This window comes from Cupressus sempervirens, chromosome 3, assembly GCF_028749045.1.
Source record: "Cupressus sempervirens isolate cs-2001-9-10 chromosome 3, ASM2874904v1, whole genome shotgun sequence".
In the NCBI taxonomy this organism is placed as follows: Eukaryota; Viridiplantae; Streptophyta; class Pinopsida; order Cupressales; family Cupressaceae; genus Cupressus; species Cupressus sempervirens.
In genome coordinates, this window is record NC_143120.1 from 378640487 (window position 1) to 378904825 (window position 264339).

General features: G+C 34.7%; 1 protein-coding gene across 4 annotated transcripts; it reads right to left on the reverse strand.

Annotated features, from left to right (window-relative positions):
- Positions 1-70807: 70807 nt before the first annotated feature.
- Positions 70808-241107, reverse strand: CLPR4 (CLP protease R subunit 4). 4 transcript variants are annotated; one of them, XR_016362223.1, is made up of 10 exons: positions 240712-241107; positions 182724-182924; positions 125656-125711; positions 78864-78990; positions 78484-78561; positions 71827-71940; positions 71586-71663; positions 71399-71443; positions 71190-71248; positions 70808-71062 (listed from the first exon to the last, which is right to left on the reverse strand). XR_016362223.1 is itself a non-coding variant. In XM_089819878.1 (8 exons), the coding sequence occupies exons 1-7, from the start codon at positions 240964-240966 to the stop codon at positions 71595-71597; spliced, it is 900 nt and encodes a 299-aa protein (XP_089676004.1). In that variant the 5' UTR covers positions 240967-241107; the 3' UTR covers positions 70808-71248; positions 71586-71594. The 4 variants fall into 4 exon arrangements, 1 of the variants encoding a protein (XP_089676004.1); XR_016362224.1 differs by lacking the exon at positions 71399-71443; XM_089819878.1 differs by lacking the exon at positions 71399-71443 and having other exon boundaries at positions 70808-71248.
- Positions 241108-264339: the final 23232 nt, after the last annotated feature.

The window sequence follows — 264339 nt, forward strand, 5'->3', positions numbered from 1 at the left end:
ATCTACATGTTAAGGACTATGAAAAATGAAAACTATTCACAGGTAAACCTCAACTAGCTACATTGCATCTTAGACTAGTTATTGTTGATGAACCCTTTAAGTAGTGGGGAATTGATTTTATTGGACCTATAAATTCAACCTCTAGTGTAGGAAACATGTATATCTTGACGATGATTGATTATTTCACTAAATAGCTCAAAGCCATTCCAACCAAAAAGGCAATTACTCAAGTGACTTGGGAGTTCTTGACAAATCACATCTTGGTGAGATTCGGCGTACCAGTGAAAATTATTTTTGATAATGCCACATATTTTTCTTCTAGAAAAATGATTATGTTCTACTATGAACATGTGATCACTCTAGCATATGCTTAAGATTATTTCATCCAAGGCAACAACCAGGCTGAGTTGAGCAACAAAAAATTGGTGTCAATCATGAAGAAGCTGGTAAGTGATAATGGTAAAGATTGGCATAAAAGGTTGTATGACGTACTTTGGATAGATAGGATTTATCCTAAGAGGGAAATAGGTATGTCTCCATTTGGACTAGTTTATGGGATTGAGGCACAAGTTTCTTTACCTCTAAACCTTGCGACTTCAAAATTGCAAACATAAATAGAAGATTCTTTTTTTCAATCATCCCTGGAAAATAAGATTATGTAGCTAAAAAAGTTGGAGGAGGAAAGGAACAAGATGGTGGATAGAAAAATAGAACACTAGACGAGAGTGAAGAAGATTTTTGACAGGAATGTGAGGCCTAGAAAGTTCATGCTAGGTGATGAAGTTCTCTTGTGAGATAAGTGAAATGAGAAGAAAGGGAACCACAAAAAATTTGAGTCCTTATAGAAAGGTCCTTTCAGAATACAAGAGGTAATTGGACCTAATGATGCAAAATTTTCTTATCTAGATGGTCAGATCCTACCATATACCTACAATGGGCAGGATTTGAAAATTTAAGTTTTTAAAGTTTTCACCTTTCCGTATACATATTTATCTTAGATTCCCATTTTTGTTCTTGCTATTTGTTTCCTTGCTTTAGGTCTACCTAACCCAAGTTTCTGAGCTCTCTAGTTTTTTTTTTGAAAACCAGTCCCTAGGTAGAGTTGATGTTAGTTTGGAATTTTTCAGAGTCACCATTTCTTTGGGTATATTTTCCTGATTCACCCCTGCTTGAATTGTTTATTTTTGAACCATCAGTTCTACCTTTCATCAATCTTTTTATTTGAGAAGCAATACACAATTTTTAGTAGCTCATATGTAGACCTTGTTCTAATGGTATCCTTCCCTTGTATGCTTTTCTTATTATTGACCAAGTTGACCCATTAAACCTCATGCCAAGTGTGTTGTTTTTACTGAGCTAAAAGGTTCATAGTTCCTATAAGTAATCTTGGACCACTTTGTACCACTCTTGAATGGTAAAAAGGATTCTTGAACCCCCTTGTACCCTTGTATCTGGTTCAAGCTATTTTTGGTTCTCACATGACACTTTATGGTGGGCCCTAGCTGGACACACTACGAAGTTTGAGGAGAAATTGTACTACAATTGGACGCCATTTTAGAATTGACACACTATGTAGAATTTAATCATTTATGGAAAGATGATGGATGGTTAACATTTTGAGATAGGGCCATCATTAATAATCACATTGAGATACTGATTTTTGGATCAAAGATAAAGATTTCTCATGTGCGAAGATAAAATATCACTTGAATCCCTTGCTCGATAATTAATATCAGACACCATACCAGTCCCATCTCCCCTTTATCAAGACATCAAAGAATTCATTTTTCCCATTTTATAATTAGTGCATTGTCCTTGACTTGAAGTCTATATGAGGTAAATCATTCTTTGTAAAAGGAAACATAAGTTTCTTCAGGTGATTTAAATGCTAGTTGTAGAAGTCTAGAGAAAGAATCACCTTTCATAGTTGCCATAGTTGTTGTTCACTAGGTAACTTTCACATTTCCATTTCTTGCATTTCATCTTTTGATAGACAGAGTAGTGACTGCTTCTTTTATTTCTAAAAAGTAGGGTTTTGAGTCATGAGGTCTACTCTGCATATATTTGGAAATACATGTAGTCTTTATTGTAAGTCACCTGTCATATTAGATATAAATCTCTTAGGGGTTAATCTAAATGGAATAACAAAGAGGATATGTGAAAGACTCTCAAAACCTTTTTCCACTAAAGTCCTAGATTGTAATTTCCTTATGGCTTGTACGTTCCCACCTACATATCCTTGTCCAGAATTGATCTAGGAATGTGTTCAAATGTATGATGTACTTAGCAATAATATTCTAAAAAAGGATGAGAGTGTGTTATTAAGCATTACTAGAGAATCCGTGTCTAAAGTGTTTCGCTTTGAAGGGAAAGAGTTTGCTAACATGACTCCTACATCATCTTTGGTGAAATTCTCAACAACTCTAGATGTCTATAGGAATTCCATTGCAAGAAGTTGGACTGTGTCATTTTACAAAAGTGGTTCTAGGTTGCTAAAAACCCTTAAGAAGGACATATGTCCCTACGTGTTCAAGATATCATAGTCTTGGTGCACAGAATATGTTATTCTGCAAATGTGAGTCTATTTGAAGATTGGATATATTTTTATATTCAAATTTTGTTGGAAGGATCACATTTTTTGGATTGGGCTGAGTTAATTGCTAGCTCTTTGAGGAACTAGCTCAAGTGGGCTTTGAACCTAAAGAAATATTTTTTATATGTCCTTATATCTAATGTATACATTAGCCAGTACCTAAAATTTTTAATATTTACTTCATGAACATTGGATCAAAAATATTATTGTGTATAATTATTGCCTTGTGTTGCATAAAGACAAATCCTTGGAAAATTTCAAGAAATTTCACGATGTTTTCTCTAGGAAGCTATGCTTTGAAATGAAGGGTTCTCCTCATCATAGATTCTCTCATGAGTCTTAGAAACTTGTTCAATCCTATGGTAGTGTACTTTCTCACAATGTCATAGATTTTCTTTTTGGTAGATGACATTGTGAGCAAGTACACTACCAGGGCTCCAAAACGTAAGAAAACTAAGAGCACAACCAAGATAGTGTTTGAAAACATGATAGGTAAGAGAATTGCTGAAGTAGCTACATGTAATCACAAAGAGGGTATGAATGACCTCGATTTGAGTAACTTTGAAGTTATATGCACAGACCTAGGAGTAATCAATTGTGAAATGAAAGAGCATTGGGTAGAAGCATCAACGAAATTTTTTTTTTGACAATCTCAAAAAGATGGAATATAGAAGAAAAAGATAAAGGAAGAAATAAATATAATGTCTAAATATATAATTTTTTTGAAAGTGAAAATTTTGGCTTTGAAGGATCAATCATGACTCACATTTGACCAGAGTGCACTTGAGAATCAACAATTGATGGATGATTTGAAAAAGGGCAAAGATATGATCATCATTGGCTACAATTGGATTGATCGAGTGATAAACCTAATTTATAAGCTCATAAAAGATCTACACAAAATATTCAATCTTGTTGAGGTTGTACTCAATGAATCTCACCTTTAAGTGACAATATGGAAAGCAGAAGTCGAAAGGTTGTCAGCCATGGTCACTCAATTGGTAGAGGTGGAGGAATATGGTTCAAATAAATTCATGGAAGAGAATACATTGCAACATGTTGATGCAAGGTTAATTCATTATTTGTGGAAAAACATAGCTTGGAGGGTATCTAATTATGGTTCAATCGTCTCCTACATGTAATCTTTTGAAAAATAATCCAAAAATGCACTAGAGAGTGTGAACAAGGAATTCTAGATAATCAATTCAATCCATTGTACATCTTTTAAAGAAGGAGGTCTTGATGTTGAAGCACTTGTTAAGTAGTATGGAGAATACCAAAACTTGATTAAAAATCAAGCTGATCGTACCACATATGATCTTACCAAGGTAGCCAATGTTGAGGTAATGATAGACATGCAATTGACAAATCCCTGATTACCTTGATATTGTGACTAAGATGAAATAGGGTAAAGACACATGGAAGAAATTTATTTAGAGTATAAAGAGCCCAAATACAAGTGTGATGTCCGAGTTCATAACTACATTTAGGGGATGGAAACTGGCATGAGGACCAATCAACACAAAAGATCACGAGGATGAAGAGGAGTCACTAAAGCTACAACAAGATGATTAGTTCTGGAAGTTTTATTGCTTTATGTTTTTTAGATAAAACTTTTAATAAGTAGTTTTTGGGTTTGTATACCTGTGGATTGGTTGTTTCAACTATTTTCTTAAACTAGCTGCGAATTGAGTTTTAAGGGAGATTCTCAAACAACTCCATTTATGCATGAAACTTAGTAGTAGTAAGGCTTGGCAATTTTTGATTGATATCAAAACTGAAGACTTTAGTTTAGTATTTTACATCTAAATTCTCTGCAAGTATTTTGAATCGTCAGTTGCATAATGGAATGATTTTTGAATTAATGTAAGGTCCTATAAATTATTTGAAGAATTTGTGCTTTGAGTTGTTCATTGTTGGTTTATTTTTTATTCAAACTTGTATGGTGGAGCTATTTTCTATCACTAGAAACATATATGATGCATATTCTAAATATTTACTTGGTTCATTATTGTTCCTCTTGAATGCATGTGCTGATGGAAAAATTGTGTATTTCCATTATTTTATGTATGGTTTGTATTGTGTAATTAGTATTTATCTAATTTCTCCCTCTATCTAAGAATAAATAGGATTCCTTATTACTTTCTAGTTAAAAGTAATTCATATTTGAAAGCACTTTTGTTCAACATCTCATAAGGGAGCCGAACCTTAGTAATATTCATAGAAGAATCAAAGAATAACAACTCTTCAATTGTTGGAAAATTGTATTTGTCTTAAGAATTGGCTATAAGGATTTTTAATACTCTATTTATTGAAAAGAAAAATTTGTTTACCAACAAGAGCCAATGAGGCAAAGAAGGCATTGATGTCACCGGTAGCAAAGGACAAAACTCAAAAAGTATTGCCAAAATTAGTGCATGGAGCTTAGAATGAGGCACACATTCATATCCATCAGTAATGCTAAAACATTGGTGGGAGTTCTTGCTAAAAAAAAGAGGACTTCTCCAAAAATAAAAGCACCCAACTCCATTAAAATTCACACACAAACAAAAGGTTGGCACGCTGCATCACACAAACCTGAGATTGCCCTATCAAATCATGATGTGCACATAGAAACCACCTTGGGAAAAAGGTGGCACATAAACCAATAGTCCACCCTTACTGATCTCATATACTACCAATCATCAAAACCACATGGGTAGCCAGGTAGAGGAGCTGAGAAGAGTAGGTGCATGGGCTCGAGCGCTTGGTGGTAAAAAAACCACCAAGAACAAGTGTTGAATGCTGAAAAACCACCCAACAAAGTAAACAACTAGTTCTTATGCATGTAGCAAGTTTGGATTCCAAAACATTGCAGGGCCTTCCAAGCATGCATTTGGTAGAGGATTTAGCTGTCAATGAGGTAGAGCCTAGAGTAGAAGTAGAGAGAACCTGAAAAATTGAGCACGCTTGGAAAATCATAATGGAAGGGTAGGCCAAAATGGAAAAACATGAATACCAATATTAATTCTACCAAACAAAAAGACTTAGAATGCTAATCACACACCAAAACTCGTCAAAGTTAGGGGGCCAAGAATGAGGCCCAAGAAATAGGCATTGCCAATGTATTCAAAGTCCCATCACCTAAAAAGATGCATCATTGCCAAAATTGAAACATGCCTCCCAAAATTGAAGGCAATGATTTGGTGTGTGAACTATAGATTTGGAGTTTGAATCGCCATTCACAACATACAAAAACTAATCCTAAACATTGATTGTATTTGAAAGTCATATGGAGAACCACCAATTACTCATGTTGCTGATCTAGCCAAGACAAAATGCCTCCAAATTTGGCCACATCTCTCAAAAAAAATGCCTCAATGGGCCGGTTAGTGAGGGAGTCTCCCAAGACACAGGTGCTTCTTCCAAAAGCATGCCCAAATTGCCATAGTATCTCAAATAAAAAATTGACCCAAATTTTACACCAACTTTGAAGCCTCTAACTAGGTGTAATTTGAGGATGATGTTAAAATTAGAGGATTGGTGGAATTGCAATGACATGACACCCAAGATAGTGCAAGGAGTAGTATGTAGGGAGAAGTCAAAGGCCATGGGTAGAGGTACATTAATGTTGCATAGCCCACAAAAAAAGTGCAGAGACCAATGATAGGCCTATGATGGGCCTTTTTATGAAGAGTAGCATGCCGAAGTAGAAGATGCAAGGAAGGCCCCACATGTACTGACAAAAATATTAAGTCGCCAAAACTTTTAAATTTCCTCCATGACCACAAACTGGGTAGCTTTGCCAAGAACAAGATACATATACCAGTGATCCACCCAATTATACACAGTGTAGTAACAAAAACCTTCCTTTAAACAATTCCAAACTACCATCTCAATTTGTGTGCCCAAGTCAAACAACCTAGGTACACAATTTTTTTGCCTCAGATTTCAACATCCAAACTAGACATATTTTATATGGAAATAGGAGTTTTTGAGTGCTTTGAGCTCAACGATGATGTCCATTCATGCTCAAAGTACTCCAAAAAATATGTCCCCCCAAATCCAATAAAAATCTTCTAAAAGCCACAGATCTAAAAATCGATGCCAAATCTCTCACAAACATAACAGGGGCATGAAGATGTTAGGCTTTGATACAACCCCACAACTCCCAAGAATCACCTACATGAAAACACCTATCATAAAAGAGAGAAGCAAAAAGCTATGGAGGCTTGAATTTTCAGATTCATAGATGAGACATTCTTGATGAGAAGAAAAGAGAAATTGCTCTTATAAAAAATGAATGAATCTTTACAATGAGAGATTGTCCTTATAAAGAAGATCGTAATCCTAAAAAGGTCTAACCTAGGTTGCATTATAATAATTAATAAAAGAATAATTATTAGATGTCTAAAGTTTAGCTTAAGAAAACTAGAGTTAATTAGGAAATATCTAATTACTCTAACATTGTGAGTACAACAAAACACAAAGATGTGCAAGATCCTGAAATGCAATAGAGTGACACTTTATCTCAGTGTGTTTGCAAAAATACTACAAATGGATGTCAACAAAGATCAAAAGAGACATAAGGGTGATACAATAGATAGTGGAAACCATGATGAATCATCTAAAATAAAAAAATCAACCCCCACACCTTAAATAACCAATATATCCACCCTAATGCAAAAAAAAAGAAAAAGAAGAATGGGATGTGCCTGGAGTAGAATTTGGAAAACAGAATGTCTCAAGAAATGCCTTCTAGAGTGCAAAATAGAACCTCTAACTTTGAATGAACAAAATGGAAACCAAACAATATCAAAAGTCCAAATAAACTATACCATCACGATGAGTTCGAGATCAAATTTCCAATGATATCTCATTTGTGAAAAATAGAGTTTAGATGAGCAAGTTGTGACCATAAAAACACAAGTCAAAAAAGAGCCAGAAGGGAAAAATAAAAAAGCATTGCCTCAAGACCCATTCCAAAATGCCTTGGGAAGCGTATCATTTCCATGAAAAATTTACCTCAAGAAGCGTGTTAGTTATGTACCAGAAACTATCTCAATTTATGTGCAAAAGATTCTTGATTTTTGTACTAGAAAACCTCAATTTTTGTGCCATATAATCTCAATTTTATGCCAAAAAGCTTTGATTTTATGCCAAAATATCAATTTTAATACCAAAATCTCAATTTTTGTACAAAAAAATATAAAATTTCCACCTTGAGAAATGTGTCCAATTTGGGAGCAATTGTTTTTGCCTTAGATTCCAACTATGTCAAAATTGGATAAATTTTATATGAAAATAGGGATTTTTGGGCGCTTTGAGCTCAATGATGAGGTCTGTTTGGGCTCAAAGTGCACCAAAAAAAGTGACCCCTAGATCCAATACAAAAAATCTCTAAAAAATGAAGTCTTTAGAAATAAAAAGCACAGATCTAAAAGCCAAGCCAAACCTCTCATAAATAGAATAGGGGCATAAAGATCTAGAGCTCTAATACCATGTTGAACTTGATGAAAGATCAACCCCATAGCTACCAAGAATCACCTACATAGAGTAGCAAAAAGCTATGAAGGTTGGAATTCCCAAATCCATAGATGAGACATTATTGATGAGCACAAAGAGAAATTTCTATTATCAAAAGTGAATGAATGTTAATAATTACAAAGAGGGATCATCCTTACAAAGGAGATCAAAATCCTAAAAGGTAACTACCCTAGATTGCTTGATAATAATTAATAAAAGAAATAATTATTATATGCCCAAAGTTTAGCTTAAGTAAACTAGAGATAATAAGTGACTTAATAATTAAATCAATATGATTTAATTAATAAGAAAATACTTTATTACTCTAACACTTAGTTTATGAGTAATAGAGAATCCTCTGCTTGAAAAGTGGATGTAGTCTAGATTATTTGGATGAACCACTATAAATCTATGTGTTAAATGTTTGCATTTCTATTGTCTGGTTTAGTTTAGATTTTACATTCATTTCTGTATTTTCTTAAGCTCAAAAATTGGTATTAGAGCTATAAGCTTGATCCATTTTTTGGAAATTGGTGAAGATTTGCAGGCACCATATGGATGAGGTAGATAAGTGGAAAATTGAAAATTTTCTTGGGAAAAAATTTGGGCTATGGAAAGTGTAGATAGAATCTTTTCTCATCAAGCAAGATTTACAACCTGCATTGCTTGGTAAAACAAAGGGAAAAGGAACATTGACAAACAAAGAATGGGAATAACTAGATTTGAAAGCAAGAGAAACAATTTTCTTAGCTCTCTCAAGTAACATGTTGTTTAATATTTTAGTTGAGAAGATAACTAGAGAGCTAGTTGGGAAATCATCTTCATTATATGAGATACCTTCAACATTGAATACAATTTTTACAATGAAAAAATGATATAGTTTGAAAACGAAAGAAGGGGGAGTGATGTTGAATCATTTGAATGAGTTTAATACATTAGCCAATCAAATCATTGTAGTTGGTATACCATTAGATGATGAAATAAAAGTCATTTTATTATTATGTCCACTTTTGAATAACTGGGAAGGTGTAGTAATGGTTGCGAGTACTTCAATAGTAGCTAAGAGAAAGATGAAATTTAATGAAGTCACAATCAAATTACTTAAGTTGAATACATGCAAAGGAAGTACCAAGAAACCTCTTCCAATGGTGCTCTAATAGCTGTGAGCACAAGCAATATAGGTAGAAGTCGTGAAAGAGGCAAACATAAAAATAATAGAAGAGGTAGATCAAATCATCATTCAAGATCTAGAGGAAGAAATGATTCTTGTTGGTTTAGTGGTAAACCTGGACCCATACGCAATTTTGGAATTACAAGAAGGCTCAAAAAATAATAATAAATGATGGTAACAATGTTGTAGCTGATGGAGCCTTGGTACTTGCAGTTGGTGACATGAATGCAAGTTCACGGGTTCTCGATTCTTGTGCATCTTTCCATGCTACTCCATGTTGGAGTACTTTCACAAATTACCACAAAGGTATGTTCGATAAATTTTTCCTTGGGGATAAAAAAGAATGTGATATTGTTGACAAAGGGGATATTTTATTGTCACTAAAAAATGGTAGTCAATGGCTTTTAAAAGATGTTAGGCATGTTCCTACACTCAAGCATAATCTGATTTCAATTAGTGAGTTGTACATAGACGACTATAATGTTAACTTTGATTTTGATTCATGGAAAGTGTCCAAAGGTCAGTTAGTTTTGGATAAAGGAAAGAAATCTAGAATTTTATATGTTCTAGAGTGAAATAGTGAAGTGGGAGTAGCCATAGTGGTTGTAGATAGTAATGTTGAACTTTGGCATAAGAGGCTTAGTCACATGAGAAAAATAGGTCTTGAAATCATGCTTTGAAGAGACCAGCTTTCATGCCTTAAATATCTTGATTTGGAGTTGGATTAAAATAATCCCTTATACACCTCAATAAAATGGTGCATGTGATAGGTTGAATCAAACTATCTTGGAAAGGACTCGCTGTATGCTATCTAATGCAAGTTTGGGGAAGGAATTTTGGGCGGAGGCATGCAATATTGTTGTTTATTTAATTAATCGAGCTCCTTCATCTCTTCTCAATTCTGATATTCAAGAGGAGAGGTGGCTTGATAAAAGGATTTCATTTTCTCATTTATGAATGTTTGGTTGTGATGCGTATGTTCACATTCCAAAATAATTGAGAACAAAAATGGATTTTAAATCCAAAAAATGTGTATTTTTGGGGTATGGTGAATATCAATTTTGTTTTCAATTATGGGATCCGATTGCTCATAAGGTGGTTCACAGTCAAGATGTTATTTTCAATGAGAAATCATTCTCAAGTTTGCATATATTGGTCCCTACTTCTAATAATTGTTTTGAATATGATTTATTTGATAATGGATCATACTCTAAGAAGACTCCTTGAGTTACATTTAATCCAGTTACTACTATCATGAGTTCACCTCACACTGTTTGCTCCAACCTTCCACAATCTACCTCTTTTAATATTCCAAACCAAAACCATTTTCAAATTCTTTCCACTATGGCTACCCCACATAATATTCATGTTGCAGGCACAAAGAATATGACTTGTTTCAACTTGAAATTCAAACACCAAGCATTGTAGTTTCCACACATATATCACACATTCCAAGTGTTGCACTTAACTTGCAGCCTCATACTCCTATGTATAATTCATTAATGGGAAGTGAATACATAATAGAGTAGCCACATTCTCCTACTACACAACCTCCATTTGTTACTATTTCCTAGCCTGTGGTCTCTTCAATGCTGCACATAGAGACTAAAAAAAATCCAATTTTGGCCGTGCTTTGCAAAGTACGAGGCACCAATTTATGGAATAGGGAACTGACAAAATTTTGTTTGATGGAAATATAGAGGGTCTGAATGGAATTCAACATCCAACTAACGAGAAAAATACACAACCACGTAGGTCTACTAGGGAGAGAAAGCGTCCAAACAAATATGATGATTATGAATTGCTATTTTATTTACGCTTTGATAAGGAAGAGCCATAAACATCTAAGCAAGCATGTGATGATATAAATTCAGTCCACTAGATGGATGCAATGAAAGATGAAATAGTCTCTACATGCCAATCACACCTGGGATTTGGTACTACTTCCACCAAATTGTAAAGTGTTAAAAAATAAATGGGTATATTGAGTCAAAGAGGAAGATGAAGGACGTAAAAGGTACATGGAAAGATTAGTAGTAAAGGGATTCACTCAACAAAAGGGTGTGGATTTTAATGAGATTTTCTCTCTAGTGGTGAAGATGCAAACGATTTGTTTTCTTTTGGGCATAACATTAGCTTGGGATCTTGAGCTTGAGAAACTCGATGTCAAAACAATGTTTCTACATAAGGATATTGAGGACAAATTATACGTGGAGCATCCAAAAGGATTTCTTAAATAGGGGTAGGAAGAGGAGTTTATATGGGCTGAAGCAAGCTTCGCGCCAATGGTATTTAAAGTTTAATAAATTCATGACACAACAAGGATTCACTCACTATGAATCTCACTCATGTGTTTACTCCAAAAGGCTTTCTACTAGTGAGTTTATGATTTTTCTACTTTATGTGGATGATATGTTGACTGCTGGAAATAGTTTATGAATTATTCATGAGCTAAAGACATATTTGGCTCTTCATTTTTCCACGAAAGATTTAGAAGAAACAAAAAGGATTCTTGGGATGGATATAATTAGAAATAGAAATAAAAGAGAAATCAAGTTATCTCAAGAAAAATACATTCTTAAAGTGTTGGAAAGGTTTTGTTGAAGTTGATCAAAGATCAACCCAATAGCTCCCAAGAATCACCTACATGCAAAAACTTGTCATAGAAAGAGAGAAGCAAAATGTATGGAGGATGGTTAATCTAACACCTCCCCTTAAGATAAACTTAGGGAGTAGCTAAAAACATAGAAAATACTACTAAAAGGATATCTAGGTCCCGACAACATAGGCCTTATGAGGTAACCAAGAAAAACCAAATCTCTGTAAAGAGGAGAAATAGAGAAAACCACATGGGAAAACCCCTACTCCAAAAAGAGATGGAAATAATGTTGAAAAGAACTAGTGAAGGATTGAAGAAGCCTCCAAACTAGGGAATGTCCTAGAAGATAGAAACAAAAGATGATCATGAAGAACACCATTGAAGCATGTAGAAGCTACAAAGCTCTGTCAAAAAGTAACTACTAATATAAAGAACCTCTACTGAAATAAAATCTGACCAGGTAGAGAAGACTATAAGCTGCATCGAATCAGGAGACACACAAAGGAAAAAAATTGAACTCGAAGATACAAATGGCATAAAACATCAAATCCTAAAGAGCTAATCAATGAAACATGGAAGGCTGCAACCATAGTAGGAAAAAAATGAAAAGTGTTTATATGGTAAATGATCCATTTCACCAAAATCTATAGGTACCCAACCACTACATCCCCCCAGTACACAGAAACAAATACTAAATACATAGCTCACTCCATTGAACCAAGGAAGCATGAGAATCAATCTATTAAACCAAGGAAGCATGAGAAACAATATAAGAACCCCCTAATCCAAATGAGGGTGAGGTGATAGGAAACTAAAAAAGTGGGCCAAAATAACTGCATGTCAAGGAACCATGATCAAGATGCACACACGAATATATATGTGTGTATTAAGGTGATCAATTTCAGACATGTTATGACACTAATGTCATGAAAGGGACACACATTGGACAAAGGAAGATGGAAAAAAGGCAAAACATCAACCCCCCATGGAACTTTAATTAGAGTAGTGCATATACAATAAGGTGCAAGATATGGTGAATCCCAAGAGTATAAATATCTACATGAGTGTCCTCATATGACACTACCTAAATAAGAAGGAAAAATAACTGAAATGAAAATATAAATGGAATATGGTACTTTATCTCAGTGTGTTTGTAAGAATACATAAAAATGATGTCTAAAAAGACTAGAAGAGACATAAGGCTTATATAATAGATAATACAACCCATGACAAATCAACTAAAGCAACAATATCGATCCCCAAACATGAAATAACCAAGATATCCACCAGAATGCAAGAATGAAAAAAATGAAAAAAATGTGTCTAGAGAAGAACATGGAAAAACAACCAACATCACTAGAAAGAGCTCTAAAAGAACTTTCCAATGATATACAAAATTCCCAAATCGAAAATTAGATGCTCAAGATATGTGTCTAGAAGTGCAGAACTATACCCCTAACTTTGACAGAAGAAAAATCTATCAAAAAATAATCAAACCTAAAAATTACTTGTACCACTATGATGGGCTTGGAACTAGCTTTTTGATGATATCTTGTTTGTAGAAAATAGAGTTCATATGCTCAAGATATGAGAAAAAACCCAAAGGTAGGTCCAAATAAGGCCAGAAGGGCAAACAAGAACATTGATGCAAGGCTAATGTCAGCAAGTGACAAGCATAAATATAATAGTCAAAAGGCCATCAAGGCAAAAAAAAAAAGCCTAAAAAATGATCCCAACTGGAAAAAAATCTGATCGTCGAAAACAAAGGGCCAGTGTAGGAAGAAAAATTTGGTGGCCAAGACATAATTTGGCCAAAAAAAATGCCAAACATGAAGTCAAAAAATTGAAACCTTGGTCCAAGAATGCATAAAGAACATTCACCTTGCCAAACAAATTTTCTTGGCACAAATAGTGGCACCCAAGATGAGTTGACGTGCAGACTAAGTGGAGGGAAAACTATGTTTCTTGCACATAGAACAATGCTTGAAATTAGAGAAGACCCCATAAAACTGCTTCCCCACCAAACAGAAATATGGTGCCATTAATCACATGCCCTAATGAGTCTTGAAGGTTAATGTTTGGTATGAATGTAGCTAATGATTAGAGGGAAAAAAACTAAGCATTCTCCATAAACCAAAAATGCCACAAAAATACAGGGCATGCAAATTTGTGCCTTCAAAATGATGAAGCCATTCCAAAATGGTGAAGCTGCTAAAAAGGTGAAATCCCAAGAACATATCAAACACGTGACCCATTGAACAGTTGGCAAGCATAGTTCCATAAATTAGAGAGCCCAAAAGACATGCGGGCTAAGTCAGTTCCCAATAAAAATGTATGCAAAGACTAGAAAAACCACCATGGAAAGTGCATCAAAAATCATGCCAAAGCTACATGCGGCGACTAAAAAAGGTGGGCTCCACTATACGCGACATGATAACTAGGTGCAAATGGTGCATGTAATAGTGGGAATCATAGGCATGGGGCCACTTTCTATCATATCACAACTATCATATCACATGTGGTTTGAGCATTGATGGCTCCAAACTACCAAAAAATCCAAAAAACTGAATAAATTTGCCCCCCAAGTTCAAATCCATAAATTTGTGTCGCCAAACCAAGGTAGATGGAAAAATGTGAGAGAAAACCTTTGAGGTGGGTCCACATCACCTAAATAGGAGAGGCAATAAAAAATGCCTCCCACAGCTCTCAAGAACATATTTCTCCAAGGCACGGTGATAAGAGCCATTCATCACAAAGGCGAAAATAAAGGAGCCAAAAAAAAGAAAGTTATGCCAAATGGATACCAAGCTGTAGGGCTCCCAATCAAAGAGTGTAGGTCCCCAGAAAAATGTAACAGGTCCAAAAAATAATTGCCAAATTTTGAGGAGGGGCATGAGTTTCATAAAACATCCGCTCACAATCACAAAACTTAGCGCTCCAAACACAACAAAGGTGTTGATGGAGATACAACCTGTACTCCATTTGGCCTTTATCTATGCAAAAATGGCTCTTGGTCTCCAATGTCAACATGGCATCAGGTTCATACAACAAGCACATGACAAAAAATAATGATGCACATTGACATTCCCAAACCATAGAGCAGAGCCCGAGGTGGGCTGGAATACACGAGGGCCAAAATTTGGCACGAGCTCCAACAATATTAAAAAAGGATGCTATACTCATAGAACAAGGAGGAGGACGGGGCCCTAAGGCCTACCAAGGAAGGTTTCTATGGGTACAATTGAATCGAGCCCCCCAAAAAAACAACTCCACCTTTTTAAAATCACCAACTTTGCTTTTTTTATAAAGAGCGTGCAATGGAAAAATTATAAGCGCCTTTTTATAAAAGCATAAGAAAATTGGATAATAATTTTTTGATAAATAAAATCAAAAAATAAATTGTTGTCTCAATTTGCATGCCCAAGTCAAAACAACCTAGGTGCAAAAAAAATTGCCTTAGATTTCAACATCATTCAAACTAGACATATTTTATATGGAAATGGGGGTTTTTGAGTGCTCTGAGCTCAATGGTGATGTCTAGTTGGACTTGAAGTGCTCTGAAAAATAGTTCCTCCCCAAATCCAATACAAAATGCTCAGAAAGCCACAGATCTAAAAACTAATGCCAAATCTCTCAAGAATAGAATAGGGGCATGAAGATATGGAGCTTTGATACCATGTTGAAGTTGATGAAAGATCAACCCCATAGCTCCCAAGAATCACTTGCATGCAAAAACCTACCACATAAAGAAAGAAAGAAAAACTATGGAGGATAAAGAATTCCCAAATCCATAGATGAGACATTCTTGATGAGAAAAATAAATTAATTGCTATAATAAAAACTGAATGAATATTTAAGTACAAAGAGAGATCGTCCGTTTAAAGGGGATCAAAACCCTAACAAGTTACTAATGTAGTTTACATGATAATAATTAATAAAAGAATTAATTATTATATGCCCAAAGTTTAGCTTAAGTAAACTAGAGGTAATAAGTGACTTTATAACTAAATCAATATGATTAAATTAATAAGAAAAAATTTATTATTCTAATGGGTTCAATATGTCAAATGCTAAATATATTGCCACTCCATTGGCTGATCATTTTCAGTTGTCTTCAAAGATGTGTGCCTCTACTCTGAAAGAAAAAATTGAGTGTTAATCTCAGATTTTTTTTGACATATGAGTGACAATATACTTAAGTCATTTATTTAGTTCATTTCAAACAAGTAATACATGTCGAACATAAGTCGTCATACAATATATGCTAAGCGACAAATATTTAGTATGAGCCAAGTAACTAGTAAGTGCCAAGTAGATAGTATATGTTTATCTATTCAGATGCAGAGTGACTAGTGGATATCAAGCCATTTAGAGGCTGAGTTACAACATTGAAGTTGTAGTTGATGTTGAACATCAAGGACTTCAAGTGCCGAGTTACACAATTTTGACATAGTTGTTTGTAATGGTACAAACTTCTATGTAAACTATTTTTAGTCTGACTTAAGAATTTTTTTATGATCTTTGATGATAAGATGAATCTTAATTATGAATCCTTATGCATTACATGCATCCAATTAGAAAAAGGGAAGGACTAAGCGATAATATGGGTAAATCACAACTGTTGATTCATACCTAATCCTAAGTCACCTAGGTCTTCTTAAGGAGGAAAAACCCTAAACTTTTTAACGAATTCTTAAGGAGAATTAAAGAGAGTCTGCATGCACAAATAGAGAATTCATGGTGACTATAGTGTTATGATTTGAGTTACATTGTAGAACCAGTTAGAGGAGAATAGAGGAAAGGAATTAGAAGATAGTAGAGATACGTTTGATTAGAAAGGATCAAGTACACATCAGTAAAGAGGTGATCTGCCATCAAGCAATAGAGTGCTAACCCTAGGATCATTGCTGAGACATTTTAACATGTGAATTAGTTAAATTTATTAATAGAGTAGTCCTAACAGGCTATTGTAAACCTTTTAACAAGGTAAGATCTAACAATCTTATAAGCCTTTAACATGGCAGAACTTTCACTGGGTAGATCATGTTTCATGATCAAAACATTGTAACCTTCATTGGATATATTTTTATTATTATAGTAGTGAAGATTTGTGGGTGTCATCCCCGCCCCAATTTTACTTTCTCATTGGAGGGTTTCTAAGTAACCAAATATCTTGTGTCATAGCTATGTTGAATGTTTTACTTTTGTGCTATGGGTGTATATGCTTAATTTGGTATTTTAGTTTATATGCATAGATTGTGAGATGGATGTGCGGTGAATGATTTTGAGGTTGAAAGATTTTAAGTACTGATTCACCCACCACCCTCTTAGAGTTTACTTCCCTATTGCATTTCCAACAATTGGTATATGAGCTTTGTTCTCTAGAAAGTAAAGTTTTGCAACTTTGAGGAAAGATCTTGAAGATGGAAGTCTACAAGTTGGGAAAGACTATTGAGAACCAAACGATTAAAATACAAGTTGCCCTACATCAACTGAATGAAGCAAGAGATGAGTTAAAATGATCATTGAAAATAATGAAAGAGATTTATATTGAAGAGAATGGCACACAATATCAAGAGGTTGACACTACTAAATTTTTTGTTGATGGAAACACCAATGAATTTGATGTAGTAGTTGCAGATCTGATGGAAAAGAATGGAAACCTAATTGAAGATGTCAAAAGTCTCAAGAGAGAACAAGAAGTCCAATAAGTATTTCTATGTGAGGTGACTGAGTAGAAAAAGAAAGTTGAAGAGGAAAAAATCATGATTGAAGATGACAAAAGGATTTTGACCAATAGACTGGAAGAGAAAATATCAGAGGTAACTAGGGTTGCTAACATGCAATTGGAAACTTTAAGTCAAATTATGATTGCAAATCATGAACTAAATTCAAAGAATATTGAGATCAAAACACTAAAGTTGCAAAATGAACAACTAAGAAATGATCTGAAAAGAGAGAAAGAGTTTGTTGAAAATTTCAACAAAACTAGTGAAGCCATCAAGTACTTTGAGCAATTGATGAGATCCCCTAGATCTAACAGTGATACTTCTAGATTGGGTTACACTCACACTGAAGAAGGAGAAACATCCAAAAATGGTGAAGAAAGAAGTAACAAAAGAAAGAACTCCAAACCTACTTGTCATAATTGTGGCAAGTTAGGTCATACTACTGATGTTTGCAGGAGCAAGACTACAAATCAAAATCCTAAGAAGAAATTCATGAATCATTGCCACAAATGAAACAAACAAGGACATCAGGCACATGAATGTAGAATGAAGACCATAAGCACAAAGATTTGAAGGATACTACTATAATTGTCAGAAGTATTAACATAGAGCATATGAGTGCAGATCTGAGCTTGGTCATTAGAAAATCAAACAAAGGTAAAACATAATGGAAAATCTTATAATTGGGATTATAACACCACATATAGTTGTCACTATTGTCAGGAGTATAGACATGTTGCTTAAAATTTCATAAGAACACATTTTAGAAGTGTCTACAAAAGATGGTTGATTCAAACCACATGTTTTAGTTGTTTGAAGACTGGTCACATAAGTAGAAATTGTCCAACAAGGTCAAAGGCACCAAGTAGTGAGTTCAAAAAAGGAAAAGGAAAGGTAGATGTTGAGAATATCAAAGATGAGATGAACAAGACATGGAAGAGAAAGGAAGATTGTAGCGCATCAAGTTTAGGTGGGATCACTTCACCCAATGGGTCAGGTGATCACACCACCTCCAATTAAGAAATCAAGAGGTATGTGTGGGACTGATATTTAAAAGATATATTATACATCAGTTTCAAGGATTTAGTTCTGAAAAGGTTATATTTGCTTAAAGAAAGATGCAAAGTGTTGTTAAAAATTTAGAAGAAATCTTTAAGTTTTGTTAGTTTTTATGTCACTGCCGAGCATGAAAAGTTTCACTATGGTTGTCAAGTGAAATGTTAGTTGATGTCGAGCTACCATGGAAGCCAAGTGAATCAAAATATCTATTGGATCTGAGCTAACAGCTGTATAAGAACTAAGCACTAAATGTGAGGTTTTAAGGTCTATATGATTGATTTCTACTCATTTGATATCATTCAAATTTGATGTGGAGCACAAAGAGTGAAAGGTGATTTGAAGAGATCATTCCAAGAATTTGTAAGCAAGGTTCAATAGTCACTTGACACCATCAAAATAGATTTACAAAGGTATTTATCATCTGTTAAGCTACGCAGTTTGAATTTTTGCAAACCCTAGTTTACATTATGGTATCTAGTTCTGTAGCTCCTAAGGTTAAAGAGGGTAAAGAAGTTTTGAATGTGCAATTGATAAGTAATAAGATTATACAACCAAACTTTAGAGCCATTCTTGATATTTCTTACAAGTAAGATCCATCTAGTGCATTGTCAATGATGCCACCTCGAGTTTTGATGATTCAAGATGTAAGATGTTGCTACACATGCAAGTTGGGTAGCATAGGAGATATGGAGATTAGGGAAACCTATGGGAAATTATGTGAAAATGGAGCATTGAAAGATGAATTCAAAATCATAGAGAGAAAGGGGTTAACTCATGCCCTAGATTTCTCTAATGTTTCCAAGACTAAATGAATAATGATAGTTCTAAGTAAAATTCATGATAATTATGTATGGTTGGATAATGAACTGGTGAAAATCATAAAGAAAATTGCACACAAAGTAATAGGGTATCCAACACTTAACTGACCTAAAACCATGAGGAGTGAATCTAAAGAGGTTATTGAGAAGAATACAGGGGCAGTGTGGAATAAATGAGGCATGGCAATTAATACTATCTCAGATCCCCTAATTTCATTTGCAGTGAGGATAATAACACATAAATTCTACCAATCAAGTAGGCTCAATAGTGTACCATGTATTGTTGTTGACATGGGCCATAAGATAGTTAAGAAGGATCATACATATGACTTTTTTGAGTTGCATATGCAATACTTGTCAGAAAATTTGGGAGCAATAAAGAAGACCAAAAGTGCACGATGTAAATTTAGTCTAATTATTATATATATATATATATATATATATATATATATATATATATATATATATATATATATATATATATATATATATATATATATATATATATATATATATTCTTTTATACATATAATACATTCCCTATATTTGGTAAAGTTTCATGGAAAACAAACAGATTTATTGCATTGTAGATAGGTGAATTTATTGAATAGTTCTTGGAAACAATTTTGAGTCTATTATGATTAGCTACTTTGAAGATTTCAAGCAATCGATGAAGAAAAGACCAAGGATACTAGTTTCACTAGTTGAGAAACATTTCAATGATGTTTTCTTTCTAGTTGACACTGACTTTACATATGTTCAAGCTTCTGTTCCAAGGGTAACGTGGTTAAGAAAACTAGGCTATGAGATCAATGTTGATGAAGCCTCTACAACAATAACAACATTACTTGCAGAAGATGTAGATGCTAAGGCTATTGCCTTTGGGAACTATGATGTGGCTAAATCTAAAATATCAATGGATTTGAAGACTGCCTCAGTCATAAGAAAGAAAAACAAGATTGTAAAGAAGCTTAAAGAAAAATTTGGTAAAGGAGTAGATGAAGAAGAAGAGGATATACTATCTCAAAAACCACAAGCCTTAATTCAAGGTCAAGGAGAAGATCCAACAAAAGAAGTGGAAATTAAAGAAGGTGCCGAGGGAGAAGAAGCCAATGAAGCACCTGAGAAAAAGAAGGGGAAAGCTAAAGTCTCAATAGCTAGAAAACCAAGGAAGGTTGAAAAACCTGAGCCTACTGTTCACTCTACTAGAGAAAGCATAAGGACTACTACCAGAAGGGATAAAGAGGCAAATAAGGAAAAAGAGAAGAGGGCTAGATTAGCTAGCAAAGAAGAGGAGCCTAAGAAGAGACCGAAGAGAAAGTATATAGCTCCAGCTAAATCTAACGAAGAGAGGATAGAATCTGATGAAAAAAACCAATTCAAAGTGGTAAGGCATCACATTTCTTCATATTTAGACAATATATCTGATAATATAAGCAATAATTTTGATTTATCGAGTCTCACACATATTGAGTTTGAAAAACTTGGAAAAGTTGAGATGAACCAAGTAGAGGAGTCAATATATGCCATGATGGCAACATTCAAACAAACTCCAATTGAGATTGCCAACTCACTACCCAAAGATCTATATGAAAGAGCTGAGAAGAAGTGGCAAGATAGTCTAAACATAGAAAGAAAAATAAGAGAGACTACACTTGCACAAGTGATGCCATAATTGGATAAGGAAACAATGGCTAAGGAAATAAAGAAGCACACTGGAATTTGTATTGAAATACAGGGCATTCAACATACTGCAAAACAATGTTGAGGATGTTGTATAGAAGACCACTCTAATTTGGAAATTATTATATTTTTTGATAGAACTCAAGGCAATAGTGTAGACACCTATTGAGGTAGGTGAGGAAAAAGATGAACAACAAGTAATTGAGGTGATTATAGTTGATAGTAAGATAGTTACACATGAAGAAGACACTAAAACACATGAAGATACACTGACACTAGCTAAGGAAGAGCAAAAGACAAAATAAAGTGTACAAGATACACTAATGCTGAGTGCTAGTCCTCAACATGAGGCGAATATAGACAATGATATTGTAAGGATAAAAGATTTTTTTGATATTGTCACTTATAACATCAATCCCCTTATAGAGGAAGACTTGAAGAAGATACTGGTTGAATCCACTACCCAAACTAAACTTTGTGAAAATCCTATACTGGTGAGTGTTGATGAAATTGAGAAGGTAGATAAGGCATTTATAAGAGAGGAAGTACAGACAAAAGAGACATCTACATCCCCTACTTAATTCACACATCTACATCCCCTACTTAATTCACATTAATACAACCTACATTACCCATTGTGGTATATCAAAGGAAGGAAATAACAACTTGCACAGTCAAAATATTGGTACAAGGTACTTCAGTCTCAGTCAATATAAAGGAAAATGAAATTGACAAGGATGAGATAGTTGGAGAACATAAAGATGAAACAAAAGAGCATGAACGAACACAAGTTCCAATAGGTTAGGTAGATACTCCTGCATGTACAACACAAGATCAAGGTATAATTGAGAGAGTAGAGAAAGCAAAGGATAGGATCAAAGAGATAAATTTGACTACAAAACTTGAGGAGAAAATTGCAATACAAACACTGGTGACTTTGTCAGCGTCTTCTACTCCTCCAATTTAAGCTCTTCATAGTTTGAGTATAGAAGCTATACCCCTACAATCATTAAGGTCGAGTCCAAGCACATCCAAGGAAGTTGAAGTTACATAATTTGTTGATGTGAACTTGGATGAAGTGATTGAGTTGCCCAAGTTTGGTTTTGCAACCATCACTATTGAACATATGAGCATACTCCAAGATGCTTTTGAAAAGAAGAAGAACCAAGAAATGCTTAGACATGAGCATAGGCAAAGAAAATCTTTGATAGATGTCAAGGACATTTTTCTTGATGCATTTATCTTGCCAGCACTAGAAGTCACAAAGCCTATCATAGAGCAGCTAACTAGCATAGTGGAGAAGGTAAATGACACATACCTAGATTCAAATGTTAAACTAATTGAGTGGTTTGAAAGAAAGTTTTAGCATAAGGTTGATGAAAAGATATCAAGTGCTATTGCACTATCACAGGTTGAGTTAGCAACCAAAAGTTATTGTGTGAAGAAGGTACTAGAGAACATTTTCTCTTTGTACACCAAATTGTGCAATCCCACACTTTTCACACAAGATATAAGGAACCACATACTAAGTTTGGAGAGTCATACATAGTCATCTAGTATAAATCTCCCAAAATCTCCAGCCTAGAGTGAGAAACATTTCAAAAATCTCTTGAACACCTAGAGTTAGTTAACAATGTTACATACAGATGAAGCAAACATTAAAGCTAAACTGATCAACACCCAGTCTATCGTAACTCCACATATGGATTATTATACAAGGAACTAGTCTTCGCTAAAACCCTCATGAAGAAAGATCCACATCTTTCTACTCATGAAGACTTAGTCCACCTTGCTACTGAGCTGACCATCCAGATCAAATCATTGGAGGTAGCTTGTGATAACTGGGATGCAACTTTGAAAATAATGCTTGAGGTCCACAATTTTTTTTGGAAAAATACAATCTAAGTGTATAAACCTTTGATATAAGTATCAAAATGGGGGAGAAATAATAAGTATGGAAGAAATAAGAAGCATAGGGGAGATAATATTTTTGAGGGAGATACTATTTTTGAGAAAAGAGAAGTCAATGACAGAAGTAGAGTACATAATACATCTACACAACAGGAGAAATAATTTTGGTTTAGCTACAGAACAACACAATCAACTCAAGGGGAGTTATTGAATTTTGAGGTATGACTAAAGTATCATAAGATTTTGCAAAATTTTAAAGTTTTGAAGTTTTGTATGTAAATGGATATTATCTGAGTTATGCTTGAAAGGCCAAAGGTTATTCATGCATGACCAAGTATTTTTCCACTCATGTCAAAGGGGGAAATTGTTAACCTCATATTGGTTTTGAGATATGAGTGACAATATACTTAAGTCATTTATTTAGTTCATGTTGAAAAAGTATACATGTTGAGCATAAGTTGTCAGATAGTATATGTCGAGTGACAAATATTTAGTATGAGCCGAGTAACTAGTAAGTGCTAAGTCACTCAAGTGCCAAGCAGATGGTATGTTCCAAGCTATTTAGATGTCGAGTGATTAGTGGATGTCAAGTCATTTAGAGGCTAAGTTACAACATTGAAGTTGCAGTTGATGTTGAGCATCAGGGACTTCAACTGCTGAGTTACATAGTTTTGACATAGGTTTTTGTAATGGTACAAACTTCTATGTAAACCATTTTTGGGCTGAATTAAGGATTGTTTTATGATCTTTGATGATAAGGATGAATATTAATTATGAATCCTATGCATTGAATGCATCCAAACATAAAAAGGTAAGGATTAAGTGACAATATGGGTGAATCACAACTGTTGATTCATACCTAACCTAAGTCACCTAGGTCTTCTTAAGGAGGAAAAACCCTAAATTTTTCAACAAATGCTTAAGGATAATTAAAGAGAGTTTTCATGTGCAAATAGAGCATTCATGGTGACTAATGTGTTATGATTTGAGTTACATTGCAGGAACAGTTAGAGGAGAACAAAGGAAAGGAATAAGAAGATAGAAGAGATAAATCTGATAAAAAAGGATCAAGTACACATCAATAAAGAGTTGATCTAACATCAAGAAATAGATTTCCAACTATAGGATCATTGCAAAGACATTTTAACAAGTGAATTAGTTAAATATCTTAATAGAGTAGTTCTAACGGGCTGTTCTAAATCCTTTAACAAAGTGCTTACTTCATTGTAAGTTAAATTCCTCTTACAAGGCACACTTCTAATAGGGTGTTGAAATTCTTTAATAGGGTAAGATCTAACAATCTTGTAAGCCTTTAACAGGGAAGATCTTTCATAGGATAGATCATGTTTCATGATCAAAACATTGTAACCTTCATTGGATACACTATATTACTGCAGTAATGAATATTTGAGGGTGTCATCCCCACCCCAATTTTACCTTTTCCTTGGAGGGTTTATGGGTAAGAAAATATCTTGTGCCATACATGTGTTGAATATTTTACTCTCATGCTATGGATGTATATGCTTAATTTGGTATTTCAATTTACATGCATAGACTGTGAGATGGATGCATGGTGAATGATTTTGAGGTTGAAAGTTTTAAGTACTGATTCACTACCCCCCCTCTTAGAGTTTACTTTCGTATTGTATCTCCAACATTGAGATGGATGGTATTCCTTATTCTTTAGTAGTTGAGATTTTGATGTATGTAATGGTTAGCACACATCTAGATCTTGCTCATACAGTGGGAGTTGTGAATGGTTTTATGAGTAATCTAGGTAAAATTCATTGGCAAGAGGTTCAATGGATTCTTTGATATTTGAGAGGAACTTCCTCTCATATTTTATGATTTAATAGAAATACTCCTTATATTTGTGGTTATACTGATTCTAATATGTCTATACATTGAGACAAAAGAAGATCTAATACAAGCTATATGCTTAATTTTTCCAAGGAAACAATTAGGTGGACTTCTCGTAAGAAACAAGCTGTTTATCTTTCCTCTACTAAATCTGAATACATTGCTCTAACTGAGGGGGATAAAGAGTTGATATGGTTACAAAAATTGTTTGGAGAGCTAGGATTTAAACAATCTAACTTACACTATTATCTGATAGCAGGAGTGCCATTCATTTGACTAAAAACTCAGTTTTGCATAGTCACACAAAGCATCTAGAGACCAAATTTCACTTCACATGATAGGCTCTTGAAGAGGGAAGACTATAGTTAGAGAAGACTGACACAAAGGTTAATTTGGTAGATGTGTACACTACTACATTTGGGCCCAAATTGTGATGACCACCTATTGCCCAAGTGACAGTACCATGAATTGGCTCCCATCGGATGGGTGTCAGACTTTTGATATCACAAATTATGACAGTAAGGGAATCTGTCTCAATTGTGATGGATAAAGTCGTTGTAACTTGGAACAAGGCATGGGGAAGAGTTCATCTTCATGCCATCATAATTGTGATAGTATGCCATCACAATTAAGATGATGTAGGGTTTTAGTCTACCATTGCATTTGTGATGGATGTGCAGCAGTCGTGTTGTAGAATCGATGGCTATCCATTGGAAAAGGTTGCCACCCTTCGTCAAAAAAAGATCCTATAAGGGCAATGGGTATGTGACAGTTGTGTTGTGTTCAAGATGACTATCCATTAAAACAAGCCATCACAATTGTGATGGGAAGATGAAATTTTAAAAAATTGCTTCTTGTGCAATGCGGTTTATCAATTCTTTTTTGTAGTAGTGAAGATCAGTTCCATTAATAAAATTCATTGTTAAAATTCTACTGATAAATTCATTCATTCATTCCCTATTAAAATTCCTCATTAAAAATAAAATTCATTCATTCCATTAATAAATTCTTTGTTAACATCAGACCATTGATTTGATAAACTTGTGAATGGCACTTTGTATCAAGAATGCACGTGCAATTTCACTCTATATGCATGGACAGTAGGTTGAGCTGAAACAATACACCATGTTTACATTTATTTCATAGGCTTATGCAAGCCTCTAACAAAAATGAAAACTTGTTGAGTTTTTTTAGCTCCACTTGTTGTCGTATGCATATGAATTGAGATTGCATATTGAACTATGGCATCCTTCTACATTGCTTGAAACCAAGAGATTCACACAATTAGTTGTCATGCAATCATAGGTTAATGTTAAGCTTCACTTGCTTTCAAGAATAGTTTAATATTCTCTACTAATCAGGGCCAACCGTGTGAAAGTGGAAGCTCATCCCCCCCTCCCCCAACATCTAAATTCCCTGTTAATATCTAAAATTCATTCATTCATTAATAAAATTCATTCATTAATAAAAATCATTCATTCATTAATAAAATTTATTCGTTCCATTAATAAATTCCCTGTAAACATCATACCATTGATTTGATAAATTTTTGAATGCCACTCTAAATCAAGAATGTATGTGCAATTGCATTCTATATGATTGTGGAGCTAAAAAAATCTGCCATGTTTACATTTATTTAATAAGTTATGCAAACCTCTAACAAAATTTAAAATTTGTTGGTTTTTTTTAGCTACACCTGATGTCGTACACATATGAATTGAGATTGCACATTGAACTATCATGTCCTTCTGCATTGCCTCAAACCAAGAGATTTACACAATTAGTTGTCATGCAATCATAGATTAATGTTGAGCTTCACTTGGTTTTGAGAATAGTTTAATATTCTCTACTAATTAGGGCTAACCATGTAAAGGTGGAAGTTCATTTGACCCCACCCCCCCTTAAATATTTAAGAAATGATCAATCTTTAAAGTTAAAAAATAGGTTCCATACTTGCAAAAGTGACATCATTTTCCCATCTTCTAGTGCATGTCATTTTTCATCACATCCAAAATAAAAAATTTCCACTCTGAATAAAAAATGTATGTGCAGTTGTGCTCTATATGCATGGACAACAGGAAAAGTTGAAAAAACACAACACAATTACAATTATTTAATAGGTCTATTAAGTTTTTAAAATTATAGACCATCATGAACAATATTTGTGATGATCTGTAACATAAAATACCTAATTAAAGACCTCCAATTGCATATTGAACTATGGCGTCCTTTTGCATTTCCTGAAACCAAGAGATTCCCACAATTAGTTTTCATGCATTCATAGGTTAATTTTGAGCTTCAATTGGTTTTGAGAATAGTTTAATATTCTCTACTAATTAGGGCTAACCATGTGAAGGTGGAAGCTCATTCCCCCCGCCCCCCCATTACAAAATACCTCCTAAGAAGTAATAGTTCAAGTGAAATAAATACATGAAAAATGAAAGAGAAAAAGATAAATCTAATTACCAATAGGCATTGCCAATGCATCTATGGCCATGCAACCTATTGAGTGAGTTTTATTGTTTTTCTATTGTGCCAAGATCTCTTTGTTTATATACATAGATCATAGATATATGTGTGTATGTATAAATATATACAAATATATACATATACATGTCTATATATACATATACATATGTATATAAATACATACATATACAGAGATCACAAGGGTACGATAATGAAATGTAGCGATCACAAGGGAATGGATATGAAATCGTAGATCTCCACTGATCTCCACAATCTACAATATCTCTCTATATATAATTACATACATACATACATAGGCACACACATATGTGTGTGTATGTGTGTATATATACACACATATATACATATACACATACATACATACATACATACATACATATAGATAGATACATAGATAGATAGATAGATAGATTTGCATATGCAATTTTATCACCTTGGAAAATTGTATTTGATCCTACTAGCTGGGAACAACTGATTGTTCCTATTATAATATGTTTTTGTAAAATTTCTTGTGAACTCTACACATTTTTCCTAGTCTGCCTTATTTTTGTCCAAGATCATGAGGTAAGTCACTTAGCACGAGTTGAGTGAGTTTTATTATTTTATTATTTAGATTCTGGAACTTGTATGCAATTGGATCAATTTTTTGTTGGAAATATAAGAGGAGTAATTGAGAGGGGAGGGGTGGACTAGTTACTACAAAAATAAATCCCAGATCCCTTAGATGTCAATACAATCAAAAATTTGATTAAATTATATTCTATTGTAACTTGACAAACAAACATGCACTTTATTTACACTAGAAAATGTTGTAACTTGATAAACACTAAATAACTCAACAACTGCTTAACATGAAATCTTTAAGATATTATCTATGATTAATGTTACTTAACTTAGTTGCATACATGTAAAAGAAATAGCATGAACACAAGTAACACCAAGATTTAACGTGGAAACCCAATTTGGAAAAAACCACCAATTGCAACTAGTTACTAACTTTCACTCTTTTGAAGTGAGCTTTGTTAGGATCCAACCCGATCAAAGGTTACAAAACACACTATTAGGTGTGACCCTTTTAGAGGATTTAATCACCCTATTAGAAGTAGCCTTGTTAGAGGTCTTTAGACACTTCAAATATAAATGCCACCTTGTTAGAGGATTTGCAAATAGCTGTTAAGCCAATTCGGGTAGGAGATTTAGATCACTGCTACAATGGTTACAAAGTAACAATGAGATGACCTAATTTTTGATGCAACTACATTTATGATTATAGATCTCAATTCTAGCTTGTATGCTTGATCCTTCCTAATCAAATGTATCTTTGTAGCTCAACAAGGATATTTTTCTTATCCTTCTATTTGCTTCCTCTAAGCATCATCAAATCTTCTATTTTTTGTTCCCCATATTTAATCCTCAACTTGACCTTACATATATCTTACACATTGTCAAGTTAGCTTGAATACAACTTAGAATAATTAATTTTCACCTCCTCAGTCGGCTAGAACCAACAATTAAATCAATTAAACTTAATATGCCAAAACAAGAAAATCCTTCATTAGTTGACCATGCTTGGTAGATACTAACTCAGAAACAATTTTTCTATGTTAACCAAGTGAACTCGTTTAAGATTACATATTCACAAATTTCTTTTGGTAACTAGGTGAGCTCTGTTGACACTAGTTCCATCCAACATTTTCTTCATTAACCGAGTGAGCTTGGTTAACACTCAACTTCTGCAAACTTTCCTTTGATGACCAAGTGAACTCAATAGACATTGTCTTTTGAACTAGTAAAACTTTGGAATGCTTGACAGACATAGGAAACTATCTTCATCACCTGAGTGAGCTTGGCATACACTAACTGTCAATGATATGACATTTTGTGTAACATCAAAGATAATACACAATTAATCAATTGTTTTCAACATTTTTCTATTGTGCCAAGATCTCTCTGTATACATACATACATAGGCACACACATATGTGTGTGTGTGAATGTATATATACATATATATACATATAAATATGTATATATATGTATATACATATAGACATACATACATACATATACATAAATAATAGTAATATATGTATTGCATCTGCATTTGCTTTGCCATTCCTTATAAGAGTGTTTCAAGGTTGGGAACCACTTCAACATCCTTCGCATGATTTAGAGGTATTTTCATTGTGGTAGAGGCTTTTCCAATGGAATGAGCCTCATGATTATGGCATTTACAACATAAGAAAAAATTTCTTCTTCTAGTAGTGAGAATAACTACTAAAAATTCCTCGGAGCCAAGGGACCCTAAACCTATGCTACATTTTTCTAGAGACATGGGAGAATTTACTACCAGATTTAGTACTTCATAGAATTATGGATCATATAGTGATTCCCAAATTAATAGTAGCAATAGATACTTGGGATCTTAACAGGGAGATTGTGCCAATACGTGCATAGTTACATCCTTGGCTTCCATTGTTGGGCCAACGTATGGAGCCTTTATATCCAACCATTTGTTATAAGTTGGCAAATGTAATTCATGCCTAACATGCAAGTGATGCATCTACATATGTATTTTTATCACCTTGGAAAACTATATTTGATCTTGCTAGCTAGGAATAGCTGATTGTTCATTTTATTGTTACCCAATTTGATGACTGTTCTATAGGAATTTGTAATCAACCCAGCTAACCAAAAACTAGACCAATTTAACTAGGTTATGACTTATTTCTTTCTAAAAATATCTACTATGATATGTTTTTGTAAAATTTCTTGCAAACTCTTCTCATTTTCCTAGTTTGCATTATTTTGTGCAGGATCTTGAGCTAAGTCACTTAGCATGAGTTGAATGAGTTTTATTGTTTTATTATTTGGATTTCGGAATATGTATGTGACTAGACCAATTTTTCTATTGTGCTAATATGTAATAAGCACCTTAAACAATATCTCTTTGTATATATAAAGATTATAAGTTGTGCAATTTATCATGTATTGCATTTGCATTTGCTTTGCGATTACTTATAAGAGTGTTTCAAGGTTGGGAACCACTTCAACATACTTTGCATGGTTTAGAGGTAATATCATTGTGGCAGTGAGAATAACTTCAATGAAGATTTGAGTGTAAGGAGTTACTACACTGAACCTATGCTACAAATTTCTGGGAGCCAACATACCCTAAACCTATGCTACATTTTTTGGATACATGGGAGAAGTTACTACCAACTTTAGTGCTTCATAACATTTTGGATCATATAGTGATGCCCAAATTAATTTCAATACATGCATGGTTACATCCTTGGCTTCCATTGTTGGGACAACATATGGAGCCTTTATATGCAACCATTCTTTATAAAATTGGGGAATGCACTTCATGTCTGGCATGCAAGTGATGCATCTGGATATGCAATTTTATCACCTTGGAAAACTATATTTGATCCTACTAGCTGGAAACAACTGATTGTTCATTTTATCATACCTAATCTGATGACAGTTCTACAAGAATTTGTAATCAATCCAACTAATCAGCAACTAGACCAATTTAACTAGGTTATGACTCAAGCATGTGATTCCCATTTATCATATGGTTGTAATGTTGGAGGCAACATTTTTTCCAAAATGGCAAATTTTTTGTAAAATTGACTTTATTCAAGTCCCGATTTTAATGATGTAACAAAGCAAATTTTAGGGTGGAAAAGATTATTTCACCTTGAACTTCTTGTTAATGAGTGGATAAGAAGTAAGCTAAATGTATCCCTTGAAATGATAAATCAAGTTGTAGATGGTACGATTGTGGAGAAACCTAGGGCTAGAGAGAATGCATGCTATCCTATGGTGACAGATCAACGCTAATTTGAGATACTTTAGCAACAACAAGCAGAAGCAACATATGCTCAACAACAAGCCTTATCTTCCATGGGCAGTGAGATTCACTTGAATAACTTGATGGGTGCACCTCAGTCGAGTTTGAAGGAAGTGATTGAAATATATGTACAATAACATGACATCCAATTTTTCCTTAAAGTGGGATGCACACATGATGGTCTTCATGTTTATGGCTTTAGAACTCTTATTATCTATCTATATTATGTAAAACAACAAGTGCTTGCATAATTTGGAGATATATGGGTGATTGCATCATTGGAGCAACTAGTTGAGATGCAATGTAATCAAACTGGAGGAAATAATTGATAAACCAAACATATAATAAAGAGGAAACTTGAAAACTTGAATACTGAAATCCTAAAGTGAAAGCTATTGAGGATCAAATGCTTATGTCAAAGTTACAACACAATGTGAAGATGATTTTAGATTTTTTATTTTTAAAATGACATAAATCAATTGTAACAGATTTCCACAATCCATGATATTCTATTTATGCTTCTAGGTGAGATTGTGTGTGAGTTTATCAACATCAATGTTTCATATCATACTCAATGATCCATCATCAAGATGAGAGAGCTAAGAAAAATAATGGATCATTGAGTATGATTTGAAATGTTGATGCTGATAAACCCACACACAATCTCACCCAAAAGCATAAATAGAACAACATAAACCATTCCCCATTTTTTTTGATTGTGGAGAGCTACACGTGAAAGAGGGTGGAGAGCTCTGAACATTGGTGGAGATTTCATTATTGTGCCCTTGTGATCACTGTATTTCATTGTTGTTCCCTTAAGATCTCTTCATTTCATTATTGTGCCCTTGGTGGAGATTAGTGGAGATCTAGGATGTCATTGTTGTTCCCTTGCTCTATGATTTTTTTATCATGTTGTACCCTTTCTTTGTGATTGCATTGTTTTGTCATGCCCTTGTGATCTTTTTTCCCTTGCTTTGTGATTTTATTCAAGGGGAGAAGAGGTACTTATGTAAATATTATTTTCTTTTCCTTCTAAACATGTATCTCTTTATATTTCCCCTAGCAGGTTATTAGAGGAGCTTCTCTTTATGTATATGTATGTGTATGTACACACACACACATGTGTGTGTGTGTGTGTCTCTGTATGTATGTATATATATATAGAAGCTTCTCTTTATGTATATGTATGTGTATATATACATACACACACATGTGTGTATGTATGTATATATAAACATATATATACATACACACACATGTGTGTATGTATGTATATACATACATATATACATATTCAAAGATCACAAGGGCACAAAAATGAGATGAAGAGATACATAGATACATACATACATATATACACATACATATATACATACATAAAAATAAAAACACACACACACACACACACACACACACACACACACACACACACACACACACACACATGCATAAATACATAAATTTGCATATGCGCATTTATCACCTTGGAAAATTGTATTTGATCTTTATTCAATCACCAAGAGAAAATATAATATGTAAGCATAGATTTTTGCACACTTAGTTTGGTATGAATAGTTTTGATTGAATTCGTCTAAGGAGAATGAGTCTATTCATGATGATAATGGCTTCGTGTATTGGGTCTTTGGAGGAGAGAGACTTACAAAAGATTAGATGTTGTTTCTAGCTCAAATGTTCCCAATTTTATGTTCACAACTCAAATTCTCTTACATGGTCTGGGCTTAAAACCTCATTACTACATCCAAAATTAAGGAATAAGATATGATTATGTCCCCAACGAAGAATTGAAATGCAATTTTTTTGAATTCCACTTAACACATGTTGATAAATTCAAGAAATTCTACTACCATGCAAATTAACTTACATTGATTCTGAAGCTTAGGCCCTAACAACAGTCGAAGGGTAAATTGTTGTCAAAGAATGTGCTAAATACAAGAAAGAGTACATATTTAGAATGAACATAGATATTGGCAACAATGAAGAAACATATAATCCTCTTATACATAATCAGAATTATGTCAGAGATGAACTCAAGAAATTGAGCAATTGAGTAATCCAAATCTAACCTTTCAATTACCACATTGTGTCCATTATTATCATTTTATCAAACCACATACTAGTTCCATATATTTATCCAAATAATAAATTATACTCATACAAAAATCTCATATCCTGAGAGATATTCAAACTTGTGGATTATTTGAAATTAATACTATTTTACTAGTAAGATGACACTACAGTGGAGCCATAGAGATATACCTCTGGCTTGTGTGTCATTCTTGAAGACCAACTGATATCTCTACTATCAAAATTATAATATTCCTACTCAGTCAAAATCGCTACTCACTTAGAAGATAAAATCTTGAGATGAGATTTGAATAAAATTATTGTGAGTTTTTTTTGAAGACAACTTATATGGATTCATATCTAATGATCATAGGCCAAAGGTATTCATTTGTATCATACACTTTTCATTAAAAAACCCCTAGTTACAAAAGTTGCTTCTACCACTGGAGAAAGTATTCACCCTTGAGTGAGAAACTATATGCCATCTATAAAATCCCTTTAATTTTTTGGGACATGGAGCACATTCTATGTTAGTAAAATTTAGGTCTGTAGTTATTTGCATATTTTTTTCAAAGATATGAACAATAGTTGATTAGAATTTCTTGCATTTGTTTCTAGATATTTTTCTCTATCATTTCCTTCCTTTGAATATTATTACATCTTTGATTTCCCAACTCTATCCATACATACCTTCCTTCTACCTCACCATAGGTAGGGACTAGAGCTATATGGAGCCCTTGTTCTCTAACATGCATATGGTCAAATATAGACATGCATTACAAAGACATTATTTTCTGACCTACACATGGTTTTTTATTTTACCTAGTCCCCCATATATCCTATTAAAAATATAGAGTCTAATTTTAAGAAAAATAATGGTCTTAAATGTATATGATTAAATAAAATAAACAAGATTACTAGTTGTAGTTGTATAATTATAGTATTATTGATTATGTTAAATAAAATGTTCAACAAAACAAGTATAAGTAACATAAATGGATCATTTGCTTGATCCTATTATGAATTAATGTGAATGTATCTGATCATTACCTATATAATATTATGGACGAGATCTTTACTCAATCACCAAGAGATAATATAATATATAAGTACATATTTTTGCATACTTAGTTTGGTATGAATAGTTTCGATTGAATGCAAGGATAATTGCTTATGTGAACTCAAGACATGAATGATTAATTTAATTTAGCACAAGTACTATGCAAGTGTGTATGTATGCATGTAAAGAAGCTCACATAGTGAATTGATATACACACATACATGCATATATGCATGCAATCATCATAATCAATTATCCTTGAATCTGACCAAAGTTATTATATATGAACAAGAGATACATGTTTAGAAGAAGAAAAAAAAACATTTACATAGGTACCTCTTCTCCCCTTGAAGAAAATCTTCGAGCAAGGGCACAAAGATCACAAGGGCACGTCACATCAATGAAATGCAATGATCACAAGGGAATAACCACAAAATCCTAGATCTCAATTGATCTCCACCAATGTTCAAAGCTCTCCACCCTTGTTCAAAGCTCTCCACTCTCTTTCATGAACAACTCTCCACAATCAATCAAAAAAATTGGGAATGATTAATGTCTTTTTTTCTTTTCCTTTTTGTTTATAATCCATCATTCATAATCCACAATCCACAAGATCTCTTTGTATACATACATACATACATACATAGACACACAGATATGTGTGTGTATGTATGTATATAAACACATATATACATATACATATGTATATATATGTATACAAATACATACATACATACCAATATATACATGCATACATATGCACACACACACACACACACACACACACACACACACACACACACACACACACACACACACACAAATATATACATACATACATGAAAACAATAATGTACTTTCTAAGAGTTTGCAATTGTTCAACAAAATTAATGTTTTACAAGAAAAGAAATCTGAAGAACTATTATCTTAGAAGCAAGAACATGGTGTTGAAACAATACAAAAAGTGCTTGACATGAGAGGTTCGCAAGTGAGGGTGTTGACCAATCTTGAAAACTTGAATGCTGAAATGAAAGCTATCGATGATCAAACACCTATTCAAGAGTTACAAAATAATGTGAAGTTGATGTTAGATAAGGTAGAGGCAGATAATTAGAATCTTGATAATCAAAATTTAAGGCACGATAGTGAAGGAGAATGAGTGGCTTTAGAAAGAGATTGCATGATAGAAACAACTAGACAATATAGAGGATATTATGGGAGCCATTAGATAGAATCTAGGAAAGTGTTGTAGTAGGTACTATGACATTGAAATCACTTGAAAGTATCTTTGAGAATTTACAATCCAAATATCAGGAAGACTACAAGTTGTGTGATTTGTCATGTATTGCATCTGCATTTTCTTATAAGAGTGTTTCAAGTATTGGCGCGATCTCCCTGCAATGATCCCAAGTATCAAATGCTTATAAGAATGTTTCAAGGTTGGGAACCACTTCGACATCCTTTGCATGGTTTAGAGGTAATGCCATTATGGAAGAGGCTTCTGCAAGAGAATGAGCCTCGTGATTATGACATTTACACATAAGAAGAACTTGCTTCTTCAACACCTTACACTCTACTCTTCATTGAAGTTATTCTTCAATTCCTTGCATATGCAATTTTATCACCTTGGAAAAATATATTTGATACTAGTCGATAACAATTGGTTGTTCATTTTATTGTACCTAATTTGATGACAGTTCTATGAGAATTTTTAATCAACCCAGCTAATTAGCAACTAGACCCATTTAACTAGGTTATGGCTAGTTTCTCTCTAAAAATATCTGCAATGATATGTTTTTGTAAAATTTCTAGCAAACTCTGCCCATTTTTCTTGGTCTGCATTATTTTTGTATAGGATCTTGAGGTAAGTCACTTAGCATGAGTTGAGTGAGTTTTATTGTTTTATTATTTGGATTATGGAATATGTATGCAGTTGGATCAATTTTGTTGTTGTTCTAAGATGTAATAAGAACCTTAAAAAATATCTCTAAGATGTAAATGTTTAGAAGGAAAAATAAAGGGATACCTGCTTAGAAGGAAAATAAATGAACATTTACATAGCCCTTGAAGAAAATCACAGAGCAAGGGCATGACAATGAAATTGCTGAGCAAGGGTATGACACAAAATGAAATCACAGAGCAAGGGCACAAAGATCACAAAGGCACAACATGGCAACAAAATTGTAGAGCAAGGGAATAACAATGAAATAGTAGAGCAAGGGCACGTAAACGAAATGCAAAGATCACAAGGGCATGACAATGAAATCATAGAGCAAGGGCATGAAAACAAAATGTAGAGATCACAACAACGAAATGCACTGATCACAAGGGTACGAAAATGTTGAGAGCTCTTCACTCTCATTCGAAACTCTCCACCCTCTTTGTTCACAGCTCTCCACAATCAAAAAAATTGGGGAATGATCTATGTCATGTTTTCTTTTCTTTTTGTTTATATTCACATGGGCATCATAGTTATGATGCCAATGTTGGTATTGTGATGAGATCGAGGGTAATTGCAAAAAAAAAATATGAAAATTACCACAAATTACACTACTGTCACAATTTGACCCCAAATGTTGAAGTGCATGTTCACATAGGTTGTATCTCGAGAGAAGTTTGAATTATGTAGAGCTTCTCTCAACATTGTCATGACATAGCCATAAGCATTCCAAGTGGGGGGTATCTCTGTCTAGCGTGTCTTGAAGCATTGATTAAACTTCAAGTGGGAGATTGTAATGGTTTTGTCATAGTCTAAAGTCCAATCATTGACTATGGCAGATTCTGCCATTACAATTCTTCATTCCCTTCTGTCATAGTAAAACAAAAAGGATATTATGCATAAGATTGAGATATATGTCAATGTAAAAAGAATGTTGGTTGGAGTTGTAAGAAACTTAGTTTATGAGTAATAGGGAATCCCCTACTTGAAGAGTGGATGTAGTCCAAATTATCTAGATGAACCACTATAAATCTATGTGTTAAATATTTCCATTTCTATTGTCTGGTTTAGTTTAGATTTTACATTCATTTTTGTATTTTCTTAAGCTCAACATTAATGTCACATGCTTGTTATGCTTTCTCAAGCCACTAGCGTCCATACTCTAAAGGAATTAATTGAAGTGAACAAAATCAAGAACAAGGTCCTCAATGGAAAGAATTAGATGTTGTATCACTGGATCGATTTCGCCGCTCTACAACAAAAAGAAAAAGAATCACAAGCCAGAAGTTGCAGATCTACAGGTGAGCAGGCAAAGAAAATCAAAGCATTAAAGATTGTTTGATCTTTTCACGTGCTTGCATTTTAACTCTTCAATTTGAAAGTCATTTTGTTGATCGACCAATTGTGTCGTAATAATTCCATTATAGAATATGCTCTTCTTTAACCAAGTAACATAACAATCAAACTTATAAAATTTAAAAAGATTTTATTGTTTTACAACACAATGTCCACACTAAATGTGCATCTATAAATTTCAGTTCATACTTGATAAGAAATCTTTCAAAAATGCTCTAGCATCATTATTGTCTGCTTGATAGTGCCTAACTTGAAGAGAACTCCACATGTTCAACATTTTTTCTTTATGAGTCCTACATAACCAATAAAATGTTCAATAATTTTTGAGTTGTGGTATGCATTATCTCACTTCATGAGTTATTTCATCTATATTTTACTTTCTTTTGAACTGCACAAATTTTGATGAATACAATTGGTTATTACTCAAATAGAAATGAGACTCCCTCAAATTTATTTGTCATCTATTTTACTATCAAATCCATGTCTACATATAGTATGAATAAAAATGGCTACCTATTTGACATAACTCTAGTCACTTACTTGAAAATGCAACGTCTCAATCAAGTATATGTCTTTATTTCTATGCATAGTCCATACATTTCCAAAGAAAAAGTTAACAATTCTAGATTAAGCTCTTCATGCCTATCTAGTCACTCCACTTGTCTTAATAAGTTATAAATAATTTAAAAGCAATTCGATAGAGTTTTTATTAGCTCATAAAGAACTCAATCTAGATTAATCTTCATAAAATGTAAAAATATGTAATAGGATGAACAAATGTTTAAGATGTAGGCTGACTATTGTGTTTATATGAATATGTCAATATTAAAAAATTGAAGAACAACATCCATAAAAAATCGTATCTGAATGTAATGCAATAAAAATTAAAAGAGTAAATCTTTCTTTGTACAAAATTATTATGTTATCACCAAATACATTAAAAAAAAAAAGTCCATTATACAAATTTTGTGTGTGTGTGTGACTCTCTCTCTCTCTCTCTCACACACACACACACACACACACACACACACACACGTATGTGTATATATATACACATATACATACACACACATACCTATATGTATATATATACATGTGTGTGTGTGTGTGTGTGTACATACATACATACATACACATATATATGTATATATAACTAAAATGTATAATTGAAAACTATAATTTTAAATGAAAAAAAGACAAATAAACAAATGGATAATGTTGAATTTATGCGGTCATGATATGTGTGTGTGTGTGTGTGTGTGTGTGTGTGTGTGTGTGTGTGTGTGTGTGTGTGTGTGTGTGTAAATGTGTATATATGTGTATATGTGTATATATATAAATACATATATATTTATACATATACATATACATCTACATGTATATACATATACATCTACATGTATATACATATACATCTACATGTATATACATATACATCTACATGTATATGTATATGTATATACATACATATACATATACATATAATACACACACAAATACATATATGTATGTATGTATATACATATACATCATACACACATACATTTATATCCACACACACACACACACACACACACACACACACACACACACACACACACACACACAAAACTAAAAAGAGTAATTGAAAAATATAATTTTAAATGAAAAATAAGATGAACTAACAAATGGATAACATTGAACTTATATGGTTGTGATGTGTGTGTGTGTGTGTGTGTGTACATATAATTAAAAAATATTATTTTCCTCAACATAAATATAAAGCCAAATGAAAAAAGATGAATAAACAAATGGATACCCTGTTGTCGTGAGATAGGCTATTTTGCATTAAGAAAAACTACTCATTTTCATCTCTTATAGTAGTCCCCATGTACTTGCCTAGCTTATTTTGGCTAGAGCCGTGGAGAAAATTATGCAACTAACGACCCCATGGTCATTATATTTTGATGCCTTTTTTATTAGGAGTGATCATAAATAACATGTTTGAATGAAATTATTGATAATAAAATTTAAAATTAAAATTTATAGCGAAAAAAAGAAGAAAAATAAGAGCAAAATCAATTTGTGGTGTCATATGTGAATTTGTGCTATTTTTTTCTGAATAAGTACTATTTTAGCCCCCTTTTTCCACTATAGTCTACTCCACAAAAATAGAAAGTGATTCTAATTTATCATTAAATATTTAGAACACTCTCACTCCATAAAATTAAGTAGAATTTTCATATGGGAACATGAAGTTATTTGGCTTAGGAGGTGTGGAATTTGATGATTGTATTGGTTGCTTTTCTATTTTGAACATTATATTACTAATTTATAGTTATATAATATTGATTAAAGAGAAAAAAATGACAGTAATATTTGTTTTAAAGGGGTGATGTGCCTGTGTGGCTATATTTTTGTGGAACTAAGGTTTTCACCTTTATTTTACGTTTTAAGAAAAAAATTTGCCTGTCAATTTTTAAAGTTAAAAAACAATTTAACAAATCATTTTAAAGTTAAATTTTTATAAACCAGAAAATTATAAATATATAAAAAGCCAAACAATTATAGTTTTAAATTAGTAATAAAAAAAAAAAATTGAATTAGGTTTCAAAAGAAGTTTAAATAAATATGAATATATAACAAATAATATAAAAACATATATATTACATACTAATATTTAAATTAATATTTATTTAAATTTTTATTATTATATTCTATTATAACATGATTCTGAATTAATATTAATATTTATAATAAGATAGAAACATATATAATATATATTTACGTGAGATATATATTATACATATACAATCTTAAGCTATCTATAGCAAATATTGACGATTTAATAATAAATTTAGTTGTCTTTTTTACCCTTTTCAAAAATAAAGTCTATCAATTCATATAGTCTAACTAATTTAGCCGATAGGCTATTTGTGGGAACTTTGTTCCCAAAAATTGAATGTTTGATGGAAAAGTTGTCAGTGGGCCGAAAAAGTTGTGATTTGACTGTTTGGCTGAAAAATTGTAAATCATTCTTGTTAATTCTTTACCGGCTAATTTTTATTTATTTATCTCACTCCACTTTTAACTAGCTTGTTTTGATATATATTAGTTGTTATCTCCACTTTTAACTATTCTTTTTCTTTTTTTATTTATTAAAAAATAATAATTACTTGTGATCTCCACATTAGCCCATGTTGTATCTCTATTTATTTAACTTTTAATTTTTAAAATTGATTTAGATTTTAATTTTAAGTTTTTTAAAAAAAATATTAGTTTAGTTTTTTTTTTTCCTTATTTTAAGAGGAAAGTTGTCAGTTGGCGAAAAAGATGCGATTTGACTGGAAAAATTGTAAGTTTGGTCGCAAAATTGTAAACCCTTCACGTTAATGCTTTACCAATCAATTTTTTTTTAATCTCACTCCACTTTGAACTAGCTTGTTTTGATATTTATTAGTTGTTATCTCCACTTTTAACTATTGTTTTTCTTTTTCTATTTATTTAAAAATAATAATTACTTGTGATCTCCACATTAACTTTTGATTTTTAAAATTGATTAAAATTTTAGTTTTTAAATTATTTTAAATTAATTTTTATATTAATTTTTTCTTTTTATATATATATTTTTAATTTTTATAATTTATTTAGTCAATAGAATATTTGTTAGAGATGTTATTTTTTATATTATAAATTTTTTTCTCTTATTAATTTTTCATAGTAGATTTTTTGATGGGATCTTTTAAATGATTATTTTTTTGAAATTGATAAATTGAATTTAAACAAATAATATTTATTAATCTATTTAATTTGTTTTTATTTTTATTAACAATCGATTGATCAGAAAAAGAGTAACAAAATCAGTTGAGGAGGCATAGCCTCAACCTCAAAGTATCATATCGAACCCAAAAAATACATCAGAAAAACAAGATAGCAGTCAGAGCTCGAAATATACAAGAAGGATAGGAAAAGCTTAAGATAGAATATCGTTGTAGTCTTCAATCTAGAGTTCTAACTAGTAGCTCCTTCCATCCAAACCACTTTCTTTCTTTCTAGAATTTGAGTGAAGAGTTCAAGTTTGTCAAAATAGGCACTTTGGTATCTTTGATTTCCTTATTTATCATTCTCTTAAGTGCCTCATCAAAGGCATATTGATTGTTGGCAATGCTAGCCCACTCAAAGCCATCCTTCATTTCGTAGATAAATGGTGTGACCATCTTGAAGAAATCTCATCAGCTTCTCCTTCTCTAGTCTCATCATACAACAGACCTAAGAAGTAATTTTAAAATATATGAGTTTTCAATGAAAACCAATTTAAGTATTCTACCATTGCCTTGAAATTTATCCTCATTTCTAGATTTCCATATAAACCAAAGGATGTAAGAAGAAAGGATTTTCCAGAACAAGTTACCATTTTTTTTTAAGACCATGCATATATCCAGTAATAATATCAAGAGTAAAATCATGTTCAAGATAGTGATTCCAAAGAGCATCCAAACCTCTCTAGAAAAAGTATAGTCAAAGAAGATATGTCTCATAGATTTAGGCAACTTACACACTAGGTAGGTGTCATGATTACGAAGAGGAGACCTAATTGGGAGCCTATCAAGCATGAGTTGCCACATAAAACATTTGATTTAAGAGGGGATGGGGGATTTCCAAAATTTCTCAAGGTTTTTCTACCACTATGGGGGATTAATATCAACATACCAAGTGGAGTTAATATGGTCTATGATGGAAAAGTCATGGTTGAGGATTTTTTAAATGTCTTTAGCTTTAACCTTTGGGAGGAGAGAGTCATCATCCCATCGGAAGGAAAGGTACCTATGGGAGTCAATAGTAGTCTTGTAGGGAAGGTTAAGCGAAGCATAGGCATTTTTAAGCATATTATAAGTTCTTCTGTGAGAGGCGAGAATGTCTAAAGTGCTGCTAAGAGTTTGCCAACTAATAAGGTTATCATTTTCTAGAATGTCCATAATATATCTAACACCTTTCTTATGTCAATGTTGAGTCGAACAACCTTGGGTTAAAGCAAGAGGCTTACCATTATGAAAAAGATTCCACCAAATGGAATGTTCCCCATGCAAAACATTGTTGTTATTAATTCCAAAATTATCAATAAAGTGACGAACATGTTCCCATGCTTTCCAGATGGATTTAAAGACCCAGGTACCATGGATAGAAATAGGGAATGATCTAGCCACAAGGTCATAGAAAGGAAACGCCTTCCAAGATCTAGCATGTTTGAGAAAACCACTTTGAATATTATGTCTTATTAAAACCTTCCAAGGCTCTTGAGCTTGAAGATCCTGGAAGATCCATTTAGCAACAAGGGAAATCCCCTACTACCTAAGATCCTTCAGATCTAGCCCACCAAGTTTTTTGTCAATATGGCACCAACTCCACTTGACAGTGTGAGTTTTTTTCTTGCCCTTCCCATCAAACGACAGAAATCATCTGATAGACTTTTTAATTTCAAAAATTTGGTAGTTACTAAACATTCAAGTAGAGGAATAATAGATGCTATAGGAGGATAGGATCTTCTAGAAAACTTGAATCCTACCAGCAAGGGACAACACCCCATTGTCCCATTTATTGAGTTTCTTTTCAATACTTTCTTTAACCCATAACCACATGTCCTTAAGTGAAGGAGAGATAAAAAAGGGTATACCAAGATAACAAACAATAGTATCAGGTCTCCCCAAGAGAATCCAAAGTGCTGAAGCCAATCAGGGGGTTCCTCTTTCCAACCAAGAAGGATGGATTTGGAGCTGGAGATATAAGCACCATAAATTTGCCCAAAAATTTCCATCTTTTGAGTGAGACAAAAAAGATTATTTCTAGAGAGCTCAAGGAAGAGTGATGTGTCATCCACAAATTGAATATTAAGTAACTTTGAATCATCAGGCAGAGTAATACCATGAACCCTAGGAGATAAAGTATCATCTCTAAGGAGATAATAAAGAGCATCAGAGGCAATAACAAAAAGGGTAGTGGCAAGAGGACACTCCTTTCTAATAGATCTGCATAGGGGGATGGGTTGAGATAAATTACCATTAACCTTGATCAGGGCAGAAGCATCCTTAAGGAGGACTTTGACATAATTGTAAAATACAACAAGGAAGCCAAACACAACAAGCATGGTAAGGATGAAATCCCATTCAACTCTATCATAGGCTTTCTCAAAGTCAAGGAGAAACAAAGTAGCATCTTTTTGGAGGACATAGCCTATTCCATAGTTTCCTAGCTGGTAATGAGGTTTTCAAGGATATATCTGCCCTTAATGAAACTAGTATAAGTGGAACAAATAAATTTAGGGAGAATGGTGACAAGTCTATTAGCAAGAACTTTAGCAAGAATTTTATAGGAGACATTGAGAAACGTGATTGGATGCCAATTTTTAATGAGAGCTTTATCTAGCTCTTTTAGGACAAGTTTAATAGTGCACATGCTAATGGAGTCCCCAAGAGTACCAGAGTCATAAGCCTCCTTATTTAGGTCAAAGAGGTCTTTTGCAATCCAATCAATATTGGTCTTATAGAATTCAATAGGGAGGCCATTAGGGCTGGGGGCTTTATTATCCTTGAGTGAAGTAATGGCATCCATAATTTCCTAGAGGGAAACCTCGTCCTTGAGTAAGAGAACATCAGATTCAAAAACCAAGTTCAGGATGATGTGCTTACATTTATCCCTCAAATCATGAGAGGCATGAGTATCCTTAGATGTAAACATGGCTTTATAGAACATTTCAAAGGCATTAGTAATATCCTTAATTTCAAGAAGTTCCTTATTATCCACACTAATCCTATCAATTTTCTCTCTACACTGCTTTTGTTTTAGGAGGTTGAAGAAAAACTTGGATCCTTTCTCTCTGAACTGGAGCCAGTGATTGCGGACTCTAATAAAAGCTTCCCTAATCTTGACCAGTTGATGTTTCCTAAGGGCATCTCTAGCTTTTAAAAATATTTTAGTAAATATTATGTTATTTAAATTAAAAATTATTAATAATCTATTTTGTTCACATAAGATTATATTTTAAATCTCCACTTTTAACTACTATTTTTTGTTTTCTATTTATTTTTAAAATAATTACTTGTGATCTTTATTGTGATCTCTATTTATTTAATTTTTGAATTTTATAATTGATTTATATTTTAATTTAATTTTTATATAAGTTTGTTTTTTCAAGTTAAATTTTGTTTGTTAGTTTCTATAATTTATTTAGTCAATAGAATATTTGTTAGAGACATTATTTTTTCAAATTATTATTATTTTATTTCTAAAATATTTTAGTAAATATTATGTTATTTAAATTTACAATTATTAATAATCTAATTTATTCACATAAGATTATATTTTTAAAAATAATTTTATTGTCGATACATGTCGGTATTTATTGTTGGATGTCACTTCTAATTATTGTTGCATGTCACTTTGTGGGTTTTAGATGCATGTTAGTATTTATTGTTGCATGTCACTTCTAATCAGTGAAACCCTACCCTCTGAAACCTCCAACTACTCATCTGTAACACTGACGAAATGGGACCACACTAGTTTTGGAAAGGTATAAGGCTCTATATTCTGGATGCATGTCATAGATAGGGTTTAAATATCTATTTTTTTTTCACATTCCAGTCTTCAAATCAAAATATCATAATTGTTAGAACAAGCTAGCCTATTGTACATTGCTTCTCAAAGCATCTTCAATTCATACTGCTCTAATTTTGCAAACATCAAGATTACAGAATCAGAGCAATTTTTTTTTTGATAAAGGTCATGGGAACTACTCAGATACATGCAGAGAGAAGATCATCATCATTCATAAAGTACTAGCCTCCAAGTGAGGAGGCACACACAACATTGGTAAGATTCATAACCAACAATATTTTTCAGAAATCCTCATCTTCCAAAAGGCATGGTCATTTAAGCAAAGAAAAGATAGGAGAGTATGCAAAACAAATAGAATATACAACATTTGCTGCTGCAAGTCACTATTAGGGTTTGTTTGGTTGCCAGAATTAGAGTAGAATTGGCATACACAATTCTTAAAAATTTATAAGCCGTTGTTTGGGTTGGCCAAATTGGAATTAGAATTGAAAAAAATAAGAATTTAGTATCTCATTTCCCCCCCCAAATTTTGCATTTGGTATTCCACCTAAATAGGTGGAATTGGTCCAATGCTCATTTTAATTCCAATTTGCATCAAAGTGAGCATTATAGATTGATTAAAATGAAATTTCTTTTGAGGTCCAGTTGACCTAGATTTTTTCCCGCTTTCTCTATCTTATTTTTGTTGGTCATGCGTAGGTCTCCTTAGAATTTTTCATGCCTCTATGTTTTTCGCCTCTCACACAGGTATGCATTTGGGGTTTTTGGTTTTTCATTCTGACTATAGCTCAGGGCTTATATCCATCTTTAGTCTCTCATTAGCATTTTTTTTCAATTTTGATTCCAGTTCCATCTTATGGCTTCTACTAGCTTTAGTCTGCATCTTCTCTCAATCTTGCCCTTTCTAACAACTAGTGCATTGTGGGAATATTAGAATTTGTGTTAGTGATAACAACTATTTCCAAATCACAATTCTCTTCTCTTTGCATGATTTTTTAAATGAGATCATGTGTCCTTAGCCATATCATGGGATTATTTTCATTATATTTATATTGGGTTTCGTCATGTTTATATTTGTATTGTGTTTTGTCGATGGGTATATGCTTCCTGTCAAAATGAAGTAATTCTTGAGATCTATCCCTATTCAACCTATGCAGAAGATGGAGCAATTATGCGAATTGGACATGTATATATTTTTTCAATAAGATAAGTGTGTACAACCAATCTATGTGCAATTTGACTCGATCTGAGATCTAGAATGGACTGCACTTTTTGAATATTGGCTTAACTACTTTGTCAAAATGCTTATTCATGTCAGTATTCCAATTCTGGAAATGTACAACCAAATAGAGAAAATTCATATTCTCATAATGAATTCTTGGTGAACCAAATAGCCCAAATTAAACTACCAAAACTATAACATGGAATTCAAGTTCTAGAATCCCAAATCAAGGATTCTGAATGCCAATTTTGAAATCATATTCCAGTAACCAAAAAAGCTTTTATAGTCTTTTCCTGGAACCTGATGGTAGCATTATTACACAATTTTATGCAACAGAAACAAGAAAACTAGTCTTGGATTACCTTGAGTGAGGACCCCCTACTGAGGAGGAAATCTCTAATATTAGGGAAGCATTGCCTAAAATAGTTGAAATGAATGGAACTATTTCTAATATGACAACATGGTATCATAGATTGCTTGATATAGATTTAGTTAGGGATCACTTAGGAATTCTTGCACTAAGATATGCTTTGGCAACAATAGGTTTGGAGTGGGGGCGGTCATTGTTGCAAAAAGAGTCTTGATGGGTGTTTAGAAAACTTTAAAAGATGTGGAACTTGTAGATTTTCTCTTTCAAAGATCTGAGGTTGAGGCACTTAAGGTTATGTCAATATTGTCATTTTCTTTCACTGGGTGCGTGCTGAGATCCTTGAAACTTGAACTAGCCTTATTTGGAGAGAAGGGCCTCAGAGCTTTTAGACCACTCTTGAAATCTCAAAAAATGTCAAAAGAAATGTAATTCAAAAATACTGCAATATCCAAAGACTTTGTTAGAGCCCTTTGTGAGTTTCTTCCATCCATTAAAAGGGTCAAGTGTTTTCATTTCTCTGGCAACTATTCGGGAGACAATGCAACAAAGACACTTTCAATGCTTTTTGAGAAATGTTTTTCTATGGAGGATTTCAAGTTTACTAGAGGTTGTATAGGTATTCAAGGTGTTGAAGCTTTATTAGGAGCTTTGAGCCAAGGGAGCAAGTTGAAAAATCTCAATTTAAGACTTCAGAGGTCTTGGGAAATCAGTTGGGTTTCTCTCAACCTAGTCATCCCTAGACATTTAGGGCTTTCCAAAGTTTACTTGAACAACACGCATCTCGGGGATGAAGGGGCCATTATCATTGCCAATAGCCTCAAAGATGCAGCTCCATTTTTAATATTTCTCATGGTTATTGGAAATTATATCTTTTCAAAAATAGCTCCAGCTTTAGCAGAATGCCTCATTGTGAAGAACATGCTGGCTATTTTTATGCAGGAGAAAATCATCTCAAGGATGATGGATCTCTTGTAATATGCAAAGCCATGTTAGAAGATCATGAACAACTTAAAGAACTTGATTTGAGTTCAAATCATATGACCCTCATTGGGGCTCAGGCTACTACAAAAGTTGTTGCAAACAAACCAGATTTCAGTCAGGTTTTGATTTCTGACAATTTTTTTCCTAAAAATTATTGTGAGACTGTCAGAGACATGCTCAGAAAAGGTATTGAAGGTGATTATGTGCTTCCAATTGTGTATGAATGTAGATATTGGTGATATATTCCATTTAGTTGGAATGAATAGTCCATCAGTTTCAGTAAGCACTAATGTAATACCTACCCTAGTTTACTTTTCATGTAGGATTGTCAGATTCTTTTAGGCCAGTTTATGATTTTGCTTTATAATTAGCAGTACTTGGTTACCGGGTTTGATTAGATGTTATTTTATACTCTGTTTATTTATGTGATGAGTTACTTAGTTATTCCATGTGTTCAGGATTATCTCGATGATGATACATGTATGTTTATATAGTGATTTCAATTATTTCATGATGATAGTTAGATGGATTATTTATATGTAGTTTTATGGTTACCTACCCCATACTTGCATGTGTATGGTGTACTTGTATGTTTTACCTTATGATTGACGTTTCTAATATGGTTGAGGGAGGGAGTCGTAGTCACCTGTTAGTCAAGATCTACATGATGCACCACTTCCTGCCATTTCCTGTTTAGTTTAGATTATATGTGTATGTACATTCTTGAATTTTATGTAGATTGCAGCTACTGGGCATTGACTTCCCTAAATTTCTAGGATGAGCATGCCTTATAGCAGTATCTCAAATGTTAAAAGAGGGGAGATAATTCTTAAGTCCAAATCCTAACCTTAAAACAATTGTCCTAGAAACTAGGACAAGTATCTAATTTTTTACCTTTCCAAATTCATCTAGTGACATGAATCCATGGTTTTGACCCTTGAGTTTGATATAGTATTATGTAATTTATTATGAGTTTTTGTATTTAGTCTTATGGGTTTGTTGTGATTTTTAGTCATAATTAAATCAAATTAAAAGATAATTTAATGAAAATTTTATAAAGAAAAATCAATATTTAAATATATTTAATTAATTGAGATAAAAGAACTAAATTTAAAAGATTTAATTAAAGATCTAATTTTGGCATAATCATATGTATTTAATTTAATAATAATATATTTAGGAGTTTCATTTTTATAATAAAATCTAAATAATATTATTAGTTAAATTAATAAATGTTATATTAAAGATGTCTTATAATTTAATAAGAGAGAGAAATGAATTGATTTAATAAAGTTATTTTAATTAAATTGCAAAAAGGTTGCACATGAAAATTAAAATATAATAAAATAATTGAAAAAAACGTTTCACGTGATTGCAAAACTAAAGCCCTAATTGGGGGAAAGCTCTTTATTAAGAAATTAGAGCTCATTTCTCCACACACAGGTTTGGAGGAGCCAATTTCTGAGAAGAGGGTTTTTGAAAGAAGGAAAAATTGCTTGCAAGCTCTATGCATCTATTGTTTAGAATCATATCTAGGTAGGATATTGTGGGTTTTGAGTATTAGTTCCTTTCATTGAAATATATGTCTTCTCCATATCTAAATGAAATTGTTTTCAGAATTCAATTGGGTTGAAACTCTTGTTTGTGAATTTATTGTTCTTCGTTTCGAAAACATCTGTAAATGAATTGAAGTTTGGAAACCATTGTTTTGTAAATTTTAGAGATTCATATCTTGACTGATTACAATTCAGATAGTGTTTGGAAAAGTGGTCAATATTTGATATACAAATTTGATTGATTTTCCATGCTTTTCCTATCAGATCTATTATGCAAATTTATCTATACATCTAATTAGCACATTAATTTTAAATTATTGTGATAATTATTTTACCATATAAAAATGGGAATTGCAAAAATTTGATTTTGATTATTTTATTTAAAATTTTTTTTTGAAAAATTATAATAATAAAAGGTGGGCAGGGCCACCAACCCCCCACCCACCTATGATCGCCTTTATACTATTGCATGACATCGACTATTTTCGTAGCAGCAGGTACTATCGTAAGGCAATATGTTGCTGCTGTTGTAGCCTTTATTGGTCGGCGAGCCTTAAAAGTATTTAATCTTAGTTTTTAGTTTTTATTTATTTATTAAATTTTAATTTGATAAACTTTTTAAATATAGTATATTTTAAATTAAATTAAAAGATATTATAATATTAAATAGTTAATATTATATTATTAATAATAGTAATTGTGATTATTAATAAATTAATATTATTTATTAATAGTTAATAGTTATTATTTTTATAATTAATAATATTTATTTAATTTTGATAATATTTATTTAAAATATATTTTAGTTGATAAATTCTAAGTTTTTGGGAAAATGGATTTTCGTTTAAACCAATAAGTTATAATTGGATTATTTATTATTAAATCTAATATTGATTTAATTAAATGATCATTATGAACTTTTAGGGATACAATTTTTAATGAAGGACGAAAACTCGAACCATGTTGTTTAATCAAAATCTTATGTTTTCAAAACCAAACAAAATCTATGAAACTACACTGCTATGTTGTAGGCTTTCTTTTATGTTTGGGTTTCTTGTTTGACTTAGTACTTTGACCAATCAAGATGTTTACTAGAGGCGTGGGGGGGGTTTTGTTCTGTGATGATGTTATGGTTATATTTTGGTCACGGTCTTTAATACCCAACCATTGTGATGTAGTCACGTATTTTCTATGATGAGTTTGACCAATTGTTTGTTAATGCTTTTCAGTTGCTTGTATAGGACTGAGGTGATTATTGTGATTGGTCTTTAGGTGCTTTCCAATTTCTTATAAAGGACTGAGGTGATTACTATATTTTATCTATAGGTTCTTTTCAGTCGCTTGTAAAGGATTGAGGTGAAGATTGTGATTTTATGAGTTGTACTTTTAATGAGCTTAGGGTAGGTGATCTATGTGTACGTTGGGAAGTGGCTTGCAATGGAGGTCAGAACCCTAAAGAGGCTGCTTGGGTAACCCATTGTAAGTTGTTTTAATAAATGATAACATTTCTTTAAATGAGAGTAAAATGAATTAATAAGAGTCACTATTTTTCCTCGCCGATGCCTTGAGTGCTAATATAGGCTAGGATGGGAGTAGAGAGGATGCTTGGTTGCGACCTTGCTTCATTAGTATGCCTTATCTCTACGAAAAGATACTTGTGCGGCATAGAGACACTAAAAGGCCAGAGTCTAGAGAGGTTGCTAAGGTAACCTTAGCGTTGGCTCATGTGATGACACGTATCCACTTACATAGTAGATTTTCTACATGTCTTGTTGCCTTCGGGTTTAGATGTTACTTGTGTCTTAGTACCTTTGAGATAGTTTTCTTTCAAGTGTTCCTTTGACCTAGATGTTGGTTATGACTTATATTTTGATATCTGTTTGGGACTTGAGACTATCTCCTCAACACGGTGGTAGTGAATTTTTCTTATACCATTGAGATCTAAACATTGGATGTCATTGTCGGTACTTGTGCAATAGTTCCTTTCTTTCTCCTCTTGTGTTTTCTGATGGATGGTTATACTTTGTTGTATTGTATTTGATTATCAGAGATCTTATGAAATGATGTGTTGTATTCATGATGTATATTCTTTGAGCTTTTTCATATCATGTGACTTGTACAACAAATGATTATGCATTCTAATTATTGCCAAGTGTCATCTTATATAATTGTATATTATTTAAGTGGATTCATACTTGTAGTTATTCTTTGATGTAGAATTTTTATGTATCAGATTTAGTATTAATTAAACTCAAACACGATTCAACGTCATGGGACCCTTAAGAGATATAATTTGTTTATAGATTGTGTTTATGTATGTGATTATGCTTCCACTATATTTTATCTGTTGTTGTTTAATTGTTATATATATTCTTTTGGGTTCCCTAGCGAGATGTTACAACTGAGTTAAGAAAAAACTGGAAAAATAGAGTGAGGCATGGCGGTGATAGTGACACTAAGTCAGAGTAGAAGCTCCATAAACCAAAAAGTTAGGTATGGCATGAAGATATTTAGTGTAGGCATATATCTTAGGGAAATTTGGGATACTCTTAATCCCAATGAAGCATTTCCATAGTTTTAACATCCGAGGGTAATTTCACATTAAGTATACAGATTTAAACAAGCTCCACTTTAATCTGGATTTATTGAGCTTATCATATGAACTTAAGAATTTCCACTTTTTACTTCAGTTTGTCACACAACGAACAAATTGGTGAATGGTGGCCTGGGGAAAACAAATGCTAAATAAAATTTCAATAAGCCAAAAAAAGATGAACATACAAGCTTCCCTTTACAAATATTTTAAAACTATTTTTTTTTGAAACATCAGTCTGCAAATTTCACATGTATTTGCCCTTATTTGGGAAGGTGTGTTTTGATCAGGATTAGAGCAGAGCAATGGTCTCATTGTACCTTTGGACTTGCAAATGACTTACCATGACTTCTATTGCTAAACCTGAAAGAGCCTTCGCGTTCTCCTCTGTTGCTACTTTCATTGCAAATGTCAATTAACTCCTCCTCTTCTAATCTCCTTGGCATATTTCAGTTATCATGATTTCCTCAATCTCATCCAACTCTCTCTGGAAGGCTTCTTTTGCTTGGTCAAATACCGCTGCTATCCCTAGGCAATATTGCTCCTCCACTTGCTATACTAGTCTTTAGACTCTTTACTACTTCAACATGCTGCAAAACATACACAAATTCTTCCTCACCTCCTGGTTCCGTTGTCAATGTTTGATGCACTTGACATATATCACTTCTATATGCTATAGCTTTTTGGTTTTCCTCAAACACAACTTACCTTTCATTGCTCATAATATGGATCATGGGAGTGACCGTGTCATCTTCTTCTAAGGTCACACACAATCTCTTCCTAGTCATCTTCAACAGCACGCATACTTTTTTTTCTCACTGCTGCAAAATGAGAATGAGGATATTCTAATTTTTCCTTTATTTCCCCATTCTGAAATGTTTCCTCCAATAAAATATTTTTCACATTCATCTACATCTTGGTTATATAGGGAGCCTTCATCAGTCACCATTTCAGTGTCCAAATCTGTTTTCTCATTATCTTCTCTTTTTCATCCTATGATTAAATACCCTCTTCTCTACGACCTGTTTCATCCTTTTCATTTCCTTCCCTTCCACCGTATTCAAATATTGGTTGCCGTAGATTTAGTAAAATCTTGATGCTGTCCACTATTACAAACTCTTAACCTTAAAATTAGGGTTTGGAGTCTAGGAATTAAAAAGCACGAGGTTTAGACTATAGTGCAAGGCATATGTTCTATGGTTCAAAATGTAATTTAGGGTTTTTAAGATTTTGAATTGCCTTCTACATTAAAAATAACAAAATACTCTAACAAAATTAAAAGCAAACACTAGAGCAGTACCCATCTCAAAAGCTTTAGGAATCAATTCACATGGAAAGAGTTGAATTGAAATTTTATTGAGGGTTTAATATTGATACAAGTATTCATTCCTAAACAAGTATATGCATCTTAATTGAGTATCCATTCCTCAAATACATGTTAGGGTGAAGCTTTTGTCTATGTATGAGTACCCTTTTTAATGGAACACATCTCATTTCTTGCCAAAAAGCTTCCTTAATAATGGACTCAATTTCGCTTGCATTTACCCAAAGGAAAAAATGATATCCTAATAATAGCCAATTCCATAATAAATTGTCCTACCATTTTGAGGCTAACCATATGTTGTTTATTTAATCCAAGATTTAGGATCTCTACTAATAAAACAATACCATTTTTCAAATCATAAACATTAAAAATAATTTGATGTGGTTAATATTGTAGGAAAATTACTCAAAACTGGGGAATTCAATCAATCAAGGGGATTTTGAATTAGGGAAGTCAAAAGGATCTTAATATGCAACCAAGAATTAAGTTTTGTATGGAAAAGAAATCAAATGGCTGATAAACTTCTTTGTAGATCTACAAAAATATTTTAAAAATGTAAATAATAAAAAACAAAAAATAAAACATGTCAATTTTTGAATAAACAGAGCCAAAAACCTTTAACATTTTTGTCTAACTTCTTAAAAACAAATAAAAGATTACATGCAATAATCCCCAATAATATTTGTGCAAGTAAAGGCTTTTACTATTATACCCATATCCCACTTAAGTCATTTTTCACAATTTTAATACTTTAAAACAAGCTCAACTCTCTAAAAAAAGACTTTTTCTTGTTTCTCTTTTAAAATGGCTTTTTAGATTAGTTAGGTTTTGTTTTAATTTTTTGTTTTCTTTTTAAAACTCTCATGGGCTTTTCCCCATGGAGCATACCTAGCCTTGATCAATTAACCTTAGTACATCTTTGACATAACCTTATCTAAAAGAGTCTGCCATTGCCAAAGTGTTTAGTACTTGTTTGAAGCATATCAATTAGAGTAATATTAAACTAAAACACATATCTTATCAAAGGAGGACACTTTTGTTTAAAAACTTTTTCAAACTTCCCTTGTATCTATAATGTTTTAGTTTACTATTTAGCCACTACCATCAATTAGCTAGTTACACTTGTGACAAAGCTAAAAGATATTAGGGATGAATAATGTCTTGGAAGATGATTTAAGTTCTGTAAATTAATATAGAGAGAAGAAGTGCTTTTACATGCGTTCACAAATGAGAAGCCACGGTGATGGCTATTCACAAATATATAGATACAAATAATCTAGATAATTTAGTTTTATCATTTTATAGCCTCTAAGGAGTATGTTCATATCAAGACATCTTATTTCTAGTGGTAATACAAATTAAGAAACAAAATAAGCCTAGAATTTTTTTGTTAGTTCTAACTATTTAACACTTTTAGTTTAGGAGTTGGTCGTTAGTGTTGTTTAAGCCATTAAAGTGGTGTATTTTGATGTCATATATGCAACTCTTTGCATTCCAGCAATTAGTTATAATATTGCACATATGATACTCTCATAAAAAGTTCTCTATGTAATTTTTGTGTGTGAATGCACCAATATTACTTTAGGTCACAAACTCATGATAGAATTCGAAGACATTTATACATTATTTTTGTGTAAATGCTTAAGAATTTGTAAAATGAAATTTTGTAGATTGAAACTCTATGAAAAGTTTTTCATTGTATTGGGTTGGTATTGCTATTGATTCCTATGATTGCAATCATCTTTTGGTGATGAGGTTTTTCCTATTGTAAAGGTTTCTCGCATAAAAATCTATCTTATTTTTTATAAGTTCTATTACATATTTGTTTTGTATTCAAACATGAGACATATTGACTATTAACTAAACACACGATCTTAAGATTTCATTAAATATTTCAATCTATCTTGATGTCCCCATCCTTTTCAAGAAAGAATAATCTTAGCATCGATTATGTGTGTGATTAAGGTGTTGCATACCTTGGACTCTTCCAAGTGGTTATAAAGTAGAAGAGTGTATGTAGAAAAATAACAATTCAAATAATTACATTTAATTTGTATACTCTTGTTGATAACATCAGTGACATTAAGTAGGACACAAAGATAAAATTTGAAGTAATGATCCTATAAAAAATTCATTTTAGTTATAAGATTTCTTGACTTTTCGTCAATTATCTTTATAAGTGAAGGACCGGGGAACATATGAAAAGTTCTTAATAGATAAAGAGCATATTAGGGAACTAACATAATCAACCATGTATATTAATAAGTGCAAGTCTTAGGTTGACTAAGCTCAAGAGGCAAATAATAATCAGATAACAACAAAGCCATATTACAAGAGAAAATTGTGTTGTCAAAAGCATAAGTGATCCATATAGGTAAGATCCTCAACAATCAGTTGAATTAAGTGGCTCCCTATGCAAGTACATTGTTGCCATTATTATCATATCAAGTATAAAATGACAAACTCATTGAGAAGCATAAGTTAGCCATAATGATAGATACATCGAAAACCTCCATTCAACGAAGGATATCAAGTATAAGGCAATAAACATTAGAAAACCAGAATCCATCAATCCATCAATCAAGTATGTTCAACCAACGAAAACTCCATATATCAATGTGACCATGATGTTTCCTTTAACATGTGATCCATATTGTTCATCAAGACCATCAATAATTGCTAATCAAGGATGATCATATATTGCATCAATGCTTCTCAATATACTTTAACAACAATCTTTATTGTATTGAAGGTTAAGATAAAACCAAGTTATTAGTATTTCATCTAAGGAAGAATGTTGTCAAGGGGAAACAAATATCAATATTTTTTCCCATAAAGAAGTTGTCAATTAATTAACTATTGAAGTTGAGGAAAGCTCAACCCACAAGTACCAAGAGTCACTACACGCAAACACCTATCACAGAAGGAGAGGAGCAAAAACTTGGAGGCTAGAATTCATAGATCCAAAAAGGAGTCATTATTGATATGTAAAAGATAATTTTCTATTCAATTAAAAAGTGCTAATTACAAGAGAGATCCATCCTTATGAAGGAGATCAGAACCCTAATAGAAAACTAACCTAGGTGGCATGATAATAATTAATTATTATATGCCTAAAGTTTAGCTTAAGTAAAATATAGTTAATATGAAAGCACCTTATTAATCTAACATTAACTAATCACAAACTAGTTAAAGATATGAGGTGCAATCATAAAAGGCTTATGAAAAGAGTGCAATTAACATTAATAATCATATGATGAAGAGTTGCAACTCTCTCACATGGTAATAAGGGGTATCAAGAACCATTCCAAGGACATTCAATTCAATTTATCCTTCAATCAGAATATTAAATCATTTTGCACATTCAAGTGGAGGTTATCCACTAGGAGATAGACGATCTAGACACATTATCAATGAATTATATCACAAAAAATATCGAAGATATTAGCACTACAAGCATTCACATCAAACAAGAAAATCTTACTAGACTAAACAAGAATAACATCTTTGCATTTTCATAGAGTGGTATAAAAACAAACACATTTTTCATCCTATTGATCACACTCATTCTTATATTATTCAATGATTAACAAGAAAAGATTCTAAAGTCATATCGTAAATCATATATTACAAATCAAAATAGTAACTATCAAATTCATTAATAAAAGAAGATTAGAGATAACAAACTATATGTAAACTTGATTGGTGTACTCGTATCAATATACTTCATTCTTTAATCTTGCATAGTACAAGTTTCCTAACTTCAACTTGTCTAGGATAAGTGGTTACATCAATGATTATCTACTTATTGGCATTACATTTCATTTGATTAATAAATGGACTTTAGGACATATCAAATATGAGATTCATGTACTTTGATTAGTTACACCAAATGCTTGAATTTAAGATTTTTATTATAAGTATTATTAGAGAGAAGTCACTTGTAATTCAAATATAATAATTAGTCCCAAACCCAAGGTGTGCATAAATTGAATTTACACACACACACACACACACACACACACATATAAGAATTAGTCCCAAAGCCTAAGGATTTTAATAATGGGATGTCATAAGTGGTATCAGAGAAAAAATTCCTTCTAATTTATGAAGGTATATATGAGTAAGAAGGAACCAAAAACATTTCCAAATTGTTTTTGGCCAAAGCAAAGGATGAGAAATGAGAAGAGAGTAGCATGGGTGAAGGATAATTTAGCAATAGAGTGGATCATTTCTAGAACAAAGAGATTCCCAATAGAGAATTGCCATATTACTTGACATGTCAACCCAAATAATAATAGTCAATGTCACTACAAATCATAAAAATAACAATGTAAACAATGGATATGTAATTATAATGGTGGCATCTCTCTTGCTCTCCTCCTACTTAGGGCTTCAACATAGCCTATTTCTCCTACCTTGGATGTTGGTGGCCTTTTTTTACTATAGGGGTTGAAATATGACAACATTTGTTGAAATCGCTCAACCCTAGTTCAATACAAGAACATATCAATAAATTAGGGGTGTTAATTTATATACAATCAAAAGAAAAGTGCCAACAAAGAGGTCATCAAATAAAAAAGATCAAGATAATCCACCTTTCCAAAGGAAGGTTCCCAAAAAATAAAATGGATGAAGAAACCCAAGATGACTTGAGAAGGAACCTATGCTTTACATATAAGGAGCCATGGGTTACCAGAGCATTAATGCATGGGTAAAGAGAAAATCCATTATATATAAGTAAGATTCATCATTTAAGAGAAAGATGAAGATGATTAAAATGATGGAAAAAGCAAGTTAGAGTTTGATGCCAACAAGTCTTCATTTAAAGAAGAGTGGCACACTTGCCGCCATGAACAAACCTATGGAATACAACACTTTTAAAGTCCAAGGAAACATACAAGGACATAACAATACTCATAGATAATTAAGACCACCACAATTATTAAAACTTGAAATTAACAACCTAGAAAGTGCTCCCAACCAGGTAGAAAAAGTATTTAAATATAAAGATGGAAAATGACACACACACACACACACACACACACACACACACACACACACACACACACAATGTGAGACAATCATCATTGGAGGTTGCACAATCAATGTTCACTTCTATGACATAGAATTGGGCAAAGTTGACATGGTACAAATGGATGATGTCCATTTGAAAATATATGCATAATTTTAGAGAAATGACCATCAAAGTTGAAGTTGATAGTAAAAATGTGTTTCTTAGGGAAATGTGCAATGATGTTTTTCAAGCCATCTAATCTAAAGGGATGTAAATTAACACGAAGATATCAAGGAAGACCTACGATGCTTGATACATTAAAAAAATCCAACTTCATCATGAAAACCCTATTGAAACACTATGTAGTGCCTCTCCCATTTGTGTTTTGCATGTCATCCTAATGGATGTGACCTTGATGTTCATGCCTATTGAGTGTTCATGTTGGGATCCATGTGTGTCCTACACCCTTGGTGATTTATTGATTTTTGTTGTTGCGTCAACATACTAGCTATGTCTTATGTTTAACTTATGAGACTTATGATGCGTTTAATGGTTTTACCAAGGCATGTGCCAATAGTTACCTAGAATTGTATACTATCACAATTTTATTTAATGAGTACCTTGTTATGCTTACAAGTCTCTTTGGCATAAAGAAAGGTAATTGGCGATGCTAATATCTTGCACACCAAAGTGTTGTCATTGATTGGCAACCAATCAAGAAGAATGTATACCATCTAACGATCACTGGTAGATGTACACCAGTCGGATCAAGTATGGAAATGAGGACAAGGAAAGGGAGAAAGTTATAGTCCACATGATGAATCACCATCGTTGTAACATGACAGAGGTGAAATGGTGAGCACTGCACTCGATCTAAGTGGTGAAAAGAAGAAATGACAAATAGGCTATGCCCATACCTAGCTTGGACTGGAAGGTCTACTAGCTAGACCCTATGACGTAGGTATCATGGGTTCTTCATGAACAACTCATATATGCAATTCAAATTTTGAATGCATTGTATTTGGGTGGGATATTTTTAGGGTTTCAACACCCATAAAAGGAAGGACAATATATATATTGTATTCTTCGTTACTTAAGTGCGTGGAAAGAAGAGGAGATGTGAGATAAGAAGAGGAAGATTGAATCCAATAGAGGAGTTAGTAGAAATAGAGGAAATAACAAGCCAACATAGACTAAAGTGCTACATACAAGGCTAAGTAGAGAAGGAATGTGGTGATACAACATATATCGTAGTGAACAGCAACATGACAAGAGGAGACCATGATATCTTCTTGATATACACTCGAGATCTATTAGGGAAGATGTCGCATGTAGTTTAGATCAATATTTGATTGCTTTTTAATCACTATGATAATTGTGTAAGCTCTTAATTTGGCATGCTTCAATAGCAAGCATATTGTAAATCCTCTAACAAGGTACCTTCTAGAGGGAACATTCAAATCCTCTAACAAGGTAGCTTTGACGGGCTCATGTAATCCTAACAAGTTGGAGACATTCGTAACTGGATGTGTTCTCATAAGGAACAAGCTGTAGCTATTAACCGAGAAACCTTTTATCTATAGTAAAAGGCTAGCAAATATATTATCCCCATTGTGGTTTTAATCCTTTCATCAAGGGTTTCCACCTATAAATATTTGTTTCACTTAAAATGCTTGTGTTTTTTAGTTCACATTCTTCTATCTTACTGCATTTGTCATAGTTCTATCTCCACTTATGTGGTGAGAGTGGCCACTATCAATGATCCACTCATTGATGGCATGTGTCTTAACAACCAATAACTTATAGTATAGTAAAAATGACATTGTTCAAATTACATACCAAACTCTATTACCATGAGTGTATTATGATGGAATACAATGACAATGACTTGTAGACTTCTAGATGCCTCTTAGAGATAGTGTATAACACTTCTTGACTAAAGAATATCAATAGATCATGTAAACAATCTTCGATTTGTACAAAACTCCTTTGGACAATAGATGCATTTTTTCATGTAATGAACAAGAGACCTTCCACCCCTATGTGTGGCTTCCATTTCCTTTGTTTGAGTATGAAGTCCTTACTATTATTGAAAAACCTTCATGTACATTCTCCAACCTAACAAAACCTTCATGTACATTCTCCAACCACAACAATCTAAATTAGAATCCTATAGGTTTCTTTCATTAGAATTTTTTGTGATTGTAGTCAACATCAAGGTGTTTCAACAAGTGAATGGTTAATTCAGAATGGTAAGGCTATCTCGAAAGGTATCCCTTATTAGAGATAGCTAGCAAAGATTGTTACCCAATAGCAATAAACCTTAATCCCATCTCTCAAAAACAAATAAAACTTCTAGAATATTTAATGCAACTATAACTAAGTAAAACCTTCAACTTCACAATCCAAATAGATTTTACCTTCAAAAGCAATCCTAATTGAATTAGCAAGAAGAATGTTAGCATAAAGGGTTTATGTCCTTCGAGCCCTTGCAATAAATTCTCCATGTACTTTCACCAATTTCATATATTTCCAAAGCATGCTAAGAAGAGAGCACTTCATAACTTTTTATATAATTTCTTGTTTCTTCAATGTGGGATAAAAAAATCACTACTTTTCTTTTTTCCTCCTTTTTTTTGTGGTCCCTTATTTTCTTGCATCCCCTATTTTTTGGTGGCTCCTTATTTTCTTCCCACTCCTATTTTTTGCAAGTTATATATATATATATATATATATATATATATATATATATATATATATATATATATATATATATATATATATATATATATATATATATATATATATATATATGTTACCCTTTACCTTTTATATCTCCAATGTGCTACAAAATTAATTTGAATATTTTCCACAAACTGTACACTATACATTAATAAAGTTAGATAATTAAGTTTAACTTTTAAAAAGATTATTAATTCATAATAAATTATATCAATGATAAATAAATGATCCTATTGATATTGAGAAATTTACTATCAACATACCACTGCATTGGAAGTCCAAATCTAGCCATAATGACTTACTATAAATAGTAAGTGTGCCTAAAACTACCTCAAAACACCCCATAATGAACTATTGGTGAAACTCCCTAGGCCAAGTGCCCTCAAAGCCCCTTTAATACAAGGGAAAATAGGTTAACAAAAACATTGTGGTTTGCCCTCTAAAATGGGACATTACAAACTACCCTTCCAAAAAAAATCCTTCTCAAGCAATGCCAAAACTATTTCACAAATAAAACTGATCAAGCTTGTACCCAAGAACAATGATCCCAAGGTCCCAAGGCATCCTATGGGATCTCTACTACCATTTTCTAAAAACTTGCAAGTTACAAGAACAAACCATCTCTTGAAATGCCCTTGAAAGAAGAGAAATCAAATATTGCATCCCTCTCCAAGATTACTAATTTTAAACACCGAAGGAGTAACCTCCAATAAGTCAACATTGGCCTCCTCATCCTCTATTGCTAAATTGTAAACCCAAGTGATACTAGGGTTCTGAATCAATCTCATAAAGGAACCACCATACTGACCATGTGTAACTTTGATTACAACGTGTAACATTTTCTCTTGCAGCATCCTAGTAAGATCCATAATTGCAATCTCAATAACTAACATTATTTTGGCCAAATGGAAGAAATGTTTTCTCATCCCAAAACCATAATCGTTGGTGTATCTCCTTGTGAAGTTACAAACAAGATTGCAGATAATGGATTAGTAATGCTTTATGCACAACAAACCTTGGCATCTAACCAAATAGCACATTTGCAATAGACAAATGAAATCACGTCACTAGCACATAACCTCCAAGTGTCAAGGTAGGAAGCCTCAGTACACCAACAAATCCAACTTATTGCAACCAACCATTTATCATATGTAACCATGTTACTGACATCATGAAGTGACTATAAGAACCAAGCTCTCCCAAGTGGAAGTGGAAAATAAGTGAACTATAGCAAGAAGATCTCCCAATACTAGCTACACTAAGAGCAACAAGTTTTCAAAACCAAATGGTCTCAAATTGAGGTCAACATAAAAAATGTTAAAAGGCTAGGACAATGATAAACAATTTTAAATCCCATTGGATACATAGAACTAGTGAATATGGGAGTAACCCAATTATGATCAATCTAGAGTCTGATATTGTTGATGAGATCTCCACTTATGTGGTGGACTTCTCCTCTATAGTTGCTATTTTTTGTTTTAGGGGTTTTTGGCCCTCTTTGTCAAATTTGTATGCTTGGATTTCTAAATATTGGGAGCCTATCATTTCAGATTTAGTCCAGATTTATCCTGTGGCAAGGGGTGTTTTCATTGTGAAATTTGCTACTACTGAAGATCAGAATGCCATCCTACACCATGGTTTCTCTTGGGAAGAGAGGTTCCTCTTGATGGTCAAACTGTGGTATGTAGATTTTGATCCTTTAATAAGATTCCTTTGTGGTAAGGTTGCCTAATGTTCCCCTTCACTTATGGCTCGATTCTGTCCTAGAGGCTGTGGGGGAGGCCCTCAGGGATTTTTTGCTAGTTGATATTGTGTCTTCCAATGTGTTTCAGATGACGTATGCTCGCATTCTTGTGGAGATAGACATCTCCAACGAGCTCTTAGAAATGATTAAGTTGGCCTCTCCTAATGGCTCTTGGATTCAAGTTCTTAATTATGAGGGTATTCCCTTCAGATGCAGAAAATGTCATAAGACCAACCACCTCACTACGCGTTGCTCCTCTAAAAAGGTTAGATCGAAGAAGTCACCTTCTTGGTGGATGGGGGTTTCAGATGATCACTACACGATTCAAAAAGCTCCCTCTGTTGGGGTTGGGTTGATTGATTCTTCTTAGGATTCCTTGTTCAAAGATTCTGTTGCTACTTTTGATGATTTAAATGTTACCCCTACAACGGTGACCAATACAGATGTCACTCCTTCAGATGTCGCAGCTGTTGATTCAAATGTTGCCCCTCTTGCAGCTCTATCTTAGGACAGAGTTGTTGTCCCTCCTACTACTGTGGTCTAGATCTCATGTGGTGGTGGTATTTCTTCTCCTATTGTGAAGGCTTTGGGGGATGGTTGTGGTGTGGATGATTTTGCATGGCAGAAGGTTGTTGGGATGGTGGAGGATGGATGGACAACAATAAAAGGGAAAAAGGTCAAGCCCTTAATTCCATCCTCTAATATGTCTTTACACTCAAAAAACGAGACCAAAATGTAAATCTTGATGCTCAATTTTCTTAACCAGTTGCTCACCTATTCTTTTTGAGGCTGTCCCTTTTTGTTTGGTTCTCTTGGCCCTAGGGTAAACTTTAAGAAAGCCGCCTCCAAAAAAAGATATAAAATATTGGCGAATCTTTCATTATTTTGAAAAAACAAAATTATTTATATTGGCGAAACTCTCCATTTTTTATTCTAAATATGATTAATTTTGGCGATTATTTTTGAATCATAATTTTTTTGTATAAAATATTGACGAATCTCAATAATAATAGGAAGTTCATTAATCGCCATGGAATATTACAAATCAAAATTGAACATTTTTTTACCTTGTGGAATGTTATGAGAATCATTACATATACTTTAAATCAATAGTGAATAATAAATATTGGTAATATATCCCTAAATTAACTAATAATTATGATAATTATTGGTCAGATGAATTCAATTTCTCCAATAATATATTATATTTAGGTAACTCAAATCTATTCATGTAATGAATATTGTGGCGAATATTTGAGTTTAAATTTTTCAATAAAATAAATTATTGAGCGATTTTAAATATTCTAGAATAGAATTTTATAAAACTATGACGATTTAGCTTGTATTAAATCTTAAATTAATAGCCAAATTACTAGCCAAAAAATTCTAAAATTAGCCAATTTACGAATATTAGCCACTAAATTATACCCTACAAGTTGGCCCTTTTGGCTTTGACATGGTTCAAGACCGATTGTCTTCTTTTGCAACAATGGGGTTTCAGGATCCCGTTCAAAACCTTTTTAGGTGCTAGTAGTGCACTGTGTTATCTGTGAGGCCACCCTGGTTGCCTTGTCTTTGGCGGCTGACTTGTTTCACCTTAGGAATGTTGTATTTTTTTGTTTGGGCTTCATTGAAAATTATTTGATCTACAAAGGGTTTTAAGCACCCTTCAAACCCTGTTTTCCTTAATAAAAAAACATAATGCCCATCTCCTATGATCAAATCTCCTATACCATCAACCCTCAACCAATACTTGTTTATTTGTTTGGCTAAATAAACTGTCATGTTTATCTGCAAAGAGCGCACATTGATGCTAACATTCATTATTGTGTGCATCTTTCTATTGCTTCTTGTGCTTCTTCGAATGTTGGTCCTACCCCTTGTGTTATGGATGTCCTTTATGTCAGAGTGGTTAAGTCCTCTTCCTCATTGTTGGTTGTTGTTGTGAATCCTCTTTTCGATTGTGTTTTTATATGGCTTAGTTGCCACGATATGTGCTTGTGGTTGGAGTGACGTCTTTGGTTGTTATTGCTCCTATTTCTATGGTTCATTTTGGACCTCCTAAGGGGGTTAATCTTCCCATTTTGGGTTAGGGAGCTTTATGCTTGACTCATTTTTTAGCGGGATGAGGTGCTGGAAGTGGGCTAGATTATAGTAAAAGGTAAAAAAAATCTTCTTCACCTTCACATTCATTTTATAACGACCCTTGTTCTCAAAGGGTAAATCAAAAGGCAAATCTTAGTGGGTTATATTAGTTCTTTAGGTTGGGTTGGCTTGTCCTTTCCACACTTCTTGGTTATATGTTGGTTTTTCATGTCTATCTTTTTCATTCAACATGTGTCCTTGTTGGTGGGAGTTTGTTGGTTTCTCCCTAGTTCTCATTTTTTATTGTCCTAGTGTTATCTTCTCTCATGTAGTGTGTGGTATTGAATATCTCTTGTTTGAGGTTTCAAGTCCAACCAAAACTTATTTTGTTCAGGGTTTGGGGCCCTTCAAAACATGTTTTTCTCCTATTCAAAACAAGTCATTATTGTAACTTCAATTCCATGTAAAAGATGAACCATGACATAAAGAAGTTTGTTGTCTTCAAGCAACTTCAAAGGTAAAATGTTCAAGCTTACAACACAAACCTTCATAGGGTGAGTTCCATGAGTTTGGAAGACCCAAAATAAACTATAACTACTATTGCACATGACCAAAATTAGAAGCACATTCTAATTTAAGTATAGTACAAAGAAAACACCAACAACACCAACACCAATGAATTTTCCAAGTATAAGCATGAAAGTTGAGCATTGCAATGCTTAAAAATAACTTAGAAATAGCTAGAAAACCTCCAAGAAATATACAATTGAAATCCTTACTTCCTTGGAAAAAGAAATTGAACCAACTCTCGTGAGTGACAGAAAATCATAAAGGGAAGTATTTGATCTACAAGCAAAACACAAACTATATCTAAACTTTTGATCCATTCTTTTCCAAATAACACTCCCAAGATTGACCATTCGTTCAATTCCCCAATCCATTTGTATACTAAATGAACCAATGAAATAGCAACATGGTAGGTAGAAAAATTAACATAATTGTCAACTTTGTAATTTAGATAATCCATCCTCTAAAACTCACTCTAACCATCTGTAATAAGCTCCATTATTCCTTGTTGAGAATTACAAGCATGTATACCCAACCATGAATGGCTTCCAACATGCCTAGAAATGTGCAAAACAAAACTCGAGGTGTCATCCAAAACATAACAATATCATGAAATTTTGTGACTCTTTGTTAACCCCTTGCAACCTATACATGAAAGCATCCAAAACCAAAGTGTGAGGAGAAATGGTTGTCTTCAAAACCAATTCCAAAGAAATATTATTATGATTTATAACATCATTCAATTCAAATGATGGATTGTTATGTAGATATTATTGTTATCTTGTCCTTGTTCCAAAGTTGCATAAGAAACAAGTCGAAAATTTTCTTTATTTGTTCTAAAAAATTCAATAAGCTCAAGAACAAGTTCTCTAAACCTTTTAAAATATGAAATATAGAAGCCTCCAAGACTTAATATATCCCATGAAAAAAATACATCTCCAACTACATATGGAAGGCATGCATTATCACGCATTAACTCAAACAAAATATAGAATGTCCCACTTGTTGGCCAATCCCAAAACTCAAGACCAAACCTCATTTTAGATTGAACCAACTCAAAATGTATGCCAACAAGGAAACAACTCTAGATTGAAATCATTAATTTGGATACCCAAGTTGTCCTCCAATTTGTCATGTACTAAGGAGTAGTAATGCCTCCTAGTATCATATCACTCTCAAGTACAATCTTCACTTGTTTCCTTATTTGCACATTTCATATATGGGGGTCTCCCAAGAGGGTACCTAATCACCTCAAAAAGCGAACTCAAATCATTAGCAGGTTGAAAATCATGTTCCAACTTAGAATCTTAATCTTCTCCTGGATGCCACACCTTACTATTTTCACTAAATGCAATACTACAACCAAAATATGTTCCATCAGCAAACTCAAAATTTAGATTTTTGTGTCTTTTGTACACCCAACTCAAACATGGGACATCATTGAATAACACAAATTGATTCTTCGAATTATGTTTATGCAGATCAAGATAAGTTTTGCTATGATAAATATCAAAATCAGAACTCTTATACATTTCATCAATGACTCCAAAGTTGTCCCAAGCCTCTCCTGCATCCTCGTTATCATTATCAACATATATTGTGGATCAAAATCATCAAAGTTCCAAAACTTTTGCTTCAAGTCAATCCCATGCGCAACTAAATCATATTTTCCTTCAAGATCATCATCCCATTCATCACTAATATACTCCATACTTGCATTATGTTCATCACCAAAATCAAAATGAATTTCATCATGTAGGACCTCTATCTTTCTTAGGTGCCAACACATAGATCATGTGTCTCAAATGGTTGATTGCTTTGTTTGGAAATAAAGTGTGTGTCCCCCTCATGAGTGGTTATCATTGAGAGTCATTTTCAAACTCACTAGCATTAATGTCTTCATAAATACTCCTCCCCACAGGCTTTGTATGATCATCCAACATGTATATATCCCAACCATCATCATTGGGAATACCTAAGCTCAAATCCAAGGTTGTTGTTTGTCTCTCTCCATGCACAAACTCATTCATTGAAACCGCGTGCATGTCCAAAGGGTCGTTCTAAAAATATGTGACCTGGTCTTTATCTACCAAGGCATTATCTCCATTCTAATGATTTGCCATGAACCTCTTTTCAATTGTTTGTTTTCATTGTTTCTTCACTAGAAGATTCTTTTTCATTTACTTCTTTTTAAAGATAGATCTCCACCACCCTAGATCCTCACAAGCTTCTTTATGCTATTGTTTTAAAGCCTTGCTACAATTTTGCATAATTTTGAGTATAGCTTTGAAAACCTTGTTTCAATTCTATCAAACCTTCTAATAATTGCTCCTCAAAAGTCTTCATCTTCTAAACAATCCCTTACAGGAAGGCAAGATATATCTACTATAATACCACTAAAACACTCTACCCCCTTTTAGAAAAATTTCCTTTCCTTTCCTACTCACTGTTATTTTGTCAAAACACACTAGCCCCTTTTAGAAAAATTTATTTTCCTTTCCTACTCAATGTTAATTTGTCAAAACACTCTACCCCCTTTTAGAAAATTTTCCTTTTCTTTCCTACTAATTGTTATTTTGTCAAATTGTTTCATGGCAATCTGATATTTGAGTTTTTGACGTAATTGCTTGAGGTCTACATAATAATATGTATAGTGAGTAATTTTGATGCTTAAGAACTAGATAACACCATAATACAATGAGTTCCCATAAATATTAACAACTGTGCTCTTTCATTGATAAATTGAAGAAATGTATATCTCAATCTTAACAACCAATAACATATATTATAGAGAGAATGACATTGTTCAAATTGCATACCAAAAATTGTTACCATGAAAAATATTCCAATGGAATACAATGACAATTACTTGCAAACTTATAGACACCTCCTAGAGATAGTATATGACACTTCTTGACTGAAGATTAACGACAACAATTCTTGTTAACAATCTTTGGTCTGTAAAAAAATCCCTTTTGGACGATAAATGCTATAAACAACAAGAGATCTGTTTGCCCTATGTGTGGCCTCCCTTTCCTTTGTTTGAGTACAAACCAATTACTATTACTAGACAAACTTCATATACAATCCCAAACCTCAACAATCTAAATCAAACTCCTCTAGGGCTCCTACATTAGACTTTTCTATAATTGCAATCAACATCAAGATGTTCCAACAAGTGAATGATTGATTTAGAAAGGTACACTAGCTAGTCTCGAAAGTGATCTTTATTTAGAGGCATCTAGCAAAGATTGTTACCTAGGAGCAATAATCCTTTATCTCAACCCTCAAACCCAAATTAAGCTTCCAGAGCATTTCATGTTGTTGTAACTAAGTGAAACCTTCAACTTCACAATGCAAATAGATTTTACATTCACAAGCAATCCAAGTTATAATACACCCAATTCTTATGTCTACATTTCACAACAACAAGAAGAATGTTAGCATAGAGTATTTATGTTCTCCAAGCCCTTGAGAGATTTTCCAAAAACTTCATCAATTGATATATTTTCCGAGCGTGCTAAAAAGAGAACACTTCATTCCTTTTTATACACTTTTCCATGGGTTTACTCTTGTTTCTTCAATGTAGGATTTAAAAACATAACATTACTTTTTTCTTCCTATTTTCTTGTTGCTCCTATTTTTTGGCGAGTGTTTTTTAATAAATATTTCTCCTTTTCAGGCAAGAGCCTACAACGCATTGGTAAATTGCGAGCCTCTCATCGAAGATGTCTTGGGTTCGAATCTACCCAAAATTAACACATAAAAATAATCAATCTAACAATAATAATAAAATGAATAATAAATAATCTAGGCTTCAGCCGATTACCTATGAATATATATATGTATGTATGTCTCCTTTTCTTTTTGTCTCCAATGTGTTACAAAATTAAAGGGAGTCATTTAATTTAAATATTTGTCACAAATTATAAATATACATTAATGAAGTTAAATAATTAAATTAACTTTATAAAAGACTTTATTAATGTATAATAAATTATACCATAAATTAATATACGGTCCTATCGATATCGAGCAATTTATCATAGAGATACCATTGCATTGAAAGTCGAAATATGGCCATAATAACTTACTATAAATACCAAGTGTGCCCAAAACAATCTCAAGCCACCCTAGACTGAACTGTAATTGAAACTGCCTAGGCCAAGTGGCCTCAAAATCCCTTTTATGTCCTAGTTAGCCTACAAGACCAAGGGGAAACAAACTAACGACATCATTGTATTGTGAACTCTACAAATGGAGCATTACAAGGAACATCATATCCATTGCTCCTTCGTAACAAAAGTGCATATCTCTCACAACAATTTCCTTCATAAATTCTATTAGGTGAAAGTAAAGCAAATTTTGTTTTAACCTGTGCAACATCTATATATGGCATTAAATTTTATTTTTATTTTTTATAAATCAGAAGTCATAGTTCCTACTTTTTTCAAATTTGAAACTTAAATAGTTACATCCTATTTGTAATTTTGAAGTGCCATGTAAATGGAATGCTTATGTTTTTACAAGATTAAATTTTCAATCTTTCAAGAAAATCATCAGCTTAAACTGAGAATATAAGCCAAATTGCCAAATTGTTTCCTTGTTTGGTTCTAGGTTATTCCATTTGCCTCCCAAAATTCTATATGCTTCTCCAAATTCCAAAAAGTGTCACGTTGAAGGTAGCCCTTGTTCACTCAGCAGATGTCTTTGAAAAGAAACTATCCCTAACAACTTCAACATAGAAACTTTGTTTCATGAAATATTACTCTCGCAATGCAACACCTCTGTAACATCCTGCTACAACTGATATATGTTTCAATATAGTATACCCCATATTCTGGAGTGCTTTGTTTCCATGAAAATGTCAGCCAATTGATCGCTCTGCCATTCTTCCATAGCCTTAGTATTCTATAGTATGAGGCTTGGTAGAATCCCCTCGTGATTCATTACCCAATGCATAATTGTTTCATATAACTCAATACATATGCCCTATGTTTTTCGATTCCATATGTTCTTTAAATTGCAAGGAACATGTCTATGTCTCCTTCCATATTACAGATTATGAACTACAAACGGCTTATACAGAAAATCACTTATTAAACATTATAGTTACTGAATGTGTTTCGATTGGCACCCTTACAGACCATCAAGTTTTGTTTTTAGCCTGATCTTGAATCTTAGGAATTGCCCAACAGTTCCACTATAGTTGTTCAGACACATATGCAGCATCATTATAAATGCCTCTTTAACATATGAAATATATGTGCAGCACTCTTTGCTCAAGTAAACAACTAAGAAAGATCATAATACTAATTCCATTAGTAATAGCCAGCCAAGTTTCTTACACAAGAAATATTTGTGACCATCATTTTATACTCCTCACAATACGTATAATAGATGTGTAGGAATCAATTTGTTCATTTGAATATATGAACCAATTCATCTAAATTTGACCAGCAATTATAATATACAGTTTATAACAGCAATTGCACAAGCTCAGTGCTCCCACCCAAGTAAGCTGAAACATTTCTCTAGAAATGGCCAGTAGAATATCCTATTCATAAAACAACAGTGATCATTTTAGCAGTGCTTGAACCTCAATTGTATATGAATATTGGAAAAGGATTTAGAAGCATTAAAAGTGACTTCCAGCAATCTGAGAAGTTGAAGAATATTGAAACCTGCAAAATCAGTTTTAAGCTGAAAATGCCACCCCAGTGTCGTAGTCATTGATGGGAACCTGACAATAGCAAATGGGTTCAAATTGTTGTAAATAACTATTATAACAACAAATACCACTAACAAGTCTTGAAGAACATCTAGTAAACACAACAAATAAGAAACTATCACAACAAATAAGAAACTATCTTAGAAAAGATAAAACTTAAACCTGAAAATCTCAAAAAAAAGATTGAAAGTGTTGTAAACAACCACCCTGGATACATGCAAGGAAAATTTGAACACCAAATACCACTGTTAAGTCTTACAAAACATCTGATCAGCACAACAAATAAAAAAATATAAAATTATAAGCAACTTCCAAGTCTGAGCATAGCAAATTCATTAGTTTTACATACCTTTAGTAGTTATATTAAGTCTCCTACTCTGGGAGGGGGGGCAACAGGAAATCTCCCCCTACCCTTTCCATACATTACCTATTGACCAAAGAAAGTACCAGAAATTATTGTATAGAGGAATTTAAATTTGAATTAAAAATCTAATGCAAGGAGTAGGCTTGCAGGAAATCAAGGTATTGCGTGCATAACAATTCATAATATGCAATAAAATATTGGAATTATAGAAGTCTTCTGTCTGCACCTTATCAATCAACCCATACTTGACAGCTTCTTCTGGGCTGAAATATTTTGGCCGCAAAATATCACGTTCAATCTGTTTTATAGAATGTCCTGTGTGATAAGCCCAAAGTTTAACCTACAATAAACAAAAATTACCAAATTATAAATCTAAATTTATGAATCAAATGGATGCATAACACTAACAGAATTGCAAAACAACCTTCTCTGACATCTTTACTGACATTTATTGAACACAAAAACATAGTTGCTACCATAAAAGCAGAAATCATCTGAAAGTAACAAAATAAATCTCAAGGGATCATATCGCCTGATTATTTGTCTTCATTGAATCACAATATATTATTTTGTTCCTGCTTCAGTCCAATTTAAGTCATTACTTTTTCCTTTATGGATTTAAGCATTGAACCAATCGGATTATTTCAACTCGGGCTCTCAGTAGTCAGCACCTTTGAATTGGGCACCTAATTATTCAAGCCCCAGCATAATGATTTTGATTATGTATGACTTAACTAATTTTAAATGCTGTTTTTAAATTCATTTACCCTAATCCTAAATCCTAAAATTTTAGAATTAGGTATTTTTTATTATTAAAACAAGAAAAACCATGACCAAAACCCTTAAACCTCAAATTAGGGTTAGGATTATTGACATTTGTTACTAGTACTAGTAGTATACTATTATGTTTATAGCCTCATGACTGTTGTTTTCTTAGGATCCGCTGCAAATGTAATAGCACTGCCATAATGTTTGGTATGTGCTTTCCAAATGGCAGCCATCTCTCTAATATAGGATGAAGTATGGATAGACATGTCCCGTGTCTATTCATTAGAATTTAATTAATATAATGACAAATAAATATCTCATATTTAATATATTAATATATATAAATATGCACTATAGTTTAATCCAACTAAAGCTACCAATCATTAACACTACCTCTTAGCTAGGGAGGATAAACAAGATTCACACTATGTGAATAACAGATTACCTCAACATAAAAAATGATTTCTACAATGTCTACTCATTTGACTTCTTGGTTTATTGAATGCCAACTCATTTGGCAAATGTCAACTCATTTGACTTTCTAGCTTCTTGAATATCAACTCATTTGACATTTGAAAGAAGTTATTATAAGATTGTCAACTCACAATTACTTTTGCAAATAGAAGTGATAATCATTTGGAAGTCATCACTTCCTCATTATGTACACGGGGGATAGGCACATATAGTTATGAACAATATTCATAAACCGGAGTCCTCTTAATTGTTTACAATTTATTGATCATTAGAGAATCCTTCTCAACATGATCTAGTCTCTCTGAGTCAATACGTCAAAGATCACTAAAGTTTGAAAAAAACATATCCTCTATATGCTCCCTCTCTTTCAAGGTTGCCTCTTAATGAAATGTCAAGCTCCCTCATTACCTCAATCTCCCTTTTCCTGCAAGAACATTCTCAGAGGAAAACATCAAGGCAAATGACTCTTATAGTAATAAAATCACTTTTAATAAATTTTCTCAATAATAATATTATTATATTTTAACTATAAGAACATTAGAAATTTGATTCTATACTTAATTCATGATGAATTAACCAATATTCGGTACAGTTATTAATATATTTATTATAATTTATTTCCATAAACATATTATATATCCATAGATATATTAGAATCAAATATGCTTATTTATAAATTCATCTCAATATACATATTGTTAATTATGAGACATAACATAACATCAAAGTTCTCATATATTACATTTAAATAGCAATAAATATAATGTAAATTCATAAGGGACCACAATGGTATTAGATTACCTTTAATGAGCCTCACATACCTTAATGTTTATCATAGTATCTTGCTGACGCAACATTAATTAAACTTTTGTTGGAGGTACTTGTACGTACGATGTCCAGCCCATCAATGTCCACTTATTGGTTCAATATTTCAAATTGAATGGGTCACGCATCCACATGACAATAACTAACTCTAGGAAAACTCTAGGAAGATTGGCCGCACTGAGTATAGTCTAACATATTGAATTGAGAAAAGATACTTGGCAGCATTAAGACGATGAATCATTGCTTTCTACAAAGCACATGTCTTTACTTGCTAGTCTTCAATGTCAACATGTTCTATTTGTCTCAGTGGGAATCAACAATAACTTCCAAGAGACTGGCATCAATTCCTTGAGCTAAATCAGAAGCAACTACTCTCTTGTTCCTCTGGCTGAGGCACTTCCTGCATGGTGTACACTGGTCTCCTTCATCACTCCTTTTCTTATTTATTTCTTGTTGACTTATCTTTTGATTTTTCTGCAATATATAAAGCATAAGTGGGCAAACATTCTTGGGTCAGTAACAGTCTCTAAATTAGCATTCTAAATTAGCATGCAATACTCCCTCATAAAAATCTAACATGTGATAAAGATTTAGATTGGGCAGCGAATATATCACACAAAAGAATCGATATGCATGACTATTTGTAAGTGTTCAATATTTCGAGTTTTAAAGCCAATGAGAACAATATAGAACGGAAGTCATTTAAAAGATATGCATTAGAACACGATAACTAAAATGAAGAAGTTTAAGAGTTATTTCTATTTACAGATCAAAGAGCTGATTGTTTTCTCGTGGTGTGTTATAGCATAAGGTATTCTTAAAAGAGAAAATATACAAATGCAATGAGCCCACTTTCTTGACATGCTGCATAGCCCATGGGTTCTGCCATATTCAATCAGATTATCTTAAGCCAAAGGACTGGATACCAATTATCTTGATATAAGCATTCCTGTGATGACTCCTTCAAAAGGATGATCTAACTTAGATTTTAAAATTCAGTCTTTACTTGCAGTAAATATACAGTCAACCTGCCTCTCATACCATGTTGTTTTCTTAGGATCGTTGCAAATGTAATAGCACTGCCATAATGTTTGATATGTGCTTTCCAAATGGCAGCAGTCTCTCTAATATAGGATGAAGTATGGATAGACATGTCCATTCACAAGACATGTCTATTCATAAGAATTTTTAATTAATATAATGACAAATAAATATCTCATGTGTGTGTGTGTGTGTGTTGGAAATATTCAAGACTAAGCTAAGTTACTGAGAGGGGAGGGGTGAATCAGTAACCTCTAGAATTTCAACAATTTCACTCTTAATCCAACAATCCAATTAGCATATAATCCATCACATATCATATGATCTAATTGCATGCATAAGAATATGAAAACATTCATAACACTGTGACACAAAGATTTGGTGGCCCAGAAACCTTCCAAATAGAAAGTAAAACTGGGGTGGAGATGATACCCACAAACTTTAGTACTGCAGTATAAAGTTAGCCTGTTAAAGCTTACATTGATCACTTCTGATAATCTACCCTGTTAGGAGCAATAAGGACTGCTAGGTCCACCTTGTGAAAGGATTTGCAAACATACAATTAAGTATGCACTCGGTAAAGAGATTTACAAAAGAGTACTCGGTCTACATTGTGAAAGGATTTGACCGATCCACCTGTTAGGATGAAATAGTAGATGATCTTTGATCAACTTGGTTTGTTGAATGAGATTCCTTTATGTATTAATCACTTTGTTGTGATAGATATGTCTTTGTTGCTCCTTATACTATTGTAGCCTTTTCAATTCGCTCTTTCTGCTCTTCTCTGATGATTACATTGATTTCATGCTCATACTCATGCTCTGGATATGATACAATACATTACATATATATCAATCCAATTATGTAAATTACAAAGTTGGCCACAACACAAGTTACCACAAATATTACAAAGTCGGCCCACATCGGTGAGGTTCTGATACTCAGCATCCACTGTCAATGCTCGGCATCGTCATGCACTTGGTAGACGTAGAAGCTTGGTCCATATTGATCATTTTCAAGTAGTCTTGAACTCAGTCTACACTGGTGACTCGGTAGATACTGTGAAACTCATCATATAAACTAAGTCTCTTGATTTACATTGTATGACTCGGTAAACACTGTCACTTCGAGCTCCGTATAAACTGTGTCACTTGGTTAACACTGAGTAGCTCAGTTAACACTCGACTCGCATCACATATACTACAAGCTCAGTGAACACTGCACAACTCCGCTTGCACTGGTAAACTCGGCATACACTAAGATGCATGGTTTACATTGCTGGTCTTCATTGTAACTATGACTGCTTGGTAACCACTGAGATTTGTCCAAAGGACTCGGTAGCAACTGTAGAACTCAGTGACAACTGAAATACTTGGCAAACATTGATAGTTGTATAACAAGCCCAGTAGCTATATACAATCTGAATAAGTGTGTGTCACTAATAACAAACTTGACTGATATGTCAACAATATATATATATATATATATATATATATATATGTATATATATATATATATATATTTGCACTATAGTTTATCCAACTAAAGCTACCAATCATTAACAATGACCACAATCTACAGCCTCCTCCATAGCACCAAGTCATTGGCTCCCTCCGCTTTTTGTTAAATTGTAGGTTTTGACTTTGTGCCAGGTAGATTGTAATTGATTTTCAGGTCCAAACTTTCAAGTCCAATGATGTAATTACTAATAATGTATTGTACAGTGTGCCATGTAATCAGCAATATGGAAATTCATGAGAAAAATCATAAACCGGAAGACAAGGTATAAATTCTCATTTCGAACTCCTCTCTCTACAATTAAATTTCCTTTGAATTTTAACAGCTTTTACTCTTCTAAATCATTTAGGTATTTCCTAGGGCCTTGGTGAATTGAAACAATCTTGATATTTTAGTTTGCCAATCTACTCCAGAGAAGTGACTTTTGCTACTTTGGTCACTACTAATAGCGAAGCCACTCACAGTTAATCCAAATCTAGAAAATATAAATAATATACTAATCTTTATTGTTAAGGGCTTTTTAATATTAAAAACAGAGCACTGTTTTGACAAGTACAGATCTGTTTAAGATATTTGTTTCATGATTGTGTATTACACCTTCAGATACCCTTCCTAATTTGCTTTGACATTAGCAATGTGATATTTATTGTAGGGATAAAGAGAGCTAGTCCACCGGATGTGCTAAAAGATCTAAGGAGAAATCCTTCCATCTTCATCAAAAGTGACACAATCTTTAACATAATTACCCCAAGAAAGCTTCAGAAGATCCCTTACCTTGTCCATTATTAAAATGCTATCAAGAGTCAAATAGCCTCCCCATGAATCTTTCCAAAAGAGAGCTTTCCTTCCATCATGAATATTCCAATACAAGTAATCTAAAACAAATGTCTTACAAGGTTGCATTAAGTTCCACATTTGTGATCCTTTAGGTGAATTTGAAGTAGACAAGATCTTCAGATCTTCATTGTCCAGATATTTTCTCTGAAGGCCCTCACCAATTCCCTATCCAATTACTTATACCATGCACCATACTAATGTAGCTCCAAGGGCCTTGTTTAATGAAAACAAATTTCTGATCTCACCTCCATCTTCCTTATCCTTACAAATTTTCACCCAATAGATCAAACCAATTGCATCCTTGTCCTCTAATACCTACCAAAAGAATCTCCTTAATTATTGTTTGAAACTTTGAAGCTTTTGTCAACACCAAGAAGTAAGGCCATGAATGAGAGAAGAATGATGATCATAGTGATTCTCCCAACCCAAGAAAGCCAATGCCCTTTCTCAGAAGGTGACTTTGGTGCCCATTTTCAACTTATGAGGATCTCAAATTTTTCTAGACCTTAGACCTTTAGCAAATGGGAGACCCAAGAAACTGCATGGCAATTATCCTTAGTTGAAGTTAAGAATCCTTAAAATCCCTTGCTCCTTGTGGAATGTATTGAAGAAGACTTCAGATTTGTTCATATCCACTTCTTTACCAAAAGCCCAAGAATATTGACTCAATGTGGCATTTAAATGAAAGGCTTCCAATCTTTTCAGTAAACCAAAAAACATGGTGTCATTGGCAAATTGTTGATGCGATACTGAGGAAATTTGACTAGTAATTTCAATGCCTTCAATTCGGCCAATGCTCATCTCCTTCTTGAAGGATTGGCCCAAAGCTTTCACCATGATGATCAACAAAAAGGGAGCAGTAGATCCCCTTGGCAAAGCCTTCAGGAAACCTCAAACAAACCTTCCAGGGAGCCAATTAGAAGGACCAAGAATTAAAGAATAGCTACGCAATTGAAGATCCTATTCAACCATTGCATATTGAAGCAAAAGTCTTCCATCACTTCTTAATAAAAAATGTCAATCAACTCTATCATGGGCTTTCTTAAAGTCCAACTTGATCACCATACACTCATTTCCAGATTGCTTAGTGGAGTGAGCTAATTCCTGAGCTATACTGACTTCATCAAGGATAGAACTGCCAACTTACCCAAGATAGTTTCAGACAACACCTTCTATTTACTTGATCCTACAGTTAAATCTAAACCTTCACGAACATCAGAAATGAAAATCATTATACAGAAGGATCTTCAAATTTTGATCACTAAGCATCTGAAGTTTACAAAATCAATCTACATGCAGAAATATCTAAATAATTTTTTGAAAGAAAACTTCATAATACAAACAATCTTATGGTTTTCCACATTCTATTGACATGACACATTTGTGAAAAGAAAACACAAAAACAATGTAAAAATCTCACCATAATCTCTTTGTTAACTGTTATTTCATCGCGAGCAATGTCAATATCAGTAGCTTGGCCTTGGGCTGCTGTTATTGGCTGCAAATCAGGTGGAATCAAAGATTAAGCTATCCATAATTTTGAATCAGTCAGCTTCTTAAATCAAATAGCAAATATAGTTAAAGACACACTTAGAAAATTCAGATGACATACGATAAAGAAAAACTAGACAAAATAAATTAATTTTTTTAAATTTAATATTTGTTGCCATGTTAGCAACAATTAAAGATTCAAAACTCAAAAATAATGGCATAGTGAATTGATGCATTTTATAAATTCCTCTGTAAGCTTCTATTAATTATTAAGCTATACATGGCCAGATATAATCATCCTTAAAGAACCTGTTTTATCATTATGCTAGCTGATGGCAAAGCAGCACGATGTCCTTTATCTCCAGCTGCCAAAAGCAATGCTGCATCCCCCCATGCATTCCCAATAGCAAGTGTATAAATTGGAAATGAGCATGATCTGCACTGACATATTGGAAAGTCTTAGTTATGCATATTGTAAACCTTCTCAAGCTCACACTTTCACAGACAAAATTTGCATACTGAGGGAAAAAAAAGAAAGAAAGAAAGGCACTGCAAGCCTTAAAATTTCTACTCAACTGTAACAAAAATGGCTAAAATAAGCCAATATGACAGAAAATATTAATTTAAATTGTACAGATGCTATCAATAAGTACAAAGAGAATATCCAGAAAAAAAAACAGATCAATGTTCAAAGTTTCAAACCATAGTCCTGAACCAAAAATGCATAAAGCCTAGAGTCTAGACAATTCTTATAATCACAAGGTTGTCTAATATAAATAACCATGTGAAATGAAGGTAACTTGTCAACAAAATAACTAATGAATCAATTAGCACAACTCTACAGGCTACTGCAAATCAAATTTGGCCTCAATTTATAGCAGGACCATATCACAAGAAATGACTAAGGTTTACTATTCAATGTGATGCAAGAGCATCTTGGGTGTAAGGGTGCATCACCCAAAAATATATTCATTTTCAGCCTTTTCTATTTTCATCAGGACTAGTAGAAGTGGGGTTACTATTTCTAGGAGCTAACTATTTCTAGTAAGTTTGTCATACGAGCTCAGAATGTTCTGATTTTCTACATGAAGGTTCATTTCAGAATTATAAGCCTACCATAAAAATCTCATTGCTCCAGCTTAAGTATTAGAGAAGTAATTATGGATTTTTGGTGAAAGTTTTTGGAGAAAAACCTTTGAACTCAATTTTGAAGGCCTTAGAGGCCCCAGATGAGGTCTGAAAACTCGACGGATGGGCACTTGCATAGATTTGAGCCCGTAGGACAGGATTTGGCATTTCCAAAAAGTGGTTATAATAGCTAATCGGAGCAATAGTTCGAGAGTTATAGCCTTCCGAAGTTGGGCTACCCGAAATTTCTAAAATAAATGTCAAAGATGTATTTGGCTGACTCTATATGTATTGTTAGGGTCTATCGGCCCTAGGTATTAAGTTTGAGTGTCTAGAACCTTCTCGAGCGGCATAAAATTGCCTATTTAAAAAAGGCCCAAACATTGTTTAGCTCAACTCTAGGTGATAGTTCACAACTTTATCTTGCATATTACTGTAATGAAGGCATCCATGTGGTTTAGCATATTCTAATTGTGAATTTTGTAATTCCGCATTTGTGGCAATAATAAGAAGCCCCTATTTTATTCTCGCAATTATTTTTGTTTCTTTGTTTCTATTGTGTGTTTATAGTATCAAGGGGAGCACCCTTCATAACAATGATTAGATAAGAAAATTATCTTCAATAAAAAGGCGAATATCAACAATCTTAGGAAAAAGATGGAACACTCGTAACCTCCCATATCATCTATGATTGATAATAACTTACAAGTATAATGAAAAATTGGTCATGCATTTCTTAACCCATACCTTAGACTAGTCAAGAATAGTTATAATCATACTTAGGCTCACCAAAACAACCCAACCAAAACTTCCTATAACTTGGTAAATCAAGAAACCTAAAATTATATTTTGAATAAATATGAGACCATTCTCTTTAGCGCCTTGGGTCTTTTATCCAATTAGATCATCACCTCTTTCTTCCCGAAGATTGTTCGTAGCACTAGAAGGCACCTTGACTCCCCTTTGCTGCCTCCTTTAAGTTAGGCACCTTCCAAGTAGGCAAGTGATTGGCTCTTGCATTTAAGTAATCAATATAAATATATATTATTATTATTTTATTTTTCTATTATGGATTTCTTTGTTTCTATGATTATTTCTCTGACAGTAAGGTCCTCTCTATATGTCAGAGCCCTAAGATATGAGATGCGTATTTGGTAATTTGTATATTTTACCATCTCTAGCTCTACTATTTCCCCCCGAATAATAAGGACTCTAAAGATTTATAGATACAGTAACAACATCTATTTGTGAGAGTTTGCAAGATAGTTGACCATTTGTCCGCTCTTGCAGCAATATAAACATAATGTTTATGTTTTTTCAAATTACTTTTTTTCCTCGCTCAATGGATTGATGACCATTCGCTACCAATGAGGAAGTGCTTTTCATCCTACGTAAAGGTGATTGGATTTGCATCAATTTAAACCATAAATTTTATTTTCCCCAGTACAAGGAAACTAATAGATCTGTACTTTTTCATAGAAGAAAACTATTGTTAAATTTCCTGGTCCGTTTCAGCTTCTGATCCAAACGAGTCACACATACACCCTAGTGCATACTCCCATTGAGGACATTCTCAAAGAGTAGGAGATTTTTTTTCTTATAATAATCAGCTGTCTTGCATTTCTAATAAGTTGTTGAATAGCCGACACTTTGAATTCTATTTAGCATTACCAATTTAGACTATATCTAAACCATTATTACTTCCATATTGGATTCATACATACATCTTTCCTATTTCAATTTAATAGTATGCCTTTTAGAGATAATGCCATTTATTATGACATTAAGTTTTTTTCTTATGTAGAATCGTACAAGTTATATGTTACTATTAGAAAAACGAATAGAGTATATAAAATATTATGGCCTATCTTTCAAACAAACTAAAAATTATTCTTCTATTGCAATCTGAGCAACAAATGATGAACGTCTTTTTCCTAAAATGCGCAAGCACCAAAAGAAGACCAATAAATATTGCTATTTTAAGTCACTCCTCAACCTCGAGTACCTACTTAGAACAATTTCTTTTTTATCTTTAAAAGAAAAAAGAAAAAAGATGATAAAAGTGACTCAATATATCAAAAACAGGATTCTTTAAAAGAGCTTTTTCGGTGAGAAGAATGGGGTGATAACAACAGGACCACTCCCGAACCTACCAATAGAACTAAAAATGAAGAAAAAAACCCAAGAAAAAAACCCAAGGGTTTGTCTTCTTCTCTTAGTAGATGAAGAAGATCTTGAAAATAAAAAAAGCTAAACAATCTTGGACAGCTTTTTTCACTTTATAATAAAAAATAGATTTTTAATTTTCAATGTCTTATTTCATAAATAGACAACTATATAATTAGTTACCGGATTCATGCCCTAGACACTGGATCTAAATCCGTGGCTAGATTCGTCCAGATTATTTTTGAATTAATTTTGAATTTTTATTTTTATTTTTTTCTTAATTTTCAATTATTTTCTTATAATCATTATGTATTTGATCCATAGATTCATACTATGAAATGATTTAGAATCATAGATTCATACTTTGAAGTGATTTAGTTTTAGAATTATGAATATTTCTCTAATTTTTTAGTATATATAATGCATATATATATACACAAATCCTCCACGAATCATAATTGGGAAAAAAAAATCACAAATCCACAGATCCGATTCACATGCCCAAATCGAATTCGTTTCACGAATCGGTAACTAAGTCTAAATATGTCAATATTCTTGAATTCCATAATAGAAATTTTGTTTTTTAACAAGAGCTTCGAATAGACCAAAAAAAAATGAAGGATTATTATAGCATACAGATTGTCTTGTAAAAAGAATTTGTATAATACCTATGCAGCTTTTTATTTCTTTGGAAGAAGAAGATGATATGTAGCTTTTTTGATGGATCAAATAAGTATGTAATGAGCTTGAATTTAACGAACATTCCAAAAGTTCCATATCTCGGGGATAGGAATGGAGAAGAAGAAGAAGACTACCAAAACAAAGAAGAATACCAAAACAAAGAAAACCCAAACCCAGAAGAAAAAAAACCTAGAAGAAGAAAACATCCAAGAAGAGGAAATGTGGGTGGAATTATATTACAGACTCTTTTTCAGAAGATACTTTCTTTTTCAAAAGATACCTTTTTAAAGGTAGAGCACTAGAAAAACAACATGCTGACCAAATAATGAAATGCATGATTTATTTAAATCAAGAAGATCAAACAAAAGACCTTAGAGATCCGAGTTGTAGAGGTCTAGTTCCACTCTTACCGATTTTAGACGCTACCAGGGACAGTAGCACCAACCTACTACCACATCTATGGGTTACCCCTCTGTTCTAAGGTTTTTCTCTATTTCATTGGCTACTTAGTTGTGTTTGGTGTGGTGAGGCTACTGTCCCGCCCCTTCCACCCCCTATGTTGTCAAGGTCTCTACTTGTATGTCCCTTCTCTCTTCTCTTGGTTGGCTCTTGGTTCTTGGTCACTGTTTGTTCCTGTTGAAACTATAGCCAAGAAATCAAAGATAATAACCAGTAAATAGAAAGAGAAAACTGAAACAAAAACACCAAAAATATCCTGGGAAAACCCTTCGAGAATGAAGGGGAAAACCCAACCACACAACAGAATATATCTTTATTGATAATAAAAAGTTCAAGTGTACAATGCCTATCGCTTGATGCGAATATATAACAATAGGAGAGACTCTTCATATTATAACCGAAGGTCTCTTGAGTTTCTCATAACTCCTATAATTAAATATGACTCTTCGAATATTCATGCCTCAATGCATGAGAATGACACGTCATTTACATTTAATATTACAAATTAAAACTTAAGTGTCTTTTTCAACTGAAAGTAACAATAACGATAATAACGTTCATATTTCCAGAGATAAAAATCTCTATCGCAGCTACCATCTTCAACACTCCCTCTTAGCCACAGAGAGATCTTTAGTTGAACAATCACACAAGACTGCAACCAAAATGTTAATGATGAAATGTTATCCATTATATCCCATTAGATTCATGGAAAAATATAACAATCAATCATATTCATGGAATCGCTCAACATGAAACCTTGTAACAATTAATCACATCCATGGAATCTCTCAACATGAAAACCTATAACAATTAATCACATTCATGGAATCACTCAACATGAAAACTAGTAACAATCAATCACATTCATGGAATCACTCAACATGAAAAGATTTGCAAGACTCATAGCTAAGCCTTTATTCACCGACTCTCTCAACGTGAACTGTCATGTAATCTCTCAACATGACATCCAACTCCCATCATGGAATCTCTCAACATGATGACATCATGGACTCTCTCAACATGATGTTCATGGATTCTCTCAACGTGATGACCTCATGGACTCTCTCAACATGATATTTACTGTCGCATATTAAAAGAGTTATCATAGCTGATCTTACAATCTCATTTATTCACACAAGAATAAAATAGACAATAATAAACTAAGACTTGATTCCATTTAAGTCTCAAACTTTATAAATACAGCAAGCATCACAAGCATCTATGAGAGTAAAAGGGATTCCATAAACACTCCCTCTTAACTATGAAGCCTCCCTCTAAGGCACAAGCTCCCTCTGAGCTTTATATCTTTAACAATATCTTCATCTCAATTAAAGCAACCTATTGCTTTTCTTGTTGCATCTTGCAACAATGAGAAATAATAGATCAATCACTATTTATAATCATTTATAAATACTGAATGGTAACCACTCTAATTTTTGATTATAATAGAATTTCAAAAATCATAAGAAACTTATCTCAGCAATTCATGCAATACTTATCTCTACAACCTATACTCATGCAGAGTTTATATCATCAAGATCAAATGCACTAATTATGAGGAAGTTATAGAAATCAAATCAATTCCATCACTTATGAATCAAAAACTTATCATACGCAAAGTCTTCATATTCACATGCAAGAAGAAATGGCGGATAAGCTCAATAATAAAACATGGCAAAAGAAATCATCACATATTATATAAGGGTATGAAGAAAATTTATTTCAGTGATAATATGAATCTCTGCCTCCAATTGATTCTTCTGAGTGATAATTTCTTTAAAAATTAGTGTTATCTCATGTAATTTTCTAAGCCGGGGCTTGACTCAAAAAAGAACAACTTGACATTCCTCGACAAGCTTCGTATTAGAGGGAAGAATGGTAACATTGAGAGGAGTGTGAGTAGTACACATGCATGAGGAGGGAAAGACACTTGCATTATGCAACCCCCCGCGCAATGGCCACCGCCATCTTTCCTGCTTCAAGAAAACCGATCAGCACTTTCATCAAAAACAACAATGGTGAGCAAGATTCTTCAAACCCTCGTTTGCAGATGTCTCGAATTTTCAGGAAAATTCCTCCATGGCGTTATCATTCGAGCGCCTCCATCCACGCTCCTGCGATTACTGTAGAAGATTCATCGAAAACCCTATCTGCTTCTCCTTTCCCACTTTACGATCAACAAGCGGAAGACGTGAAACAGAAGCTGAAAAAGCTGAAAAAATCTTGACCCGAGGTTTATCCAATACAACAATCCCATGCCCAAATTAGTCGACCACAAATCAATTCTGGTAACCCTACGACAAGTGTAACCGTTCTCGAGAATGGACTCAAAGTGCCCACAGAGTCTGATTTGGCCACGCAGACGGCGACGGTTGGTGTATGGATCAACGCTTGAGCAAAACCCAAAAAAGCTTTAATAGCACGATAAATAGATCAAACATGCACAATAGCTGCCACATTTAGTGATGCCACCAAACAACTGCCAGAAAAAACCCCAACTCAAAATACAAATTCCAAAGAATTCAAATAAATGCCTTGAAACCCTAGTGTCTCCAATAGCATCCACATGGAAGTTTAATCAAAAAAATATTGCTCGTCCCAAAAATTTAAAAATGATGGTTTGAAGCACAAATCTCCTTCGGATGAACAAATTCTTCCTAGTGGAAGCGACCAACAACGAATCACACTGAAAAAATAGGTGCCCTTTCGAGGCAATAAAAAATATATATTTTGCAACAAAGCTAAATTACTATTATCAAAACTCCAGCTTTGATACCATGTTGAAACTATAGCCCACAAATCGAAGTTAATAACCAGCAAATAGAAAGAGAAAACAGAAACAAAGAACACCAAAAATATCCTGGGAAAACCCTTTGAGAATGAAGGGAAAAACCCAGCCACACAACAGAATATATCTTTATTGATAATAAAAAGTTCAAGTGTACAATGTCTATCGCTTGATGCGAATATATAACAATAGGAGAGACTCTTCATATTATAACCGAAGGTCTCTTGAGTTTCTCATAACTCTTATAATTAAATATGACTCTTCGAATATTCATGCCTCAATGCATGAGAATGACACATGTCATTTACATTTAATATTACAGATTAAAACTTAAATGTCTTTTTCAGCTAAACGTAAGAATAACGGTAATAACATTCATATTTCCAGAGATAAAGATCTCTATCACAGCTACCATCTTCAATAGTTCCTGCTGTTGGGTGTAGTGCCTCTCCCATTTGACTTTTGTAAGTCGTCCTGATGGATGCAACCTTGATGATCTTTTGTTGTGATGGGATCATGATTGTGACCCTGAGTGGTCTACACCGTTGAGGTGTTTGGATTTATGTTTCTTTATCAGTTGCTTTGATTATGCTTTGATCTGATCGATGAGATTATGATGTGATTTTGGTTCACTGAAGTTTGTGCCAGTGGTTAACAGGATCGATGTGGTATCATAAGGTTGTTCCGTGATTACCCTGAGATGTGTGCAGAGATTGCACTATGTTCTTTTACCATGCTACACTGGACTAGGTTCCTGTAGCAGTGGTTAGTCATGTTTATGACTGTGTTTGCTTATGTGTTTTAAATGACTTTTTAATGCAGAGTAACCAATCATTATTAAATGCTTAAGTAATTAGAATGGATTGTTCTTGTTGGATTATTTGGTTATGTGTTGCGGACATTTACCTTGTTGTATTTTGATCTGAGAGATATCTGTTCTTATGTGATGTTTTACATTTGAGAGGACCCGAGGGTCAGATGCTACACTTTGATTTCAGTATCATGGATATTAGACTACTATGCTGTTCAGTTAATCATATTGCATGATGATGCCATTTTGAGATGACAGTGTGTTTTATGATGATATCTGGTTATCTGGTATTTGGACATACCTCTGATTTTGTTATGTGATGGATTTAATGCTATGATTATTTACTTCATTCCTGCATTGTTATGCGAACGTGAGTGATGTAAATAGATTGTTTTAATATAATTAAATAAATGGTTAAATTAGGTGATTTAACGCATTATTGCTTCAGCTATGTTATTATATGCAATTGCACTTGATCATGTTGTTTAGTGTGCAGGATTATATCCCTAGCAGTGGCACATGGAGTTAGTGATTCAGCCGTTCATATTTTACCAATGTCGTCCTTGTATGGTCGACGTATCCTTAATTAAATGTTTAAATTAAAACTTTCGGTGATTATTAAATCCGAACTCATTTGCATTATGTGATTAGACCAGTAAGCGTGTCTGTGCATTTAGAGGTTCGCATTGTCGCGAAAGTTGTTAAGGTGATTTTTGTGTTTTTTGGTTTTCGGGCTTTTAATTGATTTATTTTATATTTCTGGCAGCTTTGCCATAGATGAATTCCTATTTATAGGAATAGCCTGTTTTCGTTTGGGTCAATTCAGGGTTTAACTAGATTGGCTGGTTAAATGCCCTAATGGATTATTCACCCGAAAAGTGAATAAATATCCAAAAAGGAATTTAATTCCTCACTTCTCACTTTCAAGTTGGAAAGTTGGAGAGTAAAACCCAAAATCCTCTTCATGAGGATTTATTGTTTTGTTCGTTGTGGGAGCTACGGGCGTGGGATCGTCGCGAGGTTGGGCTCGTTGGATCCAGCTCGGGGAAACCTTGGATTGCCGCGAATTTCAGCTACTTCTGCGAGATATTTATTTTATGGTTTAGATTCCCGTTTTGCCCTTTTGGCTGTGAGGTAGGGCTTTCCTGTTTTATTGTTTCTGCTCCGTTTCTGCTTCTGTTTTTGGTAGCCGTTTGTTTGGAGGCTGAGAACTAGTGTTCCCCTCCGTTTCTGTATGCTAGTTCTACCCGGTTGGGCGGGTATGAACATTTCCTTGTTTTTGGGAAGAGGGTTTGGAATTTTATGCCGTTATGCTGGCCGTTTTTGCATACGGTGTCCGATTCCATTTATTTTTGGATTTTTGGAGTTTCTGAACCCAAAGGGCAAATGGGTTTTAATTTTGAAGTTTTCTAAATTTTTGGAGTTTTTACCTCGTTTTGCGTGCCGCCCTATTTTTTTCGGATTTCCTTGGCACAATGTGGATTGCGGTCCTTGATGATCCATTTGGATATCAGTTAGACCACTTTTGCACCTTTATGTTGCATTGGGATGCGTGTTGCATCCGTACTCCCGACGTTGTGTTCGGTTGAGTGATTTTATACTTGTTATGGTTTTTGTTGGACCTTTGCCTTGTTTCATGGACATTGGGATTCGTGTAGAATCCATACTCTCGGATTGAGGCCGATTGAGTGATTTCATGATGTATGATTTTATTGGCTTTGGGATTCGTGTAGAATCCGTCCTCTTGAGTTGCTTTCGGCTGGGTGTTTGTTTTGCATTGTGTTCTCATTCCTGTCCTTGTGTTATGATCTTCGTGATGGTGGTGCGCCACACATGAGTACGTACGCATACATTTGTTGGGTGACTTGCGAGGCCCGATCTTTTGTGGATTTGCCGAAAGTTATGATCATTGGGGTTGGGATGGGAGTATGCATGCCCACGGGCACTTGTCGTAGGATGAGCTTGGGTAGGGTAGGGTAGCATATGGAGGGGGCTTCTATCTCGCAGCCTGGTGACCTTATTCCCATAGGGTTGGCAAAGGAAGTTTGAAATAAGTGATAATTAAAGAAAATGTGTGACTGATAATAAAACTTAAGATAATAAAATGTGTGTGCGGGGCCCTCCGTTGAGGAGTTGAAACGCACGATCCGAGCTTGGGCTTGTCGATGCCAAGCGACTCTCCATGATGTCAGCCCCTACTTAGTAGCCTTTTGAGTGTCTAACCAGGACCTGTACTCCTTGCATTGTCTTAGGTTCTTGGTTGCAGCCATCATACTGTCTAGCGTGAGTGTTAGCCATGGATGTTGTGTTTTATGTGTGTTTGTGGTTGGATCATTATCTCCATCAGCACGGCGGGTGTGGACCTACGGGTGCCACGTGGTTGGGAGGCGTAGCTACCTTCACCACTACTAGGGATCGGTGTACAGAGACGATCTTTGTCCTAGTGCGACCGTTGTTGGATGTCTTCACTTGGTACTTCGGGTTCCAGAGTATGCTTTCTTGTGATTTATGCTTTCTTTGGGATGCTTGTATATCATGTTTAGATGATGTTATTTTATTTGGCGCATTCCCTTATTATGATGTTTAGCATATGATTAGATGATGTGATTTGCTTTATAGTATATCTTTTGCTTACTGTTGTTTAGCATGTGATAGGTGATGTTATCTACTGTAGAATTATCTTATGCGTTATCACTAGCATGTTAGATTTCCTTGTGCTTATATTGTTGCATGTTTTTAGTAGTGACGTCCCTATTACGACAGTACCAACGATTTGGTCGGTGGCTTGGGATGTTACGCGCGGGGGATGGCTAGGACCCACGATGGTCTTATGATGCTATTGACGGTTGGGAGGAACCGCATACTTAGTTTGGTTGTTTTGTTCCTGAGATGTATTTCTGTACATTGCGATGTTGCTTTTGTTCTCTGCGATGTTTATTTCAGTGTGTTCTTTGCTGCTGTAGTTTAGATGGATAGATGTTCTCCTTTTTGTGTTGTTCTTGCGCTCGAGTGTTCATTCCTCGAGCCTTCCTGGATCCAGTACTCCCCGGTGTGGAGGTTCTTTTGTCGGTTTTTCCCCATTTTTGAGTTCTGGAAGTGTTTTTACTTTCTATGGGCGACATTTGTTCAGCATTGTGCGACACTGATAAAGTATCGCACGCCCATAGAAAGAATGTCGTACGATACTATAAAGTGTCGCACGCATTACTGGAGGAGTGTCGTACGACACTGGAAGAGTGTCGCACGGCTTCATGAGAAATGTCGCGCAATACTTTTCCAGTATCGCATGCCTTCTTGAGAAGTGTCGCATGCGGTAAGGGAGAAGTGTCGCCCTCCCTTAGTAAAAAGTGTCGCACAGTTTTTGTGAAAAACCTGCGCGTGCCATCAGCGGGCACTTTTCTTCGTGATCCGATATTTTTGAGAGTGGTTTTGGATACCCTTTTGGGTGTTCTTCGACCCTATGCTGTTGCATTTTGAATTCTGTCGATTTCTCTTGAAATCGAGTTTTCGTGTTTCTGGTTTGGTCTCTTGGGGTTTAAAATATATCGTTTCTTATACTTAAGATATATTTTAATATATGCGACAAATCGTTTGAGATAGGTTTCAGACCTCTCGGAGATAAGTTATGGATTCTAGGAAATTTCAAGGCTTCAGAAATCCAAACTTAGCCAATTTTCAGGGCTTCAGGATTTCAGGATTAGCCAAATTTCGGGATTCTGCATTTTACCCTAGCTTGGTGTTTTGTTGATGAGTGGTCATTTCTTATGCCCTCATCTTGTTGTGGTGGTTGTTGGCTTTTGTTTGGGTGTGTCAGTTGGGTAGTGGCGTTCGGAGATTCGTTGGTTGCCGGGATTGTGTTGAAGTCTTCCGTTGCGATCGTTGTGATCCCTGTATGATGTTGTCATGTGCATTCATACTTGTAAAAAAAAATATATCTTGGCTTGATTTGAATCCTTGTTTCCAAGGATCTCCGGGCGGGGCATTACATTGGGCTTCCTTTGATTGTTTCCTCAATACCTTTGACCCGTTCATGGTCACTTTTTGAACATTAATAAATTTTATCTTTATCTATATCTTTATACATTCTATAACACACTACAATGTGTGAAATGGGGAATCAGCTAAAGAATAGTTCACCTTCATCTTCAATGACAATTAGAGATAACCAAAAACATTTTCTAGTAGATACAAATTGATTCAATTATGCATTCATCCACTGAAAAACTGGTTACAAATTTGTATTTACGATTCCACAAACTTGATGTCACGGTAGGATAAGAAACTGATTGACAGTAAGATTTTCTATTAGAAGACATTGTTTTCTGCTTGATAAAAGGGTTAATATAGTCTCACAGTTTAGTAATTGATGAAACTCTAAATTTTGGCAAAATTTAGAATCCCAAAAGTCATGCCAAAGGACCTTCATGTATGACTTGGTGAATCCTCATATTCACATGTTCATGAAATGGCAATGCTTTCTGCAATACATGCAGCGCAACAAGACAATTTGCGGAGTTTTGATAACTATATGTTGCAAGTTCTTGAGGATGATTGGGAGAAAGAAAAGAGAGAATTTTTGCTCACTCTGAATCGTCTTCCAACCAGTTCTAAAGCAAATGGCAGTAAGTTTTCTTCTGGTATTAGTCAAAGTGCCAGAAGTTTATCAGGTACAGCAACTCCACATCTCTCACAGGGTGCACAAATTATGGACACAGTGCCTACAACTGAGAAACCTTCTCTAGAAAAGAAGGCTTCAGCTCATGCAGATGTTGTGAGGAATCTTAATGCTCAAAAAGAACGTGGTTTTCCTTTCAAATTGACAACAGCTTTCAAAACAGCTTATGAGGAACTAGCCAGTGAGACATCTGGCTCAAAATCTGTTAGCATGCAGAAAATCTGGAACTTGCTTCACGCACCTTTGATCAGTTTGGTAAACAAACTTTTGCAAATGATGTTGCACTGCAGAGTGGGAACTTTTCATGTTGTCAAGAACAGTTCAATTCTCTACAGATAGAGACTCCTGATTCCGAAAAATTGAGTAGCAGTAGCATAAATGTTCTCTTAACATACATAGCTGACAGTTGCTGTGCAATAGCAACTACATATTTGAATATATAAGAGAACTATGAACAAATATACGGCAGCAAGGAGGTAGTCTGACAAATTTGCAGAAGACACATTTGAATCTCTGAGAACATCCGCATAACGCCTGTTGAAGTGTTTCTCAATGAAGCAACGCTGGAAGAGCCTTAATACATAAAAACGATCCAGCAGACCAAGTACTAGTGAGTTTGTTCATATTCAGCAATGCATGAATATCTGATAAAGACAAAAGTATTCATCAAATTAAACAAAGCACTGATAAATTAGAGACTATCGGATACAAATGGTCAACTGAAATCCAATCTGAAAATATGGAGGATCAAAAGGAACATGTTTAGAGATTTTACGGCAGAGGCAGAGAGATTCAAAGTGCACAGTCAACTGTGAACATTGTTATGGGAAAGGTGACACTCTCAATGATCACTTGATTCGATTAGCGATGACTATGGCTAACACATCATAACAAATATGTAGAAGTTTAATGAAGAATAGCAGATGTATTGAGAACAAATTCGAATTGAATACTTTTTGTGATAATAAGTATGAATGCAATCAGAAGTCTCAAAGAAGCAATGCGAAAATTTTCTGCGATATGTTGTGACAAGTCATCGGAGAATATGCCACATCATCAGCTTCATGAAAAGAGGGGACTATTAATATGGTCAAATTCATAACGGTGCTTGCAAAGCAATCTGAAGATACATATTTTATTAATCACTGCAACTATAGTTCCTGTGAAACGCGCAATATAGGAGCCCGTCATCTCATGGAATTTGAAATAGAGTTTGCCTGAACAAAGAGGAGTACGCAAGTGGAAGCGGATATATTTGGAATGAATCTGTGATGAAGACACGAAGTCACACAAGATAAAGATGTTTTCCAAGTCAGGATGAGACAGATGTATGCAATGGAGATAATAATATTTCACATCCCGCTCACAATGATAAGCAATCATAAAATAAAAAATAGTAATACAACAAGTTAATGTTTCCATGCAACAAGAAGAAAATATGAAAGGCTACGTGACGGTATAAAGCAAAGTTTATTCATCTCCAGTAGAAATAATTACAACCCGATTTTTCATTAAGTTTAAAGGTGTGATTATAATAAGAGGTGCCAGTTCAAGATGTTCGATTAAATTTTTAAAATAATAAAAAAATTATTAATTATAAATGTGTGTCTTTTTTTTTTAAGAGACACAACTTGCAGAAATAAAAGATATAAATAAGAGATTCACTTATTTGAAACAAAAGGGAACAGGAACACATTTTTGGAGAAGCATTATAAAAAGATATTCAGATCTTGTAAAGAAGAATAAGGAATAGAAGGCATGGCTTTTAATGTATACTGATATATTATATTGTAGTGATAAATAAAAGTTCTTTGTTTTATAAAAAGGGAAATAAATAAATTACAATTTGGATTTCTCCTTTGTGATCAATAAGGCAACCATTGGATTATTTCTGACAGTGTTCATGTGTTAGATTTGTCATAGTATTCTTTGCTTGATAATCAAGGATACATGTGAAATATGTGTTTCTTCATCTCTGTCTAATTGAGCTTCCCACCAAAGAAGTTAGAATCCTTTTGGACTAGCATTGAATTGCATAAGGTAATCTGTCTTCTAGAGCACAGGAATAATTGATGATATGTTACAGTATATTCTCATAAAGTTGTACATCAGAGTCTTCATTGTGTTAATTGAACTATTGCCCGAATAAACAAGGCATTGGTCTTTGAAATCATTAATGTACAATTGTTTGGTTTATAGTTGAAATCAGAGTTTCTCTTCTATATCCTCTTCTTGCAAGCATAAACTCCATCATTGAAAATTTTATACATTCAATCATTTCAAGCACTCACATAACTTTATTTCAATCGAGTTCAAGGACCTTGCCAACCTAGGAACTCACCAAGTCTAAATTCACTATATAAAAGCTTTGAACATTGTGATCAGGTTTGAGGAGAAGGTTTACCCGCCTAGGTGTAGCAGGGGAATTCAGATTATTCCCGTTCACTGGCCAGAGCTGATCGACAAATCCTATTGGAGAAGTGGCAAAGCTATTGGATTCCCAATCTGTGGTTTTGGGAACCAACAGTAATGTCAAACTATTTTTCAGACACCGACACATTATATCTCAAAGATGTGACAGCACTGCTGTAAAATACTCAAACAACCACTTCCATATTGCCAACACAAAAAAGTGACATTATGGCTCAAGAAGTACACAAACAACTTCATAGATATGATGATGCTGTACATTCTACAATCACCTTATTAAAAAAACATTATCGGTAGTGGGGCTTCAAAAGTCGAAACCATAGATTCTGTTATAACTCTAGTGATACAAAACATCAACAGAGTTTTTAAAAAAATAAGAAGCTAGCAATGCAAATTATAAGTGCCATTTAAAACCAAAAGTAAAAGAACATATTCAGTTAAAGAACATTTAAAACTTAACAAATTACACAAGCAAAGTTCAATGTTCGTTGGCTCAAAACCTGTGAGTCTGACAGACTCGCAGTGTCTCAATATCATGATCTGCTTGACATTTACAATTAAAAAAGGTTGAAAGGAACTATTCAGTCTACTACTCACAGAAAATGCCTCTATATTTGACAGCATCTCTATTGTGATGACAAAAAAAGAAGCTAGGGACAATTATTAGCCTCCTTACTAACAATGGTATCTCTCACACATCTCATCATAGAAAAGAAACCTACAAACTTCTCCTTCACCTTCAAATCTGAGAAAGAGCAAAGATGATAGATCAAATTACTTGAGAAATTTTAAGTCAATATTGTTGAATAAGGTGCTTGTGCTGTGCATGTCAAAAAACATTGCTGCACAAGGTGTTTATGTTATTGCACCCAATGCTTTTCAATACAATAAAAATGAGATGATAGTTGATTGGCATTGTGTTAAACAAAGGAAGCGTATACTCCCTAGATAAGCATTTGCAAGATCATCTGATCATAACAGAAATAACCAAGAACTAAAGACGGGATAGGAAGTTACTAAACTAACTAGCTTCCGAAAATAGAAAGTTACTAGTTGCACTAACTAGACAACTTAAATGACTATTATAAGCTAGATATTACAATACTATAATACCCTCCCTTAATGGTCATTCTACTAATTACCCTAAACAAGACTTTGCATAATTTGTAAGTCATTTGGCCACGATTCCTTCTCTTCAAGAAATTCTGTGACAGGGGTGCCTACTTCTAAACTAAAACCCTCCCTAGTTGGACTTCTGAACAGCCCACCTCTTTCTAAAGAACTTCTGCCAATGACCATGTCCAAGAACAAACTGTCTTCCAACTCGATATTGAGTGACCAAGCCATCCCTTACATTACCCACAGACCGACATCAGCTTCTCAAGAAGTGTCGACTTTTGTTGCAAAAAAAAACTCAACAAAAGACTCTGGAACCAGTATTTTGCAAAAATTGTCAAACGATTTGTTGCAAAACAGCACCATGATTTTGTCAAAAAATCATCAAACACTAGATGCATTGCTCAGATAACACATAATTTTGTGAAAAATTTGTCAAAATTGAAAAATTCCAATACATTTGCAGGAACACCATTTGCCCTGGAAATCCTAGGCACAAACCAAAACAGACTGCAAGAAAACATAATTTTACAAAAAACATCACAACATTTTGTCGAAGACTGAAAGCAACAATTCGTGAAAATTTTGTCAAATTGTTTTTGAGGATAAAATGGTAAAACCCCACATTTTTTTTTTTTTTTTTTTGTCAAAATCCAGGAAAGCTACAACAAATAAAACCACAATTCTTGGAGAGAGAAAGTCAAACAAAACCCTTGTAAAACACAAAAATCAGTCTTTCAAGAGAAATCATGAAAAAGTCTTCAAGTTTTAAGAAGAAGAAAATTAGGCAAAACCCACCACATTATTCTGGAAAATAAAACATGAAAAAACCGTCAACACAAATGCAGATTGCCTAGCCATCATGTACTACTACAGACAGAAGAAGCCATTGTGCAGAAAAAACACAAACCACCCTAGCCAAGGGAAAAATAAATCTTTGCAGTGTACTAGAAAGACACCAAAAAACCCGACAATAAGATCTCTTTCAGCGCTGAAACCCACAGAAGGTGAACTGAAAAATTGTACTAGATGCAAGTAGAGCGGAAAAAATCTTGCCAAAAAACATTTGCACAGCTCCCTTTATCCTTCACACATTGAAGAATGGCTTGCAGAAAAAAATCTTTCACAAGAAAAAGTCTAGTCACAACTCCCACAAAAACAACACCCCAAAACACCAATAAGGTTGTGCAATTCCCAAACAAACAACAACCAAATGCTGACACGGGCAGAAAAGGAATGACACAAATTGCTATCAAAAACCTTCGCGGGGTCAAACTTCACCTGTCATCAAGTTGCAAACTACTTCAATTTTATTTTAAAAATTGATAAAAATCTTTGACTTTATTTAAAAATCAGTTAAGAATATATAAAAATTGTCAAACATCAACCTATGCCTTTGATATCATGAAATGATAATTGATTGTTGTGTATAACACAAAGGACAGGAATACTTCATATATAAGTGATTACAAGAATATCTGTCGATAACAAAATGTCAAAAACGATCAAGAACTATAGCTAGTGCATGTCAATGAATGATAGAGAGATTAAATATCAACTAAGTGGGGAAAAGCAAAAAAAATCACACAAAGATATAAAGCAAGAATTTTTCAATCTGTTAACACCCTTCAATAATTTGTAGCAAAAGCTTATTGATCTCTTAATCTAGAATATGAAGGGTCAAGAAACCAAAGATCCAAAAAAACCCACTACAACAAGTCACTAGTTATGAATCACTGAGAGATATTTTCTTGCCAAAAGGAGCTATGCCACAAGAACAAGATAAGGATATGTACCAAAGGCCTATTGATCTCTTTGTCTAGACTACGAAGAGCACACGATTAAATTGAGAGGGCGAGGCTAAATGATTATAACTATTTTTACCAATTTAAACTTTATCCAACACAAGAGTTTCAATAACAAAAATCAATAATCTTGCACATGAGAGCATAGTAGCACAATGTTAAAAGTGGAAACCCAAAAGGAATAAAACCACTACAAATTGCTTGCTTTATATAGTAGTTTCTTTTACAATGTTTGTAGGCACCAACCTAATAGAGGTGCCAATCCCTCTGTTCATGAGCACCAACTCCCACAATTAGTAGACACCAGCCCCCACAACAAAGCACCAACTCAGCAAGAGACACCAATCCCTCATGTTTGAGGCACCAATAACACAATGTTTTAAGTGGAAACTCGAGGGAGAAAAAAACAGCAAATTACTTGCTTTATATAATTATTTCTGATACAATGTTTGTCGGCACCAACCTACAAGAGAGCACAATAACACAATGTTCTAAGTGGAAAGGGAGAAAACCATGGCAAATTGTTTTCTTTATTTGCTTAAATTTTGAGCTTCTTCCATAGTGCTTTCTCCTATTAGAATAATGTCATCCACAAATTGTTGATGTGTTATTTTAGGGACCTCCTCAGTTACTGTGATTCCTCTAATTTTCCTTTCAGCTTGAGCCTTTATTATGGCTCTGCCAAAAGCTTTTTCCATGGAAATGAAGAGGAAAGGTGATATAGGATCCCCTTGTCTGATTCATCTAAATATGCTGAAAAAGCCTTTGGCGTACCATTTATGAGAATGGAGATTTTTGGTGTCGAAATGCACTTATATATTAAGTTGATCCATTAATATGAGAATCCAAACACTTCAAGTGTTTTGCATAAGAATCTCCAATTCATTTTGGCGTAGACTTTTTGGATATCTAACTTCATTAGCATACAAGATTCCTTCTTAGTTTGTACAAAATGAATTAGTTCTTGGACCATGATAATACCATCAAAAATTGACCTATTAGGAACAAAACTTATTTGTTCCTCTTAAATGAGCTTTGGTAATATTTTTATAAGTTTGTTGGCTAATGCTTTTGTTGAATTTTGTAGATGGTATTACATAAAGCTATGGGCACAAAGTCTCCTGGATCCACATGTTCAGTTTTCTTTGTGATTAAAGTTAGAAATGTATTGTTAATTTCAGTCAATAGGGATCCAAAATTCCTAGTTGCTTCAATAGTCTCCCAAAGGTTGTCTCCTAGAATATCCCAACATTTTCAAGAAAAAAAATCCTGAAAGCCATCAATGCCTAAGCACTTATCAAGGTTAAGTTGAAAAGGGGCACCTTTGTTTTCTTCTTTCGTAAATTTCTTATTTAAGTTTTTATTATCTTCTACAGTTATTGTTTTAGGAGTAGATCCTATCAACTTAGTTTGGGCTGTTAAATTTGAGAATTCAAAATTATTTAGGATATTTGTATAATATTTAACATAAGTTCCCGCTCTCTCATTTCGGTTTTCAATTATCCTTCCTATGTAATCCTTGATTTTTACTATTTTATTAATATTTCTTTTGTTGCTAGTACAATAATGAAAAAGAATTGTAGTTTTATCACCATCTAACAGTCGTGTTTCTCTTAATTTATGTTTCCAAAATATTTCTTCTTTTACTAGGATATTTTCCTATTTAGCCAGAAGTTCTTTTTCTTTGGATATATTTACATCCATTCCTACCTTGATGATTTCATTGTTTAGGTTTTTCAATTCTTCTTCATTCTCTAACTCTTCTTTAAATAAGTCATTAAAATAGTCTTTGTTCCATTTTTTAATTTTTTCTTTTAATGATTTTTGCTTTGCTATAAAACAAAACATTATCAATCCTTCAAATTTTTCTTCATGACACCACTAATTTATATTATTAAGAATTTTTTTATCTAGAAACCACATTTTTTCACATTTAAATGGATTTCTTGATGGTTTTTGTGGTTCACCTATTTCTAGCCTAAACGGGTAGTGATTAGATCCTGCATTAAGGAGGATGACAATACTAAAAGGATGATTAAATAATATTAAATTTCCTTTAAATATAAAACTATCCACTTTTTCTACTATATTACAAAAGCCAACTCATCTATTATTACAAGTGAAGACGCCGTTAGATGATGGAATGTCAATAAGGTTATCTTTTGTAAACCATGCTTTGAAAGTCTAACATAGCCTGAGTGATGAGCATGGTTCCACCTGCTTTTTCTCCTGAATTTAGAAATGCATTAAAATATCCCCCAATGAAAACATTTTCTATTCGATTTAACTCTAGATAGTTACTAATCTCATTCCATTATTCTTTCTTATTCGTTGTTGGTGTTGGCCCATACACATTGATAAGTAGCTATTGAATTTCGCCGGTGAAGCCTTTTACTTCCCACCCCCCTCTCCCAATCCAATTGCTTTTGATTACAAATGGTGTGAAATCTTTCCTTCTTGGGTCCCATGTAATACCAATCCCACCAGAGGCCCCAGCCAAATCAACAAGTTTTGTTTTTCAAGATCCCAATTTTCTTCTAAGTTTTTCTCCTTCTTTGTTAAGTTTCATTTCTTGTATATATATATATATATGATTCAAATAATGTTAGATTGTGCTTGACTAAGTGTTTTTTGTAAGGGGCATTTAGGCCTATAACATTCCATGTTGTTAGCTTCATGGCTTCATGGTAAGGAACTTTCCCTTTCCCTACATTCAGAAAATCATTAATCTTTTTCTGATTACTAGCCAGACCTATAGCTTCTATAAGTTCAACTAAGGATTTCCTTCCTCTTTTTTTACTTCATTTTTCACATATTGGATGTTCTAAGCCTTGCACATTTGCCACAACACCAAGGGTGCCTAGATTTTTACTAGCATTTTGCACACTTGCAGCAGTAGATTCATCTTCATCTTTATCTAAATGTTCCTTTTCTAGTTCTTTCATAATTTTGTTACGAAATCCTCTATCATCCTCACCCATATCTCTGCCTACTATTTTCTCAATTTGATTATTTACACCATTTATTTTGTACATATCTTGCTGAAATTCTTATATTTCCTCAATCTCGAACCCCTCCCAATTTTGGATTTTTCCTATTTCATTCCTATCTAGATTGTCCAAACTCCAGCTATCTGGGATCTCCTCTTGATTTATCAATTTAGATTCCCTTAAAAATGTCTCTACTTCAATAGGATATATCTGCAAGCTCCTTCTCTTTTCTCTTCTTTTTCTCGGAAGGGTGGAATGGATACCATTTCTTTTTGTTTTACTTTATTAGTCTTTTATTGTTGTTATATCTAGATGTTTATCTTCCCCTATTCCTACTGAAATGCCTAAGACTGCTTTTATCTGACACTGATTCACTATATCCCTTGGTATCTGCTGAACTCATCTCTTGTTCTATAATCAAAGGTTGTTTCCTCTTTTCTTCCCTTTTGTAAACTACTCTATCTTTTTTCCCAAACTCATTTTTCCTAGAGTCAACGCCTATTTCTACCTCTTGATCTAATGTATTTGTTCGGCTAATTAGAAGCAATGATGAACCTTTTTCCTTTCGTGGTTCTTGATTATCCTCGCCACCGTTATCCTCCAACGTTTCTAAAGGTTTCTGATTGATATTCTCATTTCTCAACGTTGTATCTGGTCCTATTGGATATTCTCATGTCTTTCCTTTTTGACTTTCATGTACCTTATCCCCTTCAAGTGACATTTCATGTATATCCTCAGATCACCCCCTAGATTTTGCTCCTACATGTCCATTTGCGGATTATGAGCCTCTTCCCATAAGATAAGTTGATTGCAAATGCATTATGTATCAACATGATGTCCTTCTCAACTTGCTATGTAATCGGATGTTCTCTCTTATGTCTTCTATAAATAAGATTTATTGCTTACAATTTTCACATTGTTTCATGCTACTAATCTTATCTTCTATTTTTGAATTTACTAAATCATTTTAATCAAGTTGATACATATCTTTCACCTTCTCTATTATGTCATATGTTCCAACTCCTTCCATACTTATATTTTCACTAGTTTTTTTTGTGTGCTCTTGAACTTGTCCTCTTGTGTCTAAACATTGTTAGGTTGTTTCTGGGTTTATATCTTCATATGCCTCCACTATTTCTCCTTACTCTACTTCCTGCTCTGAAGTTTTGATTATGTTGACTATACATTTCCTTGCTCTCTTGAGCTCCTAAATTTGGTTTCCCTTCTTCCTTTATTTTATTATATATTTCTTCCCATCGTAATTGCTCTGTGTTGTTAGCAAAAAAATCTTTTATTGATAGTGAATGCAAAACACTCAGCATGAACTGCTACTGCTTCCAAAATTATAAAATCTCTTGATAGTCTATATTTCTCCACGATGCAACAACATTACTGTTCTCCACTCAAATAATATGTACTACCCAAATACAAAAAGAATATGAATAGTACTATCTTGGTAAGATCGACACAACTTAGATTAATCTCAGAGATCTCTCGTTTGAATTGCAACCCTTCTTAGTAATACCTCTGTAGTTTTCTTTCATTAGCAGTTGCGTAGTTGGATAACACTAAAGGAGAATAGAAGCAGCTCCAAACCTCTACCCAGTATATTTAACTTCACAATGGTTACATCAATTTCAAGCCACTATAAATGTTTCCATATTCTAAAACTGTTAAAATGGAAATTGTGTCTTCTAGTATATCAATCTAGTTTTATTGGCAAGCTTAAAAAGCTCGAGTCTACATCAAATTGACAATGTTGTTCTGATATTATTACCCAATATGATTTCACAGTTTTCTTCCAAATGTCATGATTTCTATTGACCGTGTTACCCAAAAGAATTCCAGCTCAATTCCTCTTAATGTGTGATGATTCCAAAGGGAATGCATTTATCAAAATACTCGTCTCTAATGCCAGTTTGGACAACTCTTCAAGAACGAAGAGCTCACACCCGATGCTTCTTCCGTTCACTAGAAAGTCTTTAACAGCTCAGGAAGACTTTTCAGTAATTATAACTATTTGGATGTCTTTTCTCCAACACTGCAACACCTCCAGAAGTTGTAAGGATTGTTATTTGCAAGTGTGCCCAAACTTGTGTCCCAATATTCTCTTTTGCATAGTAACTCCTGCACATATGCTGATGTTAATAGTTCAATAATGTGCCAAGACACTTGTAGCTGACAATTCAAAGTGTAACACAATATCACTTCTACAACCAAAATTCTGGTCAATGTTGCTTGTGATTCTTCTACGACTAACATATCAAACATCATTGCTTATCCTTAGTCTATTGATTGTGATTACTCTTTTAGAGCAATTTTATATTCTATATAATCTGCTATCTTAAATTGTAATAACCCAAACCGGTTATAACTTTGTCAAACACCAAATTCTTCTCTAATTCAATTGTTTGACATTTTGTCAAACACTTTGCAAGCAAGCTCTTATACCACTATAAAATCCTGTTCAATTCTTATTTTTATTTCTTGATTGCTAACTTGAGAATTTCATCAAACACTTTGCACACAAGGGATATATATATATATATATATATATATATATATATATATATATATATATATATATATATATATATATATATATATATATATATATTGCAGATCTAAAGTCTAATTGCTTTCTAAATGCCAAAATTTAATTGATACACTTGGAAAACTCCAATCAACCAACAACAAATGTTTTTGTATTTTTCTTGAAACATAGAGCATTCACTATAAATGAGAAAATATGCATCTACGTCAATAAGACATTAACGCAACAATTCTGATGTAAAACTCTGATATAAATCAGATTACAAATGATCTCTAAATTCTTCAAAAGCTCTAAAATATTCAAATCTATACTCCATGCATTACAAATGAAGTAGATAGGAACCTGGAAAACTGCTCAAGAGAATCCAAACTTTTTCCTGTAGCAAGTTCATGTAGCAGCAATGACACTGCAGCGAATTACTGTAACGATGGCACTGTAGCAGGTTCACTGTAATAGTCATATTGTAGCAGCGCTACTATGGCAAAGTTACTGTAGCAGCAGTACTAGAGCAACTTACTTTAGCAGCAATATTGTAGCAAAGTTCTTGTAGCAATATCCAACTTATTCCTTCTCCACAAATCTGGCCCTAGGCCACAAATTTGGCACAATGAAAAGACTATTTTGTCTTCTCCAACACACACAACCCTTCGGAAAATATTTCACCATCTCAATTATGCAAATCAATGGGAGTGTTCGTTCCCAACGATCAATGTCAAAACTGTAGAAACCCTTGGCTCCACAAGTTATCTGGAAGAGAATAAAGCAACACATTCGATGTTCAACAATGAGGCTGCCCTCCCTATTTATTCTTTTTCCCCAATAGATGGACCTCCTTCTAGAAGATATAAAATAATATTTAATTCCTCCTTCTAGAAGATTCTTTTTATTTTATTTAATTAACTTTAGTCACTTTTAATTAAATTAATTAAATATAAAGTCACCTTTCAATTTTAATTTATTTGATGACTTTATAAGAAATTAATAAATTTCTCCACTTAGCCTTTGGAGAATGCAGAGGCTAAGAACTCCATTGAGGGCCCAAAAAATGGGGAACATTACAGTTGGCCCTCCCTAAAATTGTTTGTCCTCAAGTAATCTAGCAACACAATGAACTCCAACCTCCAGCTTGATCCCAAATGTAGTAGTATGTGACACCCCCGTCAACATTGAACCAAATGCATACCACTATCATCATCAGGACCAAAAACGTAACCTGCAGTATATCACTCAAAACCTATGCTAATGATGTAGAAGTTAGAATATCACCGGAAGAAAACCCCACAAGAAATCTCTCCATTTTGGTTTGCACCCATATAATATATATTGGACTGGAATGCTGATCAATAATCCCTTGAATAGACGTAACTACAAGATAACCATATGCACTCATGCCAACTGTATCAACAATGGGCGTAGCCATGTCAACATTTTGTGGACAGACGAACATTACCAACTACCGCAACACAAAACTGAATCTTTACAGATGGTGAAAATTGAGCCCAACTCCACTCAAGTGAGTGATCAACATCAACCTCAAACATCAGATTGTTAATAGACAATGTTGCATCCATGTCGAACATAGTATTGTCCATGAAGCGAACATCAACACTTTGTTCATCGATAGTATAACATGACTCTGTCACTATATCACTCACCTCATCAGCAATAACAAGTATACTATCATTAGAGCACACATCTACAACTACATGCATACTGCTAAACTCCTCGTTGAATGGCTCAACTGACATAGAAGTGGTTGTTGATATAACAGTATCGTCACATGCTCCTACTCCTACTATCGCTACATTGCCATCCAATACATGATCCGAGGAACTCATGCCAACAACTGCATCATCTAACTTGAATTCTCATCACATTCCACCTCAATTGTACCCAACTCATGCAGTGTCTCATAAGAAATGTCTCGCAAATCTGAAGCCACAACTGTATTATCACATTTCGCTCTTTGAAAAAGCGATATCATGCTTTGCTCAAATCTCGGATTTGAAATCATTTGGATCATTCATTTGTGATTTTGATTCATCTTATTCACTAGCACATCCAACTATTTCACAAAACCTTGTATATCAGAATCTCCATCCCTTGGCGGAGAAGTACACCCTCTGCGAGTATAATGAATACCAAAACTCCTGTCACCATCTATAACGCTGAAAACCAAGTCCTCTACATGTGGATCAAAAGAAAAGTGATGAGCACTCCTCACAATGTAATGCTAATAAAAACTCCCAATCTCTATCAAAGGCTCATCATCATCAAACTGGGAATTAGAAGATGGCTCCAATCTCTAACTCCGAACTGTTGGTCAAGCATGATCCTGGGCAACCCTCTCAGCAAACCCAACCACAAAATCCCTAAAGGGATGCATTGTAGCCAAGGTCTCTACAATCTTCCTCACCAATCGTTATATAGCACGAGAGCCCCGAATGAGAGTACCCTCAGATATACTATATGAAACCTCCTGCAAATCCGAGCTCTCCAACAAATACTCCATGAAAGACTCAGTACAGTAGAAATTATATGTGGAACCATCAACCTACTCCCCTGCGACCCACAATTGATCCCTCTGAAAATGTGGCACTACCAACTATCTAATGGTACCAACTGTATGAAATGAAGAAATAGATTCGCTTCCAACAAAAGGAAGCAAATTACCATGAGAGTTCATCTCCACTGATGCTTTCAACTCCTCTTTACCTATTGCACCCATATGCTGGATGGATGTGTCTACCACATCATCACGTCCCTTAACCCCAGCCATGGAAGCAAACTCACCACCAACCATAATATGTAACTGAACAAGGTCTAGGGCTGGTGTCAACCGCACCTGTTCCAAATCCATGGTAACCTCATCCAACTGTGACTGTGACCCTTGAAGAGCCAACTTAGTATACTGAAGAGAGTCCACAGTCACCTCAAGCTCTTGGGTGAGCTCAACCACCTCCTCCCCTTTTCCTAATAACATCTCATAAGAGGTGCCACCCCAATCAAGAAGGTAATCCATGTTTGCAAATCACTGAGAGTAACTATGCTTCAAGATCCTAACAACTTCTTGAAGCGCATGAACCTCTGTTATAGAAAGACTACGATCATCATGCTCATCTAGGAGCACCCCAACAAGATGTAGCTAGCATCTGACAAATAACATCATAATGATCAAGAGATGAAGAAATGCCACTATCACTCACCTTCAGCTGATAAGTCACATGATGCTTTTGTAACCCATGACTCCTATGGAAGCTCTGTATCTCACTAACTGCATTGTGATAGGAAATTGAATCAGAATTGTCCATCACAAGATCACTCATACGTGTGCTATCATTCTTGCACCACTCTACATCTGAGATACAACTATTATGTACCTCAAACATCTCATCCGAAGAAATGGAAGCCCTTGTAGTATCAATCTCCTCACATGTCTCAACTTGCACCTCAATAGTAAGATTCTGTAAACATCGATCCTAGAACTCATCCAAAACCTCCTCAGAGTCATCACCCAATATCTGACAAGGAATGTCATACCCATACATATCATAGCATCATCAAATGGATCATCAGATGTGTCCATAGTATCTGCATCAACATCTCCTAGCAAAGCCTCAACTACAAACTCCTGGCTCTGCATACATGACTCAAAGCCAAGCTACAAATCAATAATACTAGAGCATAAACCCACATCTACTGACTCCGTTGGAACACCCACATCACCAACATCATAGCTTGATGACTCTATGTGTCTCGGTCCCACTTGAGGAAGCAACTACCTCCTGCACTACAGCAACACCATGAGATCTCACATACAAATTTCCAATAATAATCCTATCCTCCAGAGCGCCGAAAGTTTCAGTGGTAACAACTGCATCAACTGTCTCCACACTAACTGTAGCAACAACTTTAGGAGCCTTAACATGCTGAAGCTCGGTGTCGCTAAGTCCATCATCAACACTGCAGATAGGACTAGCAAGTGTCATATTAAATATAGGTACATCTACATTAGGGACTCCTGTCCGGGAAAACTCAAACTTCCTTCCTTGCAACCTCGATGCTAGCCTTCTAAAGGTGGAAACCATATACCTCGATGCCCTTTCAATTGTCTCTAGATCCGATAAGCTCTCTATCAATCTCTGTTGATGAAGTTTAAGTTTCTCCATACTCTCCTGCAAAGCATTCATCTTTGCGCTAACTTCCTCATACCCCACCGACATCTAGAACTGTCAGTCCTCTTACGTCTACCCATGGCTAGAAAATGCTAGAGTGTCAATCACTCCAAATGCAACAACAAATAATTAATATTTTCCTACCCCACACGATGGCAGGAAACCGCTCTGCTAATACTGTAATAACCCCAACTGGTTATAACTTTGTCAAACACCAAATTTTTCTCTAATTCAATTGTTTGACATTTTGTCAAACACTTTGCAAGCAAGCTCTTATACCACTATAAAATCTTATGCAATTTTTATTTTTATTTCCTGATTGCTAACTTGAGAATTTCATCAAACACTTTGCACACAAGGTATATATATATTGTAGATCTAAAATCCGATTACTTTCTAAATGCCAAAATTTAATTGATAAGCTTGCAAAACTCCAAACAACCAACAACAAATGTTTTTGTATTTTTTTCGAAACATAGAGCATTGACTATAAATGAGAAAATATGCATCTACATCAATAAGACATTAGGGCAACAATTTTGATGTAAAACTCTTATATAAATCAGATATTAAATGATCTCTAAACTCTTCACATGCCCTAAAATATTCAAATCTATACTCCATGCATTACAAATGAAGTAGATAGGAACTTAGAAAACTGCTCAAAGTAATCTGGATTTTTTCCTATAGCAGCAATGACACTATAGCAGTGTCACTGTAGTAGTCATACTGTAGCAGAGTTATTGTAGCAGCGGTACTATAGCAAAGTTACTGTAGCAGCACTACTATAACAGCGATACTGTAGAAAAGTTACTGTAGCAGCGATACTATAGCAAAGTTATTGTAGTAGCACTACTATAACAGCGATATTGTAGCAAAGTTACTATAGCAGCAGTACTGTAGCAGCAATATCGTAACAAAGTTCCTGTAGCAATATCCAACTTACTCCTCCACAAATCTGGCCCTAGGCCACAAATTCAGCACAATGAAAAGACTGATTTGTCTTCTCCAACACCTGCAACACTTTGAAAGATATTTCACCACCTCAGTTATGCAAATCAATGGGAGTGTTCACTCCCAACGATCAATGTAGCAACTACAAAAACCCTTGGCTCCACAAGTTATCTGGAAGAGTAGAAAGCAACACATTCGATGCTCAACAATGAGGTTGCCCTCCCTATTTATTCTTTTCCTCCAATAGATGGACCCCTTCTAGAAGAAATAAAATAATATTTAATTCCTCCTTCTAGAAGATTCTTTTAATTTATTTTATTAACTTTAGTCACTTTTAATTAAATTAATTAAATATAAAGTCACCTTTTAATTTTAATTTATTTAATGACTTTATAAGAAATTAATTTAATAAATTTCTCCTTATTTCACCACTTAATCTTAGAGAATGTAAATGCTAAGAACTCCATTGAGGGCCCAAAAGATGGGGAACATTACACAAATCCAATCCAATCTTCCTTAACTTGGCTCTGTTACCATGTTGAAGGTGATTAAACTTCTTACAGATTTGACTATGAAAGTCTTTTCTATTTTCAGAACATAATTATTCGTAATCTCTGCTTTTATATTTGAAGTTATTGAACACCAAAGGGCAAGGCATAAATGATAAATTTAATTTAGCACGAGTACTATGCAAGTGTGTGTGTGTATGCATGTAAAGCAGTTAACGTAGTGAACTGATATACAGACATACATGCACATATGCATACAATCATCATAATCAGTTATCCTTGAATCTGACCAAAGCTATTATATATCAGCAATTACAATGAAAATAAGCTATGGAATTAGAATGAGAAATTAAACTTACATGGCCCTTGCAGCCTGATCTTAACCACCCTACCAAAGATAATCTTCTAGGCCTTGGATTGTTCCATACTACGTACATTCCTAGGGATTTGCACTCAAACCGTTGGCCTTCTAAATAATAATTGCTTATGATTAGTATCTACTCTTTGTTTTGTTTATTTTCACCCTGCAAATTCTGATATACATTCACTTTTCACTCTATACTGTGTATGGACTGTGAGTGTAACCTTCTTTAGTATACACATTGTTTCCTTTTATATTATTATTGTTGACAACTGTGGCTGGTTCTTGCTTCTTTGGGTGCTTGTCTTCCTCTTTGGGATTTGTTCTTTGCTTTTTCCATTCTAGCCTTTGTGTGGAAGATTTAGTAATACATCCCACATCTTGGATTGTTGTTGTACTTCCCTTTGAAATAGAGCTTTGCAAAGTTTTTACTTTTAAAAATCTGACCTTAGCTGCTGGTTGCTTTGACAAATTTTTATTGTTTTTCTTGATTTTGATCCAGCCCTCTGTATCCAAAGCGGCCTTGATCTTTTCATGTCTGCTCTCCACTTTTTGTGATGGGATGAGAGTTTTTCTATGCGGAGGAAGATACTCATTGAGGTATCAACATAATTATCAGATTTGTTGATAGATGCCTTAGCTAGGGCATTGAATCTGTTTTACAGGGCAGATCTGTGATTGCATTCTTACTCTTACTATAAATAGCTTATCCATATTTTGTGCTTACAAAGTGCGAGACTTGTTACACGTGCCTGAGATTCCTAGGGTATTCATCATTGTCCTTTGCTCCATATGCAATGTATTTCGCATTTTCTGCAATTGTATTGGCATTTTTCGCTAAGGGAGAGAAGTTTGTCACTAAAAAAATTAAGAGAAATTTTTTTTTCTAATTTTTTCACTTATATATCTCCTGTTCTATATGTATCTATATTGTACAACCAATGGAGATAGCTGAGTGTATATCAGTGTGGATATATGTGGATATCACTACTGATAAATATTTCTGAGTGTATGTAGAGATTGCTGATGCAAATGATATTGTTGACCACAATTACTGATGCCAATGATGTTGTTGACAACAATTACTTATGTTGATCTGCTATTTTATGGTCAATCCATCACCTTAAGAAACAATTTGTTGTTCTCTATAGATGAATTCACTGCCTTCCAATGAGTAATTTGCTGCATTAGGAGAAAATAGTTGTCAATGAAGGAATAATTTGTTGTATAATGTTGATTGTTGGTGAATTTGCCGAGGAGATTTTGGATCAAACAAGAGCTACAGACTTCAGGCGAATTGGCTTGTGGATGTCGCTATTGAGTCGTTGTGATGCCAAAAAAAGCAGGTTTGTGCACACATGCAGGTTCAGGCAGTGTTGTTGAATGTGCAAGAGAAGATCTGCATTTAATCTTCCTTAGTTATTAAATTTTTTTCCAAATTTCTATATATTTCGACTCGGGACCTTTGAAACCCTCAACCAAGATTGTTGATTGTGTATTTGCAGTCAATCCTATCTCAGTTTGTGATTTTCAAAGATGATGTTTTCAATCTGTTTGATTTCCCTATGTTTGGAGGGCTTTTTGGTTAGTTGTTGTTTGGACCATTGAAGGCTAGGGATTTGGAATTTTCAATATCTGTTGGAGATTATCGATTTCTGAATCTTCTTCGTAGAATGAGATTTCTAAGTCTTCTTCTTCATCCCTGAAGAAGGCTGAGCTACCAATACATGACTCTATAAGCCTGTGAGAGAATCCAACTGAGAGAGTTTAGCTTGCTCTCAAGTCAACCGATCACAAAAAACCTCAAAGTATGGCATGGTAAATCTATTACCCAAAGCATCTTTGGTGGAATAGAAGGTAGAAGAAAAAATCTGAAAGTTTCCACGAAGGTTAGAAAGAATCAGGTAGATACACTCAAAGTCAATCTTTGTCTTCCCACAACCCTGCAATAAAGATCTCAATTGTTTGAATTTCATCAAGAAGTCCTCGATGGAGGTAAAAGAATCTAGTATAAGATAGGTAACCTCTGCCTCAATCTGAAGATCCCTAAACTCATTCACTATACCAAACAAGCCTTCAAGCTTGGTCCACATAGCTAGAGAGATATTGCACCCATCAAGATGAAATTGTAGATTGTCGGAGACCGGTAAAGAAATCAATCCTATTGCCTCATCCATCTTGTTTCTGTGCTACATAACCTCAAAAGGCCTTTGTAAAACTGGTTGCACTGCATCTAAACAAGATCACAACCCTTTTGACTGGAGAACCCGTGTCATCAAGCTCTTCCATGTGTGATAATTATGAGGGGTCAAAGTTCTAGAAAGAAGAGGACTCGGCCATTGATTTAGAGGGTGTTGGATTGGTTTACTGATGTAAATAATAGAAATAATAATACAAAACACCCCCCACAATACAAAAACCGAACCCTAGCTGCTAGAAGGAATGTGTAAACAAGAAGAGAGCAAAAGAACTTCAATTTAGAATAACATGTACCTCTGATGAATACTGATGAAAAACAGAAGAGAATCCGAAAAGGGCTCGTGAAGAGCTTTCTAACGCTTTTTCTGGATCAAAAAACGGAGCTATAATGAAGAAGTTATGCCCCCCAAAAGATAGAAGTCATCAACGGACTTAAAGCATAAAACCAAGTACCAAACTGGAAAAAAATCCCAAATATACCTTCACCATCATCTCCGTCTCTAAATCAGCTTTATGGCGCTTCTTTCGGATCAAAAAAACAACTCCGTATGCTCAAGTTAGAGCGAAAAAAACAACACGGTCTTTAGAACAAAACAAATCAAACACATGACAACTTGAAGGCCGTCAAATTTCAGCCCAAAATTGATGGCATCAGCACCTGCGCCCTGCTGACATCAGCATCTATGTAGGTCTATCAGTACCTGCGTACTTTCTGATGCAGACATACTTTGATGATGCAGCCTCACATGATTTTTGTTTTAAAAAAGAAAACACTTCTTTTTTAATAAAGAAAGCACTTGTTTAAAAAATGTTTTACAACAATGCCCCTTTCTTTTTTAAAAAGGATTTGTTTTTTTTAATTTCTGATTTATTTTTTAATTAAAAATAAATCGTTGCCTCAGGAAGTGTGCCCAAATTTGGAAACAAATTTGTTGTCTTACTAGTCAACTGTGTCTAAATTGGAAAAAATTTATATAAAAATAGGGGTTTTGACATCTTCTGAATGCAACCATGATGTTCGTTTGGACTCAAAGAGCTCCAAATTTTAGAGACCCCCCTATTTGAACAAAAAAGAAAAAAACTGGAAAAAGCCAGATCTATTCTGTCAAATTCTCGTTCTTCTTTTTCTTCAAACAAGAACAAGCAACTACAGGCAAGGCCTTGATACCATGTAGAATTTGATGATGAACAAATTCATAGATCCCTAGATATCCTGCATGCAAATAACCTGTTACAAGGAAGAAAGAAAGGCAGAGAAAGAAGGATTTGCTCGATAAATAAGAAGATTGAATTACTTGTGCAAAACAGAATGAATGAAATTACAACCGATCAGTCCTTATGAAGGAGATCAAAACCCTAAAAGGGCACCCCTAAGAGGTAAAAGCCATTTAATAATTACTAATTAATTATTAAATGTGAATGCAAAAACACATAAAGGAGAAATCTTAAGAAGGAAGAAAAGGTAATTTAAAAAATGAAATTAAATTAACCTTCTTCTCTAACATGCTTAAGTTACCAACTTGTTTCTCCCTTCCCCTAGGGTCACATTGTTTCCTCTTCAACTTATCTTTTGCCTTCAATGCCTACTAATAAGCATCCACAACTGAATTGATCCTTAACATACTTAACTCATCCTAGATATTATATCTTAGACCATCAATATACCGAGCTACCTTTTCTCTAGATAATTCTTGGTGTCCAAATCCGATTGTCATCTTGTAGAACTCCTTGGTTTAATCACTCCAACTTAAGTCCTTTTGTTTCAAGTGTTGCACCTTCTTGAATAGTTCTAATTCATAATCCTTATATATGAATTTAGCCTTAAGTATAGAAACCATTACCCTCATCTAGTGATTTTCAATTCACTATTATCTTCCCTATCGTTTTGCAATTCTTTCCACCATAAGGCACTATTATCTTCCCTACCGTTTTGCAATTCTTTCTACCATGAGGCAACATGACCCTTCAATCTATTTTGTGCTCACCTAACTCTTTGTGGATCTATAATATACTCAAGCTCAAAGTAATCTTCTACTTCACCAATCCAATCTATCAAATCCTCAAGATGTAATGAACCAAACAAATTAGAAACATAAATTTTATGACTCTTGCCCATTTGTGTCATAGCCCTCTACTATCTTTCTTCTTTTGCAGGGATCTCAACATCAACAGTCTCAAGATCTTCAACAGCTTCCTTGTAGTCATCCCAAGTCTCAAGATTCCATCATAATCTAATCAAAACATAATGACTTTCAGTCATCTCATTTTTTTAATTCCTCCATCATTTGTTTCAACCTTCTAGAGTTCATCCTTCTAGGCAGCATCCTTCCAGTCCTTCGATGCAATTGCCTCAACTTCAATGATCTAATTACCAGGTGCCAATTACCTCTCACACAACAATCTATCGAACACACTTGCAATCTGCCTCTTTCTTGGCAATCTATTCACATCTAGAATGTCCTAGCTCAAAACAGATTACCAACTGACCAATAATCTTTCTGCAATCTGATTGTGCAAGTCCTCTGCAATTGCGAGTCAGATCCCCAATCTGTCATCTCACAACAAATACATCTGGAGCTTCATAAGCTCAAGAACTCTGATCCGCTACCACACAATCATGAATATTGCTATGATAGCACTTGAAGCAGTCATGGCAAGATTTTATGCAAAGGAGATGGTCCAAACCAAGCAGCATAAGTCAACACAGCAGAAATAACAATCTCAGACATAATACAGCATAATGGACATACTAAATTGATCTTCTTATTATCTCAAAATCAAGGATTTACATCAAACTGCCCTGCAACACCTAGTTTACATTATCCTGGTGTACATGTTTAGTTACATCAGAAAATCAAAATCGAAAAGCTTAACTACTTCAAGCTCTAAACTCTCTCCTTGCTCTCCTACCTACAAAGGAACAACTACCACAAGTATATACATGATCACAGGCCACAAGTCAGCCAGACTGATCGTATTCTCCAAGAAAGAAGAAATGTATCACATCATATAGGGCAAGACCTAAATCCATAAGAACCCTGAATAAGGATAAAAAATCATGAGATCGTACAAGGAGTTCAGTCATGAACGTAAGAACATCAAACAATGCTTTGTTAAGGTTCGCCAACCGTGAAACAACTTTGAAAGATCAGGGAACCCAATTTGACCATTAGAACAAGAACAACACATAGGATAGGACCCAAACTAAAGAAATCTCCATCAGGAAAAAACAAATCAAGATGTGAACCTAGAGACAGAATCTACTGAAAGCCTAGAACAAAGCCACAGCTATGCAAAATTCAAAGTGAGAACTGAAGAATCGACTTGAAGAGCACAAGAACCAGAACAAACAAGAACTAAAAACAAACTTATATTTTTGGTTAATGCATGATTGCTAACGGCCTAGGGATACTCCTGCATGAATCTCCATGGTTGAGGACTAGTGATTTGCAATACAATTCCTTCAGCATATTGATTGTTTGTAATTGATTATATTTTTGACTTCTTTCTTTTACATCAATAGTGAATGCCAATGAAACGGGTATAACCCCATATGCTTGTGGTGCACAACAATGCATCTGACGACAATATATAGCTCACGTTTGCTAACCCCTAAATGCTCCAATCATCTAAAATTGAGAAGGAATTGCATCACGTTGACAGTCAAAATGTTAGTACAATATTAAGGTCACTAGATTATTCTATAAAGCTCTAAATCAACAACTATATAATATATTCTATCACTGTAAAGAATTGAATTGGCAACAAGAAAAGTATTGAAGGATGTGTCTTTGTGACCTCATTGATTAGAGGAATCATAAAAATAAGTAGCTCTTGATAAAAGAAAAACATTATAAATATTTCCCCTATCGCATGGTCTTGCCATCATACTTATATTATGGAATTTATCTGCTAATAGCCAAGAAAATGGACCAGCTCCTATCAATTAACAACTTATTCATAATTGTAGATATTTGTTATAAGGAACAGCACTGAGCATATGAAATGAGTTTCCACAACTATGGTGATCAAATGATTATTTTGAAGACTGACATCCACCCAATCAATAATTTTGTATTTGTGTCTCATGATAATAGTCATAGCCAATTTATCACATTTTAAAAAGTGTTAATTTGCTCCTCCAAGAGGTAGAGTGATGCCCTTATTTCATACAGATTTGCTTCATATCCCATTTTGTTTGTTATGCCTTATAAAACATTCTTCTTTGCTGTTACCAAGTCACTATTCTTTGTCAACTTAAATTTTGTACTTCTCATATAAGCCACTTACCTTATTTTCATGATAACACCACGATGCTGCTTTGAGCATTAATACCATCATAAGCATTAATCCTTGTGTTGTATGTTTATCATCAATCTTATACAGAATTTTCATGATCATGTGTATCACATACTTGAATATTTTCTTTGACATCAAGGACAACGTCATCTTCACAACTTGGGCATCAATGACAACATTTCCAACAATTGTGTGTAAACTAAAGGAGAGGAACACCCTTATATAATTGATAACAAGAATATCTTTCTATAACGGAAACAGTTGAGAACTATAGCTATTGCAAGTCAATAAGTGATACAGAAATCATATATCAATTAAGGTGGGGGAAGACAATAATGGAATGTCACACAAAGATAAAAGCAGGAATTGTTCAATTTAATAACATCCTTGAATGATATCATCAAGACCAATACCTTCTTCATGGTCTCATCATCAGAGGGAACATGTGGTGCTAATATTCTCAAAACTTGACCAATGCATGAAGTAACCATTAATATACCCCTGCATCTAAAAGCATCAACTAATCTTGCTTCAAAGAAAATTTCACTGGAATAAAATAAGTTTGTAAAAGGTGCAAAGGTGACTGTTCCACTAAACTCAAGCATCCTTCCAGTTCATTCAAGATGTTATAAACAATATTTCTTGGTAGATAGTTTCAAAGCTAGTCACCAACTTTTTGCAGTGCTCTAAACAACCAAGATCTTTCTTCTGACCCCATATTTAATCTCACATTTTTAACCTACAGTCACCAACTTCTTGCAGTGCTCTAACCAACCAAGATCTTTCTTTTCGCCCCATATTTAATCTCAGATTTTTAACCTACAGGCCGGTAGGACTTAAGCTCTGATACCACAATAAAATCCCCTGGTTATCCTGTCTTGGTCTTAGCAGTTTTATGGGTATAACATTTCGTCAAACACTTCTTATGCAGATTGCATAGTTCTGATTCCTGAGTATTTCTACGGTTTGTATTTCGATCTGAGAGGAAGATGGTTAGAATTACTTGTCCAACATACAAGATCATTCAGATTAAACAACAGAAGAATGCAAACCTCCAGCCTCATTTGTTATTTCCAGAATTCAATAACAATGAATAGACTACAGAATTTGACATTTATTTCCCAGCAGTTTTAATAGCATTTATAATATGTAAGTTATACATATCTTTCTTGTAGATTTAATTGAGTTGTTCGCATGCACCCGGAGTATTGGCTTTGGAAAGTTGACTTTGGATTGTGCCAATGTGTCTGCTCATGTGTCCAAACTCTACACCCTACTGACGTGTTCAATCAGGTTTCACAACAATCCATCGTTCCACACTCTTTGTATTCATACTAGGAATGGCACCTCAAACAATCAACTTAAACATGTCAAATCAAACCCAATAGTTCCCTTGCTTCTGTTATCTCCATTGCTATAGTATGAATACTATGCAAAGACTGAAACATCTGGAATGTTTTGTCACAACAGCTTCTAACACTTCTATCCCAAGTCACTACCTGAAAATGGGTGGCAGTTGCACATACCTTATTTGCTCTTTCGATAAACAAATGTGCTCCAGTCCCTCCACTAACATCTGGATTTTTACATGGCTGGGAATATTTCTATTGTGGTTTCAGTATGTATCGCCATCCTGGTACAGGCAACTTCCAATTAACTTCAACGTTGATCTCCCAACCTTCAGATGGCTACATGTACAAATTCTCCTTTCTACTGCAGTTGTATATCAATCAGGAAGACAACTTTTGCCCTGCTACCTGCTGTTATGCGATCTGGAAGGAACGACTGACAATAAGAGCCCCTTTCACTAGGGGATAAGTATTGTACCTGTCGGAAGACCAACAACTTCCAATATCTTGTTCCAGCATTTCTAACCAATCATTCAGGACTCACTGATCACGCCACCTTCACATTGTAACTGTCAACTTGCAACTAGGAACAACAACGAATAAGGTGCAAGCATAGATCTTAATTATTTCTGACTCTGAAAATTGTCCCCCAACATCACTCATCACCAATTAGTAACCGTTTCATCTGCTTCTTCTTCTACTCCTAGATCAATCTTTTCATTGATGCAGTGGGAACTTGGTTCGAGTTATGAGATTTAAACTTCATTCTTCGATAAAACTCTCTGCCTCCCACATCCTCCAGATTGCCTTTTAAAGGGACACATTCCCATAAGAAGCTACCCTGAAACCAATCTTTTAATAAATTACTAATTATTAGTTTATATTAAGATAACTGATATTAATAAAGAATTTTTATTGAAATCTTTAATTAGGACTTTATCAGTATTTAATATTAGTTTATATTATTGAACTAATATTAAATAATCGTTTATTGAGTCATTATTTTGAGAGATTACAAGTCCTCCCATTCCAAGACTGCTTGTCCTCAAGGGACATTAAAAGTCCTCCCGGCCCAAGATTGCCAGAATGATTCTCCTATTTTTTCGGTGATTGATGCTAAAGATGATGTTCAGCTTTGGGATCCTGGCATTTGCATGCTTGGTAGAGTATTTGGCAGAAAAACAAGTTCTAGATATTGTAAAATGGCACAGTGAATTCCTTGTGCTTTTCATTTCAGTCATTTTTGCTAGCCACAGGAAGGGGTCTGCATGTTCTTGTTCATTTCTGCCTGTGCCTTTCTAGCCTCCACGCGGACCTGCGTTCTTGCTTCTCTCTGCCTGTTGGGTTAGGCAGTTTCTCTGTGTGGTTCATGGTAGTTGTTGCTTGGATGCTACTTGTTTCCAGTTTCTGTTGCAGGTGTTGTTCACGGTTTGCTCCTGTCCATTCCTAGGGTGGCCCTGCCCGTGTGTTTTGTTAAGTCTCCTGCTGTTGTTGTTTGTTCTTGTTCCTAATCTTCGGGTTCTGTTGTCTTGACTGCACAGCTTAACCTTGTTGTCTGTTACACTTTCTTAGTGCTCTCTGCTTTGTCATTGTGGAAACCTTGCAATATGGGCATTCTCTGCTCAATATATGGAAACTCCACCTCAAACCCAAACACCGCCTATTACCCACCAGACGCTTATTGACTGTACGACCAAGCTGGAAGCTGAAAAATCAATGTTTATTGATACTTTCTAGTTCCTCTCAGAGCTTCTGACTGGTCTAAATCAACATGTTGACTCCAATACTTTGCAACTTAAAGACTTCTCTGTGACTATGGCCACCAAAACAATAGACATTAAAAAGCAAGTTGATTCCAATGCTGAACAATTCCATGAGATTTGCAGTTATAAACACAAACAGCCCGGACTACTTAACAAACAGACTTCTGTGATGACAGAAACGAAAAAGCTGATGGAATCTTGGCCCTCTATTTGTAACAACGCCATCTCTGCACCCCTTTCTATTGTGGAAAAGATTGTCCAGGATAGTTTAGGGGATGAGCATATTAATCATGCTCACAAACTCAATTTGAGATTTTGGGGCTTCCCTCTATCAGCCCTATCCCAGCAGGTTACTCCTTTCTCAGGAACAAGCTGGGTATTATACATATCACACTCGACAGACCATGGGTTGGCCTTAACGGCACCCTCTTTCTCTGGTTCCTTACTTTGACCAATCAGCTTCAGGTTCTTAGAGCAAGGAGGAAACTTTTCACTCTTCCTACTAAGATTTACCTTGATTAGGATCTCGCTAAATCACAAGTGGCTGAGTTGAAATACTCCTAGAAACTTCTAGAGTCAGTGGGAAGTGGGTTGTTATCAAGAACCTCAGAGCTATTATTCAAGATTCCCCTCAACCTAGTTGGGAATTGAATGGTGTTGCTTGTTTGATCAGAGATTGCCTCTTCAACACGACCTTTGTGTCTCATGCTGACAGTTGACTAGATTTATGTGGATCTGTATCAAATGTAATACCACATTACATAGACATCTTCATTGAGGCTTGCTACTTTTAACCCTATGTTCTTCACAATGATGAGCACAAAGACCCTTACGAGGACTTACATGAGTACATTACCGAGCTCTCAACCTTGGGGGACATCATCATTCTAGGGGATTTTAATTCAGGGACTAGAGACTACTAGACCCCCCTCCACGACCGTGGGCCTAATTCAATTTGTAAATTTGAAACGGATTCTATCATTCTTGGTTTACAGTGCTCCTCTGAGGAAAGTCATGGACCCCTTATGAGATACAATTTCATCTACTTTAGCTTTGTGAGACCTTAAACTTGGTGATCCTAAATGGGAGCCCTTGCTTTCTTGGATCCAATTTATTTACTTGTTGGCCCCACTGTGATGACGCAAGTGTTGAGGATTACACCCTCTGTTATACCTCCTTCATTCCCTCCATCAATTGCTTCACTATTTCTTGTCTCCCCATGGCCGATCACACCCTACTCAACCTTACCATCAAGGTCTCCCCGCCTCCCACCTCACCTCATTGCCCTCCTCCCCCACCTTCCATGTCGGGCCCCTCCCCCACCTTTTGCTTCTCTTTGTCCTCTATCATAGACGGCTCCTCGCCTAGACTTCCTTCATTTAGTCCGAAGATGCCCCACCGTGTTCAACTTTCTTGTGACTACTCTTTGGTATTCCGCTCTCCTCTCCATTCTCCACTGCACCACCTCTTATTCTCTTAGTTCCAAGTGCAGGAGTATATGTCCTATGAGCCAATGTTTTGACTACAAGTATTTTCACTGCTTGGTTCAATCAGCCTTCTCCACTCACTCTCTATCTTTTCACCAGTTGAGGCTCACTTACCCTCATTTCCTTCGGCCCAAGAAGCAGACCTATTTCATGATCCAGTGCAAATCCCTTTGTGCCTCTCTCCTGCAATCCCCTAAGCACTTCTAGCATACTTTGTTTCCTCGCCACCTCCCACCCTTCCACCCTGGATCATTTCTCTCTGGTCTTGCACACCTCCACTCTCTATGATATCCCTAGCCAGCCCCCATCCACCTCACTTTTGCCTCATTGCCATTTCATCACTTTCTCCAACATCAGTGGGGTGGTTAGATTCATGAATAATAGCAAGACTAGAAATAAGGAAGAGTTCCAGACAGAATTCTTCAAGCTTGGTATCAATTTTGGGCTCCTTCCTCACAATGCTCTATAATAGAGTGGTTTGTACTGGTTTCCCTAACACTTGGTCATGGCATATGATTTATTCGATTCATAAGACTGGGCTAGTCTTGTACCCTAACAACTATAGGACCATTATGGTTGGGCACACTTTTGCCAAACTCTATGCCACCATGTTAAACACTATTTTATCCAAAGAGCTTCATGTGCGACATTGTTAGGCGAGAGAGTAGGCTAACTTCCAAACATATTTTTAGATCATGGACCACATCCTAACTTTGCACCCTACTAATTGAGGGGACTTGGCACTACTCAGCGAAAGTCTACTACTATTTTGTGGACTTCCGCAAAGCATTTGACTCTGTTCCTCAGATAACTCTTCCTTAGAGACTCAGAGTGTAATGATCCCAATGCTAATTTCCAAACATCAGCTGGAGATAGTGGGTTTGTATGGTGGAGAGAGAGAATCTATACGATGAAGAACATTGGCTTCAAACAGACCTGTACAGTGTTGACAATGACAGCTTGATTAGGTCGTACAACTTAAGAAACAACGAAGACTGTACATGGAAGGTGGCATGAACAGTGCGGTTGTAACCTTGCAGTATACGACAGAGGAGGGTGTTGACGAATGGGTACACCAAAGAGATGAGTTATCGTACGATGAAGCGAGACAAGTTTTTGACATACAATGCAACAATAGTCGTACGGTGAGAAAACAAGGATGTGGCATACAGTTTTGATGGGGGGTGGCATACGAAGTTGGAAGAACGGTGACATAAGCTGTCATGACGGAGGGGTCTGAACAATGATGTACAAAGGCTAGGTTGTCATACTGTAGTGAGATGGAGGGGTGTTGGTCAAACAGTGGAAACTTAACAAGCCATACAAGGGATGGCTAGTAAGTCATACATGGGATGGCTAGCACGCTGTAAGGGTGGAGTTGCCAAAGTCAGGAAGACTTAGTGTGATATTTGACAATGCTGAAACGGATATGAATCAACCAAACATGCACGAAATATTCACCAAACACAAATATGTACCCCAAACATAGAGATATAGCAATGTCACCGAAACACAAAATTATATTCACAAAGATGACACTTGGATTTGCTAGATTCAAGCAAAGTGAAGCAAGAAAAATAAGGTAGGCCAAAATCCTACCGTAACTGCACTAGCCGAATAGGTAAGGTCTATCACTTCCGAAATGGCAAACATAGCAGAATTCCAACTAGAATTTGCAATACACTAAACATAATCCAAGTTGCATCCTACAACATATAATTCGACAAACATATATACCCCGTTAGAGAAAAAACTCTTCAAGTAGAAACAACATGCCAACACATGACATGGAAAACACCTACAAATAGATAATATATAAAATGGGCCCCAAGATATGCTAAATCGATCGGTCCCACATACAAAGTTTTAATATTTTATTTATTTTATAACGTGGATATTACACAGAGGTATTAGGATTTCTAAGACTCCTAGCAGCTATCATGAGACTTTACGAAGCATGGTGAGAAGGTTCAAGACTCCTTAGGCCTTCTCCAACCCTATCCAAAGCATCATTGGGATGAAGCAGGATTTCCCTCTCTCTCCCACTTTGGTATTTACATAGATGAGCTCAAGGCTTTCCTTCAAGATTTTTTGCTCCTCGACGATGGTTGTCACTTACACCAAATTTTGATGTTCATCCTTTTGTTTGATGACGATGTGATTCTCTTGGCCTCCTCCTTGAAGGACCATTGTAATGTCCCCTTTTTGGGACATTAGAAAAGTTAACCACATATTTGTATAATATTAAAATTCACTTGGAGAGAGTGGACTCAAATTTTAAAAGGTCAAGTTAATATTATAAAGTGGGCTAAAAAGGACAAAAAGAAAGATAAGATGAAAGGCCAGGAAGGGAGTCGAAGAGTCACAGCTGTAAAGATAAAAGGAGTTGAGACTCATTCATTTGCATATGCCTGATTTTGTTATTCAGATTTCAATTCTCTCTTGCGAGTATATTAGGAAAGCTTCAGGTTTCAACCAGTGTGAAGACGTAGCTCCTTGTACTGGCAGACAATGGATGCAAACCCATTGTCCGTGGAGATATCAATTCAGGTGTTTCGAATGCACTTACAAGTTCTTATCTTAGTATTCCAATCTGATTGTTAAACTGTATTTAAGATTGGATTTTTTAGTGCTGGTTATTGTATTGCTGTTGTATAATGCAATAACACATTTTAAGGAGTTATAAGAGTTTCCTGGTTTTCATATTATTGGTTTGTAACACATGTTCATCTGATTGAATCCTGATTATCATTCAAGAAAGAACGGTTTTAATATCTGTTGGAGTTCTGCTAGTTTTTATTGTATTTTGTAATACAATCTGCATATGTTTAGTTCTGAATATATTGTTGAAAGAGAAATTGAGTAAATATCTAGTTTGGAATATTTCAACCATCAACAATTGCTTGATGGTTTGGCTTCATTTTATGATTTGCGGCAGTTGGTTGTGAACCTGCGAAGAACCCAAGTAATGGCGCTTAATTGCTTGGAGACCTCCCATCTCTACTTCTACTTTCAAGGCATCGAGATTCAGATCTCATCCTTTTATACTTATCTAGGGGTTAAGTTCTCTCGACCCTGTTTCAATATGAGACCTTCCATGTAGCCCTGTGTCAACAAGGGGTTAGGCTTCCTAGTTTTCCTAGAGAGACAATGCTTCAAAAATCACTTTGAGGACACCACATCCAAGTTGTCACTCCTAAACTCCTTGCTCAGACCAATCGTTCTCTACAGCTTTATTCTGTGGGGGCCCTCTCTTCTGAAGTCTAATTAGGTTTCGATCGAACGAGTCCAAACACTTATTCTCTGGTGTATCATTAGGTGTCATCAGTCTACTCCTTACAACGTCATTTTAGCCAAGTTTAGAGCCCATCCTTTCAAGCTCGGGGCCATCTTCGATCTAGTTTGGTTCCTTCACTATCTTTGAGGATTTGCGAAATCGGTTAATGGTTGTCACAAATACTCTTACCTAGCCTATTTTTATTTTGATGGGCACGTCAAGCTCGACATCTATAGACAATATAATCTGACGACGTTGAGAAATCCTCTAAGGGGCTTCGTCCAAGGATAGCCTTTTACAATAAGCACTATTTAGATATTCAGGATGGGGTTATTGTGGGCCCTTTGAATCTTGCTCGTCATTGGTTTTATGCCCTCCACATTTCTTTTGGTTCTTTTAGAGTTGGCTCCTATCAGCTCTACATCCAAACAAACCAACAAGTTGACAAAGAGGATTAGATTTGTTACCTTTACACTTCAGAGGAGGCAGAAACGGAGTTACACTTTATTTTCCATTGTCCTATCTTTTACGAGATCAGGGAGAGGTTTTTCTACCTTTTCAAAGTGTGCACATCCCTTTCTTCATTTTTCAAATACACCGACCACCAGTTTCTTGTGCCCTATCTCCAAGAGGCCACGTGGCTTCGTGACCATACTCTACAGCTTTAGTTCCCATCGAGTCAGACTTTGATTCAGCTTATCACCTCCTTTTTCACTCACATGTCCTTGGCTCGAGGCACGAAGCAGACGCAGTCCTACTTCTAATAACACTAGGTTTATGAGGCCTTGTAGAGACTACACTCAGCAGCAATGCTCCACCTCCAGTACTTCTCTATGACAGCCTAGGGTTCACTCTCACTCTAGACTGTATCCTTCGGTGTTGGATTGCTTCTTGTTTGGGACGGGTTTATAATTTCTCTTTCCAGTTCTTTTGCTTTATTTCTTGTTCTTTCCCTAGGCACTATTTCATGTTCTTACTATTGGTTATTTCCTTGTTGTACACTTTCAGTTTCTTAAACACTCTTTGTAGTCTCTTGTTGGACATTAATAAATTTATCTTATCTTATCCTTCTAAGAAGGAAAAAGATCATAAGAATTTAACACCTGAGGTACAACATCCACCAAAATTACTAACACGGTTGATGTAGTTACATGTTCATGATCACAAGGATCATCCTGAACACTCATTTCCGATTTTGTTGGAGAACCCATGTTTCTATGCCTTTCCTTTCTCTTCTGCAAATTCTCTCTTGCTTGAGCAGTAATCATCTTAGCATGTTTAGCTTTCTCCATCCATTTGTTGCACTTCAAAATGGTCCTTTTTAACTGTGTTATGACCCTTCAATTTTCTTAGCTTCATGTCAGTTACCAATTGATTCTTCTAAAGATCCATCAATCAATCCATTTTGTAGATATAGGATATAAGGAAACATGGATAAGAAGTGCAAATACAAGCATCCCACTTGGTTGACCACCCTATGATGGATGTCCAATGTGCCTAATACTTGAGGCCAAGAGGGGTGGAATATCCAATCTTGGGCTAGGTGTGAAGATTGCCATAGGCCAATCCTATCATGCTCCTTCATTCAAACACTATTAGGATTGCACATATCTTATAAATTGGTATAAGTATATGTATTTGTATTAATATGTGTGGTTACTAACCCTAATAAAGAGAATTGAGATTTATGAATCACTATATATGTAAGTATGTATGTGTGTGTGTGTGTTAGAGTGGTGACTATTGTTGCACCAAAAGATTGAGCTATTAATGTATGATACAACCATTCGACTTATAGAAGACACGGAAGGTTGTTAAACCATGTCACGAATCTTGAAGTAAGACATTGGCAATTAGTCCAACAATCCCCCCCTCAATGTCGCCAGAGAGGATTCAAACCTGTTACCAAGCTTCAATACCACCTATTAGAGTGGTGATTGTCATTGCACCGAAAGATCAACCGATTAATGCCCAATACAACCACTAGACTTATAGAAGGCACAGGAGGTTGTTAAACCATGTCATAAATCTCGAAGGGATATGTTGGCGATTAGTCCACCAATATAAATATTAAATATGGTTGCAGGACTTAATCAATGTTTATTTTATAAAAGGCATTTAAAAAATGGTAAAGCTATACCTTTATGTATCTTTCATTTCTTATTTCAATAAAATTTGTGATTTTAGGCTAGATTTAGAGCAATACTGGAAAGGGGACATTATGCTGGGGTTATCACAAATTGGACAAGTTGTTATGAGACTATGCTTCACTTGACTTCCTCTCATGCATGCTCTTTGACTAATATGTTCTACAATTTTATAAATTCTTCATTTAATAGGTCCTCTCTTTCCTAGATACACTCAACAAGTTCCTCTATTGGTTGTCACATCAGATCATCATTTTAACCCACCTTATTAAAAGGTAACAAGGCTTAGTGTTTACTTCTATAAATGGGGCAATCAACAAGGTAAAGTAAATAATGTTATTCATGTAGAATTGAAATAGAAAAGTACATACTAAACAACATATGCAATCAAAGGCTATATCAAGTGCCTTATTCATTAATGCTCTTCATACAAGATTGGATCAAAAAATTATTGTGCAACATACTCCTTTGACTTGACTACAAGAAAGTGAATGACAATTGCTGTCGAATTCCCAACCATCAACATCTACCCAAAACTACTCAACCCACCAAGTCTCAACTTTTGTCACTAATTGTACAGCATAAGTAAACTAATATGTAATCTAACTATATACACAATAGACTAGTAATTGCTTGAAATGTTATAGTATCCTCTTATTTGCATATTTGTTCTCCACTTGAAGGCTATCTTACTTCAAAATAAACAGAAACAAAGACAGCAGTCGAAATGGCAGGTTTAAAGATAAGCCTCTTGTCTTTTTTCTACTGGCTTTCCAATTCTCTTTATCTAATTATAATATATTTATTTAAGTGATAGAAAGTCCTTTAACTACAAGAAAGCCTAATGTTGCTTATGTCTGTAAAGAGCCAAAAAAACTATTTTATTAGATAAAAATAAATTTAACCAATTGTTCAATTAATCATAGAAAGAAATAACGAAATGAATCAAAATCCAAAAGTGATAACAAGAAGGCTAACAGCATAATATCATGAAGCGCAATAGCCTGGCATTCTTCTCCAAGTTTTATCCCACCCTGAAAAACCAAGAGCAAATTACTTAATTATGTTGCACCAAATGCTTCACTTTACAACTAAAATGTCTAGAATCCAAACACATTCCGTCCATAATTATCTAAACAATAAATGGTTAGAATATCTACTATTTGACACTTCATCTTAGAAGATGGCAATCCACTTTTAAAAGGACATTAGATTTGTTTCAACCTAAAACATTTGCAAAATGTTATAAAGAACTTTATAGTTTTCTTGCAAATCCTTGATATTGTACTCTTCAAATGAGCACCCAAATAAAACCATACAATAGAATTTCCTACCTCAGAGCTAGCCATAAAATAAAGCAGCCACACAGATCATAACAGAATTCACAAAACATATTCCACTGCACATCTGTCTGGAAACAGTTCACATTGGTTACAAGTCTGCAAACCAATAGGCACCACTCATATTGTTACCCAACTGACTGCAATTGTCTCACAAATGCACTGACATATAATGGTGCTACTTCCAAACTAACCTAAGAATACTTGTTTCTATCAATATCATTGCAAGCTTTCAGCATAATATATTGACAACCAGCACTATCAAGTACAGAACCAAATACCTTGAAATTGAAAACTTCTCCACCTCAACCGTACATCCTCATAACTTCCATATTTCTTTAACCTTATTTCTTATTTTGCTATGTAAGTTTAAGAAAGTCAAGTACATTTAAGCAGTTCTAAAATAATTCACCAAGACAAACCATTGACAAGAATTGATTCTATAGTGGCTTACTACAACTGTAACAGAAATAAAAGTATACTTAATGTTCAACAAATCATACAGAAGCAACACTCGTCACCAAGGGTTCATGCTACCACAATGAAACTAGAAATATACAAGGAAACCAGCTACTACACATATAATAGACAACATATAGACTGCAAAGAAAGACAACACGAAAAACTCCGGCACAAAAAAGGATTATGCCTTTTTATTCATTCAATTTACCACCAAGTACCATGCAAATTACAGGTATCACTCGAACCAAAACGGAACAATAAAAAATTGTAGTACTGAAGATTTTACAAAACCTCTGCCTTCTGCTCTGTTCATTCACTCTGGCAAAACTTCCATTGCAGCTTAACTCCACTTGGATCTGGAGAACAATATCCATTAAAATGAAAGCCAATATATTTATCTACCAAAGGCAATGAATAAGTATTGTATTGAATACAAAAGTCCACTGTGATGGCACAAGCAGATTAGTTGAACCAAAAGCTTCCCGTTGGCTGACTTTGCAAACCATACAGCATCCAAGTCAGATTTCTCATGGGCCAAACACTCTAAAGCTAAGATTGGAGTTTGTATCTTCTGTGTAGTCAGGAGCTGAACTTGCCCAGCCTGAATTTCCTTGATAACCTCTAGATCTAAAACCATGCGGTGAAAGACAATAATGTCTGCCGGTTGGCTTCTTGCCTATTTTACCATGTCCTTCAGATTGAACTGTGTACATGTGTTGGCCCAGTACTGGTCCGGGTGTGGTTCAGGCTCATCCCCAGATAAGCCCCACAGAAGGATTCATTGAGAACCTGAGTGCCCCCACAATGCCCAGGACATACACAGCAGGATCCCTATGTACCTACTATTGAGGCTATCACTGAGATCGATTTGTCTGCCAAAGCTTTTGTCATGAAATCGACAAGCATGAACAATCTAACCTCTAATAAGTAGGAGATATTTCCACACCAACTCAAACTGTGGTACTGCTATCAGGATTAACTGTGTAGTTTTTGAGACACTCATTGACCCATGTTTCGTGAGTAGTGACTCACACATGAATCCATCTCTCATGGGAATAAATGGAACACTTAGCACTCATTGGATATAGGTGATGCTCACAGAGGTGAAGCCCCAGGACTTCCCGGGAGATCAACCATCCTAGTACTACTCCAGCTTGAGCACACTTAACTACGGAGTTTCCTCCATGGATAACCCACTCTGCTTGCAACCCCATTTGCAAAACCTTCACCAAGTGTTGTGCCTCATGAACCATTCATTAGAAAGCCCCTTAAGATCATTCAATGATAAGTAGGAGATATTTCCACAGCAAGTCAATGCGAGATGGATTCATGTGTGAATCACTACTCATGAAACATGAGTCAATGAGTTTGACTCAAAAACTACACAGTTAATCCTGATAGCAATATCACAATCTAACCTCTTCTTTGGATGTTGGGTATTATTCTCGATCTTCCCAATTTCTATTAGGCAAGAGAAGATATCTTGGTCTTTAAAATATGAACACAGACAATTATTCTCAACTATGGAAATAAGCTGCTGATACTATGGACACGATCATTGTGCAAAGACTTCAACTGCTTGAAAGATTCAACCAATGATGATATTTCAAAAATGTAATGCAGAATTTGTCAGCAGCAAAAAATGATGATTCTCATTTAAAACACATTTTAATCCAGAACTTGGCAGAAAAATTACATGGTAACTTTAAGTAAAGGAGGGAATATATGATATCCCCTTTTTGAAATTGGATTTAATAATTAACAATAATGAAACCAAAATATAAAAGAATAAAATTAAATTCAAATTAAAAAATATAAAATAATAAAATTAAATATAGCATGATTAAATTTAATTAAGATAATGAAGGGTCAAAAGGCATGAAATGACAGGTTGACTCTCTCAAACATGAGAAATAGAAAGGGAAAAAAGACTTCATTTGAAGGGGGAGAGAGGACAGAAGAAAATGGAAGGTGTGAAGAAAGGAAGAGTTGATAAAAGAGAAAAAAGAAATGAGAAGAAAATAAGTAAAGTGACTCCTTCAAAGGGTTCATTAAGGATTGTGACAATTCAAAAAGGTGTGTAATGTTCCCGACCAAGTCTTTACTTGGTTTACCCTGAAATTCCCAACTAGGGTTTGGATTGCACTTGGAAATTGGAATTTGTAACATTCTCTACTACAAGGCTGCCAATTCCCAATGATTAACATATGTCACTATGCATTTAAATTGGATTAAATTAAGATACAATTACTGATTCATAAAACATTTAACAGTTCACATATTTGAGTCCTAATCCCTTGCTTCTCTCCTAAACATCAACTCTAAGGAGTATGGGGAATTACTAGTCCTTATGGCATTTCTGAACCAATCTACAAGTAGGCAACCTCAAGGTTTCTAGAACACATATTCATACCCATCTGGGGAATTTTCCCTCAAGGTATTAGAAATAGATATCCTTACCCCATCTTTGGATTAACCTATCTTGTGAGAAATTACTCCACCTCTCCCAGACAAAACCAATTTATCTTGTTAAAGGCTATAGCAAATGATTAAGATAGGCTATGTATTTATTAGTATCTCATGTATTACGAATATATATGCATCTATATGTGTGTGTGTGTGTGTACATACCATAGTTACGAGACTCGGACTCGGTCAGGACTCGGCAAGGACATGGAAAATCGAAAAACCCATGAAATTCAAAGTTTTCATGCATCATTTAGTCAATTAACATCAAATACACAATAATTGAGATAAATAGAAGCTACTTAACACTCATGCACAATTTTGCATAGATCAAATAAGTATAACTGCGAGAAGGAAAAAAACTAAATAACATAATATAAGGTTGAAGATTTAAGATTTAAGATTCAATCCTTAATAAATTCCTGACATACCACAACATCATTTTCAAAATTAATATACACTGAAAAAAACATCTTCCAAAAATCTCTCTTTTTAAATTTTTATTTTTTTTTAAATTTAAATTTCTTAAAATAAAAATTTGGGAGAGTCCTAGGCTCAGGACTCGACAGAGTTCCTAGACTCGACAAGTCCACGTGGACTCTCCCAGGACTTGGCCGAGTCAAAGTCCAGAGGCCATTTGCCTCAGAAAGGCTACCTCTACCTCAAACTCGCAGAGTCCCGGAACGCTAATTAATATACACTAAAAAAAACACCTTCCAGAAATCTCTATCTTTTTAAATTTTAAAAATAAAAATTTTAAAAAATTTGGGAGAGTCTCGGGCTCGGGAGTCGACAAAGTCCCTGGACTCGATGAGTCCACGTGGACTAGGCCAAGTCAAAGTCCAGAGGCCATTTGCCTCGGAAAGGCCGCCTCTGCCTTGGACTCATAGAGTCATACTCGGACTCGCAGAGTCCCGGAACACTAATACATACACAACCGATATACAATTTTGATGTCATTCTAAGATAATATACATAAGGCCATTAAGGGTTCTTATCCCTAACAGAATTCAAATATAGTATTATGTAAATCAATATGTAACTCATAGATGATTGCTAGTAATTTAAATGATTCATTTCCTTTCTCATATCTTCCTTGTGAAGAGTGTCAATTTTATTTCATAATCTTTGATTCATCACCTTTAATGAATGATAACTACCTTCTTATATCATGTACTCGGATACGTTAGTTTCTGTTCCCAATAGACATGTCTAATGCCTATTCATTAACGCTTCTTTCTTGTATGCTAATCGCATCATTTTATAGCAATCAATTTATCTAATCCTAATTGTTGGTTAGGAATATGCAATCCCATCTCTGCCTTGATATATATTAATGGTTTCCTCTCCTTCTTTGTGACTTTTATAATCGATAGCCATAGTACTGATTGCTCTTTTAATTATCAACTAGCTATATTTGTTTATTTCGGTTGTTATGATTTAAGGAATGTTAATTATCGATCGATTTGAACCATATGGCTATTATAATTCAATCATAATATAAAGCATTGACATAAAGGATTATAGTTTGGGCACTATCTATTCACAATATAAAATTCAATAATAGCTATTGTTATATCTTTGACCCTTCACCAACCATGGTTGACTTCTTCATCTTTGCAAATCTTTGGGCCTTGAGATCCTAAATGGTTAACTTGTTTTTAAGGCTCTCACTGCTTCACTTGTAGGCCTTAAGGTGGTGGGGGTGGCATAGTTGATTATGATATGCACTCTTTAGTCAATCATTCCTCCATTTCATTCGTCACCCCCATCACTCTTATGGATCATGCCCTCCTCAACCTCTCCCTTCAATTCACTTATGCCCACCATGTCCTTTCCTCATATCCCCCATTGGCCTCCCTCCCCTGTACTATGTTATGGTTTGAAAATGGGGACCAAAACCTCTTCTCCCACAACCCCGAACTTCTTATGCCTTTCGTCTCCCACTTCTCCTCTTCAGGGTGCATCCACTCCATCTCTCTCTAGGATGTTGCTAAACTATCCTTCCACCACTTTATCCACCCCCTCCAAGTCGAGGAACACTAGTCCTATAAAAAAATGGTACGAGGATTATTGCAAAGCCCTTCATAAAACTATTTGCTTTTCTTTTACCTATTAACACCCCTCCACCTAGCTAAGGATTTCTTATAGCCATCTCCCACACCACAAAAAGAGCCTCTTTATTTCCAAATGTAGGAGTATTCTCCATGCCTCCCTCATCCACTCTCATTGGTCTTTTTCGCATATCTTTGTAATGACATCAAACTGATTTGGATCAACTGACACTTGCCCATGGGAGAAGCACTCTATGGGCTACATATATGAGGGCATGAATAGGGCCAAGGAGGCCATTAGATCCCAATATGTAGGAGTGCAAAAGTATATTACAAAGTAATTGGTAAATATTTGCTTGTTATTAATAGAGACCAAGAGGTATATATATACAAAAGAATAAAGCAATGTTTCCCTAGGAAACGATCGTAAAGAATAGAAATATTATATTCTAGCTAAAAGAAAGCTAAAGAAAGCTAACAGATAACTATAGCCTAACTAATATTAGAAGCATTCTAATATTTACAAGAGATTACAAATAGATATCCATTAACTAATAATAGAAGCTATCTATTATCATAATGCCCTCCCTTAATGGTTAATCTATCTAGAGCACAAAGCTGTCAAAAAGCATAAAAGGAAAATTCTATCTACTTAGAGTTCTCTGCACTGTTCACTGTGGGCTATGAACCAGATTGCTCAGATTAGGAACAACTTGACTAGGTTGAGTTGTAATACCCAAAACCTCCTTATCGCTGTCGCGATATTCAAAGATGGTTAGCATCTGTTGTTTCCACATGCCATAACTACGACTATTGAATTTTCATTTGCTCTCGAGCAGAATATTAGTCAAAGATGTAAAGCACGCTTTTCAATGAAAAAGCGTGAAAATCTGTGAAGGTGCATTCTTCAAGGCAAAAAATGGAAGACCTTGAAAATTTTAAGGGGCACCCGGAAGAGAGCTCTAAAACCCAGAAACAATATCTTGTCAGTTTCGAATTTGTTGGCTCAAAAATTGAGGCACAAAAGACAAGGCACCCAGAAAACTCTAACAATCTAGTTGAGCTCTCAAAAAACCCACCAAGAATATGTAAAAGTATTTCTGATTTGGTACTGAAAATTAAGGGTTTTGAACAAAACAGCCCTAGCTGCAATAAAGCTTAGAAAAATGGTAGATTTACTGAGAAAATTGTAGAATTTGGGCATGAATAGCCAGCAAAGGTTTGTAAAAAACCTAGACGCCTCCAAATAGGCAAAAAAATGACCACCATATTAGAAGAAGGGAAAAAAACAGGCCATAAAACAAATGCGCAATTTTTGGAGAAATTTGGACATGGGTGGCAGAAAAATCTGGGCGTGAGTTTCAGAGAAATGGCGCCCAACAGACCTCCACGTGAACAACAAAGAATAACCCTTGATTTTCAAAGGATTCAGTCACGCTAGTTACAGATAGAAGTGCACAAGTTTACAAATCGAAAAAAATCGCAAGTCACAAACAAAATGACACGATTGTTTGGTAGAAAACCCTAGTCGAACCAATGGTTTTGGAAGCAAATATGCATGAAAATAATTTCAAAAAAGAGGCAAATAATTTCACCAAAGAAATTATAATTATTTCAAAAAATTTAGAGTATTGGCTATGATATCGTATTACAAAGTAATTGCTAAATATTTGTTTGTTATTAACAGAGACCGAGAGGTCTATATATACAAAAGAATAAAGTGATGTTTCCATAGGAAACGATCATAAAGAATAGAAATATTCTATTCTAGCTAAAAGAAAGCTAACAAATAACTTCAGCCTAACTAATATTAGAAACATTCTAATATTTACAAAAGATTACAAATAAATAACCATTAACTAATAATAGAAGCTATCTATTATCGTAATACAGTATGCCCCCATTTGGGAGATCATAGATAGGAGATGGCAGAATCGGCTCCACAAGTGCATCCATGCAACAGCTTATTACCTGACTCCAAAATTTTGTTTCCGTCCTGACTTTAAGGCGGATGAGGAGGTTCTAACCATCCTATATATGGTGATGCAAAGGTCGAGTAGTGATGGCAATGCCTCAGTTGTAACCATTAAGCAAGACAAAGTCAATAATCAAGAAGGGGCAACAATCTATAGCCAGATATCCATAGATGTTTAGACATCATTACAACCAGGTAAAAATAATATATTCTTAAAGTTAACTGTTAAGTTTATGGATTATAAATTATGCATTTTAATTTTTGATTTTCTGATTTAGCCTTAAAGTTGTAAATGAGACTAATTGTTTTTCTTTTCGCTTATTTCAGATAGATGGTGGCAAATGTTTGAGCCCTCAACCCCAAATCTTCAAATAATTGTCATCTATATTTTGAGTCAGCCAAGCAACCCTTCTGGATGTGAGCACAGTTGGTCCATGTTCGAGCATCTCCACTCAGATGCAAAATAAATTATTTGTGTAAAGATTGAATGATCTTGTCTTTGTTCATTACAACCTCTGTCTTAGGACTAGACAAATTTTGGACACTGACTCCTCTCTGATCATTCTGGAGGAGATTGATCCAAAGTGGCTACCAATGGAATCAAAACTGGAAAATCATTCAAAATAGCTAAGAAGGCTGAAACGATATAAAGTGGACAAATGTATAAACAATTAAAAAGATAAAAAAGATTGGCAAGCTGAGTGGTGGAGATCGGGTTTGACGACCCAAATTTTGAAATCCATGGCCAGGGTGGAATTAGGCAGATTTGCCAGAACAATTGATCTTGTTGATTGTCTAGATGCTTTAGTTATTTTGTCGAATAACTGTTGGGACTTCAACCCACCTGATTACTCAATGGCAGGACCAGAATGTTACATATGCTTTATCCCTGGTGGGAGGGTCATTCTTTGTTGAGAATGAGAAGATTAAAAAGGGTCCTGATGCCTAGACTTGCGCAATCCAAAACACAGTTTATTATCTTGATAAAATGTTACCTAAATCCATCATGAGCGGGTTTGTCGACCCAAATTAATGACAAAAATAAATTGTTATCTATTTTGAACTTGAATTGAATGAAAACAAACTGTGAACCATGATCTCTTCTGATGTTGATTGAATGACAAAATCATTATGTGCTCCAGTAAGGAGTTGGAACTATCAGTGTTTGTTTACAGATGTAAACATTTGATGAAATGGGCATGGAAGCCTGAATCTCAGAAATGGGAAAGATGAATTTCCAAATATTTACAGATGAATGATGAGAATACTCATGAGAATCTTATGAATCGTTTCAGAGGCTTATGATCTTGACTTAATGATCTTGCATAGTATATCTTGTTTTTACCTTTTGACACATTGTTATACATTTATAATACACATGCGATGATGATTTTACTTATTGAGCTGTTGTATATTGTTTTGGAGATATCCTATCATGAAATGATTATTCTAATGAAATATTGGGCTTGAAGGCCAAGGTTACAATGGAAAAACATGAATTCACTAACCTATTATGGGTAATCTGTAAGTTTGCAAGGATGATCTATCCATTAATAAGGGCCATATGCCAGATGGCACGTATGAGTGATTTGAATTATGATCAAGTTATGATCTAGAACTTGCTGGTTGAAGAATTTCAATTTTTGAATACTTATCCTACTTTCAGTAATTGAACCTTGAAAATCCTCTTAAATGAACATATCAATATGGAATCGAACTAATGATATGGTAAGTGTCTACATGAGTATGACAGGAAAATGAAATAGAATCAACTCAATCGATGCTAAGATGACCACCATTACGGTAAAGTGGACTCAGGTGAGTACGTGTTCAATTTTATGTTACCATGCAAGTATCTTCCTAGAAACTTTAAAGTAAACATGGATCTTGAATTTCGATTATGATTTTCATTCTGACCAATTGAGAAAAGAAAAGATATCACAATGTTATATATATATATATATATATATATATATATATATATATATATATATATATATATATATATATATATATATATATATATATATATATATATATATATATATATATATATATCTTGTATGTGGAATATTCTTTAGTATCTAAACTGCAAAGGTCATGGAGGATGATGAATCACAAGGGGAATGGTATGTTACATTCCAATTTTAAAAATATTCCTCTATAATGTTCGTTGCAATTTCCAGTTCATTGAGGAAAATGAACCTCAAGGGGAATGGTATGTTACATCCCAATTTTTGACCTAGCTTGAAATATAAACATTGAGGTTCACATGAAGTCAGTTGGCAGTTTAATTTGATATAATCTGGTGAAATGGTAAGATAGTCGTTATGATTTCAAATGAAGATGACATGCCAGTTATTCGTTAATCGTGAATTCATGGAGTTAAGATGAAAGGTTAACTGTTATGATTATTTATGATTAAATAATATATAAATTAATTTCAAAGACTTTCCTTGCGGGAAGCATGTCGAAGGGGTGAAAGCATTGTCAGAGAAGAATTAGGTAGGGCATCACCATCACTGGGCAGATGGGTCTCAGATTGGGAGTTGGATTCTTTCCCAAGCGCAAGCCATTCAAAATTTCTTAAAGGGGTCACGTAAGCTCATGTAAATGTTTTGGAACGCTTTTGGTAAGAGTTGTCTCAATGGACATGTTACATTCATTACTTCCTTTTTGATATATCAATCGGTGCTCAGTTTTTGTTCATCTCTCAGTGATAAAGATTAACATTGTTGCATGAAATATACAATCTGAATAAAATAGGCAGATAAGTAACTTTGATTTGGTGATTATTTTGAGCAGAGAAATGTGTAGAGAGTATAGTTGGATATTAACTCCCAGCCAAAATTAATGATTACAAAAATAGTCCAATGTCTTGTTCTTGATTTACATTGATCAACCATGAGAATACCTAGATTCTGGATTTGAAGGATAGAGAAATTAATTGAGTAGCATTTATTATAAATCAATTTATTTGCATATGTATTTTATTACTCTTCCTCCATTTGATTCGACATATTCTCCTCAGCTGGTTAAGATTAATTAGAAGAGATGAACCATCATGCTATCTGTTGATATCCAAAGCATTTTATGAATTCAATCATTTAAATGATCCAGAGCTTATACCAATTATACAGTCCACAGAAAACTGAGATGATCCTGATTATTGGAATGAATCCATATGATTGCAAAACTTAAACATATTACCAGGCATGAAATTAGATTATATATTGATACCAAGGATTTCACCTGGCAGAGAGGCCAATGAAATGGTGAAGAGGTGGAGATATTCTGCAAGAACACGGAATAGAATTCAATTTATTAAACATTCATTTTTGAAATCTTTAAAGAACAAAATTAGGTAATCGCAAAGTGTGAAATGCTAAATGTATGTAATCTTCTTAAATAATTGTTAGAACCCTCTGCTCTAAGAATTCTGGATACCTGGGACTCACTCGGCTATATAGCCAAGAAGATGGGTAATGTGGTACGAAAGGAATCCTCAATAGCATGAATTAGTATCAGTTATGGCATTCAATATTTACCATTTAAACAAATCAATAACTCATGCATAATCTTGTTATGGTGATCTTCTGTTGCCAAGTTGTATGGCGTGTTTATATCATGATGCACAGTGGATGGAATAATGTCCCCTGTCAATTCCAAGTAGGGAGGATCTTTCTCGTTAGAGATCGTGTGGGGATATATTGTGGTCCGAGGTTGGGTGGTAAAGCCCCTAACAATGTTTCACCTCTCTCAAGATGTCGGATATGCATCAGACAGAGATAAGCCAAGCAATTAATTATTTAACAGAAACAGGTATTATCATCTCTATTTACGAAGAGGTAAGATTGAATTGAGTTAAATTCATTGTTATCATTATTTTACACCTGGATTGATTTGTGAATTGTTTTCACTTATATGAATATTGAATATAAGAATTTATCTAAACTCGAGAAATTGTCACAGATAAGTAATCGGAAGGACAAGAAATCGAAACCCCTAATTGATTGGGAGACAGCTGGAATCTTAAATGATACCGTGGTATTGGAAGCCCTAGTTGAATTTGTGGTGACGGAAGCCCTAAGTGAGATAGCAATATCAGAAGCCCTAAATAAATCGAAGCTAAACAATGCCCTAATTAATACAGTGGTATGTGATGCCCTAATTTAAAATAATAAAAGTATTTAATTGTATTTATCATTTGATTATAAGATAGCAGTTGTTAGATGATAATTGTCTTGTGAAATCGTTATAGTGTATTTGTGGACTAATCCGGGTGGTTGCAGAAGCATCCTTAGTTGATTTTTCAGTCTCAGTCTTCTGAGGTATGTGATTTCAATTTCTGGAGTAATTTCATTTAATGATATTTCAAGTATTTAGTTAAGAAATTTTGTTTAACTGATTTTAACAATAAATCTTATTCATATGAACATGAATGATATAACTGTCTTCCTATGAAACAAAGTAATAACTTGTTACATCCCAATTTTTGCCCTAATTTCTCTTTAGTTGTAAATAGCCGTTGAACCAGAATAATTTTTCATGTTCTAGTGAAGTTAGCCATTGAGTTCATATGAAAAATGAATATAGTTTTTAGCCGTTGTGTTCATGTGAAATGAATATAGTTTTTACCCGTTGTGTTCATGTGAAATGAATATAGTTTTTAGCCGTTGTGTTCATGTGAAATGAATATAGCTTTTAACCGTTGTGTTCATGTGAAATGAATATAGTTTTTACCGTTGTTTAATCAGTCATTATTTATGATGAAATTCCTAACAACATTATATAGCAAATTATGAGTTATGAAATTGATGTTTTGGCGAGAATGATTGTTTTTGAAGGTTGCAGGATAAAGACTCGAGGAGGGGAAGCATTACGAAATGAGGTCATACGGAAATGGGATGATCATATGACCTAGTTATTAGGAATATCAAGTTTGATCAAAAAGTCGACATGGCAAGATTGTTAAAGCTTGACAACAAAGTTCAAAGTGGAAAGTTACATGAGCTAAAAATATTACAAGATTATAAATTTAAATTTAAAAAAAAAACTTCTTACCTTTATTTATTAAATAGTAATATCATTTAATATTATATCATTATTTTGATTAAAATCACAATTAAATATTGCAAAGTGGCACTATTATATTAGGATCTATAATACAATAATGTCACTTTGTATTTACTTAATTATAATATAACATTAAATGATACTAATAAAACCTTTTCACCTTTGTTCCAATGTTTCATATTTCCAATCGATGGAAATTCAAATCGCATTAGAGTCTTGTAACGACAGAAGATGAAAAGCCGATCAATATCCTTTATATTGTCTTTGTCGTTTTCGAATGAAGGCAACAACATTTCCGTCTGCTCTTGCCTTCTGCCATAGTATCAAAGTTGTATCTTTCATTAAACCGAATTTTGTCCAAGCCTTGAAAGTATTCTACCGTGAGTTATCCAATCGACCTTTCTATTAAGATAATATCTTATACTTTCTATAATAGTCAACTACTTGTTTGTAGTCCGTCTTTCAGTCTAGATAGGAATGTTTCCTATCCCGTCTCTTTTTCTTCAGTCCAGATAGGAATGTTTCCTACCTGTCTCTAGTTTTGTTTCTAATTCCGTCTTCAGTCTACGTTGTTTCTTTTAGAAACAACGTCCTTGTAATTCTTTACAAGGAACACATTTGTTCCTCTGTTAATCAATAAATCATCCGGAAATCCGTTAATCTGCCAACTCTTCTTGAATCTTGTAACATGGTATCAGAGCTAGTACATTATTTCGAAAACTTGTGATTTCTTTTGAAATTATCAATGCATAATTTTTCGAAATTATTTTGTGCATTTCTTGGTGCTCGTTCTTAGAAACCCGCCTAGGGTTTTCGGTCTACAAGAAAAATCCCGAATTCAGGTCTGTTTGCAAATCCCAAATTTGGGTTTGTCTACAAATCATCTCTAAAAACTGCGTCTTTAAGCTTGCACCTACGCAGTTCGCGTCTGACAACATCTACCTTTATTTGGAGGTCATAGACTCTTTTTTATGCAACGTCTCAGTCTCTAATCATGTGCTGGGAAGCAGATTCGACCATTTTTATCAAGAAATCTGAAGTTTTTTCAAGCTTTTTTCAGCTAGGGCCGTTTTTTTTCGAAACCCTAATTTTTGGGGTCGAAAAAATATTTTGTTTGCAAATTCTTGGTGGGTTTTTCGAGAGCTCAACTGGGTTGTCATCCATTTTTTCTGGGTGCCTCGATTTTTGAGCCAGCTGATCCAAAAAACGACAGCAGATTCCTTCTGGGTTTTTCGAGCTCTCTTTTGGGTCATTCTTTGATTCTTCTGAGTATTTCGTATTTTTTCCTCGAAGAACATGCCTTCACAGATTTTCACAGTTTTTCATTGAAAAACATGCCATGGCATCTCTGACAAATATTCTGCTCGGACATAATTCCAAATTCAATGGTCGCAATTATGGAACCTGGAAGCAGTGCATCATCACGATCTTCGAATATCAAAACACCGATCAACTTGTTCTGGATGTTAGGCAACGTCCGACTTCTCCGGGTCCTGATCAAGGCGAAGCTGCATTTTTCGCCTTCTGAATCTGTTTCTATTTTTTATGGGTTTGTTGATTTTCTCCTCAAAAATCATTTCAAGTTGTCTGTAATACGCAAGGTTGCGTGAGATTCTGGGTTTGTTGATTTTCTCCTCAAAAATCATTTCAAGTTGTCTGTAATACGCAAGGTTGCGTGAGATTCTGGGTTTGTTGATTTTCTCCTAAAAAATCATTTCAAGTTGTCTGTAATACGCAAGGTTGTGTGAGATTCTGGGTTTTACCGTTTTTTCCACAAAAACAAAGTTTTGTAAATGCAACTTATTTTGAGTCATAGCACTCTTCTGGCAAAGCTTCTTGGTTTCAGCATTTTGTAGATCCAGGGAGGGTCTTAATTATCACAGAATGTTCCGACATCTGTACGTTGACCATTAAGGGAGGGTATTAAGATAATATCTTATACTTTCTATAATAGTCAACTACTTGTCTGTAGTCTGTCTTTCAATCTAGATAGGAATGTTTCATATCCCGTCTCTTTTTTCTTCAGTCCAGATAGGAATGTTTCCTACCTGTCTCTAGTTTTGTTTCTAATTCCGTCTTCAGTCTACGTTGCTTCTTTTAGAAACAACATCCTTGTAATTCTTTATAAGGAACACATTTGTTCCTCTGTTAATCAATAAATTATCCGAAAATCCGTTAATCTGCCAACTCTTCTTGAATCTTGTAACACTTTCTGCCCCAAGCAATCATCGCCAACAGCATCATTCTGATTAACCACGACACCAAATATCTGAGCATACGTGAATCTATCCTGCACATCCCTGAGCAACGGAAAATCGGTAGATATTTGACGAATTCACCAGACTGGGCGCACAGTAAATCAGAGCCAAGTAAGGGTGTACTATAATCGAATTCATTCCTTTCACTCACATTTTTTTCATTTTTTTTTCTATCCTCATTATGAGTCGAGTTGATACAAAGTGCACAGATTAGAGTCTTGATGTTTTTTTTTCTTGTGATCAGAATAATAGAATAATGCCAACAGAGCTTGATTACTTAGCTGTTTATTAGAAAGATGATCTTTTGATAGAAGCCAATTAAGGAAGTAGTAAAACTTATGTTTCCATCTTAAACATTGTCGGTTATTACCAATTTCCAACACTTAATTCAAATATACTTTTGAATAAGGATTATATTTTTAACAAACCCTGTCATTAATCTGTAGCTTATGTCATGAAATGCTCTATTCTCAAACAAGCAAAGCAGTAATAATGATCAACCCTAAATACCAAGGAAATTCTAAGGATGTAGAGTCTCAATCATATAAATAAGTATAAGATGCAACGGTTCAAGCACCTAGGAGACACCGACCAAAAGATCCGTTGATGGTGCGAGGTGTAGATGAATCTGACAAAAAAGAAAAAAAAACAAGAAAGACATCAGTAATTGATAACACACAATTATTCCTATGCAAATAGCTCATGTAAATCCACTTTGAAAAATTAATTGTCAAGCTGAGCGGTGCAGATCGGATTATTAAAACCCACCTCTGAAAAATCCCTGGCCAGGGTGATAAAAGGGCAAACATGCCACAACGAAAAGATCGCGTTGTTGTCCAGATACTTCAGCTATTCAACTGAATAGCTGTTGGGACCTCAACCCACCTGAGTACTCCGATGACTGGATTGATGAACGTCCCAAGCCTGACCTCAGGGTAGGGAGGGCCGTTCTATTTATTTAGAACTTGTGGGGATAAGTAAAAAGGTCCGCGGTTGGGAGGTTAAGCCTACGTTAATGCTTCTCCTCTCACCAAAGTCAGAACTTGATCAATTAATTGGAAAGGTCTCTCAAGTAAATCAGTACGTATCCTTGTTTTTTTTTAAGTTTCTTTATTTCTTTTATGCAATATCTGTATATAACTGAAAGATTCTTTCCCTGTAATAGATGTATCATAAATTGATTCTTTTTAGTATGTTAATGCAGATTTTCTTACAACAATTTAGATTAGAGTTAAAATTCAGAATTCTCAAACTTTAGAATAAATTTGAAATTCAGTAATTGACCCAGGAAAAACCGGATGTTACAATGAGTGGGTTGACCAGGCAGATAGAGAAGTTGAGGTTGTGGCTATAGAGCACATTCAGGCACTGACAGACGTGCGTGCATGCACAAACACAAGCCCTTTTGATGTTGTTCATGAGTCCATCTCACTTGCGGAGGCTATGGCTACTCAGTCCTCTAGGACATACCTTAGACACCTTTGTAGAAGAAAATGATACTCAAAGGCTGAGGCTGAGGTTGAGGCTGTGGCCGAGCTTGAGGATGAAGATGAGGCTTGAACTAGAGCTAGACTTGTTTTTTTTCATTTTGTTTACAAATAAACATATGTTTTGTGAATTTTCATCTTACATACGTTTATGATTTGATATCATTGGTTTTATGAATCTTCATCTTACATACATTTATGATTTGACAACATTTATAATTCTATATATCTATGTCATCATGATCCAATGATTTCTATTTACTTTAGTTATAATTTACATTTTACATATGTGATGGATTTATCATTTATGTTCTTTGTTTATGTATGTTAGCTTCTATGTGATAAAGCATGTGTGATATAAGTTTTAAATCATTAAATCTCTAAATTTCAATCGTATTTTCGCTTTGTTGATTCGTAGCCAAGTCATAGCTGATAAACGAGTCGAGTCGGCCTTGATTCCGATCCGATTCCGAGTTTTGGTTCTTTGGATAATAGTGAACCAAGTAGAATTCTAACTTTGGCCAACTCCAACAAAGATTCGGCCTATTTGGAAATTCATAGGGAATGTAGACTTGTAATTACATAGCATTTGACTTGCAAGATTAACAATGGCCATTTGCTGAATTTTTGGGATGATTCAAGGGAGGATTACCCTCCTTTGAATTAAGTTGCTACTTTGCTGGAATATAACTTGTGTTGGCCACAAAGCAGCCAGTTATCTCAGAATTCATGTTACCACTATTTGGGAAAGATGTCCTTGATATATTTTCAACCGACCCAATCCCGGAAACGTCTCGAAGACTTGGGGCCACCTAGGGGACTTTGACTTTGACTTCTAGAACAAATTAGACTTTGACTCTCAAAGTAATACAAATTTGGCATATGAATTCTGCTGATTCTTATATTTTAAAGTTTTATTATGTATAAGTACATGCTTTACCCATGTTTTCATATAGATATTTTAAATTTCTCTATTGGGACAAGAATTGCTCAAGCATCGACTAGGGCTCTACATTCATAAGGAGTTCTCATTTAGGAAATACAACAATAGCAAGCATGGATAGGGAAATTGATTGTTCTTTCTAATGGGGGGTTGACAGTCAATTCGATCGGGCAGCTAAAGGCAATCCTAGTTGTCCTAGAATCAGTTGCAGTTTAATAAATGACAAACACTCTCTTGTTTGTATGTTGTCCTAGAATATTGGCAATCCTTATTTCTTCTAATGCTTCCAAATTGACATTGAAGGAGATTCATTAATTTGTCACCAAATTTTAACTGAAAATTGATTAAATTTATTTTTATTAAGTTAATGAAAGTAAATTAAATATGCAAATGAAAACTTAATATTAATTGATTTAGTAAAATAAAAATAGAGTAAGCTGATATTATTAAAGACATTTTATATCAAACTGAAAGACAACAGAAAAGGAATGTCAAGAGACAGGGGCTGATGGAAGGCTGAGAATTTCTTGGAGAATGCTATAAGAGTTGGAGAGGATTATTCAGATATGTTCAGGTTTATTGAATTTGATATTATAAAGTTGTCTAATGTTTGTCAGCTGAAATTTCTAGAGAGGAAACCTTCAGGGATTTAATAGGAGAGTTCAACAGAAACCTGGTTCTTCTTGGAGTGGATTCAGAATGGAGTTCACACTCGTGCTAAATTTGTGAAGCCTTCTTTTGAAGGCAAATCTGCAGAAATAAGATATTTACAAGTCAGAGATCTATTAACCTGGTTTGAAAAAGATAAAGTTTTTATATTTTGAGAAAAATGAACTTGAATACCAAAGCCTTGATATTGAAATGATCGTGCATGAATATTACTTCTGGAAATATTAATTCCAAGATGAAAGGAGTGAAGTCGTCAGGCTGAATAATAATATTTCCGTTGAGAGCCTTAACTTGGTTGCTGTTTATAATATTTGCTGAAACACACTTATCTCATGCTGGGCGATTTCCTAAACATTGGCTTTTGGTTAATATTACATCAGAGTTTGTCATCGCTGAACTGCTTCTGTGGACAACAATTCCTTTATTTGGCTTCTTCAGATTTTATATTGTAGTTTGTAAATAATGTGCCATCCGCGTTGCCAAGAGAGGGAAGTATGCAATATTTTGTTAACAGTTATTAACAGCCTCCAGTATTCTTAAAGTTAGGCAAGCTTAATTAAAGTCACGGGATATAAATAATAATATATATTGGCCAGAGTGAAAAAGCTCAATATTTGCCAAAGAACTTAGCTTGTTGTGGCTGACATTTCATCAATATCGTGCGCTTTATAATTAAACAATATCAATGTCCTGTATCATAAGATTATCATAATATGTTGAAGACTCTTTAATAGAACCAGTTCCTGCTCATTCCCAGATTGTGGCTCAGAACACAGCTACATACAACCATTCTACAAGCAAAGTATATATGCAGGTTAGAAACAAGTTCGAACTGGGCACTGTTGATGTGTACAGAAGTGGAGAAAGCTTTGGTTAATTGAATGATCCCCGGCACTGTTCCTACTGGTAACGCATACAAATTGGGAGGTCATCAAGTCAGGAGTATACAAAGGTTTCTAATCCAAGAGATGCTTTGTACAGAGCCTAGTATGTCATGGGAGTATATAGCCGCTATGAGGGCAGATAGAATTTCTCTCCAGTAGGGAACTGCCAGTCATAGGCAAGAAAGGGTCTTCCAGGGCATCAATTTTCACTGGCATGAATAGACATTGACTGAACAGTTTTATTGCTTGAGTGACATTAAGAGATTCGTCCTGCTGAGGAACCTTGGCGGGCAAGAAGAATAAGAGTGCTTGGAAGCAAATTTTGTTGTATCTCTCTATCCATTATGTAGACTAGGTGTAAGAACTTTCTGAGCACTGAAAATCATGTACAAGCTGGTATTAGCTAATAAAGGCCAGTCCTTCCATACCTCTTTTCTTAATTACAAATGATATTGAAGTTTGATCTGACTTCAGATTATGTCCATGTCAATATACCTGCATTTATATCTGTCATGTAATGACCTTTGAGACTGCATCATCAAACAAAACTATTAAGGAACCTCAAAAACAAAACTCGGACTCTTCTAGACAAACTGTTTGACATAACGTCAAAGTTTCAATAATCAAATTTTGGGTCAGAACAGGTAAGGGATCTTACAGCTAGGATCAATTGCATTCTAATAAATGACAAAGGCTCTCTTGATTGCATGTTATACAAGGATGTTAGCAATCCTCATTTCTTCCGTACTTCCAAGATTGACATTGAAGGAGACTCCTTAAGTTGTATCAATGTGGTGAAGGAGAAAACTACAAGCTGGAAATTATATTCCTTAATACAAATGGTCTAGGAACACCTCAAGCAATCGGGGAACTTCTCCATTTGTAATGCTTTCAATGGTAGCCAACTCCACAATGCACCTCCTAACTAATGTCTTGTAAACTGCAAATGAAATTTGGAACAATCACTTTTAAAAAGTGGCCTGGTTTAGATTAGATCTTGGGTATAGAGGTTGGCAGAAACATCTCAATATCTAAGGATTTGAAGTCACAATGGTCATATCATGGGTCATCTCAGAGTGGTATAGTCTTTGGTAGATTGAGTTTGCAGTTCGGGCTGAGATATCACTCATGACAAACCCTCTCCGTGATGGTAATCCTTTGTAAGAAAGTTTTGATTTCATGTGCATCTTAAGCTCCTCTTGGATTCATCAACTATGTTCCAATCTACTTGAGCTCCCTTGAGTCCAAATCTAATGAATATTTCTTTAAGATCTGAATTACGATTAGAGATAGTTTCTATATCTATTTAACAGCTATCTATTGTCATCTATTGTAAATATTAGAATCTTTCTAATATCTAGTCAATTGTTAGTTATATGTTAGCTAGAATAGAATGTTTCTATTCTTGACAACTGTTTCGTAAGGAAACATTGTTTATTAATTTGCATATATTGATCTTTTGATCTCTGTTAATATCAATCAAATTTTTTTACCAATTACTTCCCGTAATATGGTATCAGGGTATTAAAAAAATCAAAAAATTTATGATTTCCCATCCAAGCAAATTTTTTGAAATCATTTTCTGCAAATCAATCTGGAAGATTTATCTGTAAATCCACCATTTTTCCTGCAGATTTTTTTTTTTGTGAAAACCCTAATTTTCTTATTGGTTCCTATTAAGTTTATAACTACAATATCATACTGGTCTGAGAGAGTGTAGACCGCACCATAATCTTCTCCCTTTACTACCGGTTTAGGCATTATATACTTAGCAATTCTTGAAATGATAGGCAGTGATTCTTGATAAGATATCAATGTTTAAACACTAACATAACACTTTTGTTAGTTAACATTTAGTTTGTCTAGATTGGTCGCCAATTTTTAGAAGCATGGTATGGGCCGACCTGGAGAGGGACATGACCTGGAGAGGGACATGTCCCTTTGAGGGACATGCCCTTTGGTCTTGGTACTAAAGGTAGGTATTATTGTAGTTTGAGGACACAGAATTATTACAAGTCTTCTCCCTCAAGCAATAATACCAGTTCGAAACTATTGCAAAGATAAATAACATTCAAATCAGAATTAAAGTTAACAACTTCTCCATACTTCAGAATATTAAGAAGATCATTTTCAGCAACAAAGGATATTACACAAGTTTGAATTATTTAGTACAGAAGTTGCAGAAAATTTACATGGTATTGGAGTTCTAGTAGTCAAACCTAGGCTCTGCAAATTTAAGTAATCAGACCTTATATATATATAGCATCATTCTCCCATCTTCAATGGCATATATAATCAGACCTAAGGATAGGTTTGATGGGAAAGAACACTTTGATGCCTGGAAATGTAGAATAATGATGATTCTTCAAGAAAATGAGGTAAAACAATTTGTTCATTCAGCATCCAAACAACCTAATATTGAACCTCATAAAACTATATGGAGTAAAGGAAATAGAAAAGCCATTCAGTTAATAATAGATGGAGTAAAGAATGATATTGTACCTATGCTAACAAAACATCAAATAGCATTTGATATGATGAATGCATTACTAAATGCATATGAGGTCAACAATGCAACTAGAGTTCTCGCACTGAAAAAGCAACTAAATCACATACAACTAAAGAAAGGAGAATCAATGAATAATTATTTCCTAAGGGTTGCCAACATAAGAGATAAACTTTCAAGTATAGGAACCATTATTAGTGACAAGGAACTAACATGGCTATAAATGGATTACCAGATTCATGAGAAACTTTTGCACAAGGAATAAGTGTCAAAGATAAACTTCTTGACTTCAATAGACTTAACGGAGATTGTCTTCAAGAAGAATCCAAAAAACTAAAGAAAGGAGGGAAACTGAATACAAGAGATGAAGAACTTCATGTTCTTAATAGAAACTCCTATGAGGGCAAGAAAAAGGATTTCAAGAAGAACAGGGGAAATAAAGAACGGCAAACCCAAGAAAGATCTATCCAAAATAAAGTGTTTCAGATGTGAAAAGTTTGGACACTATAGATCGAATTGTCCTGAGAATTCTAAACAACAAGTGAACTATACAAATGTTACAAGGGAATAAGATAACTATGATCACGAGAATCGTGTATTGTATTTGTCACTATCAAATGAAATCTCAAGTAAAGCATGGGTAATTGATAGTGGATCTTCTAGACATATAACAAGATACAAAGAAGCACTGGACTCTATATCAGAAAAGGTTAATGGCGAAGTCACCATTGGTGATAATTCAGCACATTCCGTCAAAGGAATTGGAAACTGCACCTTGAAACTAAAATCAGGAAATTCTCTTCTTCTCAAAGGAGTACTCTATATACCAAGAATATAAAGAAATCTAATCTCAGTTACAACACTTAAAGATGATGGACATAATGTTGCTTTCATGGAAGGTAAAGTAATAACCTGGGCTAAGAACACCTCAATCAAGAAAGCGAAGTTGATTGGTCAGAGAAAAGGGTATTTGTATGAATTAAATTCACAACCTAGTCGACCTATTCAAGCTTTAATTCGTGAAGTTGAAGACATAAATGAAATATGGCACAGAAGGTTAGGGTATCTAAATTTCAAAACCTTATCGACTATGGAGAAGATGGCTATTGGTTTACCTAAACTAAATAAAGACCACTCAAGCATGTGCAAAGGGTGGGCTCTGGGAAAGAACGCCAAAAGTCCATTTTATGATAGCACTAGAAAAACCAACAATGTTTTGGAATTAATTCATTCAAATTTATGTGGACCTATGTCTGTTCTTTCTCTTGGAGGATTCTGGTACTATATTTTGTTCATAGATGACTTCTCTAAGAAAATATGGATTTACTTCTTAAAATACAAAGAATCAGAAGAAATCATAAAGAGATCTAAAGAATTCAAAACATTAACTTAAAACTTATCAGGACATAAAATTAAAACTCTTAGAACTAATAATGGAGGGGAATACACCTCAGATTTGTTTAAAAGATTTTGGAAGGAAATAGGAATTAAGAGGGAGTACACCATTCCTTATAATCCAGAACAAAATGGGGTAGCAAAAAGAAAGAATAGAACAATTATAGAAGTTGCTAGAGCTATGATATTTGCTCAAAATCTAGAATATTATCTTTGGGCAGAAGCCTCCTATACTGTTGTCTATATTCAAAACAAAAGTCCTCACTCCTACCTTAGAGATAAAACTCCTGAAGAAGTCTTTATTAAGGTTAAACCCAATATAAGTCATCTTAGGATTTTTGGTTACCCTATATACATCCATATTCCAAAAGAAAAGAGAACTAAGTTATAACCCTCCGGGAGTAAAGGTATTTTTGTAGGGTATAGTGAAAAATCTAAAGCATATAGGATTTTCATACCTAGACAGAAAAGTATTGTACTTAGTAGGGATGTAATTTTTGAAGAAGCTCTAGCATTCAAAACAGCCCTAAGTTCTGAAGAACCCTCTCCTTTACCTAGTTCTGAAAGAAATATTGAGCCTGAGTCTCAGAGGGAGAACATAGAAGAAATTGAAGATGAAATTCAAAATCTTAATCTTGGAGAAACTCATAATTCTAAGAAAATACCGCTTTGGGCCATTAAAACAGTCGAGGAAGCACAAGACTTTGTTGCACCTTTTGGAATAGTTCGAGAAAGCAAAAGACCCAAAAGATTTTCTAGTTATACGAAAAACATGAACGATCTGTCCAAAAACGAACCAACCAATCCTTCAAATGCTATTAAACATATAGCTTAGAACCTATGACAGAAGAATTCCAATCTATAATGAAGAATGATGTTTGGGAAATTGTTCCAAGACCTAAAGGAGAATCTGTCGTTTCTTCCAAGTGAATATATGAAATAAAGCATACTGCTAAAGGTAGTATTGAAAAATATAAAGCCAGATTTGTAGCCAGAGGATTCTCTCAGAAAGAAGGGATTGACTATGAAGAAACTTTTGCTCCTATTGCCAGATACACCTCTGTAAGAGCAGTCCTAGCCATTGTTGCATCAAAGGGATGGAAAGCACATCAAATGGATGTAAAAACAACATTCATAAACAGAAAGATTAAAGAAGTATATTTGGAACAACTTGAAGGATTTGAAACTCATGATCCTAACGTTTTTGTTTGCAAGCTCAAGAAAGCTCTCTATGGGCTTAAGCAGGCTCCAAGGGCTTGGTATGAAAGAATTGATAAATATCTCATCGGCTTAGGATTTTCCAAAAAAGAAGCCAATCCAAATTTATATTATAAAAGAGATAAAGATGATATGGTAATTTTGATACTGTATGTTGATGATTTACTAATAATAGGTGATGATCATCTCATAGATCAATGCAAGATAGATCTAACTAGAGAATTTGAGATGGAAGACTTGGGACTTTGTTGATGTCAAACGATCAATCCCTCTCTTGAAAAGTAAATACTCATGAAGACATGGGAAAAACTCCAATGTTCCTTGCACCTGTGGATACTAACTCAGTTATATCAATGTGATTTGATGGTAATCATGTAGGCGGCCTTATGTTGTTCATTCAAGGATAACCTCAACTTTTGGTGTGATGGTGATGATTTTGTATGAGCATCAGATAATATTGATGGCGAGGATGACGGAGAGTGTGTTCAAATGACTTATGCCTTCCTAACGTTCTTAGAATGAAGTCCAACTACTCAACTACTCATTATTTTACTCCTACTCCTATGAATGGAAAGGTTAACAAATGGATGGGGATTGAATCTAATGATTCATGGGAAAAGACTAGTTTACCACGCAAGGCTTCCTAACAAGCCGCTAGGATGCTAGTGGCCTAGTTATAAATCCCTATCAAACATTCATTAATATCACCATGCAACTATCCATCTACTCTTACTCTTAATTAGCAATTTTCTCAAAATGACATTTACTTTAACAGTTTCAATGAAAATCTAACTCTAACTATTGAAAGTAGAAACCATGCAATAACACCAAATGCTCTTAATCACTATGCAAGTCACAACAATGATAAAGAGAGGCAATTTTGGAATTATCTTAGCAACAATTTTCTTCAACCCTTTACAAATGACAATAAATGGCCTTATATAGAGGCCAAAATTACAACCAACGGTAGAGATTAAGAGGCAAAATCAACGATCGAGATTAGATCCTTGAAACCCTAATTAGGGTTGCCACCCCATTGGCCAATGAGAAGACACCACCTCATCAATGGACGAATGAAAAAAAGGAAAAGTGGCAACTAATGAGAAGGCACCAAAATGGTAGCCAATCAAAATCAGAAACCTATCCTACCCAAGAAGAAAAAATTGCCACTTAGGCTTACATCAAATGAACTTCTAATATAGTTATACCCTTCTCTTTCATCCTTTTAGCCAAAGTGATGAACTTAGCTAGCATGTCATTGACTTCCTTCATGGGTGGGCAAAGTGTATGCTTCATATTGAGCTCAACCAAATTCCTCATGTTGCTTGCTGCTTGCAGTGTTTTCTCATAATCCTTCTCATATTCTTTCGCATATCCGATGAAGGCATTAAGGGAGGCAAGGGTGCCCAAATGTTTCTTCTTGATGGCAACCTTCCCTAACTCACCCAATCTTGATCCAAATTCTGTCTCATTAACGTCCCCCTCTCTGATATCTTCAAAATCAAGCGCAGCCCCAACATCGCTCATCATGGTTGAAATGGAAATGTCAACGCCTAGGCTGTGTTGTGCAATCTCATTCTGTCTCTCTTCAAGTATTCTATATCTAATAGTCAAGGCAACAAACCAAGACTCCACCGCACTCATTCCTCCTTCATCTACCAACCTGGCCATTTCCAAATATTTCTCTGGTAGCTCGATAAATGCCTATAGCCTAGGAATGGGTAAGTCCTTGACTGCAAGGAAATCCTTCCACTCACCTTCAAATGTTCTAAATTTATCTTTAATAGCCACTAATGACTTGAATGTCGAGACAAAGGAAGAGAAGAAATTTCGCCCATCTTGTATTGTATAATGGATCCAATCCTTGACTTCATGTAACTGAGCCGATATCTCTTCTGTGATGCTCCCACTGTCCTGAGAAAGGGTTGTCGGATGCAACTATTGGATAGGTTGGCAATCTCTCCAATACCTGTTTTCAACCTCCAACTTTACATTCCTTTCGTTTGCCTTCCTCAACCTTTCTCTAATTGAAACCATGCCTTCCTGGATCTCTTCACATTCCATTTCATCTATGATTCTTCCCAAGTTATGCTCAACTATCTCATATTCCTGAGCTAGAATCTCATCCACTGCCCTGCTAACCTTTGGTATAGCAATCTAAACTCTTCGGTGGCCATCATTGTCACTCCTGATTACCTTCACCAGCGTTTTTGCAATTTGTCTTTGGTTCTCGCTATCACCCTTTTCCCCTAACCCTTGGATATCTTCAACTGTTCGGACAGTCACCACCTCGCCTCTTGGCATAAGCATTTGCCTTAACCATAGTGGTGCAATGCATCTCCCAAATCTAGATTCGGTTCAACAAGCGAAGCATCACCAACGGCCCCGAGCACCTAGCTTATTTCCTCAATATCAATTGGCCTATCCTCTTCTTGACTAGTAACTGTCACAGCAGCTCCATGTTGGTTCTCCGGGAAAGGAGAGTACTTGGTGCTATCACTGTAACCACTTGATTCTTAATCAGAGCTCACCTCTACCGTGGCCCCTTGTTCACTTGTATTAACCTCTTGGCTTCTAGTGTCAATTATGCTCTCATTTGATGGTGTTGCATTCTGTTTCTTTGCTGGAGGTTTATGATGTTCTTTACTTTTCTCAACTTCGAAACTCCTCTTCTTGCTCTTACCTACTCTTTGTTGCTAGCTACTGCCCTCACCTTTCTGCCCAACTGACTCCGCTAGACTTTCCTTCGGTTTCATATTCTCATAAGGTGTACCCTCTGACTTTGTAATTTCCTTAACTTCCCATTGTACCACGACTCAGTGTGCAAATCAACTGTCCTTGTAACTGCCTCTAAGGAAGGATCCTGATAATCATCCCAATCTACTGGACTCAACTCTGTTCCATCCATTGTATCATAATCTCCTCTTAGCACATTTTCATCATCTTCCAGTTGATCGGGAATATCAAGGCCTCTCCATCTAATTGTCCTCATCATGCTCACTGACAACCTTGAGAAAGCTAGCTTCCTCATGTGAAAGTCATCATGTGCATTGGCCCAAAAATCTTCTATAGTAGGAACATGTTTAAATGTATTTCCATGAGATGCCTTGATAAGACCATTACGATCGAATCCCTGTCTCGCTCTATACCATTCTAGATGATAGAATTCTAACTCTTTCTCCGCAACTGCAAAGGCGACAAGACTGGGGCAAGTATCATTGCCTATTCCAAATGAGAAGGTAACCCCTATCTCACCTTTAAGTTTCATCATTTTGTCATAATGCTCAAGTTGCCAAGCCAACTCCATCAAAACTAGGTGGGTACCTTGGAAGTCTCTTGGGACAAACTGTACTTCCTGCCACTCTAATATATGTAAATTGTGGAAATTGGATGAACCAACTCCCATACTTCTTAACTTTTGCTTTCGTTTCCAATGAGAGCCTCTTAGCAAGTGTCCCTTGTGATATGCTTACCATCTTCATGGCAAAGGTGTCATAAAATATTTTATAATCTTTGGTGTTGTGCAAATGAAGCTGCGGATAGCACTCGTGCACCAAACATTGCCCCAGCCCATTGCCAATCACTCCTAAGGCCTTAAGTCCAGGATTTTAATATAGTCTCGCAATCAGATAGAAAAGATAGGACCCCATATAGAATTGCTTTTGATTTTGCACTGTCCTAAGTTGCAACTCTAAATTTTCACTTATGATTCTAGCACAATCAAATTTTCTCTTCCCATTTTCAATTTCATCAATAAAGTAATACATCCAATTCTCGAATTGCATACCTTGAGTCATGCCCATGACTCGGCTGAGAAGTACAATGAGATCGTCGTACTCTAGTTTGAAATGTGACCTGGTAAGCCTTGATGACCTGGTGACTCCCTTCTTGCCTTCATGTAACCAATTCTACTTTATATGAATTAAATAAGCCTCATGGTTATCCTTAAATAACTTAGCTGCTTGATCCATCATTACCACTGTCATGCCTTTATATTGGGGAATATTAAATACTTCGTCGACCACTTGTCTGTCGATGTTGGCTAACACTCTCTTCCCTTCATCAAAAATGATGGACTTACTAACAATATCAAATTGGGATGCACATTCCATTACCAATTTCGAACAAGGCAAGGTAAGAGGGAAAGCCACCATGTGTACATTTCCGCTCATGTAGATCTTCTTTGCCATGGGGGATTGTCCTTCCTTCAATCTGACCTTCAATTGTATCATGTTCACTCTACCGATATTGGTATCACTTATTTGCCTCACTTTCAAGAAGAAGGTGGTCTTAGGCATTATGTCTTCCTTGTCTTTCTTAGTATTTGTTCCCTTAGGGTTCTTGCTTGCACTAAAATCTACCATCCTAAACACTTATTTCTGCCTCTTCTTTCTAAATGATATGGACTACACTTATCGATCTCCAACCTTCTTTCTATCGATGGAATCTAGCTTATTTATGCCTCACTAAGTCCTATCTCTACACTTATCTATCTCCAAACTTCAACCTAAGGGTAGAACTACCACTTATTTCTGCCTCTTTGTTACCTTAGAATGGACTACACTTATATCTCCCAACTTCAATCCTAGGGTGGTCTACCTTATTTATGCCTCTCCAAGTGTCCTATCATGAAATCTACACTTATCTCTCCAAACTTCAACCTATCAATGAAATGATGAACTAGTGGATGATGAATGCAAGAAGAATATAAGGGAAACGAACCAAGCAAGAACAAGGAATAGAATCCACCTTTAACAATCTTCACCTCTAAAAGTGAATAAAATTTTATCTGAAATTTGTGTTTACCAATAACCGGGCCCTCTTCAAATTCAGATCAGATTTTGGGACTTTCAAGCCTCCTTGCAAATAATAATGCCCTAGCAAAAATTAGAATTTTGACTTCCTTGAAATTGTCCACATTTGCCAAAAATCAGACCTTGGATCACAAAGACTCTTCACCAACAAAATTGCCCAACTCTGAAAGTTGAAATCGCAACCTTTGGAAAGAAAATCAGACCTCAACAAAAATTACCCAAGTAAGAAAAAATTCAGATCTGCTCCAAAATTTGACCTAGGGCAGAAATTCGCCCAAGATGGACGAAGAAAAAAATGCTGCCAAGCAAGGAAAATCTGCCCAAAAATCACTCAAAGCTACATGTTGCTCCTTCTAGAAGAAAATCGCTCACCAAGGGAGGAGGAGGAAGAAGGAATGAGGAAATAAGAAGGGGGGGAGCCCCTCTAATACCAAATTTTCTTATCTCCCCAAGTGGGCCGACTTGTCCTGGAGGAGAGCAAAATTAAATTAGCTATTTTATTAATGGCCCAGATTTAAATGTCATACTAAAATTAGTTAGCCTGTACTGAAATTAGCCCCATTTAATTGCCAGTTTTGATCAAAAATTGCAAAATAAAACAAGGAAAACTTGGGAGATGTCAAAATTTTCATTTAAAATCGTTCTAGCAATTAAAATACCATTATAATTGAATTTAGCAAGCCAAAATCAATTTTCAATTCCAATTTACTAACTTCTAATAACATTTAAAAATCCTCTAGGCAATTTTTCAACCAAATTAATGGGATTTTGCAATTTAATTCAATTTTGATTTTGCAACACAATTTCAATTTTTTAACCAAAATAAATCATTTTTTCTGGCAATCAAAGTCGACTTCCAATTTCAATTTCACTATCACAAGATTTCCTTTTTCACCAAAATTCAAGATTTTCCAAAACAATTAAATCTAAAATATTATTTTGAAAATGTCCGAGTTTATACAATTACATCAATTTTTCAAAATCCGTCTAAGTCAAAAAATTTGCAAATTTATCTTGTCGAATATTGTTCTAACCATCAAAAAAAACATTGCTTTTTTAAATTTGTTTAGCCTAAGGATAAAATTATATGCTTCGGAAAATCAAGTTAACGCCAAGTGAAAAAACAATCACATCAAACCCCTCTTGGCCCGAAGGTGTCCAAGGAGTAAAATTTTCAAATCGAAAACCTCTGGACGATTCCGAAAAATTTGCCAAGGGAACCAAAAAAAGGGGGTCCCCAAAATTTTGGGGCGATGATGTGAAAACATCACAATAGACTCCTTCATTACTTCCTAGGACTAGAAGTACGACAAAATTCAAACAACATTATACTTAATCAAGGGAAGTATACATCAAATATTTTGAAGAGATTTGGAATGTGGAATTGCAAGTCTATGTCTTCTCCAATGGAGACTGATCTACATAAACTTAAAAGAGCAACAGCAAAATCACCTTCCATAGATTCTACTCTTTACAAACAGATGATTGGGTCCCTTATGTACTTGGTAAATACAAGACCTGATATTTGCTATGATGTTAATGTCTTAAGTCAATTTATGTGTGAGCCAAAAGAGATTCACCTAGTTGTAGTAAAACATATTATGAGCTACTTACAAGGCACTCTTAATTTTGGGCTCAAATATGAGAAAGTTGATTTAGATTTACATGGATTCACCGACTCAGACTGGGGTGGAAGTGCTAAAGACAAAAAAAGTACTTCAAGATGATGTTTCAGTTTAGGATCAGCAATGATATCTTGGATATGCAAAAAACAGTTTTCAGTAGCTCAAAGCTCCACAGAAGTTGAATGCATTGCAGCAACAAATCAGCAATGGCCGCTCGACAAGCAATTTGGCTAAGGAAGTTACTTGTGGGATTATTTGGGCAAGCCATGAATCCTATAATCATTCATTGTGATAATCAGAGTTCCATCAAGCTTTCGGTGAATCTAATTTTTCATGACAAGTCCAAGCATATCGAAATTCCTTACCATTATGTAAGAGATATGGTAGACAAAAATACTGTAAAATTAGAATGCATTTGCACTGCAGATCAGACAGCAGACATTCTCACTAAACCACTATCTAGAGTGAAGATAAATCACTTCAGGAAAAGACTTCGTATGGTTAAATTGTAATCCATTTGTGTTCTTTAAATTATTAATAAAATAATTTTATTTGTCAGGCTATTGACTGTTATGGGCTCCACCATCTATATTCATTATTTAAGAGGTGACGATCTCTGAGATAATGAATACTTGTATAAAAGACATTATGAGAAATGACGATCACTTAGATAATATATTGAACAGTATAGAATTACTGTTAGATCTAGGTGAGTTCAAGATCAATTTGTGATCAATATGCATTTCTATGTCTATTAATCACAACTTGGATAAAGAAGAATTTAATCTTCAGACTTTATCCTGTTCTCTGGTAGATCTTAATTGAAGATCAAGTTGTGATATAGGATTACCAGTACCTATGAGTCACAGTCTGGATAAATGAAGAATTTAATCATTCTTCAGACTTTATCCTGTGTGTATTCCATTACATGCAATACTAACATCACTAGTATAACTGATAAGTATATCACAAGATGGTTATATGACTCAGTATCATGTGTTCCATGATGCCATTTTCTCAAGAAGATTCAAATAGATATAGAGTATCAATCTATGCTTATTCATCGTAATTGATGATGCTAGATATGTTACCTCTCAATATGATTATCCAATTAAGAGAGAGTGTTAAGTTTATAACTGCAATATAATACTGGTCTGAGAGAGTGCAGAGTGCACAATAATCTTCTCCCTTTACTACTGGTTTAGGCATTATATACTTAGCAGTTCTTGAAATGATAGGCAGCGATTCTTGATAAGACATCAATGTTTAAACACTAACATAACTTAACACTTTTGTTAGTTAACATTTAGTTTGTCTAGATTGGTCGCCGATTTCTAGAAGCATGGTATGGGCCGACCTAGAGAGGGACATGTCCCTTTGAGGGACATGCCCTTTGGTCTTGGTATTAAAGGCGAGGGACACACAATAATTACAAGTCTACTCCCTCAAGCAATAATACCAGTTCGAATTTATTGCGGAGATAAATAACATTTAGATCAAAATTAAAGTTGACAACTCCTCCATACTTCAGAATATTAAGATCATTTTCGGCAACAAAGGATATTACAGAAGTCTGAATTATTTAGTACAGAATTTGCAGAAAATTTACAGTTCCAAAAAAAATTGCAAATTTTTGCTAGGTTTTTCGAGAGCACAATTGAGTTGTCATTTGTTTTTCTAGGTGCCTTGATTTTTGAGCCAAGACCTTGAATTATATCATCGAATTTTAATCTTTCATATGACATAGCGATTAATGTATCTCCTTTGTAAAGAATTTTCCCATTATAACTATTATGAGTTGCTCCTCAATCCAAAATCTGACAATAGATTCCTTATGGGTCTTTGAAATATATAATCGGAATTTAATCTTTCATATGACAGCGATTAATGTATATCCTTCGTAAAAAAATTTCCCATAATAACCATTATGAGTTGCTCCTCGATCCAAAATCTGACAATAGATTCCTTATGGGTCTTTGAGCTCTCTTCTAGGTATCTCTTCATTTTTTTGGGGTCTTCCAACAGTTTGCTTCTAAGTACATGCCTTCACAAATTTTCACATTTTTCACTAAAAAAGCATGCCATGGCATCAATGAAAAATATTCTACTCAAGGGAAATCAGAAATTCAATGGTCGAAATTTAGGCACTTGAAAGCAACGGATGCTATAACCATCTTCAAATATAGCGGCAAAGATTAGATGGTTCTAGGTACTACAACTCGTCCTGCTCAAGCTTTGTCCTGATCAAACTGCCTATGATCAGCATAATAAGGAGAAATTGATGCTTCTCAAATTATCAATAGCTAATGAACAACTCCCTCAAATTCCATCAAGCAAAAAAAACTGACGAGATATGGGAGCATCTAAAGAAACTACATGAGACTTCCGATAAAAGAAAAGCTTTCTTTCTCAAGAACTCTTTGTTTTCTATTGTCATGGATGAGCAGAAATCAATCCAAAAATACTTGAATAGGATTCAAGAAATCCATGACCAATGTTTGCCATTGGAAGCGAGATGGAGGAAGAGGCATCGTGGTTATCACTCTCAAAAGTTTACCCAAGTCCAACAGGCATTTTATTGAGGCTCTCAACATCATTTTTGTTGGTGTTGTCCTCAATTTCACAAATCTTTCCACACTTTTGCTTCATAAAGAAAGCCTTTGTTGTTGAATCCTTTCAGAAGGATAAGGGTAAGTCTCATTCACAACAGTCTTCTCGGCAGAAGTCCGCTGCTTTAGCATTAGAAGGCTCCAAGAAAAAGAACATTCATGAAGTGCAACAACAGCCACAAGTATGGTCATGAGAAGGCTTTGTGTCAAAAACACTTAGCTTCCTTTTCTAAGCAATCTAGTTTGCAGCCCAAAGTGAACAAGTGCAAAGCACATTGAGGAGAAGGAATCTGTCTTTTATGCCTTCATGGCTAAAAGAGGTGCAGATCATGTCAAGTTATCCTGCCTAGTACATTGATTCAAGTGCCTCTCGTCATTTCACCCACTACAGAGACCGGTTCACTGACTACCAGCCTTATTTAGATTCAGTAATTTTTATGGAGGGAACAGTATATTATTGTCAACAAAAGCAACATTCAAATTCAATCTACTAGGAGGAATCCTATTTTCCTCTATGTGTACTATGTTGCACGAATGGAACTAAATCTACTCAGTCAGTCAGTTGTTGCAACACTCTCCACGATCATTGCACCATCACTGATAGCAAGACAATCTATTGTTGCAGTTGGCCTTGAGGATCATGGTCTTTTAGACTTGTTGATTCTGGTGATTCTCAAGACTTAGCTATGGCTACTCAGCGGTCTTTTGTCAATTCACAGTAGTATGGGCACTTAAACGTGCATTATCTCTCTTAGCTTGCTCAGGAAGAGCTTGTCCTCGGATTGCCAGAGATTCAAACTCAAGAGCTTGGAGTTTGTGATACATGCCAAGCTAGGAAGCAACATTGCAAACCTTTCAAAAGTGGCTATTCATGGTGGGCTTCTCAGGTAATTCACATTGTTCATGTCGATATCTACGGCCTTATGGTTACCCCTTCTATTCTTGGGTCCAGGTATTTTCTATTATTTTTTGATGATTTCAGTAGAAAGATGTGATTTTATTTTCTTAAAAGGAAATCAAAAGCGTTTACTATATTTCAAAAGTTTAAACCTCTAGTTGAAAAAGAGTCCAGGAATTTTGTTATTGCTCTTAGGACATATAGTGAGGGGGGAATTTTGTTCTAAAGAATTCTCTAGCTTTTGTGATATTCATGGCATAAAGCACCAAATAACCACACCCTACACACCACAATAGAATAGTGTAGATTGAAGTTGGAACAGAACCATCAACAAGATGGACAGATCCACACTCGACCACAAAAATGTTCTAAAGATCTTTGGGAAAAAGTAGTTCACACTATAGTTTACCTTTTGAACCGGTCACCCATTGTGGCAATCAAAGGCAAAACTCGGGAAGAGGCCTAGTCAGCTTGCAAGCCCACAATCAATCACTTTAAGGTTTTTGGCTCTCTTGCCTATGTTTCAATCCTTGATGCGTCATGCACCAAATTAGAAGCCAATAGTCAAAAACTCATGTTTATTGGATACAATAGTCTTCGCAAAGCCTGCCGCTTGATCGACACTAATACATCTTGTCTCATGTACAATGTTGATGTACTCTTTAATGAGCAGCAAGGACCACTCATGCATGTTTCTCATGTTCCTAATCCAACAAATCAGCCTATTAAGGTTCATGATTTGGGAGTTCAACTTCCATTAGGTCCACCTGTTGGGAGAGCTCACTAGCTCCAATAATACCAGTAATTCCGATACAAACACCTCTAGCTTCTCTTGCAGGATCACCCAACTATACAGATGCTTCACCTCATTTCGATCTAGATTCTTCTAACGAGAAAACTGGTCATAGAGCACCTCCTGATACAAATATCGATCCTTCTCCCCTTTGGCCTAAGTGGTGGGCTAAGACACTTCTTGATCTTCGAGATGATGAGCTCATCGATGAGAGAATTGCTCTGAAAAAGAGCAAACATACAGAGAGAGTCAATTTTTCTCTCATGGCCAACATTCCCAGTATGTTTGAACCTCGGACATACTCCAAGGCTAAAGGAATTCCAGAGTGCGAACAAGCCATAAAATCCAAACACCAAAGCTTGCTAAAGAATCACACTTGGGTACTTTCTGATCTTCCACCAAGAAAGAAACCAATAGGTTGCAATCAGGTCTACAAAATAAATTACAAGTCTGATCGTACTCTGGATAAGTACAAAGGTAGTTTAGTTGCAAAGGGCTTTTCTCAGCGACAAGGTGTTGATTAGAAGGAGACCTTTTCTCCTACAGCAAAGATGAGCACAATCATATTAGTCTTGGCCATGGCAGCATAGTTTGGCTGGAAGGTCTACCATATGGACGTCAAGAGTGTTTACCTATAAGAAGAGGTCTACATGACGTAGCCTCTTGATTTCAAGGTTGTTGGTAAAGAACACCAAGCTCTTAGACTAGTGAAAGCTCTCAATGGTTTGAAGCAGGCCCCTAGGGCATGGTACATGAAAATTGATAAGTACCTCAATAATCAAAGCTTCTAGAGGAGTTCTTTAGACTCAAATTTGTATATCAAGACTACTAACAAGGACATCATCCTTCTGGTCATTTATGGGATGATTTGATCATCACTGGCAATTCGGCATTTTTGATTCAACAAATCAAACAGAGTATACGCCAGTCTTTTGATACGGCTGACATTGGGCTTATGCATTATTGAGTAGGTGTTGAGGTTTGGCAGCAATCTTTCAATATCTTCATTTCTCGGTCCAAATGTACCAAGGCTCTATTAGACAAGTCTCATATGCAGGATTTCAAGCCTGCGTCTACACCCATGCAAAAAGGTCTAAAGTTATCAGCCAAGTTTGATTCTCCTCCAGTTGATGATACTACATACAAGCAACTAGTAGGCAGCCTCATCTACCTCTCCGCTACTAGACCTAATATCAGTTGCATCTCATACTTTATGACAGCTCCAAAGAGTGATCATTGGATGGTAGCAAAGCACGGGCTTCATTATGAAAGGACACTATTGATTATGGACTTCTTTACTCTTGGAGACCTAATCCTAGACTCAATGGGTTCACAGATTCAGATTGGGCAGGTTTTGTTGACGATAACGTCATTTTCTTGATGTGTTCAGTCTAGGTTTCAGTGTTGTCACATGGAACAGAAAAAAAAAGCAGCAAGCAATTTCTCTCTCCTCTTCAGAGGCCGAATTCAGAAGAACAATTAAGGCAAGTTATGAATTTGTTTGTCTTTGTCGAATGCTTGGGGATATGCAGATGTCACCAACAAGCCCCACAACTTTGTTTGTTGATAATGAAGGTGTTATCAAGTTAGCACGAATCCACTCTTCCATGAGAGAACCAAGCATGTGGATTCATTGACACTACATTTGGCAGCTGGTTGAAGAAGAGACAATAGACTTGCAGTATGTTCAGACAGCGGATCAAATTGTAGACATTCTCACCAAGCCACTTGGTCTAGATAAGTTTGTCAAATTCAAAGAATAGTTTGGTGTAGTGGATAAATTAACCATTAAGGGAAGGTATTACGATAATAGATAGTTTCTATATCTATTTAATGGTTATCTATTGTAATCTATTGTAAATATTAGATTCTTTCTAATATTTAGTCAGTTGTTAGTTATCTCTTAGCTAGAATAGAATGTTTCTATAATTGACAATTGTTTCCTAAGGAAAAATCGTTTATTCATTTATATGTATTGATCTTTTGATCTCTATTAATATCAATCAAGTTTTTTACCAATTACTTCCCATAACACTCTAATCCAAATATATTAGTACTTTGTCCACACATACTGAGTACAATTTCTTTGAGCAAGTCCTTTAAGAGACCCCACATGCAGATTAGAAACTATAAACATGAGTCTTGACCAGCATTTCATTGCAAAATGGCATCCAGACTCATCTTCGGACTCTAATGCTCTTGCACAGAAGAAACCAAGGAGGAAATAAATTGTAGACTATTCAAGGTGGACGATGACAATTTGTGCAGCAATGATAAAGATGACTCGGGCTGCAAATTGGCAAGTAGTTGTATCCATGATGGAAGCATCTAAAAGCCTTTTCACCATTGTAATACAACTTTATTGGGACAATGACTTGGGGGGACACTTTCCCTCATTATCTAGTCACAAATGTTAATGAGAAGGCGGTGAAAACAATCATCCCATTTCCATCCATGAATGCTTGTGCTTCAGCTCAATTGTCGGTATCTTTCACCAAGAAACAGCAGATAAAAATTAAATAACAGAGCAAGCTCTCATTCTCTATTGTAATGACCACTTTTTGAGACACAATTTAACAATAAACAATAATAATATAATTTAAATACAAAAGAAACAAAATTGATTTAAATACAAAAAATTAAAAAATTAAATTTAGTTAAGCTAATGGAGGGTCAAAAGGCATGAATTGAAAAGTTCACTCCCTCGAACATGAGATATAAAAAGTGACAAGAGAACTTCATTTGAAAGGGGTCAAGTGGAAGGAAAATTAAAAAAAGGAAGGTGTGAAGCAAGGAAGAATGAATAAAAGAGAAAACAGAAATGAAAAGATTAAAAGGGACTTCCTTCAAAGGACAATTATGAGGGGGGCTGACTCTTTTAATGGCATAAATGATGAGAGGTTGTGACTCATCCGAAGGGTGGCAATAATGGAAGGTTGTAACCTTTGTAAAGGGCAGCCATGATGAAGAGGTTTGACTCTCCCCCACATTAAAAGATATAAAGAAGAGAATGTTTGGTTTGAGGGCATCCTAGGGAGAGCAATTTGGGGAATAATATAATATTCTTACAGGCAACAAAGAAAAGTGATGACTCAGTGAAAGGTGGTGACCCTTTCACCAATAAAAGAGATTCTATTAGAAGCAAAATAGAATCAACTCTAAAACAGTATTATTCAAATTTTAAGACAAGCCTGAACAGAAGAATTCCATTTCATAAAGGAGATTGGTCTAAGAGATCATCTGATATGAGAAATTGGACTTAAAGATATTTATACAACTTATCTTATTCGAGTAAGAATTACATCTCTAACTATATCTTTGCTCATGTTTCGTTGTGGATTTATGAATTTAGGGAAAAGTATAAGGTGATCCTAAAAGGAGACATCACAGTGGTATCAAAGCAACAATCTTACCAGCCTAAGAGACATTACATGTAGTATTTGGAGGGTAAAATAAAAAGCTATCTGAGACCATTTTATTATGTAATTTTAAAAAGAAGAACTCACGAGGCCTTGTGAGCATATTTTAAAAGGTATAATAATCAAATTATTTCAGAAATTCTGAGCAGATTTTGCAGATCTCACGAGTATTAAACACGTTCATAAGCAGATTCTGAAGCAATTTATTGCAGACATTTCCAGATTTATGAGCAGACTTTTTCAAGACTTGTGACCTGATATAAGCAGATTTGTCAGTGGATTGTATCAGACCCTCCTGAGCAGAAATTTTTCATGAATATTAAGCAGATTTTGAAGGTGTTTTGTTGCAGATCTTAAGGGTGAATATGTATAGACCTTGAGTAGACTATAAGCAGATTTAAAAAGTGATTTTTGTTTTAAGCATAATGATAATGAGTTTCAGGACTAATCAAAAAAGGAGATAAACTATTTATCCTTTTATTTCTTTAGATGAGACATATCATTTATTACAGTGAATAAAGAGCATTGGTACAATCTAAAACCCTTGGAACAATCCATGGATTTGATTTATATGGAAAACATCAAGACATAGTTGCACAGTTGTATTAAAGGTCGAGTTGAAAGACAAGATGACAGTCTATAGAACGTGATAGAGAAAAGCCAACCCTATGTTGCATGGATGAAGGTATGACAGTCCAAAACCGGTCATTCAGAACTTTCTAAATCATGAAGAATACACAAGAGGGACAAGGATTTTGAAAATTAACACTACATGGAAGATTAATGAGAAAGGACAGTCCTATGAATGAGATAAGAATCGAATTAGATTACCCCAAAGGATGGATTTAGTCCTGGTTGGATGTTCCTGCCCCTTGTGGGCTAAATGATGGATTGGTTACCCCAAGAGATGGATCTGGTCCTGGTTGGACATTCCCACCTCTTGTGCGCTAATGATGAATTGATTACCCCAAGGGATGGATCTAGCCCTGGTCGGACATTCCTACCTCTTGTGGGCTATGTGATGAATTGATTACACCAAGAGATGGATGTGGTCATGGTTGGATGTTTCTAGCTATTATTGGCTAAATGATGAATTGATTACCCCAAGTGATGGATCTAGTTCTACTTGGATATTGTGCCTCTTATGGAATGGTTACTCCAAGAGCTGCTTCTTGTCCTAGTTGGACAATCCAGCCTCTTGTTGATTGGGTTACTCCAAGAGATGGATCTAGTATGGATAATTGAGAAATGGGTTTGGTCCTGGTTGGATTTGCTTGCCTCTTGTGGATTGGTTCCTCTAAGAAATGGATCTAGTCCTCATTGGATGTTCCTACCTCTTGTGGATTGATCTCCAGGAAATGATCTACACCTGACTAGACGCTCCTACCTCCCATGGATTGGTTACTCCAAGAGATAGATCTAGTCCTCATTGTACATTTCTGAATCTTGTGGGCCAAGTGAACTATGTCTACATGTATTTATGTGTATGCTCTGTGTGTTCATGTGTTTCGCTCTGTGTTTTCATGTGTATTCTTTGTGTCTGGAAAAATTCATGTGCCTATTCCCTATATGCTCCGTATCTTCACGTATGCATGTGTATACTTTGTGTTTTCAAGTGTATGCTACTTGCTTTGCTCTGTATTATTAGTTGATCTCGAAGAAGAGAATAACTAAGAATCAACCAAAAGAAAGGGATTGAGGCATCCTGTCATGAAAACATTAGTTTTTTCAAATTTAATTGGCACCATTATGACATGGCCTTGACTCTTTCCTCTAATAGAAGAGAGAATATTTGTCTTAAGCTTTGCTATGACTATTTCAGAGTTGCACAATGGAAGGTGCATCATGGATGGGATTCCATGATCATTCAATCATTGCTTGAGGACAAGCAAGGATGGGACTGGCAGACTCTGATGTACCCTTTTTAAAATAGGATTTAATAATAAAATTAAACTATTAAAATATAAAAGAGTAAAAATAAAAATTAAATATATAAAACATTAAAAAAATAACTTAAGTAAATTTAATTAAGCTAATGAAGGGTCAAAAGGCATGAATTGAAAAGTTGTGGCCCCCTCAAAATGTGAGATATAAAAACGGGCAAAATAACTACATTAGAAAGGGGGACAGAGCAACGGAAAGAAATAAAAAGGTGTGAAGCAAGGAAATATTATTAGAAATGAAAAATGAATTGAGAAGAAAAGGAAGTGAATCATTCAAAGGAAAATTATTAAGGATTTTAACTCTTTCAAATGGCATAAATGATGAAGCGTTGTGGCTCGTCCAAAGGGTGGCAAATACAGAAGGTTGTGACCTTTATAAAGAGGCATGACTCTCCCCAACATTGGAAGATATAAAGGGGAGAGTGTTTCATTTGAAGAGGACATCCAAGGGAGAGCAATTTGGTGAATAATATATTATTCTCAAAGGAAACAATGAAAAGTGGTGACTCGATGAAAGACAGTGACCCTTTCACCAATAAAGTATAAATGAGATTTCATTCCAAGCAAAAAAGGAGTAACAATAAAAATGTGTTATTCAAATTTTCAGAGTAGACTAAGCAGAACATTTGATAAAGGAGATCAATCTTAGATATCAACCTGATATGAGAAATCAAACATCAGATATTTATACAACTTCATATCATCTAATTTGAGTAAGAATTACTTCGATAGCTACATTTTTGCTCCTATTTCATTGTAGATTTGTGAATTTATGGCAAAGTATAACGTGATCCCGAAAGAGAATGTTATATCTACCAAGATGGCCTAGAGATGACGTCCTTGGGTGCTTTGAGAGCTTTATTAGTCAATATGGGGATCTCCATTCTTCTCAACAAATAGAAAGGATCTACTAATTTTTTGAAGATATAGTTGCACCAAGCTCTATAATTTATTCTTGATTAAACAAAGGAAGTTGCCCACCAACAGTACTTACCAATCAAATATATGTGTGTTAGTGCCTTAAAAGATTTTTTTATAATACTATTATATAAAGCAAAATGGCATATACCACCAATATGCAACCTTCCAAAGTAATCAATAAATGTCTATGAATAATAAGGAATTTATTTGCTTTCATCCACTATTATAAATTGGCTGTAATATTTTTTGTATGGGATAGGATAGAATCATTCCCAATTCTTCTTTTTTTTAAAATTTGTATCATATTCCAAACCTATTACCTTAGAAATTCAATTTTGTAGGTCCAACTTTGATGCTATCTTGGTTGAGAAACAAACAATAAGTGGCAATTACTGCTTTACCAAAAGAGCTTCACCATTGTATACACTTCAAGAAACAACCTTGATGGTTGGTTTATAGGGGATGTTGTAATGTCCCTTTTTTCTAGCCCAATCCAACAACTTTGGAAACTCAAACTAACTTGGAGAGTTCCTACTTTTTGAAAAGAGAATTTCCATTTGGACAATAAACTTAGGGGATCAAGATGGTGTCATTAACCCTAATTGATGTATGTACAATACAAATATATTCTTATATACACGTACTCTATTTAAATATTGTTGTAATAATAAATTCATAAATTCCTTATTTAATGTTTAGTCAATAATTAATTCACTAACTCCATATTTTGATTATATCATACTAATTAATATTGTTAATTAATATATATAGTTTTTAACCATTAATATTAAGTTATTGTTTAGTAGTAATATTAATCAATATAATATTAAGCATTAATATTAATCTATAAATTGTATTATTATCAATAAAAGTTATCAAACCATAATAATAATCATTTTAATATTAATAATTATTTTAATGATTACATATTATTAAATATCTAAATAGTAAATATTTTAATATCAATAATTATCTTATTGTTTATGCGTTATAAATAAACATCTATTTAATAAAAACGGTTTTAATAAATAAAAAATTATAATTAATGAATAGGAACTTTTAAAAGTTATGTCCCTCTCACATAAGGGAAGAAAACATCAATATTGAAGAATGAAAAGTGAGTCTCAAAATATATAGGATGTTGGATGTGAATAAATAAAAGGAAAGAGAATGAAACTGAAGGTAAACATTTTGAATATGGAAAATGTGACATACATCTTATATGATTCTAATAATAACATTCCAGATGAAATTGTTGAGTGACATGGATTGTTTCCTACAAATGTACTTACATTGCCAAATGTTATTGATGTGTTCCAAATGCTGATTTGGATCTCATATATATATATATATATATATATATATATATATATATATATATATATATATATATATATATATATATATATATATATAACATTTGGCAATATTAGTACATTTGTAGGAAATAATTCATGTCACTCAACAATTTCATCTAGAATGTTATTATTAGAATCATATAAGATGTATGTCACATTTTCCATATTCAAAATGTTTACCTTCAGTTTCATTCTCTTTCTATATATATATATATATATATATATATATATATATATATATATATGAATATGTTTATTTAGGAAATAATGATTTACCAATAACAATAATGTATATCGAATCAATCCAACTGAAGCTACAACTTTAACACTAACTCTTAGCTAGGGAGGATTTGTAGAACACATTATGTTCTCAAGTATATGAAGAGATATCATCTCAGTATGATATTCAATTCAATATAACGCTAAATTTCTCAACACTCCCTCTTTAGCAAAAGAAGAATTGAAGCAACTATAATACAAGATTTGAACACCACTTTAAGTGTGGTCTACGACAGATTTAAGTTATGGTATCCAACAAGATCTGGCCCGAAGAACCATAACAATTGATTTTCATGGTGTTCGGCAAAATCTGGCCAAAGAACCATGATGAGTTGATTATCAAGGTGTCTGGCAAAATCCAGCCCAAAGAACCATGATAAGTTGGTTATCAAGGTGGCCGACAAAATCCAACCTAAGGAACCATGATAACACTTGTTCCAACACATTTTAGTGTTAGGAGATAGCTCAACTATTGATAAATTCGTCACCTTACAATAGTGACCTCACACATATGAAAGATTATCACCTTTCATAACACACAATTGCAAAAAAAATTACATTCTGTGAGAACTCAATGAAGTTTGTTATGATACATTTGTTATCATGACTTTCAGCACTTTGGGACAACAACTTAATGAAGTCTGTCATGATAACAGGTCTACCATTTATAAGATTGTCATCTTATAATGATTACCTTCTATTTATATATGTTAATGAAAGATTTTCATCTTACAATGATTACCTTTTGTTTATATATGTCAATGAAAGATTATCACCTTTATTACATATCATATGCGAAATAGTAACAACCATGAACCAAGTGAGAGGGTGGTACAAAAGCTTTCACCTCAATTCTCCCTCACAGAAAAAAATGCATTACAAGGAATTTCACTTAGATTTTCTCCTCATAGAGAAGATATCATTTACAAAGGATTGCACCTCAAAACTCTCCCTCTGAATAATGATCCTGGGAAGTCAGGTCCAGTAGTTACTCCCTTAGAGACTCTCTTTCCCCCAAGAATTCGTGTCAAAATCACTCTAAATCTGATATCAAACTTCTTCATGATGCACTCAAGAGTAGGCCCATCAAAATCATGTAATCATACACATGTATTTCTAAACTCCTCTGAGTATCAATCTTCTAAGATCCTCTGTTGCCTTTGAAGATACTCTCTCTTAATGTAGAAAGACCTCATAATCTCATTCATCAAAGATGTTTGCTTCAAGAGCCTCACTTTATCCATCCTAATCATCAGGGTCTTTGGAGTTGCTATAATTAGATTGAGTCTGTACAACATTTGGTAACATGTGTAAAGTACCAACCTTCTTTTCCTGTAAGAACATCGTCAAACATAAAGGAAAAGATCAAGGCAAAGAACCCTTATAGTATGTATAGAACTGCAAATAAGAGAGAGACTACAATAAGTAGATAAATGTAAAAAATAAGAATACTTCTCTACACATGAAGATTCAGAAATTGTCTTCTTAGATTATTTGAGAATGGAACATCTCCCCTCTAAAGAAGGTTCAAGTGGGAATACAACATTGACTATTATTCCCCCCACAATGTAAAATTCCCACTCATTCTTATATTGTTGAACAATTTTGCATCAAATCAAATAATGATTCAGATTTGAAACTCTGAAGATGCCCCTTCCCTGACATCTCCCCATTTTAAAGATGGTTCAAGTGAAATATTTTATTATTCTTCCCCCTACAATGTATAATTTCCACTTATTTTATTTTATAAAGTTGGAAACTATCTACCAATTTGCTTTAGGGGTAAGCTTGTAATCTATTTGTGATCTCAATGTATATGCACCCTATTGACAAAACATTGATCAACTGAATTGAAAATTTCCTATCTCAGCTACCACTGTGATGACCCCTCTCCTTAGTAAGTTTTCTCCCAAAAGGTGGGCCCACAATGCCTAGCACCTTTTGTATTGAATGAAATAAAAAAATTGCTCTTGATTTGTTTAAGGTGGTAGAAAAATGTAACACTTATAAGGATAAGAAATATGTATCTGCATATGAAGGTCCATAGACATCAAATCAAAAATTGTTTCAATGGGAATAAAACATTGGGTTAAGGTAGTTGTTCACCGCCACCGCCACCCCCCCCCGCAATGTAAAATTCCCAATAATTTCATTTCATAGAGTTGAACCATTTCTTCCGATTTACTTTGCAAGTGGGCCTATCATTTTTCTGCAATCTTGGTGTATATTTGCATGGACATGATCATTTCTATCCTCATATTACCATCATTTGGTGACTGAAGAATTAGTTATCACAATTCAGAGAGAAAAGAGGTCACCAATACCACTGAATTTCATGGGCTTAGAAGAACTCGTGATATTAACTTAAGGATATATCATGTTGAAGTCATGTGTTAGCTACGTAGTGGTAGAAGCATGGCCAACCATCCTTAAGTACTTTGCTTTCACATTCTCACTTTACTGATATTTATTCATCATTGGGGACATAACTTGATAACTAACAGGGAACTAATGTCTCATAACTTGTTAACAGAGCCAATGTTTATGGTCCCAATCTTCTTTGATTTTTCCCTTCAAATAGATTTTAGCATGACTTTCGTTATAACTGGTTTCACTTGTATCACTCATAGTGAACAGTGAGAGAAATATGGGTCTTCAATCCATGGTCATAACTTCTAACCAATATTTTCTTCATCTTTCCTCATTTAAGTTCAAGAAGGTTTGGTATTTAGAATGCTCCACACAACTTTGAAAATCCTGTAAATGAATCCAACCACTAACATGTGGAGGATCTTGAACACTCCAGAAATCATCTAAACTTAAACCTCTTTAACTTCCTCCATCCTAAGAGGTTGGGAAACTTTTCTAAACATATTAGTTTAAAGAAATAAACTTTCTCAAAAAAAAAAAAAAAATCCCAATACGTGAGATCCAATGGGTCCTCTTAATCTCAAAGTTGTCTGAAATGTCAGTCACCCTCAAAATCTCAATCTCCCTCTTTTCCTGCAAGAACATTCTCAAAGGAAAAAATCAAGACATATAACTCGTGAAGAAATAAGAATAATAATTATGCATAATAAGATCATTTTAATATTATATATATATACAAACTTCTATATATATTTTAATCAATATTTTAAACATATTATTTTGTTATTAATGCCACATAATCTCAAATGACCAAAATATTTAAATACCTACTAAACAAATATCTTTATTAATAAAGAATTTCTCATACCTACCTTACAGAGGGCCTACAATACCCTTTTGATAGTAGATAAATAGGACCAATTTGAAAATAATGACCAGTGACCTTCACCTTTGTTATGGGGTCCACAATCTTGTCATTAATAGGTCACCACCCATCCTTAATGGAGCAAGGATGTAATGAATTTGTCCCAATCACGTACGTTACTTGACTCAGGCCCACCAATGTCCTCAGATTTACCAAATTATTCGATGCTCTTTATCAATGATTGTCGAATCAAATACTATGTGGCACATGAGACCGTGGTATTGAATTGTCTTAACTGATATAACTGTCACTGATGCAATTAACCTTTGTATAATATTCCTTTCTCTCGTTAGATATTGCTTGTTGTCTGTCTTATGTGGCATAAAGGAATTCAATTTATTGTTTTGTATTTCCTGTGTTGGGCTTCAATATTGCCGAGACTGGTCTATTAATAACTATATTTAAAATTGAGGGGGGTCAGAATACTAATATGGCATCCACCCCTGTTAAATTTTTCTTTTCGATGATGTTTTAGGGCTTTCCTTTCAAGCTTTTAAGCTCCAATTGTCCACATCATTCCCCATCATGTCCAATAATCTGGACATGAATAAAGAACATAATTTGATGCATTCGTGGACTTCTCTCATTGTTCAATGTGTGTATATATATATATATGTTTTTTTTTTTTTTTAATTTTATTTTTATTTTTTCTTGTTTTTTACTTGCCTTTAATTGACAATCATTCTTTTTTTTTAATCTTTCCGATCAATGAATATTTTGATTCAAACGAACATGATATGACTAGCAATTTGTTTTCAAGTCACAAGCACATTGTACTAAAATATTATTAGCAATTCTTTTATCAAATGCATCACTGATGATCTTCGCACTCTATCAATGCTTCCATATAGTTTTGACTGGGTAAACACTTGTCATGAATAAGCTGACACAAATATATCTACCGTCTTAATTTGTTTCACTACTGGGAATATGCACTCTTAGTATCGTTAGACATTCCAAGGTTTTTCACACTTATTCCAATATCAAACTTTCAAATCATTATTCTTAACAGTCTTGCACTGTTGTAACATCAAGCTCACATGATGCATTCCCTATCTAACAAAAAACTCTATGCATATCTATTGCCCAATTTTTTCAATGAAATATAGAAGGTTTTATATAAATGTTTGTGAATCAATTCTTCCTTCCTAGTTCGACGAGGTAATATATTTATTTATTTATCCACCGATGATATAGGCTTTACCCTTTGTATCTGTTTACTTGTATAACTTATATTCTTTACATTTACAACCTGTTGGGATACCATGTTAAGTAATATAGATCATTTTTTTGCCAATGTACTAACATTGCCAAATGTTATTGATGTGTTCTAAATGCTGGTTTGGATCTCATATAATTATGAGAGGAGACATGTCTCTAAGATTTAATCATCATTTAATTAATATATTTATTAATAATAATTTGTATAATATGTATATATTATATATGAATATGTCTATTATATATGAATATATATATAATGTATATATGTATTATATATAATATAATATGTACTATAATATATATAATAATATGTATTATTATTACATGAATATCTATATACAGAAAATGATAATTTACCAATAACAATAATGTATATCGAATCAATCCAACTGAAGCTACAACTTTAACAGAAATGATTCACAATTTTTTATCAATCTCCCACCATTTTATTATTATATTTTAGCATGTAAATATAATATTTAAAATGGTAAAGAAATGAAAAGACATAGTAGAAAAATAAGGAAACAATATAGGAGAAAAGCAAGGAAAAAATATAGGCGAGAAAGAAGTGCATAGGCATTTCTAAGAAATAAGAAGGCATATAATATATATAGAAGGAAAGTTGAGAATTAATTATATTTAGAACTCTTTATAGGAAGAGATAAAGATAAATAGGATTAATATATATATATATATATATATTTGTACAAACAATATGTATAGCCTTGGGGATGGGTAGATAAATGTATGTAAGGACAATGGCCAATTTTGCATATGTTAATACAAAATCTTAATGTTACCTATCAATATATATATATTTGTAACATTTGTGAATAATTATACATAGCAAGAATGACATGTCTAAAACATTTCAAAGAATAAAGATTATTATTTGTTTATATATATTTATACATATATATAAGATAATTATATTATATTTTATATGTAGTATTGTGATGTGCAGCCTAATCAGACTCAGAGGTAACTTTTTCCCCATTTTATTTGGCACAATTTCCTCCTAGATTTTACTACCGGGTTTGGGGGCAGTGCCTCCATGCTCTGTTTGGTGGGCATACCTCAAGGATTGGGTGAACCACATTAAATCTTTGTGTCTTGTGTTCTCTTCTGTACAATGTATTATTTTTTGATATTGGTTATATTTGCATATAATTTTTATTTCTATCTCATTAATCCTAACATGTACGTATGTACATATTTGTAATATTGCAGATATTAATATATTTTTAATCTAACCATTAATATCTTGTTGTAGCCCCTGAGTTGATAGTTGGTGTTGTGTAGGGAGAAGGGGGGTAAATCCAGAGAGTGTATTGCTGTCAAGTGCCCTACGACCACTAAATCCACACTCTCCTTAGGGTTGAGTTTAGCAGAAAGTAAGGAGTCGGGGCTTAAGTATATTAATTATCAAATGAATTATAAACTATTCATTATTTGCCTTGGATGCTTCATAATGTATGTAATCATTGGAAATTGATAACCCCGTAGTCAGAGGCATGACAACTATGTGTGGTAGTAATATATTTAATCACTCATTAATACGACTAAGCAAGTAGGGAGTTTCTGAAATAGGAGAAAATGAGACTAAATGAAAACATTTTGAATATAGAAAACAAGACATGGATCTTATTTTGATCTTAATAATAATATTCCAGAAGAAATGATTCACAATTCTTATCAATATCTCCCACCTTTTTATTATTATATTTTAGTATATGTAGACATAATATTTAAAAGGGTAAAAATTATATGAAAAAACATAGGAAAAAATTAAAAAACAACGAAAGGAAAAAACAAGGAAAAACTATAGAGAGAATGGAGTACATAGGCATTTCTAATAAACAAAAAAGTATATAATATATATAGAAGGAAAGTTGAGAATAAATTATATTTGATACTATTTATAGGGAGAGGTGAAAATAAATAACGGGTAAGCCACAATGCCTAATCTGCAAATAATGAGTAGTATAGGCTCTAAATCAAATATGTATAAAAACGAAAATACTATAACTATCAGACCATTCCAATCATACTAGTCTTAACTAATAAACTAAAACGCGTAGCCCTTGCAACAATAAGTTGTGCCCAACACCCTAACAAAATAATTAAGATATAGTTTAGTGAATATCAAGATATGACGAGGCCCCACTTGTGAATAAAATATCATATCAATCTAACATTTGTAGGTAATGGAAGGCCACTCCTAGACTTAAGTCATTATTATTTGGCAATCCTGATGCGAATTGATTACATTAAAATCCCCCGCTACCAACTTTCTAGATTCTTCGAGATCTTTCTGCTTCTTTTTTAGGCTTTTAATCATGATATTTAGTGCATCGGTTCTTCGAAAGCGATTTCAAAACAGAAATCTGTTATTTGAACAAAAGTAGATAGCATTTTGATGTTTGGACATGTAAGAAAAGCCAAAAGGTTTTTCATAATGTCACCAAGTCCAAGGTGGTCAACTATTAATGTAAGCACTAAATCAGGATTGACTAAGTCCAAGGCTACGTTGACTGTTTTCTTTGCCCATTCTTTTCCCCTTAATGCTGGCACTTGAACGAGATGTTAAATGTAAAATGAAATTTTAATATTAATAAAAATTTCAAAGCCATGGCCTATTACTAAGCAAAAACTAGCTTATATATATTATATATATATAAAATAAGCCGAGAGATATCCTTCTCCATGCACCTATTTTCATAATCACATAATTTTCATCATCGCATATTTATGTGAGTCGAAGAGGCGTGAGGAAATGATTCGACACTCTTGATCTGCCTCATTTTTACTTCCATTTTCTCTTTGCAATTTATTATAATTATATTTAGTCTACTTCTATTTTGTTTTTCTGACATGTAAATGAAACGTCAAATATTTTCCAAAATGAAAAATGTTTACATTGAACATTGCTGCCACTGTAGAAAGCCTCTCGGCTTAAAATTTTTTTCCAAAATGAAAAATGTTTACATTGAACATTGCTGCCACTGTAGAAAGCCTCTCGGCTTAAAGATACTAATCTATAATCTATATTACTTATCAAAAAATAATATCAATCCATAATAATTATTTATTTATTTTTTATCGGTAAACGGCCAAAATCTAGATTAATTATTATTAATTGTTGAACTTAATTATTATCATATGTTAAGTGAAGGTAGATTCAAATCCAAGACCTCCCACATGAAAGGCTTGCAAGTTACCGTTGCATTGTAGACTTTTGCCTAATTTAATTTAAATATTTATCTTAATGATTACATGTTATTAATAAATATCTTCATATAAATAATTTAATATTAATAATTATCTTATTGTTTGTGTGTTATGAATAAATATCTAAATAATAAATATGTTTTTGATAAATATCTTTTCTAATTAATGAATAGCCACTTTTGAAAGTCATGTCCCTCTTATATAAGGGAAGAGAAGCTATATATTAAAGAAAAAAAATGAGTCTTGAAATATATAGGATGTTGGATGTGAATAAATAAAAGGAAAAAGAATGAAATTAAAAGAAAACATTTTGAATATGAAAAATGGGACATAGATCTTAATTTATCTTTTTAATAATATTCAAGATCAAATGATTCACAATTCTTATCAATGTCTTCCACCTTTTATTATTATATTTTAGTATCTAAATATAATATTTAAAATATTTTTAAAAATATAAAATACATATAAGGAAAAAAAGGAAATAATATAGAAGAAAAACAAGGAAGAAATATAGGAGAAAGAAGGAAGTACATAGGAAATTCTAAGAAACAAGAAAGTGTAAAATATTTATATATACATAGAAGGATATTTGATACTCTTTATATGAAGAGGTAAAAATAAATAGGATTAATATATATCTTTGTAACATTTTGAATAATCAAACATTGCAAGAATGATGTGTTTAAAACATCTTGAAAATTAAGGATTATTCTATAGTTATATATATTTATACATATATATAGGATACTTATATTATATAAGTGCATATATACATATTTGTAATACCAAATATATTAATATATTTTAATCTAACCCTTATTCTCTTGCTATAGCTAGAGTTGATAGTCAATATTGTGCAGGGAGAGACAAAGTAAATCTAGAGTATGTACTGGTGTCCAGCATCCTACAACAAGTAAATCCACACTCTCCCTAGGGTTGAGTTTAGGATAGAAGTAAGGAGTCGGGGCTTGAGTATATTAATTGTCAAAACTATTCATTAATTGCCTTGAATGCTTAATGTTGTATATTAATCACTAGAATTGATAACCTCATAGTTAGAGGTACAACAACCATGTGTGATTGTAATATATACTAAATCAATTGTTTAATCATTCAGTAATACAACTACGTCGACACAAAGTTTGTGAAAGGGGAGAGTAATGCAATCACGGTGAGAAGATTCCCAAAATGGAATTTGTTCATGAGGGAGTCTCTTAGAGATTGTTTCTACCTGAGCACAATAATTCTACCATCTGCATTAGGATTAGTGATTAGGAGAGGATTAAGGAACTGAGGTTTAAGTGTGTATTGTTCCTAAATATGATCTAAATGCATAATTATATATAATAATTATTGTCGATTGGTATGTTCCTACTATGAAACATTACAAGTCACCATCCCCAAGTATAATCCAAACCCTAATTAAAAGTTTAAGAACAAGTCAAGAATAGTCCCAAAATGTAAACTATAAGAATAAAAGATACTTTATGAGAAAGTTTACAAAGTTCTAAAATGGTTGAAAAATAAAGTTTAGAAAATCCTAAAATGGTTTTAAAATATAAAATCTAGAAAAATCTAAAAAAAGGTTATAAACAAAGGTTGTGGGAAGACATATCCTTGTTATTGGTATTTGCATTTTCATGAAACCCAGTTGCAGAGATTGAGCAAGTTTGCTCACCAACAGTCCAAGGATAAAAACCCTGAGGTAAACGTTTGTTTTAGGGAAGAACTTAGTGTAACACGGGGACGCGTCCCCCCCCCCAAAACTGGGCTGTCTCGGAGACAAGGATGTCCCCGGGACGAGGGGACTACATTTCGAGCGGCACCACTTAGAGCGCCACCTCCGCTGGAGACGGTGAGACATCTCTGAGACGGGGAGACGACTCCAAAACGGCGAGATGTCTCCTGTGTGTGGGTGCGGGGGGACATGACGAAGTCTCCTTTATTGCAGGGGGATGCGACAAAGTTTCCTTTATTGCGAGGGGACGCGACGAAGTCTCCTTTTCTGCTAGTGCGGGGAGACTTGTAGTTTTTGTTTGCATTATAATATTATATACTTATTTTGATATCATGATTCATGGCACATAATACTTATTGTAATCATCTTTATGTCATGACTCATGAGTCACGACTCATATGATCATTGATTACTTTTAGATGGTAGAATCTAGGTACTCATACTATTGATTTGAAGACTGATATATAGACTAATATTTGTTGATGTTCAATGTCAATGTTCATTGTTTGTTTGTTATTTGATCATGAATCATTATGTTCTAGCTCAAAACTTCAATGCAATGTTCAATTTTTATTTTTTATTTTTTAAGTTTTCTGTTTTTCACATCTTTATATGATTAAAGTTATATTGTATAATTGTAGTATATATTTTCATAACTAGCATTTTAAGTACCATATGTATAGTATATACACCACTACTCCCCCCACCACCACCCCGTCCCCCGTCCCGCCGTCCCCCAGTCTCCCAGGGCAGTGTAACTATGGAAGAACTTCTCCTAGCCAACACAAAGGTGGATTTGCACTGAATTCACAACGAAGCTAAGGGCCCGTTTGGTTGCTGGACAACCGGAATAGGAATAGGAAATTAGAATATGATTTGTATTCTTTGTTTGGTGCGTGTTATGGGAATAGGGAATAGGAATACATATTCTCATTTTAGTCCCAAAATGAGCTTTTGTCCATTCCAAAAGATACCTGTAATTGGAATTGCTATTCTTGCATTCATTTTAACTTTCTCAAATTTGATTAAATTTTCAAATCCACTTTGACCTGGGGTGAGCGCTGGAACTTTGTTTTCAATATTTTCAAATATTTCAGCAATTTTTCAATGGCGCCGATTGCATCTTCAGAAATATTTTCAAATGGCGTCAACTGCAAGTTAACCCTATTCCAATTTAAGCTTGCATAACCAAACAAGGGATAAACAAGATTGGATTGCATTTTTCCATTCCTATTCTTCATTCTCCATTCTCATTCAAATTTTCTATTCTAATTCTCAATTCCTACGCTTGCAACCAAACGGGCCCGAAGGGTTCGTTTGGTTTGTGAAATTTAAAAAATCGGGATTTCTACAAACCTTGGTTTAGCCAAATCAAGCTTTTGCAAATCTTCATTCTAATTTTTGGGAATCTACTTGAACCGTTTGTTTCACTCAGAAGATGCGTGTGAAGACACATTTTTATGCATAAGCTTGGAGTTGAAGGCAAATTTCAAAAAGTAGTCCAATCTATTGTTTTTACACTCCTTAAAAAACATAACCAAGTTTTGATTTTCAATTCCTACTTGCTAGTAGGAAGTTGGAAAACCTGGTTTTGAGGCAAAATTGGAAGTCTGGTATGCTAATTAGCCAATTTTGAAACAAAGGCAAAAATTTTCAAATCCAGATTTTGAAAAAGCCAATTCCTGTCATCTTCCAGGAACCGAACGGACCCTTAATGTTTCTGTCATTTGATTATGTCATATTTGGTTATAAGATTTGAGGAGAGTTGTGTCAAATATCTACATAGCATTCTAGAAAGCTACAAAAAAAGAAATTTATTATGGATTTGGTGGACGAGTAATAAATTTGTTAAGGAAAGATTAATTTTTATTGTGCTGGCCATTCTATAGTGAAGTCCTATGTACCAATGTTGACCGAAGCCTGAATGAGGATGTCATAAATGATGAGCTGTTGCGTTGAATATTATTTTTTGATAATTTGGTGTACAAGATAGCCAATTGCAAGTTACATAGAGATGGTGTTAGAGTTTAAGATGTTCAAACTTTAAAAGATATTTAAAAGCATGGAGTCGAAAGGAGTCACTTAGCTTGTGAGGTGTTTGTTGGCTTATAGTCATTGATATCAAAACTGTATCATATTCATAATTAATCTGTATCGGATTTCTTCATTTTCAGAATGCGTGATTGTTTCAGACTAATTATATCATATATGAATTGGACACAGGTAATTGTATAAGGACGACACTTACAGGTTACTCATGCCAGTTCATAACATGACTGTTTATCTTCTGCAGCCAAGTATGCTAGTAATCACGGTGAGTGTATCTTGTTGAGCATGCAGAGACTTTTGATCACTGAATATGCATGCGGTTTTGCTTCTATATGCGAGAATCTTCAGGAGTGGTTTAATTTATTTATCTTCCTGCTGACAGTCCGACACATGCTTGGTATATACAAACAAGAGGAAAAGCATTTGGATCAAACTCGTTTTAACTGACGTGGATTATAGAGACAAAATAGTGCCCCAAACAAAAAGGACTTGTTGTATTAATCTTGTTCGGTCAGTACGCTAACCATTTTGCATTTATACGGAAGAAATATTGACTGCGTGTTTAATATGGACAAATCATGCAGACAACTGGACAGGTATCTACAGGCAACCCGATAAATATATCATGAATATGAGAGAGTTTGAGAGAGATGGATAATAAAGACAAACATAAAGCCACGTATTCTATCTGCGCGCTTACAGTAATTTTATAATACGTGGCATTATCTGTATGCGGTCTGTGCTTATTTGTTTATAAGTTATAACTAAACGACAAAAACAAGTGTCTTCGACACTACAGAGGTAAAATAATATTTTCTTTAATATTGGGTATACACCCAGGCAGGTCTTAATAAGAGACAAACATTGGTACACGTTAGAGATAACTCAGCAAAAGATACAAGGAAATTTACATAGAGATTTGGTGTTTGTATAAAACGAGCTTATGAAACAGCGTGTTTAACTGTCGTGACTTCTGAATGGACTACCGAAATTCTTAAAAACAATTATTGAAATTAATATGCGCAGTTTTGGAAACTGTTCGTAACTGAAGTAAAATTGTGCCTATATATATGTATTAAAATTATCAGAAGTGATATGAACAGAAAGACAATAAAACTGTGCCAAAGTTTAGACTGAAGATGGTAACTTGAGAGAATAAAAAAGAGGATTCGGGGCTTGATAAGGAAGAAGATATTGAAAACATTAACAGAAGAGCATACAGGTATCGAATGTTATTCTGTCAAAATTCGAAAAGGTACATTATTCACAGAATGTTAGAAACTTTGAACTTATGGTATCGTCTACATGTTTGAATACTAATTCAAATTACAGAGGTGACAACATTATTAGCAGTTTGAAAACCATTTAAAAATGCCAGCATATAGATTCCAGTAAGACTGGAAAGTTAAAATCTAAAATAACACTCAAAATTGATTTCAAAATGATCAGACATTGAGAACCTGGTGCTAGTTTAAGATTACAAAATTACAATTAAAGTGCAGAAGTTTGTCAAGAAAGTCAGAATAATTAATCTGTATTCCTGTCTGAAATCTCATTTTGAATTCATCTTGAAATTATCTATAGTATTGAACAGAGTTGCACAGTAGCATCTGTATTATACTCCATTGTCTGTCAAAAGAAAGTAGTTTAAAATTGTGGAGTTGTTGAACATTATTGTATCTCATGCTGCTCAAAGAAGATGTGAAGAATTCTTAAGGGGAATCAAATATCTGAGATATGAATTAAAATTTAACTTGTTTTCTAATTGGTTGTTGACTTGATGCTCATACTGAAGGAGTAGGTACTCTGGTGGGAAGAGTTGGAGTTGTAGCTCTAAAGATAGGTGTTGAAACTCCGAAGGGGTTGAGGCCCTTAAACATTGTAACTGGAAGATTGATCAGGCTGGATTAGGACAGTAGATCCTAGCAGCCTTTGTGTTGGTGGTTTTTCCCAAGTTGGATTAACACGTTACACCTTGTGCGCTGTTTCTTGTGGATTGTTGTTTCTTTACTATTGTTGCTGATGTGATGTTGCAATGAAATGTTTTAAGTTTAAACAATAGATATATCAGCAAAACTAAATAGGAAATGTTTTAAGTTTAAACAATAGATATATCAGCAAAACTAAATAGGTAAAAAGAAATTAAGTACAATCCTAATTCACCCACCCTCCACCCCCCGCTCTATTAGGATTGTTATAGTGTTTAACAGTGTTGTCAAGACCGCAATTCCAACAGCAGTCCTTACAGTAAGCAATATGGTAGTCATGTCACATCGATAGAGGACATGTGCTGGTGGAAAGGAAGCTGCAGGTTTTTGGCTGTCAATATTATGCAAAGTATTCACCATGTAATCAACTATAAAGCAGTTTGCAAGTTATAAAGGCACATTAATCAAGGTTTAGACATCTTTGTATGCGTATATCAAACCCATAATACCTTCAGATAGCCAGTGAGACCAAGGCAATTCACTTCAACTATGTAGGGCGCAAAAAGGGACTGATTTATCAAATTTCTAATGTATAGAGAGTCTTAGAGATTTGAAGGTTAACAATATTTACCTTTTGCCTGTGCGTTTGCAATGTGCGTAATAAACTTTTACCAGCGATTAAATTCTTATATCTCATTTTTTGTGAAAATGTCAATGACTACCTCCATGTATGGCAACTACTTGTAATTATTATTAAAGTTTACTGATTTCCAAATTGTTTGACAGAATGTCTTTGAATTTGAGCTAAGTAAATACAGGTTTGTGAAAAAATTTGGTAGGGATTATTACAGGCAAACTGATAATCGAACTCAGGAACAAGGGAACTCATTTGTCTTTGTTAATTTTGCTGTTTCATTGTCGCCATGCCTGGGAGCATTAACTAGTAGATGTTGAAAATATAACCCAAAATGGCGACATCATGATTAACTAGTAGATGTTGTAAATATAACCCAATGTGAACAGATAAATTTCTCGACTTGGAAAGGCAAGCAACCTAAAAAATGTCACCATAAAACTTATTTGCAAAAGAGGCAATATTACCTGATATCATGGATAATTAATTTGGTTGATAAATGTCAATGTAAGAATTGTTTGCCACAAATTTGAATACAAGTAAATTTCAAACCTTTGTACTGCCTGTGGAATTGATATACAAGTAAGCTGGTTCCTCAGACTCCTCTTCCTCCAGATATACCAATTCTCCTACAATTAATTCAAAGACACTCCAATACAGTGGCCACCCCAAATAGATTATTCTTTTACTCAAAAGATAGGAAGGTAGATCTGGAGGTGGATTTTTCCCATCTTCTTTTTCAAAAGGCATAATCTGAAATAATAACCAATAAGAATGAAGCACTATAAAGTTAGTGACATATTGCATGAAAACAAAAGTAATAGCAACAGACTATGGCCAACAAAAACATCTTTAGTTGTGCAAATATTTTGCCAAAGTGAATTATGTAAGACACATTTAGCAATACCATCATCTAGCTATTACAGTTCAAATTAATCACTTTAAGAAAATAATAATAGTCAGATCATTTATAAAAATTTAGTCGGAAATGTATTAGGCTAGATTACAAAAACCGTAACCAGGTATAAAAGCCCTAAAGGGTCATTAGAGTCAGTTTCTGGAAGAAAAGAAGAATGATTAAAAGTTAAATCAGACGAACTAACTAAAATATTCCAGGAAGGAATGCCCCTCCAGGAAGCATGGAGCTCAAGAAGAAAAATGTAAGAATTACGACAAGAGTGGTTAAGATGAAAGCAGGAAACTGTGCAAGACATCAATGATATCATGTATGTAGCAGTGCACAAACCAATTGAAAAAAATCATTGCCATCATCTACCACCAAAAAAGGTAATGTAGGATTTAACACTGCTGACTGGGTAATGTTCAAGGCTGTCAAGACCATGCCGAAAATTCCTCGGAGAAAATCAAGTACTCCATCTACAATCTCCCTTAACATCCATTGCTACTCAACTTCTGGTAATAATGAAAACCCCTTGCAAACAACACCTAGCTTCATGAATAATCCATATGGATCAGAAAGAAAAAACTGCTTCACCAATCAGACCGTTATTGACCAGCATAAAGGCACATAACAAAATATTTCTTGTATGGTGATGAAAATGCCAGTTTATATTGGTGTCAGCTACAAAATGTAGGCATTCGTTTTGAACTCGTCAGAAAAAAATTGTGATGTTTGCCGTAGAATTAGCCCTAGAATCACAATTGCAACAAATTAGGGTTATGGTTAGATCTTACCTAGCAAATATTTCTTTAGATAATCTGATCCTGGATTTTAATCCTACAATCACAGCATAATCACTATTTATACATATAAACTTAGGCACAAGGTTTGAAAACAAGTGTGTTTGGCAACAATAAAATTCAGATGGAGTTTGACGAGGAGGAAAATCCGAAAAACACACACAAAAATGACATTAAATTTGCTTCATATACATTTATTTTATAAACATAAATAATATATTTAATATTGAAATCGTTTACAAATGGTTTGTTCATTCAAGCAACAGCATGAGAATTACAAACTTATTCAAGCTCCTTCCAAGCAACCACACTAGAAACAACATTTGGAAGACCAAGAGCCACAACTTAGAATCCACCTTTTACAATGAGACAAATACAACCAATTGAAGACCAAGAATCACAACTTAGAATTCCACAAACATGTCCCTCTTGGGATTTGAACTAGTGACTCCACAACAAGAACTCATTGCTTCAACCAAGCTAAACCCCTTGGACAACATAAATGATATATTTACAAATTTAGTATAAGAAAAATAATATTTAACATTTAGAATATTCACTAAATGTTATTTTTTTAAACAGTAAGACAAAATATAAAACTATTTTTATAAAGATACTGATAATATAACTTTAAAAACATTACATACAAAAGTTTATTATAAAAACATATTATTAGTTTTAACTATAACTTGAAAAAGTGATACATTTTACTTAAAACATAAAAATAAAAAAAATATTTTTTAAAATTGGTTTTTTTTTTAAATTATTAAATATAAAATTATTAATTTACCATTACAAAATTCATTGATAAAAAACAAAATAATATAATAATAACTTGCGGTCTATTTAATTATGTAATTAATCCTAGGAATTGAAACATTCAGTTTCTCAAATTATTGAGCCTCTTCGTTTGACACTCCCTTAACACTCCCATAACGTTTCATGTATTTTCTCTTCCACTAATCGAAGTTTAATAATCAAAAGCTGATCAGTAGTCTTATTTAAATCATAAATTTCAAAAGAAAAAGTAGGGTACCTTTCTAGGGATTATTATATTGTGCTTTTTCGGATCAAGTTATATTTGTAGTTATCTTTATCCACTTTGTAATTTTTGAGAATGGTCTTTTCCAAGAGGAATCTATTTTGCAAATTTAATTATCACTCAAAGATAGCAATATGGAGGGTCTACAAGGGGCAAAAGAAAGATTAATTCCTCTTATCCCAAATAGTCAGGGTTCTTCTAAAACAAAATAGTAAAGTTGTAAATATTAAAAAGTGTAAATGTAATTTTGACAATGTACAAAAGGATTCATCCTTCATAGCAAAATAGAAAAGAGGGGAATGCTCCTATAAATCATGTAATTATAAGACCTTGGTCCCGGGCTACTGGAGGTTTTCTTTCTTCATTCTTCCTCCTACCATTGCCTATTTGAACCCATTTGAACAAGACAATGTAATTTCTTTATTTTGTTTAATAAAATATTGTATAGGGCCTTAGCCATTTACCGATAAAAAAAAAGATTTACATTCTATTTAAAATAAATATTTTTACTAATATCAAAATAACATTATGCTAAGTTTAGATAGATTATTAATAAGATCACAAAAATGTTAGTTGATAACATGTAAGTTAGAAATTTAAACTTTATATTTAAATTTGTTATTTTTTATATATTATTATTTAAAATCTAGACTAGAATTATAATTATATGAAATCAGATATTCTAATTATAAATGCTAATTTTTTTATTAAATAATAAATATTAATTAAAATCAAATGATAGTCAATTTCTAAAAGTGTTAATTAAAAAAAAAGCACGATTTGAAGTTTAATAAAACATTAAAAAAGTTCAAATCAAGATTTAAAGAAAAAAGAAATAATGTCATAACATGTTACTAGTGTTAGGGTTTAGGGAGATATGAGCAATAAACAATATTAAGATAATGCTAAAAATAGAGAAGACAGAGAAAAAAACACAGATTTAATGTGGTTCACCCAACATGGACTACATCCACCAAAGAAATAGTCATATGCATATTTTATTATCTAACGAAGAGTAATTTACAATTTGATAATTTTCACATCACACAACACTAATTTATCAAGACTTTACACGCTGCTTACAAGGTCAGTTAACAAAGTTAACCTTAACCCTAGAAGAATATTCTCATAATCTTTTCCTCGTACTTGTATTCTTGTACACGTACCTTGTCGATCTATAAAACTATATTTCTCGTACTTGTATTCTTGTACACGTACCTTGTTGAGCCATAGAACTATCAAATTTCAAATATCATTGTCGGGGTGCTTGTTTCAGCCCATACAAACTCTTCTTCAACATGCACTAAATTTTCCTTACCTTTGACCTCATATCCTTGTGGTTGTTGCATACAAATCTTCTCCAAATCTCCATGGACAAAAGATGTCTTGACATCTAATTGTTCCAAACTTAAATCTTTTATGGCACAAGACTTGGAATAGTTCAAATGCAAGTCATTATTTACTCTTCTTTTGTGCAAAAACCTTTGACTACAAGTCTAGCCTTGTATCTTTTCTTGCCTCCATGTTCTTCCTTTAACATGTAAACCCATCTATTAGGCAATGCTCTATTACCTTCAAGCAATTCAACAAACTCCTAGGTTTTATTTTTAATCAAGGAATCAATCTTATCTTTCATTCCTTGCACCCACTTTTTCCTAGCTTCAACTTGCATTGCTTCTACATAACTTTCTAGTGCCCTAAATCAGTCAATAGTGCATAATATAATGAAGGAGAATCGTTCAGGTGGTCAACTTATCCAAGAAGATCTTCTTGCTAGAATTTGAGAAATTGGTTGTTGTTCTAGTTGTTCAATATTTTTTGACATTGTTGGAACTACATTTACTCGAATTTCATCCAGCACCATGTGTTATGTGTGTTCCTCTTCTTGCTTCTATCTATGTAGTTGATCCTTGTAGTTGACCTTTTAATTGAATATGACATCTCTACTCCTAATGATTATGTTATTCTCAAAAACTCATAAACGATAACCAAAATAATTAATGCCATACCCAATAAAGGCACACTTCTTGGATTTTACCTAAACCTTTGATTGATTTTCTATATCAATATGGACAAATGCTTCACAACCAAAAAAATTTAGAGATGAGTAGTGTTGAGTTTTCAAGATCACTGCAAATGTAATGGCACTATCTATGTTTTATGTGTTTTCCAAGTGCAGATCCAAATGCATATATATAGGAGTAGAAGAGACATGTCTCACAAAGAGGCATGTCTCTATGTTAATCAATATTGATTATTGTAAGTGAATTTCTATTAGACATTATTAACAACAATATATGTCTAGTTTATGATTAATCAAATGCAATAATGTTTAACCAATTACCATTGGGGATTAACTCTAGATCAATTCAATCTGACTAAAGCTACAACATTAACGCTCCCTCTTAGCTAGGGAGGATTGTTATAGAACACATTATGATCTCAAGCATATTGATAGATATCATCTCAAAATGATAATCTCGGAATGACACATTTAAGGATATCAACATATATCCATCAAATTAGATGTTATCTTTCAATATCATACAAAGAATGATTCAATAAGGAATATCAATCATATGATACTCATCATACTTATATTCTATTGGCATGTGCATTGGCATCAAGTTCATGATACCCACCAAGAGAAGATGTTATATGAATATCCTAGAAGGATATGTGTTATCTAATCTTCGACTAATTCCGCGACAATAACTTAATGTAATATCTTAGAAAGGATATGCGTTGTTTGATCTCTGGCACACTCCAAGACAGAAAATGAATGTAGTCTATCATATAAAAGTCATGATCTCAAGGACAACAACAACTACAGTCGATCATGACAAGTATCATGATCTCCAACACATTCCTAGACAGCAACTTAATGAAGTCTATCATGATAAGTTTGCTATCATGATTCCCAGTAGATTCCAGTAACCCAACTCAATGTAGTCCACCATCATAACAGGTCAAACCATTGTTAAGATTGTCACCTTACAATAGCAACCTCACAAATACATCAATGAAAGATCATCACCTTTCATGACATAATCGACAAATGCAAAATAGTAACTCATAATATCCACCATGAACCATGTCAAAGGGTGGATCACCATAGCTGCTCCTAGGGGGTGGAACAAAGCCTTTCAACCCCAACTTCTATCTCATAGAGAAGAATGCATTACAAAGAATTTCACCTTGAACTTCTCCCTCTCAATTTGTTTACTTTTTTTGTCCAAGGTTGCTTCTGATGGACTGTCAGACTCGCTCTTGATATAGAAGGATACTTAATCATCAAAGATATCTGATTCAAGAGCCTCACTTTATCCAACCTGATCATCAAATGACTAATGAATTCTAGATCAAAGCTTCTTTGGAACTGCTGTCATAAGATTGAGTCTACACAATACTTGGTAGCATGAGTAAAATACCAACCTTCTTTTCCAGCAAGAACATTCCCAGACATAAAGTAAAATATCAAGGCAAATAACTCCTATAGTACGTATAGAAATACAATTAATAGAGAGAATACAGCGAGTAGATAAATGTAACACTTAAAGATAAGAATACTTGTCTACACATCCTTAATATGAGTTGCTCCACAAGCAACAAATCAGAAAATGTCTCAATATAAGCATTTGTAAAACAATGGAAATAGAACATTGATTATTATTTCCCCCCACAATGGAAAATTCCCATGCTTAAGTCACACTTAATCCTTTCTTTGAAAAGTTTTATTAAGTAGTTTCAAACTAAATGAAATATTACCTAGTTTGATTGCTCCCATATTTAGGTTTGTAGAGCTACCCTTGTGTTATGAGCTCATTTGAAGGTATCATAACCATGAATACGTTACTCAACCTCATCATATCCTTTATCTCCTAGAATTCCTATAGCTCTTACAATCACTATATCCCACAACTTTTGCAACAAAATTATTTCTTGAAGCATATCCACAAACTTTACAATTTATACCAACAAGAAGAATCCCCACATAAATCATGGTCTCATAAATAGGAAACATTGTTGCATTTTGAGAGGTGGAATTGAGCTCACTTGATATACACGTTGCACTGAAAATTTGTTATTCACGGTTCCAATCACAGAGCTTTGCCTCAACACCATTTCTATTAGTTGTCGCAAATTAATTCCAATAGTGGTAGGCCTGGCTCACTAATATATATCGCATAAAACTCCTTCCAAACTCACAATATGCATTAGGTTTGACATCGAACTTTCTATGAACATTCCAAATTGAGATTATGTTCCCAATTTGTAAAAAACTATGACATCCAATCTATCGTTGACATTTGTGCACTATATATGTCGATGATATTCTCAGCTCTACTATGATGTTAATCTGTGCTAATATATGAGAGGTGGAATCTAGCTCACTTGATATACACATTGCACTAAAAATTTGATATTCACGGTTCCAATTACAGAGCTTTGCCTCAACACCATTTCTATTAGCTTCTCGCAAATTAATTCCGATAGAGATAGGCTTGGCTCACTCAAATATATCGCAGAAAAACTACTTCAAACTCACAATATGTATTAGGTTTGATATCGAACTTTTTATGAATATTCCAAATTGAGATATTTGTTCCCAATTTGTAAAAATCTATGTCATCGAATCTATCGTTGACGTCTGTGCCACTATGTACGTTATTGATATTCTCAGCTCTACTATGATGTTAATCTGTGCTAATATATATAGCTTTGTATATATTATGACATGAATGATTATGAGTACTAATCTAAATTGATCTGCACTTGTCTTCGTATATACTACATATCAATATATTAATTAGTAATTATCTCCAATTCAAACTCACAATGATTGCATATATTCCTTGAATATGTTTTTTTCTGTAGTCACAAAATACCTTTGTGTATTAATATGGCTCTGACTATGATCTTCTTGTATTATGTGGGGAATTATGACTCAAGTTAATAGAAATAAATGCCAATTTTCTTTGCGAGCACTAGTAGAAACCACAGATTTATGTACTCAAACCTTTCGTTTGTTGATGTGCCCAATCAAAATGAGATGCAACGCCTAAAGTTGACCATGGTTACAAACTCATATAGAGGGGTCTATAACAATAGGATACACTCGAGCACCAACGTCAGGAATTCCTACTCTTGACATTCACGAATTTATTTAGCATGTTGTATGCAGGGTGAAAAAGCTCTAGGAACTCCTTGCTAGTCTTGATTCCACAAATAGAGTATATAGTTGATCCATAAATAAAATGAACAAACTCATGGGTTTCAAAGATAATTGGGTATAGTTTATAGAACAAATGACCGAATGGATTTGGTGCCAAATTGTGCCTCCTCTAATAATGAAAATGGAAAATTGTGATCTGCTTTACCAAACGCCACCAGTTAATCAATCTAATGTTGCAACTATCAATGCATATCTCTTCCGGCTTATTCTTCATCCGCCATAAAATGGTTTCAATAATTTCACTAACATCACAATGACACTTGCAATGTTATCAGAATTGGCTAAGCACAGACACTTTTATCAATATTATATTTCACTACATGAATATTTAGTCGATCTTAGGGAACCAGTAAGGAATCACCGTCCTTGTTGAGGAAACTTCTATGATTTAATATGCTCCATCTATTCTGTCCCAATTCCTCTCGATAGACAATTTCATGTTTCCACTACTGAGGAAAAAATTTCTTTTAATTGTTAGATCAATTATTTAACCTCTGATGATCTTCTAAACACGGGGCAACACCCACTTCAAAGATCCTTCCCTAATACCACGTGATTCTATCTTATCATAGAATTTGTTCTCAATCATATTACAACTATTTAAAAGTCATTATTGTCAGCACAAATTTGTGCTTGATATGAATAAGAAGAGATCGCATATCCACTTGTGATTTTTATCACTCTCTCAAATTATGTTAGGGAGAAGTAAGTCTTATGTGAGAGATATGATATGCTCCACACTAGCATTGTCCTTGCTGCGTCACTATTTATGGGATGTTTTGGTAATACCCTCCACTGAGTATGCAAGGTTTTGTGACATATCTGCTCAATCGCTAATGTAAGTTCTGAATTTCGTTTTTCTGAGGTTCCCAAATTTATGCAACATAACAGTATTGGTGGATTTCTCCTTAAGTACGCATAGTCTGAAAACACAGAGCTCCGGTGAAATTTCTAGTTTTTTAATGGATCATTCTCATTGTGAGGCCTTATTTCGACACTAGTTCAATTTGATTCTCTATGATGTGGATTTGATATCGCTTTGCAACTAGTATGTGCACTTTCCTGTACTCTCCTCTTCATAATATATACCCTGCGTTGGTACTTTATATGATTGACCCAATCCGATCAATCCTCATGGTAATTATTACTAATATTACAATCATTGAATGTAATATCCTTCTAATAATAATCATTTAATAAAAATAGCTAATTGATTGATAAATCTATATAATAGAAAAATAAATAATATTAGTATTAACTAAACTAATAATTAAATATTATCAATTAACATTAATAATTATTAATTGATTAGATAAGCAATATTAAATCTACACTCATCAATTGCTTAAATTCCCTATTATTAAATAACAACAAACATAATAACTAACAAACATATATAAAACACAAACATATAAAATAATAAATAATAAACTAGAAAATGACACTTAAAACAAATTAATATTTGGATCAATGGGAAACACCACTCAAAAGTCACATACCTTGAAAACAACATAAGCGTGGTATTTAAATAACATTATGGCATGCAAAAAAGCATCCATTGGAAAGAATAAAATAAAAATACAATATAAATAGGAATGGAAAGAATTGCAGAGGTATGTGAAATAAATTTAATAAAGAAACACATAAATAAAAGGAGGTCCACCAAATAAGGAGGGAAGAGAAATAATAGCCAATATTTTAGGAGTAAAAAATGGTAGGTATGTAATAAAAAGGTAAAGGTATTTAATTGTTTTAAAATTAAATCATGTTATGTTATATTAGTTTCATATTGAAAGTATATTATTAATTTATTTTATTTTTTTTAAATGAATATGTATATAATTTCTATCCTTTTAAAAGACTATCTATTTAAATTTAATATTATGAATATTAATATAAAATATATTTGATATATTGTGGATAGAACAATATAACTTATTGTAAGGAAAGATTTGATATTATTGAATTTGTGTGTTTTAAAGATTATAATGGAACCCATTAAAATGATATGCATGGATATAATATAATTTTATTTATTGAATAATGTGAATGGTATTTTATTAAAAATCATAAATTGAATAGTTCAATATGTAATGATATTAATGAATGGATTATAAATTAACTTACATTAGTGATAGCTTATTAATGGAAATTAAGAAGTATTACTTAAAGGAAGGATTATAACTTCGTATATTTGTATCAGAGGTGGCTGAACTCCCACTTGGCAAATATGATGAAGTAAATGGCAATCTATTGATGTCAGTATCAGAGATAGGTATAGCTACCTATTTGGCTGACAGAATAGAGATAAATATATATGTGTTGGTATCAAAGATAAGTATTATACTTATTTGACCAACTTATTAAGGAAAGGTTCATGTGTTGGTATCAGAGATAGGTGTTATACCAATTTGGCCAACTTATTAAGGAAAGATTTCAATGTTGGTATCAGAGATAGGTAGCATACCTATTTGGCCAACTTATTAAGGAAAGATTTATGTATTCGTACCAGAGTTAAGTATTATACTTATTTGACCAACTTAGATTTATGTATTGGTACCACAGATAAGTATTATACTTATTTGACCAACTTATTAAGGAAAGATATAGGTGTTGGTATCAGAGATAGATATTATATCTATTTGGCCAAACCCCAATATATGTTGATATATACGGGTGCTCCCTCCCATCAACATACTTAAGGATATATAATGGTAGAATAGTAAAATATATTTTATTAATGTATACGTTCTAACATTAATTTTGTAGGTATTATTGTCCTTGCTAGTGGCGAAATTACATTGAAGGACTCCTTCATCGTTCAGTGTCTTTTTCTTTTGTTTGAATAATATGGATCTCCTTAGTGCAGATCGTCGTCTCTATCGTGGTCTGTATGTATGATTAACTATGCTTATCGTTATTTCTGATCTCCACTACAACCTTGGCCAATAATTCCCCAGATGGTATTGTTTCTTTGACGTCCAATATATTTGTCACCATTCTTCATATATAGATATCTAGCAGTATTTATTCAAGATATCTTTTATTATAAGCAGAATAGTACTCCATGTTGTCTAAAAAAAGCTTCCTTGGTGGTTGTACTATTCTTTTGACACAAGTTTATTAAGATATATATTTGGTAATAGTTCTCTTACATTTGCAATCTGCTGTGATACCATGTTGAGTTTTCAAGATCACTGCAAATGTAATGGCACTATCTATGTTTTGGGAGTTTTCCAAGTGCAGATCTGAATAAATATATATAGGAGTAGAAGAGACATGTCTCTATATTAATCAAAATTGATTACTGTAAGTTAATTTCCATTAGACATTATTAACAACAAATATAGATAGATATATGTCTAATTTATGATTAATCAAATGCAATAATGTTTAACCAATAACCATAGAAGATTAACTCTAGATCAATTCAATCCAACTAAAACGACAACATTAACAATTATTTTACCTTTTCGCTTGTCAATACCTCATCTAGAATAGTACCATCCAAAAAACTTAAAGGCACTCTTTTTATCAAATTTAGTAGTATCTACAACATCTGCCCATAACTGCAATGGTAATCCTTTCAGACAAAATGTTTTCTTGTGGGCTTCTATGAACTGTCTTTTGTTTACAATTCCCATGGTATGAAAAATCACTATCAAACTCTTTGTTGCAATATTCATCTTCATTATCTGATCTAAGGCACTTCAGCTTGTTTCTTGTCTCATTCTAAACCAATGCTTTCCAATTCTTAAAGACTTCAAATACATCATATTTTCTACGAAAGAAATAAACCCAAGTTTTTTAATTATGTCATCAATCTTTAAGTAACATACTACTAAGACCCACCAAGAGATAGTACCTAGGTTGGTCCCCATAAATCAAAATGCACAAGCTCTAACTTTTCACTTTTCTTTTCCTTCCCAACTCTAAGAAATTCAACCCTCTTTTGTTTTCCATGAACAAAATTTTCACAAAATCCAAATCAACTTGTTTCAAACCTACTAATAAATACTGTGAATGGAGAAGTTTCATCCCCTACTCACTCATGTGCCCAAGTCGATTGTGTCATAGAGTTGTATTTGTTTTTGTGAAGCTAAGGAAGTAGAACAATAAGTGTTACCAACACATAAATACAATGTACCTAACTTTGCCCCTTTTTTATTGACAGTGAACCTTTAGTAACCTTCCATGAATTATCTATGAATATGACTATGCAACCATGACTTCTCAATTTTCCTATTGATATTAAATTTCTTCTCAAATCAGAAACATGTCTAAATTCTTTCAGTAGCAATTGATTACCATTTGGTAACCTTTCCAACAATTTTGCATGGTTCATCATCACCTAAATAAACATGTCCAAAATCACCTTGAACATAGTCTGAAAAATAATTTCTAAGGTTTGTGGCATAAAAAGAAGCCCCTAAATGTAACACCCAAAAATTAGTAATATTATTCAAAGAAAGAATCGAAGCATCATGTAACACATAACCTGGTACATTTTCTTCATTGTTATTTTCCAATTGTCCATCCCCTTGTTTTCCCTTTCAATAGCAACAATCTTTCTTTGAATGTCCTTTCTTTCCACAATGTGAACACTCAACGTTTACCCTAGATTTGGATCTGACCTTTCTATATTTTCCACACTTACTTGAGTTCATTCATCTTTCCCTCTATCGTTCCTTGTTCTCAATAGTCAAAGCAATACTTGATGTCTCACCTATGTTTTTCCATCGAATTTCCTCACTCAAATAACACCAACAATATTATCAAACTTTAAAGGGTTTGAACTAGAAACAAAGTTACTTACAACAACAAACAAGCCATTATAGCTTTCAAGCAACGAGCATAAAATCAAGAAAGCCCTAACCTCATCATCAAAGTTTACTTTTAACTTAGCTTACTAGAAGTTGTACTAAACTCAATTAAATGATCACTAACAAACCCACTTTTTGTAATGTTCCCCTCATAAAATAAATAAATAATCAAAGCTTTGTTTATGGGTTGATGATTTAGTATATCGCAAACCCATTTTTATTTTAATTGTTTCTGTAGGTGTTGCTGTCAGCTATCTTTATAAACCCTCAGGAGTTCCTCCGAAGGGTATTTAAGTACGGCATGTAGGTAGTGGTTGTTATAGGATTTTGGATTATTTCTTTTATAATGTGAATTCCTACTAGAGTTCAGCATTGTTTGCCATTTCGAAAGTGAAGGATATTCCCTACTTGGCTTCCTAGTTGCAATGCGATTCAACCCTCATCCTATTTCGTTGTGTTCTACTTTGCTTCGGATCTGGCACATCTAGGGCGCCACTTCATTGGAATATATTTGTGATTCAAACTGCAATTATATCTATCAATTCATTCTATGTATTTGGCAAGATTACAATCAAATCCTTCTGGATTAACAACATTGTTTTCTCTAGCATAGAAGGAAGTTAACACCTCCATAGTCCACCTCACGCCAACGGACATCCCATATGGCCTCCAAATACTTCATCCGTACATTCTTGACATATCGTATGCCCCCCGACACTCCCACTGTATGGCCAACGTTTGTACGACCTCCAAGCACTTCACCTATATGGTCTAGCCATTATATACGGCCTCCAAGCAAACCCACCATACGACCAGCATCTATGTACGGCCTCCTAGTCTAACAAACCATACAGTCATTCCTCATACCATGCGCTTGTCTCCTAACACCGTATGACCCAAATCTGAGTACAACAGACACAAGAAAAAGGCAATACACCAAGTCTAGCCTCCAGTCGGGGTTCAGAACATTACAGTGGTATCAGAGCCATAGATCCTGCCAGCCTGTGGACAATGAATGAAAGTTTATAGCCGGAAAAGGAGATCCCACTCAGTTGATAGAAAGGCAAATCAAGAACCCACTCCTGCCAAATTCATGGCACTATTGAGGGATCTTTTGAGGAATCAGGCACAAATCAATGATACTCAGCGACTTATGGAAGAAACTCTCTATAAACTAGCAAACAATAAGATAAAACCATAAGATATCTGGAGAACAAGATGGTGACAATGCCAACTTGGTCTCGGGAAAGGCAAATTCTCATCCAACACACTCTCGACCTTCAGTGCCAACTTTCCCCTCTATGGACAAAGGTACCACACGGAGGAAGGCAACCAATCTTTAAGGAAGTTCAAGAACAATTGAAAGAAGACTGGAAGAATGCAAACTTGGAAGAGGATATATCCTACAAAGCTTACGTAGAATTGAGAATATGCTATTCTGGAGGTGGAAATAGAGGATATTTTCACGATGATCTCAGAAGGAAGTTGAGTAAAGTAAATCTATCACCATTTGACAAATCCAAATCCATATCTACCCAAGCATGGGTAATGAAGGCCTATACTTACCAATGCCAGAAGAAGAAGCAATTAAATTTGCAACAGTCCACTTGGAGGGAGTGGCCCATAAATGGTGACATCATGGCACCATTATGTTGGGGCATGACCAAGTAAATACTTATGCAAAATTCACTGAAAGATTGATAGATCAATTTGATGGTAAAGATCCAAAACTTAATTTTAAAGAGTTGGCACAATTGAGGCAAATAGGATCGGTCGACCAGTACATCACAAAATTTCAAAAACTCTTTGCTTTGGTTATGGACATTTCTAAAAGGAGCGGACAGTGTTCTTCATGGACGGACTAACAGAACCACTAAGGGGTTGGATAAAAGGTTTCAACCCTGCCACGCTTTTGAAGGCTACAAAAAAGGCGCAAAGCATGACATTATCATCGACACCATCCTCTTGAGGTTACTCTCACTCCAAACCGCTAGTATTTTTGAGGGGCAAAGATAACAAACCTTTGCCGATGAAGCCTTCGTTGGATGAAGCTACCAGACAAGAGCTCCGAAGGAAGAAATTAGGTTTCAATTGTAAGGAGTCATGGGAACCTAGGTACAAAGATCTCGGTAAAGGAAAAATACACTACATCGAGGTCAAGTCTGATGATGAGGACAATCAAGAGAATCTAACCACAAAGGATGGTTACCTGCAAGAGGACTCCAAAATGGTTAATTTGAACCATACAGAGAAGATTGCCACACTGGTACAACATGAAGGAACCATCACCCTAGCTAGGAGCCCTAGATGTATGATATTCCAAGTATGGGGAACCCTTCAAGGACAAAGGTACAGTGTGATGCTCGAAAGCAAAGCCACTCTAAACTTCATAAACTCATCTTTGGTGAAAAGAAGAGGTCTACTTACAAAGACGCACGCAAAATTTTAGGTCAAGGTCGTCGGAGGAACACTCTTACCCTGCACACACCTTGTTCCCCAACTGAGTATCAACATGGCTAATCCCACGGTGCCAAAGGATTTCTTTATAGTAGACCTAGATGATATGGAGGTTATTCTAGACATACAGTGGATGGAGTTGCTAGATGAATACATATAGAGTTTCAAGCAGATGGACTTCACTTTTGTTATCAATGGGAAGAAGGTTGCTCTCTGTGGGATGGCCAATGAGGGACCGCGATAGTTTTGGCACAGCGGATGGAGGTCATTTTTTGGCATGATGACATTGCATGGGCTGCACATTGCTTTGTTTCCGCAAAACCAATAAAAGGACAACAGACACCCCACAAAGATGATGATCTACAAGCTATCTTGAGTATCCATGATAAAGTTTTTATAGATATTCCTCCTGGCATACCTCCCCATTGTGGTTTTGAGCATATCATCAAGTTGGAAGCTGGCGCCAAACCAATTATCACAACGCCATACTGTCATCCAAAAAAATTCAAAGATGAGATTGAGAAGACAATTCAGGAGTTGCTCAAGAAGGGATGGATCCATCCCAACTCTAGCCCTTCTGCATCATAAGTGGTATTGATGAAAAAGAAGGATGGGACGTTGCGCATGTATGCCCTATCGTGGGTTGAATAAGAAGACAATAAATAATAGATATCCTATTCTCAATATCGATGAATTGTTGGATGAGTTGCATGGTGCAGTTTATTTTTCTAAAATAGATCTTCGTTCAAGATACCATCAGATCTACATGCAGGAAGATGTAGAGAAGATGGCTTTTCATTGTCACTACGAGCATTATGAGTTCTTGGTCATGCCATTCGGATTAACAAATACACCAACTACTTTTCAATCTTGCATGAACCACATCTTTAACAAACAATTGCATTAGCACTTGTTCGTATTCTTTGATGATATCTTATTTACAGTAAAACCTGGGAAGAACACCTAAGACATTTGCATAAATTCCTAACGATCATAGAGACTCAATCCTTGTTTGCCAAGCAATCCAAGCGTGAATTCAAAATGACAGAAATGTTATACCTAGGGCACATTGTCAATAAATATGGAGTACAGGTCCACTAGGAAAAGATTCAAGCAATCCTTGATTGGCCCCCACCAAAATCGTTCTCTGAGTTGCGAGGGCTAAGTTGTGAGGGTTCTTTGGGCTATGCAGTTATTACTGAAGGCTTGTAAAAGGATTCTCCCAACTCAGTGCATCGTTAACAGATCTGACTAAGAAAGGCTCGTTCCATTGGACTGAAAAGGCACAACAAACTTTTGATAAGTTAAAAGAAGCAATGAGCACTTGCCCGGTTCTCGCCTTACCTGACTTCACCCAAGCATTCATTCTAGAGTGTGATGCATCCAAAAAGGGCACTAGAGCGGTATCGATGCAAGAAAGACACTATATAGCCTATGAGAGTCAAAAGCTTACACAAGCTAAGCGCCTATATTCCATTTATGACAGAGATGTTGGCCATTGGGCATGCCCTGACCATGTTCCAGCAATACCTGGTGGGTGCCAAGTTTGTCCTCCGTACCAAACATAATAGTTTGAAATATTTTCTGGAGCAACGGGATCTGAACAAGAAGCAACAAAAATGGGTAAGATTCAAGATTTTGATTTCAACATTAAATATGTGAAAGGAAAGAACAATGTGGTTGCAGATGCTTTGTTAAGAAAACTCGCCATCTGCTTACTGTCTCAGATTTCAGCTGACTGGAAAGCACACTTATTGGTGAAATATTCCAAAAACATATTTGCATGTAAGCTAATGGACAGCAACACTCCGGACGACCAATACAAGGTGGTGGATGACATCATTTGCTATAAGGATCGAATATACTTAGTGCCTAATTCCAAATTGAAGAAGAAAATCCTAAAGGAAATACATGCCTCACCCTTGGCCAAACACCCATGGTTTCTCAAAACCTATAGACAGCTCAAGGAGAGATTCTCGTGGAAGGGACTTAAAGATGATGTTTTGCAGTACATAAGGGAATGTGCAATCTGCCAGCAAAACAAATCCGAACACCTTACGTACAGGACTATTGCAACGCTTGCCGATACCAAAACAGAAGTGGGAAAGTATCTCTATGGACTACATCACCAAACTTCCTAAGGTAAATGGAAGGGATTGTATCTTTGTGGTGGTTTGATAGATTGACAAAGTATGCACACTTCTTCGCCATCTCCTCAGATTTTTAGGCCGCAAAGGTAGCTGACTTATTTTTAAGCGAAGTTTTTCAGCTGCATGGGTTGCCCCAAGACATTGTTAGTGACAGGGATGGTCGGTTTCTTAGTATTTTCTGGACAAAATTGTCGCCAAGTACTAGCTACTACCCTTGAAGAGACGGAGATTGTGAACAAGTGGCTGGAAGGCTACCTCCGGAACTATGTTTCAACACAACAAAGGGCATGGGTCAAATGGCTGCACCTGTCTATTGGGATGGCACCCTTCAAAGCACTGTACGAGTATGAAACCATTCCATTTATGGACATGGTTCTGGGGGACAGTCATGCACCTAGGGCAAAGGACTGGCTTCAGAAGGGGCAAGACACTCTAAGATTCTTGAAGGAAAACTTACAAAGGGCATAGAATCAAGAAACAATCTACACCGACAGACACCGAATCAAGGAAGTTTCGAAGTGGGTGACTTGGTCTATCTCACGGTCCAGTGGTACAAGCAATCCTCATTGAAGGAAAAAGGTAAAGAAAAATTGAAGCCACATTTTTATGGTCCTTATCGTGTAACTCGTCGCATCGATAAAGTTGCCTATCAACTGGAACTGTCAGAAGGGAGCCGCATCCATAATGTCTTTCATGTCTCCTGCTTGAAGAAAGCTGTGAGACAGAACATCGCAGTAACCACAGATCTTCCGCCACTCAATGAAGAAGGGAAGCTCGTGTTGGAACAGGCCAAGATCATTGATGTATGGGAGAAGACACTGTGGAACTATACCCTAAAAGAATACTCGATACGCTAGAAACACTTGCCGCTAGACGACACAACTTGAGAAGATGAACACATTATTCACATTTGCTTGAGGACAAGCAAATTTTTGGAGGGGAGGACTGTAATGTTCTCATCATAAAATAAACAAATAATCAAAACTTTGTTTATGGGCCAATTGATTTAGTATATCTCAGACCCATTTTTATTTAAATTATTTTTGTAGGTGTTGTCATCGGCTATCTTTGTAAACCCTTGGGAGTTCCTCTGAAGGGTATTTAAATACAACATGTGAGTAGTAGTTGTTATGGGATATTAGATTATTTCTTTTATACTACGAATTCCTATTGGAGTTTCATATTGTTCGCCATTTCGGAAGTGAAAGATCTTCCCTACTTGGCTTCCCAGTTTCGATGGGATTCATTCCTCACCCTATTCGATTGTGTTCTACTTTGCTTTGGATTTGGCATATCTGGGGCACCATCTTGTCGAAATATATTTGTGATTGGAACTGCAATTATATCTATCAATTCATTTTGTGTAACTGGCAAGATTATATTCAAATCCATTTGAATTAACATCATTTTTTGCTCTGGCATAGAAGGAAGTCCACACTTCCACCTCATGCCCGCAAACATCCTATACGGCCTCCAAATACTTCATCCATACAGCCTTGACATTTCGTACAACCCCTAGCAGTCCCACCATACGACCAACATCTGTACGGCCTCCAAGCACTTCACCCATACGGTGTAGCCATTCCATACAGCCTCCAAGCAAACCAACCGTACGGCTAGCATCTTTGTACGGCCTCCTAGTCTAACAAACCATACGGTCATTCCTCATACTATGCGCTTGCCTCCTAACATTGTACAACCCAAATCTAGGTACAACAAACACAGGAAAAAGGTAGTACGCCAAGTCCAACGTCCAGTAGGGGTTCAGAACATTACAGTAGCATCTTCACATTAAATAAACATTTCATAAGAAATGCCTTGTTTGAGGTTGAGGGTTTCTCATACAGTTTGTCTAATGCCTTTATTAGATCCTTCATTGTTTCTTTTGCTATATTAAAAGCCTACAATGATGCCAAACACAACCCCATTGCTCTCAATGCCTTCCTATCAAGAACTTCTCACTGATCATCTAACATAGCCATCAGCTTCTTTGCTTTTCCACCCAATGGTAACTAAAGATCCTTCTAATATAGATAATCTACTATTTGCATCTTCCAAAGCTAATAATTTTGGCAATTGAACATATCAACCTTAAGCTTACCTTTTTCCATAATTACTCCCACTCAAATCTAAGATTTCCTACTAAACCAATGAAATATACGTTGCTCATTTACCAATTGTTAGGATTTACGCAGAAATGAGCAATAAACAATATTGAGATAATGCAAAAATAGAGAAGACAGGAAAACAAACAACACAAAAATTTAACACAGTTCACCCAACATGGGCCCCATCCACATCCACTAGAATCGTCCACTTGCTCGATTATCTAGCAAAAATAAAATTATAATCTGATGATTTTCGCATCAAACGACCACTTATTAATCAGGCCTTTAGAGGTGGTTTACAAGATCAATTAATAAAGTTAACCCTAACCCTAAAAGAATGTTCTAGTAATACTTTCCTCGTCGCGTATGAGAATTAAGGGGGGCTTATGGCCAACATTACAACTCCTCTTCAGGCTAGCCCCACCCAAAGGCGGACAATACTTGCATGATTAATTGCCACATACCAATGACTACATGCTGGAAGCAGCAACCTATCAACAACACCACCATCTGCAGGTCAACAATAACCTCTATGAAGTCACCTACCCTAGATGCTAGTTGTCACAGCTGATCAAACAAAAATCAGCGAAAATTTGTTTGAAACCAAAAATCCTAAATGAAAATGTTTTTCCAAAAAAGTTTTTATAATAAAAATGTACTAATCTTACATGTGAATATTAAAGCAAATTTCATGTTCTTTTTAAATGTTTGCCACATTTTGGACTTCAAACTAGAAATTCGACGAATCTTGTGACTTAGTATATATTCAATCAATAGAGTTAGAAGAGCATATCATAATCATTTACTATCAATAATGTTATGCGAGCATATTAGAGAGTGGAGGAAGAAACAAGATAGCTCCACCTAAAGCGATTTCTACACTAAGCCCGAGAGTGGATGTTTGTTGAGGCCCTCTTTGCTTGCTTAGTGGTTTGCTTGTCTCACACTCCCAAAGACACGTCATCTTGTGGATTACAATGGAGGTCATAAGAGGGTTTCTCAATCCTATGTAAGTGACCTATTGTCCATAAGCGCCAATTTATGGTCAACTCTGGGGTTCCCTACTTAAATGATCCTTTTGTACTCTCCTCTTACAGCCCAAGCCCATCCTAAGAGATGGGTTGCAAACTGTCGGGCAAATTTTATATTCTGTCAAGAACATTCACTTAAGCATTATCTATTATACGTGAGCAATAGTTACCTCAATTGATTGTGAGAAGGAAGGTGCTTAGAATGGCATATCTGAAATGATATCAGGTGTTCTATTATGCCTGGTCTGAAGATTAGACTCCTTGATATGTTTGCTATTAGACTTTAATATTTTGATCTCAGATTTATGGGCTTTTGTTTTGAATGTTTCTTATATATGTTCTGTTGCTCTTTCTAATTTCTTCAATGTGATTGTATTTGTTTCCTGACTGAATCGATCTACCTCCGTAATCGTAATTTCTTGCTAATTCTGTTTTGATCTATTGAATACCTCTTGGAATGATTGTTATTTTCTGATTGCTTGATTTGATTGATTGAATTAACTCTTTTGAGTGTATGATTTGAAGTATGGGGCGATAATGAGGGGCTTGCTGATTAATAAGGGGTGATTAAGAAATAGCTGATTAGATGATGAGTGATGACATTATCAGTATTGGTTTTGTGGATTCATGAGTGATGATTCATAAGCGATCCTTGAATGATTGGGATAGTTTTTTTGTACTTCATTGGTGAAAGGGTTACCACCTTTCATACAACTCAAGTCACCACCACCCTCCTTGCTGCCATTTATTGATAGTCACTTAGCCATTGTAATGAATCACCATATAATAATTGTTAACTTTTTGGGCTCGTTTTCTGCAAACGTAATAGCATTGCTACTTTATTGCTATGTTCCAAATGCAGATTCAAATGTATATAAATATGTGTAGAGGAGACATCTCTCATGAAGAGACATGTCTATGGTTTATTAGTTAATAACCATTTAGACAAAATTAACACACACACACAGATATATATATATATATATATATATATATAAAAGAATATTTGTCTAAATGATGATTTACTATCAACAATGTATCTCATGATCAAATCAATCCAACATAAGCTACAAACTTAACACTCCCTCTTAGTTGGGGAGGATTGATATAGAGCACATTATTCTCGAGTATATGAAGAGATATCATCTCGGTATGATGTTCTCGGAATGGCATATTTAAGGATATCAACATATATCCATCAACTTAGATGTTATATTTCAATATAATCCGAAGTATAATTCGACAAGAAATATCAATCATATGATGTTCATCATACTTAAAATCTTTTGGTATGTGCAATTGCATCAAAAAATCCTTGATGCCTACCAAAAGAATATGTTATATCCTAGTAGAATATGAGTTATATGATTTCCGGCACTTCGGGACAACAACTTAATGAAGTCAATCAGATAACTAGTAATCAACATGTCATGAACTCTATCATGGTCTCCAACACTCTGAGACAACAAATGAAGTCTAATCATGATACATTTGTTATTATGACTATCGGCACTCCAAGACAACAACTTAATGTAGTTTGTCATGATAACAGGTCAAGCTATTGATAAGATTGTCACCTTACAAAAGCAATCCTCTGAAAATACATCAATGAAAGATTGTCACCTTTCATGACATAATCCACATATGCAAAATAGTTACCACCATGAACCAAGTCAAAGGGTGGAACAAGGGCTTTCACCTCAACTTCTCTCTCACAAAGAAGAATAAATTACAAGGAATTTCACTTAGAACTTCTCCCTCGTAGAGAAGATATCATTCACAAAGGATTGCACCTCAAAATTCTACCTCTAAACAATGATCCTAGGAAGTCGGGTCCAGTACTTACTCCCTTAGAGGCTCTCTTCAGCCAAGGATGTTTGTCAAACTCCCTCTAAATCTGATATCGTATCTTCGACTCTCTGGTGATAAGTCATTACTACTTCATGATGTACATAGGAGTAGGCCCATCAAAATCATGCAGTCACACACATGTATTTTTAGACTCCCTTTGCACATTAATCTTTGAAGCTCCTGCATTGCCTTAAAGAAGTGTCAGACTCCCTCTTAATATAGAATAATACTCATCTCACATAATCCCAACCATCAAAGATATTTTTCTTCAAAGAAACTCATAGATCAAGTCCTGCACTAATGCCTTGGCAGCATACCTAATGCAACATTCTTCTCTTCTTGCAAGAGCATCCCTGAAGACCAAAGAATGGAACAAGAGTACATCAAAGCACATGACTTTTATTATTCATACATATAAGCAAGAGACTATAATAAACAAATAAGTGTAATACTCAAAGATAACAAATACTTATCTGTAAATCAACATCCTTGATACAAGTTGCTCAAATGAAAGTCCATATGCGTCAAATCAGAAAATCTCTTCTTAGATGTTAATGTTTGGTAGCCTTAGTTGGATAAACTATAGTGCAAATATACATATTATATGTGTGTGTGTGTGTGTAAGTGTGAGATATATATATATATTAAATACATGAGATATATATTTGTCATTATATAAATTAAATACTAATGAATAGACATGTCTCGTTAAGAGACATGTCTATCCATACTTCATCCTATATTAGAGAGATGGCTTCCATTTGGAAAGCACATACCGAACAGGTAGTGCAATTGCATTTGTAGCAATCCTTTTAAAATTAACATGGTATCAGAGCAGGTTACAATTGTATAATGAATAGTTGAACATCGATAATATTAAGGCGACTTCGAATCAAAGTTGGGATTGAAGAATGTTAAATGAAAAGAACTTATACAAAAGGATTAAAGGCTAGATACAACTAACATATTATATCAACAGGGAGGTTAATGTATAGAAAAGGAATGTGTATTCTTACTGCAAAGAACCAAATTATACTGGCAGAGCCAATTTGGGAAGATAACAGATAGTCAATACTAGGACAAAGAAGATAAAGAATACCCTTATTTTAGATTGGGTGTTTGAAGGCTACAGGTCATCTATACTCATCAGTCGTCTATTACTACAGCCAACAGACAAGACAAGAAACTACAAATACAAACAATCCAAGCCACTTGCCTTTAACATTGAGGATTAAAAACATTTACAGGATAAAGAGAACAGATATTCTGGTATACAATTGTACAGATAACAAAAAGGTCTTGGAAAAAAGAAATATGGTCATATACTTCTTATCAGTGATAAATGAGGAAGCATAATATAAGTAATCGATGACTCTATGCTGCAAACCTCTAAAGTGATTCGGATTATAAGGCAATGTCAAATTATATGACAATGATATTATAATAAATTGATTCAGAAAACTAATAATAAGACTAGCAACAACTTAATTTAATCAAGGTAGCTGCGAAAGGATACTTAGGATATGTGATTCTCTATGTATCGTCTCACTCTAAATTTGTGTTATAAAGAGATAAACCAAAGGAAATATAGGGAAAATAATAAGTGTTGCCATAAGACGATGAACTATAAATAAGTTTAATCTTACAAATATGCAACATGACTCTTCGATGAACCTCTCTACACGTCACCTGTCATTTTTTATGTTGACAATTATCACCAATCTATAAAAAGGAGTGAACTTCCTCATTTTCATGACAAGGTCCCCACCACTTACGGGCATAGGAAGCAGTGCCTCCAACGTGGCTATCCATTGCAGGACAATAGAGTTCGTCGAGTCAAGGAAGATGAAAACTACTCATATAAAAGGAGCCAAGGCATACTTAAAAGAAGATAAGGTACTTGCACATGGGAAGTGTCAAATTCAAGGTGGCCCTACAAAGACTTAATCATCGATTCCATTGAGGATGTTCTTGCAAGGAAAGGAAGAATGGTGTCAGATTAAGAGGGAGTCTAACACTTCTTCAAAGGAAACAATGGATGAGGAGCTCATAATATTGATTTACACAGAGTAGACCATGCTGAGATGGAGTCTCCAATGATCAATAAATTGTACCAGTCAAGAGGACTGTGATTCATGAATATATGTCATAACTATATGGGCCTATCCCCTGTGTACATCATGAGGAAGTGACGACTTCCAAATGATTATCAATTGTATTTGCAGAAGTTATTGTGAGGTGATGATCGTAAAATAACTTCATTCAAATGTCAAATGAGTTGACATTCAAATATCAAATGAGTTGATAATCAAGAAACTAGAAAGTCAAATGAGTTGACTTTCAAATGTCAAAAGAGTTGACATTTACCAAATGAGTTGGCATTCTATAAACTAGGAAGTCAAATGAGTATTGTGTATGAATCTTGTCTATCCTCCCTAGCTAAGAAGGAGTGTTAATGTTTGGTAGCTTTAGTTGGATAAACTATAGTGCAAATATACATATTATATATATAAATGTGAGATATATATATTAAATACATGAGATATTTATTTGTCAATGAATAGACATGTCTCATTAAGGGACATGTTTATCCATACTTCATCCTATATTAGAGAGATGGCTGCCGTTTGGAAAGCACATACCGAATGCAATTAATTTAAAATCAACATTAGATTATTTCAGAATGGAACATCTCCCTTCTAAGGGTGGTTCAAGTGGGAATGAAACATTCATTATTATTCCCCCCTACGATGTAAAATTCCCACTCATTCCAATTTATAGAGTTTTCAGTCACTATCAAGTCTGATGAGAGACAATCACGCATGAATGATATCAACCTCTAATTATGTTAGTCATCAACCTCTATATCTTCTAGGATTTGTCCCAGTATATTCCCTACAAAGCAATTGAAGTAATCTGAGGTAGGAATGATGTTTTATCAAGCAAAACATTTCTTCCAATTTGCTTTAGGATTGAGCATGTAATCTGTCTCTGATCTCAGTGTTCAGAGTTTTCTTGCTAATGCTTGGTGTACAAGATTCCTTCAAGCTCCTAAGTGGACTGGGTAATAGTTTCAGATTATTACTGACTGGTATTCTGATTAATATATCTATCACACTCTTCCAGCAAGGACAAGAAATATGGGAAGGAAAATAAGTATTAATATTTTACCCTTTCAATTGTAGTCTCCTAAAAATATTTCTGCCTCATATTGTCTGGTCTGGTCATAGGTGATAGTAGTAGAAACCTCCAAAATCAATCAACTTGAATCCATACATTCTTCCTTATATCACATTGTATACCAGTATAATCAAATCCTATCTGTATGTAAGTGGTCCACATAGAGACCATCCTCTCCCTCACAGCTCACGGACCCCAGTTTTGATCTATGATAGAGCTTGTTCAAATAACAAATATATTTGAAAAATCACATTCACAGCAAGTAGTTTTAAAAAATCATGGCAAGTATTTTTAATAAATCACATTCACAGCAAGTATTTTTTTAAAATCCACATGGTAGATAAAATTATGAATATATGTCCAGCAGCTATAATATAGTGGAATTAAACGAATGTAGACAGCCCGATAAATGAAGGCCTGGACATTTTATTCCAACTATAGTCTTTGAAATATTTGCTCTTAATTTATAATCCACGGGAAATATTATTCACCATTTCTACAACATCCACACCAAACTAATGTTTTGCTAAATAGTTTCAAGTCTACCAAATCAACATTTATCGATATTTATTAATCCTAAGCAATAAAACACATGCAGTCCACAGTTTGGAATTGACTGGAAAACTTACAAGCTCTTTGCAACACTGAGATCAATCACCACATATTTTACTTTACCGATAGAAACATAATAGAAACTTCCAAAATCCATTCTTATCAGTGAAATGAATATTAGAACCTCCATCGGCTTCTAATGCTTGTTTCAAAAATCAGTGAAACACCGATTTACTATACTTCTCCGCAATGTGTTTGCCCTAATATATAGTGCTACCTGTGTGGGACTTAAAAACACACGGACCTTGCAGACAGCTGAGCCAGTATATTTAGACCAAAACAAATCAATCTCCTCATATTTGCATTAGTGGTTGAATCAAATGATGCCTTTGATCATTTATTGAAAATGCTTGTCGTGCATTTTGTCCTTTATGCCATATATCAAACATGAGACTATTACCCAATAGATATCTTGTAACTGTGTATATCTCTTCATAAGATCCTAGTTCATATATTATAATTTTCAATACATTAATTCATCTATATTCGATAATTTTACAATAACTCATGTATATATATCTGCAGTGGCCTCAGATTGTTCACTCCTGTACAATTATGAATTGTGATATCCCTTTATCCCATGATGTCGGGTCAAGTCTCAGTTTGATTCATTTTTTACTGAAGGCTTATTTCTATTCTCCGATGCCTCATCTAATTTGCTGATTGTAGATGATGCCCATTTTATACTAAAGACGCATAGCTGACTCATTTATGTGGAGGATGCGGTGATACACCTCTGAATATGCCATGATATCATCAGGTTTCCTTGAAATGCATTTTTTGTTCAGCTCCTTATTATATTTGCTACAGTGATGAGAGCATTATATGTATTCTGTGTCATTTATCATTCGTATTTCTCCATCCGATGCCTTTTTCCACCAATATCACCACATGGATAGAAGAAACAATTTGCAATTAGGATCCTCCTTTAAGTGGTAAAGCTTTCTTCAAAGGAACTTGGCTCTGATACCATGATAACTTTTTAGGCTCATTTTCTGCAAATGTAATAGCATTGCTATTTTATTTCTGTGTTCCAAATGCAGATTCAAATGTATATAAATATGTGTGGAGGAGACATGTCTCTATGGTTTATTGGTTAATAACCATTTAAACAATATTAACTTTAATATAAATAACCATATATATATATATATATATATATATATATATATATATATATTTGTCTAAATGATGATTTACCATCAACAATGTATCTCATGATCAAATCAATCTGACAGAAGCTACAAACTTAACAATAATCTGGTTGCTTCCTTTTGAAGATTCTAACTAAAGTCCCTCTTTTATAGTTGTTTAGCATCTCCATAATCACTGTCTTATGATGACGTTAACATAAATCGTTGCCTCTTATTTACATAATAGTAAGATCTATGTCACTAAATAATAAATATTGTGTTTTCTATATCACAAACTAATGTATAGCTTAAATCACTACTTGTGTTTGCTCATATACTTTGACAGTTTGACCACCAATCTCACTAAGATACTGCCGCTGTATTCTTTTAAAGTCACTGCATCAACTCAAGTGATTGTAAATTCACTACACTAGGAATATCGTTGTTTACCAACTTGTAGACTCATCACTGGCTTGTCTACTCATGTAGAACTTTGACTTGTCCTTTGACGAATCCAGCCCTTTCTGTCTTAATCTAATGCTGACTTTCTTGTCATATTGAGCTTCTGATATTTACTATCACCATCAAATATCACCGGCTTTCACTATATTCTCTATTTCATGCTTATAGAAGAAATCATGTTGAATTGTGTCATGAGTTTAGTGATGGCTACAGTTGTATGCAATCAAAGAGATATACCTCTCATATGACTCAACATAGTGTTCGATTCCTTATTTTTCTTCCTGATTTCTCCTGATATGGTCTTAAATTCTTAATAAAATTGAGTTAGAGTCCTCCAGTAAATACTCACTTCCCGCTCTATACCTTTCCTAAATGTTGAGTCCTATCAAAAAGGTCGTGTCTTTGTCCCTAATGATATTATCTCATTTTAGTATTTTACTAATAATATATATTATAGTTTATAACTTTTAGGTGATTCCCTTTATGTCTCTCCCACCAAGCAATTCGAAAAAAAAGCTACTCCCTCTTCAAATTATTTGAGCTTCTCTTTAAACAAGAAAAATATACCGCAGAAAAAGGTTCTCCCAAATCTCAAGATGCTTAGACATATAAGGTCACGTACCCACACTTGCTACCAATATATATACCTATGGAACACTACTCTTCTTGAGAAGGCTAAAAATCAAGAAGGCTAAAAAATCAAGAAGAGTTAGGTATAAGGGAGGGCTAGATTGCAGATTAGAAGACACACTGAAATCCATAAGTCTGCTCTTCTAGCAAACTGCACAAATAGGGTCATCTAAAGGAGTGTAAACATTTGCAGAAGATCCATGACCTTAACATGGTATCAGAGCCTAGTTGCAAATGTGAGAAGGAAAAGATAATGGAGATATCCATAAAAGAATATTATAAACTGACGTAAGAAATGGAGTTCCAGTCAAGGTCCAAAGTTAACACAGGGAGCAGGAGGAAAATAGGCAAGATGGTATTGGCATCTTTTGTGAAATCCCGGTTTTGCCATATTCGATTGCTTGCAAATAATTCTAAATCATAGTCGGCATCATTGATTGTAAGAAAAGAAGATAACAGAATATATACACGATATTGAGTGCCCATAAGATTGGAAATTGGCAACGTCTAGAGAAATTTCATCGGGCAGATAACGGGGGAGTAATCGATAATGATTATTGAAGGATCGATTCTACTTAAGTCAGCATCGATGTAAGAATACTGTCATAACGGTGACATTTCTTTATCATATCACAATCCATTAAACATAGCGAAGAAAATAAGGAGAATGCTTGCAGATGGAAATATTTCCTTTGTGGATATAAAGATTCTATTCTAATATAAGATTTAAATTGAGTTCTGAGAGTGACTCAGGAAGACTCGGGTTAAGATATGAATAATAATAAGAAATATTTTGTTCATGAGTCCATCGGTGACGATTCTCTAAAACACAGTATGATTCTTACTAATGTGAAATGTTGGGAAATTAAGTGAATGTACTTCCACCCGCCACGACAGATTTGACTTCCTAATTGCTCGAAGACCAATAGAATCAGATTCTTCTGTTCAACAAGTGCTCGTTCTTCTCCTTAAATAGGTATAAGATCCGCTGAAAATGCCCCAAGAAAGCATGGTTTTATTATGCGAAATGTTTGCAGATGTGTGCATAGAATGGAGCAGTGAGAAGGATTAGAAACCTTCATATAAATGCAAGCGGTTGTTAACTTTGAAACAGTGCACACTTTATTATTCAATTGCACGGTTCTTCATTCCGGAGCGATGAGTTGGTATTAGTTGAAAGTTATGAGACCTGGATATATTCCCTTTGTGTAAAAATATAATATGCATGCCTCTTAATGAAATTAACGCAGCTAAGATAGGAACTATATGATCCGGCTGAATAATGTTTTGCCAACAGAGATGACAATGATCATGTCCAGATATATATATAAAAGGTGATCACAGATGCATCTCAGACCAGGCATGTCAGTAAATTAAAATTATTATCGGTAAAAGTGTGCATATTATGGAGAAGGAGAAAAATTCCTTAGGCAGCAACTATTTTAAATAGAAGACCAAAATAATGCAGCAATGATGCACAAACTATCACATTGGCTATAAGAAACTCAGACCATGTTAAAGGCTGTGATTAATATTCATGGAATGATTTGTAATTATGAAGCATAATTGAGAGGTTTTGAAGAATTTATCAAGGTGGATGTCCAGGTTTCACACGTCAACTATAGAGGGGGCATTATAGTGGTACGGTAATGACAATGCAGTTGCAATAATAAGTATGATGAAGATTTGACAATGAGCGAATGTCATAAAGATCTCTGAGTGGAGTCTTACTTAGGTTCATGATCAAAGCTTAGCGTTACAACCAAGTAAGAACTATAAAATAAAGATAAGCTTTCATGGCTCATATTATATATGATGAAGCCATTTGAAACACTTTATATTAAACAAAATTCTGAGATACAACTGCATGCAGGAAAAGACATTGTTTAAATTACGGGCTATAATTTAAAAGGGAGAGAAAAATTATTCGATATGCATGTGTACCAGTCGAATGCCTATTCGACTTGTAATAACATTTGGCAAAATCTGAAGTATCAATGTGCACAGTGGATTTGACTTTTGTCCTACCTGTAGATTGCCTTTATACAGATTTCTTGAAAACGATAATATCTCCATTATCAATATTGGCTATAGACAGACTTGAGATGATCATCGACAGGTGTAAAACAAAATAAGTAGTTTATTAAGGCACCATATATTCTTTAAAAGTAACATATGGGTCTTACATGAAATGGTGAAAAGTTTATCAAAAGTAAATAGTATTCTGAAAAATATTGAATGCTATATGTCGGGCTAAACTAGCAAAGAGGAGAACCACTTTTGATATGTGAAACGGTGAGACTTGTGGAAAATGGTCTCATTTAATCGACACCCATAGCAAAACCAACAAAACATAACCAGATTAAGAGGATGATTGAAGATAAGTGGTAATGCAAATGATTAAGTGACGTACTAGGTTGATTGATGAATTTTATTCTGTGATCAGTAATATATGGAATTGTTTGTCAATTCTTGGTAATTGCTTACGTGTTCTTCCAGAAGGGGAGATGGCATCAAGTTAGAAAGTTTTCTTGGCACCCATCAAGACTCAGAATCGAAGAGAGTCTGATTTTTTTTAATCATAGGATGCGGAGACATTTGGAGAATTTACAGTGAGTAAGCCGAATGTCGCTCTACTGAAAGGAAACTCCCATTCAGAATAAATTTGATCCACTATAAAAGGGAACCTTGGAATAAGAACAAATGATTCTATCATCTTAGACAAACTTGATTATTTTGTTTGAGAGGGAGTTCATCAATGAAGATAACTCGTGGATAGAATCATTGATGAGATGCACATGGATAAAGATTACATCATGAGACTATAGATCATTAAGGTAAACATTTTACTCAAGGCATTTTTTATCTTCACTCAAGTCCAAGAGGGAGTATTAATGATTGTGGACTTAGAAAAGATGCATTCTATATAACCTTATGACTATTTAGAGTATTAGCATTGGTTCTCTTAGAAAGGAGGGAATAAGGTGACATCATGCTGTGACACTAAGATCATGGATATTAGCATGGTATGCCTTCCTAACAAAAGGAGAAGCTAAATGATCTGCAATGGTGAATCTCGACTCAAAGAGATTAGACCATGCTTTATTGATTCCCAAGTAATAAAGAATTTGTAGCAGAGAATCATAAGTATCATCTTATAAGAAGGTTATATGTCAGAGAGAGTACCTAGAAGATCGAGTTGACTCCCTAGGATCTAGGTTATACAAACTCAGACTGAGTGTACCATATCAAGATGGTGTATACTCATAAAGTACAAAAGCTTTCATCAAGGTTATGATGGAAAGATAAGTATCTATTATACTTGAGCTCTTTTTTTTCCTTACGTCTATAATATCTTTCATTTATATTTTTTATAAGAGTATATGCCTTGATTTTTTTCGTAAAGAATATCTTTCATTTATATTTTTTATAAGAGTATATGCCTTGATTTTTTTCCTAAAGAATGTTCTTGTAGGAAAGAATTTTGGATTCAGAGGGAGTTTGACATCTGATCAAGGCAACCTTGAATAAGGAGCTCGGAAGATTTGATATCCAGTAGGAGTTTGGAAAATCTAAAGTGAGCAACCATCTGATGGGCCTACCTTTATAAACATCATGGTGTGGAAACATCTCTCAGCAAACAATCTTGCAGCATCAATTTGCAGTAATAGAAAACAATCCTCCAGCACGAATTTGCAGTGATAGCAAATGATCTTATGGTGTTTTAAATCAGTAGAGGACTACTGGAAAATCTTGAATAGATTCAAGATTGTGTTGTGAAAGAGACATTTCGATGTCTATGAATCACAACTTGGATAAAGAGAGAATTTAAATATTCTCTAGACTTTATCCTTAAGTAATAGAAATTAGAAAGCAGGTATTCTTATCAAATCTCAGAGAGTGATCATCTCAGGAAAGGTCCAAATATGATTGAATTGTTTTGTATTCTTATGATAATTTATATTATTCTCAAGATATTGACTGTTATGGGGCTTCACCATTTGTGTTTGTTATTTAATAGGTGACGATCTCTGAAATAACGAACACTTGTATAAAGACATTATAAGAGGTGACGATCTCTGAGATAATGTTCTGACCAGTAGAGAACTACTGGCAAATTTGGATGAATTTAAGATCATGTTGTGATGGAGGCATTTCTATGTCTATGAATCACAACTTGGATAAAGGAAGAATTTAATTATTCTCCGGATTTTATCCAGTGTACTGGCAGATCTTAATTCAGGATCATGTTGTGTGCCTATGAGTCACAACTTGAATAAAGGAAGAATTTAATTATTCTCCGGATTTTATCCTGTGTAAGGCATTCTAGTAATGGATTGCTGGTAGAATCTAGGTCTTGGACGAAATCAAGATCACGTTGTGACAGTGACATTTCTAAAACTCCATACGTCACAACTTGGGTAAAGAGAGAATTCAATTATTCTCTAGTCTTTATCCTAAGTATTGCATTCTATGCAATACTATTATCACAAGCTCTGGTAATACTTCATATCACAAGCCTTGTCAAACACCCTGTGTTACAAGCCTAGGTGATTTGATAGTTTGAATTACAAACGATGCTTAATGACTTGATCACAAGCTCTGGTAATAACTTATATTACATGATTTCTAATATGATGTGTTTTCAGGTATCATTTGTATAATAATACATCATGCTTGAAATTCAGAAAGGTATAGAGTGTATATCTATGCTTAGACATCTCTACTGATGTTGCTAGATATGTTTCTATCACTTATCTTATCAAGTTAAGAGGCAGTGTTAATTCCTTGTAACTTTGACAAGACAAGTGTTCTGATTTTCAGATCAGTCTAATCTGGATGCATGAGTTCTCTTAAGTATTGGTCACTAGAACATATTGTCCCCTCTAGACAGATCGGCATCTTCCTTGTGGCTTTTATAAGCCTTCTTATTTGCTAGTGTGGTTAGTTAGTTACTAACCATTAGTAACTCTTGGAATGGGCACCAATTTTGAGGAAACAATCATGTTTTGAAGTAGGCCGACCTAGAGAGGGACATGTCCATTCAATGAACATGCCCCTTGAATTAGGTATAAGCAAGGGCTAGATCGCAGATTAGAAGACACACCGAAATCCATATGTTTGCTCTTCTAGCAATCTGCCCAAATAGGATCATCTATAGGCGTGTAAACATTTGCAGAAGATCCATGACCTTAATACATATGGTATGACAATGAAGCTCAACTGGCAAGCTGATATAGCTAAGATGAACCTCCACCTATGAAATCAAAACATTATGAGCTCGTATAACCAACTTACTAAAAATAGTAAGTTTCCACAAATAGTAACTCTACATTGAAACAGCTCTTATTGACAAGACAGAAACAAAAAAAAATTTTGGTGATGCAAGATTGCCCTTACACCTAGGATGCTCCTGCATCATGTAGTTTGCACTTGGGAACACAAGCTTACCAAAGATATTGCAATTATCTAGGGCCCCCTAGAGGTATTCCTTTTTGAAAAATCAATGTGCTACGGTGTTGCCCCACTTTTTGTTTTCGAACCAGTTGGCAAAAGTGAGTATTGTTTAGTAGGAAAAGTGATTGCAGTCCTCAGTCATATTTGAGTCTAGGTCTAAGTCCCTGAGGTTAGGTGATCTCTATTGGATTTTCCCTTTTTACCTTCTCTTTCCCTCTTGTCGAGTGGATGTTTATTTTACCGTGTTAGGTAGGTAAGTTAGCACCTAGTCCGATAGAGATCAAATTTGCTCATTTGATGATCAATCATGCTCCATATTCGCTCACAGCATACCACTCTTTAATAAGCAGGTGTTGGCAGAAATTTGAAAATCATCTTCTCCTCGACGGGTTTCAGATCCATGAAGGTGATTTCCCGTCATAACCACTTGAAGGCACATATGAAGTAAAAACGTGCAAAGGGTGAAGGTTTCTAAGATAAATTAATGTTTGAATCCAAGTTAAGATCTTCAAACATTGTTCAGATTCATTGTTACTCAAATATTTAAGCCTTGGCAGAAAAATGAAAAATGTCTTCTCCTCGGCGGGTTTTCAACCCATGAAGACAATTTTTCGATTCTTCAACAAAATCAAGTTAATGGTTAAGTTCGATCCCCATATTAGATGCGGATCATGTCAAGATGATATTGGAATGGATCAAATCATTAAAGATAAAGAAACATAGCACGAGTCTCATCTAGCGGATTTTCCTCAACAAGGTACCCTAATGGTAACTTTCTGAAACTTAAAGGAAAACGGAAAAGTAAGTAGTGGAAATATAGAAAGTTATCATTGAGTTCAACGGAACAATGAAAAGACCTCTAGATGTTCGTTGAACCCTCCCATTTACTATCCAACACGTATTTCCTCAAATTCATTCGTGTGGTGCAAATTCTAAAGATCAACGGATGAATTGAGGTTCTCATATATAGATAGATAAGCGGTTGAATAAGTTACCGCTTTTCTTTGATGTTTCTTTCTATCTATACATATAACTTTTGAAAAACCTGTGACTGTTGCATTCTTTGTCTCATTCACTTTCTCAATTTAAAATCTCGTTCACGAACTCAAGGCAACCAAGTATGCGGGTTTTGATGGGTTAATTGGGATCAAGTCCGCATTGCAAAACTTCACAGATACTTCTCTTCATTTCTTTGACATGGCAGACTTCCAAAAAAGGTTGAGAGCTAAACAAATTCATCCCATCACCAAAAAGCTTTGAGGATGTGGTTTAGTTGAGGTAGCAGGTTTCCCAGTCAAGGTCCAAGCCCCTGAGTTGATTTATGAATGCATTCATCACTACAACCCAAAAACCAGACAAATTGTGCTACCTGATGATACAATTCTAATCTCAATAGATAGGCAAACAATGGTGAACTGCCTTCGGGTGCCAGAGTAGGAAGAATTCTCCGATTTAGGCTTTAGCGGAGCCGTCTCAGAATTCTCATCTAAAAAGATGATTTGAAGGAAAGAAATCATGAGGACATGGTTTTAGAAACCGCGGAGTAATAAGAGTAAAGTTCCCAAAACCTTGTTCACGACAAACCTCAAGCCAGAAATCATTGATATTTTGGTCCTCTTACATAGGTTGAAAGGTGAGGTAGATAGAGGCTTTGAATTTCGTCGAGCAGTATTTCTTTTTAGTTCAAGTAATTTGCTCAGATACCCAATATATTGACTAGGCTCAAGAGGTAAGCGAAATTTTGTTCAATGCTCTCTGGGTCACCAAGTTCTATAATACATTCCACATGTCTTCCTTCTTGATTTATATGTTGGCCTCATTGGAATTACAGCCTAGCCTCCCAAGATTAATAACTTTCCCTAATGATGTTAAATCTTATGAATTCTATCCATGTCTACAGTTACAGAATAGTTATTAAGATTATGTTAAAGTGAATGGTGCATTTACCATGAGGATTTGCAAGGAGCTACAGGGATGCCTGGAAAAGAGATTCAACCCAAAAGTCATGGCCGCCATTAGTCAATTTAGATGTTTCTTCATTTAGTTCTCATCATTTTCATATTTGTGTCTTGCAACATTTGACAGACTCCCCTTAAAGCTAGCAAGGTATCCAAGCGACATGATCGTGTTGATCGAGATCATACGACAAGCCCTACAAGTGATTATACTAAGTGGGATGATGAAGAAGAAAGGATATGAATTCCCCATGAAAGTCGGAGCCTTCAGCTACGACACCCAATCTGATGCCAAAAACATGATTTAGGTGTTCGAGAAGAATTATAAGCTGGACATCTATGAAGTCCTGAGGCCCATGTTCGACCCGAATGGGTATGCCAAAGATGTTCTACAAATAGGGAGCGTGATAAAGCACATCACTACCATTTCGGACTATTGGGCCGATAGCAAAGATGAGTTCGAGAGCCATGATCGAGCCTTTGCTAAATTGACAGTGAATCAGGTGAAGATGTATAAGGTTAATATTGATGTAGGAGTTGAAGACAACGGTCAAAACATGTATAGCAATACCTACTTGACCAAGCTAAGAGGTACTCTCATAAGTTCAAAACCTTATGAAGAAGCTGTGGAAGACCTAGACATGATGATGACCGAAATCTACAAGAGAACTGGAAAATGGGTCGAGTGGACTACTGCACGGCGAAGCAGGAGCAAAGGCATAACCGCCCAAGCATCTTTGAATGTAGCGACAGCCTCATCTTCTCAGAGTGGTGCCTCAAGCACAATCTTGCCCATCACTCAAGGGCCTGCTCAATTGGTTGGTGGAGGTGACCAACCTCCTGACAAGAATATCCCCCTTGATAAGACTTGTCAAGATGGTTCAGTACCAATAATCGGAACTAAAACAAAGGTTGAGTAGAAGAAGGCGAAGGAATTGAAGGATAGAGCAGTTACAGTGGCTCTCTCACCCCACAACAGCCCTATCCCATATGTAAATGTTGCATTACTCCCACCAAGGAGTCCCCAAATACAAGTGGTGGACCTTGGAGATGGTGGAAGCAATGAGAGCAAGTCCACTGAGTCCGATGAAGCTACAAAGAAGACTACAGAAATAGAGAAAGGTCTAGAAGCTTCAAAACTTATTTCCCAAGCCCTAAAGAACCCTTTCTATTCAGCTACGAAGACATTGACTCTAGTCAAAAGAAAAATGTTCAGTGTAGACACGTTGGGAACTACATCTAAGGTGATTGGCATAGAATCATGGCTGGAAGACACCTTGGACAAAAAGAGGAAAAGGAAAGAAGAGGGAGTCCCCAACAAAGAAACTTTATCTCTAGTTATCCATTCTAGATCGGCATTGAGTAAAGTTAAGAAGCAAAAGACCCTGTCAATCCCTAGACAAGATCTCGATACAGGGCATTTGTATTACAATAATAGATAAGCCATCTATTATTAGTTAATGGTTCTCTATTATAAATATCTAGTTAGCTTTAGTTAGCTTTCACTTTTTTGGCTTTATCTGTTAGAATAGAATATTTCTATTATTTTTGATAGATTGCTAAGGAAACATCACTCTATTCTAAATTGACCTCTCTGTCGCTATTAATAACAAGCAAATATTTTTCAATTACTTCGTAATATGGTATCAGAGCTAATACTTAAATTTTTTCGAAAAAAATAATAATTTCTTCTTGAAATTATTTGTTTAAATTTTTTCAAAATTATTTCAGTCAATTTCTCTAAAACTCGCCTCCAATTTTCAGCCCTGGAGAAATTCAAATCAGACTAAAATCTCGAGCTAGGGTTTAAACCCTCTGTGTAAATCGCGTGTTCCGAAAAATCGCAAGTTTTGTTCTCTACAAATCGACTGAAAAATCGCATCTTCAGCTACAAATCGCGATTTCCTTCATCTACAGCTCTGGTCTTTTTTCCAACTCACGACTAGAACAAAAATCACGACTTCAACATGCACCCGCGCGATTTTCTTCCGACTTACGACTCTATGTTTTACAAAAAACACTGCTACTGCCACATCTGCTATTATTTGGAGGTCAAACACTATTTTTCAAGCACCGTCTCAATTTGTAGTCGTGCTCTGGGAAGCAAATCGACCATTTTTTCCAAAAAACCATCGTTCTTTCTACAAATCCGACCCTCAAAGCCATCGACTACCATTTTGCTCGAAACCCTAAATTTTAAGCTTGGAAATTGTTTTTGCTTGTAGATTCTTCGTGGGTTTTTCGAGAGCTCAATTGGGTTGTTCGTTTTTCTGGATACCTCAATTTTTGAGCCAACGAATCCAGAAAACAACAGCATATTCCTTTTGGGTTTTTCGAGCTCTCTTCTAGGCCCCTCTTTGATTTTTCTAAGTCGTCCATTTTTTGCCTCGAAGAACATGCCTTCACAAATTTTCACAGTTTTTCATTAAAAAATGTGCCATGGCATCTTTGACAAACATTCTGCTCAAGCATAACTCCAAATTCAATGGTCGAAATTATGGCAGCTAGAAGTAGCGGATCATCGCAATTTTTGAACATCGGAACACCAATCGACTTGTTTTGTGTGTTACGAAGCATTCGACTTCTTCGGGTCTTGATCAAGATACATGGGATCTGAATAATCAAGAAGTAGTGATGCTTCTCAAATTATCCGTGGCTGATGATCAGCTTTCTTAGATTCCATCCGGCAAGACAGCTACCAAGATCTGGACACATCTCAAAGGTCTTCATGAGACTTCTAACAAAAATAGAGCCTTCTTTCTGAAAAAAACTCTGTTTTCTATTGTCATGGATGAGCGCACCTCTCTCCAGGCACACCTAAATCAGATTCAAGAAATCCGTGATCAATTACTTGCCATCAATCACAAGATGGAGGAAGAGGATATTGTGGTTATCACTCTTCGGAGTTTACCAAAATCCTACGAGCATTTTATCGAGACTCTCAACATTACATCTTCTGGTGTTGATTTGAAGTTCACTAATCTAGTAGCTCCAATTCCACCTCCACATAGCAAGCCTTTGTTGCGAAATCCTTTCAAAAGGATAAAGGTAAGTTTTAACAGCCATCTCAGCAAAAGTCTTTCGCTCTAGCATCAAATGGTTCTGGAAAGAAGAACATTCAATACAACTACTGCCACAAGTTTGGACACATGAAGGTTGACTGTCAAAAATGCTTAGCTACACAGTCGAAGCAATCAGGTTCGCAACCCAAAGCGAACAGTGCAGAGCACACTGAGCAGGTGAAATCTGCCTTTTACACTTTCATGGCTAAAAAACCTACAAATCATGTGAAGTCATCTGCCTGGTACATTGATTTAGGTGCCTCTCGTCATTTCACTCACTGCAAAGTCTAGTTTACTGACTACCAACCTTATTCAGACTGTTATTTTTGGTTACTAGGAGGAATCTCATATTCCTTGATGTGTACTACGTTCCAGAGATGGAACTAAATCTACTCTCAGTCAGTCAGTTGTTACGACATTGTCCACACTTGGCAATCATCTTCAATTCATATCACTGCACCATCACTGATCGGGCGACTAAGTCTACTGTTGCAGTAGATCTTGAGGATCATGGTCTTTCTAGACTTACTAATTCTAGTGATTCTTAGGACTTAGCTATGGTTGCTCGATGGTCTTCTGTCAGCACACTTTGGCATCAGCAATATGGGCACTTAAAGGTGCATTATCTCTCATAGCTTGCTCGGGATGAGCTTGTTCTTGGATTGCCAGAGATTCAGACTCTAACAACGTGGAGTTTGTGACGCATGTCAAGCTGGGAAGCAACGTCGCACACCTTTTACCAATGGCAACTCATGGCCAGCTTCTTAGGTACTTCAGCTTGTAAATGTCGACATCTGCGGCCCTATGGCCACTCCTCCTGTTCTTGGGCCCAGGTATTTTCTGTTGTTTGTTGATAATTTCAGTAGAAAAATGTGGGTGTATTTCCTTGAAAAGAAATCAGATGTATTTCCTGTATTTCAAAAATTTAAAACTTTAGTTGAAAAAGAGTCTAAGAAATCTATTATTACTCTTAGATCAAACAATGGGGGGAAATTTTGTTCTAATGTTTTCTCTAGCTTCTTGGATACACATGGCATCAAATGCCAATTAAGCACACCTCACACGCCACAACAAAACAATGCAGTTGAACGTTGGAACAAGACAATCATCGAGATGGCTCGATCCATGCTCGAACACAAACATGTTCTGAAGCAGTTAACACTGCAATTTATTTGTTGAACCGGTCACCCATAGCAGCGAACAAAGGTAAAACTCTAGAAGAGGCTTGGTCAGGTCGCAAGCCCAAAATCAATCACCTGAAGGTTTTTGGCTCCCTTGCTTTTGTTTGGATCCCTGATGCTTCACGCACCGAGTTGGATGCCAAGAGTCAGAAACTCATGCTTGTTGGATATAGCAGTCTTCACAAAGCCTACCGCCTGATCGATGTTGAGACATCTCATCTCATTTACAATTGTAATGTAGTCTTTAATGAGCAACGAGAACCTTTCTAGCTTGTTTCTCCTGTTCCTAATCCAGCAGACCGGCCTATGCAGTCTCATGATTTGGGAGTTTGGCTTCCATTAGGTCCACCTGATGGGAGAGCTCCAATAGCTCCTGCAACTCCAATTATACCTGAACAGACACCTTCGACTTCTCCTGTAGGATCACCTTGCTTTGTAGATGCTTCACTTAAATTTGATCCAAATTCTTCTGATAAGGATCCTGCTAATCAAGCATCTCCTGGTACTAATGTTGTTCATTCTCCTATCCGGCCTAAGTGGTGGGCTAAGACACTTGCTGATTTTCGTAATGATGAACTCATTGTTGGGAGAATTGCTTGGAAAAAGAGCAAAACTACAGATTCTGTTAACTTTACTCTCATGGCCAACATTCACAGTGTGCTTGAACCTCAAACATATTTCAACGCTAAAAGAATTCCGAAGTGGGAACAAGCAATGACATCTGAACACCAAAGCCTACTAAAGAACAACAACTAGGTCCTTTCTAATCTTCCACCAGGGAAGAACCCATTGGCTTCAAATGGGTTTGCAAAATCAAATACAAATCAAATGGTATTCTGGATAAGTACAAAGCTCGTTTAGTGGCGAAGGGCTTTTCTGAGTGTCAAGGCATTGGTTATGAGGAGACCTTTGCTCCTACTGCAAAGATGAACACCATTAGATTAGTCCTAGCCATGGCAGCACAGTTTGGCCGGAAGGTCCATCAAATGGACGTCAAGAGTGCTTTACTGAATGGTGATCTCCATGAAGAGGTCTACATGACATAGCTTCCTGGTTTCAAAGTTGTTAGTAAAGACCATTAGGTTCTCAAATTGGTAAACGCTCTCTATGGCTTGAAGTAGGCCCCTCGGGCATGGTACATAAAAATTGATAAGTACCTCAGTGATCAAGGCTTCATGAGGAGTTCTTCAAACTCAAATCTGTACATCAAGACTACTAATAGTGACATCATCCTTCTGGTTAGTTATGTGGATGATATGATCATCACTGGCAGTTCGACATCTTTGATTCAGGGAATCAAACAGAATTTATGCCAGTCTTTTGATATGACTGACCTTGGGCTCATGCATTATTGCTTAGGTGTTGAAGTTTGGCAACAGTCTTCTGGTATATTCATCTCTTAGTCCAAATATGCTAGGGCCCTGTTAGACAAATTCTGTATGCAGGATTGCAAACCTACATCTACACCTATGGAGAAAGGTCTCAAGTTATCAGCAAAGTTTGATTCTCCTTCAGTTGATAATACTACATATAGTCAACTAGTAGGCAGCCTCATTTACTACTCTGCTACTAGGCCTGATATTAGCTTCGCAGTTACCTATATTTCATGCTTTATGACAGCTCCTAAGGCTGATCATTGGATGGCAACAAAACATGTGCTTCGTTATGTGAAGGGCACTTCAAATTATAGACTTCTATACTCTTGAAGTTCTAATCCTAAACTCAATGGGTTCACAGATTCAGATTTGGTAGGCTCTGTTGATGATAAAAAATCAACCTCTGGATATGTGTTCAGTTTGGGATCTAGTGCAGTCACATGGACTAGTAAGAAGCAGCAGGCAGTTTCTCTCTCCTCTACAAAGGCCGAATACAGAGGGACTATTAAGGCAGGATGAGAAGTTGTTTGGCTTCGTCGAATGCTTGGGGATATGCAGATGTCACCAGTAGGACCGACTACTCTATTTGTTGATAACGAAGGCATTATCAAGTTAGCACGAAATCCAGTCTTCCATGAACGAACCAAGCATGTGGATGTTCATTGTCATTACATATGACAACTGGTTGAAGACGCGACTATAGATTTGCAATATGTTCTTACCACAGATCAGACTGCAGACATTCTCACCAAACCTCTTGGTCCTGATAAGTTTGTCAAATTTAGAGGACACTTTGGTGTTCTAGATAGATTACCCATTAAGGGAGGGTATTACAATAATAGATAAGTCATCTATTATTAGTTAATGGTTATCTATTGTATAATATTTAGTTAGCTTTAGTTAGCTTTCGCTTTTTTAGCTTTATCTGTTAGAATAGAATACTTCTATTCTTTTTTATAGTTTCCTCAGGAAACATTGCTTTATTCTTTTGTATAAATTGACTTTTCGTTCTCTGTTAAAAACAAGCAAATATTTTCCAATTACTTCGTAATAATTTGACTATAGAGATTGCTAAGCCCACTAAGGGAGGATTGAAGACATGTCTACAGAGGACTTCCCATTACATTCTGTGGACCTCGGAGAGGTTAGACATGACACTAAGGTAGGCCTATGGAAATTAACAAATGATGTGATAGAAGGACAACTCGAAAGCCATAAACTAGCTAAAATAAGAAAGAAGGAACACATTCATGAACTTAATTGCTTCATTAGACAATTAGTCACCTTGCTGGCAAGCATCTCAGGAATGTCAACCACCACTGATCCTGCAACCACTAACATTCAAGCTATCATTTCCCAGTTACAAGAAGACAAGCACTTTGGGCAAATTGGTAGGGAGTGGAGCAAAAAACTCAAGTCTGAGGGACTTGCAATCATAGAGCAAATCGGTAATGCGGTACTAAGGCTCAAAGCGGAGAAAGATAATATCTTAGCTAACTGAGCTACCCTGTCAACAGAGAAAGCTAAGAGCGAGGATTGCATTTCCTTACTGAAAATGATCATCCACATAAAGGCTAAAGAAGCAGTAAAGGCAAAGATCCTGCCTAAGGGAGATAAGCCCTTATTTGAATGGCTACAGAGTATGCAATTCAAATTTGAAATGATCCTAACGGGAGAAGAAGGATTGAAGGAAATGGAAGTTAAAGTTAAAAAGGATTAGGATAGAGACTATGAATTACTAAGAGGTCTACATACAGATTCCCAAGCTAGTGGGCAAGGGAAAAGGATAGTTGGAGTTGTCGTCATGTAAACGAATTTCTCCAATTATCTGGATAGCTTAACAGAGAAATCTTATGATCACCAGAACAGAGCGTCGGAGCTCCAAAAGCTTGGCAGGTGTGTGCATGTGGCTGTGGAAGAAAATGCAGGAGTGGTTGAATGCCATCAAAGATCTAGCCAGAGAGCATTCCAAGTGGCTCCTAAGATAAACTAACGTTCATATTCATAGACATGAGGAGTTGATCCCAATCATTGTTGCTGCCAAAGCCTATAGGGCTAAGTCAGAAAAGGGAAAGAAGGCAAAGTGATTCTTATCCCGCCCTTTCATATTTTGATGTAATGATTGTAACTGACAATTGGCTCCTTGCCATTTGTCAATTTTGAGGAGATGAACCAATTTTAGTCTCATTTTGTAACGGTCATCTTGGAATCCTATATGTATCTAATTGAAAGATTAATGGAAGGTCACCTAATTTTTGCCGTGAGATACTTCATATTGCAGAGACAAGTTAAATATATTTTGTGTCGATTAGTTATTGTTCCATTGTCTTGTGATAGCTTAGGATATCTCTTTCCGTTGAATTGAGTTAAGGAATAAACTGAGCTTTGTTCCCCCGTTCAATGCAACAAGCTGTAGATAATAATAGTATTATTGAAAGTTTAAAGAGATTTTGTTTTGTGTTTTTCTTCAAGTTAGTCTCTTTGAAGCTTTCAGTTAAGCAGTAGATTCATCAATAGAAATCCATTAGTATTTCATCAATTTCTGCAAGTTCATAAGATGTGTGAGTTCACAGACTTGATTGGTTTTAAGACCCAAATATTCGCCTAAGTTAGTTCCTGTCTACGCCTAACTTGGTTTACCTCTCCTGCTCTCTGGTCAAGAACAAACCCCATTTAGATTTAGGAATAAACAAGATTCATTGCAAATCACAAAATCTGAGGGAGCTGTACCTAAGAATTCAGAGGGAAGTCAATCACTTAGCTATGATTTCCCAACTGTTGTAATCAGATATTGTTCAAGGATATTGGGCATTCAAGAGTAGAATAAAAGAACAATCTATTTACCAACATACTGTAAGATAGATTGCTAAAGAGGAAGGTTCTAATGCTGTTTTGTTCTTTTATAACAAATCAGAGAAATTTTATTATTCTGGAATATAAATAAGAGTTGCTGTTTTCAATTTTACGTGAAAATATTTTGACGTGATTATCAATCTTTTACAAATTGGTTTTATTGCATGGGTCAGTATCTGTCAATCACTTCATATGTACTGTGCGAGCGAGGCCAGTTCAATAAACAAAAACCACAAGCAAGCATAAAACACAACCTTTCAACTACAAGAATACTCTCCAAGGTAAGCTTTTAAGCCAAAGTAGAGACTATGTATGGATTACCATAAGCAAAGATATTTACAATGAGATTTTAACCCTGAATTTATAGATAGCTTAGAAGTGAGGGGCAATCTTTCTAAGATCTCAAAGTGCATGCAAACCAAAAAAGCTCCCCTATTAGGCTATAGATTGTCATTACAAATTTTCCAGCTTGTATACTAAAAGTTATATATTATGGGAAAGGGAAAACTAATAATAAATAGAAGGTGGGTAAATAAAATGGAGGTATCCATGCAACTCATGAACCCATGAGTACAGAAAAATATTTCATTACAATACCAAAGTCAAATATTCCAATATTGTATATATAAGAAGTAATTATAATGTTATGAATGATCTCTTTCCCGTTACCCATTTTTTCTAATCCCTTCCTCATGACCATGTGCTCTTTGCTCAAATCAATATTCTTTTAACTCTCATTCAAAAATGATGGCTGCTATAAAGAATCTTCACAGTCAATATTCCAGAAGTAATATGTCTCATCAAGCAATTATGTTTTAGAATGGCATTGCCCTGCAAAAGGAAAGTTCACTTGGTAGCAACTTGAATAATTAACAAGGGCAGGGGGAGGGTTTGAGGCAGAATATGGAAAGGGTGATTGACTGTATTATCAATTCTTTACTCAAAGCATGTTCCAATAAAGAACAGTGATAGAAATTGCATTACAGAAAGAAGGAAAATAGGGTTGATGATATACTAGTACACAACTTTTGTCTACCATCTCTAAAGAGTAAGATATTTTGTTTCTAATGTCACAAAAAGGGTAAGCAGCATTTAGAATAATCCTACATTGAAGTTTAAATATTAAAAAGGGTAAGTTCTAACAATACCTGATACAATAAAAAGGGAGGTTTTCTTCCTTTGATAGCATTGACCTTCAACCTCTCACTCATTGAAAGTAGTAAGAAATTTGAAGCAAACATGTCTAAATTGATACCATGCACCTTTCTGTCAGGGTTGCCCTGAATAGAATGGCATCTTCTTCGAGGAAAATATGAGGAAACAAGAAAGGAGAATTGTCTCTAATGTATGCATCCCAAGCATGTGCCATATGAATAATGCACAGGTTCATGATTCTTTTTCTGTCTACATTAACAAAGACAGAGAATTCTTGCACAAGAATCTGGATAGCAAAATTGAAGAAATTAACAAAGGAATTGGACAGTGGGAAGGAAAAAAATAGTGCAAAACTTATGAAAAAATTAATGTTGGCTCCTGGGTAGTCTATTGGTAAAAAGGGTGTCTTTGGCATGAGCAAGGATCAAGTGGACCAAATATACTCTCAAATGCTGCAGACTTACTTCTCCGTGAAAATCGTACCCATATCAAGTGAGTATTTAATTTGACATTTTGGAGTATAGCTACCAAAAGGAACCAATTAATGACTGCTTAAGGGCTCCATTGCAAGGTCGATAATAGGAAAAGTTTACAAATAAGCCTGTCTTGTGGGGCTTCAAAGCCAGTCCCTGAATGTTGAGTTCCATAATTGGCCAAGAACTCGAGGATGAAGAGAAGATTATCAAGGAGTACAGAAGCTGTTGGTTTTCTGAAGATCGCTACAACAGTAATTGCATTGCCATGTTTTTGGTATGTGTGTTTCAAGGGCAGCGATCTCTCTTTTTATATTGTGGATGATACATGGAGAGGCATGTCCCTTCAAGGGGCATGTCTATTCAATTTATTTAATTAATATAAAAATTAATTATTTAACCACGCACAAATATGTGTGTGTGTGTATCACACACATGCACATATCATCTACACATATAACTTCAGTCTCATCTCATGAGTTTATCCAACTAAAGCTACCAAACAATAACTCTCTCTCTTAGCTAGGGAGGATAAACACAAGACATATATTACACTATTGGTAATATTTGGAATGACAAATTTTAAGGATATCTTCGATCAGAAGATATCCACCATTTTCATATCGCATTTGATATCATGAGTATTGGTCCTCCAAAATATCAACACATGATATTCACCAAATACTCAAGTGACATTTAGATATTACATTTGATATAATGAGTATCGGTCTTCTAGAATATCAACTCATGATATTCACCAAGTACTCAAATTAGATTTGATATCATGAGTATTGGTCTTCCAGAATATCAACACATGATATTCATCAAGCACTCAAATAATGTTTGATATCACATCTAATATCATCAATATTGGTCTTCCAGAATATCAACACATGATATTCACCAAATACTCTTCAAGCAATGGTCTTACAGAATGTCAAGATGCAAGATATTCACCAAGTATTGTGAGTAATGGCCTCCTGAACTTCAAGTTGCATGATATTCACCAAGTACTCTATGTAATGGCCTCCAGAACATCAATTTGCATAACATTCACCATGTACTCAAAATGTTTATAAGGTATGTGCACACACATTCTCATAATAGGTACCATATAAACATCCACGATGCAAAGTATAATCTATCATGATCTGCATAGACATCGTAAGATATCCATCATAGTAGAGAATTGAATTATTGTAAGATTGTCATCTTCTAATAACTTCTACAAATACAAGTGATAATCATTTGGACGTCGTCACTTAATCATGATGTACACATGGGGTAGGCCCATCAAAATCATGCAATCACACACAGACTTTCAAACTCCCTCTGAATCTGATATGATCAGGATCTCTAAAGATCAACTGAAACACATCCTCTATTCGCTCCTTTAGATGGATGTGTTAGACTCCCTTTGAACATCAATCTTCTGAGCTCCTTTACCTTTGAAGAAGTGTGTCAAACTCCCTCTAAATATAAATCATCTAGGCTCTTAATCTAGAATTGTTAGACTCCCTCTCCATCTCCCTTTTCCTGCAATAACATCCTCGAAGGAAAAGATCAAGGCACATAACTCTCATAGAACATAGAAATAAGGGAGTGAATATTATAATACTCGAGGATAATAATAATATTTAGTTTTTCTAAGAATGATAATGATATTAACAAATAATATCATCTCTATTCTCAAAACAATATTATTATCCTTTCCTTATTATTATTTTAAATAACATTCTTATTTATGTTCAATATTATTATAAATTTATTCCATTTTATATTCTTAATAATAATATTAGGGATTTTTCCCATAATAATATTATTATGAATATTATCATAACTTTATAACCATGTTATTTCCTTATCAAATGACTAACTATGATTATGAAATTTATATTCAATTCAAGGAATGACCCATAAATATGTAATAATCTATTCTTTATCAATATCAAATACATATAAATCATTTAAGATGATTTACATACACATTCATTATATTCTCGTTGAAGTCTAATAGTGAAAGAGGTAAACAACAATTACTTACCTTACCAACTTAGTGGCCAATTGACATGTACAACCATATATATGTTACTTGATGTGATTAACATGTACAATCAACGTGCCAAGACTCTATTTTTGGTTGACGAACCCAATTTATCCTTCACTTACTATGCATGATGTGTCGTCATTATTTCTTCCTAGTGGTCCACCGAAATAGTAAATGTTGTCATGCCTTTTTAAAAACTCCCTCTTATTTATCATTGCTCGTACAATCGTCTAGTCTTAGGCAAACCACATTCCATGTCACTTTCTCGTGTGTTTGGTAATAAAGGCAATAATTATTTTAATCCCGTAATGTTTGATAGACTTACACTTATCAGGTTGGTGGGGGATGTCTCTTTCTCCCTTTATGTATATTGCTCCAACCTATTTCATCCACTACTTGAACTTCAGCACTAATGACTATGATATCCCTTGCCATCGTTTATGAGAGATAAAAAATTGCTAAAGTTTGGGATCATATATAATATATATTTGGTTCAATGTCGATGCTGAAACCTATGTGTAGATCACTCAAGAACTGCGTTTGTAGGGCTTGGAGTAGAATTAGATCATGATGTTGTTGCCAAACTATCCAATGTCAAATGTGATCAGGCGAATTGAGAAACTTAGTGACCTGGGCTTTCCATTGCCTGACCTAGCACGGGGGAAACACACAATGTTAAACAAGACGGATTGTGAGGGTCTATCCTTGCCAAATAAGTTGGATCTAGGTCAAGATGTTGATTATGCAGATCATGCGATGCTCGTTGGCTTAGACAGCACAAAATTAGGCTCAACTTGAAAATGCTTGAGACATCTCTACTCTTGCAAATTGTATGTTGCTTTAATGTTGCGATGCTTGTGATCAGGCTTAGTAATCAAAATGAGAAGAACCGTTTGTTCAGTTCTTGAACTTTGTTTATGATTACACATTTCGTTCTACCATAACATCTCCATGAAGCAACATATTGATCTATTTCGTTAGACGTTTTCTATGTCTAGTCTCCGCCATTTGTATTTGTAAAAATTCGCGATCACCCTGTCTTTGAAACATCCTTTAAATGGTTTGACCCGCATTGTGGCATGGTATGGAGTTATAAAATTCATTTTTCTATTATTCACTTATACATTTGTAGTTGACTCTGATACCATGTTTGTTTTCTAAGGATCGCTGCAAATGTAATTGCACTGCCATGTTTTAGGTATGTGTGTTTCAAGCGCAGCAATCTCTCTCTTTTTCTATTGTGGATGATACATGGAGAGACATGTCCCTTCACATGTCTATTTATTTTATTTGATTACTATAAAAATTAATTATTTAACCACACACAAATATATATATATATATATATATACACACACACATACATATCACATATACATATAACTTCAGTTTAATCTCATGAGTTTATCCAACTGAAGCTACCAAACATTAGCAGAAGCTGCAAGAAAGAATGCTACAAAATTGTCGGAAGGTGTAAAAAAAATGACTAGTGCATTAGGCCTGCCTGACTTGCAAGGCCACAGGAAAGCTTGATAACAAGAAACCCATGTTATAATAAATTTAGTATCATAACATGGATAAGTCTATTATGGTAAAATAATGAATGTGTTATTAAACAAAGATTGTGAATGATCTATTTATACAAGATACAAGAGAATGTTTCTATAACAAACAAGAGAGAGGAAATAAAAACATTCTTGTAGAGTGAAAAAGAAAGTTTCCATAACAAACAGGAGTTTATGGAAACATTATGAAAAGAGTGACCATTAGAAAAAGACAAAAGATAGAGAAAATAGAAACTATCTAATATCGTAATACCCTCCCTTAATGGTCAATCTATCTTCAAAAAAAAAAAAAATTGCATGTCCTCAAAAAGCGTAAAAGGCAGCCTCGGGTTGATTAGAGATCTTTGCATGTTCTGCAATGTTGGCCTATGGCTAAGACCCTCCCTGCTTCTGGTGGTCAGAAGCAAAGCGAGTCTTGCAATCTTGAATTACATGACCAAATTTGTGGCAATAGTTGCACTAGATTTGCTTCTTCTTGAAGCTATTCTGAGACTGAGCAGATGACTGAGATGGGCCTTTATCCTTGTTAAAGGATTGGGCTGAAAACGCTTGTTCAAAGGAGGACGAAGGAGCACTACTACCAAACTGTTGTTTCCAATGATCCTGCTATAGAAGTTTGGTGCACAAAACTAAGAACTTCAGGTCAACATTAGTTGCAATAATGTTGAGCATCTCAATAAAGCGCTCATAGGACGGTGGTGGGCTTTTCAGAGTAATGACCGCCATATCCTCATCCTCCATTGTAAGGCCAATGGCCCTAAGTTGATCTATGATGTCCTTAATCTTTAGAAGATGTTCCTCTAAGGACATGTGCTCATCCATAATAATAGAGAATGGCTAATTCTTCAGAAAGAAGGCTCCACTTTTATCTGATGTCTCCTGGAGATCCTTCAATGTTGTCCAAATCTCTGCAACTGTCTTGCCAAAGGGCACTTGAGGCAGTTAATCATCAGTAATTGAAAGCTTAATAAGCATAACCACTTCATGATTACGCTCATCAAACTTCTCTTAAGTAGCAGCAACTGTGGTAGGACGAGTCTCGATACCCAAAACAAGCGCCTCAAGGAGACAATACTCGAAGATCGTCATCATTCTCTGCTTCCAAGTGTTGTAGTTCTTTCCATTGAAACGTTGACTACCTTCCACATGAGACTGGAGAGAGATGCCATTGCACATTTTTCTATGAAAACATGAAAAGTGAAAAATATGCGATGGCACAAAACTTCAAGACAAATTGACGGAAGACCCACAAAATTTGAAGAGACACCCGAATAAAAGCTCAAAAAACCCACAAATAATTTGAAATTAGATTTTGAATCTGCTGACTCGAAAATTGAGGCACGAAAAACAATGCACCCAGAAAAAAGTGAGAGTAACCCAATTGAGCTTTGCAAAAACCCACCAAGTTTATGCAAAAAAATTGTTAATTCGACACAGGAATCAATGGTTTTCAAAAAAACTGTAGTCTGATTAAAAAACTTGAAATAATTTGCAAAGTTCTTGAACAAAGGGCAGATTTTAAACCATGCAGCACAAAGAAAATTGGACGCCGAATCCCTGATTAGGTTTGGAGAAAAAAAATGCAAATTTTGAACACACTCAAGCAAATATTTTGAAATTTTGGACTAATAATTTCAAAATAAAATTAAAAAATTTCGAAGAGGCCAAGAATTTGCTCTGATACCATATTATGGTAAAATAATGAATGTGTTATTAAACAAAGATCATTAATGATCCATATATACAAGATACAAAAGAATGTTTCTATAACAAACAAGAGAGAGGAAATAGAAACATCTTTGTAGAGTAAAAAAGAAAGTTTCCATAATGAACAGAAGGAGTTTATGGAAACATTACAAAAAGAGTGAACATTAGAAAAAGATAGAAGAGAGAGAGAAAATAGAAACTATCTACTATCGTAATGAAGTCAAGACATGGATGATTCTAGGTGGGTTAGCCATAGTAATTCGCTTACCCCAGAGATGAAACAGTTTTATTTTGATGAAGCAGACATCTTCATTGATGTTATATCTTTTCTGAATTAGCAAGGGGTCTTTCAAGGTGAGATTAAAGAAGACAATGACAAGATGATGTAATTAATGGAACAAAACTAGAATTATCCAATTAGTCCCTCTAAATATGTGAATTAGATATATGGCAACAGTCAGCATTGTAATTCATTCCATTTTCTCTATAACGATCTCCAGCTCTTACTTTTTTACCTCTATCTGCAATGTCCTTGTAACTTGCAAGTGAAAGAGATGAGCTAAAATGATTGATATTTCAATGCCTTCAAAAATCAATGTGCAATGGTTGAACAGAGCTAGTGAGCCAATAAGATAGGAAGTAGAATAGTGTGCAGATTATTGAGATATTTTCTGTAGGCTTCTTGTGAATTTGCAATAGCTTAGTTGCCTGTATTTGTATATAAGTGTGACTGTTTTCTGTGTGGTTTTGTATTCATATCCTCTGAGACTGAGAAAAGGGTTTCTGTATGAGGCTCGTTGTATGACTCAAAGTTGGTAGAATATTTATTTGGGTTTGATCAATCTGCATCTGGCATTTAGAGGTTAGTTTTTAAGGGAAGTGTGCATGAGTTAGTGATTATGGATTCCACTGACCCAATCCAGATAAGGATTTCACTTATATACTTCTGCTGACCAAGACAAGAGAGTTTCTAGTTGTTTCATTTTAGAGTATGAGTTAGAGGAAGGAAGCTCCGTCTTTTGTAACACCTACCTCTACTGGCATCTGCTGATAGAGGGTTGCATAATTTTAATAATAATAAAGATATATGTGGCTGCCAGAGAGGAGACAAAAGATTGCAGTCATCAGTGCTTGAGACAGAAAAGATAGGACTATACCTTGACAATGAGAGTGACTTCAAATCTTTTATATATATTTGCTGACACAAATCAAATTATTTGATATGGACAAATTTTCTACTTAATTTTTATCTTATATATTTATGGTGAATGCTTTGTGATGATATGTGATTTTAATGATCCTGTTTGGGAATAGAAAAGAACGTAATCTTATTTCACTGTGTTCTAACTAGTATTTCCTAACACTATGCTCCATTGTCTCAAAAATGTTGTTAATGTTTTCATTACGAAATGGAAACTTATACTGGATACTGACAATAGAGCATAAGTTTATTACCTAGTTTGTGAGACTCATTATTGAGGTTCACTTTTTGTAGCAAATAATACTAGTTCACTACTTCGTCTTTTGAACAGCATAAGTTGGCCTAATGATGGAGAATTTGTGCTCTTGAAAGCACAAAGGAGAAAGGTATGTACATCTTTCTTGTAGCAAAGTTAGGTGCCTACTGCATGGGGTTTATGTCACCATATATAGACCAAAAACATACGACTGATATCATGAATTTTCTTTACCTATTGGTTTATCCAACCAATGAGATATTTAGCTCAGTTAGACGTGTTTGGTGTTGTTCCATTTCAGCATCCGTATCCTGATAAAGGTAGTTCTAATTATTACAAGGTAATTGGTAAATACTTGCTTATTAATAACAGAGACCGAAAGGTCAATTTATACAAAAGGAAGAGACGATGTTTCCTTAGGAAACGATCGTAAAGAATAGAAACATTCTATTCCAGAGAAAGCAAAAAACGAAAGCAAACTAAAGCTAAAGATATTTACAAGATAACCATTAACTAATAATAGACGTCTTATCTATTATTGTAATACCCTCCCTTAATGGTTAATCTATCTAACACACCAAGCTGTCTTTTGAATTTGACAAACTTATCAGGACCAAGAGGCTTGGTGAGAATGTCTGCAGTCTGATCTGAGGTAGGAACATACTGCAGATCTATAGTCCCGTCTTCAACCAGCTGTCGTATGTAATGACAATGAACATCCACATGCTTGGTTCGTTCATGGAAGACTGGATTCCGTGCTAACTTGATAACGCCTTCGTTATCAACAAACAGAGTAGTCGGTCCTACTGGTGACATCTGCACATCCCCAAGCATCCGACGAAGCCAGACAGCTTCACATCCTGCCTTAACAGTCCCACTATATTCAGCCTCTGTAGAAGAGAGAGAAACTGCCTGCTGCTTCTTGCTGGTCCATGTGACTGCACCGGATCCCAAACTGAACACATATCCAGATGTTGACTTTTTATCATCAACAGAGCCTGCCCAATCTGAATCTGTGAACCCACTGAGTTTAGGATTAGAACTCCGAGAATACAGAAGTCCATAATCAGAAGTGCCCTTCACATAACGAAGCACACGCTTTGCTGCCATCCAATGATCAGCCTTAGGAGCTGTCATAAAGCGTGAAATATAGCTGACTGCGAAGCTGATATCAAGCCTAGTAGCAGATAGGTAGATGAGGCTGCCTACTAGTTGCCTATACGTAGTATCATCAACGGAAGGAGAATCAGACTTGGCTGATAACTTGAGACCTTTCTCCATAGGTGTAGATGTAGGTTTGCAATCCTGCATTCGAAATTTGTTTAACAAGGCTCTGGCATATTTGGACTGAGAGATGAATATACCAGTAGACTGTTGCCAAACTTCAACACCTAAGCAATAATGCATGAGCCCAAGGTCAGTCATATCAAAAGACTGGCATAAGTGTTGTTTGATTCCCTGAATCAAAGATGCCGAACTGCCAGTGATGATCAGATCATCCACATAGATAACCAGAAGGATGATGTCACTGTCAGTAGTCTTGATGTACAGATTTGAGTCTGAAGAACTCCTCTTGAAGCCTTGATCACTGAGGTACGTATCAATCTTGATGTACCATGCCCGAGGGGCTGCTTCAAACCATAGAGAGCTTTTACCAATCTGAGAACCTGATGGTCTTTACCAGTAACCTTGAAACCAGGAGGCTGCGTCATGTAGACCTCTTCATGGAGATCACCATTCAGGAAAGCACTCTTTACGTCCATCTGATGGACCTTCCAGCCAAACTGTGCTGCCATAGCTAGGACTAATCTGATGGTGCTCATCTTTGCAGTAGGAGCAAAGGTCTCCTCATAATCAATGCCCTGACGCTGAGAAAAGCCCTTTGCCACTAAACGAGCTTTGTACTTATCCAAAGTACCATCTGATTTGTATTTGATTTTGTAGACCCATTTGCAGCTAATGGGTTTCTTCCCTGGGGGAAGATCAGAAAGGACCCAAGTTTTGTTCTTCAGCAGGCTCTGGTGTTCAGATTGCATGGCCTGTTCCCACTCTGGAATTCCTTTAGCCTCGGAATATGTTTGAGGTTCAAACACACTGTGAATGTTGGCCATAAGAGCAAAGTTAACAGAATCTATAGTTTTGCTCTTTTTTCGAGTAGTTCTCCCATCAATGAGCTCATCATCATGAAGATCAGCAAGTGTCTTAGCCCACCACTTAGGCCGGAGAGGAGAATGACCAACAGTAGTACTAGGAGATGCTTGATCAGCAAGATCCTGATCAGAAGAATTTGGATCAAACTCAGGTGAAGCATCTTCAAAACGAGGTGATCCTGCAGGAGAAGCCGGATGTGGCTGTACAGGTATCACTGGCAGGACTGGAGCTGTAGGAGCTACTGGAGCCCTCCCATCAAGTGGACCTAATGGAAGCCGAACTCCCAAATCATGAACCTGCATAGGCTGGTCTGCTGGATCAGGAACAAGAGAAACAGGCATGAATGGTCCTCGCTGCTCATCAAAGACTACATCGCGGCTGTATATGAGACGAGATGTCTCAACATCAATAAGGCGGTAGGCTTTGTGAAGACTGCTATATCCAGCAAGCATCAGTTTCTGACTCTTGGCATTCAACTTGGTGCGTGAAGCATCAGGGATCCAAACAAAAGCAAGAGAGCCAAAAACCTTCAGGTGACTGATTCTGGGCTTGCGACTTGACCAGGCCTCTTCCGAAGTTTTACCTTTGACCGCCACTATGGGTGACCGGTTCAACAGATAAACTGCAGTGTTAACTGCTTCTGCCCAAAAACGCTTCGGAACATGTCTGTGTTCGAGCATGGAACGAGCCATCTCGGTGATTGTCCTGTTTCGACATTCAACTACACTGTTCTGTTGTGGCGTGTGGGGTGTGGTGAACTGGCGTTGGATGCCATGTGTATCCAAGAAGCTGGAGAAAACATTAGAACAAAATTCCCCCCCATTGTCTGATCTAAGAGTAATAATAGATTTCCCAGACTCTTTTTCAACTAAGGGTTTAAACTTCTGAAATACAATAAATGCATCAGATTTCTTTTTAAGGAAATACACCCACATTTTTCTACTGAAATCATCTACAAACAACAGAAAATACTTGTACCCAAGAACAGAAGGAGTGGCCATAGGGCCGCAAATATCAGCATGAACAAGCTGAAGTACTTGAGAAGCTCGCCAAGAATCGCCACTGGGGAAAGGTGTGCGATGTTGCTTCCCAGCCTGACATGCGTCACAAACTCCAAGGTGTTGGGTTTGAATCTCTGGCAAACCAAGAACAAGCTCATCCCGAGCAAGTTGTGAGAGATAATGCACATTTAAGTGCCCATATCGCTGATGCCAAAGTGAGCTGATGGAAGATCACCGAGCAGCCATAGCTAAGTCCTGAGAATCACTAGAATCAGTAAGTTTGAAAAGACCATGATCCTCAAGACCAATTGCAATAGTAGACTTAGTCGCCCGATCAGTGATGGTGCACTGATGTGAACTGAAGGTGACTGCCAAGTGTGGAGAATGTTGCAGCAACTGACTGACCGAGAGTAGATTTAGTTCCATCCCTGGAACGTAGTACACATCAAGGAATATGAGTTTCCTCCCAACAGACTGAATTTGAATGTTGCCTTTACCAACAACCGTGTACTCTTCTCCACCACCAAAGATAACAGAATCTGAATAAGGCTGGTAGTCAGTAAACCAGTCTCTGCGGTGAGTGAAATGTCGAGAGGCACCTGAATCAATGTACCAGGCAGATGACTGTACATGATCTGCAGGTCTTTTAGCCATGAAGGCATAAAAGGCAGATTCCACCTGCTCAGTGTGCTCTGCACTGTTCGCTTTGGGTTGCGAACCTGATTGCTTAGACTGGGCAGCTAAGCGTTTCCGACATGCAACCTTCATGTGACCATACTTGTGGCAATAGTTGCATTGAATGTTCTTCTTTTTGGTACCATCGGACGCTGGAGCAGAAGACTTCTGCTGAGATGGTTGCTGAAACTTGCCCTTATCCTTCTGAAAGGATTTCGCAGCAAAGGCTTGCTCAGTGGAGGTGGAACTGGAGCTGCTACCGAACTGTTGTTTCCACCGATCTTGCTGAAGTAGCAGGGTGCAGAGATCAGTGAACTTTAGATCAACACCAGTAGATGTGATGTTGAGAGTCTCGATAAAATGCTCATAGGAATTTGGTAAACTCCGAAGAGTGATTACCACAATATCCTCTTCCTCCATCTTGCGACCGATGGCAAGTAACTGATCACGGATTTCCTGAATCCGATTCAGGTGTGCCTGGAGCGAGGTGCGCTCATCCATGACAATAGAAAACAGAGTGTTTTTCAGAAAGAAGGCTCTGCTCTTGTCGGAAGTCTCATGAAGACCTTTTAGATGTGTCCAGATTTCGGCCGCTGTCTTGCCGGATGGAATCTGAGAAAGCTGGTCATCAGCTACGGAGAGTTTGAGAAGCATTACTGCCTCTCGATTGTTCAGATCCCATGTATCTTGATCAGGACCCGGAGAAGTCGGACGCTGCTTAACACCCAGAACAAGTTGATCGGTGTTTCGATATTCGAAGATTGCGATGATGCGCTGCTTCCAGGTTCCATAATTGCGACCATTGAATTTGGAATTATGCTCGAGCAGAATATTTGTCAGAGATGCCATGGCACGTTTTTCAATGGAAAACTGTGAAAATCTGTGAAGGCACGTTCTTCGAGGCAAAAATACGAAAGACCCAGAAAAATCAGAGAATGACCCAAAAGAGAGCTCGAAAAACCCAGAAGGAATCTGTTGTCGTTTTCTGAATCCGCTGGCTCAAAAATCGAGGCACCCAGAAAAAACGGACGACAACCCAGTTGAGTTCTCGAAAAACCCACTAAGAATTTGCAAACAAAAAAAAATTTCGACCCCAAAAATTAGGGTTTCGAAAAAAAACGGCCCTAGCTGAAAAAAGCTTGAAAAAACTTCAGATTTCTTGATGAAAAATGGTCGAATCTGCTTCCCAGAGCACGATGACAGACTGAGACGGCTACGAGCATGAAGATTTGATACAGAAACATGCAGATTTTCACCCCAAAAACGCGAGTCTTCAAAAAATGGCCACGATTTCCACGCGATTTGCAGACCCGTAATTCGGGAATTTCTCCAAGCAGAAAAACCCTAGGTGGGTTTTGGAGAAATTAGCTGAAATAATTTTGGAAAAATTTAAACAAATAATTTCAAGAAGAAATTATAAATTTTTCCGAAAAAATTTAAGTATTTAGCTCTGATACCATATTACAAGGTAATTGGTAAATACTTGCTTATTAATAACAGAGACTGAAAGGTCAATTTATACAAAAGGAAGAGACGATGTTTCCTTAAAAAACGATTGTAAAAAATAGAAACATTCTATTCCAGAGAAAGTTAAAAACGAAAGCAAACTAAAGCTAAAGATATTTACAAGATAACCATTAACTAATAATAGACGTCTTATCTATTATTGTAATACTAATTTGTTATCATTACCGTTATCTTAAATTCCAGTGGAAAACGAGAAGTGACTGCTACTGCGCGTGAATGAAAGGCAAATTAAATAGTACTGAACGTAAACGTTCTGTCCATGGTGCAAACTTTAAATCTAATCCTATTAATTTTCTTGGAAGATTAATCCACGATCAGGACCACAAATGTGGCTATAGCTCAGTGATTAAAGGTCTGTACAAACATCCACTTAAGTTTCCGAGGTACACAGTTATAATAAAAGAATTTGAAAAAAATCTAGAAAACATAAAATAAGTCTGAAATTTTGGAAAAAGATGCCTATTCAAGAAGCTTGTACATACATGAGCAGCAACATCGCGGTCGCGACGAGATTGAGGAAAAACCAGGTCAAGATTCCTTTGAACTGTGCTAGCTTGTTCCTGCCATGATATTGACCTCTGTTTCAAAGGGTTTCTCATATTAAAACCCTCCATCGTGTTGAGAACCTTAACGCTGTATCTCCGCCCATGTTTTGTCTTTCGATTTATGAAACCTGAACCAGCTAGGGGTAGACTACAGGTTTTCGTTCGCATGTCTGTGGCGCAAATCATATCCATCGTTACAGTCGGCTGCACAACAGCGATAGAACCTCACAGTATTGCTCAGATTTGGAAGAAAACACTTCAAAAATTAATTTGCATTGGGTTATCCAGATCCTTCGAAGAGATATGGAAAGAGAAGTTTAGTGAATTTGTTTTGTTTTTTAATGGACGGGTACTAAATTTTTATATATCGAGTTTGTATGACATTTGAATGTAAGTTATAAAATAATTTAGAAAATAGGAAAATTCACTATGAATTTGAAGGGCGTAAGATTAAATTTAGTTCAAAGTTAGTTTGTTAGAGTAACGTCAATGAAGTTAATCTATGTAGTTAAGGCTCTGTTTGGTTTGGTGATTTTGTTTCTTTTGGTTGTAGGAATTGGACAGGAATATGAAAATATAAATACCTTATTTGTCAATTTGGCATTTGTTGGCAAAATACGAAATCCGAATTAGAATTTCCCTCCTAATTTTATCCTAAAATGAGCATAGTGGTCTTCCTAAAAAAGGTGGAATAAGAATAACTTATTTTTATCCTATTTTTTAATAAACCCAATTTGATGGGTTGTCGAGTCCATGACTTTGTCACTCGATTGCATTTCGAGACTATTTCCCTCCATTCCAGTTTAACAACTATTTCCTTCGTTCACCATCATTTGCAAAGCACAAATCTAGTTTTGTCGAGCATGAAACTTCAACATATTTTGTTGGTTTGCGGAGCTAGTATTTTTCTGCTTGTTAAGAAGCCAAGCATGTTTGAAATTTCTTGGGGTTTTATTTTATACATTTGATGGATTTAGAGTTTTGCTTTTTCTAATCGAGATTTTTCTAGCATTGCCAAATACTCTGCGATAAACCAGGTATTTCACCTACATTATGTTCATTTCTTGATTTGTGGCTTATGTATTTGGGTAATTTTTTAATCGTTTTCCCTTAAAAGATGGTTACAATGCTTTACACAACTGATATATATGAAGTCCATTATGAGGACTTGCTTGTAGTTTTATGTATTTCAACATGCTCTACACCACTAAGAATGACATAGAGGATAAGTACTTTTATAGCTATTTTGTTGAACCCTCCTTTGTGGTTGTTTGTGTGTGTCTGAGCCTTCTCATTGCCAGTTTTGTTGTTTTCGCCTTCGTTTTCCAGGATTCAACATTTGCAGGTGCTAAAGCTCTTTTTGGTATGGCATATTTTTAATTAATGTTTATATTCTCATTCTAAAATAGTGTTGCACAAAATATGTATGTATCCATGTTTGACTTAATCCTCATTGATTTTTATAGTCTCCTTCTAAAATGTTGGACTGTACAAGATAAGAGGATGGATCCATATTTTTCTACTTTTGATATAGGGAATGTTATCGCTTTCAATTGCTCATGGGTATCTTGGTTCAAGTTTTTTCAAATTCCTCTTATTCCATGCACTTTGGCAACACAACTAAACTATTGTTTCTTGGATTGTTGATGTTGACTTTTACACTACCTATTTTTCCATAGTAATAGCTTTATAGCATGGAAGTTCTTTAAAACTCTATAGTTTTCTAATTTGTTCTCATTCAACCATTATAGAATGAGTAGTGGAACTTTCTTTGTAGGGTTATGTAAGGATGTACAATTACATTAGCATTTTGGGTTGAGAGTGTTGTCAATTTGTATTAGGCTTGTTAAGTATTGTTGAGATCAGTTTACATGTTTGTTTGCATGATATTCAAGATCAGGTGTTCTAACGCAATTCAATTAAACTAGAATGGGTTTGTTTGTGTGGACGAGACACATTCATGGAATTATTTTCTAGCTATGAAAATATTGCTTTTTTCCTAGTTTTTAGCATTGTGGTAATTGATGTGGACTAGTTTTTGGAGAGGTCACATTTCTTTGTTTTAGAGTCTCAAAAAATATAATTTTGTGTCAAGAATTACTTGCAAAGTGTGAATACATGATAAGTCTTTGGTTGATTTAAAGAGTCTAAGCTTGTGCAATGAGTATAGGTTCCCCAAATTAGGTTGTAATTTCTTTTCTATTTCATATATCAGAGAATGTTTCAATGAAGTTTAAATATGATGGTTTGTTGTTGCAAATGAATTTATCTTAATCTATTGTACAGTAGGGTACATTTCTATCTTTTGCAATGTTAAATTTGAAAGATTTAGATTAGGAATTATTTATATGCAATGTGTGTCCTTCCAATCTGTGATTTTGTATGTTCTTTGTGTGCAACTTTTTTGCATGTGATACGGATTGAAAGTGTCTTAATTTGTGATTAGATTTCCTCCATTTGCCATAGACTTTTAATTCAATTGCCATTTAATCAGTCGAATTGCAAAGAATCATGCTTAATTTATGATTAATTAGAAAGTATATGCTTCCTCGTGTTTTTGGCTCTTATATGACAAATTTTATTAACTACTACAGGAAATCATTAAAAAGTTGCTATAGGACAAGATGATTGAAGAATGCAAGAGATATGGATTGTTGCTTACTCAAATTTTGATCTTATCAATAGAATCGGTTTAAGTTTTAGGGATAATAATTTGTTTTGAATATGGCTTGTGCCCTAGGGCCAAAAGCCATATTACTAATATGTTGAATATGTCGAGAATGGGTTTTGATGAGGTAAATCTAATTCCTTATTTAGACTTTATATTTTGTGGACAAAAGACTTTTGAGAAACATGTGTGTGTATGTGTGTGTGTGCATGTACACAAACCTTTGAAATATATAATATATATGGTGATTATGAAGCATCAAAATCAAAATTTTTGTATATATATTCATTCATGCATTGAAGTGGTTTGAGTGATTAAGCTTTCTCTCACCATGAGAACCAAAGGAAGGGCCCCCTCTCGGAACACACGTGACATTATTTTATTTATTTTTAATCTATGTTGTATGATTCCTATTGATGAGTAATCTAAATTTGGTGTGAAAGTAATCCATCCTGGACATTGAATGGGATGTTTAAACAACTTTGTTATAGTTTCAGTTCTGTTATGCTTTACTTTGAAATAGTAGACCTCAAAATTCATATGCAATAGGTTTATTGAAAGATTAATCTCATTGACTCAGTGGTAATTTGTCACATTCCATTATAGGTTCGTATTCCTTGTTGTGATTCATATTTCTTATTGTGAAATAGGGAATCCTTTTATGATTAAGGTATTATCTCATTTTTGAGAAATCATCAACTTCCTATCGCACTTTCATATTTTGTTCATAACTTATAAGTCTCCTGTCACTTTTCATTGCTTTGCCCAAAATAGGCCTCCTATTGCCACCAACTCTCCTATCACAATTGAGTCTACCTTATTTGCGAATATTACTACACATATCAGAATGATTCTAAGTATCTAAACTAAGTCTAATTATTAACTATAAATTCCATATGATATTTGATTGATCACGACGATATTAATTGTAACTATTGGCATTTAATTAATTAATGTGATGATATTATAATTTGATAATTGATGCAATTAGATTGGATCCAAGTATGAAGGTAGATTTTATTTTGTAAGTGTGAGACTTTTATCTTTCAAAACTTGCATTTTAATTCCTTAATTAAAAAGCTTTTAATTTGACTTCTTAGCATGAAATTTAGGTTGCATCCATAACCACTTGGTCTATTATCTTCATCCCTTGAGCAGATAGCTATTATATCTCTCATCAGCTTACAAGTCTTGGATTGACACTCTTAGGGTATTCAATCCAAAATTATATCTCAAAACAACTCATCAAAAAAGACCTCTACATTTTTGGCATCATTTCTAGGGAGAGATATTCAAGGCGTGAAATCATAGTAAGCCAAGTTAGGAAAGTGTGCCTTCAAGAGAGTTTGGTCAACCGTCGACCTTGCCCAATCTGGTACCGTAGGTTTGCATTGCATAAATCATTTAGGTGCATGAATAGAGCTAGAGATAGTCAAAGAAGGTTTGTTAAGAGGGAGTCAGGAGATAGTTCAAAAACTCAAAAAACACAAAAAGAAAAAGGGTCATTGAATATCGAAACAAAATCCAAGATAGAAAAAGGAAACCCATACCTCACTCAGCTAGTCTCGACTACCATATCCTCTAAGATATCATGGGAGTTTGAAGAATCTTTTGAAACTAGGTGACTAAACCTCTAGAACCGCCAAATGGGCCTTTTAAAACTTAGTACACACCTTTGGAAGCAGAAGTCTCGGAGAAAGTCATGGTTGATAACACAAGAAATGTAGCAGAAGGTAATAATGGCAGAAACAATGATAATGCAATTGTTCAACACAATATGGCCTTTGAGTTTCTTATCCAACCTCCCGAAGACAATTCCCCGATGAAGAATATACCTCAGTCAACATTTCTTATATTTAGAGGGTCAACTATCAAAGATCCTTATTTGTTCCTATTTGATTTTGATGTCCTTTGTAATAGCTACAATTATCAAAGGGATGCACAAAAACTAAAGCTATTCCCAGCTACATTAAAGATGTTTCATTATGATGGTTTATGAGCCTTAGGGACATTAGAACATGGGATCAAATGAAAGACACTTTTCTAGCAAAATATCAAGAATATTGCAAAACCAAGAAAGTATGGGATGAATTTTTTTGCATGACTCAATGAGAAGAAGAGTTTGTAGAAGATTTCCTTGAACAATTCACCTTTAGCTAACAATGTTCAAGATGCCCTGATCTAAGTTCTGATACTATCAAAATTCTCTTCCTTAGGGGAATTTGAGATGAAATCATGAATGCTTTAAACCTAATTGGAAAGGAGACATTTCTAAACCACCATTTGAAGACATTTGTGATATTTGTAAGAACTATTTGTTAGAGTAAATGGCCCTTTCCCATTTCACTCTTCTATTAAGTTTACTTAGGTGAGCTTGTAAATTAGGAGGAATTATATATTTTAGATATTATTATTAGAAGGATATTATTGAGTCATCCCTTTGACTTCAACTACTCCTAAAATGTTGCATGTGGTTAATTCCAATTTGGACACCACCCTTCTAGATTGTAGGTGGATGGTAGGTGGTTGAGTCCACGAGGATTCTACTTCCTCCAAATTGAGAAACTTGTCTCAATTTTGTCCAAGTTTCCTCCCAGCTCATGCCTATATAAACAGGTTATCTCTTTATATTTCATATCTTATATATATATATATATATATATATCAAATATACCATACAAAACATTAGGAAATATTGATGCTATTATGCCTCTGAGCATGTACATCAGAAATTGTTCTTGTATTATTATTCTGACAATTTTATTTCCTCTTTATTAATCTATGTCTTTCATTAGATTCTGGTTATATTTGTTTTATACAAATTCTAACATGGTATCAGAGTACTTATTGAAAGATTAGATCATTTTTAGTGATCTTGGAAAATCTTGTATGCTCTTCTCTTGCATTTCTATATGAAATGGAGAATTGGAAAGGATTTATGAAGACCCATTAATCTCTTTTGCATATATATTATTTTCTTGATCTGGTAATTATAGCACTTTGAAGGATTTAGATCTTGAGAACAACGTGCAAATAGAGATTTTTATGTTAGTGGGACCCACCTACGTCCAATGTCCTACAACAAGAAGGGCCCACACCAAGCGGGGTCCACCTCCAACGGGTTCAACTTCTAGTAGGGCCTGCATCAAGCGAGACCCAGACCAAGCAGGGCCCACACCAAGTAGGGTCCACATCTAGCGGGGCCCACCTCCAGCTAGCCCATATAAAGTGGGGCCCACCTCTAACAATATCCATTTTCTTGTGGGGTCCACCTATCATGGGCCCCTCTTATAGTTTTTTATGACAATCATTGTACAATCTTGAATTTTGCAAAATTCTAAGGCATCGTTTGAGCTCATACAAACACTTTTTTAGGTGTTTTTTTTTTAAGTGCATGATTTTGTCTACTTCTTAGCTTTGGTATCAATTCTGAGATATTATGGGTAGACATAATAGTTTAAGAATTTGGTCAAAATTAGCCTAATTTAGCACTTGTACTCTATTAGATCCTTGAGTGATCTAGTGTCCTAATTGTACAAGTCTCTTATTGCTTCATATTTGAAGTTTTAATTATCAAAATTAGAAGTCCACTTTGGTCCATTTTGGAAAGTGGCAATTGTACGTGCACTAAATAATAAAGTGCCAAATCATTGCATCTTGGGGGGGCAATTTCTGATCTAGTAAATTTGGGGGGGGTGATATTGTGTTCTGTTGGTTTCATTGGTTCTTGCTTGTAGTGCAAATGGGAAAATAAAAAATTGAACTCCTAACTCAATATAATTATGAATCATGGAAAAGATCAATATGGAATTATCTAAGGGAAAAAGGGTGCACGGGATATGTAAATGAAACTATTACTGCACTTACTAATGCCAATTCTCATCAAGCATGGGAGATAAATCATGAGAAAGCTCTTGGTTACATTTGTTCATTAGTCTCTTTTGATTTACAATTTCATTTGGAACCATTCAAGACACCTAGAGAGGCTTGGACACTCTTGAAATTTTGTTTGGTAAAACTAACAAGATTAAGGGTTATCAAATCGATAATGATTTGATGAATCTTGATCCAAAAAGTTTCAACAACATGCAAGGCTACATCTCCAAGATTAAACAATTAAGAACACAGCTAAAGGAGTGCAAGATAAGTAAGGAATATGTACAATTGATTCTCAATGTGTTATCCAAGTTTGGTTCAGAGTATTCTGTATTTGTTTCTACCTTTCATACCAATCGGGTTTCTATAGGAGTTGCATGTGTTGATCCCACTCTTGATGCATTTTTAAATCTTCTCATCAAAGAGGAAGTAAAGCCAATCCAAATGGGTATCACCAAGACATCCAATTTACAAGCATTGATTGCTAGTGGTCCTAAGGTATAGAAAGAAGTAGAAAATCCAAAATAGAAACAAAAGAATAAATAGAATACGTTACAAAGAAAATTTGAATCTTCTTCCTCAAATAAGGAATCATTTAAAAAGGAAAAGTCTACTTGTGCATATTGCAAGAAAAATGGGCATGAAGAATATCATTGCTATAAGGACATTGATGAACTCAAGAACATTCTTAAGAAAAATCAAATAAATCTACCTTCAAGAATGACTACTTCATCCTCTTCTTCTCATTCCAATGTTGCTAAAGGAAAATATAACAAGGGAAAAGGTTAAGCCTTAATTGCTACTTCAATTCATGATTTAAGGAGATGGCTTCTTGATTCAAGAGCTTCTCATCATATGGCATCTTCACAGTCATTGTATTTTTCATTTTCTTCATTTGAGCCTTGTAATGCACCACCTATCTTGATCGGAAATCATACTTACATGAATGTGATTGCGAAAGGAACAATTGATAAGGGGGAGGGAACCTTCAAAGATGTTTTGTGTGTACCCCACCTTACTCATAATCTCCTTTCCATATATTAACTCACAAATGGACGAACAAGAAGGACTATGGAATTCACTCCTAAATCAGTTCATATTAGAGAATTAGAGAGTAGAGAAATCATTGTTACATGAGTGGTTGATCATGAAACTCAGATATACTACTTTGAAGACTTTACTCTTGATGATGACAGTGACTCTTCAGCATATTCTGATCACGCTTCTAGTGTTGATTCACATATTGAGGAGAAGATTGGGTACTTGAACTTGGGTATTCTCACATGTGATGAAGTTATTGAGTCACACATTCCTTCTTCTTCTATTGATATTGTATATATTAGTATTCTTGATGATGTTTTCATTCATACAACCATGGGTTCACATGAATCAGTACAACAATTGGAGGAGATCACTTTATCTTCACGTGAATCAGTACAATAGTTAGAGGCTATCACTTTATCTCTAGAGAAGACTCTTGATTCTTTACAACATGTCTAAATTCATCCTCAGCTAATCCTAATTTGTTTTTTTCAGAAGAGTTCCCAAGTAGACATTCTTACATAGATCATTTACTAATGTCTCCTTGTTTGTCAACTTATTCTATTGGGCTCGATCTTGACTAGTTCGTGACATACTCTTTCAACCTTGACATGGAGACACTTGAGCACGTTCTAGTGATTCCATGTTTTTTGAGGTTTCTTCCTTCAGATTGGGGAGGCTCCATTGATGGACCTTTGGTTTTCTTTCTTGCTAAAGGGAGGAATGTTGTTATTTAGTCATGGCACATTTCCTACATTGAACCTGGAGCATCTACTACTGGTCGACATTTTGCATTGAAGAAGGGCTATTATGTCTCTCTTCTTATCATACTTTATTGTAAATGCACGATGTATGTCATAATGGAAGGATCTTGATTATACCTTCCATTTATGCATCTTGCCTTTTCATTTTTCTCTTTTTGGGGGAGGGTTTTTCCCATGTGGTTCCCTCTTTCTCCTCTTTCTGAGAGATTGCATATTTTTAGTTGTACATGGGTACCTAACATGGCTCTGTTACCAAGACCCATTTGCTATATATTGCATTATAACACTCCCTAAAGCACTTAAGGAGGGGTGTTAGAGTAAATGTTTCTTTCTCATTTCACTCTTTTATTAAGTTTACTTAGGTGAACTCATAAGTTATGAGGAATTATATATTTTGGATATTATTACGAGGATATTGTTGAGTCATCCCCTTGACTTCAACTACTCCTAAAATGTCACATGTGGTTAATTCCAATTTGGACACCACCCTTCTACATTGTGGGTAGATGGTAGGCAGTTGAGTCCACAAGGACTCTACTTCCTCCAAATTGAGACACCTATCTCAATTTTGTCCAAGTTTCCTCCCAGCTCATGCCTATGTAAACAGGATAGCTCTTTGTATTTCATATCTTACATATATATTAAATATATCATACAATACATTAGGAAATATCAATGCTATTATGCCTCTAAGCATTTACATCAGAAATTATTATTGTATTGTTATTCTGATAATTTTATTTCCTCTTTATTTATCTATGTCTTTCATTTTATACAAATTCTAACGCTATTCAACATCTAAATAGTCTGTGCGAGGATAACCAAGTATGTATACTTATTTGGGCAATACATTAGGTATAACAAAAAGGGAAATTGGTAATCTATTAGATGATCCTAACAATGATCTCTTAAATCATATGTGCAAACAAATTGATACACTTTATACTTGTAGGAAACAAGAAGAGGTAGAGCATGCTTTAGTAGTATTTTGTCTCACATGTAAAAAGAAGCATGGTACCAAGGAATGTCTCTATAATAGAACCAAAATCTCCTCCCTTGAAGAAGCTAGTAAAAGTTCGACCCTAAAACCTTTTCCTATCGAGACCCTCAATATTGAGTATTTTGAAGAACTTGTGTACTTCATAGCACCAAGATGTCCTTTTTTCTAACCTTCATATCCCATGATGAAAAATGACTACTTCGTGGAACAACAACAATCAGTGCCCTTTTTCAACCAATCTTGGGGATATGGGGGTTGGCAACAATCCTCACAACTAACACAATGACATTCATCCCCTCAATATTCACAATGGATGTCACAACCCTCAGTTGCACAATTATTGTGGCAATAAGCATAGAGGTCGCAACCGCCACTATCATTTTATCCACCCCAACAACCATATTCATTTACACAATACCAAGCACCTCCAATAATAACTCCATATTATCCACCACAACAATTACTACCATCAATTCCACCACCTCCCAATAAACCATCTACCCAACCACCTAAATCAACACCTATGCTAGCATTACCAACACTGAATCCTAATAATAAGGTAAATCCACTTGTATACAATAATGAGGTGGCCAGTTATCCAACATATCTAGATAATTTTGTTGCAATTTATGGAGCTCAACTTCAATCAGGTAAGGCTTTTCAAGGTTCGACTATTGCAAATATTGAGGATTTAAATGATGATAATATTGAGCCTAAAAAACCTAAGCAAGAGCCTAAAGAACCTCCTTTTTTGGAAATATTTAAGGAACAACGCCCCAAGCCTTCAAAACTAATGTACATATTTGATATTATGGAAGAATTAAGGAATGTTAATATTCAAATCCCTTTGTTGCAGGAAATTCAGGATGTACCAATTTATGCAAAGACTATTAAGGAACTATGTGGGAAAAGGTAGAAAAAAAAGGAAGATCCAAAAACTATCCAAGCTATAGGAAAACTCACAGATTTGATGTTAGGGAAAATTTCTATTCTAAAACATGAAAATCTAGTAAATCCAATGATTAAGGTACATATTTCTGATTTGATCATTCCTAATACACTTGTAGATCTCAAAGCAACAATAAATATAATGACTAATGAAACCAACAAAAAGTTAGATTTATAAGGGCTTGGACCCACTCCAACGAGCTTAAATTGGTTGATTGTTCTTTGGTAAAACCAGAAGGTATGATTCAAAATGTTATCATTTCTATTGAATCTTGGGAGTTCAACTTAAAATTAAGGTGGGGCAATACACCCTCATTTTAGGAAAACCTTGGTTAGTTGTTGTTAATGCTTTTATTAGTTGCAGGTTTGGAAACATGGTGATTTCAAATGGAGAGAACACAAAGGATCCAATCTTGTATCCTCCAGCATAACCTTTGGCATACATGGAAGAACCTTTATGGGTTGACAATGATTTGGAAGATTTTTTGCCTATTTTGACCATAAAAGAGAGTAGGGAGTTGGAAAGTACTTCTAAGAACACTATCAATAGCCATCTAATGGAAAATCACTATGAGGTTGATGATGCTTTTGAGTTAATGTTTTTTCTTAATAATTCTAATAACACTCACTCGTTCGGGGATCTTTTTTTTGTAGGTGAATCATCATCAATTCAACATTTTATTACTCTACATCAATTGTTACCACACACTTGTCATTATAGTGTGTTCTTATTGTCCAAACCAGGATGTCACTTCATGTTATAGAAGCTCCTAAGCAGTCTCATCCTACTAAGATCCTTCTTGGGAAGACACTTAACCATAACCCAAATCTAAGAGAATCCCAAACTAAGGAGGTAATTGAGATACTATGCAAATATAAAGAAGCCTTTGCATGGGATTATCATGACATGCATAGTATACACCCATCTACTTATACACATCACATATATATATATATATATATATATATGGTTGACCATTAAGGCAACTTGAAAGGAGATTAAACCTCGTCCTTTAGGAAATTGTAGAAGATGAGCTCCAAAAACTCCTCAATGTCGGGTTTATTTATCCAATTTATGATAGTCAATGGGTATCTCCTCTTGTAGTAGTACCTAAGAAAAATGGTAAACAGCGAATATTGTCAACTATAGAGCCCTCAACAAAGTCATGAAGAAAGATCATTTTTCATTACCTTTTATTGATCTAGTTTTGGATACTTTAACTAGTAAAAAGCTCTTCTCTTTTCTAGAATGGATTTAGTGGATACAACCAAATTCAAATTGCCCCAGAAGACCAAGACAAAAATAATTTTACATGTTCGTAGGGTACATTCACCTATAATGTTTTTCCATTTGGTTTGTGTAATGGCCCAACAACCTGTTAAAGAGTAGTATTGAGTATTTTTGTTGATTTGACTCATGAATATGTAGAGGTGTATATGGATGATTTTATGGTGTATGGTGACACTTACGAAAAATCCAAGGTAAATCTTGAAAAAGTACTTCAATGATGCATTGATAATAATCTTTCTTTAAGTCATGAGAAATATCATCTGTCGATGACTCAAGGTATCATTTTGGGTCACAATTTCTCCTCTCAAGGAATTGAAGCGGATCCTAAAAAGATTCAAATCATCCAAAATCCTCATGTGTCTAGTTGTCCAAAAGATATGTGAAGTCTCTTAGCACATGTTGGTTATTACCGTCAGTTCATTCAAAACTTTAGTAAGATAGCCTGGTCATTCTTTGAGTTGTTGGGTAAAGATGTGGAATTCTCATCAACACCAAAATGCCAGCAAACTTTTGAAGAAATTAAAGGTTAGCTCATTTCTACTCTTGTATTACGTGGACCAAGTTGGGAATTACCTTTTCATATTCATACAAATGCATTTTACACTTATATGGGAGTTGTCCTTGAACAAAAAGAAGATAATCTATTCTATTCCATTTATTACATCAGTAACAATTTTACTAGATCAGAGGTAAATTATATAGTTACTAAAAAGGAATTCTTAGTTGTTGTTTAAGCCATTAATAAATTTCATCATTCCATCACTGGTTACAAATTTTTTGTACATGCTGATTATTTTTCTATTCAAATTTTAATGAATAAACCTGTGGTTATTGGGTGAGTAATTTGATGGTTACTTCTTTTACAAGTGTTTTACTTCACTATACTTGATAAACTAGGATGTGAAAATGTGGTAGATGACTTTCTATCATGATTTAAAAATGTAAACGAACCTTTCCCCATTGGTGATGCTTTTCCTGATGAGCACCTATTTGTAATTTCAGTTAGAAGTCTTTGGTTTGCTAATATTTTCAATTATCTCGTTACTTGCAAGTTTCCACCTCACTTTTCTCCCGAGGAAAGGTAGAAAACCATTGGGCTTAGCAGTAAATATACTTGGATTAACGGTTCCCTTTTTTGTAGGGAATTGACCATGTTATGCGATGTTGTGTTAAGGATTTGAGCAATAAGAAAAACAAATCCATGAAGCCCTCGAATACCTGCATGTAGAAAACTTGTCATAGAGAAGAAAAAGACAAGAGGAGGCCAGGGTTTGCTCTAAAAAATATGAAAATGTACTCTCAAATAAAGAAAAGATGTAAATTATTACAAAACATCAATCCTTATAAAAGGAGATCGAAACCTAAAAGGGTAACCTAAAAAGTTACAAAGGGTAACTTAAAAGGTAAAAGCTATTTAATAATTAATAATTAATTATTAAATAGAGAATGCAAAAGGTGCATAAAGTGAACTCTTAAGAAAGGAGAAAAGGTAATTTAATTAATGAAATTAAATTAACCTTTTTCTCTAACACCCCCCTTAAGATGAGCAACAATGCAGTTACAAACAATGCAAAAAGAGCAAGGAAACTACAATGCAATGTTGAAAGCAAACTTAGGTCCCGAAAACAAGGCCTGATGAGGTACCAATCACAACCAAATCTCTATGGAATGGAGAAATAGAGAAAACCTAGTGGGAAAAACTCTACTCCAAAAAGAGATAGCTGAAAAACTAGTGAAGGACTGCAGAAGCCTCCAACTAGAGGATTGTTCCAGAAAATAAGAACAAAGAGCAATCATGAAGAAAACCAATGAAGCATGTAGAAGCTGCAGAGCTTTGTCAAAAGTAACTGCTGATATGAAGAACCTCCACTGAAATAGAACCTAACCAGGTAGACAAGACTATAATCTACATCGAATTAGGAGGCCTAGAAAGGCAAACAATTGAACTCGAAGATACAGATGGCATGAAACACCAAAGCTTGAAGAGATGATCAATTGAACATGGAAGGCTACAACCAAACTAGGAATGAAAAGAAGAGTGTCTATAGTATAAATGAACATTCTCACCGAAATGCATAGGTACCCAACCATTGCATTTTCCTAGTACATAGGAACAAAAATTGAATACATAGCTCACTCCGTCAAACCAAGGAAGCATGAGAAACAATAGAAGAACCCCCTCCAATGCAGACAAGGGTGAGGTGATAGGCAATAGGAAAAGTGGGCCAAAATAATTACAAGTCAAGGAACCACAATCAAGATGCACAAAAAAGTACATATGTTTGTATTGAGGTGATCAATCTAGGATATGTCATGAGGCTAATGTCTCAGAAGGGAAGCTCACTGGACGAAGGAAGATGCAAAACAAAGGCAACACATCAACCCCCCATGGCATTTTAATCATGAGTAGTGCATGTACAATAAGACACAAGATATAGTGAATCCCAAGAATACAATAATCTACACGAGTGTCCTCAAATGACACTACTCGAATTAGAAGGCCAAACAAAGCAAAACTACTGAAATAAAAATACATATGCAATATGACACATTATCTCAGTGCATTTGTAAGAATGCATACAAATGATATCAATAGTGATCAAAAAGGGCAAAGAGCTATTATAACAGATAGTACAACCCAAAAGAAGAAATCCCATGCCATGAAAACAATCCTCGAACCTAAAACACCCAAGATATCCACCATAGTATAATAAAGACAAAACCATAGTAGAAAGAGCTTGGAGTAGAATTTTTAAGACAAACCAACATTTATAGAAAGAGTATTGAACAAGCTTTCTAAAAATATGACATTTTCAAAAAATGGAGTTGGGATGCTCAAGATATGTCCTCTTGAGTGAAAATTAGAACACCCAGCTTTGACTGCCCAAATATGCAACTAAACTACATCAAAACTAGAAAATTCCTACACTATTATCTCTATCTCAAACCTAGCTTTATGGCTCTTCTTTTAGATTTAAAAAAGACCTTTGTATGCTAAAGATACGACCAAAAAACTAACACTACTTGAAGGGCAAGCAAGGCTGATGATGCAGTGTTGATGTCATGCTAATGTCAGCATTTCACTACTTTAAAATTGATGGCCTGGTGGTTGTCATAGAAAAAAAGACTACCACATGGAAGTGGGCCCATAAAAGTCAATGGGCACCTAACATGTGGCAAGTGTTGATGTAGCACCAGTGCCACGTGGCAGGTGTCGGTGATGCCACATGGGCGGAGGAGGAAGAGGTCATTGGTGGTGGAGCAGTGGTGGCTGGAGGGGTGGTGCGACAATGGCTCGTAGTAAAGGTCTTGACGGTGCAGTGGTCCTGATGGTGGCGCACCAAAAGTCAGCGGGGGCAAGTCGGGAATTGATAGGTAGAAAGTGGAAGTCAACGATGGTTGTTGGGAATTTTTTGCAGCCAACAGACCTTTGACAGTGTTGGAGGGTACCTCTGCATTGTCGAAAATAATTGCTTGGGGCCGAAAAAGGGGGCTACGGGTTGGAAAATGGCGTGTGACCTCTTTTTTAATTTTTTTTTTTTTAAATGGCCTCAAACTACATGCAAGAGGTTGTATGGCCTTCTAGGCAAATTTGTTTGCCTCTTGGATCAATGCTATCCAAAATGGATAGGCTTAATATGGAAATTGAGGTCTTGACACATTCTAGATCCATCCGTGAATTTTGTTTGGCCTCAAGCTACTCCGAAAATATGTGAGCCCACTATTTTCTTAAGAAATACCTTTAAAAATTCTAGATATGATCTGTCAAACCCTCATTGTCCTTTTTCTCCAAATACTAAACAAGCTATAATAGATCTAACTCTGATACCATGAAGGATTTGAGCAATACGCAAAACAAATCCATGAAGCCCTCGAATACCTGCATGTAGAAAACTTTTCACAGAGAAGAAAAGGACAAGAGGAGGCCAAGGTTTGCTTTGAAAAATATGCAAATGTATTCTCAGATAAAGAAAAGATGTATATTATTACAAAAGATCAATCCTTATAAAAGGAGATCAAAACCCGAAAGGGAAACCTAAAAGGTAAAAGCTATTTAATAATTAATAATTAATTATTAAATAAAGAATGCAAAAAGTGCATAAAGAAAAATCTTAACAAGGTAGAAAAGGTAATTTAATTAATGAAATTAAATTAACCTTTTTCTCTAACATTATGTTGTAGAAGATGTTTTTGATATTTTTCGTGCTTGTCACTCCGAACCTTGTGGGAGTCGCTTTGTAGTCCAATGTACCACTAATAAAGTTTTTACTATAGGATATTACTAGCCTACATTGCATAAGGATTGTAAGAAGTTTTCTCAACATTGTGACAAATGTCAATGGATGGGTCATCCTACTCGATTTGATGAAATGACTTTACGCCCTCAATTATCTATTAAACCATTTGAAATATGAGGGTTATATTTTGTAAGACCTATTAATCCTCCTCAAAATAAGGAATATGTCTTAGTATGCACAAATTATGTTACAAACTGGGTAGAAGTAGTGGCTTTAAAACATGTCATAGGTACAAAAGTTGCTAACTTCTTGTACTCAGAAATTCTTACCAAGTATGGTGTTCCACGTGATATTGTCACTGATCAAGGGGCATAATTCAATTCCAATTTGATCAATGCCTTGGTCCATGAATATGAACTCAAGCATTGTAAGTCCTCTCCTTACCACCTACAAGCTAATGGGCAAGTGGATGTGACTAGTAGAAAGTTGGAGAATATTTTGACAAAGATACTAGCCTTGCATAAGAATGACTAGGTTGATTGACTTCTTGAAGTTGTCTAGGCCTACTATACCACATGGAAGACCAGAATCGAGCTCGCTCCATATGAGCTAGTTTATGGAAATAAACTTGTTCTACCTATTGAATATGAGATCAAGACTCTTTACATTGCTCTTGAACTTTAAAAAATCTTAGTGAAGCTCAAAAATATCAATTGGCTCAACTTTATTCTCTTGATGAATTGTGCCAGGAAGCCCATCACCATACAAAGATGTTCTAGGAACAACAGAAGCAGCGGCATGCCCATTTTATTTGACTGCATGCTTTTCAATCTAGTGATTACACACTACTTTGTGGCTCCTAATTCCAGGAATTTCACAGAACATTTCACACCTAATAGTTGGGGCCATATGAGATTCAAATGGTCTATGATAATGGTGTTGTTCGCTTATGTATTATGGATTTAGAATGTCATACTCTTCTTGCGAATGAACATCACCTGAAGTTGTATAAGCATCCTCTTTCAAAAGAGACCACCTTTTCTTGATATAGCCAAGGAAGTAATTATTGTTCCTTTTGGTATGCTCCACGATTAAAAGAGTCCCCTTGAAATATTGAATATATATATATATATATATATATATATATATATATATATATATATATATATATATATCTTGATTGTGAAAACTAGTTCCCAGCGCTATCAAATGGCATATGGTTGATTCAAATGGTCTATGATAATGGTATTGTTCTCTTATGTACTATGGATTCAGAATGTCACGCTCTTCTTGTGAATGAACATCACTTGAAGCTATATAAGCATCATCTTTCCAAAGAGACCACCTTTCTTGATATAACCAAGGAAGTAATTGTTGTTCCTTTTGGCATATATATATATATATATATATATATATATATATATATATATATATATATATATATATATATATATATATATATATATATATATATATATATATATATATATATATATATAAACAATTGCAATAAAAGATCCAACAACGAAAGCCAAACTTCTGGCATTGTTGGCCAACTATGAGCTAGAAATTGGTTCTCCAACAACTCTTAGTTGCATTAAATCTTGATTGTGAAAACTAGTTCCCAGCGCTATCAAATGGTATATGGTTGAAAATAGACTCTTTGGCAGCCTTATGTCATGATCAAAATTCGAAAAAAAGAGGATGTAGGCCACCACACCATCTTGTTTGGTAGTTCCCCATGTCTTTTGTGATGGGACATTTTATTGTTTGTGTCACTTCCTTCTTTCTTCCCCCTTCTCTAGCCTTTGCGCCACAATATTTGTCCTCTCCTAATGTCGTGTCTATGTTTGCTTACACATCTCTCTATGCTTGGTGGGACTTGTTCCATGTGTAGTTGTGCTGGCTATGCTTTTCTGCATCCATGTGGGCCTGTACATAGCACTTTAATCCTTCCTCATTCTACATATCAATATACGTGCTTTGTGGAGATCCACTCCTTGATGATGAAGATTTGTTGATGCCTGTTGACTGTCGTCTCTTCCTCATTACAACCTCATATTGTCATTTTCCAATTAATATAGGAAGTACCCCTTTCCATTAGTGATTATTTTAAGTATTATTATTATTATTATTATTTTACTATTTACACTAACGACCTTGGGACGTGTCACCCTTCAGTTGGGGGGAAGCAATTTATATCTTGTTATTATTAATCTATCTTACTATGAATTATCACTAAATTGTCCTTGTTTCTATTTCTATGAAAAAGAATTGGTCATTTTCTCTTTACAATTTACTGTTGTTTCATTTCCATAAGCAATTTTGTTTGTGGGTCTATGTATCTTGCTTCCATGGGAGGAGCTCACAAATGCTACAAGCCTCTAAAAATGTCAAGTGGATGAAATATTTTAGAAAATTATAGGGTTGATGAACAAGTGGCCATGGACTTCATTTCAGGACTTAAGAAAGATACAATAAAGACCAAGGGTCTTGAATTCCTAGTTATGTTGCAAATGGTCGCTCATGTTATAGGGCTTCCATAGGTTGGATACAAATTCTTTCCAATTGTCAATCCTTGTGCTACTGACCTACATACATACAGGACCCAATTTCTATAGAGAGGAGAAAAGGACACTGTTGTCGAAGGACAAGGAATAGCTCTGAAATCCCTATCTCCACTTTATGACAAGGTAGCTAAATTTATGATACAATATGTAACCTATGAAGGTATCTATGCTTATAATTTTTACAACCATTTTCAGTTATTATTACATTTGTGATATCACAAATTGCTCAATTTACCCTATTTTATGTATAAATTCTTGAAACACTCTTGTCAAGCTTTTAGGGAAGGTCATACTCAATCTTTATCCCACCATGGTGTGATTAAACTCATCATTCTTCATAGCCTCATTTTTCTACAACCCACAACTAGCTGGGAGATCTTTGCTAAAGATTTAGTGACCAAAGATGTACAATACCCTCTTCAAAGTAACAAAGATGACAACCCGTTTAAGAAAGATACTCACCCTCCTATTCAAAAATTCATTGAAACACCTTCAAATACATTTAAGAAAAAATCTATAGAACCCCTATTATTACACTAACTAAAAAGGTAAAAATTAGTCGTGACACATCATCTTTTGTCCCTTCTTCCTGTCAGGTTACTCGACAAAACCCTAATCGTATGGAGGAGTTAGCCAATGTCACCCTTGGAGTTTAAACTACACTTTTAGAAGAAAAATATGTGGAAGTCATAGCCATAAAATCTCCTAATCTTATTAAAAAGGAAAAAAATGACTAAACCATTCGGGGCCAAAAGTGACAGAAGGTTAGGCCATGGAGGCTCGAACAGACCCTAGATGAAGAGCATGACCTAATTGTGTCTATGGAGTTGCTCAAGTTTGCAAATGTGGATATTCTAACTGAACAAGAATCCCATACCATCCATAAATTATCCTAGGATACTCTAATTATAGGATCCTCTATGAATGTAAAAAACCCTAAAGATCAGGAATGCCTTAAGAGTCCAAAATTTGACAAAAATGAATCTCTTGATCATGTGGTTAACATGGCTTGTCAGGGATATGTTAATAAGATTCCTCAAATAGAGATATTGTCAGGAGAAGTAGGGTATGGTTTTATGGCTCATGATGGGAATATTTCTAAAGTCCTCAACAAGCCTCCACAAGAACAATTGAAAACACTTGAAGAAAAGAAAAAGTGTGAAAATGAAGCTCTTAAGAAAATTGTGCAACCTCAATAGGATTTGTCTTTGCAAAGGTTAGATAAACTGATTTCTCTAAGTTCCACTAAGGGTGCCTCAAAAGCTATTGTGATATTTATTGAAGCTCCTTGGTAGTCTATGTCCCCATCCATCCTCCTTGTTAATCAGCTACTAGAGATGGTGCTCCAATTACAAAAGGAGAACTAGAAGTTACAGGATAAGTTGTAAGTGTCAAAACAAGGGTTGATTGAATTTGTATCTCCACCTGGTTTGTTTTGTTTCTTTATATGAAGACATGAAAATCCTTTAGTTGAGGAAAAATAATAGGGGTTGAAAGTGTCTCAATCTACCATAGTCTTTCAATTCCTAAGTCATTAGTTAATCAGTAGGAATGCAAAGAATCATGCTTAATTTATCATTAATCAAAGATTGAATGATTCCTAGTGTTTTTGGATCTCATATGAAAAAAATTATTAGTTGTTGCGGGAAATCATTCCAAAGATGCAGACAAGACAAGACGATTGAAGAATGCAAGGCATATGAATTGTTGTTGACTCAGATTTTGATTTATTAATATAATCGGTTTAAGTTTTAGGGATAGTATTTAGTTTTTTTTGTATCAAATATGGCTTGTGGCCTATGAAAAAAATCCATAATCCTAATTTGTCAAGAAGAGCTTTTAATCAGTTAAAAATGATTCCTTGTTTAGACTTTATATTTTATAGACAAAAGACTTCAAAGAAACATGTGTGTGTATGTGTGAAAACCTTTGAAATATATAATATATAAGATGAATATGAAGCATTGAAATAAAGATTGTAATACATATGTTCATTCATGCATTGAAGCAGTTTGACTAATTAAGCTTACTCTCACCATGAGAACCAGAAGATGGGCCCCCTCTCAAAACCCAGATGAGATCATTTTAGTTATTTTTAATCCATGTTGTATGATTCCTATTGATGACTAATCTACATTTGGTGTGAAAGTAATCTATCTTGGACATTGAATATGATGTTTAAAAACTTTTTTATAGTTTCAGTTCTGTTATGCTTTACTTTGGAATAGTAGATCTCAAAATTCATTTGTGACTAGTTTATTGAAATAATAATCTCATTGACTCAGTTGTGATTTGTCACATTCCATTATAGGTTCCTATTCCTTGTTGTGATCCATATTTCTTATTCTGAAATAGGGAATCCTTTTATAATTCATGTATTATCTCATTTCCAGGAAATCATCAACTTTATGTTGCACTTCCATATTTTGTTCATAACTTATAAGGATTTAGCAGGTAGTTCAAAAACTCAGAAAACACAAAAAGAAAAAGGGTCATTGAATATCGAAACAAAACCAAAGACAAAGAAAGGAAACCCAAGCTCGCTTAGTTAGTCTCGACTACCATATCCTCTAAGGTATCACATGAATTTAATGTTGGAAGGATTTAATGGGAAACAAGACATTAAGAGGGGTGGGTGGGTGTAAATCAGGATCTTAAACTTTAACTTACAAATACAAATTATTGATTTCACACCTAATTCATCTCATATCTCAAATGTAATATTAAAATTGTAATATTGAAAACATAACATCCATGAAAGATTCAACACATAACACAAATGGTTTGGTAACCCAAAAACACTTCAATGTGAAGGTAAAACAGGGGTGGGGATGAAAACCACAAATCTTCATTGTTTCAACAATAATGTTAACCTATTAGGATTACAATGTTTGATCACAATATATGATCTACCTTGTGAGGGATCTACCTTGTTAAAAGTTGAAGGATTGTTAAGTCCTACCTTGTTAAAGGATTTTACACTTACAATCAAGTAAGGACTCTGTTAGGATATTTACATAGATCTGTTAGGATCACTCAGTTAAGAGATTTGCCCTGATTTAATCTTGTTAAAAATTGATATAGTACCCGACCCTTGGTTTTCTTTGTAAGCTGATTTTGGATCTCCTTTGTACAATGTCTTGATCTAATCTCTCAATCTGATATCTCTATTTAGTCCTTCATTGCTTAGATCACCCTTGTCTGATTTCCTTTCAGACTTAGCCTCTCTTACTCTGTTGTATCTTTGTTCACTTCTTCACTTGTGCATTCACACATTTTTTCACACATACGTACACTCCTCCCTATTTATCCTAGGGTTAGAATCCTCATTAAATAGACAATCTTTATAAGTTCTGGATCATAATCAATGGTTCATAGTTCATCTTATCTTGTCATTTCCTTCTGATTTTTTGATTGGTTGATTTTCTTTTCTCGAGATCATTGCCTTCTGTAATGACATGTAATCTCTTTCTTAACTTTCTCTACAATCATTAAATATCATATAGAAGTCGACCAAAATGATTTACATAGGTGTTTGTGCAATTACAAACTCATATGACAAAAATGGTCTGCTCGGCATCTGAATGTTCTGACACTCAGTCCTAAATAACATTCATACTAACACTTGACTTCTACATACTTATCTCTTAATGTTTTCTTGACAAATACTATCTTTCCAATTTACTTGGTCTCCATATGTTAGCTCATCTTATATATACGCTCAGTCTCAACTGGAGTTCTTGGCAATCTCTGACTTGTTCGATATGAAAAGTAAATAAGTCCTCACATGTTCGACCTTTACTGGATGACTCGATTGCAGTGATGCTTGTTCATACTTGACTAGTAAATGACTAAGTGTTTGGACACTAATAGGCAACATAGGCGTAGAGATCATTATTTAAAGAAACTTTTGAAACTAGGTTTAGTAAACCTCCAGAACCACCAAAGAAGCCTTTTAAAACTTACTACACACCTTGGGCAATAGAAGTCTTGGAGAAAGTCATGTGTGATAACATAGAAAATTTAGCAGGAGGTAATAATGGTGGAAACAATGGTAATGAAATTGTTCAACACAATATGACCTTTGAGTTTCCTATCCAAACTCCCAAAGATAATGCCCCTATGAAGAATATACCCCACTCAACACTTCCCATATTTAGGGGGTCAACTACTAGAGATGTTGATATATTCCTATTTGAGTTTGATGTCCTCTGTAATAGCTACTATTATCAAAATATGCACAAAACTAAAGCTATTCCCAACTACATAAAAATATGTTACATTACGATGATTTATGAGCCTTAGGGGCAGTAGAACATGGGATTAGATTAAAACCACTTTTCTAGAAAAATATCTAAAATATTGCAAAACCAAGGCAGTATGGAATGAATTTTTTCACATGACTCAATAAGAAGAAGAGTTTGCAGAAAATTTCCTTGAATGATTTGCCTCTAGTTGACAATGTTCAAGAGGCCTTGATCTAACTTTTGATATTATCAAAATGCTCTTCCTTAGGGGAATTCTAGATGAAACCATGGATGCTTTGAGCCTAAGATAGGTCAAGAAATATTTTTTTCCTTCTAATTAAAGTGTTCTTCAAAGTATTATTTCCCCTAAGAGGGGTAGAGGTGGTCTTTTATTGTGGTTGCTAGACTGCAAAAACTGTCAAACCAACTTTAGTTTGTGATATTGATAGCATTTATGCCTTCTTTAAATGTGACTGCTTCATTTTTCATTTTCTTTGAACTCATTATTTGACATGACATTTGTACTTGGTAAGACCTTGCCATTGTCATGCTCAATTGATAAAAATGTTATCTGGGTATTTAAATTTTATGTGTAATTTTCATGTAGCCTCACATTCATGAAAAATGTGAAATGAGTTCTCTAGGAACCCATTTTTACTTCTCAAAAGTCTTCTTAAACATTTTATTTGGTAGGTCATATATCTTTTTTGTGCATCAGTTTCTGGATTAGATTGTGTAACAATTTTTACCATCAACGTTTCGAATCACACTACGTGATCCATCATCAGGATGAGAGAGCAAGAGATGTCAAACAAAATAACTGGCAGATTTAGCTTAGAACCCAATAAAAGAGAACAAGAGTAAGGGAGAGCACAAACTCCGAAGTTGAGCCCAATAATAAATATAAAACTAAAAGCCAAAC

Excerpts from the sequence above, each read along its gene's own strand:
- CLPR4 (XM_089819878.1), bottom strand. The coding sequence starts at position 240,966 with ATGGATATGATTTGCGCCACAGACATGCGAACGAAAACCTGTAGTCTA. Across the intron at positions 182,925-240,711 it reads ACCGCGATGTTGCTGCTCAT|ATTATGCCTTTTGAAAAAGA; the intron begins GTATGTACAAGC and ends TTATTATTTCAG. Across the intron at positions 78,991-125,655 it reads GCGCTTCATGATATTATGCT|ATCATGCTCATTTCCAATTT; the intron begins GTTAGCCTTCTT and ends ATGTCAGTGCAG.